The sequence below is a fragment of the Miniopterus natalensis genome, chromosome 9 (genome assembly GCF_054644295.1).
Source record: "Miniopterus natalensis isolate mMinNat1 chromosome 9, mMinNat1.hap1, whole genome shotgun sequence".
Classification (NCBI taxonomy): Eukaryota; Metazoa; Chordata; class Mammalia; order Chiroptera; family Miniopteridae; genus Miniopterus; species Miniopterus natalensis.
This window is the reverse complement of record NC_142089.1, coordinates 75,979,408-76,267,765: the sequence shown is the minus strand read 5'-3', so window position 1 is coordinate 76,267,765 and position 288,358 is coordinate 75,979,408. Positions and strand designations below refer to the sequence as shown.

General features: G+C 40.4%; 1 protein-coding gene and 1 pseudogene across 2 annotated transcripts; one reads left to right on the top strand and one right to left on the bottom strand.

The window, feature by feature from the left end:
* Positions 1 to 118,717: 118,717 nt before the first annotated feature.
* On the bottom strand, positions 118,718 to 119,957 carry LOC107537065 (small ribosomal subunit protein RACK1 pseudogene; annotated as a pseudogene).
* Positions 119,958 to 127,380: 7,423 nt separating this feature from the next.
* Positions 127,381 to 281,179, top strand: CDYL (chromodomain Y like). 2 transcript variants are annotated; one of them, XM_016213003.2, is made up of 7 exons: positions 127,381 to 127,572; positions 206,121 to 206,787; positions 261,856 to 262,112; positions 263,478 to 263,650; positions 269,205 to 269,415; positions 278,108 to 278,251; positions 279,557 to 281,179. In XM_016213003.2, exons 1-7 carry the CDS (start codon positions 127,549 to 127,551, stop codon positions 279,713 to 279,715), a joined length of 1,635 nt encoding a protein of 544 aa, XP_016068489.1. In that variant the 5' UTR covers positions 127,381 to 127,548; the 3' UTR covers positions 279,716 to 281,179. The 2 variants fall into 2 exon arrangements, with proteins under 2 accessions (XP_016068489.1, XP_016068490.2); XM_016213004.2 differs by having other exon boundaries at positions 127,394 to 127,572; positions 206,121 to 206,799.
* The last annotated feature ends 7,179 nt before the right edge of the window (positions 281,180 to 288,358 follow it).

The following is a 288,358-nucleotide window of genomic DNA, read 5'->3' as shown; positions in this document are numbered from 1 at the left end:
ACACACACACACTTTATTGAGTTTTAATTGACATACAATAAAATATACCCATTAAGTGCACCATTTAATGAGTTTTAACAAAAACATACACTCATTCACCACCACCTCAATCAAGGTGTTCAAAATCTCTCATCTAAAAATGTTCCTTTGTGCCCCTTGGCAGTGACTCCCTCTACCAGGCCCAGGCAACCAATGAACTTTCTATCCCTATAGATTAACTTGGCCTTTTTTAGGATCTAATATAAATGGAATCATACAGTGTGTACCCTTTGTGTGTAGCTTCTCTTGCTCAGCATAATGTTTTGAGAGTCATCCATATTGTTGCCTGTATCAGTAATTCCTTCCTTTCTATTTCTGAGCATGAGTCTATTGTAGGAACATACAATCACTTGTTGATAAATGTTTGGGTTGTTTCCAGTTGCTGCCTATTATATAAAACTGTTATAAACATTTGTACACAAGTGTTTGTACAAACTCTTTTCATTTTTCTTGCATAACTATTTACAAGATCATTTTTTAGTCTGTTTAAATTTATAAGCAATGCCAAATAATTCTCCCATCAGCAATATATGAGGTTTCCAGTTGCTCCACATGTTTTTCAACACTTGGTATTGTCAATCTGTTTCATTTTAAGCATTTAATTAGATGTATAATGTATCTTCTGGTTTTAATTTGCATTTCAGTAAAAACTACTGATAAGCATCTATTCATGTGATTAATGGCCATTTGTATACTTTTTGTGAACAGTCTTTTCAAGTCTTGCCTATTTTTTAAATTACGTTGTTTTCTTATTATTGAATTGTAAGAGTTATTTTTATGTCTGGAACAAATTTTTAGAGATATATAGTAAAATATTTTCTTCAAGTCAGTGGTTCAAGTTTTCATTTTCTTAATGGTTTTTTTGAAGAACAGAATTTTTTAATTGATAATAAAACACAACTTTTCAATTGTTTCTTTTACAACTAGTGCTTTTTGTGTCCTATTCAAGCAATCTTTGCTACCCAAGGCTTCAAAGATCTTCTCTTGTGCTTTCTTTTAGAAATTTTAAGTTTTACACTCAGGTCTATGATCTGTTTCATTTTAATTTTTACATATGGTGCATGATAAGATAGAGGTTCATTTTTCCTACATCCAATCCAGTTGTTCCAGCCCCATTGCTTGAATGACTATCTTTTATACGTTGGATTACATGTACTGTATGACCTATTTTTTTTAAAAAACTATGCATATATATGAGCATAGAGGAAAATATGGAAAGATATATATCAAATTGTTGACACTGATTGCCTTTAAGAAAGTGGGATTGAAGGGGAATAAGGAAAATAAATATTTCTCTCTATACATTTATTTTGTGACTCTCAACTTTTATATTTCAAAAGAAAAGGTAATGTATTATTACTCTGTTAAAGAGAGTCAGATCATTCCAGCACTGCAGAAATGAGGTGATGGGCCTGGACTAGAGAAAGGCATCAGATTGAAGAGAAGGTGAAAGAGACAAGAGGTGCTTTGGAGGCAAAGGCGGTAGACTTGGCGACTTACCAAACGTGGAGGAACAAGACTGGAAGGAGGGCAGCAAAAATTACTCCAAGTTTTGAGCTTAGAAAAATAATGGTGCCTTGCCCGGCCCACATGGCTTAGCAGTTGACCATCGACCTAGGATCCAGGAGATTGAGATTCGATTCCCAGTCAGGACACATGCCTGGGTTGTGGCTTGATCCCCAGTAGGGGGCGTGCAGGAGGCAGCCGATCAATGACTCTCTCATCATTGATGTCTTTCTCTCTCTCTCTCTCCCTCTGCCTTCCTCTCTCTGAAATCAATAAAGATATATTTAAAAAAAAAAGAAAAGAAAGAAAAGAAAAGAAAAGAAAAGGAAAAGGAAAAGAAAAGAAAAGAAAAGAAAAGAAAAGAAAAGAAAAGAAAAGAAAAGAAAAGAAAAGAAAAGAAAAGAAAAGAAAAGAAAAGAAAAGAAAAGAAAAGAAAAGAAAAGAAAAAAAGAAAAGAAAGAAAAATGGTGGTGCCAATGGAGGGAAGAAATTAGGAGACTGTGGTGAGGAGTTGATTTCACAGAATGAAATGATGCATTTAGCTGAATTTGAAGGGACCATGGGATATCTGAGTAGGACTGTCCAGCCAGCAGTTATCTTTAACTTATTAAGGGTAAGTTCACCACTTAATCTAGAATAACCAAATATTTCCAAGCAAAAGCCCTTCAGACATATTTGTTACTTCTACAAACATTTCTTGAGCACCCACCATTGGCAAGCACCATGTTTCTGGGCCAGCCACAGGGCATATGGAGCTGAACTGAGCATGACCTGCACATAACAAAATACTGAGTTGGGGAGAGAGACTGGTACATGTCTTAGCCTACTTGAGCTGCAGCTGCAGTAACAAAATACCATAGACTTTTAAAATAGGCACATTTCTCACAGTTCTATAGACTGGAAAGTCCAAGACAAAGGTGCCACTCAACTTAGTTGTTGGTGAGAGCCCACTTACTGGTTTGCAGGTGGCCCTTCCTACTGTGTCTTCTTGTGGTGGAGACAGAGAGCGAGCTCTGGTGTTCCTTCCTCTTCTTATGAGAGCACTAAGAGCAAGCATGAGGGCTCCACCTCATGACTTTATCTAACACCAAGCACCTCCCAAAGCCCTCACCTCCTAGTACCACTGCATTTGGGGGTTAGGGCTTCAACATATTGATATGGTGGGGGACACAAACATTCAGTTTTATATTATTATTATTATTATTATTATTGTCACATTATTAATAATAATAGTGCACAATTAGTTGTAATTACTAGTTAATAAAGAGATATAATTGTTTTAGAGATTTCAGATATGTTGTCTTTATTTAAATGGCACTTCTCAAGAATTTAAGTGTGTTTGGAAATAACTCCCTTAATTATTTCAGCACTCTTCCTAAGTCTTATTTAGCCTATTACTTTATTTCACAAACCCTTTCTTAGCAAATAATGCAAATAGGTCTGGTGGGACTTAGCAAGAATAAGTGGAGTCTAAATTGAAGTAGCCTTTCTACACTGATTTTTATTCCTGCTTTTTCAGGTAAGGTAACTGAGAGTCAGCAGGTATGCAGAAGTGTATTCGTGAATACAGAATAACTGGAAAACTGATTATCCTTGATTTTCTTGAAAAAAATTAATGGAAATATTCCCATTTGTGGGGAAATAGGTTTAGAGTCCTCAGAAGAAAATAACCAATGAGAAAATCATTAACTTTGATTGAGGATTTATTTAATATGTGCAGACACTATGCTAAGATAGGCTTCATATGTTGTTGTTTTTTTTAATGGCCACAAAACCCCTGAGGGTTGTATTACAATGCCCACTTTACATATGAGAGTACCAAGGCTCAGAGAGGTTAAGTAACTTGCCCAAGGTCACCCAGCTAATAAACAGAAGAGCAGAGACTAAAACTAAGGTCTGTCTTATTTCAAAGTTCATGCCCTTAAATAAATTACTAAGAATAAGAATAAAAATAATAGCTATCACTTATTGAGTGCATGCTGTATGCCAAGAGCTATACTAAGCACCTCTTTGTATACAAGTCATTATCTGTTTCAAAGTTCTCTCACATTAACTCACCTGAGCTTCTTGATTAGGGCTGAGGAAGACAGCAGAAGAGAGTGAATATGTAAGAACAAGGAAAATATGTGGAAATAAATCGTTGGTTTGAATAGGTTATGGAACTTGGAGTAACCTTTGTTTTAATAATGCGTTTTCCATAAAGCAAAATTTTGTTACAGGAAAGAAAAGGAGTTTGTTTAGTTCCCAACCCACCAACTTTTAGATGAATGATTATGGGCAAAAGAAAAACAAACCCATGTCTCTGATCCTCAGCTTCCTCATCTGTGAAATAGAACAACAAAAACACTGCTACCAGCTCCCTCTCAAAAGTATTGTAAAAATCAAAGGAGATAATTTCTGCAAAAGCACTTTATACAATTTTTCCTAAAAACTATATGTTTGGGCCCAAGGCAAAAAAATGACTTAATCACATAGTAATATTTATGTGCTTTTTGATCATTCAGATGTTATAAACACCATGTAAAAGACTAGGCATTAATAATTAAAACAGCTTGGTGTTGGCATATGGATACACAGATGGAGCAATAGAGAGACTAGAAACAGACCACACACATATGGGAATTCGGTGTTGGACAAAGTGAGTTTCACATCACTGGAGAAATGAGATGTTTCAATAAGCATGTCAGAACTGGGCAGCCAAATGGAAAAATAAGTTTGATGCTTACTTTGTCACTTATTCTAACATAATTTCCAGATGTTTCGAATAATTAAACCTAAAAATATTCGAACTGTAAATTCCTAGAAGATAACACAAGAGAATTTATTTATTTTGTGAAATAAATATCTTTCCAAATAAACACAAAGGTACAGAAACCATAAAAGAAAAGATTTCTAAATTCAACTACATAAAAATTTAAAGTCCTGCAAGGGAAAAAAATACCACAAACAAAGTCAAAAGGCAAAGACAAACTGGGAGAGAATATGACAACATATATGACAGACAAGAGCTAAATCCCTTGGCAATAAATTAACAAATATTTACTGAGTAACTATTTTGTGTCAGACACTATTCTAAGCTTTTGGAGATTCGAAAAACAATTAAAACTCCCTGCCTTGTAGAGATCAAATTCTGTTGGGAGAGACAAATTGAACAAAAAACATAGTTTATAATACAAATAGCACTTAGACATATGAAAAAGTGTCCACTCTCCCTCATAATAAATGAAATGCAAATTACATTTTAATAGAAGACTATTTTAATTCATAAGGTTTTCCAAAATCAAAAAGTGTGATGGCAAAAGTTAGAGAAACAGGCATTTTCTTGCATTTTAGGTAGCAGTATAAATTGGTTCAACTTCCTTGAAAAGTTATTTGTTGATAATCTATTATAGTTTCAAATGCATGCACTCATTAGCCCAACAATTCTACTTTTAAAAATTGATGCTACAGATATATTTGTATATGTGTGCAATGACATGATGTTCACTGTAGCATTGCTTCTAATAGTAAAAGGCTTGCAACTAGCATAGATATCCATCAATAGGAGAGTGGTTAAGCAAATATGGACAGTATCTAAAATGACAGAAGTTGTTAAAAAGAATAAAGTTGCAGAGAGAATGAGGCAGACCTATATGTATGAAAATTTCTTCAAACTATATTGTTAATAAAAGTAAGGTTCTGAACAGTTATATGCGATGCTAAGCTAGTAAATATCTAATAATGTAAAAAATTATAAGTATGTGTATACTACATAAAATAATTGTTTTACTAATATAAAGGACTTTAGTGCACAATTTACAAATAATAAAATATGCTATACTCTTCATTGTAAATTTCATACTATAACATCAACATGAGTTGTTATTTCTTACAAAATCCATTGTCAGTTTTTAATTCTATCACTAACAATCATGTCACAAAATCAAACCACGAATAAAGCTTAATTAAATCAGCAAAAAAGTCACTCATATCACTGACAAATGAGTGTGATTCAGGCATGAAGATTGGTTGATGTTTCACTTTTATTCGTGAGTAAAATGAAAGCGAAACAAGAAGATACGCGTGTGACATCTTCACTGTTTATCAAGGACATGAGCGACTTGGCTGAATCAGATAATAGTCTGAATGCTGGAAAGATATTTCCTCAGCTCCACATAAGGAAGTTAGACACGACAGTTTTATGTTTGATCTGCGTGACTGTGATTTCCTCACCACTTTCCTAAGCCTAGAACAGGAGTCAGCCAACAACAGCCCTTGCTTCGGTCACTACAGTTTGGAACACGGCCACGTTGCTTCATCTCCACGTCGTCTACGGCTGCTTTTATGCTACAGCCGCAGAGTTGAGTGGGGGCAACAGAGGCCATGTGCCCACAAAGCCTAAGATTTTGACTACGTGGCCCTTTACAGAAAAAGTTTACAGACCCCTGGTCTAGACAGCAAAAAAATAAATCAAGCTCTGATTTGTACTGTTTGCTTATTTCCAAGCTGCAGATATGGCCACCATGGGCAATGCCAAGCCACAATGCCCTCACTGACCGCAGAATTGAGGAGATGCAAATAGCACATGGTTATATTATGTGTCATGTTTCCTCACTACAGATAAAATAACATAAATAACCTCAAGAATGTAGATAAGAGTAAAATGTATAAAGTAACTAGGAAGCCCTGAATTTAGAATATTTATTTTTAATATAATTTATTTAATTATAAGGTCATATAATTTAATTTTTAATAATGGTCTTTAACAACCAGCTCACAAAATTACTGAAAATTTAACAGTTGGCTCTTCTGAGCCACTAGGGTCTGCTTTGGCCCACCGCTGGATATGGTATACCGTCAAATGTGTGATAAACTTGCAACTGAGAGCATGGCTGTGCATCCATGTAAGATTCTAAATGCACAGAGTATCTCTGGAGGATGCATGAGAATCTGAGTCACTGCTTCTAGGGTGGGCAACCGGGGGTTTGGGGGTTAGGGTGGAATTAACGAGTTACTTTTCTTTTTTACTGTATATTTTTTAATAGACTTTGAAGTTTTTTATCATATGCTCTTAAACCCAATTTGTCATTTTTTAAGTAGGCAATTAAATCGTTTTTCCCTGAGTTTCCCTCACCCTGGAGAGCCTTGCAGTGCTCTGGGACAGTCCCACCTCTGGCTTGGGGCTGGGGGGCATGGTTCCTGAGATAAAAGTTCATCAGGGAGAGGGGCCTGGAGGCTGGGTGACAGCCCGTGTGAATCAGCTCTCTTTCCAATGGAAACAATGGCCTGAAAACAAGCACAAGAGCTCTGGGCCCATTGCATTGCCTTGACTTATCTTTCTTCCTCCATTTCTGTTTGTTAGTCTTTCCTGGAAAAATTAAGTAAGCTTTTCTCCTTAACCAATTTTTCTGGCATTTTCAATAACAGGCCACAACGCCCAAGCTGCCAGCTGCTTCCCACATGCCAAGTCTTCCTGACTAAATTTACCTCAGTGCTCCAGTGCTCCAGGGTTATTCTGTCTGGGGTCAGTGAAGCGGCTGCCAGCTGAAGTTCACACACATTCCTGACCCCAACCATCTACTCTGTGGTTCAGAGACTTTGAATCTCTTTCTGATTCCCTTGGCCCTGATATAGGACCTGCCTCATGTTTGCCACTGTGGTCCTGACCTGGACACCAGCCTCGTGGCAGCACCTTTCCCACATGTCCAGGCTGGACTGACCATTACTGTCCAGATGCCCAGCTCGGCTTTTGCCAGTCCCTTGCCTTGTTCTCCAACTTTCTCCATCCTAGCTCCTCTCTTCCCCTGAATCTACAACCAGATATGCTTATACCCCCACCACAGACTCCAAACTATTAAATCATGTCCAGGTTCTGCCGGCCAAGGACACATCCAAGTGTTTGTTTTCTAGGTAAGATTTCCTCAGTGATAACAGGCAGCAACCGGTGTGTCCATGTCCTTCTTACAAGTTCCTAAGGGCTCCTTTTCCTAGCCCCAACTTCCAGGCTAGATGAGGTTAGGAGGTATCGCAGGTAAGGCTCCCCTGAAGCTTACGCTGAGACACAAATTAGTACAAAAGTGATTTACTGGTGTGTGTTCCCAAGACATATTGGTAGGAGAATGGGAAAGAGGTGCAGGGAGAGGAAGGAAGGTAAACAAGAATGCAATATTTTTGTTTGTTTTTATTTACCATAAATAATTTTTTATTTTTTATTTTAATTTTAATATGTCTTTATTGATTTCAGAGAGAGGAAGGGAGAGGGAGAGAGAGAGATACAAACATCAATGATAAGAGAGTCATTGATCGGCTTCCTCCTGCATGCCCCCTACCGGGGATCGAGCCAGCAACCCGGGCATGTGCCCTGACTGGGAATCGAACCATGACCTCCTGGTTCATAGGTCGATGCTCAACCACTGAGCCATGCCAGCCAGGCTATTTTTCAATTACAGTTGACATATAATATTATATTAGTTTCAGATGTACAACCCAGTGATTAGACATTATATAACTTACTAAGTGATCATCCCAACAAATCTTGCACCGTCTGACCTCATACGTAGTTATTACAATATTATTGACTATATTCCCTATGCTGTACTTTACATCCCAGTAACTATTCTGTAGGAACCAATTTGTACTTCTAAATTCCTTCATCTTTCTCACCCAGCCCCCCAAACACCCACCCATCTGGCAACCGTCAAGATGTTCTCTGTATCTGTGAGTCTGTTTCTGTTCTGCTTGTTTATTTATTTTGTTTTTTAAATTCAAATGTTGATAGACAAGTATTTATTGCCATTTTATTGTTCATATTTTTTATCTTTTTTTTCTTATTCTTAAAGAAGACCCTTTAACATTTCAGGTAATACTGGTTTGGTGGTGATGAACTCCTTTAGTTTTTTCTTATCTAGGAAACTCTTTATATATCCTTAGACTAAATGATAGCTTTGCAGGGTAATCTAGGTTGTAGGTCCCTGGCTGTCATCAGTTTGAATATTATATGCCACTCCCTTCTGCCTGCAAAGTTTCTGTTGAGAAATCAGCTGACAGTCATGTGGGAGCTCCCTTGTAGGTAACTAACTGCTTTTTTTCTTGCTGCTTTTAAGATTCGCTCTTTGTGTTTAATCTTTGGCATTTTTAATTATCATGTGTCTTGGTGTGAGATTCTTTGGGATCATCTTGTTTTGGACTCTCTGTGCTTCCTGGGCTTGTATGTCTATGTCTTCACCATGTTAGGCAAGTTTTCCATCATTAATTTTTTACATAGATTTTCAATTCATTGCGTTCTCTCTTCTCCTTCTGCCCCACCCCCCATGAGAATGTTGGTGTGCTTGAAGTTGTCCCAGAGGCTCCTTATACTACCTCATTTATTTTTTATTTTTGTTGTTGTTGTTCTGATTGGGTGTTTTCTGCTTCCTTATCTTCCAGATCTCTGCTGTGATTCTCTGATTCATCTACTCTCCCGGTTAATTCCCTGTAATGTATTCTTCATATCAGTTAATGTATTCTTCATTTCTGACTGGTTCTTTTTTCTTTTCTAGTTATTTTTTTTTGGTTGTTTCTTTTCTCATTGTTGAAGTTCTTACTAAGTTAATCTACTCTTCCTTCATTGAGCATCTTTTTTTTAAAAAATATATCTTTATTGATTTCAGAGAGAGGAAAGGAGAGGGAGAGAGAGAGAGATAGAAACATCAATGATGAGAGTCATTGATCGGCTGCCTCCTGCACGCCCCTGACTGGGGATCGAGCCCGCAACCCGGGCACGTGCCCTGACCAGGAATCAAACCCCGATCGCCTGGATCCTAGGTTGACGCTCAACCGCTGAGCCAAGCCCAGTTGGGCCATTGAGCATCTTTATACCCAGTGTTTTGAACTCTGCATTTAGTAGATTGATTTTCTCCATTTTGTTTAGATCTTTTTCCAAGTTTGCTTCTGTTTTTCCATTTGGGACATGTTCCCTTGTCTCCTTATTTTGGCTGCCTCCCTGTGTTTGTTTCTATGTATTAGGAAGAGCTGCTACATCTCCTGGGCTTAGTAAAGTGGCCTAATGTAGTAGATATCCTACAGAGTCCAGTGACAGAATCTCCCTATTCGCCCTCCCTGGGCACTCCAGATGCACCCCACCCCTGTGGACTGTATACACCCTCTTGTAATTTAGCCTTCATTGCTGTTGGCACATCAATCAGAAGGGTTTACCCCTAAGACCCATTGGCTGCAAGGACTGGCTATGACCTCTGACCACTGTGGAGGATCAGCTATGCAGGGGCACACCCCAAGGAGCAGGACTTATTTCAGCAGGGCTCTGGTTCCCACTGAGTCTGCCCCTTGAGTGACAGACACTTGTGGAAGTGGTTGGGTGGTGCTTTGACATGGTCTGAAGCTGTCCACCAGGTGTGCTGGCTCTGGGGTCTCCCAGGAAGTGCAGGCCAAGGTCAGTTACCACCTGTGTTCTGCCTGGGGCCACCCAGCATGAGCTACAAAAAGGTCTGCAGATGGCTGCTACTTGTGCTGGGCTTAGAGGTGCCCAGGAGAAGCCAAGTTATGAGCCAAGGCTGGCTGCTGCTAGTGCCAGGCCTGGGGCCACTTAATGAGAGGTATGGGGGATGCCAAAGACAGATGCTGCTTGTTTGAGAGATTTTAGAAAATCTTGAAGCATGAGCCATTTGTATGGAAAAGCCACTGGGAACAGCTTGGGTGGGCCTATAAGTTGGGTGGGGTTGGGTCTCAAGGAATCACCAGAGCTGGCAAACAGTGTTAGCCAGATTGATGGAGTCTCAGATATAGCACCAGCCTGCTGGCTCTGTATGGGGTGAGGGTGGGGGTTAGAAAAGGAACAGTGGCTTCTGCCAGCACTTCTGTCCAGAGGAAAGCTGCCCCTCCAGCTCTCTCCCTGATATCAGACAATTCATTTCCTCCCCATATGTCCCTGGTGCCTTTTGAGCTGCTGCTTCAGCACTGGAGCTCAGAGCTAGTGAGTCCAGGTAAATCCATGTGTGGGCCTTTAAGCAGAATGCCTGGGACTCTAGCAGCCCTTCTTCTGACTCAGCCACAGTCCCCACAGAAGTTATGGGGACCTCTCCCTGCACTGGAACCCTGGGGTGGGAGGCCTGGGGTGGGACTGGGGCCCTTCACTCCTGGGAGGTAATCTCCGAAGCCAAGATATCCCATGGGTGTGGGATCAGCCTGTTCCTCATCTCCACCCCTCCTGCCCTTCTGGATGTGGCTTCTTATTTATATCCTTGTTGTAGGGCTTCTGTTCAGCTAGATTTAAGGAGATTCTGACTGATGGTTGTTCTGTAGTTTAATTGTGATTTTGATGTGGTTGTGTGCGGATGCCAGTACCATGTTTACCTATGCTGCCAACTTTACCAACTATAATGATGCAGTATTTAGTGATCCAGTTCTTTATTGCTGCGTGACAAGCCACCCCAACTTAGTGGTGTCAATCAACTACTCTTTTTTGTAATGCCCACAGATTCCATGGGTGAGGAATTTGGACAGGGCCAAAGGGACGACTTGTTTTTGCTTCATCACATCTGAGGCTTCAGCTGGGAACACTCGATGGCTCAACAAGGAGGAACTGGAACCATCTGGAAGCTTCTTTACTTGCATGTATGGCTCTCGAGCTGAGGTGATTCAAAGCTGAGACTGTGAACCAGTGGGTGTACATGTGTCCTCCAAGTGTCTTTGGGCTTCTCATTGCACAGCTCTTGAGTTTCAAGAGCAAGCATTCCAACAGGCAATGTCTTGGAGAGGAAGGGTTCTAAGAGATCAAGGCAGAAGCTGCAAGACTTCCTCTGACCTAGTTCAGAAGTTAGTGGTGAAGTTCTATTGATTCATCTGCATTCTATTGGTTACAGACAATCACTCACACCAGACCAGATGCAAGGGAAGGGGCTTCAAACCTTGATGAGCTTACGGCAGGACTCCATTTCAGAAAAGCATGTGGGATGGTAGGTATGCTGTGGCCACCTTTGAAAATACCATCTACCTCATAAACAAAGGCCCATGAAGGGTACGTTTAGCTCAATCCTATATGAAGAGCTTCAGAGAGTGTAGGCCATACCTCAGAGCTGTCCCAGTCAGGGGTAAAGGAGCTGGACTGTTCATACCTAAGTACTCATTTGTCACTGGCCACAGGCTACCCTTGGGAGAACGTAAATTTCCAGACACTTCTGTCTCTCTGTGAATGCAGACCAAGCAGGCTCTGGCAGGCCTGTGACAATGTGTGTAACAGACACATGTGGTGGACCTTGAGATTAAAAGCAAAGTGGGAACAGATGTGTATAAAACTGAAAATAGATCCCAGGTAACATGGGCTATCTTAGCCTTTTTGAGCTATTATATAAAAGTACCATAGACTGGGTGGCTTAAAAATAATAGAAATTTATTTCTCAAAGGTCTGGAGCTGGAGTCTAATATCAGGGTGTCAGCAGGGTCAAGTTCTGATGAGAGCCCTATTCCAGGTTTCAGACTGTCATCTTCTGATTGTATTCTCACATGGCAGAGAGGAAAGAGGGGAAACAACCTCTCTGGTGACCCCTATAGAGGCACTAATTCTGAAGACTCTGCCCTCATGACCTCATCTAATCCTAATCACTTCCCAAAGGCCCCACCTTCAAATACCATCATACTGGAGGGTAGAGTATCAGCAGAGGAATTTAGAGGTGACACAAACATCAAGTCCATAACATGAGCATGGAGCACTAACATGGTCTGCTACAGAGAACTCTAACCAACAGAATATCTTACATCACATCCAATACTCATTTTTTTGTTCATTTGGTTGACAAAGTACAGGACACAAAATTGAGTTAAGATAGGTCTGAATCATCTAGTAGCTCACAGTCTGGCAGAGTCATAAGAATGTAAATTTATCATTGCCATCAACAGCAACATAGTCTGGAATCTCTGTATGTGCCCACCATTTAGGAAGCCGTGTGAAGTGATAGTCGTGCCCTGGTGTTTTGAGTTGAACAGCTCCTGGCCTCACTATGACTACTGTGTAACCTCTTTTGTAAAATAGAGATGATAGGAGTACTTACTCCACAGAGTGGTATAAAGGTAAAAGGTAGTTAGACATGAGAACTATTATCATAGTGCTCCTGGTACGTGGTGTTATAAGAGTTAACAATTGTTGTTGTTGTTATTTATTTATTTACTTTTAATCTTCACCCTAGGACATGTTTTTTCATTGATTCTAGAGAGGAAGGAAGAGGGGGAGAGAGAGAGAGAAACATCGAAGTGAGAGAGAAACCTTGATCAGTTGCCTCTCGTACATGCCCCAACTGGGGATCGAACCCGCAACCTGCATATATGCCCTGAATGGAAGTCAAACCTGTGACCCTTAGGTGCACAGGTTGATGCTCTAACCATCTGAGCCAAACCGACCAGGGTTGTTGTTATTTTGGTAAAGGCATAAGAAAAGAAATTATCCACCTAGCTGGGGTGGAGGGAGGGACAGACCATGGGAACTTCAAGCAAGATCTGACACCTGAGCTGGGGTGTGATGGCAAGGGCAAGGCTGCTCATGGGTGTTTATGATGCACATTCTTCAGGCTTAATCTGACCATCGGGCATGGCTGGAGGGAAGCCACTCAGCCTGATAAGGGTGGCTGCTACTCCACCTCCACTGTGTGCAGACTCAACTGGATGCTCAGTGAGTCTGGCAATCCCCCTGCGTTCTCTAGTCAGCCCTCCTTCTTAGGCACCACTACCTACTACTATGTTCTCATTCATTTCTGAGGTGCCATGAAACTTAACTCTTGGATTTCTTTCTGTTTCTCTGTCCACAGTTATTTTTAATATAATGCCTCTCATATACAAAAGATAATGCATATGTGTGTATATAACACAAATATACAGGGTTTTTTTTAAAATAATACAATGAATACACATGTGCTTGCTACCCAAATAAAAATAAATACAACTTTACCAGAAGCTTTAAAGTCTCTATGTTCCCCTCTCTAATTGTGTCTACTGCTTTCCACTGAAGAGATCACCATTACCCTGAAATTTATGTTTATCATTCCCTTGTTTTTTCTCTATAATAGTTATATTTTCTCTGCATTAGTTATCTATTGCTTGTAACAAATTATTCCAAAACTTAACGGCTTAAAACAATGAGCATTTGTCATTTCTCATGTTTTGTGGTAGAAATTTGAGAGCAGCTTCACTGAGTTATTCTGTATCCAGATCTCTCGTGAGGTTTGGTCAAGACTCCAGCCACGGCTGTAGTCATCTGAAGGCTTGACTGGGGCTGGAGATATACTTCCAAGATGGCACACATGTGAGTGTGAGCAAGGAGCATCAAGTCCTTGCCACATGGAACTCTTCCTTGAGCTACTTGAGTGTCCTTAGACATGGTGCTTGGCTTCTCCCAGAGCAAGTGATCCAAGAAGAGGCAAGGAGAAAGTCACATTGTCTTTTTGTCTTTTATGATCTAATACCAAAAGTCACACACTAGCCCGGCTGATGTGGCTCAGCTGGTTGGAGAATTGTTCCGTACACCGAAAGGCTGTGGGTTTGATTCCCAGTCAGGGCACATACCTAGGTTGAGAGTTAGATCCCTGGTCAGTCAGAGCACGTTCAGGAGGCAGCAGATCAATGTTCCTCTCTCACTTTGATGTTTCTCTCTATATTAATCTCTTCTCCCCCTTCCCCTCTCTCTAAAAATCAATTAACATGTCCTTGGGTGAGCATTGTAAAAAGAAGTCACACTATATTGCTTATGCTTTATTCTATTCATTAGAAATGAGTCATTAAGTCATTAAGTCATTAAGTCTTAATTCAAGAGAACAGGAATTAAGATCCATCTTTTAAAAGGAGTGTCAGAATGTAAGAATTTGATGTATGCGTCTTTTTGTTTATCTACCCAAATGGAATGACACTGTATGTGTTCTGTGGCTTGCAACTTTATCCAACCTTATATTTTTTAAGATCCATTCATATTCATACATTGTATTAGCTTGCTAGGGCTGCCATAACAAAGTACCACAGATGGGGGCTTAAATAACACAAATTTCTTTTCTCATGATTCTGGAGGCTAGAAGTCCAAGATCAAAGTGTCAGCAGAGCTTAAGGATAGCTATCTTCTCCTTATGTTTTCACATAGCCTTCCTCTTTATGTGTCTGTGTCTTAATTTTCTGTTTTTATAAAGACACAGGTATTGGATTAGGACACACCCTAATAATCTCACTTCAATTTAATTACCTCTTTAATATTATATTCAAATATAGTCACATTCTGAGATACTGGGGGTTAGGACTTCAACACAAATTTTACATGGACAAAATCCATTCATAACACACACAGAGTAGTACTTTGTTAATTTTCACTGCTCTATAGTAAGTATCTCATTGTCTAAATAGACAAAAGTATATTTTTCTATTCTATTATCAACAGATATTTTGGCTATTTACAGTATTTTATTACTATAAATGGCACCCTTGAACATGTAAGATATATGCATCTTCATGTTTACTAAGTTAATGCCAATTTTTTTGCAAAGTGTTTGCACTAATTTACAACCCCACCAGCAACATATCAGAGTTCTCATTAGTTCACATTCTGGCCAGTATTTGGTATTGTCAGACTTTCTAAATTTGCTAACCTTGGGAATGAGAAATAATATCTTTTGTGACCCTAACTGGCATTTCCCAGATCACCAACAAAGTTGAGGATCTTATCATTTGTTTGTGAAATGTTTTTTCATTTATTTTGCCCATTTATTTATTGGGTTGCTCTTTTTTTCCTTATTGATTTGTCAAAGTTCTTTACATATTGGTTTTGCAATAATTATTACAGATGTCCCCTTCTGACTGCTTTTTATGATCATTTCTTTTGTTACTGGTTTTCAGTAATCTGATTACTGGTTTACCTTGGTGTACATGAATGTGTATATGTGTGTGTGTTTCTATCATGCTTAGGGTTTGTTGAACTACTTAGATCAGTCAGAGAATATTTTCATCAAATTGGATACATTTTTAGTTTTTATTTTAAAATATTTTTCTCCCCCTACCCTTTTTCTGGTATTCCAACTACATATACGTTAGACAGCTATAGTAATATATATTATCCTGCCTGGCCGAGCGTGGCTCAGCGGTTGAGCGTCGACCTAGGATCCAGGCGATCGGGGTTCGATTCCCAGTCAGGGCACATGCCCGGGTTGCAGGCTCGATCAATGACTCTCTCATCATTTATGTTTCTGTCTCTCTCTCTCTCCCTCTCCTTTCCTCTCTCTGAAATCAATAAAGATATATTTTAAATATATATATATATACACATACATATATGTATATTATCCTATAGGTTACTAAGACTGTTCATTTTTATTTTTAGAATCATTTCTGTGCTTAGATTCCATTGAGGTACATATTCATTTTTTATTGTTGTGTAACAAATTACCATAAACCTAGCAGCTTGAAACAACACAAATTAATCACTCACAGTTTCTATGGGCCAGGAATTTAGACATGGGTCCTCTGTTTAGAGTCTCACCAGGCTAAAATCAAGGAGTTGGCCTGGGTTGAGACTTAAGATTCCTGCTCCCATATCACTGTATAATTGTCTTAACATTGCACTTAGCACTTTACTGCAATTAGCTTTTTACTTGGCTGTCACCCAAATCAGACTATGAATTCCCATGACATTGTACCTAGTCTCATGTCTGTACATAGTTGACATGCAATAAATACTGGTGGAATTAATTTTCATGGGTTAAAAATAGTGCTCACCAGTACAACTAACACAGTACAAGTCATTTGTATTATTATAACTCGCACATAAATTTTACACATTAATCATCAAAATAAAGTTAAAATAAACTCTGACCCTTGGTCCCCTAAAATAAGTGTATTATAAACACGCAAAACCATAGTTAAGGTTCATCAACAGCCTGTGTTCAGCCAAGACCACAACGCTATGAAGGGAAAATCTTGACAAGTTTACAGATGCCCTCAGGATTTCATTATACACCCTTGTCCCTCCCCAACTTTGACCACACACACTGCATTTCCTGTAGAGAGAAATGGATTCTAGGGAGAGCTGTTTAACCTAGTCACACCTGGGAAGGTGGGAACTCTTGACACACCCAAGGAAAAACTAAACAAATTAAAGAGATGACGATACTGCTTGGCAACGATTCAGTGGTATGTTTTCCCTGAAGTCATTTGCCTGGCATTGCTATGTGCAGAGTCAACACTTAAAATGTCAGCTTCGCACTGAATGAACAGCTGTAGAGGCAGGAAAGGGTTGGCAATGAATGAGCTGAACTCTTCCTTTGACTCATTTTCTGGTCAAAATGTTGTAAGAGGATCAGATTTACTGCTTTGTTTGCTTTTCCTCTGTGATAAATCTTTCCGAGCAATCTTCTCTTAACTGGGTGTCAATCAGTGACTTCTACGTTTATCTAGTGAGGATTCTCAGCTTTGGCACTATTTACATTTCAGTCCAGACAGCTCTTTGCTGTGGAGAGTCTGTGCAATGCAGGTCATTAGACAGAGTCTTCTACACCCCAGATGCTAGTACCACCCCCCAGCTGTGACCACCAAAAATATATCCACACATTGTCTCCGGGATCCCGCCTAGAGAGGTCTCTTGGTTTCCTGTGACTGGCTAAGGTTGCCAGTCCCTTCCTCCCATATGCGGCTAATAAATGAATAAATTGTTTTTAACCCCTTCTCCTACGTCCTAGGAAAAATAACAACTAAAAGGCATAAATCTGTTAAATGTTTGGGAATGACTCTTTCCTCATAAATTCACTCTGGATTCACACTTACCATTTTACAACTTTACTCAAAAGTAGGGAGTGATTACCATTAACAGAAAGTTCCCACACTTAAGCCTCATATTCAAGGATGTCCGCAATCTGAGTGGAGGCTTGGGAGAATTTTTGTAAGTGAAAAAAGAGATTGACATTCTAGGTGGGAGGAATGGCATTGGCAAAGACGTGGTGGTGAAAAGAGGAAAGGAAGCTTTCACAGAGGCATAGGCCATGTGGTTGGAGAAGTAAGTTTTCCTACTGGACCATCCAAAGATGTGGCTTTCCCATAGATCAGGCCACACTCTTCAGGGAAGCCTTCCTGGATTTCACCAACCCATGTAATTATGCCTGACTCTGAATTCCTGACAACTGTGTTTTCACCTCCTGTGACAGTTACTTACACTGTTTTGTATCGCTAAGCGTTTCTTCATATTGTATTATATTCATAATGTAGTGTCCCAATTCAATAAATTCCTGAAGGACAGTCACAATATCTAGTGCACACGTGTACACAGCAGGTGTTAGAAAAGTATGCATTGAACAATTGACTCTTTGGAAAACAGGGGGAGTGTGCCCAAATTAAATAACTGGGTTATGGTTACCTCTGGAATGGAAAGAGTCCTTAACTTAGTTGTAAGTCACTCATGCTGATTAACAGGGGAGAAAAGGATATAGCTATTTATCAGAATTACTCAAAATTTAATTTAAAAACCACTCCATCAATCTGATGATTTTAACACAGTCTGATGATATTGGAGTATTTTTCATGCTAAATGAAAAGAAAAATTATTTTTTCCTACAGAGAAGATAAGACCATGCCTGCAGTTGGTCACATATGTGTTACTGTCTTAGTCTAGACCCAGCTCCGGAGTGAAGCCAATGTCACCTTGTCCAGGCCCCAATCGGTCATCTCCCCCCATATAACCTCACATCTGTCACTTTGCAATATTCAATGACCTTTGAAATTGCCACTTTTTATTCAATGAAGGTTGCTGTAGAGCAAGGAGATATGATTGCACATGCTGTGTTCATGGACCTAAGCTGAGTTCATCTTCACAGAAGTCTATTATATTGTGTTAACAAACATGAAATAATTGTTGCATGTTGACACTGTAGTCACAAATGCATCTAAACTGACATCAGTGGAGTGGGGTGGGAGGTCCAGGAGATGAGAGACAAACTCTGCCCTACATTAGCATCCTCTGTGTCTGCGTTTAATTCCAGCACCTTCCTTTGAACTCATTCCAGCCCTCTCCGATGTCATTATCTCTGGGTCAAACTTTTTCACCTAGAACAGTCTCTCTTCACAATTATGGCACCTCAAGACATTTGAGAGTGAGCCAGTCTCCCTTTAGAATACATCAGTGCTTTTTAAAGTAAATAAATAGAACTTTTACTTTGTCAATCAATTAACTAAAAATGGCAAAGGTAGGTGAAAGAGTGATAGAAAGAGAATAAAGAATGTTTTAAGGAAAACCAACTGGAAACTCTAAGTAGACAATTACACTCGTTCTACCATTAAGTTGCTTTTATGTTGAAGACAGACTTAAGGCATTTTACAATAACTGACATGTGAACTATAAAAATATTAAAAGAAGGTGAATGAAAGAACAAGAAACAAGGCATGAAAAGGGAGAAAAAATTTATCAGAAAAACTAGGTAAAAAGAACTGTCTTAGACATTTGGGTTGCTCTGACAGAATGCCCTTGACTGGGTGGCTCATAAACAGCAGAAATGTATTCCTTGCAGTTCTGGGACTAGAAAGTCCAAGATGAAGTCACTGGCAGATTCAGTATCTGCTGCGAGCCTGCTTCCTGGTTCAGAGATGGCCATGTTCTCACTGTTCTTACTTGGTGGAAAGATCGAGAGACCTGGGATCTCTTTTGTTAGGGCACCTGTGCCATTCATGGAGACTCCACCCTGATCACCTCCCAAAGGCCCCACTTCCTAACACCATCGCATTGGGCTTAGAATTCAACATATGAATTTTGGGGGGACACAAAGATTCCGTCTATAAGAAGAAGCTCTAACTGAGCCCAAATCTTAGCTCCATGATGCCAAGCAACCAGGGCTCACAGGGAAAGCTCATGACCCACGCTGGAGGCTTCTAACTCTAGCTGCACCTTAAGATTCACAGAGGGAGGGAAGAAGCATTTTAAAATACAGTTATCCCATGCTTCCCAAACTTACTGAATCAGAATCTCTGGGCCTTAAGCCCAGATATCTGTCTGATAAAAAGAAACATCAAGAGAGACAACCTTTTTCTTAGCCTTGAGAGGAATTCATGACATATGGTTTCTATGAAGGCCACTGGACAATGACATGTACCATATTCAATAACAATGCTTATCACATGGCAGTTCCTCACATTGACCCTCAATAAAGGCTGAGGACAGAAGGCTACATCATAGCCTGTGAAAAACGTCCTACTCTGGAGGCAGCCTTGTGCTCATCTCATGAGCAGGCACTGGGACTGCTACACAGGAATGAGTTAATAGTCTGTGCTTTGGGCTTCCCCTCCACGCTTGTGGTGAAGAGTAAATGAGGAAGGCCTTGCACATAGTAGATGCCAATAAATGTTAGAAATTGTAATTATCTTTATTCTCAAATATCAGTTTTTTACTAGACTTTGGCAGGAGCTGAACACTTAAGATAACTAACCAGCCCAGCTGGGCGTGGCTCAGCGGTTGAGCATCGACCTAGGATCCAGGCGATCGGTGGTCGATTCCCGGTCAGGGCACATGCAGCCGATCAATGACACTCTCTCATCATTGATGTTTCTATCTCCCTCTCTCCCTTTCCTTTCCCCTCTCTGAAATCAATAAAGATATTTAAAAAAAAAAAAAAAAAGATAACTAAGCAGAAACAATCACCAAAACAACACCTGCCTCATCTACACCTCCCTTAGTACCACCCACCTGCACAGAGCAAGGTGTCCAGTGCTTGACATACCTTTTTTCATTAATCCTCACAACCACCCTATGGGTAAGTACTAATACCCATTTTACGGATGGAAAGATCAAGGAACAGGCATGTTAAACATTGCCAATGGTATGTAGCAGAACTGAATTTCCAGCTCCAGGCTGTCTGACTCCAAATTATATGCTCAGAACCACCAGGTTTTATACCTCTGCCAGACGGTGAGGATTCAGTTTGCTGGCTTAGGCGAGACCCATGTGCTCCAGGTATTCAGAGGCAGGTGACTAAGTTATAGTTTTGTTGTAAAAATTAAAGCCTGAACTACATCCTATCTCATCACAGAGGCCTGCCCACAAGATTTCCTGTGCATAGGGTGAAACCTCTTCTCAGAAAGCAACTTTGAATAGTCAAATGCCAAACATATTTGGGCTTTGCTCTGAACTTGGCCTGAAAGACTTTGGGAGCAGGATTTGTCACCCATCCAAATCTATGATGGGTGGATGACCCATCAGAAAAGCTCAGCTAGTTCCCCAGAACCTGAGTCATCAGATACTCTCATCAGCCTCCCCCTGTGCTCAGAACAAGGCCTGTGACATCTGTTTTGAACTTCTCTTAACTGTTTCAAAAGGGAAGTCATCCCATGTCTCATTTCTTTTAAATGAGTGTAAAGGTTGAGAATGAAATATGGTGTCAATGCGGTGAACTTGAGTCCAGACAATAAGTGCTCATAAACTCACCCTGGAAGCAACACGGATCTTCTATGTGGTGGCAAGCTCTGCCACCAGAGCTTGCCAGTCAGCTCCTGGCCATCCCTGAAATAAAAGCCAAGCAGCAGCCCAGGGGCAGGTTTTGTTTACATTAACAGCACACTTCCTGGGATTAGTTGGTGCCTGGACTGCTTTTATTTACACTCACAAGCAGCAGTCAGGAACGGAGGGAGCTCTAGATGAGCTAACGTTCTCTAGACATCTTCCTTGAGAGAGAGGTTGTCACTTTGGAGAATGGTGACACTTTTAAGATTTTAATAAGGTGATATCTGAAAGCATTTGAAATTCTGGCAGCAGCTGGACACCAAACCCCAAGAGCCCTTGGAAAAGAGGAGGCTGCTTGAGGACGTAGGAAGCCAAGCTGCTGGAGCAGCTATTGGAGCCAAGCCAGCCTCTCTCCACCACCCCCCAGATCTGGGAAGAAACAGGGGCTGCAGAAAGAAGGGCAAAGAAAACATGGAGAGATGGAATAAAGGAAGGGAGCTTTGGGTAGACCCCTATGGCCAGAAAGGTTAAGTGTAGCACTGGTTGTAGAAATAACTTTAGGAATAATTGAAAAGCAAAGCTTGAATGTCAAAATCCCTTTTTAATTCCTATTTATAAATATGTTTAATCAAATTATTTTGACAGCAGGAAAGTCCTCAGCAGGTCATATTCATGGCTGGAAAGACTAGCCGTAAAATCTCTCCTTCAAAATGAGCCAATTTTCTCTAAGACTAAATTGTTTTGACTACTGTAAACTGTAAGGTCTAGAAAGAACCAAAGAACACACCTCCTGTATGGAAACCAGATGGAAATTCTATGGCACAAGTATTCACTGGTGCCTACAGAAACTCTAGAACTAGAGACCCATCAGCTGATGTCAGCCATGAGGAAGACTTTAGAGCATTTAGTAAGAAATCATCACTAGGAATCGCCATGGGACAAGTCAAGTCAAACTTTTTTGATAAAGAACAGTTTATTTTTCATATAATTATTTTAAAATCATGTTCTTTTTTCAACTTATAAAATTAGTATCTGCTCATTATTTTTTTAAAGGTACTAAAAATATAAATAGAACTCAATGCCCCCCACCATGATCCCAACCCTTAGAGATGACCACCATTAACTGTTTGATATACTACATTTACCCACATTTTTCTCTGCATTTACACTATTTTACAAAAGCAGGATTTATGCAGAGGTTGGCCGAGTCTTAGTGATTCATGCTACTAGAGAGATGATCTCTAGAAGTATATTAATTTTAAAAGTAATTTCAGTTTAAATTTTATGTTCACACATGCATGCCTAATTTTTTTAAACTGAATGTTGCACTAAAACTTAATATCATCATTTTGATAGTGAGTCAGTATTATTGTTCTCACAGGCAACAAATAGAAAGCATGAATCATTAAATAATCTCACAGTTGTTTATATAGTTAACAAAAATGATCATACTATTAAGAAATTTTTGTGTCCATACTAACTTCCAGGTATTGTAATAAGCACTTTATGTACGTTAACTCTTAAAGAACAAACCTATGAGGAAGGTAGTAATATCTTGTTTCAGATGTTGAAACTGAGGCTCAGATAAATTAAGTACAGTAATGTTCCCAAGGTCACCCAGCAAGCAATTGCAGTACAGTCTGTATTCAAACCTATTCAAACCGAAGTGGGTGTATGTTCATCCTGCCGCCTGCAGGTTACAGTTAAATCATTTTGTGATGTGACAATGTAGATTATGGAATTATTAGTGGAAGTAATGAGTTTGGAATCCACCCCTTTGCAAACCTTTTAACCTAAACTCAGCTACAAAGTGAAGATACTATCTATTTGAATACTGGACTTGCAGGACTAAAATGAGGGTTAAACCAAGCAATGCATATGAAAAATTCTCTTTGTAAACTGTAAAGACCTGTTACTATGTTATGGATATATTTAAATGTCAATCATAAGCTTGATCACAATAGGTTTTATAAATTCACCTTTATAATAATTCCTTCAGAATAAAAACAAATGCAGAAATTTTCAGCTAATGAAAATAAAAGGCATCTTTTAGCAAGATTCAAAGTCAGGGGCATATCCCCGACACCAGGTCCACACTCCGCCCCGGGACTCTCAGTGCTTCCCCAGACCTGCTGAGTCTTTTTTCCCTTTATCCAGGACATCAGCATCAAGACCAGTGGCCTTTCCAACCTTATTGTTTCCCAGCCATGCTTTTTCTTAATCTGATATTAAAATATTAAATTAATCTTTATTTTAACAATATAATACATGCATATATTTTAAAATTCAAACAATTCAAAAAATCCTCGTCGTGAAAAAATGACAGTCTCTTACCTAACTCTCCAGTTTCACTTCCTAAATACTACGATTTTCAATTCCTTTAGCTCTTTCTTCCAGTATTTACCCTCACATTTCAAACAATGCTTATTCTGTAACTTGTTGATTAATTCATTTTAGTCATTATTGACATCTTATTATGAAAATTAGCATATAGTTTTATAAACTCTCACCCCTCTACCACTTTCCTCATCCTCCAAGCAGGGTTACATAATAGTTTTTATTGCGTGTTTTTCAGTTAATATTAAAAATTTTTTTAAAGTAAACATACTTTTATTTTCTTATTTGATTTCAGAAAATAAATAAACTGGTGGTTTTAGTACGTGTTTATTAAACTTGTTACAATGCCTCAGACTTAATGTTAAGTATATTGCTTGTTTGTCTGAAAAATATTTTTTAAATGGGGAGGAAATAGACCATCTTTTGAAAGACAGAAGAAATATGCATTTTCATTGAAAATTTAAGCAGCATTTTTGTTTGTTTGTTTGTTTGTTTGTTTATCTTTATTGTTGAGAATATTACAGATGTCTCCTTTTTATCCCCATTGATCCCCTCCATGCCACATCAATCCCATCCCCAGGTTTTCCCCACACCAATGTCTGTGTCCATGGGTTATGCTTATAAACAAATAAGTTCTTTGATTAATCTCTCCCCACACACTCCCCCCTCCCCACCTTCCCTCTGAGATCCCTCAGTCTGTTCCACGCTTCTATGGCTCTGGATCCACTTTGTTCATCAGTTTATTTTATTTATTATATTCCACATACCAGTGAGATCATGTGGTACTTGTCTTTCTCTGACTGGCTGATTCTTCTGAGCATAATATTTTCTAGTTCCCTCCATGCTGTGCCAAAGGCTAAAAGGCCCTTCCTCTTTACAGCAGCATAGTATTCCATGGTGTAAATGTGCCACAGCTTTTTTATCCACTCATCTACTGATGACACTTGGGCTGTTGCCAGATCTTAGCTATTGTAAATTGCGCTGCTACAAACATAGGGGTGCATAAGTTCTTTGTGATTGGTGTTTTGGGTTCCTTAGGATATATTCCTAGAAGTGGGATCACTGGGTCAAATGGCAGGTCAATTTTTAATCTTTTGAGGAACCTCCATACTGTTTTCCATAGTGGCTGCCCCAGTCTGCATTCCCACCAGCAGTGTACCAGGGTTCCCTTTTCTCCACACCCTCGCCAGCACTTGTAGCTCGTTGACTTGTTGATGGAGCCATTCTGACAGGTGTGAAGTGGTTTTAATTCCTATCTCTCTGATGATTAGCAAGGTTGGACATTTTTTCATATGTCTCTTAGCCATCTGGTTGTCCTCTTTAAAGAAGTCTTTCTTTAGGTCCTTTGCCTATTTTTTAATTGGATTGTTTGTCTTCCTTTTGTTAAATTGTATGAGTTCCTTATATATTTTGGATATTAGCCCTTTATCAGATGTGTCACTGGCAAATATGTTCTCCCATACAGTGGGCTCCCTTTGTGTTTTGTTGATGTTTCTTTTGCTGTGCAGAAGCTTTTTATTTTGATGCAGTTCCATTTGTTTATTTTCTCCATTGTTTCTCTTGCCCTAGGAGATGTATTGGCAAATATATTGCTACAAGAGATGTCTGAGATTTTCTGCCTATGTTTTCCTCTAGGATTTTTATGGTTTTTATGCCTTACATTTAAGTCTTTTATCCATTTTGAGTTTATTTTTGTGTATGGTGTAAGTTGGTGGTCTAGTTTCATTTTTTTTTTTTGCATGTACTTGTCCAATTTTCCCAACACCACTTATTGAAGAGACTGTCTTTACTCCATTGTATGTTCTTGCCTCCTTTGTCAAATATTAATTGACCAAAATGGCTTGGGTCAATTTCTGGGTTCCCTGTTCTGTTCCACTGATCTGTATGCCTGTTCTTGTGCCATTACCAGGCTGTTTTGATTACAGTGGCCTTGTAGTATAACTTGATATCTGGTATTGTGATCCCTCCAACTTTGTTCTTCTCAAGATTGCCATGGATATTCGGAGTGTTTTTTGGTTCTATATAAATTTTTGAAGTGTTTGTTCTAGATCTGTGAAATATGCTGTTGGTATTTTAATAGGGATTGCACTGAATTTATAGATTGATTTGGGCAGTATTGACATTTTAATTATTTTTTGAATGTTTGGTAAAACTCGCCTATAAATCCATCTGGTCCAGGACTTTTGTTTGCTGGGCGTTTTTTGATTACTGCTTCAATTTCACTAGTTGTTATTGGCCTATTCAGGTTTTCTGCCTCTTATTGATTCAGCTTTGGAAGGTTGCATGCTTCTAGGAATTTGTCCATTTCACCCATGTTTTCCAGTTTGTTGGCATATAGTTGCTCATAGTATTTTATTACCATCCTTTGTATTTCTGTTGGGTAAGTTGTTATATCACCTCTTTCATTTCTGATTTTATTTATTTGGGTCCTCTCTCTTTGTTTCTTGGTGAGTTTGGCTAAAGGTGCATCAATCTTATCTATCTCTTCAAAAAACCAGTTCTTGGTTTCATTGATTTTTTTTTGTATTTTTTTTTAGTCTCTATGTCATTAATTTCTGCTCTGATCTTTATTATTTCCCTTCTTCTACTTCCTCGGGGCTTTTCTTGCTGTTCTCGTTCTAGTTCTTTTAGTTGTTGTGTTAGATGGTTTAGTAGAGCTTTTTCTTATTTCCTGAGGTAGGCCTGTAATGCTATGCACTTTCCTCTCAGGACTGCTTTCATCGTATCCCACTGATTTTGGATTGTTTCCTGTTCATTTTAGTTTTTTCCCAAGAAGTGTTTGATTTCTTCCTTGATCTCATTGGTAACCCATTCATTGTTTACTAGCATTCTATTTAGCTTCCATGTGTTTGAATGCTTTTGAGTATTGTTATAGTGTTTGATTTCTAGTTTCATGGCATTGTGATCTGAGAAGATGCTTGATATGATTTCAATCTTCTTATATTTGTAGAGTCTTGCCTTGTGCCTTAACATGTGGTTTATTTTTGAGAATGTTCCATGTGCACTTGAGAAGAATGTGTATTTTGCTACTTTGGGATGAAATGTTCTGTAAATGTCAATTAAATCCATTAGATCTAATGTGTCATTTAAGTCTGTTACCCTGTTGATTTTTTGTCTTGATGATCTGTCCAATGCTGACAGTGGGGTGTTAAAGCCCCCCACTGTGATTGTGTTGCTGTCACTCTCCCCCTTAAAGTTTACCAAGAAATTTTTTATATGTTTAGGTGCTCCCATATTGGGTGCATAAATGTTTATAAGGTTTACTTCCTCTTGTTGGATTGATTCCTTTAGTATTACATAGTGACCATTTTTGTCTCCAGTTACAGTCTTTATTTTAAAGTCTATTTTGTCAGAAATAAGTATTGCTACTCCAGCTTTTTTTTTTCATTTCTATTTGCATGGAATATTTTATTCCATCTCATCACTTTTAGCCTGTGTGAATCTTTTGCCCTCAGGTGGGTCTCTTGTAGACAGCATATATTTGAGTCCTGTTTTCTGATCCATTCAGCTAACCTATGTCATTTGATTGGAACATTTATTCTGTTTACATTTAAGGTTACTATTGATATCAACTTATTTAATGTCATTTTCCCCCTTTATGCTGATGTACCTTTCTCTCACTATTCCTTCTTTTTGTTTAGATCAGTCCTTTTAGCATTTCTTGCAATGCTGGTTTGGTGGTACTGAACTCCATTGGCCTTCTTTTGTTTGGGAAGCTCTTTATTTCACCTTCAATTTTTTATTTTATTTTTTTAAATATATCTTTATTGATTTCAGAGAGATGAAAGGAGGGAGGGAGAGAGAGATAGAAACATCAATGATGAGAGTCATTGATTGAGCCCACAACCTGGGCATGTGCCCTGACCGGGAGTCGAACCCCGATCGCCTGGATCCTAGGTCGACGCTCAACCGCTGAGCCACGCTTGGCTGGGCCACTTTCAATTTTAAATGATAGCCCTGCTGGATAAAGCAGTCTTAGTTGCATGTTCTTGCTTTTCATTACTTTGAGAACTTCATGCCACTCCCTTCTGACCTGAAAAATTTCTGTTGAGAAATCAGCTGTCAGCCTTATGGGGGTTCCCTTTTAGGTCACTGCTTGTCTCTCTCTTGCAGACCTTAATATTGTCTCTTTGTCCTTGACATTTACCATTTTAATTATAATGTGTCTTGGAGTGGATCTCTTTGGGTCCCTCTTGTTTGGAACCTTCTGTGCTTCCTGAACTTATGTGGCTTTCTCCCTCACCAGCATAGGGAAGTTTTCTGTCATTATTTTCTCCACCAGGCTCTCTATCCCTTGCTCTCTTTCCTCCCCCTCTGGCACTCTTATAATGCTAATGTTGTTTTATTTCATGTTGTCCCAAAGCTCTCTTAGACTGTCCTCATGCTTTTTAAGTGCTTTTCCTTTTTGCTGCTCTGGTTGAGTGGTTTTTCTACCTTGTCTTCTAAGTCACACATTCTATCCTATGCTCCATTGAACCTGCTTTTAATTCCTTCCAGCATATTCTTGGTATCAGATACAGTATTCTTCATTTCTGCCTGATTCTCGTTTATGATATGTATCTCTTTTTTCATGTTTTCACTAAGTTCCTCGACCTTACTATCAAGTGCTTTGTTGTTCTCATTAATTTCCCTGAGCATCTTTATAACTATTATTCTGAACTCTATTTCTGATAACTTGCTTAACTCCATCTCATCAAAGTCTTTTTCTGGCAATTTTTCCTTTCTTTAGTTTGGGGATTGTTTCTTTGTCTCCCCATTTTGGTGTCTCTTAGTGTTTGAATCTATGTGTTAGATATATTTGCTGTCTCTCAGTCTTATGGGGAGGGATTTTGTAGTGTGAGTCCAGTGGAGCCCAGAGGTGTGTTTTCCTTATACTTCTGAGCTCTTTGCTCTAGGCCTGTCCCTTTGTGGGTGTCCCTTTTGTGGGTTCTTTGTGATCTCCTGTTGTGATTGGGTTTAGATTGTTATTGATCAGTCCTTGGGAGGACTCTCCTCTCAGGTTGGCTAACTGTGTGTCTCAGGCCCAACCACGTCATGTAAGCTATTGTACAGGTACTGGCAAGGCAGGACAATACACAACTAAACTTCCAAGAAGCAAGGGGTATCTTACAAAATATCTTGACAATCACAATGAAAACAACCCAAATGAAAATAGAACTGGGAGAGTGAGGGGAGAATACAAATTATAAAGCAAAAAAAAAAAAAGAGTGAAAAGAAGAAAGAGAGAAAGAAAAGTAAAGCTAGAGAGAGAAAAGTATATTGTTGTTAATAGTGATGAAAATTTTAAAAATAATAATAATAAACTAAACTAAAATGTAAAAAATAGAGAAGCTACTGGGAGATAAAAGGGGCAGAAAAAAGATTCTGAAAGAAGGGCCAGCAAAAAATTAAGGGAGAGAATGGGAATAGGATAATAGTTGAAAATGAAAAATTAAAAATAGAGTAAAGAGAATAACAGAAACTAACAATCAAACAAAAAGACAGGAAGGCAGAGGGAGAAAAATAAAAGAAAGAAAGAAAAGAAGAAAAAAGAAAAAAAAAGTTATCCCAATGGATCAAGAGAAGAGAGAGAGATAAAACCAGGGCAGGGAGGGAGTTCAGTAAGAGATATGGGGGAAACTATAGAGAAAAGTGGTAACTTGTTGGTTATAATGATAAAGTCCCAGCAATTAAGGAGGGAATATCAAGAAAATCTTAAGAGTAGAAGCAAAGATAAAACAAAACAAAACAAAAAATAAGCTAATCAAAACAAAATTCTTTTAAAAAAATTAATTAAAAATTTTTTAATTTTTTAAAAAAATTATAAATTTAAAAAGAAAGAAACTTTTTTTTCCTTTCTCTTTTTCCTAAGGGAAAAAAGGGGGAAAAAAGAAAAGAAAAAGAAAGTCAATCAGGTGAGTTTCTTCTGGGCAGCTTATGTTGCCTGTGGCTCTCTGTTTTTTATGCTAATTTCCATTCTCCTGGGAGGTGCTTGTGTATCACCCAATGTGAGGAGCCGTCTAGGTTTGGCCCTGGTGTCCTTAGGTAGATGGTTGATCTGAGGCTCTCTGTGGACCACCTCCTCTTGTCAGCTATTTTGCAACCTTGTAGTTGCTTAGTCTTACTCCAGAGTCTTCTGTAGAGTCTTTAGGGTGCAGGGTGGTTAGTGTAGCCCAGGGTATCACTCCCCTTACTTAGAGGTTTTGCTCTCAGGCACTCACTGTGAGGGAGTTAGATTCTGCTCCACAGCCAAGTCCTCAGTCTCCACCCTGTTCTCCAATTCTATTTCCCCATACACTGGCCTGCTGCAGCTTCAGAATAACTTCAGTCTGTTGCTTTTTCTGTATGGGCCATTTCAGCAGCCTGGGTTCAGTGGGTTCGATTAAAAAACATTCCAGTGAGCACTTTGCCTGCCCGACCCCCAGCAGGAGTTTTCAGCTTTTCCTCCTATTCCCAAACAATAGTCCCTTAGAGTCTTATTCTTGTAATGGGCTCCTGTGAGTTGTTCTCCCTTCCCCTGAGGACTGTGCCCTGTGGGGGACATCTGAGGCTTCAGTGAGCTGAACCAGCCCCTTCCCTGTTGGGGGTGGTGCTCTTAGGCTGCAGGAGAGGTAGGCATGCTCTGCCCCACCTTTCCCAGATCTGGTTGGCTGGTCGAACCAGGCACGTATTTCAAACACTCTACTATGCAGACACAAATCTCAGCTTCCGCTTGTCTGTCCACCCAATGCAAGCCAGGAAGGTGGAAGCCAGTTCAGTGATCAAAATCTCAAAACTACACAAAAACAGCACACAAGCAGAGAATCCGTCCTGCAAGGTCCAGCCGTCTGCACCAAAGTGCCCCGCAGGAGGGGACCCAACGTCAGCTCCACGCAGCTCCCCTGCACTGCTGATCTCAGTAAAACTGGGGCAGCTCCATGGGCGCCACCACAGCACCCCTCAGGGCTGGTCACAGATCCCAGACTCTCCCCACTGGGAGCTCAGGGCAGGAGGGCTCTCTTCCCCTTCCCTGCTCCACACAGATTAAATGATTTCTGGGGCTCAACACCATGCCTTACATGGAGGCAGAGGGTCCCTGTATGTGGCTGCTCAGTGCAGGCCTCTGGTCCCTTTCTACTCGGTGCTACACACTTTGAAGCCTTTCCGGTGTTCAGCACCCTGAGCATAAGACGCAGGTCAGGGCCGCCATTAGAAGCTTTGTTTCACTAGGAAAGAGCCGTCCCCTCCCCGTGGGCACACTGTTCCTGGGGATCTCTCTGCCCTCCGCGGGAGCACACCTTCCCTTCTCCTTCACTCCAGGTTTGAGATTCCTGCTTTTGCATGCTGGTCCCTACTCCCATGGGGAGGGAGCTTTGTAGCCTCTAAGCCTCGGGGGGCTCAGAGCCCAGCACAAGCTTCAGGGGGGACTCCCCCTTTCTATGCTCGCCCTCTCTTACCAGACTCTATGATGTTTCTTCAGGGCTCTCTACTCGAAATATGTCCACTCAGGTATATTTCTCTGGTATTTCCAAGCTGGTTATATAGTATTTTAGGAGTAAATCAAATCCGGGGATGGAAGCAGGGGTGCTCTGCTTCTTCTCACAGTGCTGCCATCTTCCCTCCAGTATTAAAATTATTATGACTATTTAATATTGTTCACTGCTGAAACAAAAGGTAAACTATCACCATTATTTTCTTTTATAAAAAGAGAAAATGGCAAACAATAGAGAAAACCAATAAAACCCAAAGCTGACTTTTGAGAAAAATCAATGAAATTGATAAGGCTTAAACTAGACTGACCAAGAAGGCATAAATTACCAGCATCAGGAGTGAAAGAGAAAACATCACCACAGATCCTACAACTATTACAAGAATAATAAGGGAAGAGTATGAACAACTATATGCCAATGAATTTCACAGGTTAGATTAATGGTCATATTCCTTAAAAGATTCAGATTAGAAGAGGCAAAAAAAGAAGAAATAAAAAGCATGAGTAGGCCTACATCTATTAAAGAAATGGAATTTTAACTTAAAGCTGTCAGGTTCAGACAGCTTCTCCAACAAATTCTATCAAATATTTAAGAAAGAAATAATATCATTCCTAAACAAACACTTTCAGAAAACAAAGGAAAAAAAATATTTTCATCTCATTTTATGATCCCTGGTACTAAAAAACAAAGATATTATAAGAAAATAAAACTGGTAATATTCTTTATGACCATAAGGCAAAACTCCTTAACAAACTATTGGCAAAACAAACCAAATAATATTCTTAAAAGATAATATATGTTCAAGTGGAATTCATCTAAGACTTCAAGGTTAGTTTAACACTTGAAAAGCAATCGATGTAATTTACCATATTAACAGAATAAAGAGATAAACCTTATGATCACCTCAATAAACACAGAAAAAGCACTGACAAAATTTAACAGTCATTTGTGTAAAACTCTCAGCAAAAATGTAAATTCTTTCTTCTTATAAAGAGCATTTATAAACATTTAGATGTAACATTATGCTTACTGGTGAAAGAATGCTTTTCCCCTAAGATCCATAAAAGAGAAAGGATATTCACTCTCTCCACTTGTATTTACCATTGAACTTAAAGTCATAACCAGTGCAATAAGGCAAGAAAAGGCAATATAAGTCGTACATATTGGAAAAGAAAAAGAAAAGCTATTAATTTGCAGACATCAGTGTCTACATAGAAAATACTAAGGAAAATATTAAAAAGCTAGTAGAATTACTAAAACTAATAAGTACAGTTAGCAAAGTTGCAAGATACAGAGTCAATATTTTAAAATCAATAGTATTATTAACAATAAACTACCTGAAAAAGAAATAAGAAAACAATAAAATTTACAATAGCATCAAAAACAATAAAGTACTTAGGAACAAATTTAACCAAGGAAAAAAATTTATCATCAAAAACCCCCAAAACTATAAGACTTTGAGGGAAGAATTTAAAGAAGACACAAATGAATGAAAAGATATCTCACGTTCATGGATTAGAAGAGTTGATATTGTTAAAATGTCCATAAGCAAAGCCATCTGTAGATTTAATCCAATCTCTATCAAAATTTTTTGGGCAGTTTTCACAGAAAGAAAAAAAAATCCTAAAATTCATACAGAACCACAAAAGACCTCAGACTTTCAGTTAGAACACAAATAGATTCCAGGGATCTAATGTGCAGCATGGTGACTGTAGTTAATCATACTGTACTAAATACTTGAAAGTTACTATGAGAGTAGAGCTTTAATGTTCTTACCATAACAACAAAATAGTAATTACGTGAGATTGAAGATGTGTTAACTAAACTTATTGTATTAAATATTTCAAAATAAATACATGTATCAAATTATCATATTGTATACCTTAAACTCACACAATGTTGAATGTCAATTATATCTCGATAACTCTAGGAGAAAATCAATAGTGTTTATACAGACAGCAATAAACAATTGGAGAATAAAATTTTTCAAAAAAAGTCTACCATTTATAATACAAAAAACATGAAATACCTAGGGATAAAGATGCTGAAAACTACAAAATATAACAGAGAAATAAAAAGAAGACAAATACAGTTACGTGTCACTTAATGCCTGGGATACAATCTGAGAAATGCATCATTAGGTGATTTTTGTCATACAGACATGACAGAGTGCACATACACAGACCTGGATGAAGGCTTGACTTGGGGTGGTGAACACACTATATAGTGTACAGATGATATGTTGTAGAATTATGCACCTGAAACCTGTATAATTTTGTTAACCAGTGTCACCCCAATGCATTCAATAAAAAAAGAAAATGCAAAAACAAGCCAATTATTTCCACAGAAATTTAAATTTTTAAAAAATTTTTACTTTTAAACTTTTTTGTTAAAAACTAAGACACAAGCACACACATTACTGTAGGTCTACATAGAGTCAGGGTCATCAATATCACTTTCTTCCACCTCCACATCTTGTCTCTCTGGAAGGTCTTCAGGGGCAATAACACACATGGCAGTTTCATCTCTTATGATAACATGCCTTCTTCTGGAACACTTCCTGAAGGAACTGCCTGACACTTTTCTTAAGGAGGTGTCACTCTTTTCAGAAATCTGTTCATAGTGGTTTGCTTGGTTTATTTCTTTTTTCATCAAAAATTTCCTTATAAGCAGATAAGATGCCATGAACATTTTTCTCTATTAATGAAAACCTTTTGGTGTTGGGGCCCATGTTTCCAAACATTTTAAGGAACTTGTTGAGGTCTCAAAAAGCTTCTGCTAAACCCTTAACTCTGAATTTTCTTGAGGCTTCTTTCTCTTCTCCTTCAGTTTCCTTTTCTCCTGCCTCTTCTTTAGCTGTGTGTTCCTGTTCCAATTCCAACAACTCCTCATTAACCAGCTCCTCAGGAACCACCTCTAGGGGCTCCTCAATGCCATCATCATCCCCCCAAGTTAAAGTTGTTTCCCATCTCAACCACAGCCTTGTTAATTTTTGCAACCTACTTATCCTTGGCAAATCCTGTATTGAAGTCTGGATGAACCCCTTGAGCATCTTCTTCCAGATACACATTCCTATGTGACATCACCTCAAGCCCAAGCAAAGTTCTTGATGCAGTCATAAATGTTGTTCAGTCATGTGCCACTTAATGACAAGGATACGTTCCGACAAGTGTGTCCTTAGGCAATTTCATCATTGTACGAACATCGTAGAATGCACTTCCACAAACCCAGATGGTGCAGCCTACTATGCACCTAAGCTTATGATAGAGCCTATTGCTCTTGGGCTACAAGCTTGTACAGCATGTTACTGCACAAAACAACACAAACCTAAAACCATTGTTTTTCCGAAGACATTGTTATGAAAATAAGGCAAGCCACAGACTTAGAGAAAATTTACATAACGTAAATCTGAGGAAAAAAGTTGTATCTAGAATATATAAAGAATTTTTACAATTCAATGACAAATAGAAACAACCTAATTTTTTAATGGAGGTAATATTTGAATAAACTCTGAGAAAAATAAAATATGCAAAAGTCTATAAAAACATGTTCAACAAATTATTCATCCAGAAATCGAAATTAAAGCTGCAATGAAACATCAAAACACACCCATTAAATTGGTTAAAATAGAAAAGACTGACAACACCAAGTGTTGCCAAACGTATGGAGCAACTGGAACACTCGCATTTTTATGGCACATAGAAAGGTACAACCATTTTGGAGACCAGTTTGGAAGTTTATTATAAAGTTAGGCTTATCATATGATTCATCATTTCCACTCCTATAAGTTTACCCAAAGGAAATTAAAACATACATCCACATATAGTCATATTCACCAACGTTCACAGTAGCTTTATCCATAATTTCCCAAACTGGAAACACCCCAAATTTTTCTTTAATAGGTAAATGTAAGGACAAGCTATGGTACATTCATACAGTAGAACTCTGCAAAGTATAAAAAAGAATGATTACAGATATATATACCAACATAGATGACTCTCACAAACATTATGCTAAACAAAAGACTCAAAAGACTATATACTATATGATTTCATTTATATGAAATTCTAGAAAAAATAAAACTATAATAATAGGAAAAAGATCAGTGAGTGTCAGAGTCCAGGATACAGAGGAAGAGAATTGACCATAAAAGAAACTTTCTCAGGTGATGACAATGTTTTGTATATTTTGTGATGGTGTTTATATGACTGTTTTCAAAACCAAGCCTTCTCAACCTCAACACCACTGACATCCTGGGAAGGCTAGCTTTCTGTTACGAGGGCATTCTGTGCATTGTTGCATGTTTAGCAGCATCCCTGGCCTCTGTCCCCCTAGATGTCAATAGCACTACCTCCACCCCCAAAGTTGCAACAACCAGAAATGTCATCAGGCATTACCAAACGTCTCCTGGGGAGTAAAATTGCCTCTGTTTGAGAACCACTAGTCAAAACTCATTAAACAGTAGATTTAAAATTAGGAAGTCCTATTGTACATAAATTATACCTCAATAAAGCTGATTTAGAAATGTAGCAGGGAGTTTGGAACTACAGTCCTTACACCCCAAGAGATATGATTTCACTCTTATCTATTTTACATATCCTTCAGTATAATCGTTTGAGAAGTTTTATACTTGCTAAAATAATTTTTCGTAGATTTTTAGAAATATTATTCTATTATTATCTAATATTCAACATCACTAATGAAAAACCAGATGCAAGTTTAATTCCTGGTGTTTTGTGACCTCTTTTAATCTCTGAAAGTTTTTACCTAGTTTTTTCAATCCTGTTCTAGGTTCTCCTAGGTCTATTTAAATGTCCTTCAGTTCTAAGATTTTCTTATAGGGTTTATTTTTTTTAATTCTTCCAGTCTAGTTCCTCTACTTCTTTTATCTAGAACTCCAGAAAGATGTTAGACTTCTCAAACACACCCTTGATTTTCTCATCTTTTCCCTCAGTTGTCCATCTTCTTGTCTTTTTATGACTTTGTAAGAGATTCTCTTTATCTTCTAAGTCTCAGTGAAAATTTTGTTTCAGCTTCCATGTTTTTAATTTCAAAGAGCTGTCTTTTGTTCTCAGACCTGTTCCTTTTTACTAAAAACATCATTCAACTTTTTTTCCCTCTGATTCCTGCAGGTGTGTCTCCTCTAGAGACAATGCTAGTTTCACTCTCATGCTGAAAGCTGTCCTTGAATGGGTGATGGCCCTTAGCTGTTGGTTCATAGTCAACAAAAGGAGGAGTCTTAAAATTGGGTGTCTGCTCTGTATGCGCGGGTGGAACTTGTTGACTGGAAGGCCTTAGGAAACAATGGAGCAATAGAAAGCTGACTTTTATTCTGGGGAAATGTCAGAGTATAAAGGTGTTTTCTCTGGGGCCTTAAAGGTCCTCCAAAGATGAATTTTCCATCCTTGGATAAGAAGAACATCTCTGCCTTCAGTACTCTAGGCAAGTGGCAAGGGAAACAGGATGGTGGGGGTGGAGGTCTCTTTATCAACTTTTCAAATTTACTTAATGCTTCTATTTTAAGCCCAGATCACATCCTTGGCTTTCGCTGTGTCCTGTATTCCTGAGTCTGAAAACCACCAAATCCAGATTTTGAAGAAAACAGTCCTTCCTCTTAAAAAAAAAAAAAAAAAAAAATAGAAGGTATCTCTGAGAAGCAGAAAAAGGAGTCAGGGGGCTATAAACTCCATTTACAGATAAATCATTCTATTTCTCTTTATCTGTCCTTTGTGGAGCAGAAATTTGAATCAAGGTGAGATAAAATGGATCAAAAATTGCTATGATTCAGGAAAAACCCTTTAAGATAAGTCACGAGTTGTGTGAAATTTGCATTTGCAAGACAAAGGAAAAGCTAAGGAGGAGAAAAGAGAAACAAGTGGAGCCAAGTAAGAGAAGCCTGAAGCTACTAAGCCCAAATGTGTGGAGCAAAGGTCCTTAGGAAGACCGACTTGGCTGGAATAAAGTGTGTGGGGCAAAAAAAGAGGATTTGATATAGAGAAAGCGACTTATGGGTTTTGTATCAAGAGTTTGTTAATCTCAACTATGGACTCTGTGGACAAAAGTAATCCTGTGAACTGGGGAAGATCAGCACCATGACACTAAGAAACCCTGGGAAGAGAGCCAGTGCTTCTATGGAGCAGTGTGTCTGTAGGAGCAGGTGGATTTATTTGGAGCAAGAACAACTGGAAACAATGACATGGAAAAGGAACTGCTGAGAGATCTGCTCCTGCCCCCAAACTCATACCCATTGTCCTCAGGAGTAAATCAGACTTTGCAGAGGTTCAATGCAGGTAAGGAGCTGGAAAGCTTGGAGACTAAAAACACTCAGGCAGTTGTTTCTGCACCCCTCCTCCTCCAATCCCCCCCGAGGCTGAGGAATTAAATTTTAAAGAGCATCTTCTCCTAATTCTGATTTCCTCTGGAGGGCAAAAATAAAGTCCTGACTTTGGGGGTTGTTTTTCAGAGTGAGGAGCTCTGCACCTTAGGGCTCATCACTCCTTCCTCCCTGAGCTTATTGGAACTGACACTGGTGCCCTGCTAGAAGAAAAGCTGATACCCTGTGGGAAAACAAGCTCAGAGGCCAAATCAACAAGATAATTGGGGAACATCATCTCTTCAAAAGGAAAACACACACACCAGATTGAAGATTCCACCAGAATATTAGGACACCGAGGCAAGAATTTAAAATTACTCTAATAGGGATACTTTTAAAAATAGAAATATTCACACCATGAAACAGAAAAGAAAACGTACAATAGCATCAGACTATAAGTAATAGGTGTAAAACATAAATATTCTTTATTGCAATAAAGAACCCGAAAGCTGGCATAAAGAATAAAACAAAAACAACCAGGAAACAAATTAACAATTTGAAAGACCAGATTGACAAGTTTTCCCAGAAAGAAGTCAAAGAAACAGAAAATATGAGAGAAAAGCTGGGCAATATGGAAATTAGAAGTAAAAGTAAGAGCTGACATATAAGTAATAAAAGTCTTAGGAAGAGAAAATAATTAAAATGGAGAGAAGAAATAATTTTTAAAAAACAGTAGGCTAAAATTTCCCTGAATTTAAAAAGACTAGAAACTTCCAATTTAAAGGGCCCTGGGCTGACAAAAATATATATTTATAAGGTAAAACTCATAACTACATTCATCATTATAATAATTAAGAATTCCAAAAAGATTATTGTAAATGTTTCCTGGTTTGGGGAAAGCAGATACAGATTGAAATTGTTGTAGGTGGTGAGAGCAGCACCAGGTATCTGACCGGGAGTTAGATCGGACCTGGGTTCAACAACCTCAGTACTTGAGTACTGGCTAAGAAAGAATTCAGAGCCAAGACTCCAACTCACTAGAGAAGACTTATTGGGCAAGCTAAGAAAAAGTACAGAAGAGAAATTTCAAGCGGGAGGCTCAAAGAGCTGCACTAGGGAGTGGGCTAGGGCTCCTTTTAACCCCTCGGAGGGGGCTCAATTGCTTTCTTCTTAAAACTGACCTACCAGGCCTGCCTGGTCACCTTCCGTATTTGTATGGAGGTTAGATGGGGCCTTCCTCCAGCTCCCTCGTCCTGGAGGGGTGGGGGCCTACCATGTGACTAACCACATGCCTGGGGAGAAAAGATCAGGAGAATCTGACCAGCAGGACCGGAGGCATTCTAGGGTGGAGAGGGAAGAGGTCCTGAATAACAATACTTATCTCCAATATCCGCCATTCTAAGGTGGAGAAGGGGGTCTCAGGGGCAAGGTCTCGAATATTTCCAGCATCTGCTCCACTAGTTCTTTTTTCATTGTTAGGTGTCCAGGTCTTCTGCCCTGGTGACCTTCTGTAACTGGCCCATCATCCTTGCTCTGCTCATATCTATCTAACTGCTTATTGCAAAACCATGTTTTCCCACAGCTACAATGGATGCAGTAACTCAATAGAATTATATTTTTTGAGTATTGAAAAGAATGCCCTGGCTGGTTTTGCTCAGTGGTTAGAGCATCAACCCATGGACTGAAGGGTCTCAGGATCAATTCCCAGTCAAGGGCATATACCTTGGCTGTAGGTTCAGTCCCTGGCCCTGGTCGGGGTGTATGCGGGAGGCAACCAATCGATGTATCTCTCTCACATTGATGTTTCTCTCTCTCTCTCCCTCTCCCCTTCCACTCTCTCTAAAAGATCAATGGAAAAAATATTCTTAGGTGAGGATTAACAACAACAAAGAGAGCTTAAACCTGAAAAATTTTAACTGCCATCCAAATATATAAGCATGATTTTTAAAAATTTCTCAAGTATACAAGCCCTCAAATATTTGCCAGAAAGACTCATCAAATATAGTGTTATATAAAGCACTTGAAAACGAAGACAGACAAATGTAGGAGATGATGCAAGAGACACATAAAGCAGTGGTGACCAAATAACTTGGAAGAGTTTGTGTTGTATTTTAAACAATAGCTAAGACTAAAGAAAAAGAGAAACTATCAATAATAGCCCCGATTAAAAGTGTAGATAATGACTACATGACAGGGGTTGGCAGAAGTTGGAAAGATCAAGGACAAAAGTTCTTGTCTTATTGGGAGACGTATTGATAGAACTTTTTTTCAAAAGCAAGAAAAGATGAAAAAGAGACAGAAAACTGGAAACAAAAAAAAAGTAAAAGTAAATCCAAACATATCAACAATTAAAATAAGTATATTTAGTTGAATCTCACCACTCAAATTATTAACAGACTGAATATTTTAAGTCCCTTTCTCTCTCTGAAATCAATAAAGATATATTTCTTAAAAATGTATGCATATTTAGCATATTGATAAATTACTCATGGGCTAAAGGGGAAATAGCAAAATAAAAAACTTTTAAATATCTAAAACTGAATTATAGTAAAAACACCATCTATCAAAATTTCTGGGGTGCAGCCAAGTATACTTTGGGGGAAATTTATAACTAAGAACTTATAGTAGAATAGAATATAAGTGTTATTCTTAAGTAATTCAAGGGAAAAAGCACAACAAACTCAAACTCAAATTAGAAAATAAAAACAGAATCAGGGAGCAACAAAATGGAAAACAAAAATGCAATAGAAAAGAACCAAAAGGCTGAGTTGGTTCTTTGCTAAAACTAACAATATAGATAAATTTTTCAAGACTTATCAAGACAAGATAAAAGTCATAATAAGCGATATTATGAATAACAGGGAGAATAGCTACACATAACATATACAAAAAAATACATGATATGCCAATAATATTGAAAATTTAACAAATTTCTACAAAAATATAACTTACTAAAACTGACTCAAAAACATTTTTTTTGAATAGTGCTATAGTTGCTAAAGATTCTGGCACACTGGTTAAAATTATGCCACCCGTCACTGCCACCACCACCACACATATCGATGTACCTGGCCCAGGCGGGTTTACAGGTGAGGTCAAACTTTCAAGGAACAGATCATCTCAAGTTGAAACAAATTCTTCCGGATGGTAGGAAAAGGGAGATGACTCCCCAACTCTTTTTATAAGGGGAGGTGCTGGAGGAGAATGGACAGTGAACAAAGTCCCTGCCCTCATGGGACTTACATTCTAGGGTGGGTGTGGGGTGTGCACATAGTAAATAAATAAAATATATAGCATGTTAGACGGTGGTAACCACTATGGAGAAAAATAAAACAAGAATGACAAATGGGAAATGGGTTGCACCATTTCAAAATGGTTGTCAGGATAGGCGTCCCGCGTGAGGAAGACCTGATGAGATGACAGAGCCACCCGTGGCTGGGGGCAGGAACAGGGCCATCGACAGGAGCAGGAAATGCAGGGGCCCGGTGGAGGGAGTATGACTTTGCTCTCTGCGTCTCTTTCAAACCTCTGCTCAAGGAATGAATGGAGGACTAGGGCTGAGTGGCTAGGCCTGGGTGGTCAGGGGAAGACCATAGAAACGAGGGGCCAGACCTAGACTCTGACTCGGGGCTGTGGGAGAGAGAAAGGCAGAGACAGAGAACGAAATTCTGGTGCATGCCTCTCTTAGGAAAGCAGGCCTCCCCTCCGCCCCAAATCCAGCCATGAGGCAAGCCCCAGGTGGCAGTTTGAAGAGACAAAAGAACAGTATTTTTCAGAGACAAGATGAAGGAGATGCAAAAAGTCGATTTGTAGAAAGTGCAGTGAGATTGTACGTGTAGCCAGAAAGAAAGGGAGTATATTTTGAGAGTCTCTATGTTCTAATATTGCTGACAAAGATAGACTCACAGCATCTCCGTGAGGCTGGCGGTGCAGGGGTAATTAGGCTGATTTACAGATGGAAGAAACTGAAGTTCAGAGAGATTAAGTGACTGGCCCAAGGTGACACAGCTGCTAAGCAATAAAGGTGGGGAGAAGCCCAGACCCTCTCGGCCACAGTCCAGGGCTGCACCCCCCCTGCTGTGCTTCCTGACTCAGAGCCTGTGGGACGCACTCCTCGGGCCTGACCTTACTTCTTCCTGTAAATTATTTTCTCTCTCATTTTTACCTTTGCCATTTGTCTTCATTGGCCACTTGTTTTACTGCTGCTGTAGGGACAGCCGGAGTTGACCTCGATAGCTATGATTTCATTGACAATAAAACAGCTTTACTCCAAACATCTCTTTCAATTCTCTGAACGTATTTTTCTTCAAAATAATGTCTTCAGCAAATGGAGAAAAGCTAACTCCACTTTCCCCTTCCCCCAATACAAAATAAACAGCAGCCACCAATAACCCTGATATGTGAGAGTCAGCTTGTGAGACTGGGTGTCTCTCATTGCAGTGACAAGGGCCTGGGGAGCCCAAGCGTCCCTCCCTAGAGCTCTGGGGACACCCTGTGCTGGGAGAAAGGGAGCCCCTACCAAGCTGAACATGTTGAGCCAACTTTATAAATAGCCCTTCAGAGGAACGGACTCTAAGATTAAGCTCCTGCCAACCCCCCTCTGAAGGCTTATTTTATTTTGTAACATGTAACTGCCACCTCGTACAGACCCCACCCCACCAAAGCAGAAACCCCGTGCGGGCTTCGCAGGCCGCAGGCCTCCGGCTCCCATCCCTCGGCCTGCCCAAGGCTCCAGGACAGCTGGCTGGAAGGCGGGGACCCTCCCTGGGGAAGCCCAGCGGGGGCCGAGGGCAGCAGCAGGATTTGACCTCCTCCCACCCACACCCAGCACCTCCTCTTAAAATGGGGAGGGGACATAATTTCTGCAAGTAAAAACAGTCCCCATGTTATAATATTCCCATTTGCATACAACTGTACCACTCACATGTGGAGCCTTCCAGCAGCCCTGAGGGACAAGCCAGGCGGCCACACGAGGCTCAGGAGGGCTTTTGAAGGGCAGTCTTCCTCCCAAGCTCTGGTCAGGCTTCTACCAAGCATATCTTGTGATGGGCAACCCACCACCCCCTCAAGCAGCCCAATTCATTTGCAGACAGCACCTCCAGCCAGAAAGTTCTTCTTTATACAAAGCTGAATCCCACCCACCTCCTCAGATGTCGGCTCCACCAGGAGCATCTGCCTGGGCTTGTCACTGAGACTCAGAAGCTCCCCACCCCTGCCTGGCTACCTTCAGATCCCAAAAGAGGACCACATGCACCCCTGAGTGCCCCCTGGGCCAAGCCACCAGATTTCTGTCAACCAATCCTCATGTGTCCAGGTTCTGAGCTTTGCATCATTTGCTCTCACCCCTCTCATTGCTCATTTGTACAGAGTGAGCTCCCCTCTGCCTAGTTAAAATACAAGCTTCCACCCAATGGGTGTCTGCATGTGCCTGACTCTGAGCGTGGCACATGGTTGTCCTACATAATCCCCCCAACAGCCCCAAGATAAAGGGGCTATTCATCTTCTCGTCTGACAGCCAAGGTCCCAGAAGCTCTGAATTCAAGCAGGCAGCCTGAGTGCAGAGCCAGAGCACACTCGGAGAGCCGAGAGCAGTGCCCTAGGAAGTGCTGAGGCTACGCAAGCTGCTGGCGGGGCTGGTGAGAGTGCCAGGAGTAGCCGCAGCGGCAGATACAAAAGATGAGCCCAAGCTCTGAGTTCATAATTGTTGAGGTCATCAGAAAGAAGAATAAAGCTCTGGCCGGTGTGACTCAGTTGGCTGGGCGTCGTCCCCTGCACTGAAAGGTCACCAGCTGATTCCCGGTCAGGGCACATGCCCAGGCTTCAGGTTTGATCCCTGGTCAGAGGCGTACAGGACACAACAGCTTGATGTTTCTCTCTCACATCAATGTTTTTCTCTCTCTCTCTTCCCCTCCTCCTTCCTCTCTCTAAAATCAATTTTTAAAAAAACATTTAAAAGAAAAAGAATGAAGGGACTGGCATTTGAGGTGAATTAGAGGATGTTCTGGACTGCAGCTGGGTCAGTCAGGTTGAGAGAGGAGGGCGTTCTACAGAGAGAAAAGCAATGAGCAAAGACACTTGGAGTGTGTCTTGGGAACATCTGCAGTTTGGACAAAAATGTAGGAAAAGAAAAAACGGAGAGATTGGGCTGGACGGAGTGTCCTTTAACAAATCACCATGAAAGTCTTGCTGGGCTGGGCTCCATATCAAGACAGGGTCACAGATCGTAGGGCTCTTGGGAGATCTGGAAAGAAGACCAGCAATCAGGCAGCGGAGTGGTTTCCACATTGACTCACCCACCCTTCCTCCCCATTCCCCTGTAACGTGGCTCTGGGGCTGGCGGTGGTGCTAGCAGCCTGGAGGCGTGTCTCCTGTCCCACACACAGACAGGGGAGTAGTGAAGGCAGCCCTCCCAGGACACACTACCCCTGCCCACTCCTCTGGAAAACCTGCCACAGGCCGAGAAGCTTGACTCTGGCACAGGCTCCCCTTTCGTTTGCTCCTTCCTGCTTTGACTCAAAAGAATAACAATAAACTCTCAGCCATGAACGGAACAGATACACACAAACATTTTTGCTGTTAAAATCATGTCTTCCTTGTGCTAACTCATAACTGAGGGTGAGACACAAGCAATAAGCTGACTTGAAGCCAACCATCCCTGGTTGACTTGTTGACAAAATAATTCACAGACAGCATCAGGCCCTCAGCCACAAACCTGTAAATAAGCTTTCAGTTGCTGAACAGCCATTACAAACACCAGGTGAAACCACCCATCTCAGAAGCATCTCAGAGCCCAGGGGTGCCTTCAAAAGCACTCGCTCACACAAATGGTCACTCACTAGCACAAAATGCTGATCACAAAACACCACATTTCTGCTTTGCTCAATTTTTGTACTTCTTCAATGAAGTGTCTAGGCATTTCTGTTTGGCTGAGAGAGTATGCAATCTTAGTCATTGTTCTGGGCAAGCCAGCGCCCTGGGACACGTCTCAAGCCAGCTCTGCTACGATTTGCAAAGCCCCTCTAGGTTACTCTTTCATACTTTGTACGTTACTAAGAAATAACAGTGATTCAATTCCATTCCAGCCAACAATAGTCACTGAGTTTTTATTATGTCTTCAGAATTCTGCTCCAGGACATTCCTGAAGGCTGTCACAACCTAATATTTTACCCAAATGATCCTGATATGTATATTAAGACTTCTCAGACCACACAACCTGACTGGGGATTGTAGAATCTATAGTTACTATAAATATAGGGTGAGAGAAGATAACTGTGAGTTCACCCTGCCCTGAACAAGTCTACAGTCTACAACTATGGAAGGACAGGGGAATTTGTGTAGCTGTTATAACTATAATGCAAGCAGGAGATGAAGAGTGATGAGGTCTGGGGCAAACAAATTGTAAAAGGAAGACGTCATTGCAACTCAGAGAAAGGCTCTGTGGAAGAGGTGGCATATCCCTGTAGCTTACGGCATGATTGGAATTTCAAGAAGTAGGTAGGGGTAGAAGGAGTATTCTTGTCTAATGGGGGAAACGGAAATGTGCATGATATGTGTGAGGAGCAGTAAGTAATGCTCTCCAGTGCCTTAGAGTAAGTCAAAGTCGAGAAAGACAGGACTGGAAAAGTGGGCCGGCTCCAATTTTGCAAGGTCTTGAATGCCATGACCACCAGAGATTCTCCTCTCCTCCTGTGACTCAGCTCCACTGCGTTCCCCAGCCTCTCTCTAAGCTAAGTTCCACCATGTGACTCAATTCTTGCCAACGGAATGCTGTAGAAGTGACGTAATGTACACCACTTCCAGGCCTGGCCCGCAGCCCACCTCTCAGGCCACAGCCGGGCCTCCATCCAGGGGCTTCTACTCTCTCCGCTGCTTTGGGCGTCGGCACCATGGCAAGCTTGGAGCCACACAGTGGAGGTGACAGAACCTCTGTCAGCCTCGTCCTTGTCTGATGTGTGTGGCAGAGCCCGACCCCACCTGCTTCTGATGGGGGCCTTGCCTGAGTGAGAGTAAACTCATATGGTGCTGGGTCTCTGAGACTTCAGGGCCCATTGCTAAGCTTTGAAGTCGGCATTTCTCCACGTAATTAATACGCCGGGTCTGAGGGCTGCATGTTTCTCCCAGGCCACTGGGAGCTGTGCTTTGGGAAGGCAGGCCTGGCGGCAGCGTGGAAGCCGGCGAGGGCGTGGGAGAAAGCAGCGCCAGCAGGCCTGGCTCTGAGACCAGGGAAGGCTCGGCGGTGAGGTGCGCGCTGAGGCAGCGACGGCGGGAGGAAGGAAATGAGGGGATGCTGCACGTCACCCACTCGCTTCTTCCCATTCAACTTTTATGCCCTTGTCTATTGAAACGGATTTCTCAAAGGCCACCACTCAGCCCTCATCTGTGACCCGGTGCCGCCCTTCTTCATGAGCGTCACCACCCTGTAGCGCTCCACACCGTCAATCACTGCCCCCCTTCTCGGGCCCTTTGCTCTCTGCCCCCCCCCCCCAGCCTGCCATCTCTGGAGCCTTTCTCCCCATTGGCCCTTGTTTCTCCACGGAGCCCTCAGAATAAGTCACCCTGAAGCTTCTGGCTTAGAGCCCGCTCTTCTCTCTTTTAGAGCGATCCCTGGGGGGTCTCACTCACCATCTGGCTACCGCCTTCCTGCTCATGACCCCCTGCCTCCAGCGACCTCACCAGCCCTGACTTGTCTTCCGAGCTCCAGATCAAAATGTTCAATCTGCCATCAGAACAGCCCTGCCCAGATGTCCTGCAGGCACCTCAAGAGCAACTTGTCCAAAACAGAATCCATCCCCTTGTCACTGCCTGTCACTACTCACCACCTCCAAGCAAAGTGCGCCTTCTCCGTTTCTGGTTGTCTGAGACCAGAGGTTCTGTCATGAAGGACTTGAAATCTTGCTAAAATCAAGGTGAGACATTCCCCCCAGAGAGTCTAGGAACTCCACCCTGAATCCCAGCAGCTTTTGGAAGCTGATCTGACGCGCATCCCAGTTTTACAGCATGCCAGGCCATGCCGTGATTCCTACAAAAGCGCATCTCCCCAGCTCTCATGGCGAAGTGTCCACCCCACTAACAGGGCCCAGCAGGGCTGGAGGTGAGCTCATGTCAGGGCCGTGCCGGTGGCCTTGTCTTACTGTCTCCTCACCTAGCTTGGGTTTCAGTTCCCTTTTAATCAAGTTTCTTGTCACCTTGGCAATCTGAAGATTGCTTTCCAGAAAGTGAAAGTGGAGAGTTTGAGCCTTTTGCTTGTTCTCAGCCACCGCACGGCATCGGGCCGCTCCCTGCATGGCGCAGGCCTACCCCTTCCTCATTCCCGCTGTATTTTCACAAGTTTTCATTTAATTCACACTCTATCCAAATTCCTCAGGACTCTTCTAGTCACACGTGTCAGAGATCCAAGGCAGGATTTATTGGCTCATGGAACCAAACCACATGAAGGGCAGGCAGGTACAGAGGTGGCCTTGCCAAGTGAGGGCCTCCAGTCAGGGACCTGGAGCCCATCGGCTCGCCACCTCTGCTCTGATCTCAGTTTCTCTCTATGTGCATAATTCTTCCAGCCAAATCAGCTTTTCCGAGGGGTGGATACCAGACAACAGTGGCTCTGACTCACATCCTTAAACCAGAGAATAAAAGCCTTTCCCCAGCCAAGCTCCTGTATGAAAAAGCCTAGGAAAAACTCTGGTTAGCTCAGTTTGGCTCAACCGATTGTACCTTCTGGAACAGTCACTGTGATCAGAATGGTGAAGTGATTTACCCATCCTGCAGCACATACCCATTTCTGGTGTCAAGGAAGTAGAAGGAAGGAAGATGGGATGCTGAGTAGATAAAATTAATAGGTGTCTGCTGCTCTAGCCTCCCTGAAAGTACACTTCCCTCAGTACATAGGTCTTTCCCGGCCTGCCCTCTCTATATCCCCACAGTAAACTGTTGTCAGTGACCAGGTAGTCTGTTGTGAATGGAAACCAAAGAAATGAGTCTTCTCCATGCACTGTGAAGAGGACACCATTACAGACTTCCAGTCCAGGAACTCTGCAGGGGAGATTGATCTCCAGTGATCACCTCTGGCTGCAATCATCTGCGCTTCCATGATTCTGATTCTGGATGATGCTGACCTTTGGGGCCATTTCACCCCCCCTTTCTACACTACTTGCCCACTTACTTTTGCTCTACCTACAACGTCTCAGCAATTACCATGAAGCCCAGAGTGCTCTTCCCCTGGCCTCCCAAATTCCCAGGAACCTTACCTAGAAACATCCTTCCTCCAAAAAGACTAGAACCTTATGCCGTGAAACTCAGCTAGATATTTGGGAGGACGGCAAGTGATGAGTAATTCACACCCAAACATAAATTACAGGTGCTCTCCAAGGCTATCATTAACCCCCCTGAATTTCTAATAATAGAAGGTTGTTATGGGCTGAACTGCATCCTACCAAAATTTTATATGTTGATGTCCTAATCCCAGACACTTAAAACATGACCATATTTGGAGATAAGTTCTTTACAGAGGTAATGAAGTTAAAATAGGGTCATCAGGGCTGGTCCTAACCCAACAGGACCAGTGTCTTTATAAGAAGAGGTTAGGATGCAGACACACACAGAAGGAAGACCATGTGAGGACACAGCAAGAAGGCGGTCATCTACAAGCCGAAGAGAGAGGCCTCAGAGGAAACCAGCTCTGCCAACAGGGTGAACTTGGACTTCCAGCCTCCAGAACTGAAGGAAATAAACATCTGTTCTTTAAACCACCATCTGTGGTACTTTGTCATGGCAGCCCCAGCAAACTAATACAGAAGGGGAAGGAAGCAAACTTGAAGCTGAGGGTCCATCTCAGCACTTTCAAGTACTTGGCTCTAGCCTTTCTCTCTCTTCCTGCAGGCTTAGTGAAACAAAAATCTGTCCCTCTCATCAGAAAAGCTTCAATTTCCCCTTCGAGCAAATAATTCCAAAAATAGACAAAGAGACTCCACTTATACTTTCCAGCATACACTAAAAGCCAGGATATACATACAGGAAATATTTGACCTCCTTCTCTGTCCAAGCACGATCTTTGTCATTTAGAACTGAGACTAACTTATCCCAAAAAGGGGAATGAAGTTTATCTTTAAAAAATACACAGATGCAACCAGGGACTTGTTTTATACAATAAAATGTGGGTATTTTGTGAATACCTGGAACAGAACTGCTGTCCCAGGACTGGAGGTGCAGGTCCTGGTGGGCGTCTGAATGAAGCACATGGAGAAGCACAGCAGGGATGGGATGTGACCGGAATATCAAGCAGGCTGCATTCAGCTGCCAGACCAGGGCCACTCATCTCTGTCCACAGGGAAATGTATGTTTCCAATGAAAAGTTTGTAAAACTTGTAATCGTTTTGGTGAGATTTTCCCAGACAGCCCCTGGGAGCCCTCAGTGCAGATGTTTCCTGGATGTTGAAGGCATGGACATGGGATCTTTAGATCTGCCTGTTGATGGACAAGGCAGCCTGAGTCTGCCAGAGGAGAGCAGAGGCCGGCCCCAGCCCAGTGAGGACAGCCCCAGGCAGGCTCCTCCTCGACAGAGCCAGCTGCCTCTTCAACAGAGACACAACACGATGGCTGCTTCTTTTCTGTTTTTAAAGTAAATACTAATAAACAGTGGAGTGGTCACAAGGGTCGTGTTTAAAACAAAATCCCTCCAGACACAGGATCTTTACCTGGGCAGGCCCGGAGGCCAAGCTTGAGAAGTCAGATCTTGAGATTAAAAGCTGAGTGAGGAGGTGCTCACAGCCTATCCACGTCACAAGGGGGAAACTGAGGTCCTGAGGTTTGGTTTAACTCATGCAACCACTAAGAGAAAGACTTATTCAAACTCAGACTTCAGCATTTTTTTTGCTCCCTTATGCTTTCAATTCTCTGCTACTCTTGCCTTCCAGATTCCCCTTCTCATCCTTTGGCTAAGACATCCGTGGCTGCCCTCTTTTTTTTATATATATAAATATATCTTTATTGATTTCAGAGAGAGAAAAGGAGAGGAAGAGAGAGAGACAGAAACATCAATGATGAGAGAGTCATTGATCGGCTGCCTCGCCTGCAACCTGGGCATGTGCCCTGAATGGGAATCGAACCCCGATTCGCCTGGATCTTAGGTCGACGCTCAGCCGCTGAGCCACGCCCAGCCCGGCCGTGGCTGCCCTCTGACTGCCCATGCCTGCACTCTAGCCACCTCAGGACCCTGCCTTCCTGTGGCTCCCCTCCTTCCCAGAATCTTCCTTCCTTGCCAAATCTCACCTGCGCCGAGTCACTTTCCCTCAGGGTGTTCCCTCAGCCAAGCTCTGTCCCTAGACACTGTCACAGCCTTCTAGCTTCTTGCATTCTAGTGCACACTGGCTCGCCCTTACTCACAGATACCTCCCAGATCCTCTCTCTGCTGCATCTCCAAGTGCCTGAGGTTCAGACCCAAGTTCTACCTGCCTGGTGGGCACCTCTGTGATGAGCTACCTCGACAGCAACTACAGTTGGCATAGTGCTCTTTCCATGCAAGACGATGGAGCACGATATGAGGAGGCAGGACTTCAGTATCAGGTCCTAGCCAAGGTCCTGGCTCCACCACTCTCTGGCTGTGTGGTCTTGGGCAAACACACTTACATTGTGAAACCACCAATATTTCCTAAGGGACATGGTAATCCTTACTATTAATGTACAAGGCAGTGTAACTGAGTACTCAAAAGCATGGACGTGGAGCCAGACTCCTGGATTCCAATTCCTCCTCTGTCTCTTCTTAGCTTAGTCTGTCTCCTGAAGCACCTTGGCCCTCAGTTTTCTTCCTGTAAAGTGGGGAGGGTAACAGTAGAACCCACGTGGCGGCAGTTCTGGGGAATATGCTTAGAACAGTGTCTGGTAGATAAGAAACACCTTAGAGATGTTTGGTGCTGCTCTTTACAAACTATAAAGTACTATGTAAACATCACTGATTTCATTTTAAGTTGTCGGTTGCTCTCGGCCTTGCCATGATATACTGGACAGGTCTTTGTTGGTTGCACATGACAGAAACTTAACTGCAAGTGTCCACAATAAAAGAAGGACCTTTTGAGACTCATTGCAAAGTTCAGAGGCAGCTATGGGCTTGGGCTTTATAAAAACCTTGCCCAGCATGGGAGAAGGTAGAGTGGGCTGCAGAGGAAGGCAGGGAACCTGTTCGCCAGAGGGCCAGCTCTGTGTCCATCATTGTAGTAAACTCATCAAGTTTGGTTCTGACCTAAATTCACATTCAAAAGGCTCATTTCAGAGCAAGAATATGAAATGGGCAAGTAAGTGGGCATGGCCTGTGTTGTTTAGATCAAATGCAAAGGACATGTGCCATCTGGCATTTGCAGGCTTTTAACCTGCATGCTTTCTGTGTCCAGCCCTCTCAGGAGGGCTATTAGAGGCCCTCCTGCCACACACACGGTCCCTTGTGGGTACACACTCACACCCAGAAGTCCTCTCCCCATGTGTAAGGAATCAAGAGGTTCTGAAGATGGGAAAAGTGACCCAGGGAAAGAGGAGGGAGAAGATCAGGAGAGAGCACCTGCCCTCCACTTAACCACCCCAGACTAATGCGTGGTGTGGTTATGGGCTATTAAGCAAGGACTGCCTTGGGTTCCAAGAGAGCACATTTCATTTGTTGGTGAATTAATTCAAGCCAGTACTGCGGCTAACAAATGTAAAGCTCTTTCCAAGCAAAGACATTGCTCAGCCTTAAACTATTTTTGCCTGCAAAGTTGTACACACCCAGAGCTAGGCACTCTAAGACCTCTGAGTGGCGGAGGATGGTAGGGCTGACTTAGGAATTGCAGGAGGAGATCGTGTGATGCAGGGGGAAGAACAGGACCTTGAAGTCTAGTCCCTGCTCCTCCAGGGACTGGAAGGTGACCTTGGGCAGGGTTCTAGACTGCCTGAGCCTCAGTTTCTTTATCTATGAAATGGGGATAATTCTGTCTGCCATGCAAGATTGTAATCAGAATTAAAGAGCATGTTTATGAAGGGTCTTCCTCCATGCCTAACACAGAGATGGCACTCCAAAAGTGAGTCATTAAGATGAAATGTGTAAGTTATGCTCTGTTGAAGAGCTTGTGCAGGGAATCCTGCCTCTCTGGTTTGGCCCACTTCTCTGCCCACCTCCACCCTGGCTCCCCAACTGACGGGCCAGCCCTCTTCCTTTGGAACTAATAATGATAATAATATGCCTCACACTAGAACATGTGAGACAATTTTACATGTATTCACTCACTAAATCCCTGCTACAATTCTGTGGTACCTATTATTATTCCTGTTTTACAGATGTGGAAACCGAGGCCCAGAAAAGCTAGGTGTCACAGGTAGGATGTGGTGAGCCTACCTGAGAACCCACACTCTCGGGCAGGTGCCACACGGCATCCCTGAGGAGCTGCTGGGCTTTGGCTTGAAGCGGTCAGTGAAGGCGTGGCAAGCTCATTTCTTCCACCAGACCACAGGGAGCATGTTGGCATGCAAGTCAGACTGCCCTCCTGAGGGCCCTGCAGACACCCGCACCAAGGTCACGGCGGGCCCTGCTCCTGCAGCCTTCTGCCTCTAAGGCTGTTTCCCTTGCAATGAACACAGACTTTGAAATGACGTGTCCCCGTGGTAAATCAGCTGGGGGACGCTGACCCGGGCTCGGGGGAGACAGCAGCCCAGAGAAGTGGTCAGCCGAGCAATCTGCCACCTTCTCCCAAAATGTGTTGCTAAGTAAATGACTAATGACAAAGGTTAAGAACGGGGGCCTGTTTAAAGGGCAGTAGATTTACTAAAATGCCACTCTGGGAAGAGGCAAAAGTTTCTGAGGGTGCAAAACTGAGGGGAGTGGGAGAAGGGAAGAAATCTTTTGATTATTGCAAAAAGTATCTGACAGATGAAAAGGTGAAGGGAAATCAAGAGCGTTCAATGAGTAGAATTCTACCTTCGATTCCATGTTCTCCTACCTTTTCTTACTCCAAAAGCTGGTTTTCTTTTTTATGGAATATTTCCTCACACCCCAATCTCTTCCTGCAAAGTAACTATGTAACTTCAACTTGTACCACAGGCATAGCACCCTCTCCCCGCCTACCTTCCTGCTCTGCCCCCCCCCCTCGTGCTCCAGCTGGGGGCTGCCACCCTAAACGCACAATGTGGAGGGCACGCGACAAACCCCGGGAGTGCTGAAGCTTAAGCCATAGTGCTTCTCAACTACTGAAATAAAGTCAGGTGATGAGAAAGAAGTGTCCAGGCTGTAGGACCTTTATTTCTCTGGCAGTGAATTCAAAATCCAGGGCCTCGAGTGCATTGTAATAGCCTCAAATTAGCAAACAGGACTTTTCCCCTTGTCTGTAATAAATAATTGACCGAGTCCTCCCAGGCACATTTTTTAAAACTCAGAAACAATTTGTATTAACCCAAGTCACCCAAATCGTTGTATCTTACAGATGCCGGCACAATGCACCCCGCACAGCGAGAATCCCCAGAGCCCAGTGCCGGGGGAAGCCAGCTCTCAGCCCTGCAGCACAGGGGTGTCCCGCAGGAGCCCGGGAAAGGTGCTCGGGCTCAGCGGGCCCAGGCCAGATGCCGCCACTCAGCCTTTGAGCACCGGCCCACTCGTGTGATTTCGATAAGGAAAGCATAGGGTGGGTTTTCTGTCTTGTCTTACTCTGAGATTTGTAAAATGGAAAACTCACAAGAAAAAAAAAAGGGGAGAAAACAGAGCTAAAGGAGAGAAATCAGAAAGAAAGAAGAGAGAAACAGGAAGGCAGGAAAGAAGAGAAGGGCGGACGAGCGCTGCATGGCTCAGCCGCGCCTGGCTTCTCTACAGCATTTCTCCACTTCCCAGGGGCTTTTCTGTGCCTCGTCGCCGTGGCCTTATGAGGCGAGAAGGGCTAGTAGATAGTCCCCTATGTCGCTAATGACCGAGGAAGGTGAAGTGACCTTCCACGCAGCCGGGTTGAACCCTGGTTCAGTGCCCGTCCCCCACGATGCACTGCAGGGACAGGGGTGGCGAAAGGAATACCGAAAGTCTGGCCCTTGGCACCTGCCCTGGGATGGGACAGATGACCCTCAGCTTCCTCACAGCCTTAGAGCCCTGCTCAACTCTTCCCCAGCATCATAAAAGCCAGAAGTGCCCCACATCCCGCATAAGGGCCACCTTACCTAGGGCAGCAGGAGACCTGTGGCCACCCCGCGTGCCCTTCAGTCACCTTCGGAGAGTTGCTGGAGGCCTTCTGTCATTAACGCTCCATGGTGGGACCCTTTAAGGGTCTTTCCAGTTTTGCCAGATGGAAGAGCAAGGCGCGTTAGTCCAGGTCCTCCAAAGAGCAGCGGCTGAGGTGGAAGTAAGTACAGAAAGAGTTTATGAAGGGGAATGCCTGTCGAGGGGAGCCGGAAGGGGTGCAGAGAAGGCGGGGGGTCTGCCTTCACGCCCCCACCGCACTCAGTCACTGACAGGAGCAGCCCGGGGGAGATGTGGCCTCAGTGAATCCCAGCACAGGGCCTGGTGCTGCAGCTGGGACCCTGGTCACTACCGGTCCCCACTGCCTTCAGCACGAGGGCTTTCTGGGCTCACCCTCACAGCCACCGTGTGGCAGGTGACAAAGTTTCCAGTGTGGAGGGTTTTCTCCTGTACCTGCTCCAGGGTTCTGACAGGCAGCCAATGGCCAGGTTTGGGGGAGGGCAGCTCAGAGGGCTCGGTCACCATGCAGGTAATGCCTGCGACAGCACCAGGCACTGCAGGAACGCAGGCTAGATCCACAAACGCTCGCTGGTCCTCTGAAGCCGGGGTCACCCCCACACACCCCTGGGATGGAGCTCCTCCTCCAGGACGTTCTCAAGAGGCCTCATCTACCCTCTCCACACCCGGCCTGCGCGCGGTGTCCAAAGCAGAGGATAGAAGTTTCCCGAAGGACAGTAACATCAAGCAAGGTCCCCCATCTCCAAAGGGCAAAAATCAAAGGCTGGCTTTCTTTGAGTCACCTGCTATTGCAGCCTGGGGCTCTCTGCCCCTTGACGGGAGGCTCTGAGAGGTGGTCTCTAACCAGTGCCACAGCCGAGCCCCGGGCCAGCCTCCCCCTGTGGGGTGCATGGGGGGGTGAGGCCGGCTTGGGCCCTCACCACCCACAGCCGCGTGTGTGCTCTGCTCTCCCCGGGAGAAGCAAAGGCCTGCGGCCCCAGCTCCTTCCTCCACAGGAACCTGTGGCTTTGGCAGGGCCCAGACCAGGCTGGACCAAAGGGGGCAGCAAAGGTGAAAAACTTAGAGAGGCGTCGCTTAGGGTGGTGTGAGTGCAGGACAGCCCCTGAGTGAGGCCACCTCAAATATTGAGCCCCAAGGGCTTCTCTGGTCTACTGGACACCCTTTGCAGGCCATGGAGCAGCTCCCTTTGGTTCATCCCACTGGACTGGAGCCCACCCAGCAACCCTCAAGGGTTGCCCAAGACTTACGTCCTCCATGGGGCCTTCCTTAAGGACCCACTCACTCCCTCTTCCAAGGTCCCATTGGCCACCTGTGTACAGAAAATGAGTGACTTTTTCCCATAGTACTTTTGCATTGTCCATTTTTGTGTGGCCACCCCTTACCTGTCCCCTGCCAGACTGCAAACACCTTACAGACAGGGCCTGTCTTTCCAACTTGGGCTCATTTCACACCCTCTGAAGCTCTGGCAGTCAAGAGAGTGAGGAGGCTCTGTGTGCTGGTTTCTCAAGGTGCCAACATGATTCCCAAGGCCACTGAGGCCCAACCCCACTGCATTTCGGTCTTGAATTACACAGAGGATGCTCTGGACTCACCGTGATAAAGTATGTCGCAGAGTAGAGGTGAAGCACACCAGGTCCTCACATGCCATCTGTAAAAGGATCGCACCTGGCAATCTTATCCCACAAGCACCTTCCGGGAAATCAGGCCTCATCTTAAGGAAACTCTGTGGCTATCAAAGGTCTGTCACTTAAAAATTGTGTGTTTCTGCCCAGCAGGGTGTGGCTCAGCAGTTGAGCATTGACCTAGGGTCCAGGAGATCGCAGTTCAATTCTCGGTCAGGGCACATGCCCAGGTTGTGGGCTCGATCCCCAGGGGGGGGCGTGCAGGAGGCAGCAAATTTATGACTCTCTCATCACTGATGTTTCTATCTCTCTCTCCCTCTCCCTTCCTCTCTCTGAAATCAAAAAAGATATATTTTTTAAAAATTTTTTTTAAAATTGTGTGTTTCTGAAGAGCTACCATCTTGATTCACACCTGCAGTAATTGTTCTGCGTAAATTCCATGGGGCGACGCAGCACTAAGGTGAACACTCCCTAGTCTTGAAGGCTGTGTAAGGTCAGGTATGAGTTGACAAAGATGTCGGAATCAAGGGGGAAAATGCCCAGAACTTTAGAAGCACTTTTCCCATGAAATTCCACAGGGATGACTTTGCCTATCCGCCAGCACATTAGGAAATGGAACTCGCGCAAATTGTGCTGATTCTGTCAGTCACAAGAAGGGAAGCGGAATACGTCATTCACTAGTGTGTAGTGAATTGCCTGCGAGCCATTGGGCCTCTGTGGTCATTTCTCAAAGAGTGACCACAGGGGATGGAGACTGAGGCATGCAGGCTCCCCTCTGGATTTGCTTGGTGTGTGTTTTTCTAATTGTGATGATACACATAACACAAAATTTACCATTTTAAAGTGTACAGTTCGGTGGCATTGAGAACATTCACAATATTGTGCAGCCATCCCCACCATCCATCTCCAGAGCTTTTCCATCTTCCCAAGCTGAAACTCTGTCCCCCTTAAACATCAGCTCTCCATTCCCTCCTCCCCTGGCAACCACCGTTCTACTTTCTGTCTCTATGAATTTGACTGCTCCAAGTACCTCCGATGAGTAGAATCATCCAGTATTTGTCCTTTCGTGACTGGCTTATTTCACTCAGCTACTGCCCTGAAGGTCTATCTCTGTTGCAGCCTGTGTCAGAATTCCCTTCCTTTTTCAGGCTGACTTATATTCCATTGTATGTATGTTTTCTTGGATTTTGCATGTGTGTCTAAAGCCATGGGTCTCATGATGCCTTTAGCATGAGAACCACATGGTGAGTTTGTAAAAGATGCGGGTTTTTGAGTCTCAGCTCCAGAGGTGCTCCTGCTGTGAGACTGCCCGGGTGGCTTGATGCAGGTGGGGCAGGGCCGTGCTTTAGGAAACACTCTGTGGCTGGATGAGGGGCCCACGGTGCCAAGAGATCACTCTGTATCCCGTAGAACACAGGCTCTGGGCCTGAATCCTGACTCTACTTCTCAACAGCTGCATGACCCTGGGTGAGTTGCTCAACCTGCCTGGCAGAAGTGGCAGAGATGACACTGCATAACCTCTGAAAGCTAGGTCTGCCTGGCTCTCTTTCTGTCTGTCCCTCTGTCTCTGTCTCTCCCTGAGGATGGCTTATTTTTGCACCACAGAGCTGCTGGTCCCACTGGGCAGAGAGTGTTTGAGGAAAGAACAGAGCTTGTGACGTTACCTGTCACAAGATAACAGGTTATTAACCCATTTTAGAAATGAAGGAAGTTTCTTTCATTTCTAAAATGGGTTAATAACATCCTTGCCTTAACTTAACAGAGTTGCTGTGAAGGTAAAATGAGATGGTCCATATAAAATGGTTGGCATGGGGTCTGGGCACATAGTAAGTGTGCATAAATGGTAGCTTTCAATCTCGCCAATGTTATTAATTTGTCTTCCAGTTATCTATTGCTGCATAACAAATTACCCAAGCTGAGTGGCTGGAAACAACAAGGGCATTTATGTTGCTCCCAAATCTGGCATTTGGACAGGACTCAGCAGAGACAGCTCATCTCAACATCACTAGACATCAGCTGGAACAGCGGAAGGCTGGGGCCTGAAACACCTGAAACTGGCTCACTAACCTCTCAGGTGTGGGTGCTGGCTGTCAGCTGGGCCTTGACCAGAGCCAGGACTGAAACACCCACATGGTTCTCTCCATGGTGGCTGCAAGCAGGAGCAAGCATCCCCCAAAAGAGACAGAGACACAGGGACAGAAAACATGAGCCAGGCAGAAGGTGAATCTCTTTTTATGTCCTAGCTTTCAGAAGTCAGTCATCCAGTGTCACTTCTGCCACATGGTATTTATTTGAAGTGAGTCACTGGAGCTGGCCCATATTCAAAGGGAGCGAAATTACAGTCCACCATTTGATGGACAAGTGCCAAAAAATTTGTGGGAATGCTCTAAAACCACCATATTGCCTGACTGCCCCAAGGTGGGCCAGTTACTCTGTTCTTGTTTCCTGGCTTTCTGGGGTAATGAGATCCAAACCCTTACCTTTACTATACCTTATCTGTAATGCTCAGTTAAGCCTTTATAGCCTGGTCAGACCCTGAAGCCAGGTAAGCCTTGGGCCCACTCTTCATCATACTAAAATGCACAGGGAGGCAATGTTTGCTTGGAAGATGACATCAGGAGAGCAAGAGTGTGGAGAAGGAGAATACGGGAATGGGAGATAAGTAATGTCACAAGCTCAGTTTTTCCTTCCAATACTCTCTGTGCTACTCAACCAGCAGCTCTCTGATGCAAATATAGGCCATGAGGTGAGCCATGAGGGTCCAGTCTGGCTCAGTTATCCCAGGACACTGAGCCTGCAACTCACCTTGGCAGGTGGAGTCTAAAGCTGAGAATCTGGCGACCACCATGGGGTGATGGACACTGAGTGAGATATCCACAGCATTGGGAAACCATAAGGCTTCCTGGTGTGCCCCTGAGCAGAGTGCCTCCTGGGCACTCCATGCAGTAAGGACTGAGCCCATACTTTTGGCCAGTGGTGCTGCAGTGATTGGAGCTTCTGGCCAAGAGCACAGGGAATCTCAGGATACCTATCATCTCTGGCAGCAGTTTAAACTGACTGGGGGTGACACATGCCCCATCCAGGCAGCAGTTGTTTCTACAAATCTAGCCAGAATACTAATGTGAAGTCTGAGGTGGTTGCTTCTTTACCTTGGAGCCTGAGACTGAGCCCTTAGGAAGGGTTCTTGGGATCGTTGGGGACAAGGAATTCTTGCTTCACGCTGGGTTTCAGGCCCTAATAGCCCTGAGCTCAGAAGGCAGCAGGTCTTATAAGTGGGCCTCTCCAATGAACACTGGTCCTCAGCCGGGACTAATTTTGCTCCCCAAAGGACATTTGACAATATCTGAAGACATTTTGATTGTCACAACTAGGAAGGAACATCTAGTGGGTAGAGGCCAAGAATGCTGCTAAACATCCTACATGCACAGGACACCCAAAATGTCAATAGTGCTGAGGTTGAGAAACCCTATGTTTATTTAAACTTCCCTCCCAGTATCTTACAGTTCCTGAGGCTGAGGAGCCAGGTCCAGCTCACAGACCTGGGAATCTCTTTTCCTTCTCTTGCCTTTAGACCTCACTCAAGAGGTGAAGCAGCTTTCTAAGCCACTCAAAGGCCCTAACATAATGTGGCCTACCTCCCCTATCCTTTCCGAGGAGATCCCATAAGCAATTCTTCCCAAAACACATGCAATGCTTTTCCATCCTGCTTATACCTAGGAGCAGTTGCCAACTTCTTCACTGATGGAGGAAAAGTCATCTCAGCGTGTAATTCCTGGAGAGGCAGCCTTCAAGTGCGGCTGCTGTGACCTGTCAAGGGCCAGCTAAATGCTAAGCACTTAGCTTCCGCAGCTCCTAAGCTCATGCCTCCTCAGCCCCCTACAGCTTCCATCCATCCACTGTTGGCCCCAAAGCTCAGCTGTACCATGAATTATCCAAGAATGCTCAGTTAGGGTCAGTGGGATCTATTTATTATGACCCAAAATGGGGCTATACTTTAGAAAATTTGCATCAAAGAATCGAAATTTTACTTGACTAGACAACTCAACCAGCACATCCCATAAAAGTTCCAGTCAGGGTTCTCTAGAGAAACAGAACCAATTGGATGTGTATATATAGAGAGATTTATTTTAAGGAATTGGCTCACACGATTGTGGGCACTTGGAAGTCCAGAATCTGCAGGGCAGGCCAACAGGCGGGGGACCCAGGGGAGAACTGATGTTGCAGCTCCAGTCTAAAAGCGTCTGAAGCCAGGATTCCTTCTCCCTCCGGAGACCTCAATCTTTTCTTTCAAGACCTTCAACTGACAAATGAAACCCACCCGCAATATAGAGGATATGCTGCTTTACTCAAAGTCTACTGATTTAAATGCTAATCTCATCTAAAAAATACCTTCAAGGCAACATCTAGACTGGTGTATGACCAAACAACCAGATACCATAATCTAGCTAAGTTGACACATAAAATTAACCATCACAGCTTACTTACATGGAAAACTCCTTATCATTAAAATAGGTTATTTTAAAGCCCTTAATGACGAGCACTGAGAGAAGAATAGTCATTCTTTAAAATCTGGGTTGACGTTCCCTCTATATATGTCCCCTCGTGACCCTCTGCAGCATCAGATTCTTTAGGACATCTGAAAGAGGGAGCTCATAAACCTGACAAAATTCATGGAATAAGGATGGTTTTTAAAAAACACCTTATTGAGGAAATGTCAAGCTTACACAGAACTAGAGAGGCTGGTATGAAGAATCCCCCTGTATCCAATTTCAACAACCGTCTGACTAATTGTTTTACCTGTCCCCTCTCCACAGGCATCCACACACACTTTCTTCTGGAGCTAAATGCAAATTTCAGCCATTCCACCTGTAAATACTTCAGGATGTATCACTAACATAGTAAATGTAACCATAACACTATTGTCTCACCCAACAAAACTAACTATCTAATATACAGTTCGTATTAGATCTTTCCTAATTATCTCAAAACATCTTTTCCCAGTTGCTGGTTGATACTTGGAGGAGTATTGACCTTCTGGAGACTCAAAGTACAGAAACAAAAGAGCTTTTGCCTTTGGATGTCCCTTCCTCTCCACCACCCCCTCACCCATCATTCTCTAAGGAGAGCCAGTGGTCAAGGGGGCACTTTTAGAGTGCTGGTAAGGCAGGTTTCCTAGAGCTGTGCAGGTAGGATTTGGGGAGGCATAGTCCTGACACCAATTTCTCCTCCAAGAGATCCTTTCATCATCAGAAAAGCAGCCCTGCCCAGCCGGCGTGGCTCAGTGATTGAGCATCGACCCATGAACTAGGAGGTGACGGTTCGATTCCCAGTCAGAGCACATGCCCAGGTTGTGGGCTTGACCCCCAGTAGGGGGCGTGCAGGAGGCAGCCGATCAATGGCTCTCTTTCATCATTGATGTTTCTATCTCTCTCTCCCTATCCTTTCCTCTCTCTGAGATCAATAAAAATATTTTTTAAAAGAAAGAGAAGAAAGAAAGAAGAAAGAGAGCGAGAGAGAGCAAGAGAGAAAGAGGGGAGGGAGGGAGGGAGGGAGGGAGGGAGGGAGGGAGGGAGGGAGGGAGGGAGGGAGGGAGGGAGGGAGGGAGAAAAGTGGCCCTTTCTGTGTCTGCATTCTATGCAGGTCCAAGAGGTCAGAGAGCACACCTTTACTGAAGAGCCAGCAGCACCCACTGCAGACCTTCAGTGACTCTACATGGACCACCAAGTTCAAGTATCTTGGGACATACGTAGGATGGGTTCCCTGGAGAACTGAGGTTCTGAAGGGCGAGGGGAAGAGGCATGCTCAGTTATTTCAATGTGCAAATACATAACTACCTTACTCTGAAATACTTAAAGGGCTGTGTGTGTAAAATCACTCATGTACATACCTTCCAGCAGAAGACATGGGGAAACCACGCAGAAGCCGTGGGACTTTGCTTCAGCAAGCCAAGGCGAGATGTAACAGAGCCCCTCAGATGTCCTTCCTAGAGTACTGAGCACTCAGCACTAGAATCCGTGTTCAAGCTTCAGGTTCTAATAGAAATAAAACTATGTGCTAATTATAGGTTTAAATTAAAAAACAATTTTGTTTAAATCCAATCAGTTCTGCTGATCAAAATAACATATAACACTTTCAGCACATGTTTGCTTCCCCAGGTATGAAAAGTTATGTTAACTCATCTGCTTACAGATATTTTAGGAATCCTTCCTTATTTTTACAAAATAAGCTCTCAGTTCCAGAGGAATAGACTACGAAGGCAGTATCATTGGGGATTAAAATCAAAGGCTCTGGAATCACACCCCACACTTAAATCCTTAATAGCTCTTTGACCTCAGACAAATTAATTAGCCTCTTTGATGTCATTTTCCCATCTACAAACTGAGGACAAGAATATATCCATTATGGGGCTATTATGAATGTGTAACAAGATAACATATCCCCATTCAAAAAACACTTATTAAGTGCTAGGCACTCTTTGAGGAGGGGTAATTAAGTGGAGACCTGAATGACAAGAATTCAGGCATGCAAAGATTTGAGGGGAAAGCATTTTAGGCAGAGAGAACAGCAAATGCCACAGTTCAAGAGCAGGTCCAAGTTTGGGGTCCGAGAGGCAGAAAATGAAGGAGAGAGCACATGAAACATGGACAGTGAGGCAGGCAAGGCCTGAGTCTGAGTCTTGTAGGATTCGAGAGGAGTTTGAATTCATTCTAATTGTAGATGGTTCTAAGCACAACGTATGCCACACTGATTTAGATTAACACTTCATAGATTTCCACTTATCAGAGAAATTATTGGAAAGAGTAAGAAGAGGAGCAGCGGGGCCAGTTAGAAGACTTAGAATGGCCCGTCAGAGATAGGACAGTGGCGTAGACCAGGATTTGAGCAGGGCCAATGAGGAGATGTGGTCAGATTTGGAATACATTTTAAAAATAAATCTGCCAAGACTAGGTGTATTGTTTGTAAGAAACAAAGGAAAAGAAATGCATGAAGAATGATTACTGTGTTTGGGGTCCCAGAGAGTGGGTAAGATGGTGGTGCTATTTATAGAGACAGCAAAAATTTGGGAAAAGCAACTGTGAGGAGGTAGAAAAGCAAGAGCTCTCTTTTGGCCACCTAAGCCTGAGATGCTTAATAAACATCTAAATGGAGGTGTCAACTGGGCAGGTGAGTTTAGGAATCTAGAGACCTGGGAGAAATCAAGCTACTGGGAGCCTTCAGTATAAAGACAGTATTTGAAAGCTAAGGGTGCCGATGGGATCACTAGGGAGAACATAAGGGAAAGGGGAGGGATCCAGGCCTAAACCTTAAAATACTCCAGCATCTAGAGGTCAGACATCAGTAGAAGATACTGAGAAGGAGCAGCTGGCGAGGTGACAGGAAAACCAGAAGAATGAAAAGGAAGGAAAGTTCAGAAAAATGTTTCCAAAAGGAAGGAGTGGTCAACTTGGCCAATGTCGCTAAAAGATACAGTAAAAAGAGGAAAGCAATAAGCCATGGCACCTGGCAAGACAGCCGTCTGTTGACCTTAGTAACAACAGTTTCAGTGGCACAGTGGGGCTGAAAGTCTGCCTGGGATCCAGGAGAGAGGCACAGGTGGAAAAGTGGAGCAGTCACGATGGTGTAGTTTCTCTGGGAAGAAGAGAGATGGATTGGTAACTAGACAGGCACGAAGGTCAAAGAAGAGTTCAGGACATTTCTATGTGCCCTTGGGGAGAATGCAGTAGAGAGGGAGAAACTGATGATGCTGGACAGAAAGGCAATCTTGGTAAAAGTTCTCTTTTTGTTAATAATCTGGATATATATGCATTCATTTCTACTGTTTATTTTACCATGGGATTCTGTAGCTTAGAGTCTTTATTTCTCTGGTAATAATATAGAACCAGAGATATATTAAAAGTTACACATTTTAATAGGAAGAAAACCTAATCCTCCATTTGTGAGAAAATGCCCCAAAGGACTGGTTTATTTGGATGTATGAGATCAATAGACATGGAAATTCTCACAGTCTTAAAATTATTCATTCCCAGTGTTCTCCATGTACACCAGATACATGGTCACTCAAGTTTATGGCCCCAGCTCCTGACAAGCGGAATTACAATTCTCCCAAAGCCACACTGTCCCAGGCCACTGTAGCGTGTGCCTTCCCACCACCCCACCCTGCCTGCCCCAGGAACAGCCTCCTGCCGCGCTCTCTAGGAAGCCCCCTCCTTTGGGTCTGCACTAACCTCTGTAGATTTCTTCCCCGTGTTTTCTTTCTATAAAGGTAATGTGGCACCCAAGAGAGTGTTATGAACAAAGATTACAGTGAAGACAACTCTGTGAAACTGAAGTCCATTTAACAAAAACAATATTTAAAAAAACAATGTGTACGCTTGGAGAAAACAAAAGCAATACAGTAAAGACGCAGAAAAATCAAAATTCAACTAAGATCACATCCCCAGAATCAATCACCATTACCGTTGTACTCAATGTCCCCCAGACTCACTATAATCCTGAATTTTCCTACATGGTGGAGACCTGCCCTGGGACAGCAGAATTTCTCCCAGAGAGCTCCGGGTTGAGTGTACTTCAGTGGCCATCACACAGGGCTTCTGTATTTCCATTGTTAGCACAAACACTGGCTCTGTAGAGGACCCATTTATGTTTGGGAAGTTAATGAATAAGACATATCTGGCTAAAAAAACAGCAGCAGCAAGAACAATGCAGTTCCCTGACATCACTGACAGATGAAGACATTGAAGTGCAGAAAGACCAACTCACCTGTTCTGAAGGGGAAGCGTGGAGTACTGGAAGGTTCACGGTCTTTGCTTTAAAACAGATCCAAACAGAAGTGACGTTTCAAGTGAATGTGGAAATATATTTTAAATGAATATGGCAGAGATCATTGGTAAATAATAAGGAAAACTAAAGTTAGAGCCTCTTTCATGGTTATGAAACCATGTAAGAGCTAGGAGACTATGTAGGTAAGCGTAGCTTTAGGATAGGTGCAGGATGGCAAAGACATGGATATAAAAGGAAGGCCTGATGGCCTGACAACACAAAATGAAAAAGACCTTTAAAAATTAAAAGGCAAATGGAAAACTATTTTGAAGTATTAAATTAATAGTCTCCATAGAGAAAGTTCTTATGAATCAATAAGATAAAAGCACTAATTGGCCAACAAAATGAAAAATGTAATTCATAAAAGAAGAACTACAAATGGACAATTCATATTGGATTTTATAGGACTATGTGTATCACAGGACTTAAAAGTCACTAGGATTTAAGGAAACTAAATTAAAAGAAGACAACTTTTTGCCCCAGTTGGTGTGGCTCAGTTGATTGAGTGTTGTCCCAGGCACCAAAAGTTCACCGGTTCAATTCCCAGTCAGGGCACATACCCCGGTTGCAGGTTCAATCCCCTGTTGGGGCGGTGCAGGAAGCAACCCATCAATGTTTCTCTCTCACATGGATGTTTCTCTCTATATCCCTCCTTCTCCCTTCTTCTCTCTCTAAAAATCAATAAAAATATATGTTTTAAAAATTAAAATAAAAGAAGACAATTTTTTTTTTTTTTTTTGCCTACAAGTTTGGCAAAAGATTAAAAATGATACTAACCATTGTTGATGACAATATAAAACATAAGGGGCTGGCCGGCATGGCTCGGCTGTTGAGCATCAACCTAGGATCCCAGAAATTGAGGTTCGATTCCGGGTCAGGGCACATGCCCGGGTTGCGGACTCCATCCCCAGTCGGGGGCACGCGGGAGGAAGCCGATCAATGACTCTCTCTCATCATTGATGTTTCTGTCTGTCCCTCTCTCTCTTTTCCTTCCTCTCTCTGAAATCAATAAAGACATATTTTTAAAAATAATAAGGGTTCTACACTGCTGGTTGAATTGTATATGGGAATAACTATTCTATGAGTCAACTTAGCACTATAGATCAAAGGCCTTTTAAAATGTGCATGCTAGTTTACTTATCATTTCCAAAATTAAGAATTTATCACAAAGAAGTTTTTAGACTTATGTGCAAAGATGGTAACTGTGGTGATCTCTGGCAATGAGCTTCTGGGTTATGTTTCTTCCTTTGTACTTTTCATTTTTTTCCAAGTGTTCTGAATTGAACTTAGATATTTTAATTAAAGATAAATAATAAATAAGCACTTCAGTTAAAGATGGCAGACTGAACCTTAATATTTACCTCCATATCTTCCCCAAAGCAAACTAAAGTAAGGTGATTTTTATGGCATAAACCCAAAAAGACAGTGGGACTGGGAAAAGAAAATTTTGGAAGCTGAAAGGGGAAGGGAAGGGAAGGGAAGGGAAGGGAAGGGAAGGGAAGGGAAGGGAAGGGAAGGGAAGGGAAGGGAAGGGAAGGGAAGGGAAGGGAAGGGAAGGGAAGGGAAGGGAAGGGAAGGGAAGGGAAGGGAAGGGAAGGGAAGGGAAGGGAAGGGAAGGGAAGGGAAGGGAAGGGAAGGGAAGGGAAGGGAAGGGAAGGGAAGGGAAGGGAAGGGAAGGGAAGTAATCTTAACCCAGGAAGGAATGAAAAGGAATCCCAGAATGATAGTTGTGCAGTTGGCCTAGAAAGTAAATAAGTCTCCATTAGAACCTGGAAAATTCAACAAGCTCTAAAACAAAAAAAGAAAAAGAAAGCAGGGGGGAATGTAGTCATAAAGAAAATGGATCCACTGAAAGAAACAGTACAATTTTGCCTGGCCAGCATGGCTCAGCGGTTGAGCATTGACCTAGGATCCCAGAGATCACGGTTTGATTCCCGGTCAGGGCACATGCCCAGGTTTCGGGCTCGATCCCCTGTAGGGGGCGTGCAGGAAGCAGCCGATCAATAACTCTCTCATCATTGATGTTTCTGTCTCTCTCTCCCTTTCCCTTACTCTCTCTGAAATCAAAAAGACATTAAAAAAAAGAAATAGTACAATTTTAAGTGGACAATTTTATGCATGAATACATAAAACGATGAATGTATAAAGTAATAACGAAGCAGGCAGTTATGACATGCCGCCCCTGTTCCCGTCTCTTGATATCTCTCTTTCTGCTGGATTTTTCAGTTTTTTCTTCTTCAAGAATCTGGGTTAGTTAATTTAAGATCTCATTTCCTTTTCTAGTTTTGCAATCACATTGCATGGTTTTCGCTGAACATATATTTATATAATCTTAGTGTTACAAGCTCTGGATATTGGCTTTCAGTTTTTAGAATCGACCTATAGGTAAAGCATGAAGGACATATGTGGCTATAGAATAGGAGATATGTGACAATATAGATGGCAGGGGTTAGAGACAGATCAAGGTGGAACAGTGAAGGGAAAGACAGAGAATTCAAGAGAAACTCTAAAATTGATAGGTCGAGATATAAAAGTTCAAAAATATTGTTTAAAATTATAGTGGTAACCAAAAAAAGAACTAAAAATAAAATGTGACTAGCAGAAAGCAAAGAGGAGCGAAGGAAAGAAAGATAAATTCATCATTGTTATGGCGGGGAAACTGTAGATACTGCCTAAAAACTTACAAATCAAGAAACAGAGGTAAATTCATATCACTTAGAATTTTGGCAGTAACTAGCAGAAAGATTAAAAAGAGAAAGTTTAAAGAGTTATCTCTAAGGAAGAGAACAGGCTGAGATGGCTAGAGAAGAGAGAAACAAACTTTGACTTTGCACTTATAAAATTTCATTCATTGTTTCATATCACTTAAAATTTTTCTCGTACCATTACCACGGGAAGGTATTATTTTTATAAATTAAAAAACACATGCAAAAATTAACGTGCTATTTAAAATTAAGATCATAAATCCCTGAATATGAGCTAATACTTTCGTGGCTGAAGTCCCCTGTTGATTGGAGGATCTGTGAGAACTCTCCAGTCTAACATTCACTGATTCAGTAACCTGGGCCCCCTCCAAGGCTTTGAAGGAAAGGCTGCAAATTTGACTCCAGAAAATGTCAGCACCATCTCTTCTTGAAGTGCACAGTCAGTGCCTTTGACTCCCAATCTTATAAGTAGAGGCGGCCTCTCAAAGCATTTCTGCTCCCTTCATTGATTTACAACATCAGAGATAGAATGTGGTTTTGGAAACAATCCAGAGGACCGTGTTTTCCCTAAGGCCTGCTTTGACAGAGATTATCTTTCTTTTACGTTAAGTATCTCATTTAATGTTCACAGTATTGCAGCAACCCTTTGAGTCGAGGAGAGCATGTATCACTACTCCCATTTCAACAATGAGAAAACTGAGTCCCAGAGATGTAAGTCACCAGTCCACAAGCTCTTAGCTACTGAATCATAAAGAAAAGAGCTCAGACATGTCTCTGACGCCAAGTACTGGTCTCTCCACTACACTGGCTGCCTCTAGCATCTGTAAAAATTCAGTGATCCAGTCTTCTACAAACTTTTTAGAGAACAGAAAAAGAAGAAACACTTCCCACACTCATTTTATTAGCTATTGTAAGCTAGGTATAAAAACACAGATAAGGACAGTGTTGGAAAGGAAAACTGAAGCTCATTTTCATTCATGAACATGAGTGCAGAAATCCTGAACAACATATTAGTAAACTGAATCCAGAAATTTAAAAAAATGGAAAAAAATCATGACCAAATTGGGTTTGTTCCAGGAATGAAGGTTAGGTCAACATTAGAACACATAGTAATGTAATTACTATTAGTAGCAGAAAAATTATGCCATGATCTGTTGATGTAGATAAGCATTGGATAGAATTCAAAAGAGCCTTTATAAGACAAAAAGAAAAAGAAAAAATTTATAAACTAGAAACAGAAAGAAATGTCCTGAATATGATAAAGGATATCTTCAAACTAACAAGAAAAAACCTTGTTCTCAATTGTAAAATATTAACACAGGCTCTTTAAAATCAAGGTTAATAAAAGGTTACATAATATCCTCACTGATGCTCAGCACTGTATTCAAATCCTACCTTGTCCACTCAGGCAAGAAATAAGGAAAGGGATAGGTGGGTTTTCAGTTGCAAAACCAAACTGTCATCATTTGCAGATGTTATGTTCTCCATAGAAAACTTCCAATTATATATAAATTATTAGAATTAATAAAATAGTAAGTTTTCCAAGCATAAAATCAATATATGAGTCAATTGCATTTCTATATACCAGCAAAAATAAAATTAGAAAACGCAGTTTTAAAACTATCACTTACAATAGAAGCAACAAATTAAGGTACCAAGGAATAAATCTAACAAAATATGTGCAAGACCTTTTTGGAGAAAGTTATAAAACTTTGGTGAAAGATATTAAATAAGACCTAAATAAACAGAATGGCATAATGTTTCCATGGGTAGGTAGATTGAATGTCTTAAAGATCTCATTTCTCTCCAAACTGTTTTATAGATTCAATAACATTCTCAATAAAATGTTTTGTGGAACTTTACAATCTAATTCTAAAAAGTATAAAAAAGAACGTAGGGCAAAGAATAGCTCAGACAGGTGCATGGGTTCCACCAGAATCAAGACGTAGTATACAGCTTCAGTAATTAGGATTGTGTATTATTAGCGCAAGGATAAAAAACATACAAATTGCTCCAGGTGGCTCAGCTGATTGGAATATCGTCCAGTACACCTAAGAATTTGGGGGTTCAATTCCCAGTCAAGGCAAGTACCTAGATTGCATTGCAGGTTGGATCCCTGGTCAGGACTCGTACGAGAGGCAACCTATTGATGTTTCTCTCTCACATCGATGTTTCTCTCTCCCTCTCTCTCTCCCTCTCTCTCTCTATAAAATCAATAAACATACCCTCAAGTGAGGATTTAAAACACACACACACACAAATATGGAACAAAAAGAGAACCCAGAAACTGATCCACTTTTAAATCAAACCTGATATGTGATGGATCTGGTGCTGCAGATCAGAGGAGTCAGCCATATAGAATAAAATGAAAATGGATTCCTGCCTCACACCATACATAAGAACCAATTGCAGGTGGATCAGGAACTAAACAAGAAAAGTGAGACTTTAAAACTTTTTGAAAAAACAACCAAAAAATATTCTAATGATCTGTGGATAGGGAGCGATTTTTAAACAGGCAAGAAAAGCACAACCACAAAGGAAAAAAAATAATAAGTTGACTAATAATAAAAACTTCTGTTCAGTAAAATCCCCACTTGGAAAGTAAAAATACAAGTTTCAATTGAGAAGATATGTGTAAAATATAACCAACTAAGAATCATTATGCAGCTATGTGGAGGATCGCAATGAATAAGAATGAAAAAGTACAGAAAATACAGAGAAGACATAAGCAGGCATACCTGTGAAAAGGAAACATCAATGGCTAATATATAGGGATATATATACAGGGTGTCCCCAAAAATGTATACACACTTTGAATAATTATAAAAACAGTGTTTATTAAAATACATTTCATTTTCAAAATGTAATAGAATCTACAGACATTGTGTGTATACATTTTTTTAATACCCTAAATATAGACACACTCAATCTCATTATTAATCACAGAACTGCAAATTAGGATGACAATAAAATAGCTTCTCAAAACAAAAATTCAACAAAGCCCAGCGTTGGCAAGGATGTAGAACCACAAATATTCTCACTCACTGCTGGCAGGAGTGTAGATTGGCTCAACCACATTAGAAAGCAATTTGACTTTACTGTGAGCTGATCGGCTCAACTTTTATTTCCAAGCCATCCCTATAGCTAGGCTTCTGGATATGATTAAGGTTTGACCTGTCCAATGCGCTCAGTGAGACTTGAACTGATTTAAGTAGGGAGAGAGGCAAGGCTCGGGGCATTCACTTTGCTGGCAGGGATTATAATGGTGGCTTCCCAGTTTTAAAAGGTGGTTTCAGAGCAAAGGCAGCTTGTTCTGGAGCCAGCAGGTCTAACAGTGGCTTCCTGATTTAGCTGAAGTGGCTTCCTAATTGTACCTAAGGCAGTGTGGCTTTGGAGCCAGAACTGTATTGGCAGCTTTCCAATTCAAAACACAGCTTCCTGACTAAGGGAAAAGTGGTAGCTTTCTTGGTGGCCCAGTCCTTTGGTGTGGCTTGGGAGCCTTTCTTAGAAGTTCAGCCTAAAGTCTGTTCCTTCAAGCCTCCCGACAATTCTGTAAATGATCAATAGCCTATAATAAATCCCTTTCTGTTTCAATGAGCTAAGGTGTACTGTGTTCTTTGTAACTATACCTTGATTGCTACATCAAGCAAAGTTGTACTTGCATATCCCATACATTCCTACAATTACATTCCTAGATATATACCCTAGAGAAACTTTTGGAAATGTAGACTACAAATACGTACAAGGATATTTATTGCAACATACTTTGTAATAACAAAAAACTAAAAACTGTCCAATGTCTATTAAGAGTACAATAAATAAGTTGTGGTGTATATAAGAGAATACTACACAGACAGGAAAATGAATGACCTATAGCTTTACATATTAACACGGACAAATTGCAAAAATAATGTTGAGTTAAAATAACTCACAAAATAATATATACAATATGATTTTATTTACACAAGTTTAAAACTAAACAATATATTTTTTGGAGATACATAAGTAAGTGATAAAATCATGAAAAAAATACAGGAAGGGTTCAACACAGAAATTAGGGTAATCCCTCTGTCTGGTAGGAAGAGACCAGAATGTTATCAGAGAGGATGCCCCGGAGGCTTCCAACAGTGTACTGGAAATGTGTTGTTCTAAAGCTAGGAACAATATGAAGTGCACAGCATCACCGGTGAAGTGTTCTTACCAAACAATTTCATTTTAATCTAATGAGGGCCCAGAAAATACAGAGAACAGAGAAACAAGCTAAGCAATAGTATAAGGAAACCATCAAGCAAATGCAGGATGTGAGGAGTCCAGAGTGGCTCAATAACTTCAACAACTCAATAACCTTGGGACATGGGAAGTGAAGGAACAATTGCTCTAGAAAAATGGATATTCTTTGTTGCATCCTGTTATGAACAAACCAGATACATAAGACTTTTGGGGAATAATTGAGGAAATTTATATATAGACTGAGGAATTTTTAGTTTAAATAAGTGTGATATTGGTACTGTGGTTATGTAGAAGAATGTCATTTTTAGAGAAATATGCTGAAGTATTTGGAGGTGAAGCTTCTGGGCTATGTAATATAACTCTTAAATAGTTTAGAAAATATTATACACTATGTGCATGTGTATAATTACATATGAAGCAAATATGGCATAATATTAAAAATTGGTAAATCTAGGTATAGATTTTATATGTTTGTTGTACTCTTCTTTCTACTTTTCCGTATTATTCAAAATGTTTTGTCATAAAAGACAAAACAAGCAAAGGCTAAGAATGCAAAAAAAATAATAAAGTGCTAAATAATAAAATCAACAATTGTTTGATTTGACAATATTTGAGATATATATATATATATATGCCCAATATTTTCAATGAGAAAATAGAATATGTCCTAGAAAGAAGGTTTTCAGTATCATCTATTGCATGCATCAAATATATGTACTAAGTAAAAAAAGAAAAAAATACCAAGTTATCCATAGATGTTAGAAATGACATCAACTCCTAAACAGACCTATTTTCATTCCAATCACAGAATTGCCTCCCTCTGAATCCATCAAGTCTTTCTAGGTTGTTTGGGACAGAAAATCAGGTTGTGAGCTTCCTGAAAACCCTCCTTTTCCTGCCAGAAAGCATCATCGAATGAGATGGTACTAGGAAGATAGCTGTTCAAAGGTTCAGTAGCTAATTCCTCATGAGAATTCAGCAATAAAGGGTTCTGAACCTCAATTACATGAAGGATTTAAACGGTTGGAAAAAATCTCCTTTTTAAGGTAAAATTTCCCCCAAAAAAGGGGGGCATTAAAGCTCAGCTTTGAAAGACCTCAGCTCTCAGAATCACGATTCCATAATAATCAGTGTTTATGGGTTTAATCAGCCTTTGTTGGATAATTGAATTCCTTCAAAAATAATATCTTCTTTATACGGCAAGAGTAAGAATGTGGTCAGGGCATTGGTATGGGGAAAGCCTGGGGGTGGGGTGGATGTGAGGTGGAGGAGATCAATGGGGGAAAAGGGGGGACATCCGTAATACTTTCAACAATAACAATAAGGTGTTTTTTTAAAAGAATGTGGTTGGGGGCTTTTATTTTATTTTATTTTATTTATCTTTATTGTTGAAAGTATTACAGGTGTCCCATTTTTTCCCACATTGAGGCCCTCCACCTCACTTCCACCCCCTCCCCAGGCCTTCACGCCGTTATTGTGTCCATGGGTTATGCTTATATGCATATAACTTCTTTGGTTAACCTCTTCCCACCCTCCACCCCCCTTCTTTCTTCCCTCTGAGATACTATCATCTATTGCATGCATCAGTGTCTCTGGACCTATTTAGTTTCTCAGATTATTTTCTTCATTAGTTTCTTCTTCTTAAAGACCCTTCAACATTTCATGTAGTACTGGTTTGGTGGTGATGAACTCCTTTAGCTTTTTCTTATCTGTGAAGCTCTTCATCTGACCTTCAGTTCTAAATGATAGCTTTGCTGGGTGGAGCAATCTTGGTTGTAGGTTCTTGCTTTTCATCACTTTGAATATTTCTTGCCACTCCCTTCTGGCCTGTAAAGTTTCTGTTGAGAAATCAGCTGACAGTCTTATGGGTGCTCCCTTGTAGGTAACTAACTGCTTTTCTTTTGCTGCTTTTAAGATTCTCTCATTGTCTTTAACCTTAGGCATTTTAATTATGATGTGTCTTGGTGTGGGCCCCTTTGGGTTCCTCTTGTTTGGGACCCCCTGTGCTTCCTGGACTTGTAAGTCGATTTCTTTCTCCAGGTAGGGGAAGTTTTCTGTCATTATTTTTTCAAATAGATTTTCAATTTCTTGCTCTCTAGTAGTTTGCTATCTTCCATTTCATTTAGTTCCTTTTCTGGAGATTTCTTCTGTTCTTTCCTTTGTGTCATGTTTCTTTGCCTTTGCATTTTGGCTGCTTCCAGGTGTTTGCTTCTATGTATTAGGTGGAGCTGCTATGTCTCCTGGAATTTGTAGAATGACTTTGTATAGTGGGTGTCCTGTAGGGCCCAGTGGCTCAGCCTCCTCAGTCACCTGAGCTGGGCCTTCTAGGTTCTCCCCTGTGTGGGCTGTGTGCACTGTCCTATTGTAGTTGAGCCTTGGTTGCTGTTGGCGTCACTGGGGAGGAACTGACCTCCAGGCCAATCAGCTGTGAGGACCCGCTGCAACTACAGCCAAAGAGCTGTTGTGCTGGAGACACCCTGGTCTCGATATGCTTCTTCTTTAATTTCCTAGTTGTAGGGCTTCTGTTCAGCTAGATTTCAGGAGGTTCTGAATGATGGTTGTTCTGTATTTCAGTTGTAATTTTGATGTGGTTGTGGGTGGTGGCAGGTATCACATTTACCATCTTTCTGTCTCTCTGGTCAGGAGGCTTTTAGACAGCAGTGATCTCTAAGGAGCCCCTGAAGGGGAAGGGGACCTATCACTTCCCACTCATTTCTCAGGCCATAAAAAACTAATCTGCACCCTGCCCCAGCATAAATACCCCAACAGAAATTGCAAAGCAATCCTGAATTCTAGAGTCACTGGCTGCTTCTGACTCCTCAGTAAGATGAGCCCTGTGGACTGCCCACCCCTCCTTCATACAGCACCTCCCTCCCTGGACAGGGACACAACTCCTGAGCCTCTTCTGCTACCTTCTGGCCACATACGACATTTCCTTACCTCGCTCTGCTTCTTCTCCAGAGGCCACATGTAGACAATTCACAAAGACACGCTCTTCACTTATCCTTAAAAAGCTCGCCCCTTTCACAGCTTCAGCTATCTCCTCAATACAGATGACTCTCAAACTTACATCAGTTGAGCCTTAATTTCATTCTTGAGTCCCAAGCCCAAATTTCCAACTACCTGCTGGAAATCTGCACCAGTTGGCCCACAGATATTTGCAAACCTACTTCTTCTGCACTTTCAACTTTTCTGTTTCCTCATGAGGAAGATATATTGTCAATTCTAATGTGATATCCGCATAGAGCACTATCATGTTATTATCACTGAGTATCACTATCCTCTCAGGTTCCCTGGAGCTCAACTTAATGCTTCCATTCTCCGCCAACAGTTCCCTTGTGCTCATTTTCCTGGTTGTGTACTCAGGGGGGCTATTTCATATACACAAGTCCCAGACCCCCATTGCAAGTTTGAAAAACACTGCTCTGGGCACAACATTTTCTAGGCCAAATAATACTGAAGGGGGGTGGACACTGGACTGCCCTGACAAGCTGCTTTTCCTGGGCTATGATTTGTTGCAATGCTCTTAGCCTCTTGAAAGGTGCTACAATAAGTTGTACCATTAAAACTGCTGTTGCACGCACCACAGAGGTATGGTAAGAATGTTCATGTTACACCACAGAGGGAGCCTCTTATTGAGGCAGAGTCCCTTCCTGCTGAGGAAACAGGCAGAGGAGAGGCAGACCAGAGGGTCCCTGCAGGGAAGCATAGATTAGGTTTAGTGACCCACTTGTTCCTTGAGGAAAACACCTATTTCTACCTAAGAGCATTACTGGAAGGTGATGGATTTCAAACAACATTCTGAAGAGACTCATCTCAGGGGACAGAGCAGGTAGGGATGGAAAGGAGGCACTGGGAGGGGAGAGGAAATCAGTCCCCTCCCTGCCTCAACCAAAGCTCCTCTCCTATATGCTTTCCTAGTGGATCTGCCATGCTTTTTAACAAAAGATTCCATTTGAACAAAGTGTTCTGTGATATTTTTTTTAAATGATATGTGTTACTTTTTGGTAACAAGTTTTATTTTTTTTAATTTTTTTATTATTTTATTTTATTTTTGTTTAAAATATTACAGATGTCCCTTTTTCTCTGTAATTTTTTAAAGAGTTTTTAAGCTACTTTTATTGGGCCCTGGCCAGCGTGGTTCAGTGGTTAGAGCTGCAGGCACGCACAGAAGGGTCGCGGGTTCTATTCCTATGGTCAAGGGCACATACCTGGTTGCAGGTTCGATCCCTAGCTCCCGTAAGGCTGGTGCAGGAGGCAACCAATCAATGTTTCTCTCTCTCTCCCCTCTCCCCTTCCCTCCCTTCCACTCTCTAAAAAACAATGGAAAAATATCCTAGGGTGAGGGTTAACAACAACAACAAAAAGAACAACAGAAAAAGACCCACCCTGTTATTAAGAAGCAGATCGTGGCAAAATAATTTGGAGACAGACTGCGGGAGGCCTTGGATTCTAAATGAAGGCATTCGGATTTTTACTTCAGGCCAGTGGGGAATCACTAACACAAGCCTTAATAGAAGGAAGAGAGATGAAAGCAATGTTTGAGAGAGACTAACTTAGGTGCATTGTTCAGGATGGAGACCAAAGTTAGGAGATAATGTTTAGGCACCAACTGCCAGGTATTTTATATAATAGGGGCCTGAATTGGAATAAACAGAAAGAGAAGATGCAAGAGACATTTCAAAAGGAGAAAATTCTGGACTTTGTGATTAATTAAAATTGAGGATAGAAGAAAGAAGTCCAAAACCCTGTCCACAATTCAGATTAAATGACTGGAAAATGATTGTGTCATTAACAGATATACGCCACGTCTGAGGCCATTTGGGCTGCTACAACAGAATTCCATAGACTGGTGGCTTAAACAACAAACATTTATCTTCACAGTTCCAGAGACCAAGATCAAGGCACCGGCAGATTCGGTATCTGGCTCATAGACACTGCCTTCTCACTATGTCCCCGCATGGTGGAAGGGGCAAGGGAACTCTTTGGAGTCTCTTTTATAAGGGCTGTAATCCCATTCATGAGGGCTCCACCTTATGACTTAATCTCCCAAAAGTTCCCTTGTCCTAATACAATTGCCCTGGGCATTAGGTTTCAAATTACAAATTTAAGAGGAACACAACAATCAGTTAATGTCAAGCCAGAGATATGTGGAAAAAAAGATGAGGCACTCCATTTGGGGCCTAGGGAGTCGAATGGACAGCAGGACACAATGGTCACTACCTATAGGGCGTCAATCTTAATAACTTCCACTGATTCACATAATCATTCCTAGTGATCCTGAAGGACAACCAAACCTGCTTCCGAAATCTTTGCTTGGTGTCTGTCTTTAGCACACTACATAGACTAAGCTACCTTCATCTCTCACCTGGACTACTCCCAAAAGTTCTCTGACCTTCTCTAATCTTGTCTTTATGCAGCAGCCACATGATCTTACAGAATGAAAATCTGATTTATTTTGCCTTCCTTCTCAGTGCCACCCTTTCAAGCGTCCTTTTAAAGATGAAGTTATGCTGGCGACATGCCTTAGTCCATCCCTTACCAATCTCTCCAACTCATCATAAACAATGCTAGTTATGTTTTAAATTGTTTCATGCTCTGCCCTTTGTTTACATGGCTCAACACTCTCCACTCACCCTGTTGTCTCCAACCTCTAACCCTGCCACCCTTTTCCCCTAGTTAGCTCCCAGTCCTCCTTCCAATCTGACATCAATAATCTCTTCCTTGGGGACCCTCTCCAACCCCCTTGCCTAGTTTGATTTCCCCTATCATGGCTCTCATGGGACCATGTACTGAGAACAAAACATGATAGTCAAGCCTCCTGCTTGTCTGCCAGCTAGGGATATTCTGTTCCTTCTCTCAAGGTCTGACAACAGTTACCTTCTTGCAATAGCATGACAGGTAGCCAGCGTAAGTCCTCTGAGGTGGCATGTATTTGTCCCAAGAAGTCAACTCTCCAGGAAAGATAAATAAGAACTCTGTGCAGCCCTTTCTGGTAGCTGTTGTTACAGGGACTCAGTCGTGCTAGATCAATGAGTTCATGGTTTCCTGTTCACTCCCACTCAACCTGGCAGTTCCTAGCATTACGAAAAAGAAAAATCAGAACTGGAACTTAAGGATCTGCGTTAAGAATATGATCTAGACTGGAAAATGGTTGTGGGTCCCAGCCTAAAAGCTGCAGCAAAAAGCTGAGAGCCAGCTAACCTTCCCACCAGCTACCAGCCCTATAGAGCACCCGCGGCTGAGAGCCCCACACCCCAGAGTCAGCTGGAAACCCTTAGTATTCCCCAGCCTGCTGCTGGGCGCCCCACTGAGTCAGCCAGGAGGCCAGGAAGGGAGAGGTTACGTGTTGTCCTTGAGACACAGTCAGGGAAATGAGGGTGCTTCTATCTCTGTATAAAGTACAGGGCCTCGTTCCAAGTAGGCCCGTCACTGTTTGCTTGTTGACAAATAAGCAAACATTAACCAAAACCAAGCTCGCAAGTGTCCCTGCTGACTAAAAGTCTCCACTTATTGGCACTCTGGCCCTGCTTATTTGCCCAGGCCTCCAGGCCCTGTGGATGCCACCGCAGAGGAACAGTCCCAATGTGTGGCCCCAGTCAGGCCATTCTCTGCCACGGCCCCCTGCCTACACTAGCAATTTGAAGCTTTAGCTGGCCGTCAGAATCACCTAGGGGGCTTTCAAACACGCAGAGGCGCCCCTGAAGACTCTGATGAGCACAATGTGCCAAGCGTTTCTGAACAATCCTTCATTTTATTCTTTCCACGTTCCCAGGGCGAGGGAGTTTTAGTCCTATCACCACTGAAGATGGGAAAATGAGTCCCTTAGACTCAAGTATTTCATCCAAGATCACATATTTAGCAAATGATGGGACTGTGTAATTCAATGCCAAGCCTGTTGAATTTTTTATTACATCGTATGACCTCTGGCCATCCAAATCCTTTACCTAGGTATTAAAAAATATGACTTCTCTCTGGCCAGGCGTGGTTCAGTGGTTGAGCATCGACCTAGGATCCAGGGGATCAAGGTTTGATTCCCGGTCAGGGCACATGCTCAGGTTGTGGGCTCGATCCCCAGTCAGGGGCGTGCAGGAGGCAGCCGATCAATGACTCTCTCATCATTGATGTTTCTAGCTCTCTCTCTCTCCCTTTCCCTTCTTCTCTCTGAAATCAATAAAGATATATAAAATATATATATGACTTCTGAAATGGGTGCATTTTATTGTATGCAAATAATACCTTAATTAAAAAGTTAACTTTATCTTCACAACGCTTATTATTTTGTGTTTTTTTATAGTAGCCATCCCAATGAGAGAAATAGCATCAGATTTTGGTAGCTCATTTGTCTTTAGCATTTGTTTTCTGGTTCATTCGTGTATTTAAAGTTATAAGTTTGCCTTTAAGTACTGCTTTAGCTGTATTACACAAATTCTATCATGTAGTGTTCTTTTTAGTTCTAAATATTTATATTTTTATACCAAATGTTATTTAATAATGTTATCTAGTGTCTAAGCATGTGGGATTTTACTTTAGTTATCTTTTTTAAAATGTCAGCTCCATGATTGCATTGCAGTTAGAGGACATTGAATGGGATTGATTCTTTAGAATTTACTGAAGCTTCCTTTATGGCCTAATAAATGGTCTATTGTTGTAATGTGCTATGTATGTTCAAAAGAATGCCTTTTTGTTTATTTTGGATCTATGCCTTTTCTTTAAATTGTATTTTCAGCTCATTCATTTCCATGCTGTTTTTATTTCTATTGGATCTACAGTTCTTAGAGATGCATGTTAAAACACTTCCAACTACACTTGCTGATTTATGTATTTTTTTCTACTTATTCGATATAGTTCAAGATTGTATTGTCAGGTACATGGACGTTTATAATAATTATATCAATTTTCTACTGTTCTTTAAACATTTTAAAACTGTGAAATAACATGCATGCAGGAAGTTGATAAGTTTATATGTATAATTAAGAAAATATTTATAAAGTGAACATTCATAGAATCACTACTAAGGTAAAGAAATAAAACATTGCCAACAATTAAAAACAAAATATAACAAAACAAAAAATCAACTCTCACTTCAATTCACCTTTCTAGACTTTTCCAAGAGTATTGTGCCTTCCTCACCAAGCCTTCCATATACCACACGCTTCTTAGGGATCAGGCTGCTCACTGCCATGCCTTAACTCTGCATTTTACACCTGGCCATTGCCACACCTCTTCTTTCACTGTGATTCTCACCGGAAGGCCCCTTCCCCCATCCCCACCTGCTGAAAACCTGCCAAGACTTCAAAGTGCCAAAAAAATGGTACCTCTGTGAAGCTTTCCTTCATTCTATCTGTGAGAGGGAATCTTTGCCCCTCTCCTCTTTGTACCTCTGCAACTTAAAAAAGGAATTTCCCTTCAGCCAGTGTCCATACTCTCCTTGTACTAGAGTTATTTTCTTTGTCATTTATCTCACAGAGGCTCCTTGAAGGCAGGCCCAACTTCTTGCCATCTGAATTTCCCATCGCTTCTGATTCAGCCTGAGGCATATGGTAAGTGCTCAGCAAATAGGTTTGCATGTTTTACTCATAAATCTTCTCAGCCAAAGACTCTAGATAACTTACATTATAAATAATCAGAACAAGACGAATAAATGAATGACTGAATCGAACGGCCTTCAAGGTTTGCATAATGGGCCCCATCTGGATAATATATTCAACTACTTCTTCCAACAGGCATTTGTTTCACTTCAAAGGGTCCCCTCCTGGTTCCCCTCTCTCTCTCTCTCTCTCTCTCTCTCTCTCACACACACACACACACACACACACACTGTGCTCTGATCATTATTTTTTTGTTCCTCCCACCTGGAAGGTTCCTTTCTTCTCTCCCCTACCTACATTCTAACCATCCTTTGAGGCCCTCCTCACGTTTACCTCCTCCACAAAGCTCCCCAGACCTCTGCTCTCAAGTCTCCTGAGCCCCTGAGATCTTATTGTCTGATTGCTGAACCTTGGTTCAGTTTTTGCTGCTCTCTCCTCACGAGTTCTCTCATACCCTGTGTCCTAGCACACTGGGATACCCTCCGATTTCTCCTCAATGGAAGCAGAAGAACCTCTTCTCACCTCTCTGACTTTGTCTTATGAGCTGTATCTTTCTCAGTGATAGGTCACTAGCCTGGTGTATTTGGTGACAGAGTCCAGAGAACAGGATCAAACCACAGTGTTCAGGATAAATCAGATACTGAGGCTGTTTTCTGAAAATCTTCCCTGAATAATCATTCTCAGTGTGTATGGGAGTTTGTCTCTTAGGTCTTCTTAAATCTTCTCAGCCAAAGACTGGGGGGAAGCAGGTATCCAAATTGGCCAGTGAGAGGCTTCAATTGAGGCTGCAGGAGGGCAGGCCCTCACTGCCGTATAAAAGAAAACAAAATTACAGTTAAGTGGAGGCAGGCCCTGCTGCCACCAACTTGAGGGTTTTCAGGCTGGGAGCATGTGGCTGTGAGAGAATCGGGATTCTGCTTGAGCAGTAATGATTCTGTTATCCCAAGTCATTGGCAGACACTGAAGTAATTTCCATCCCTCTGGGGTGGAGAGATGCCAGAAATTCCCCTGAATTTCTTCCTGGGCAAGGCTATTGGCAGGGTCTCAAGTAGAAATGGTGACATTGGCAAGGGGAGTAAAGAAGACAGAAAGGGTTGGGTCCACACAGGTGGCTGCTAACTCCATTCCTAGCAGTTGTGTCTTTGATTAGAAGCCCAGGACAGCCATGAGTGGGCAGGGCCCCCTCACAGGCATAGCTGCAGGTCACTCGTGACCAGAACAGCTGCTGACACTGAGTTCTCTCAAGCCCTGTGTCTTAACACACTGGGACCCTCCAACCAGGGCGGAAAGGGGCTTCACTGCCTTTATTTATACACTCATTGACACCTGGAACAACTCGGCTTGTCCAGTCCCCAAGGGGGAAGATTTAGCGCGTAAGAGACAGAGAATTTAGAGCTTAAAATGGCTCTGTTTATGAGGAATTGGATGAGAGCAAAGAAAAGCATTCACAACTCATTTGCTATAGATATCTAAGCAGAGAACTAACAGAGAGGGCTTCCCTCTAGTCTTAGCTCTACTAAGTTTGTGACCTGGTCAACTCAGCATGGATGTGGTTCAGCATTCCCACATCTATCAAATGAGATGATCAAGTGAAACGGCCCCTGAAAGTGGGCCTGACTCTTCTCTGGCCCATTTTCTACAAACCCTTAGTCTACAGTCAGGAAGTAAAGGCTAAGATCACACCACCAGCTGGAGCAGAGCAGGGCTGGAACCTACCTCCCCAAATCTGGTCCTTCTCTGCCTACCAGGCATCTCCATTCCTTTCATTCACAATGCCCAGCCCTGCTTTTCATAGGAGTAGTGAGAAGAGGATTCCTAAGCTATAAGTTAGAAGAAAGCTGTCCCCCAAGATGGTGGCCTGAATGGTGTCACCACCAGATGCCAAGAAAGGACCTCTCTGCCCCTTTAACAAGGCTCTCTTGCAGAACTGACAATGAGGGAAAGTCCACCAAGGGGGTGGTTTAAGGCAACTTGACTTCATCTGTACTATTTGAGATTCTTACAATGAAGGAGGTATTCATGTATTACTTAATTAAAATTTGAGTACAGATTCTTAAAATCCTATCATTTCTTTTGACTTAACTACTTGCTTGGTATAACACAAATGGTGAAGAGTGTACACCTAACTCCTTATGATTAATAAGAGCAGCTAACATGTATTGAGAGCACACCACGTGCCAAGGTTGTTCTATCTGTTGTAGGCAGTGGGAACAGCACTGGGTGTCAGTCCAGTAGGGTGAGACCAGACTTGGGTTCAGCAACCTCAGCACTTGTGTTCTGGCTAGGAAAGAATTCAGAGCCAAGACCCAAACTGTAAGAGAACATTTATTTGGTAAATCACAGAGGTAGAAAAAGTAATTCCTAGAAGAATTGAGCTTAGGAAACAAGTTATAGAGGTAAAGGGCCCTTGGTGCTTGGGAGTGAGGAAGCTAATGGTAACATGCCTTGGGGAGTGGAAAGGGAGGGAAGGAGAACAGAAAGGGAGAGAGAAAGGCCGAGCAAGGACCTGTTCCCAGGAGGGAGAGCACTAAGACCTCAGTCTTAATGGTTTAAAGGGAGGAGATTTTAGGGAAGGTCCCAGGGGAAGATCTCATTGTAATATTCAGCAGCTTTCCAAGTATGTCCTTTCAGGGTTGTGGTCTCCACTGGTCAGTGCCAGGGCGGGGGTCATCATTCAATGCAGCTGGTCCAGAGGTCAGCCATAGCTGGTTTTGTTGCTTTTCTGGGCCTAGAGCCGAAATACAACTGAGGCCTAGATGTTATCTCTAGGAAGGAAAAGTCAGGAGTTCTAAACCGTATGACCAGTGATATGCGAGGGGAGGAAAGGCTACCCGGGGAGCAAGGTCCCACCCTACAATTGTCCTTTGCTTGGCATCCAGGGCTTTCCACCCTGGTGACCTCCTATACCTAACCCATCGTCCTTGCTCTGCTCATGTCTGTCTAACTGCCTACAACGTAACTATCATTTCATTTCACACTTAGGACAGTCTATGAGATATGTGCGGCTGTTACCAGCATCTTACAGATAGATGCAGACCCTGAAGGTTGCAGATTTAGGTCATTCATCTAGTCATACAGGGAAGGTATGAACCCAGTACCCAGACTTATGTCAGATTTACTAAGTGGTTCACATCTGTAACCCCTACACCGTACTGCCTCTCTGTAGATATTTATACCAACCTTCAATATGTCTCTAATGCCTTTTCTGAAGTCAGGTTTTGCAAGAAGAAAGGAGATAAGAGAGTAAGAACACCAGAGTGCCTGGGTTCAAGTCCCGGCTTCCCCACTTACTGCCCCGCTTCAGGGAAATGAACTCTATGGAACTGCAATTCCTCATCTGTCAAATAGGATTACGGAATCTTGCTCACAGGATTGCTGTGAAGATTAGAGAATACATGTCCAGTGCTCAGTGCAATGCCTGGTGATTAATAACTCTCAATAAATATGTTATTGTCATTATGGTTCAGGAGGAGAAAGGCCAACCGGGCCTCTTCAGAGCATTGCTGGTGGCCAACTTTGGACGGAGGGGCCACACCCCACCAGCTTCTCCCGCTTTCAGCAACCCTGAACATTCCCTGACCTAAAACAGGAAGGCAGCTTCCAAGAAAAGCACATTTGATCCCAAATTAAACTATGACATAAAAGATCAGCTGCCACTCGTAGGGAGCCCAGTGAGGACACATGACAAGTTGGGTGGTGTTATCAGCCCTTTAGGGTCATATCACACATTCCCCAGCAAACCTCACAGCAGCCAGGAGCACAGGGCCATGCTGCCTACCACAGAATTCCCTAAGTGTCCTGAGGGCTTCAGAGAGACCTCAGTTCCCCCAGTGCCCCCCGCCCACCGCAGTGATCTTGATGTACCACCAGAATTGGGGTTTTGCTTAGCTATATACAACATGAGTTAAGTTTTCAAGGTAAGTATCTTAAAACCAAGGGAAAGAACCTTCGTTTTGTTTTGGTTTGGTTTTTATTTCTCCAAAACAGATACCAAAAAGTATAGACTTTCGGCACCGTCTCTGACTCCGTGTTCCTATAAGCCCTGGCCGCAGGCTTGCCCACCCCACCCCACCCCCCTCTGACAACACACCGGGCCCCTCCGGGCCTCTCCGGCCCCCGGGCCTTGGCTCCCGCCCTCCTCAGCTCCGAAAGAATCATTTCTTAGTGTCCCCTGAACACCTTGTTACATGTTCCTCATCTTCAGACCTTTTGTATAGGATGCTGGCCATGCATTTGTTCCCCTACGAGACTGTAGGTCACTTGATGACAAGGACCATATCCTCACCATCTGTATGCGTCAGCCTATCAGAAAAGGCAAAGAGAGAAACTGAGTTGGTCCCTAAGGTGTGATGCGGACACATTTTCCTGACCCCAAATGGCAGGCAGCCTTTCACCTCTCAAGACGGACACTGTGGCTCTCTTACTCTTTACTATATTGTAATACTTCATCAGACATTGCACAGAAGCAAGATATTGGCATCTGTTGTTGGGAAGGAAAGCAGGCTTGACAACTTTAAAACCTGCTTTTTATTCTTTGTCATTTTAAACGTGTTGCTGCCCTAGATCCAGGGCTTAATACCACCGGCTCACTCTCAGGTCCAGTCTGGATAAATGCTGTGGGTCTTCATTTTTCCATTTACTTCGTTAAATTCCTCTTGCTGGGATTGTAATTGTATGTGGTAATCAGAGAACACAGAGACCCAGAAGAATTCTATGTCATTCCAGGGGGAAACGCAGGATTAAGACTGGCATCAGAGGGAGTACAGCCTGGAAGTTATATTTGAGGAGCAGCAATGGTCAGACCTGCCAGCACCTGAACCGGATCTGATGGAGCGGGCTAGAATTCTTAGAAGGATGCCACTTACTTAAAAATAATGATTTTCGTGGTATGCATTTAGAAATTATTCAACATAAGCATTCTGGTATTCCACAGTCTCCATAGCACAGCTGTTCTGACACCTTCTGTCTTGCAAGCTCGCCATTCCTTCCATTCTCTTTACATCTCCTCCCATCTGGCTTCTCTAAATTAATATTTTTGTAACTTTTGTTCTATTGCAATGATTGCTTTCATGTCTCTTACTGCTTTCTTTAATAACTTTTAAACACCTAAGAAATAGTTGGCTGAGTTCAATTTTCCACTCCCTCCAAGTCAAATGATAGCACATCCTGCGCCCTATGTTTACAAATATCAGAGAAGGCAGAGCCAGTTCTCCCCACCTTATCGTCAGTAAGATGTGCCTGGATTCCTGACAGGGCAAACGAGAATGGGAACGTGGTTCTCTACATTGCTGAGGAATAACAAGCACATCGTGAGAGCGACCCCTGCAGAAGTCATCTGTCCGTCTTTCCATTTATTTGCAGTATGTTTTTTGATGCCTCCTATCAGAAAAGCGCAGGGCTAGGTGCTTCAGTGTGGACAGCCTGGAGTAAGGCAAAGAACTGCCTCAGGGAGCTTTCATCCAGCCAGGAAAACCAGACAGATGCTCAAATCAATGCAATACAGGGAAACAGGCAGCAAGAGGAAGGTGCCCCAGGAGAGGCACAAGTTGCTCCAGAAGTCAATGGAGGAGAGATTACATCCCATCAAGGGAAGACTTGGTGGAAGCCTGCGCCAGTTTGGCAATGATGATGAGTCTGCAGTCAGTGAGGCATTCAAGGGCAAGCGCTAGCAGGAAGTGGGAACTGGGGACAAAAATCAGTTAGAGAGGGTGGGTGGGAAGTATAGAGTCCAAAGTCATGTTTCAAAGTTTGTTCTCAGTTCCCTGACTCCTGTTTTGACTACTGAGATGCTTTCATTGCTACAGCGTCCAGAGCCCAGGTGCAGATGGGGCTTTTACTTCCCCTGCAAAGACACTTCCTGCTGCAGCTGAGACACCCAGGAGCAACGGCCAAGGATTTCTGTTTAGGCGAAGTGACATTTTAGTTTTTAAAATGAAAGATTTGTTTGTTTTAGTTGTTCTTCTGATTTTTAAGGTAATACCTGTGCCTACAGTTTTTTATCTAAAAGTATAAAAAAAGTTTTTGAAAAGTCATTCAGCCCTGGCTGGTGTGGCTCAGTGGTTATAGCATTGGCCGGCGCACTGCAGGGTCAAGGGTTCGATTCCCAGTTAAGGGCAAGTACCTGAGTTGCAGGTTCGATCCCTGGCCCCTGTAAGGGCACATGTGGGTGGCAACCAAACAAAGTGTCTCTCTCCAATCAGTGTTTCTCTTTCTCTCTCTCTCTCCCTCCCTTCCACTTCCCCTCTTTCTAAAAACCAATGAAAAAAATATCCTCAAGTGAGACTTAAAAAAAAAGTCACCCATAATCCTACTATGCAGAGATGACATAGTTTATAGTATCAAACTTTACTATTTAACGCAATTAGTGCAAATTAATATCAGCATATTGATTTTTTTACTTGCATTTTTTAAAAACAAACATTGATGATGTTAGACATACTTTTGGTGTTATTTTCCCTTTAACTAGAAATAATATATCATGACCTCTTTGACAGACACACCTACATCATCATTTTCAGTCCCTGCAGAAGTATTCCAAGCCCTTACTGATAGAGGAGAGGTTATTTCCACTTTTATATTGCTTTTAGATAATACTATGATCAATGGCCTTGCATGTTCTTCCTTGTGCATGTATCTGAGGGTTTTTTCCTTAATACAAATTTTTAGAAGTGGGATTAGAGAGTCAAAGGCATGTTTAACTGTATTAATACATTAGACAAAATTGTCTTCAGACAAAATTTAACATCAAGCTGTTTAAACTTTGGCCTCATCTTGGCTGCCTTTAGAGTACTTCTCACCTGTCATGTGATAGTCCCTCCCCACCCATGCACCTGTCTTGACCCTCACTCTTGCAAGGCCTGAGCTGACTATTGGCTGATCACTTTAGTTAATACAATATTCATTTTCATGGCTCATAATGACCCATTTTCATGAACATTAAAGTGACTTCTAGAGCCACATGAACGAAGCTATAATGAAGACAGCAAATTCAGGAGAACTATTATGGAGTGACCCTTGAGTGACATACCTCAAAGCAAACCATTGTTACTGATGCTGAGGCATTTTGAGTTAAAATCAGATAATCTGTCCTTCTGCAATGTGAAATGTCCTTGATCTTTCTATTAGCACAATTTGTTCATTGAAATGGTCACCAGAATTTTCATTTTGAAGATCTCTTGCCACTTTCCCCAACAGACCTATTGCCATTCCAGAGAGAGAAAATTTTCTCTGCTAATTTTCTCTAAAGAAAACTTAGATTTGGACCAAATCCTCCCCTCTGTGTTGACAGTCACCAGTCCTTCGGCCCCCATATTCCTTTCTGCAGTCCATTTCAGTGGTAATAATGTCAGGATTATGACCCAATAATTACTAAGCCCATTAAACTTAAACTCTCCTACATTATCAGTCCAAACATCACATCCTAACTTTGCAGAATACATCTGTGGGCAAGCCGCACAGTCAGGGGGAGTTTTGCTGCAGGATTCGGATCTTATTTCATGTCCTCACACTTCTCTGAAGAGAAAAAATTGTTGCTTATAAGCATTGAGTCAAATGCCAACAAATTTCTCAAAGTTATAAGACAAAAGAATCTAATCTTGAAAATTTAGTCTAAAAAAACCTTCAAAAATATGTGTAATGTAATTTCATAAAACCTAATCAAAATGAGTGACTACTGGCTTTTTCTTACAATGGTTTTATGTTTGAATGAGTTCTTTTCTGCTGTGAAACCTGATTTTCTATTATCCTTTTACACATATTAGGCATACAATAAATGTTTGTTATCATGAACTAAATTTAACACACTGAAGTCAATATCTTTCATACATTCATTATAGCCGTTTATAGTTGGAAAACATATTAACAATAGCCATTTCAGTGTAGAGATAATACCAAAGGGAGCTTTCCTGAGCTACCTGAGGTGAGTTATTAAATTCTAATTTAACCACAGCCAATATTACCAATTTGTTTTAAATAATTTGTCCAACGCTTAGAAGGAAGCAATGATTTTGGGAGCAGAAGTAGATCAAGAAAATTGATACTAAATGGCAGGGGTAAAGGGATGCATATTTGAAATTCTGGCTTTCTGCAGTGAATAGTCAAAAGCTTTCTTACCAGAAAATATTATCTCGAATTGAAAAGCATTCAGACCATGGTACATTTTTAGCCCAATTAAATTATCTCTCCCAAGTAGCCTATTTACTAAAGCAGTATGATAGCTGTTACTATTGCCATTTAATAAACATATCTCTAATGGAAAAAAATAAAATAATCAAACTGTACTCCAACAGATAAATGAAGAATTCTTCTTAAAATATTAGCTTTGTTTGAGGTTACTGCTTTTCTTTTCTAACTGATCTATCTCTTAGGAATTAAAATATACCAATAAATGGAAATAGTAACACAAAACAATAAAATATGCTCTTCATAATATGTAAATATCCTCCTATGTCCTCAGGATAATAGCATGCTGGAAGGACAGGAAAATGCCTAAAAGTGTTTGTTTTTTGTCAGGAACCATATTCAAACAGCCCATTTTTCACTGCAAAGCACGTGGCCACTCTGTTCATTCAAAACTTCCTAATGAGCACTTACACCACTTTTCGATGTCTTACTAGTTCCAAAATACAATAATGCAGGCTCTGTTCACATTACAGCAATTTGCCTTAAGAAAAGCATTTCAGACACAGATTTTCTCATGTGGGAAATACTCCATTGTTTAATAAAACAATTTTAGCTTAAATATAATCATAGAAATCTTTTGAAAGAGAAGATAATGTTCTTCAGAAACCAATTTAAAATTTTTACAAAGTACGTGCTACAGTGACCAACTCATCTGGTTTGCCCAAAATTGTCCTGATGTTTAAACTAGAGCCCCGAGTACTCCCCTCAGACCCAAACAAACGGGAACAACTGGTTACCCCAATATAAGCAATCTTTGAATGGAGATATTAGAATGGTCAGACCACTCTGTTTAATTGATTTAAAAGGCCTTTATTGAATGCCCTGCTATGTATAAAGCACTGTGCTGAGCAGGAACCCGGTCAGGGCCCAAGCAGGAAACAGATGGCACAGCCGAACCGAGTAACCTGAGGAGGTTTCATAGCCTATCCAGAGAGGCGTGGGCAGAGCTAGGGAAATCAGCAAGATGTCATGCAGAATCCTGAGCTAGCGGTGGACAGACACTGGCCCTTGAATATGTAAGGAAGGAAAAGATAATTAGAACCTAGAGAGGCAGCTTGTTCAGCAAGAGTGGCCCCACTGGAATTCGCCACAAGGCAGCAAGGAAGGAACCCAGAGCTCCCACTCGGCCACCCTCCAGGCTCATATGGGTGCCTCGCATTGGCTGCATCCAACCAGAAGGCAGAGGAAGGGAACCTGCCGATGAAATCTTCTTCTATCAGCATCCAGGGCCATAGAGCAGAGCAGAGAGGGTCTGGGGAGACTCAAGCCTGGCCTCTGCTCTTAGCAATTTAAATACAGAATAAATTGTAAAGCACTATTTTAAGCACGTACATACCATTTCCCTGGGACAGCTTGCTAGTAACAAACCATGAGTGTTGAGGTGTAACTGGTCCTTGCAGAAGTAACTATAAATCAAGGTTTTAGCTCTTTATGCCTCCTGATCTGGTCTACACCTAGTTAATTTAAAAGAAATAAACCATGAGGGTTAAAGGGATACGTGTGTAAATATGAAATTATTTATCTATACTACTTTCAAAATTGAGCCTTAGTTTGACTCCTTCCCGCATCGATTCCCTCCCTTCATAATTCCAACAAAATTACGTGAGGGTATCTTTAGATTTACCCTGCCAAAATTGTCACTCTGGAGCTACCTGCTCTCATTGAAGGTGAGCACCTGCATGCTTTTCCAAAGGTTCCCCTTTCTTGTCAAAGCCAGAAACAAATGAGCAAATTGCCAAGTAGAGTAACTGACTATATTTATATACTGTCTACAACTTCTGATTTGCTAAGTGGCAACTTTAGTTTACAAAAGAAAAATTATAGGAATTCATCATTGATGTGATCCTCAGAATGGTTCCCTAGTATCATCCCCTCCCCATTATTAGTCCAATTTTCAGAGGTTAAAATCCCAATAAATGTATCATAAAATTAGATTTCATTCTGCTAGCATTCAAACTGCTAAAATTCCTCACACAATCACAGTATCACAGTAGCTAATGTCTCATGAAAGGACCATGAGTTTTCATGTGAAAGATCATTATTATCTCTGGTGATTTTTGAATGAGTTACTCTGAGATTCCATTCCTTCCTTTGTAAAATGAGAGAAATGGTAAATAGCTCATTGATTTTTATAGATTAAGTAATATAATTTCCAAATAATACCTGACACTAGGTAGGCCCTAAATTAATGTTATTCCCCACCCTCATATTCCTAGTTTATACATGCAGACCTCGGAGAAATTGCCAGTTCCATGCCAGACCATCTCAGTAAAGTGAGTCACGTGAATCTTTTGGTTTCTCAGAGCATATAAAAATTATGTTTACACTATACTGTAGTCTACAAGTGTGCAATAGCATTATGTCTAAAAAAAAACAATGGACATACCTTAATTTAAAATATTTTATTGCTAAGGAAATGCTAATCACCATCTGGGCCTTCTGCAAATCATAATATTTTTACAATAAAGGGGAACCTTTATATCTTTAAATATTAATTTTAATAACTTAAGAAATGTATGTCGTGGAATCTCCAAATGTATCTGCTCATCTTTGATCCTTGAGTCCCCAGGTATGTGGGATGAGGTGAGAAAAGTATAACATTTTATTGAACAAAGGGTTTCCAGAATATTGTTTCAACCCACTTGATATGATCCAAATCAATAAATAATGAAGTTTATACCAGTGACATACATTCAAGTGAGGGAGAAAGATAGAAATCCTACATATTTATGGAGGGCAAACGTAGGGGTTTCTCTCAAACACATCAAAAAGAACTTCTTGTCTGGCAGGCTTGACTCAACGGTTGATCTAGAGTTGACTGAGGTTCGATTCCTGGTCAGGGCACATGCCCAGGTTTCGGACTCGATCCCCAGCAGGGGGCCTGCAGGAGGCAGCTGATCAACCACTCATTATTGATGTTTCTATCTCTCCCTCTCCCTTCCTCTCTCTGAAATCAATAAAGACATATTAAAAAAAAAAAAAAAAGAACTTCTTGTCCAGAGGTGGGGTGGACTGGCAGTACACACCTCTTTGTAGGCTCCAGCTCACCTGTTGTGAGAAGCGTGGATTAGTACAAACAAGGAAAATGCCCAAGCCATCCCTCTTTGCACAATTGTCACCAAGTTTTATCTGCCTCTTTAGAGCCTAGTGTTTCTTTTCTCCTTCCCTCTCTTCAATCCATCCTTACCTCCCACCCCCACCAAGAGAAATAAAAATTTTCAGGTACCTCCATTGATAGTGTGTTTAACATAAGCCTTGAGTAGACATGGTTTCTCTTTCTTGAATTTTCACTGACAAACTGCTTCCAGCTGCCCTCTGGGTGGGACCTCACCACAATAAAATGCAGTGTTTGCTGAGGATTTCAGCAGCCACCTGGGGCCTCAGTGTATTCGATGAATGCTATTTAGCAGGCTCGTGGTGAAATGGTGACAAATGATATGCTAACTTTTTTCTGGTGTTTGTGGTTTAGGACTAGTTGGTTTCAGTCTTGCTGCCTTTCTTCTGCATTACCAACCTTTTCCACATTTAAAATGTGCCACTGCCTCCCCTCCAGGGAAACGGGCAGCAAACTTTGCTCTGTTGACAGAAGCCATTTGTTGGTTAGAAGGTTCATAATTTAGGCTACGGGCAAGTACTGATTTTCTAGCTAGTCCACGCTTCAGAATTTTATATTTTAAATTTTTTTTCAACTAGCTAAACAATTTTTCTTCATTATCACTCCACTCACATGAAATGAACGAGGCTGTTAGTTCTTTTATCTCCAGTCACACCCGGGAAAATTAGGCTGGTTTGCAAATGATTAGCCACCAGCTGGTCTACAGCTGAGCCACTTTGCTCTCCAAACATCCCTGGAAGTTTCACTGGTTAGTGCGACCTTGCCTCAGGCTCAGCCCAGAGCTGTCACCTCTCACTCCCGGAGCCCTTTCCTGGACTTGGCTGTGGCTCTTAGGGGCATTCATCTTTGCACGAGTCTCACTGGTCTCAGTTTCCTCCTGTTCATGTTCCTCTCCTTGCACAACCTCCCTCCTTCACCCTCCTTGGTTCTAGAACACTTCCAATTATTTCTGCTTCAAGGTCCCGAGCTGACTATTGGCTGAAGTAAAGAAATGGAAAAGGTGACGAAAGCTGGGCAGAGAGGCTAATTACTTATATTGTTTAAGGTCCTGAAAAAAGACAGTTTTGACTCCACTTGGCCTCTTGCTTATTGAAGGGAAGGGAAGTAAATTTCACTGAGGGCTCGTCAAGGAATTCTACAAGCCCTTAGACAGAAAGCTTCAGGTGCTGGGGTAGCTTTCTGCTTCCAGTTGTAAAGAAATCTGAGAGCATTTCTCCTTCAAAGAGACGCCAAGAGCTGAGGAGCCTTTCTGTGCACTTCATAGCTTGCCCACTTCAATACGACAAGGTCAGGTGGCCATCTGAAGTGTAAAAACAATTTTTCTACAATCCAAAGCAAGCTTGGGGTACAATCTATAGGCAACTTTAATTATTTGGACAGTCCCATGCTATTCCATTAATTTAGTACAAACCCACACGTACCCAGGCTTTGATCTGGTCTCAGGTCTATTTTCCAAGCCCAGTTCCAGCAGTACCTTCCTAGAGTTCTTTCCTCCTAAGTCCCAATTTCCATCTTAGTATCAAATTAACTTTATTTCTTGTCTTCTGTGTGCCTACTCAGTCCAGCGTGGTAGTCGGCCACACAAACTCATAAATTGCAACACAGAGTGGTGAGGACAACAATGGAAGTGGGAAAAATCCCCTCTTCCCCAAGCACATGAACCCACCTCTGCGGCATCCCAGTTTCTGCCCCTGGAATTTTCCACGCAGCCTCTGCTTGCTCAGCTGTCCTTCAAGTGTTGTCTGAATCTACTTTCTCTGAAACATGACTTTGCACACGTGCGCGTGAGTGCACACACACATACATAGATACACGATAAAAATTGAAAATATATAAAAATTTTAAAAATAATATGTAGGGTTGGCTTAAAGTGAGAAGAAAACTCTCAGCATACCTTGAGTTTTCACTTTTAAAAATAAAAAAGGTAATGGAGAAAAATGAGGAGAGAGTAGGCATTAAATAAGCAAAATAGCCCGGCCGGAGTAGCTCAGCGGCTGAGCATCGACCTAGGGTCCAGGAGATCCTGGTTCGATGCCCGGTCAGGGCATATGCCCGGGTTGCGGGCTCGATCCCCAGTGGGGGGCGTGCGGGAGACAGCCGATCAGTGACTCTCTCTCATTGATGTTTCTATCTCTCTTTTCCTCTCCCTCTCTCTGAAATCAATAAAAAACATATTCAACAAAATAAGCAAAATAAAAGGAATGAGAAAAGATTTAAGATGGAGAAGGAAAATGAAAGTAAGAAAAAAGATATAGGCCAGGAAAACAGGCAGACATAGTGGGTTGGAAGGAGGATTTGGTCGGCTGGGGGCGCGGAGGGAGGCAGGAGGCCAGAAGGAAGGCCCTGAGTACCCCGGAGCTGTGGTGGGCCCGCGAGTGTGGAAAGCTGCCGCAGACCCCCCAAAAGCTCTCAGCAGAAAGCTGCCACAGACCCTCCTTGGCCACCTGTCTCGGCCACACGCCGTGGCCCACAGAGAGAAAGCAGTGACACCAAGGTCCCTTGAATGTGTTCCGGCAGGCACCCTCTCACAGCTTCAGTCCAGGCTTTCCATAAACATTAAGCGTCTCCCTTGTGACTCAGCGAGCTGTCCTTCTATCCCTCCCCCAGGACCTGAGCAGCAGTCCTCCTAACTCCTAACTCCGATCATCAAGAGCCCTACAGGCTTCAGGTGGCATGGCGACAGTTTTCCAGTCAAACCTGCCAGGTAGGTGCACAGTCACTATCCAGGACCACGCTGGGACTCCTAACTTCAAGGTAAAAGCCATGATGCCTCCCCACCCACCCACCCACACACTCACAGCCTGGCAGGATTCCACTTAGGTTAAAGAGTTACATGTTTTTGAAAATATAATTTTTGAAATATATGTGACTCAGAGAAGTAAAGTAAAAAAGTAAGCTGTGCTTGAGGGGAAAAAGAGAGAGAATGAAAGGATAAACAAGCCCAGTCTAATGGACAGTCAACACCGCATGGCACACTCCAGAAAATGGATTTATTTTTTCTTCAACTTCTGCCTTCAAATCTTTCTTTCTAGCTTTTTCTTAACTCCTTGAGCTGAACACACAGCTCTTCAGTCACTCAGCTTTAAAAGCAACCTCATTCTGGTCATTAAGATTCTATCTGAGGCCCTGACCGGGTGGCTCAGTTGATTGGAGCATGGTCTCATACAACAGAAAGGTTGCGGGTTCGATCCCAGGTCAAGCACGTACGGGAGGCAACGGATTAATGTTTCTCTCTCATATTGATGTTTCTCTCTCTCTCTCTAAAAATCAATAAACGGGCCCTGGCCAGTGTGACTCGGCTGGGCATCGTCCGTCAGTGAGAGATCAATGGTTCGATTCCTGGTCAGGGCACATGCCCGGTTTCGGGCTCAATCCCCAGTAGGGGGGTGCAGGAGGCAGCCGGTTGGTGTTTCCCTCTCATCAATGTTTTTTTTCTCTCTCCCCCTCTCCCTTTCTCCCTTTCTCTCTCTCTAAAATCAATAAAAACGTATATTTTTTAAAAAGCAATAAGCATAACCTCGGGTGAGGATTTAAAATAAAATTATATTTGAGGTGTTAAGAAGTCAGGCCAGGCTAAGTGAAAGGTTAACTTCCCATCCATCCAGAGACTTGCCCCCTCCCTCCGTCTCAGGCTGGCCTTGTGGCACTAGGGCCCCTCTGGGAGGAGAGGAAAGTACTCCGCAAGCACGGTCCTCTCCCTCTCTGCTGACTCTAACCCTTCCCGGCCAGTGGGGAGAGAGAGGCGGGAATGAGGGCAGAAAGAACAGGACGAAAGTACCTTCGCATAATCCTGCACCTAGCTCTGTCGTGGCAGTTGGGCCTTGTGCCTAGAGGGTTCACATGTGTGGGTTCTTCAGGACACCTTCCGAGGACTCAGTGCTGCCCTACTGTCTGATCCAGGAGATGCGCTGAGCTAATCTCTTCCCACAGGTCACCCCCAGGCTCCCTCCCACCTCTGCCCATCGCAGCCTGAGCGGAGCCCCTCCCCAGGCAGCCTCCCTGGGTGGGGCACCAACAAGATGGTGACTCTGTGACAGCCTTGGAGCCTGTCATTTGGCTATGAGGGGTCAGTAGGAGAAACACCCCAACCACACTCCCTCTCTAGATCTTCCTTATGAATGGATGCCTTCATCAGCAGTGTGGCATAACTTAAGGACCACCACCTCCATCCCTGCACTCAGAATAATATTTTTAAATGTATAAAATAAAATTTGCATTATTACAAAGGAAAATAATTACATTAAAATGCAGCTATCAAAAACATTCTTTAAATTTGCACTCAACTGTGTGCTGCTTTATTAACACATTATATAACAAGTTTTTGCAGTAATTTCTGAGTAGTGATGAGTGTAAATGATATTGTGAGATTTCTGCAACAGCTGTTGGTGATATAAAAACACCTGGAGTTTCTATTGGTGACAAAGGTACAGTTGTTGCTAACTCTACTGTGCTGTGTTCCTTACATTCATAATGGAAGGAAATGCTAAATTTCAGCTGGAAGATGGTGAAAACAAGGATGGATTATTTTTCTCATGCATGTTCATGGATTCCCTGAATTCTACCCACAAATCCCTGAGGACTCAGATCAAGAACCCCTCTCCATGGAGCCCTCCTCCCACAGCTTTCCTCCTGTGCTTATATAGGTCAGCAAGGTAGAGGGAGGTGGCTGCAGGGCCGGTTTGGTGGCCTCTTGATGAGGCTTGCAGCTCCTTAACACTGGAGAGAAATTAGAGCCAATATAGTAGTCCTCAGCTTTAGGACACACAAGTCTGAGACAGTTAAAAAAGTCCACCAAATGATCTGTTGGTGTGAATTCAGTTTATGTTCTACATTCATGAAAATAGACTGGAATTAATAACCAAGAAATTGTTAACAGTGATTACGTCTGGTGATATGGTGGTTGAGATGAAAGGAAGGGAATTACTTTTTTTTTTTAATCTTCACCCGAGTTTATTTTTTCCATTGAATTTTAGAGAGAGTAGAAGGGAGAGAGAGAGCAAAACATAGATGTGTGAGAGAGACACATTGATTGATTGCTTCCCGCATGAACCCTGACCGGGGCCAGGGATCAAACCTGCCACCAAGGTACGTGCCCTTGACCAAGAATCAAACCCACGACCCTTTGGTCTGCAGGCCGACACTCTATCCACTGAACCAAACCAGCCAGGGTGGGAGGGGATTACTTTTCAAGTTAAACTCTTTTCTATTGTCTGAAAAAAAATAAAAAGTGTATTTGTTCACAAGATGAAAAATTAGTTTTTTAAAAACACTTTTAAAGTTTTTCTAAAGGAAACTGTATATGACTTTAACTGATCTAAGGCTGGTAAGGGCTAAGCATAATAGCAATAGAAGAAATAATGGGGAAATTTACAGATTTGATTACACAAAAAGATATGTCAAAACATAATGATATCACAGGAATAACTAAAAGGGAAAAATAAAAAACTTGAAATATTTGCAACAAAAATGACAGAAAAGGAGCCAATAGTCTTCTATTATGGAGCAATCTTATAAATCAATGAGAAAAACAGTAACTGCTATAAATAGCTGTTTTAGATTCTTCAGTACCCTTCCTTTTTCTTTCTACCCTGATTCCACCATATTCTTCTCCAGAGAACTGAGCAGCAAAGAAAGAAAATCCTAAATATGTAGATTAAATTCCAGGAATCAGTGATGGCTGAGATCTCTTCCATGCTCTTTTATTCCCAGTTCAGTCTAAGGTTTGGTTACTGACCACTGGTGCTTGAGCCAGAAAAGACTTGGATCCTGGCCCAAGTGAACCTGAACTTCTACACTGCAGGGACAGTGAGTTAACCTCAGAATCTCCATTCTATTATATATCCAAAGTTAACTGATACACTCACAGTAGGATGCAAGAAAATATCTTGAGAAATAAATTGGCATCTGGCCCTGCGGGGCAGCATTTTGCCACATAGGGAAGAACATGGCTTTGGAGACCAAACAAACTAGACTCAAGTCTTGGCTCAGCTGCCTTTTACTATCCATGAAACTTGGGCAAGTCACTTATTTAAATCTTGATTTTCTCATCTGTGAAATGGGAATAATGCCTACCATACTGTTCTTGTGAAGTCAAGAAATAGTATGTGAGATCCTTACCTCACACCATACCACAAAAGTACTCCAAAAGGGTAAAAGAAATGAATGTTTAAATAAAATATTAAGACTATTAATTCTTGCCCTGCCGGGCGTGGCTCAGCGGTTGAGCGTCAACCTAGGATCCAGGCAATTGGGATTCGATTCCCGGTCAGGGCACATGCCTGGGTTGTGAGCTCGATCAATGACTCTCTCATCATTGATGTTCCTATCTCTCTCTCTCCCTCTCCTTTCCTCTCTCTGAAATCAATAAAGATATATTAAAAAAAAAAAAAAAAAAAAAAGACTATTAATTCTGTATGACCTTGGAATAAGAAAGGATTTCTTAAATAAGGCCCAAAAAGACAAATAATAAAAGAAAACATTAAATTAGAAAAAGTGAAGACAAACAAAAACCTGGAAGAAGATATATTTGTAATATAGAAAATGAACAAAACATTAGTATATGGAATATACTAAATTCTTTTAAACAACTTTTTAAACAAAACCCAACAGAAAAATGAGCAAAGGATATAAACAATAATTCACAGAAAACTGCTACAGCCAACAAATATAGGAGAAGTGCAACTTCACTAAGAACGCAGAAATGCAAATAAATCCAGAGTTAGACATTCTACTGTCATAAGATTAGAAAAACTTTAAAATTCTGATAAGGCCCAGTGTTAAAGAGGATTGTGGGGAATCAGAGGTTCTCATGCACTCTAGTGGAATGTAGCTTGATTCCATCACCTAGTAGGACAACTTGGCATTATCCAGTTAAGTTTAAAAATGGCACAGCCTCTGATCCAACAATTCTACTTCTGAAGAAACACGTGTATGTTTGCGCAGAGGCAGATAAAGGTGTTGACTGTAGCTTGGCTTTATCATAGTGATTAACTGGAACCAACTCGTGCCCGTCTGTAGGAGGGTGAATAAATGAGCTGCTGCACATTCAGGCAATAGAATACTCTAGTCTCTTCCTCGGCACTGCCTATGGGGGAGGCAGCCATCTCCTACTCAGCACCAGGGCTGCCGTCAGCCCTCCTGAAACCCAAGATTGTCAAAAAGTAGACCAAGAAGTTCATGCAGCGCCAGTCAAGCAGATATGCCAAAATTAAGCGCGACTGGGTAGAAACCTAGAGGCATTGACATAGGGCGCGCAGAGGATTCAAGGGCCAGAGCTTGATGCCCACCACCGGTTATGGGAGCAACAAGAAAACAGAGCACACGCTGCCCATGGCTTTCGGGAATTTCTGGTCCACAGCATCAAGGAGCTTGAAGTGCCGCCGATGTGCAACAGAACTTACTGTGCTGAGATTGCTCACAGCGTCTCCTCAAAGAAAGCAAAGCCAATGTGGAAAGAGCAGCCCAGTTGGCCATCAGAGTCACCAATCCCAATGCCAGGCTGCGCGGCGAAGGAAATGGACAGGTTGTGTACACATTGTGTTTGTGTTAATAAAACTATAAAACTCTGCGGGGAAAAGAATACTATATACAAGTTTAGAGTAAGTTAACCAGATTTATGTGTAGCAACGTGGAGGAATCACACAAAACATAACTTTAAGTTAAAAATGATGTCGACGTACGGCATATCATTTATGTAAATAATCTTAAATATCCAAAACAACACTGCATATTGTTTACAAATGCATATCTGTGCAGGGAAAGTATAAAAACATGGCCTGGATACATGACAAATTTCTGATGAAAAAGAAATTGGGAAGGAAATACAGGAGAATTGTTATCGTCCTTTCCTATACTTTTAAAAAACCTTTCTTCAAACCAGTAGTAAATGTGAAGTACTAAGAAGAGCACATGACCTTTATCAGGTACTTAATAAATTATAGCTGTTTTTATAACTTCTCTATCAAGTATAAGTAACTAACATGTACTTCAGTCCTGTGTCCCAGCTACAGCAAGTTGGCAGCTCCTCCCCGCCCAGCACACCAGCTAATGGAGGTGCTGTGTACTGTGGAACAACATGAAATTAGTGTTGAGCCTCGTGTTAAGCCACTGGTCCTCAACCGGTGCAATTTTGACCCCCAGGGGACACCTAGTTATGTCTGTAGACATTCTGGTTGTTACAGTTGGGGAGAGGGTGGAGCTACTAGATCGTAGAGGGTGGAGGCTAGGGATACTACTGAACATCCTAAAATGCCCAGGACATCTCCCAAGAAAAGAATTATCTGGTACAAAATGTCAATAGGGCTGAGGTTGAGAAACCCTACATAAAGCCCTCAGAAAGTAAATTACTACCTGTGGAACTTGATTTAGGACACTAAATTTGACTACCTTTCTGTCGAGTTCTTTTTCTAAATTGTCCGACACAAAAACCACCCTTTCTCTCAAACACTGGACACCGGGGCTAGATCAGAGAGCGTGGGTGACAGAGCGGCCCCGCCCCAACCAAAACCCTTCATTCTTTCTCTGTATCACAGCAGGCCGGATGCCATCTTCCAGAGAAGGTGCGCGCTCTATAATCATTTTAACTGGGCGAAACATCATGGAATTTTTCCAACCCTGAAAATACATCAGGCTTGCATCCTAATTCTGTCCAGCACTAGCTATTTTCAAAGCTAAAGGAGGCAACATAGGTATTTTTTTTCACCCTCCCAGGAGATGGTTCAGGTGATGAGTGGGCCAGATCCCACATCCACGCCACTAAACCAGCTGCTTCATATTCTTAAATTGCGATTGGCCAAATCACACACGGAGAGTGTATCCATCATGGCTAGATTCAGTTTCGTATCATAAAACCCCAAAATACAAGTGGCCTAAGTAAGGTAGACTTTATTTCTTTCTCAGTAATCTCGAGGTAAGCAATCCAAGCTGGTTTGGTAGCTCCATGACACCATCATCCTTCTTTGGCTCCCCATGTCCCTCATTCTCATAGACCAAGATGGCAGCTGAAGCTCCAACCAGAACATGTTCAGATCAGCAGGATGCAGGAGGGGGAAGGCAGGGGTCTTCCCTTTTAAGGAGACTCCCAGGAAGTTTCTTGCAACACAGCTTAATTGCCTGGCTATACCTAAATGGTAAGGGAGGCAAGAAAATACAGATTTCTAGCTGGGCAGCAATGTGCCTGCTTAAAAACCAGTATTCTTTTATTAAAGAAGAAGAGTGGATTTTGGAAGACACCTAGCAGTTTCTGTGCTAGCCTGACCCTTTAGCTTCCCAAATACCTCTGCACACTCTTTTATCCCCACGTAGGCCCACGCATTTCACTCTGCAAAGGAGACAACCTCAAGTCTCACCCACTTACTGCATCTCACTCAAAGTCCAGCATCTCCAGGCGGTGTGCAGCCGTTTCCATCACATCCAGATGCAGCTCCTCATGGTCTGGTCATTCATAAACCAAAAAAATGATTTCTCTGCATTTACGTGGAATAGGAACAAAACTAACCCTGATAACTGCCATCAGAAAAAGGAGGAAAAGGAAACACTGTAGGTACAGGTGTATAACAGTGATGAACTCCTGCCAGTTAGGAATGGCTAAGATCCCCTTTTCTGGCAGTGGAGCCCATTCCTTGATTGCCCCTCAGGCTCCTGCTGCCTTGGAGGAACTCTTTTGTCCATTGTCCCCTGTGAACTCTGGCTTTGCCCTCTTGGGGGTTCATTCTTGTCCATTTCCTCCATGGCGATATCTGAGCCATGGGCATTGGAAGACTGGAGGACAGGATCTTCTTGGGAGCTGCATCATTTCCACAGCCAACTTCTTGCTCGTGCAGGAGCGGAGACCCACAGATTCTTTTGAGCGTCAAATAATCAGAAGTTTTTGGAGATTTCTCTCCAAATGTAGTAAGCTTCCAAGCTCTTTCCTTTCAGTCAGGTCCAAGTATGAGTTACCACAGCCTAAAACTGTGTCCACAAACACTCTTTAAGCCTGAACACTCTGATCTTTTCTTTATAACTCTTAATGCTCTGCCCATCTTTTCCTTCTCAAATTGATGTTGACTATCCTTGAGACCATTTGAAATGAAGAAAAAAAATTGGGGTGGGTGGCAACACTCATCATCTGATCCTTATGGCTGGGCTTGTTTCCACTGAACAGCAATGGATACCTGGGGAAGATGCTTAAAAAGAGCTGCGAGCTTATTCTTATCTCCTGCCAAGGCTGGATGGGCTTGCAGTCCCTTCTTACTACTGCTTCTGTCTGGGTAACAAAAACAGTTGACTTTTTCACTCATGCAAGATTCCCAATTATTTAGATCCCAGGCAGAAATAATCCCTTAGTAAAGCTGTGTACCTTTCCATCTCTGCTGGTTGGCTGGATGGCTCCAGCCCAAGTTCATATCTTTATAGTAGTACTTGGCTAAAAGCCACAAGAAACAACCAATATACACCAAATTGTTACATTTCTTACCTTTTCCCCTAACTACACCTTCAGTTTGCACATGAGTCTAGTCAAGATTCAGCAAGTAACTGTTGGATTAAATATTTTGCTATAGCATAACAAGGGTCACTAACTTTCCAACCAACAAAATCTATTTCATCACTGTTCAATACCTGACTTCTCCACTAAGCCAATGACAGTATTGGATTTTATTACTTATTGCCTAACTGCCAGGTGTCAAAATTCATATCGATAAGAATAAGTTTTAATATATATATACAAAATATGAAAATGCAAAATAGGTCCAGCCGGGCGTGGCTCAGCGGTTGAGCATCGACCTAGGATCCAGGCGATCAGGGTTCAATTCCCTGTCAGGGCACATGCTTGGGTTGTGGGCTTGATCAATGACTCTCTCACCATTGATGTTTCTATCTCTCTCTCCCTCTCCTTTCCTCTCTCTGAAATCAATAAAGATATATATATTAAAAAAAGAAAATGCAAAATAGTGGTGGCTTAAACATAGAACAAAGTGCTACAGCCAAAGATGTGACTAGTCAGATGCAGACTATGATGAGAAATGCATATTTGTTTCACTATAAGAGTTCCTAATAATAACCTAAACCCGAGAGTTTAGGACTATCACCCATGAGTGACTGTGATAAACAGCTTCTTTGCCTATATAGTTTGTGCACCTTTTCTCAAATTGAAACAAGATTTGAGATGATGTTTCTCATAAGGAGAGCTTGAAAGATTTTATGATTATGTTGACTAATTCCTGACTCAGAAAACAGTAGAGGTTGGCAATGGAGGGGGAGGGAGGGGAGGCTTATTCGTCATTGAGCAGGACACAGGTCAGTGGGAGCTGGGGAGGACATAGAGGGGAAAGGAGAGAGGTGGCTGGGCCCCATGAGTCCAGAATCTAACTACAAATTGCAAAATTGTTAGAGAGAAAGAGGAAGAGATATGCCTTTTAAAACCCAAGAGTTGTCCAGCATCCTGTTGCCACTTATTATTAACCAACATTTTTGACACTGCGCACTAAATGGCAATGTACTAAATTCTTTGTACTCTTAATCTTCAAAAATCTATGAGGTAGATACTACTATGATTACCATTTTACAGATAAGGGAGCTAAAGCTTAAAGAGGTTAATTACTTACCCAAGGTCATAGCAAATGTCAGAACCAACACCTGAACTCAGGTCTCTGGGAGACCAAAGCTAATCTCTTAATCACTGTGGTATACTGTTCAGGACAGATTTTGGGCTTTGTTTTTTCCTCAAAGGAATGACTGACTCTTAGTCAGGTTAACTAGTCAGTATTAGCCAATCATTTGGCGCCTTCGTAATCAGTCTGGTTGATTCAAGAGGAAGTCACTCCAGCTACAGATTATTAAATGATATTTTTAAACCAGGTATTTTGGTCTTAACAAGTGCAGTAGGGTGGGGGTAGGAGAGGTTAGCATTTAGAAAAATGAGTAAATAGGTCAAGTGTGATTTGAAACCTTTCATCCTACTCTTAGAAAACCCTCTCTTCCCTCACTCCTTTCTTCTTTCATCAAATACAGTGTCCATTCTGTGACAGTTACTGTGCTTATGACTGGAAACGTCACAGAGCTCAAAGCCCAGCTCTGTAGTCACAGAACAGGATGTTAAGTGCTAGTAGTAGGTAAGGTAAAGTGCTGTGTAAGCGTACAAGAGGCGTGTCACACCCAGTATTGTGGGGAAATGGGGAAGAAAGGGCTTCCTTTAGGACCTGATGCCCAATCGAAGACCTAGAAGGATAAATAGAAGTTAGCCAAATGTAGGCAGGCAGGAAGGCCACCCTGGCAGGTAGACGACAGGTGCAATCACCCAGAAGCAAGAGAAAGCTTACATTCAGGGAACTGATGCGTAGGAATATAATTTGAGGGTCATGGGTAAGGTTGTGGCAAGAATCAGCCTGAAGGCTAGGTTCAAATTCTGAAGGTTCTGGTTTGCCATACCCTCCAGTTTGGATTTTATCTTGAGGATAATGGGTGTTAAACAGAAGAGGACACATCATACTTGTGCTTTAGAGAGTTCACTCTAGCTTCGGGGTGGGGAATGGTTTGAAAGCTGATTTTTAGTGGAGAAACCAGTGAATAGTTTATCTTTAATGCAGTATTGTTGCTAAGCGCAACAACAGGAATGGAGAGAAGTGGGCGGACTGGAATGCTACTGACCAGGTGGTGACAAAAGAGGTGGTGCCTGCCTGAAGATGGCAGATGAGAGAGAAGGAGCAGTCAGGCTCAACACCCTGGGTTCTGGCTTGGAAAATTAGGTGAGGGAGACCAGAATAAGGAGGAGAGGAGCAGGTCTGGGGACAGGTTGATATCCAATAGAGGTCACAAGAGTCTAGAGCTCACCAGAATGATCTGGCCCAGAAAAGAAGGTGTGTAGTTATTGGTATACAGAGTAATTGGAGCCAGGCAAAGGAAGGGATTTTCTGGAGACAGTAAGTTGACCTTCCCTACACAAATGTGCCAGGCCTTCCTCACCCTGGTGCTGCACTCACCCTGACCAGGTCTTCCCGCTGTGGCAGCCCCCCGCCCAATCTACTCTTTGGGGTCTTACCTCATGCTAGGATAGCTGCCCTGGTTCCTACCCAAAATAGTTCTGTGTCCCTTTCCCCACCATCTCTCTCCTAGCTACTCTGACAAATAATTTGATGCTAAAAATTTATAACTATTAATAAATTATTACAAAACATTTCAGAATTTTAATTGAAGAGAGTGCATGTGAATCCATAGAAATCTCAGAAAGAATTTTCTTCCTTTCTTCCTTTCTTTTTCTTCCTTCCTTCCTTCCTTCCTTCCTTCCTTCCTTCCTTCCTTCCTTCCTTCCTTCCTTCCTTTCTTTCTTTCTTTCTTTCTTTCTTTCTTTCTTTCTTTCTTTCTTTCTTTCTTTCTTTCTTTCTTTCCTTCTTTCTTTCCTTTCTTTTGGATAGGTGGTTTATTCCTGAGGTGAATTTCCCATCAAGACCACACTCCTGCCACTATAACTCCCATTTCCTCAACCATGGACTTCCCAAAACTTAAGTATCTAGTTTTCAGCTTTGAAAGCATAGGGCTAAATTGCCTTGCCAGATCTTGACCCTTTGTGTCATAGAGAACCTGTACAAGTTACTTAGTGCTTGATACAGACAAAACAGAATTGGAACATGTGTGTATTTCCTACCAATGCAAGGTCCCTAAATTAGGGACACCTGGAAGTGGGTGACAGCAAAGACGTCAACGTGGTTTGAAAGTCAAATGCAATACTCCAGGAAAGTTCTTTCACAGGAGTCATTAGGGGTTTCTACCCCATGTGCTCATACTACACAGTAATTATTCTGTTTACAAGTCTGTCTATATGTATGTGTGTGTGTATATATATATATATACACACATACATACATTTTTAATCCTCACCTGAGGATATTTTTTTCTATTGATTTTATTAGAGAGAGTGGAGAGGAGGGAGGAAGAGAGAGGGAAACATAGATGTGAGAGAGACACCTGGTTTCCTCCCACACAGGCCCCAACCAGGGCCAGGGATCAAGCTTGCAACCGAGGTACGCACCCTTAACTAGGAATCAAATTTGCAGCCCTTCGGTCTGGGGATCGATGTTCTAATCACTAATCCAAACCCTCCCATATTTTAAGTTACAAGAAGAGAAATATCATATCTTATCTATCCTTTTATTCCCTGTTTCTGTGTCTTGACACAATGTTGTGTATATCAGGTGTTTAATAAACGTCTGTTGAGCAAATGAATGAATCAATCTCCAGAGACACATGCCATTCATGGATCATGTCAGGTAACTTCTTGACACACCAAGTCATATGGGCAGATTTTTCCAAGGGGTAGCAGATTTCCACTGCTCCATCTTCCACCAAGGGAAAAGCATAAAGAATATGTATTAATAACACAGGCTATGTGGCAAATGTCTAATTGGCTTCTGGTGGAAAGTGAGAGAGAATTCTAAGTGAACAGAAATGGAAATTCATAGCAAGAATCGAGATAGGAGCTAAACGGAGGTACGATGGCATTGGGAGATGCCAAGGAAATTAAGAAAATCAAAAGGATGGGTGGACACAGGATGAGGGAACCAAGAAAGGAAGGCATATCTGGTTGGATGGAGAGATTGATGACAAGGACATAGAAAGCAAATTTTAATTTAAAAAAAAATAAAGAATGGGAAAGCTTGGTAAATTGTGATAGAGGAAGAAATATAAAAAAAAAAGAATATGTGCAAAAAGCCTGGAGGTCTTTTCGTTTATGATTAACCATCCCTAAAGGCTTCTACTATCTTATCTTCTCTGCTACTCAAATCTTTTCTAAAATTCTTCTCTTCCTGGAAGTCTTTAACAGAAGAGAAGAAGCATCTTAACTCCTCTAATAGAACTGTAAGAGTAGAAGGAATCCTAGCAACCATCGAGCTCCTTCATCTTACAGACGAGGAGAGTGAGGCCAAGAGCATGGAAGTTATGTCTCTGTAGGCACACTGGTAGATCATTCTGGAGCCTGGGCCAAAATCACAGTCTCTATATTTCCAGAATCATGCTCATTCTAATAGATATGCACTTCCTGCTCTCATTTCTCCATACAGATGATGTCTCTGTCATTGGAATAAACTGAAAAATGAAAGTTTTTAAAATGTTTTTATTGATTTCAGAGAGAAGGAGAGAGAGGTAGAAACATCAATGATGAGAGAGTCCTTGATCGGCTGCCTCCTGCACGCCCCCCACTGGGGATGGAGCCGACAACCCGGGCATGTGCCCTGACTGGAAACTGAACCATGACCTACTGGTTCATAGGTCGATGCTCAACCTCTGAGCCACGCTGGCGGGGAGAAAATTTATTTTTTTTAAATGAGTCAATAAATATTTCAATGCAAAGCAAGAGGCCTCAGAGACAGAGGCTGTGCTTTGATTGTTGTCATAGTCCTAGGATATGCCCGGTGCCTGGCACAGAGCGGTGTTTAATAAGGTTTTGTTTGGATGGATGGATGGATGGATGGATGGATGGATGGATGGATGGATGGATGTGCTCTACCAGTGCTGCCACTTCTACTCAGATATTTATTGAATAAACATGTTTTCTGATTTATGTTTGGATGTTCTCTGATAAGAGCTACCTGAATCCAACTTGCAATTGCATATGGACAATGACCCCAGGTTGTTTAAATAACACTCAGTAAATATTAAGTGAATGAATGAGATTTTTGACACTGAAATAAGCTATAATCTCATTGGAAACCTAAGACATGGACACATATAGAAATAATTAGCAATACAGGATAAAAATGTGTTAAATGACTATACTAGTTAAATGACTCTACAAGCAGTATGGGCTGTAAGTAGAGTGATTCTATGACTTATTTTCTAAACTGGGACCCCTTTGAGAGTGAAAGGGAACCATATTAATAAGTATTATAATGGCTAGAGAAATAATTCAAAGGAGATTCTGTACATGCTGTAAGTTTGTAGAGATGATTTTGCTACCTCGTGAAAAGAAATCAGACATGCCTTTCTAGAGCTTTTAATTAGAGATATTTGGCTTTGAGCACAATGTCCTTTTTTCAAAAAAAGTTTTTATATGTTTTTATTGATTTCAGAGAGAGGAAAGGAGAGGAAGAGATAGAAACATCAGTGATGAGAGAGAGTCATTGACTGGCCACCTCCTGCAGGAGAAGGAGGGGATAGAGCCCTAAACACGGGCATGTGTCCGGACGGGGAATCAAACCATGACCTCCTGGTTCATGGGTTGAAACTCAACCACTGAGCCATGCCAGCTGTGCACACTGTCCTTTTAATGGTCTGATGAGCATAGACCAGAAACGTTTTTTAATGATAGAAGTGTTGCTAACAAGGTGAGGTTTATACCCTTCCTATGTACAGTGTGGTCCAGGGACCAGCAACATCAGCATCACCTGGGAATGTGCTAGAAATGCAGGCTTGCGGGCCCCACCGTAGACCTAGAGTCAGAACGTGCATTAATGCAGTCTCTGGGTTGCAGGCATATTAATGTTTAAGAAGCATTGGTCTATATTACATTAATTCTTCCAAAAAAGTAACATTTATTTAAACATTTAAATATGCTTTTCCTACTTTGCTCTTGCTACCTTGTATGCTTCTTTTTGCTATTGAGCCATTTCAGGATCTAGAAATTTAATGATGACAATGAGGACTGTTTACAAAGAGATTAGTAAAAATGGGGGTGAAACCCCCTATATTCCCACAAATGCACCCTCCATTCAGGGTAAAGGATAGAAAGCAAAGTCCTAGTCACAGGAAAGCTGCTCCATTCTGGTGCAGACCAGCTTTAACCCTTCCCAAGAAATTCTGGTTTTAAAATTTCTCTCGGTGGGAGGGAGGGGAAATGATAGGAGAAGCCATACTTGGACATGCAAACTAATCTGGGAAATCTTCCCTTTCACTCATTGCAAACACTTAACAAAAGGCTTTGTCTTTCACAGGTTGAAGAAATATTAATTAACATGCTCTGGAGGACCTTCCTTCTCTTTCCTGCGACTGTTTGCTGGCTCCAGGCCAGCACGAATTTGGTCATACCAGGCAAGGCCACAGCTGTGGGCAGGCCTGTGTGGCATCTCTATTTTTGCAGCCATTAAATAGCTTCTCCAGTCTCCAGCATGTGTTGCTGCACATGTGAGTCAATAAATCCCCTGTAGAATGAAGCAACAATAATGTGTTGGGCAATTAGCAGGAGAACACCAGGTCTTCGCAGCAGCCTCTCGCCCCTGTTAATATTCGCAACACATCCTGGGCAGGTGCTCCTGGGAATTCCACTGGAACCCCTTACCATCCCTGAGGCCAAGAAGGCCGGGACAGAGATCCTTCCCTTCCTTCCCCAGATGAATGCTGTGAAGGGCAATGGAGGGATTGCTAGTGCCTCCAAATAAAGGTCTTTTATGACCCTTTAAAGCTGTAAGTCATTTGGTCGCAGTCTCTTTTGCCTGCTGGCATGACAACTTTAAAAATTTACATTTCTGAACTTGTGGTTTAACAGGCTTTCACTCTAACTCTCTAGAAGAAGAATTACAACAGGGAAGATTTAAGTGCCCAGTGTGGGCTGGAATCAGGGTGATATTAGTGCTCTCCCAGCATAAACCATTATCTGCCTCCTAGGATTTTAAATTCCAAAAAGCATAGGTGAATGCTAGAACAATTAAGGCTGTGATCCTGAAAGACCACACAGACAAGATATTTCATTAGGAAAACCGTGGAATCTTAGCCCTCAAAGAGATCTTTACACTTCCCCTCTTCCTTTTGGGGACATTGTCTATAAAATGATGATTATACCTACCCTGTCTCATCATATTGCAGTAAGAACTAAATCAGACAAACTGGGAGAGACTGTATTTGAAACCTTGCGAACCAAAATAATATATATATATTTAATGATCTTTATTATCATTTTAAACTGAGACAGCAGGCTCAAACGGTGTCTTGTCCATACCTGACTATGAGTTCCCTTGGATGTGATTGCCCACATGTGAGCTCACCAGGATTAGGTTGTTTTCACAAATGTACCTTGTCCCTCCCCTTGGTCTGCCCGTGATCAAGGCATGTGTGCCTGCCCTTAATCACATATCTGCACTCTGGCCTCTCACCAGATAATGCAACCTTGAACACCCTGCTATCCAATCCTTTAGCAAATACTGATTTTTGAGAAACAATATTTGTGGGAATTCCCTGAAGGGTATGCATATTATCCATTCTGCTGGATACCCTAAAGCTTATCTTTGGATCAAACCTGATCATTAGAGCACTGTGTTTGTTTATTTATTTATTTATTTATTTATTTATTTATTTATCTATCTATCTATCTATTTATTTATTTATTTATTTATTTATTTATTTATTTATTTTTTAAATATATCTTTATTGATTTCAGAGAGAGGAAAGGTGAGGGAGAGAGAGAGGTAGAAACATCAATGATGAGAGAGTCACTGATCGAGCCCGCAACCCGGGCATGTGCCCTGACTGGGAATCGAACCCCGATCGCCTGGATCCTAGGTTGACGCTCAACCGCTGAGCCAGGCCCTGCCGGGTGAGCACTGTGTTTAGATCACAAGTACTTGCCTCCTTGCAGAACAAACTTGACTGAATTGTACATACATAGAGGGATGCTATCAGGCCTAACCCTAAAGAAATGCATCATTATTTTTAACACAGGGATTGTATTGAAACCCAATCTGCCATACTGCAGAGTCCCCTTTGTGAGGACCCATTGGAGAAACTGCCCTCGGGCTGCAGCTTTAGGAAAACGATGGCTTTTAATAAACAACTTTTTATTTTATGAACAACACTAATCTAATCTCATAACTTGGAGTCTTTTCTTCTTTGCTCTGGCCACTAGGAAAGTTAGAGCGAACTTTGTTTAGCAAAAGGAATATATTGCTCTGTAATAATTTTATCCTTGCTATAATTTCCTTACCTCTTTTTCTCTTTGACAAATTCTTTTATCTCTTTTATATATTGCCTATATTTTGTAAACCAACTTGTTTTTATAAATCAGCTGTAGTTGAATTGAATTCATTCCCTAGCATCACTGGCCAGTACTTGTAGCAGCTGGGCCTTGGGGATAATGCTTGGCTGTGATTTTCAGAGGTGTATGTAAGTCATGAATGCAAACCAGAAGAAGCAGACATCAGGCACTTGATCTTGGTCATTTAGCTCTTGGACTCATCAACATGCAAAACAGTAAAATCTCAAAAATCAGTTGAACTGTATCATTTGGCTTTTGTGACAATTTGGTCAGAGTGTTTAAAGTTTAGTCTTTATTCTCTGAGCATATTAAACAAATGAAGAGTATAATCTGTAAGAAGGAATATTTGAATATTAAAGATTTATTTCCCAACAACTTTTATTCTTATGTGCATATTAAAATGCCATTAGATTATCTTCATAATCCAGCACTGCTCTGTTGAGTACTTTAGTATGCTGATTATAAACCCTTCCCATTTATTAAAGTAATATGTGATTACTCTAATTAGAAAGTCTGTCCTTGAAGGTGAGAAATATGTACTCCTGAAAAGCATCCTATTAGTTAAGTCCTATTTAATACGTATGTTCCTGACAATCATTCTTGAAATTGCTCTAAAATTTAAGTGACTCGTGGTGCGTGCCTCTTCTACATGCATTTTCATGTGCGTTTGGAAACTTTTGCTACTTCTTTACTGAAATCACCCCCTGACTTCTGTAATATTACAGCCTCTTTTTTCTCTTGCTCTCTCTCTTTGTTTAAGTCTTGTCTTAACATTTTCTCTTCCTCCTCACGCCCTCCAACTATGAGCATTTCCCAGGTTCAGCACTCAGCCCGGCTGCTTCTCCCTTCACGCTTGCTCTGGGATAACTAATCCTTAAAGCATCAAAAATCACTCATAACAGATGACTCTCCATTCTGAATATTCACTTCAGTTCCAGCCTCTAGGCTCAGATTACCTACTGGATAATTACACTGGCACCTCAAATTCATGGTGTCAACCATTAATAATTACTGTCGACTTTATCTGTTAGCGCTATCATATGACTTAGCACTAACAAAAAAAATTTCTTATTGATTGTATATGCTACGTGCTACAAACAGGTGCTTTTATTTTTTTATTTTTGTTAATCCTCACCAGAGGATATTTTTCCCATTGATTTCTAGAGAGAGTGGGAGGGAAGGAGGGAAGGAGGGGGGAAAGGAGGGAGAGAGAGAGAAAGAGAGAGCCTCCTGCACTTGCCCAACCAGGGCAGGGATTGAACCTGCAACACAGGGAGATGCCCTTGATAGGGAATCGAACCCAATACCCTCAGTGCATGGGCCGGTGCTCTAACCACTGAATAACATAGGCCAGGGCCAAACAGGTGCTTTTAAAATCCTCTGAACCATCATATAGGTGGGTTTTACCACATTTACTTTACCATTAGAAAACCTAGGAATAAGAGAGGTACAGAAAATTGCCCTGTTCTCAGCAATTACATTGCAAAAATAAAATTTAAACTCATTTGTCACGTTAAGCTGCCTCCCAGGACTTTTGTCGAAAATTAAATTCTCTTTGTTTTCTCCAAAACAAACTTTGTCTATGTCCCCCTTTTAGCCTATGTTACCATAATTCTCCTACTAAATAAAGCAGCTCAGATCTTCAGATACTAGTTTTGCCCCCCATCTTCCTACTTACCCTCCATACCAAACCTATCACAAAGTCCCGCAATGTTGCTTCTTCCCAGATTTCCTTTCTTCCTTCCTCTAGTTCACACGCCTCTTTGTTAACGGCTCCAATAAACTGCCGTCCTCTCTTTCTGCCCCAGCTCCTGCGCCCACCCGCTCCCCTGCCTCACTCCTGGTGAACCTTCCCGAGGGCAGCGGTTGCCCAGTGGCTCAGCCCATCAGAAGCCTTCAGCTGACCACAGCGTCTTAAGGTCCTTGGCCTGGCAGCCTGGGCTTTCCACAGCTTGGCCCAACCAATTTTCCCAGCTTTATGAGCCACTGTGGCCCAACATACATATTTCACTTCAATCTTCTCTGTTCATTCTCCCTGCAATAGTTTCCTTCTAAACTTGAGCTCACACAGCCTTTCCTCTTTTGAAATAAACATTCTTCTTCCACCTCTTTCCCTTGAAACGCTCTGAGTTAGTTCTGTGGTTTTACCTTCCCCTCAAGTTTCCCTACTGTATTTTCTCCCCCCTCCAACCAGGCTTATTGAACATAACAGAACTCCGTATACAGTCACCTGGACCTGCTGCTGCAAAACAAGGGCCTTTCTTCCTAGACTTTTGGTAAGTCAGCCCATAGTGTCCAAAAGCAGCTTACCCTAAAATTAATACAAAAGTGCCCAAAGCACATTCAGTGAAGAGCCTAACTAACCACCAAACTTCAGCAGCGTGCCAGGTAATGGGCACAGTTGGGCTCCTGGACGGCGGTGTTCCCACTATCTGATGCTAGGTCCCCCCCCCCAGGAGCACAGTGGGCTCAGCTCAGCTCGGCTACTTGCTGGGCCAGAGCAGACACCGCCCTGCGTGCTCATCGGACAGGCCCCAGGGCAGCCCGGGTTAAATCCTGGCGAATCTGTGCCCAGGACCCCAACAGCGGGTGGATTCTTCCCTGGGTCCTCTGGGTGCTGCTCTAGAGTCCCCAGGCCGCCCTGTGCCCCGCTTCCTCCTCTGGCACCACCTACTGTAGTTTTTATTTGCATTATCCATTCAGCCCAATTTATGTTGCCTTGTGTTGTAGAGAATATCTGTGTGTGTGTGTGTGTGTGTGTGTGTGTGTGTGTGTGTGTTGCCTCTTTGGCCTGATTTAAATTCTTAGAGGGCAAGGATGGATTTCAAACATCTTCTATGTCCCTCAGAGGTTGGGAATGTAAATCATCTACGCACAATGTAATATTCAAAGAAAGCAAATTACTTTGATAGAGGAAATGAAAAGAACATGGGTTTTGGAATTAAGAACACTGAATTCCTATCCAATCAACTGTGCAGATTCAGTCACTTTCAAATTTGTTAATAAAATGGAGTTCCTTTTGCCTACCTCATAGCTTATTGTGACATTCAGTGAAGTATAGAACATGTAGGCAAGTACCTGGCCTCAATGTGCACTGAAAAATAAAACTATTATGGTTACTCATTAACTGAAGAATCACTTTCTTTTTAAGCTCTGTGGGAGCATAAATGATTGGTTTGGGCCACCACTGCATCCATAATTGATTAATATGAATAAATGTATAGAATATAAGCTCAGGCTATTTAACGTAACTTTGTCCCATATTTCTACATCTGGAACCATACTATTTTAGAGTTAAAATGGTCCTCATCTAAGCAAATGATTCCCAAACACAGGCTTGCAAGAAAATGAGAAAAACATTTTTATAATGAACTTTTGGTGAAACTAAATAATACAATTTAAAGGATTACCCTATATTTTGCTATTATGACTCTCCTTTGTCTGTGTGTTAAAATTCCTTTGTTTTATGAAATAATGGTGATAATATATGGTAGAGGGTATGTCACAGGTTTTGTTGTTGCTGTAATAATTTTTCTCAATAAAACAGAAAGTTGGCAAACTAAAGTTGATTTCCACAATATTTTGTGTGTGTTTCTTTTTAAAAAATTGTTGACAGTATTGCAGATGTCCCGCATTTTCCCCGGTTTGCATAATATTATTGAAAATGTTATCCCATGTTACCCCAAATGCTTAGACATTCAAAGAACCCAGGGTCTTTGTTTCAGAATTGAAATTATCTGACAGAAGTTAAATTACTTGTCCAAGGTCGCATGGCAGACCCACCGTGAGAATTCAACTCTCTTAATTCTCAGAATATGTCTCATTCTTTAAGTGAAAAATGATCTTTTCTTTTTTTATTACTTTTATTTATTTATTTATTTTTTAATTTGTCTTTATTGTTGAAAGTATTACAAATGTCCCCCTTTTTCCCCCATTGATCTCCGCCAACCCACATCTGCCCCCGAACCCCCCCAGGCCTTCTCTACACTATTGTCTGTGTCCATGGGTTATGCATATATGAATATAAATCCTCTCTTTTCTTATGGAAAGAGGAATCTATTCTGCATACAACTTTTGAAGTAAAGGTATTCTATAAATTTTATTCATTTATATAAACATTAAAATCCTCCCAAAGGATGGCTTTATCACTAAGTGGAAAAAAAACTTGATTATAATATGTAAACTTTTCAAAGGTTTCTAAAATAGGTTTCCTAAAATTTTATATTTTTCATTTATCTTCAAATAAAATTTGTTTTATTAAAAATAACTTTGCTTACATAAAACTCTGGAAAATACAGAAATACAGGAAGAAATAAAAACCCTGTAATTCTAGAGAGAATCATGTTGGCATTTTATCATAGTTCTGTTAGATATTTTTCTATGTACATTTTTGAAAAGTTGAAATTATACTGCACATGCCTTTATATTTCCTGGTTCTTCATTTTATTTATTTATTTTCATTTAAAAATAAGTAATACATTCACATAATTTAAAGTTCAGAAGATACAGATACAGAATGAAGAGTCTCCTCTGGCCAGCCAGCCAGTGTGGCTCAGTGGTTGAGCGTTGGCCCACAAACTAAGAGGTCCCTGGTTCCATTTCTGGTCGGGGCGCATGCCCCGGTTGCAGGTTCCAGGCTAGGTCTTCAGTAGGGGGCGTGCATGTGGCAGCTGATCTATGATTCTATCTCTCTGATCCTTTCCCTTCCTCTCTAAAAAAAAAATCAATAAAAACATATCTTTAATTAAAACAACAACAAAAAAGAGTCTCCTTGGTTTCTGCCCCTCAGTCACCCAGTTTGCCTCCTTAATAAAAATGATTATTTCCAGTTTTTATAATTTTTTATGTGTGTTTATCCTTCCAGGGATATTTTATGCATTGTGTTTAGGTCCTTTCACTTAATATTAAGATATATGCATTTACCCATCTTTAATATGTACATATTTTAGCCCGGCCGGGAGTGGCTCAGCGCTTGAGCATTGACCTAGAATCCAGCAGATCGCAGTTCAATTCCTGGTCAGGGCACATGCCCAGGGTTGCGGGCTCGATCCCCTGTTGGGAGCGTGCAGGAGGCAGCCGATCAATGACTCTCTCATCATTGATGTTTCTATCTCTCTCTCTCCCTCTCCTTTCCTCTCTCTGAAATCAATAAAGATATACTTAAATATATATATTTTATTACACAGATATACCATAATTTACTTTGACATTAAAATGATTTTGAATTTTTTATTTTTAGTAATTTTGCAGATCCTAGTGCTTAATCTGAAATCATTCATTGATCTTTTTATTTCAGAAGGTATAAGACTTTGACAATAATGTTCCTCAAACAGATTACGGTTTCATTTACCTCTATTCCCAAAACAAGCCTATTGTTTCTTCTGCTGAAGCAAACCGGTCATCCTGGGATCGGGACAACTGTTTATCCACATGCACTGACCTCAGCTGGATAGTCATATCCTCTCATATTCAAGAAAGAAGACCCTCCCCCCCTGCTCAGGGCTCCATAACAACTTATTGTAAGAATGCAGCAATAGAACAAACTTTGCACGATAAGATGAAAAAGGTCTGAGGAGCTAATGTAAAAATGGTGACTATAGTTGGTAGCGCTGTATTGTATAATTGAAAAATACTAAGAGAGCAGAATTTAAATGTTATCACAAAAAAGAGAGAGAAATATGTGAAGTGATGGATGTGTTAACTAAAGGAGGGAAATCCTGTCACAATGTATATATATATATATATTAAATCACTATAATGTACACTTTAAATCTCTTATAATTTTATATGTCAATTATACCTCATTAAAGCTGAAATTTTTTTAAAAAGAGAGAGAAAATGTACCAGTTGAATTAATGGCATTTTGACCTTATCATCATCACTGAACTGTCTGTTCTGGGAGCTCATGGGTTCAGAGTACTGTTAGCTAAAACTCTTTCTGGAGCTCTCTCTCTAAAGCAGAGAGTGGAGATGCAGTCAAACATACATAAGCACAAAGACAGAGAACAGAATGGTAATTTAAAAATATATATAATGATCCAAGTAGTAAACATACCCAAAGATAAATAAAAGTTTACATTGCTTTCTGAGGATGTGCAGTGTTGATGGGGGCTTAGTGCTAAAAGCTGATGGCATTAGTCCTTTGTGGATTGGTCAGAATAAAAGCTTGCTTCATGCAGGGGTGGGGAACCTTTTTTCTGTCAAGGGCCATTTGGATATTTATAACATCATCCACGGGGCATACAAAATTACCAACTTAAAAATTAGCTATGAAAAAAGTGGCTAGACATTGAATTTCAAGTCCCATCTGCAGTTGCCTTGGTAGGCCCAGACCAAATGATTTCACAGGCCAGAGCAGGACTTGACCATGGTCTGCTAATATAGGGGAATATTCCACCCCTGAGAGGAATGTTCATGGAGTTAGCAGGGAATAGAGAAACGAGAAGAGGCTTCAGCAAAGTAGGGGACAGGCCATCTATTTTCAGCATAGAGGAAGAAGGTACATGTGAAACTGAGCTATTCAGAGTGAGAAATCTGAACCTACACTATGAGGAAATTAGCATAAAGGGACCAAGAAGAAATCTGGCAGGAAAGGAAAATACTTGGTTGAAAGATTTGTAGTAAAGAGGGAAAAACATGGGCTCAATATAGATTGAATTGTCAAATATAAGCCTACCTTTCAGGGGGAAAAAACCACACAGATAATTCAGTGAGGCTTCACTTCATGTATTTTTCTGTAATTACATTCCAACCAACCCAACTCCCAGCCCCACCTTACCCCTAATAAATAAAGTCCATTGGCCTCTCTCCATTCCTTGATATGGAAATTTAACATGTTCTCAATTTACTGTAAAGTGTTATGAAACTGTTGGATCTTACCCACCCTTCTGACTATGTCCAAATATATGTTATAATATTAAGGTAAAAGTCTCCTTTAGAATGTTCAAAGTGATCTTAGGAAAAAGGGTAATTTGGAAGTAAGCACTCTGAGAGACTGTTGCTCAGGTTTGAATTATCTCAATCCATAAAACTGGGTTTAGGTGACCTTTGAGTATTTGAGCACCTAGGTAGCTAGCAGAAGCAAACTTAAATCCTCTTTGGAGAAAAAGATAGCATTATCCCAGACTTTAAATGTTTCTGCAAGTTTGCAAAAACAACATCTGCACATACAAAAATAATCAGACACACAAAAGTAAAATAACATGTACTAAAATCAATAGAAACAGCAGATAATAGAGACAGACCCACAGAGGCTACAAATATTAGAGTTTGAGACATCAACTTCAAAATAAATATATTATTAAGGTCAAGGAGATTAAGAAAACCAAACTAGTTTTGAGGATTTCAACCAAGAACAAAGAAACTAATAAATCAAATGGATAGTCTGGATTAAAGAATACAACAACAAAAAAGTGTAAGATCAGATCAGACACAACTGAAGAGAGAATTAGTAAACTAAAAGATAAGTCAGAATCAAGTACCTAGAATGAAGCGGAAAAACAAAACAGAAAAATCAGAAAAGATCACAGACATGTAGGACTATGTGAAGCATTCTAACATATATTCATTAGACCTCGAGAAGGAAAGAAGAGCCTGGCCAGGTGTGGCTCAGTGGTTGAGCACTGGCCTATAATCCAGGAGATGGCAGTTTGCATGCAGGAGGCAGCTGATCAATAACAACTCTCTCATCATTGATGTTTCTCTCTCTCTCTCTCTCCCTTCCTCTCTCTGAAATCAATAAAGATATATCAAAAAAAAAAAAAAGGGGGCCCGGCAGTGCGTGGCTCAGTGGTTAAGCGTCGGCCTAGGATCCAGGCGATCAGGGTTCGATTCCCGGTCAGGGCACATGCCTGGTTGCGGGCTTGATCAATGACTCTCTCCTCATTGATGTTTCTGTCTCTCTCTCTCCCTCTCCTTTCCTCTCTCTGAAATCAATAAAGATATATTTTTTTAAAAAAGGGAAGAAGGGAAGAAGAGACTGAGGTAGCAGTAACATTAAGAGATAATGGGTGAAAATTTTTTATTTAGATTTAAGATGTAAAACTAAGTAAATAATTTTCATAGCTTGTTCCTATGAACGTTTTAGTTCAGCACAATAATAATAAAATTTTCTGCTCTTCCAAAGAAAGAACTAGAGATAGATGATAGAGATGATGAGATAGAGATGATCAGAGATATAGAGATAGATGATAGAGATAGATAGAGATGATAGATAGATGATGATGAGACAGAGATAGAGATAGAGAGACATAGAGATAGAGATAGAGATAGAGATAGATAGAGATGAGAGATAGATGATGATAGATAGAGATAGAGATAGAGATAGAGATAGAGATAGAGATAGAGATAGAGATAGAGATGATAGAGACAGAGACAGAGATAGATAGAGATATAGAAATGAGAAAGAGATAATAGGTGATCCAAACTGGGCAAAGATATCAGTACATAGATTCAATGAGTCCTGTGACCCAATGCAGGATAAATACACAAAACACTTAGACACATCATAGTAAAACTGCCAAAAACCAAAAACAAAGAGAAAATCTTAAAAATAGCAAGAGGACAGGTTACCTTCAAAGGAACAAAAATATAGCAGATTTCTCAATGGAAACAATGAAAATCAGAAGACTAAATATATTAAAAATACTGAGAGAAAATTTTAAAAAAACTCTCAAACAACCAATCCAGAAGCCAACCATGTTTTCTTTAGCAACTGTTCTAGAATAGTCAGAATGTGGACTCCCAGATCTCCATGTTTTGCTTCCCACTTCCAATACAGAAACAACCAGAAAAAGCCAAATATGCTTCCAAATCAATAACATGAGATGCCCTGCTTCTAGTTAGCTGATTGCTGGCTTCCCCACGACAACAACCTCTAATCAGAGCATACCTGACAACTTCCCTTCTCACTATAAGCTTTCATACTCTTATGACTACCTTTAAGTCTCTCCCCAACACAAGTGATTGTTGATGATTCCCTTGCTATAGCAAGCTCTAAATTGCTCTCATTTAGGTGGCCTTTTAATTCCTTCCCATACTTCCAAAAATAAAACCCCCAAAACAATCTGAGAGGTTTTTTGTGTATTTTTTGTTGTTGTTAATTTGGCTTCAATTCAACAAGTTCCTTAACACATCCTTTAGTAATTTAAAAGGAGCCATCGATACCCTAGTTACCAGTCATTCTAATGTACCCAGTAAATCAGGTCTCCTAGCTATATAATGATGGTTTCTTTCTTTCTTCTTTCTACAAGTCAGTTTTTTATTTCTAAAGCTTTGCTATATATTTCTAGCGGGTGCATCGGTAACCTGCCACAGTTGCACCAAGTTGTCTGTGTAGCCGAAAGAGAGTCTGGCCATCAGCAGACCATGCCAGAGAGGTGCACTGGTGTGGCCTGGCCTTGCTGCTGGTACTGATAACTTCTTGCTTCAATTTATCTAAAATAATCTTGCCCTCCATGTCCCAGATCTTGATGCTGGCGCCAGTGGCAGCACAGAGCCTGTAGCGATTAAGGCTGAAGCACAGCATTGACGATGTCCCCTCCAGCAAGTGCATAAAGGTGCTTGCCTTTGTTGAGGTCCCACAGCATGGCCTGGCCATCCTTGCCTCCCGAAGCACAGAGAGATCCATCTGGAGAGACAGTCACAGTGTTCAGGTACTCTGTGTGGCTGATGTGATTGGTCTTCAGCTTGTAGTTTGCCAGGTTCCACACCTTGACCAGCTTGTCCCAGCCACAGGATACGGTGATGGGATTGCTGCTGTTGGGTGAGAAATGGTCACAAGACACCCACTCTGAGAGGCTCTCATCCTGGACAGTGTATTTGCATACACCCAGAGTATTCCATAACTTGATGGTTTTATCTTGGGAGCCAGAGAATCTGCCAGTTGTTAGAGAAGAAGGCCACACTCAGCATGTCCTTGGTATGGCCTACAAATTGGCATATGGTGGTGCCCAGTGTGAGATCCCAGAGGTGAAGGGTTCCATCCCAGGGGCCAGAGAGGGCAAACTGGCCATCTGAGGAGATGACCACATCACTAACAAAATGGGAATGACTCTGAAGAGCACGTTGTGGGAGGCCGTAGTTGGTCTCATCCCTGGTCAGCTTCCACATGATGAGGGTCTTGTCTTGAGAGGCAGACAGTATCATGTCTGGGAACTGGGGAGTGGTAGCGATCTGGGTCACCCAGCCATTGTGGCCCTTGAGGGTGTCACAAAGGGTCATCTTCTCAGTCATGACGGCAGTGGGTGCAGGTGTCCCTGCAGCAACGAGGATGGACCTGGATACCTTAGAGAGAGGAGCCGAGAATGGTTTCCATTTTGTATGTCCTTAACACTGAACACACATCAGTTACAGTCACTAGACTTATAAATGCCCACTACATATGACTTAGGAACCTCATATATTAACAACCAAGTTGATACATAATAATGTATCAATATTGGCCCATTAATTGTGACAAATGTACTATACTGATGTAAGATGTCAATAATAGGAGAAGCTGTGTGGGGTATAGGAAATCTCTATATTATCTTTGTAATATTTTTGTAACTCTAAATTCAGTATAAAATACTTTGCTAAAGAACAACTAAATAAGCCTAAATACTGAACAGAATATGGTATACTCCCTACTTTCCATAACGTATTCAAAAGTCTGCCAAGTATTGGCTTGAATATGGAAATATTATCCTTAGCTGGGGAGTAGAAACATACTTTTTTGTTTTATTCTTTATGTCATTTTTAATGTCTCATATTTCTTTTTTTTTTAATGCTATACTGCAATCGCATGGAAGTCAAGGTGCTGTTTTCTCCCATATGGGTATTTAGATGCTTTTTAAAAGATATGTTTTTATTGATTTGAGAGAGAGAGGTAGGGAGAGAGATAGAAACATTGATGAGAGAGAAACATCAATCACATCGATGGGCTGCCTCCTGAAGGGCCCCCACTGGGGACCGAGCCCACAACCTGGGCATGTGCCTTGATGAGAATCCAGCTGGTGACCTCTTGGTGCATGGGATCACGCTCCACCAACTGAGCACACCAGCAGGGCTAGATGCTTTTTTTAAAGGTATCAAATTATTTGAAAGTAACTTTTCAATGATCCTGCTTTGCTATGCCCAAGCATATCTAGAGTGTCCAAGGGGTGATGCACACTGTTTTGGGGGAGGCAGCAAACCAGACTCACCTCCAGGTCATGTGAGCTCACAGCTTCTTGCAATTATTATTGATTTATAATGAAGACTTTTTTCCCTGAAAATGTAATGTCTATCTAGCCCAATAGATTATTAGCTGCCTGGGAGAAGGAGTGATGTTATGTACATATATTGATTAGCAAGGGACCTGGCACAAAAAAAGTGGTCAAGAAATATTCCTTGAATGAATGACTTACTATAACTTAATGGTTCAAAATTCAGGCCCCAGAGTTACCTGGACCTGAATATGAATTTTAGTTTCCTCACTTACTAGGAATGCAAACAGTAGTGCCTATTCCAAAAGGTGCTTTATGGATGGATGTGCTTACTTAGGGTTTTTGTAAATGTTAGCTATAAATTTTATTAGGTGCTTGTTGAATTTGAGAGATTGATTTGTAAAGTGCTTATAACAGTTCCCAGCACAGGGTAAGTGCTTGTTTGTGTTTGTTTGTTTGTTAATCCTTACCTGAAGATATTTTTTCCATTGATTTTTTAGAGAGAGTGGAAGGGAGGGGAAGAGACAGAGAGAGAGAAATATCAATATGAGAGACATACATCGATTGGTTGCCTCCTGCATGTGCCCCAACCTGGACCAGGGAATGAGCCTGCAACCCTGGTATGTGCCCGACTAGAATTGAACCTGAGACCCTTCAGTCCCTGGGCCCACACTCTAACCACTGCGCCAAACGGGTTAGGTCTATTTGTTTTTGTTTGTTTGTTTTTAATGTTGCTGTTGACCAAAGTAAACTGCATTCACTTTACATTTTATTAGGGATACTCTGGAAATACTGCTACATTCTTTAGAAAGAAAGGCCTAAAATATATACTGTAAATCCTCATTAGTTCAAAATATATTATTCTAGAATATGTGATAATTCAGAAATGTACCTGCTCTGAACACCTTTGTCGTACTCATAGAGAAATAATACACATTTGTAGTACAAAAAAAAAGAGATCATTAAACCATTTAAGAAAGTGGTTTTAGAGCACTTCGGCAATATCATTCATTTATAATTAGCAATCCAACTTTGCAGGGGTCCATCTCACAAACACTGACGTTCAAAATGTTTTATCTCAATCAAAATGTAAGAAATATATTTTACATTATTACCTAGTACATAATATACTTGTGTATATATGTGTGTGTGTATATATAAATATAAATACATGTATATACCCATACGTGTGTGTGTAATGAAAACAATGCTCACCCTAGTAAAATGATGTCTGCACGCTGATTCTTTCCCAAGTCCATCTCATTCTATCCATTCCATCCTGTCTCATTTAAAAAATGCAAGTCAAGATCTATTAAAATAATCTAAAGATTCACTAATGGTTTGAAATCTGTAGCTGGCTTTAAAAACAACAACAAAGAAACAAGCAAAACGTCTAAATCAGTGCTTCTCAAACTTTAGCATGTATCAGAATCACCTGGAGTTGTTACACAAATGGCTGGGTGCCAGTATGTGGGTAGTGGGTAGAGAATTTGTACTTTTAATAAGCTGCAAAGTGAACCTGCTGTTACCTGTCTGAGGACACAAGTCCAGGACATCTGCACTAGACAATACTAGTGATTAAAAAATGAAGCCCCTATACATGTTTCCATTTGCTTGTGTGGCCATAGTTTTGTTTTCAGGTTCATTTACTCTTATATTCAACCCCCATCTGCTCTGGTCCTGTGCTAATTCTGGATTCCACTGTGCTTGGTGGACCTGGTGTTCCCACTTTCCTTTCCAGCTAGATGGTCCACACTCTTCTGCCTGGGTGCTCTCTCTCATTGATAATCTCTCTCTCTTGTAAAGGCCAGAAGGTAATGAGTTTACTGGGATGGTCTCACTAGAGTGACAAACATTAAGTGCCCATCACAATAACTCAAGGGACATTTACATTAAATGTTTTTTTCAGGAATCCAAAATGAATTACTGCCCTGGTCTAAAGTCAACCAGGATGTCATGACAGTACCTTGAGGCTGTTTATTCTTAATAACTTTTAGTTATTTTCTTTTTTCAGAAGGTAGGGTAATATATAAAGTTATAAATGAAAAACTTCCTCCATCTTAATCAATTACATCAATCAAAAGAAAATACAATAAAAACATATTACAAAAATTTTTTGGTAGAATTATCATTAACTAAATAGAAAAAAGAACTGCTGTTAAACTCTAAATCTAGTTAGAAAGAAAATTACCCTTAATTGTAAATAGATGAGGTTTGGGCAATGGTGGAACCTCAGCCTAAGAGGAAATTGGTCAAATCAAATGTGAAGAAGTTTCAGCATTGATAGGACCAGGGCAAAGAGACTAAATAAATGGTGGCATGTGGCCAGGAAACAGCAGTGTGGCAGCTGGATTAGGTACTAGCTTCTAAACAAAAGAGAGAATAAGAGCTGGGTCCAAGGTGGATGCAGGCAGGGAAAGGCTGCCAGCTGAAATGGGGAAATTGACTATATGGCCAGGGAAGGAAGTGGCAGTCGAAACCAGGAGTCAGAGGTTGTTGGTTGTCTAGAAATAAAAAGAGCACTGGTTTCCAACTTAAGCTTTCTGGGAAGGAAACGTTGGTTGGCTCAAGTTCAGAAAAGACCCTAGCATCTGAATTCATTTTATGACTGGTTCTCTATGTTTTTATTTTGCTTCTTAAGCTTGACATTTTCTTACTTTCTTTTGAGTAGGTAATAGAGGTAGGAATTTCCTCAAATTTTGTAGAGCGGATACTCTATAACTAGAAGGGTATTTAATTTCTCTTTGGCCACAGTGTGCACAAAAAAAGCTCAGGTCACTTTTGTTCCATTAAAAACTACAGTTAAATTTTGGGTTTTGGAGACGGTAGCCAAAATAGATTATGCTTTTGGGGTGCAAAATTGATGAAGGAATCACTATCAGCAGCTTTTTCACAGCCATTCAACCTCAAAATGCCTTTGGATCTGAGAGTAGTAGTTGCTAGATTTTGGCTCCCTCTGTCTTTCCGGTCCCATCCCCCATCTCCTCTCCCGGGCCTTAGAATTCAAATGTAGATGAAATGCAGATTCTTGGGAGAATGGAAGAATTGATGGGTTGGGCTGTTGAATGGGAAAAGGAGAGAACTTCGAATTTAAGGTATTAGTCTTTGTTCTGCCAAGCTGGAAACAGCTTTGACTCCAGATTTGAAGAGTCTTATCTTGAGTGAAACTGATTGTCAACTACCAATGGTTCAGATAAGTTTGGAAAAGGAGTGAATTGGTGAACTTTGGTCTCCACCACTGGCTTACTGCAGGTAACAGCTGAAGCTTATTGCTCGTAGATGTGTAGTATTTTCATTGCATGTGTGTGTCATCTTGCTTGTTGACTAGTTCGATAATCTTTAAGATTAGTGTTTTATTAGTACATACTATCGTGTTTCATGTATTTTTGGCACAATGCAGATATCTATCTTGATGTGTTTAGGGAATGTGATTTCACTTTTATTCTCAATTTACTGAAAAAGTACTCTCACAGCACCCACACGTGTGGTCATGGTAACTACTGCAAAGCTCTACTATTTCATAAAAGGTGGTATAAATTCAAAGCCATTAGATAATCTTAGACATAATTCTATTAGGAGCACTGATAAAATGTTGTTTATATAAAAAAGTGAGGGAAGAAAGCAGAATTTGACCTGATGAGGTAAAATATAAACGTAAGCAAAGTAACATTCAATAAACCAGTGTGTGGTTCCGGTGGAGGACAGATGAGAGGAACAGAGTGGACCGTTGAAGACTCGGTCAATATCTCAGTCACTAGTTGAGTACCTTAGACTGGTAAGTCTCCTCGGCCAGTTTTCTTAATTAAGATGGAAACCAACTAATTGTTGGAGAGAGAGTTGGAGCTGAGTTAAGAAGAATAGTTTACTCCTGCTTTGTTATGGAGGTGCCCTCTACCCTGTAGACACTCTTTTAATGTTGACGAATAATCATAGAATCATAAATAAGCCAGGTCATCGGGATTAAAGGTCCATGTAAATTGACTTTTGGAGTTAACTTTTTAAAGCTGTAATTCCCTCCCCCACCCCGTTTTTTCCCCCCACAAAGGGGAAAGTCAGCTTACCCTAGGATTGTATATAGCTCAAACATATACTAGCTTAGTAAGTGTGGCTGCTGTGGATGTCTTTCTACCCTTGTTTCTTTCTCCCTTCCCTTGGTAACAATGGCAGTATTGGAGACTTTAGAGACAATATATTTAACATTACAGCCCATTAAGCACACAGTGGAGCAACTTGTGAATGCTTAAATTCTGTACTTGTGGTGGCCATGAGAAAAAGATAGTTTATTTTTATATCAGTCTATCATTGTATATAGATTTATATGTGAGATGTGTCTGTCCATTTTAGATTGAGGATTCCTTTTTTTTAGTTATATTTTGTGTGATTTTTAAAACTATCTTCTCCAAGTATTTGAGCACTTTTTTTTTTTTAGTACTGTGCGCTAATTGTTTTGAGACTTGGCAGATAAAGTACTAGTCCTTGCCTTCAAGGAGCTTACAACTTATGTTGATCAATTTGTGTGCTTAGAGAGGCAACAATCAAATGCTGCGAATAATGAAATTAAGTGAGAGGACAGAGGCGCTCGAGTTTGGAGGAGGGAGAGAGAATTGGCTGGGCCTTCAGGGAAAGAGGCGGAACTTGAAAGAGCCTTGACGAAGGAGGTGGGGACTTGCATTTGGTAATGGGAATTGGATGTGTGCGTATTGGGCTTTATTTTGAGCGCTGGAATTCCAATGTATTGAACAAAAACTTATTTTGTATGTAGAGAATGATGCCAGGGCTGGAGAGTCAACTGTGACGAGGTCTGGGAGGCCATAGTCTTGAAGTGGACGTGGGAGAGAAGCGTGGACGAAACAGTTAAAACACTGAGATAGTAGGTGCTGCAGCGAAGCAGCCTGAGCGCTCCAGGAGCCGCTGGCGAGGGACTAACTAATTTTGCCCTGGAAGTCAGAGGCGACTTTTTTTGGGGGGGGTGTGTGTGTGACGTCAGACCTGGAGTTTAAGGTTGAAAGGGGGCATTCCGAGGCCGAGGGAATTGCAGGCAGAGGCACCGGCCCGAGGAAAGCGGTGGTTCGACTTGAAGGGACTGGAGAGCGGGCGCCGCGTTCGTTCCCGGGCGTGCGGAGGGCGGGGAGCTCAGCGGTCTGCGAAAAGCCTCGTGGTTGTTCCACTGGACTTTGGGGCACAATCGAACGTGCCTTTCGGAAGAAAGCCGGTGGGAGGGGCCCGGTGGCTCGGCGGTCGGCGGGCACTGGAGCTAGGCAGCGCGCCGGGGCCGGGCGGCCGGGGGACGCGCGGGAGGAGCGTGGGACCCGGCGGCGTCCAGGTGCGGGGGGTGGAGCGCGAGCCGTCTCGGCGGCGCCCCGCGCAGAAGTTCCGCCGCGTGACGCCGGAAGCCTTGGCGTCGCCGGCTGTTCGCGAGGGTCGGCCCCGAAGCCCCTTCCTCACTCCGCGCGGGCTGGGAAAGGTCCAGGGCGCCTCCGGCAGGTGTGCGCCGGCGGCCAGCCAGCGCCGTCCCGCTGCCCCGTCCCCTGTGAAGCGCAGGAAGGGCCGGCTCGTCGCTGTTCCGATGAGAGAGCCTGTCTTGTAGTTGTCCACACCGTCCCCCCAAACACAGCCCCACTGACAGTTTTCCTTCCCTTAGAACCCTGGAGTCCAGATGCCGACCCCTTCTCCCAGCTCCCCTTTGGAGGAGGTGGAAGCGCCGAGAGGAACTGGGAGGCCTGGAGTGGGGGAAGCCGCGGGCAGAGCGGAGGCAGCCGCGCCCTCGCACCGCCCAGCCTGCGCCGGGCTCCCGCCCCCGGCTCCCACCTCCGGCCTGCCGCCGAGCCAGCGCGCCGGGCAACACCGCGGGGCACGTGGTCCGGGCTCCGGGTCTTGGCGGCTGCCGCGGGGGAGGCGGGCACGTGGTGGGCCGGGGGGTGCTCACCTGGCCGAGCCGCCGGTCCCCTCCTGGCTGGCCGGGTCCCCGACGGGCGATCGCGGCGGGCGCACTGAGGCGGTCGGTCGGCGTCTTCCAGGCGGGAAGCTGTGCGATTGTGGTTCGGCCGCTGCCGTCGGGGCAGTGGGCTCCGGACGCGGGCCGGCTCGACCCCACAGACACGCCTGCTCAACTTCGGGCCCGCAGATCCCTGCCCCAGTGGGCACCGGGCCCTGGCACCCAGCGCCCACGTCGGGGCGGGCTTGTGGGCGGTGCCTTGGCTCCATCGGACCTCCGCGAGGGGACTCGGGGAAGTCAGAGCCCCGCCCACCGCCCTCGCGGCACCGCCCACGTCCCGCCAAGGCCCCGCCCACCGGCCCCTGGCCACACCCCTTCCTGTCGGCTCGCTCCTCCAGGCCACCCGCCCACCTCAGCCGGGAGCCGGGCCCACTGCTCCCCTCAGGCGCTCCGCCCCGCCGGCTTCCCCCGCCTCTCCGGCGCGGGCGGTCTGAAAACCCGGAGTGCGGCTCCTCCGGCCCAGCGGCCGCACTGAGCATGCTCAGTAGCTGAGGCAGGTTTTTTTTTTTTTTTTTTTTTTTTTTGGTCGCAACTAGGAAGATTTTAGCTCTACACCGGAGAGGGGGAGCCACGGAGCCAGCCAGCCTGCCGCGCCGCCGCGAACAGCCTCTGCGCCCGCCCCAGCCCGGCCCGGCCCCGCTCCGCTGCGGGGCGCGATGAGCCCGAGCCCCAGCCGGCCTGCCGGGGAGTGAGCGCGGGGCGCGGAGGGCGCGTTGCGCAGCTGCTCCTGCGCACAACCCCGCGGCGGCCGCCGGCCCGCACTGGCAGTGAGTGTGAGAGGCTCCTCAGGGGCACCCGGCGCCGGGAGCGGGAGCAGGAAGCGCAGGCCACGCAGGGACCCAACTGAAACAAAGTGTTGGCCGCCTGGCGGCGGCGCCTCGCCCCAACCCTGCCCCTCCCGCCTGCCCGCAACTCCACTGCCCACCATGGCTTCCGAGGAGCTGTACGAGGTACCTCCCCTCCCCCTCCCAGACCCTCGGGCCGTCCTCGCTCGCGACCCCGCTCTGCCCCTGCCCGGCCCGGGCAGTGTCCACTCCGACGGCCGGTTCTGCCACCGGTGCCCGCCTTGCTGCCTGCCCCCTCCCCCTCCGCAGCAGTTTGCTGGACGGGAAATGTGTGTGAGGGGAGTCCGAGCCACGCGTCGGGCGTGGGGGGGGCTCCCCGGAGTTGTCAGGCTCCTGGGGGTGGGGGGTCCCGGCCGTGGGGAAGTAGCGCTTGCACGAGCGACTTGCTCAGACTGAGCCCAGAGTGTTCTTGGCGAGGGGGCTGGCCCTGAAGCCCCCGTTAGCGCTTGGCGGGGTCTGTGGGCGGTGCGGGGGTGTTTTTCCTGTCCATTTAATAAAGCGTTTTGGAGAGGGTTTTGCCTCTGGCTTTGGGGGGAGGGAAGCATGAGGAAGAGTGCAACTGTCTCTCGACTCTGCTGCTAGCCAAAGCGATGCAAAATATCGCACCGAAAATGCCAAACGTTGACCACATGCTTTAATTAGGTTAGCATTGTGGCCAGAGTCAGGAAAATTTAAATTTAACGCTGATAACACCATCATTCATTTGCACCTCAGCGTTGAAAGTAAGAAGGGGCACAATCAAAACTCCTAGTTATGGGCGGTGGTTTTGCCGTCTTCAACTTCAAGTTTTGGAGTTATCAGTTTGGATCTTTAGACATATTTTGTATGCTTCGATGTAACTTCTTGACGTATTTCAAAGCGGACTTCCTGGGAGTACAGAAGCTTGGAAGGCTTTCTGTTCTTTTGGATAAATGAGGCTTCTGTTTCATATGTAGTTGTAAATATATCTTCATAAGGGACTTAAAACTTCTGGATACTCTCTGGATTCACCTTTATGATGTGTTTTAGGGACCTGAGTATGTAGGGACTTAAGTAAGCGTCTATAACAAGTAGAGCCCCTTGGCCCTTCGTAAGTACCAGGTCAGCCCCCCCGAGGTGTCTTGTCTTGTGGGCATATTATTGCTAATGGCACAGAATGGAGCTCTATTGCCAACCATGATAGCCTTCTAATAACTTTTTGGGTTTTTTTAAAAGCAAGTATTTGCAATAGTTTTTAGGAGGAGGCTGCCTTCTGTAGAATTAATGGTAGATAAGGCTGTTACCTCCTCTTAAATTGTATATGGCCAGTGTACCTTAGCTGGCACTGAAAATGTTCCATTCTGTTCAACCACTTTGTAGAGTAGCAGTGCCCTACTGTATTGAAGATACTATCTTGGATCATTTGGGTATGTAAGGGAGAAAAACACTCCTTGTTCTCAAGAAACTTCCCTTCTAGGAAGAAAAGTGTTGTGTACAGGGAAGTTCTAGAAGCAGAGGCTAAGATGCAGAAGGTCTTCCAGGCTAAGACGTACAGTTGGGAAAGTACACAATATGAGGATGTGAGGGGTTTTGTTTTCTTCATTAGATTATTCTTTAATAGTTTAGGCTTGAGTATACACTCTTCACTTTTGTGATTATAAATGCACACTTAGCTCATTCCATCAGTGTTTGGGTGAAGGTGGCACCTTATACATTAGTTGTGTCTTATGCGTATAAAAACGATCCTGAAAACAATATTTACTAGTGTATAAAGAATTACATGTAGTTCTTTCTTTGGTGCTGCTGTATATCTTCTACTCACTACTTTGCTGGAAGAATTCCTTAATAAATCAAATGTGCAGTTTCTGTTCATTCAGCATGTTTATTGAATGCCTGTCATCGAGGTTTCATGGGGAGAGAGAAGGGTGTGAGAATGGTTTATACCCTCAAAGAACATCTGTTGGGGAAGAAATAAGTACATTGCAAAGGAATGATACACCTGCACAATTGAATTTTTGATCCTGGGTTTGTTTTAATTTTGAAAAAGAGTTGTAGAAGTATAGTTGAGGTGATATTAAATAATATGGTGGGCAGTATCTTTCAGGGTAAGTTTTGTTAAGTTTTCCTTTACTTGTAGGCAACACTTTGACCCTATTATGATTGAAAGTTGATATTTGAAAGTTCCGCATAGTGGTTGAGAGGCTGAATTAGGAGTCAGAGAACATAGTTATTGAATCCCAACCCTGTTGCCGTGGTTAAATTGACCTGGAAGGCTTAGTTTCCTCATCTGTAAAATTGGGATCAATGTTTATCTCCCAGAGCTGTGAAGTTTAACTAAAAACAATATGTAAAGCACTCCCCACATAGTTCCTGTAGTGAAAACTCAGTAAGTGATGGTTATTATTTTAACTGATCTAACATGCCTCCCTAAGGCCTGGTTTTGTTTTCTAAAGACAGAATTGTATATTTTTTAATCAACGCAGTATTATTTGTGAGGCAGAACTGATATGCAGTCATAAACGAACACTCCAGGCTGACAAGCTGTTTGACAAGGCTGGGGAGAGCATTAAGGTACTTTAGTAGCCAGTCATGGGACATTAGTTGCCTAGTTTTGTCCAATTTTGCCTAAATCGAAATAGAAATTTCATGTTTGGCCTCAGACTCCCCAATTCTAGAGGAATATATTGAGACAAAAGAGGAAGTTCAAAGTCTTGCTTTTTGAAGTAATGTGGTGTATGGTAAGAGCAGAGATCTGCAGTAGCTGTGTGAACTTGGGCAAGTTAGTTACCTGATTGCTAAGCCTTTGATTTCTCACCTAAAAAGAAATGAGATCTCCAACACTTAGGATGGTGCCTGATATATGGTAATAGTTCCTTAGTAAATGTTTAAATGGTTATTGAAATTATGACTTGTGAATAAAAAGTAAGGGGTCAGAGCCTAGACAAGGTGGGGTGGAACATTAGCCCATCAGCCTTCCAAAATTGGAAGAGCTACTGTTAGTTGAAGGCTTCAGTAGATTTACTACCTGCATCACCAGCAGCTAGGATTAGGGTAGACAGATTTTTGACTGACATGTTAAGAACTTACTAGCTTTCATAAAAAGACAAGCATCCTTTAGATTAGGAGTCCACAAACTTTATATAAAGGGCCTATAGATAGTTAATTTTGTAAACCTTACAGGCCATGCAGTCTTTGTTGTAACTCCTCAGCTCAGCAACTATAAACAATACCTAAATGAATGAGTATTGTGTTCCAATAAAACTGTTTATGGACAGTAAAATTCAAATTTTCATATAATTTTTACATGTCATGAAATAATCTTTTAAAAAAATCATTTAAAATGTAAAAACCATTTTTAATTCATGGGTTCTACAAAAACAGGCAGTGGGCTGGATTTAGTTTGCTGACCTCTGCTTTAGATGATCTGCCCTGGAGCTGTGGTTTACTCTGGGGTTAGGACATATGGAGGGTAGAGTGTGGAGTGATTGAAGACTTTCTGCTCCAATCCCAGCTCTAGATTTAGAGCCTGAAGTTCTGGGTTCCACTCTTTCCTTTTAATAACATGGAAGAAGCATTCTCCTTATTTGTATATCTTAATTTCTTTTTTCTCAGTGGATGTGGGGTTTTCCCTTGAGAATACTATAATAGCTAATTTGAATTTCAGCAGGATCTCAGTGATCTAGTCTTAGCCTTTAGAGAAAACATCCAACACATGTATGTTTCAGTCAATCAAAAATGGAAGTAAGCTTTTAAGAATGAAATTGTTCCTGGCTTATTTTTTAAAAATGTCTTAAAGTTGATTAGTTTGGAAGAAGAATCAGGAATTGAGGAAAAGGGAAGTCTTTTGAATCTCATAACTCTGGGATACGATTGCTCCTTTCTTTTGTGTACCACAAGGATTTTATGTACGTTGACCAAAAGCACAGTTATAAGTAAAGTCTGCATGTGTAGTTCAAATGGAAGTCACAAAGATCAGGAGACCTTCTATGGATCTTGGTTAAGATAAACCAGTGTCTATTGTGTGTGGTGTAGCTGGCTCTTAAAAGATTGAGATCACAAGGAGAGAGTTATTTGACTTCTAAAGTTGATTGAGGGGCAGTAAAGCCTAATGTGTGTGTATTTTGAAAATGAACACACTATCTTAAATGTGAACTGTTGAGAATTTATTCATTTGCCTAAACAATGGTGTAGAGACATCTCCTGTGTTTTTCCTTTGAATTTGTTTTCAGTTGTTGTGTACTAGAATAAGTCTTTTTCTGTTCTTGCTGTGATATCTAGGAATCATTGAATTTTTTCTTATGCTCTGTAATGATTTTAACTGTTGAATATATTTTCATGGTAGATAGGAAATACTTTATTTGCAGTGTTCTGATTCACAGATTTGAATATCTGAGATGCACAAAGCCAAATGAGTTAAATTTTAGTGAATAAGGAGTAATAGCTTTATATTGTGTGTGTTTGTAGGTATAACAGTGTCATCTAGGGTACTTTTAAAAAATATATATCTTTATTGATTTCAGAGAAAGGAAGGGAGAGGGAGAGAGAAACATTAATGATGAGAAAGAATCATTGATCAGCTGCCTCCTGCATGCCCCCTACCGGGGATTGAGCCTGGAACCCCAGACAGGTGCCCTGACCAGGAATCAAACTTCGATCTCCTGGATCGTAGGTTGATACTCAACCACTGAGCCACGCTGGCTGGGCTGTCTAGGGTACTTTTAAAAAACAGATTCTTTGGTTCAGACCATGAGATTGCAGCTTCTTTCTGGAATGCAGGTAGATTTAGGAGCCTCTGGATTGCAGCAGTCTGTATTTCTTACACTGAGGCTACAAGTTGAGGTTGGGAGGGACTGGGACCTGCCTTTGCAGAAGAGGTGCTTTAGGTGCACCAAACTAGTCCCTTTTGCAGGTCAGGTCCTTTGATCATTCCTGGTTATTGAGTCATTCCAGGAAGGGAGTATTAAAGACACTAGGTAGCCCTGGTCACTGTGGCTCAGTTGGTTGGAGCGTAGTCCTGTATACCAAAAAGTGGTGGGTTCCTTTCCGGTCAGGGCACATACTCAGATTTCAGGTATGATTTCCAGTCTGGGTGTGTGCGGGAGGCAGCTGATCAATGTTTCTCTTCCTGCCTTCCTCTCTCTCTAAAAAAAATAAAATAAAAATAAAAATCAATCAATCAATCAATCAATCAATGAAATAAAGCACTAGGTAGTTAATTAAGTGTGTTGCAATTTCTGTTTTCTATCTTCATTGTATGGCATACTTGTCCATCAGATTGTAAGAGTGATGCTTACAGTCTTTAAAACTAGGAATTTGTTTCTGGCCATTATTTCCCACAGTGCAGATATTGCAATAGTTGCATAATTGTTGAATTACATTTTAATGAAAGTGAATTATAGGAATGACTCCATTTTTGCCTCCTTACCTCCAGGTTCCTTCTTCCAGAAACATTACACCCTGTGCTATTCCTTTTACATTTCATGTGTGCTTTTAATTCTAGGATGGGGAGAACCTATAACTTGACTGTTTCCCACACAGACTTTTCCCACACAGACTTAACTCTCTTCAGCTTTTTAAGCTGGTCAAAGCCTTGGGGATTCTTTTTCTTTGGGAAGTCTAGGAAAGGTCTTTTGTGTTTGTATGAAAATTTGTACAAGTATATATGAGCATTTTTCAAAGAAGTCTGTGACCCAAAATAAGTATTAGAATTATTCTTGACATCTTTGAGCTAGACTTAAGTATGTTGACTTTTTTTGCCAAACTCAGCTCTGCTCCAGCCAGAGCCTATAGTAAAACCGTATTAAAACCTCACCACCCAGCTGGCGTGGCTCAGTGGTTGAGCATCAACACTTATGATCCAAGAGATTGTGTTTCGATTCCTGGTCAGGGCACATTCCCAGGTTGTGGATGGATCCCCAGTGGGGGGAGTGCAGGAGGCAGCCCATCAATGACTCTCTCATCATTGATGTTTCTATCTCTCTCCCTCTTCCTTCCTCTCTCTGAAACCAATAAAGGTATATTTTAAAAAACACACACACAAATCTCACTGATTGGGTTTGGAAGTTGTATGCTATTATTTCCAGTCTTTAAGTGGCTATTTTTGAAATTGTATATATATATATATAAAGTTTGAATTTAATTATTATTTGAGCTCTACTTCTGAAAATAAAAGGCCTTAAAATCCTTTAACTCTGATCCACCATAAACTTACAAGTTATTATTTTCCAATACTTATTATTGTCTAAGAAAAAAACCCTCACAAAATAGAACATTATTATTCCATGCAGACAATAATTGTTTAGATTTACCTATATCTTTACCAGTTTGTTTAATCATAAGTCATTACAGAGCTTTCTTCTGGAATGATTTTTTTCCCCCCTTTTTCGAGTATATCCTTTTAGAGATTTCTTTAGTGAAGGGTTATGGTTGGAAAAGTCGCTAGTTTTTTTATTATCTGGAAATATATTTTGCCCTTCTTTTTGAAAAATAGAATTAATTCCAAATAAAGCCAGTTAACTGATTATTATTATTATTATTATTATTATTTAGCATTTTTGAAGATGATATTTCATTATCTGTGGCTTCCCCGTTATTCTTGAAGAGGTTGTTGTCAGTCTAGATTAGTTACTTTGCCAGAGGTCTTGTCTTCTCTGGTTGCTTTTGAGATTCTCACTTTGACTTTGGTGTTCTCTAGTTTTACATTTGTGGACATTGTTATTTTATTAATAAGCTTGGTATGTGTTGTGTTTCTTTTGTGGATTTCTGCCTCATTAGTTCTGTTGCTCTTGTAGAGTCTTCTGGAATTCAAGTGTCATTTATTAGATCTTCTTATTCTATTCTCTATTTCTTACCCTCTCATTTCCATCTCCTTGTTTTTGTCTTGTTTGCATTCTTGGTATTTCCTTGGACCTAACTTCTGGTTTACTAATGAGCTCTGTCTAATTGTCTATTTAGCTCATCCATTGAATTTTTAATTTCAACAGATACATTTTTACTTTAAATATTCTCCCCACCCGACCCCACCCCATCCTGATCTATGGATTTCTTTCTTCATCTTTGGTGTTTGTCTGCTTTTCTGATTGAATCATTCTTTATGGTTGGATTGGGGGAGTTACTGGGGCACTTGGATATTTTCATTGCTTCCTGAAAGCCCACTAAAGTATTAAGAATTACATTCTGTTGAAGATCTAGTTATTTTGTAGTGAGGGTCCCCTTTGGAACATGTTTGCTTTTTTCCCCCCCAGAGTCCAAAGAAACCTTATTGATTTGTAATTTGTGGTGTCATGAATAGGGCTTGAGAGTTTGAGCCAACACTTGAGATTTACCTAAAGATATTGAAAATGCAAATAAAGTATAAACTAGATTTCAAGGGAACTGTTTATGTAAATGGATATAATAGTTGCAAAACTAATGTCCCTGAAGCAAAATGTTCAATGTCTTTGTTCTGCTTATTTTGGTATACAGGTGGGGCAAAAGTAGATTGTGAATATGTGAAACACAGTTTATCTTGTATTATTATTTATTAATGTATTTTTTCAATATGAACAACTGTAAACCTACTTTTGCCACACCCTATGTAAGTATATCTTCTCTAACTTTGTTAGCCTCTTCAGTTGGTCTGAGCTAGTGAAGCCATAGTCATTGGCTTACTTTGTCCAGACCTATATAGCCCATTATCCCCCTCCCCCCATACTTTGCTATTTTTCCAATAAGTGGTGGATCCCCTAACTACTTGCCAGCCTCAATGTCAATCCTCATTCAGGACCTCATTAGAGTTCCACTAGCAGGAATCCTCTCCTTCAAATTCTGTATGACTAATTTACTTTTTGTTTTGTACAGTTATTAATTTGCACTGCTTATGCATTATTTTCTGTAGATATTAAATAATATATAGTTTTTCTCCTGGAATGATTGACTGCGTGTCTATTTTTTGGTTTATCACAGTGCTGAGGACATGAATGTGGTGAGCAGTCAATAATTGCTGACTTTTAGCTGAAATACAAATATTATAGTGACTGGAGTTACAGTGTTTGGAATTATACCATATATGTGAGAACTGTGCACTTAGCTCTCTTGTTTGACAGAACCCTACATGGTGTCTTGGGGGAAATTATTTCTAAATTTGGTACAGGTAATTTGGAGGAAAACTGTGTTCCTAGAAAGAGTATTTGAAATGTTGGCCACAGTATTTATGTTTAGCTATTGGTGAAAAGTGTGGATAGATGTCTAACAATAGTATTCTCTAGCTGGAGAAGTTAGCCACAATATATTTAGAAAATGTCTTTTTGCCTTATTTCCATTTATAATGGGCTCTGCCATGTGAAGTTTTCAAGAGGTTAGTAGTTCCTTAGCATGTGTTGATGAAGCCCAACAAAGTTGATTGTACATAATGAATATCTTTGGTTAAAATGTACCAATTTTTCATCAGTAATTTACTGTTTAGGATTTCAGGGCATTTGGATACACTAGCATTATTTTAGCATGTAACCAATCTGGAAGCTTCAGGTATTTAGAATATGTGAGAACAAAGAAAAAGTATTTTTGGCCTGTACACTTTGAACAGTTCTGGGTCTCTCATGAAGACTGTTTACCTTTATTATATAGGCATGATATGCTTGGATTTAACTGGCTTCCTTAGTGTGTTAGAAATAGATATTTGGTAAAGGAAGGGGAGCTGCCAAAGGCAGGTGAATAGACATTAATAAGTTTGCTTTTGAGATGAGCTATAGAAGGTAGGTGGTGATTGTACCTCTGGGTCATGGATTGCAGGGGTTCCTGCACTTCATAGAGCATCTGAAGAGCATGTTTATGAAAAGAAAAGGTGCATGTTGGAAAGAGCTATCAAGAATAGTTTTCAAAAAGATTTGGCATGTGCAAATTTAAATTTATTTTTGTGGTATGCTTTCCAAAGTTTCCACCCAAATATTTCTAACAGCAGAAGAAAGAGAACAAGTTTCCTAATGGGGAAATAGAGGTGGGAGAGGGAGTTGCAAGCCTGGTCTGTTTTTGAATTCTCATATTATCCTAAAGCCTTTGTGCAGGAAACCATGCACTGCATAGAATATTTTTTTGTTTGCTATTAAATGTTTTAAAAGTACTTATCAGTTAACTCTTCTCCATAAATCTTTGGGGGTCAGGTTGATGCTTCAGGAAGATGAGCCATGAGTTAGTGTCTTCATACAGCGCTTCATCTCCTGCTATATATGTGTACCCTGGTTTAGGAACAGGGACTTACTGTGTTATCTTCCATGATGATGCTAGGTAAAAGAAATATTAACTGACTTGGTGATGTGTAAATGAGAATATTTGAATTGAGTAATCAAAATTTTCTTTTAAATTTTGTTTCAGTAATTGTCTTTAACCATTGAACTTAAAAGTCATCTTATTGCTGTGTTCAAGAGGTGTACTAGATGTTTTTATCTCAAGTCTGATTCTCTACTTAAAAGAGCAATTATGCTGTTCCTTGGAGTGAGTCATGGGAGCATTTATAGGTTCCCTGTTGGCATGGGGCCTGCCAGCTTCAAAGCACCTCCTTGGCCATGTGCTAGGCCAGGGCCCCCTTAGAAAATGTCCTGTCTTTCAGGGCATATTCATTCTTTAGCTCCTTTCTCCCTGTTGATTTTTCTTGTCCTGATGTCCAGCTCTGGTACCTCCAACTTGACTTTGATCCTTCTGCCAGGTCCCCTTTGAGTCGAAGCTTCATTTATCCTGTTTTTTAACTCTTGACCTAGATTCTGTACTTGCTTGTTGCCTTGTTCCAAGCCTCTGGCCTGGGAAGTAGGGGTCTCACTGCCCACTTTTGCTTACCTTGCTTTTTATCTGTGCAATCCAGAGGAAATCCTCTACTCTCCTATACTTCAGATACCTGAGGTGGAGTTTAGGCAACTCTCTGTCAGCACAACAGGTCTTTCAGTCTTAGTCCTCTAACTTCCCTCTTGTATACAAATGAGCTTTTGAGTTTAAAACCAGGTAAATGGTTATTTTGTTATTTTTAAGGATAGAGGTGTGTGTGTGTGAGAGAGAGAGGGAGAGAGAGAGAGAGAGAGAGACACGGAGGGGGGAAGAGAGGAAGATATCTAGAATACAATTTGTAGTGCTCTTCCTTCGGAGTATACATATGAGTAAAATTTCCTCCAGAACTATTTTCTGCACCATCATCAGCCAGCACCACTGGCTTCAGCTCGTAAATGAGTTTTTTGAGAATGTCTTGATTAAGTTGATAGATGCCTATCTGAAAGCGTATTCCTAGGGGAAACAATCCTTTCTAAAGTAGCTCGTGCTTAAAAATGAGGTTGCAATGATTATGTAGAATTAGTTTAAAAGACTGTGGAAACGAGATGTGTGTACACCTTGGCAGAAGGAAGTTAAGTGTCAAGACCAGACCCAAGAACCTGATCAAAACCAGCAGAAAAAAGATTGTAGTTATGAGGGGGCAGCCTTACAGCAATGCCCCACTCCCACTTTGTCAAGGAGCAGCCTGGGACAGAAAAAGACCAAAGCCTTGTGGGTGGGGGTTGGGGTGGGGGAAGGATTGTCTCTCTTATAAGCATAATCCACTAAAAGGAAACTGAAAAACTTAGGGTCTTTGTCTTGGCTGAATTCTATTGCAGTAAAGGGACTTGCCTTGGAGTTTGAGGAACTATTTTAAAAGCTTTTTCTGTAGTGGAATTAATGGTGCAGAACTCTTGTTTCCCCTCTGGGTAGGCAGATTGGAGTGCCACTCTATATTCCTGAGTCCCCGACTTTGCTGGGTGATTGGGGTGGGAACTAAAAGTAAGGTGGAAATTCCCGTCCTCCCCGTGCTTTACCAGCATCTTCACCACTCAAAAGTGTGACCTGAGTTTCTTTGGAATCATTTGCTGACTAACAGGGAGCACCAACCTGTTGCAACCGCCGCTGACTTTATCTGCTCTGCTGCCCCCGGTGAGCCATAGAATCCTTAGGTCTAAATTCAACTTTCAAACTGAACTAAGCTAGTCTTGTGTTTGTCCCTTCCCCTCCCTTTTTCCTTTTGTCCTTAGAAAATGGATTTCTCCCTTCTGTACGCCATTATCCGTTTAGGACATGTCACCCGGCCAGGTTTTTGCTTGTGTATTATTTGTAAGACATCAATAACGATACAAAGGAGCAACAAACATATAGAAAGATTTACTTTTCTCCCTCATTTATTTTGCAAGAAGCTATTTAGTAAACATCCTTATGATTTATGTGTTTGTTAAAAGTGGTATTTGAAAGATTTCTTTAAAAGAGTTTATAAATAATACTGATGAAACCTTTTAAAAATGAAGATTGCTTAAATTAAAATCTTATAAATTTTATTTGTTTTTTACTTTTTTATTTTTTAATCCTCACTTGAGTATATTTTTTCCATTGCTTTTCAGAGAGAGTGGAAGTAGGAGGGAGAGAGACAGAGACCGAGACAGACAGAAACACGGATGTCGATCGGCTGCCGCTCGGCGCCGGGACTGGGTGGAGCCCGCAGCTGAGGCTCGCGCCCCTGGCGGGAATCAAACCGGGGCCTTTTAGCTCGCGGCCGACGCTCTAACCAGCGAGCAAACCGGCTAGGGTTTATAAATAAATTTTAATGTGATTTAATACTATGTTTAATATGTAGGCGACCATTTTTCTTTTGCTTTTTTGTATTGATTTGTTGGAGTTCTTTGTAACGGATGCTGACTTTTTTATAGCTTGTATGTTCTATGGCTTGCAAATATCTTCTCATCTGTGGTATATCTACTTTCTTTTCTTTTTTTTTTTTTTTGAATTAGCCATATCCATAGAGCGTGCTAGTGAGCAACAATTCGTGTGGTCTTTAGCTGGGTCCACAGCCAGTGTATCTAGCTTCACCAGCGTACGTGTACGCGGGTCACGCGGGCCACGCAGGTCACGCAGGTCACGCAGCCCGCGCAACTCACGTAGCCGCGCACCGACGTAGATCTCGTCCCCAGTCTCGCGGTCATACACTGCCTTGGTAGCGATCTCGACACCAAGTACTTCCGCGATCTCGGTGACTTTGCACTTTCTGCTTCGGCTCCATTTTGGCTTCTCAGCTACAGATCCTGTACTGGTGACTTCTGTCTTCATTCTTATTTAAAAATTTTAAAATCTCTAATTTAAAATTTTTTAAGTTCACCCTTGAACAATAAGGGGTTTTTAACTTTGCAGGTTCACTTTATTTCCCCCCCCCCCGATAAATATAATAGGGCCTTCGGATTCCTGGGTTTTGCATCTGTGGGTTCATCCAGCCGGGTATGGAAGAGTAGTTTTGCATTTCCCAACTGGGGATCGAAACTACTGCTTTCAGTCCAGTACTGTTTTCGACTCCTTGTTGGTTGAATCCATGGGTACGAATGTCTGACTGTGTAGTTAAGTTTTGTGGATTTTCGGGGGGGGGGGGGGGCTCCCCTAACTTAAGAATTGTTCAAGGGTCAACTGTGGTTACATATTTCATCTGCCATATTGACCAGATTTTACGTTTTAATGCAGTCAAATTTATCTTCCTCATTTTGTTTCTTGTTTAGGGAATCTTTTCCACTCCAAGATCATTGTCTTTAAAAATCTAAAAGTTTTGCTTCTTACATTGTGAACTTTAATCTACTACAGTTTGTTTTTTAAAAACTTGCCCTATCAAATATCTTTATCTGGAAGTTTTCTTAGTTTTTTTGGTGGTGTATTCTCCCAATAGCACATTGGAATAAGCTTGTTTTACACTAGAAACCATGGCACTGGAGATACAGCAGTGCACCTAAGAGATAAAAGGTGCTCATTTTCTAGTGGTGGCAGCAGGCACATTAGGATATAGCTAGTAGTAGGATGAGGTTTGTGTTATTTTTTAATGTAAATTGTCGGAGAAAGCCTGATAAGGTGACATTTGGAACTTGAAAGCAAAGGAATGCCTCCTGAGGTTGGCTCTTGGCGAGTTTGAGCAGAAGCAAGGAGGCCAGTGTGTCAGGACGTGGAGGAAGAGAATGGCAGAGAATAATATCAGTAGGGTCCGTGGCCATGTAGGCCCTTTGTATATGTTCTAAATACTTTGAATTTTATTTTTAGTAAGATAGGAAGCCATTGGGTAAATAATGTAATTAGATTAATTTTTTTAATTTTAAAGTTATACTGAATGTTACTTGGAAAATAAATGGTAGAGGGACCAGGAAGGAAATGGGGAAACTGGGAGGCTGGCAAAAGATGATGGTAGTTTGAAACCTGGATGGCAGTGTTGATAGAGGTAGTGAGTAGTGATTGCATTTACAGTATATATTAAAGGTAGAGCTGAGCAGAATTTACTCATGGATTGGATATTGGATGTGAGGGAATAAAGAACCCAGGGTTTTTAGGGTTGCGTAACTGGAAAAATTGATTTGCCGTTTATTTAGCCAGGTGTTACTGCTTAGAAGGCAGCTTTGGTTTTATTATGGGGACGTCTGGTGGGTGGATAAATAGGGGTTGGATTATAGGCACGTTAAGCTTGAGATGACTTTTAGACATCTTGGTGGAGGTGTTGAGCAGCAACAGGCTATATGTTTAGAATTTAGGTATATGCTTAGGCCAGAGATAATTTGGGGAGATATCAGTGTAATAACGCGGTTTTTAAAGCCATGAGAAAATTGTATCCTCTGGGAGTAAGTTTTAGGGAGAGAAATAATGTAAAGATTGAATCTTAGGAGCACTTTTAGAGCTTGGGGGAGATAAAGACACAGTCAAGGAGACTGAGAAGAGTTGTGAACAGGAAAGTATGACAAACAAGATGGTGCCCTGGAAGCCAGGTGAAGAAATTTTCAAGGAGGAGGAATGATCCACTCTGTTCTGGGCTGTTGCTGAGGACTGAGGACTAAGAATTGATTTCAATTTGGCAGTACAAAGGCCACTTGGCAACAGCTGTTTTGGTGGAGTTCTGGGGACTAGTGCCTGGTACAGGCTCATGAGAGAGTGGGAAAAGAACTGGAGGTGATAATTATAGGCAACTGTCAAGACCGGTGCTGTGAAATGGGAACCAAGAGGGTGAGGTAGGCTCCAGAGTTTGCTTTAAGGTAGGAGAAATTACTGTATGTTATGTGATGATGGGAAAGAACTATTAGAAGGGGAAATTAATGAATCAGGAGAGGGAGGAAGGGCAGTAGCTGGAATGATTTACTCAAGTTAAGTTGACAAGAGGGAATTGGATCTAAGGTCTCTCCCTCTCCCACCTTTAGGTTCTTCAGTAATGTCTTGTTATGAACTTTGGAAGTTTTTTGCAACCTGTCTTAGATTTATTTCTAGACACTATAGTTTTTGGTTGCTCTTGTTAATGGAATCTCTAAAGTTATATTTTCTAATCGGTTAACACAACTTTGTTGAACTACTTATTTGAAAATTTGTAGATTCTCTCTTTTAAAAAAATATATATATGTCTATTGATTTGGGAGAGAGATGGAAACATCAGTGATGAGAGAGAGTCATTGATTGGCTGCCTCCTGCAAGTTGAGCCCGTAACCTGGGCATGTGCCCTGACCGGGAATCGAACCTCGATCTCCTGGATCCTAGGCTGATGCTTAGCCGCTGAGCCGTGCCCAGCCCGGCTGTAGATTCTTTTAGTTTATATGTAGACAATCATATCTTGTGCAAATAGGGATAATTATATATTTTTTCTCCAACTCATACCTGTTATTTCTTTTCCTTTTATTACATTGGCTGGGAACATCCAGTAAAATGTTGAATATTAGTTATAATAACTATTTCTAATTCTAAAAGTTCCATAAAATCTTACTATTAAGTAAAAGTTAGAGATATTTGCTATATACCTTAAAAAATGTGTGTAAAGTTCTCTTTTACTTCTGGCTTGTGAGGAGTTTAAATCGTGAGACATTCAGTTGTACTGAATGTGTTACCTGCTTTTCTTTTAATTTTTAAATTTATATTTTCTGATGTTGAGCCCTCCTTGCATTTCTGGGATAAATTGAGCTTAGTCACAGTGTAATTTATGTATATTCTTCAGTTCTTCTCGTGATCAGTGTTATAATAGTCATTTGAAGGAGAACTAACTAACAGTATTTATTCCTAGTCTTAATTTGCCAAATTTTTGGATTTTCTTTTTTTTTTGAAGATTTTGTTTTACTTGCCTATTTAATCATCTGAACCTCTGTTGCCTCTTAAGCTAAGAGAGGAGCTATTTGCTTATCCATTAAAAAGTTAGTTCTTGCTGATTTACTAGTGCTTTCTATTTTTTAAGTCAGCAGTGGCCTAAAGTTTTTTATATTAGAATATTCTTAGGATATTTAAAAATCTATACTGGATCTATGATTATGTACCTTTAATATATCTCATGCTTTATGTACCTATTTTCCTGCAGATATTTTATGCTTTATGTACCTATTTTCCTGCAGATATTTTCTCTTATTTGATACTTTTAAAGAATCCATTTTTTAATATTTGATTCTATTGTATCTTTGTCTTCTACTTTCGTATTGCTGGCTCTTTAGTTCCTCTGCCTTCTTTAGGTTATCTAGTTCTTTTCCTAGCTTACTGAGTTGAACACTTAGCTTATTTTGTTCTTTAATGACGGCTGTAAAATTGCCCTGTAAGTACAGCTTTACCCACATCTTACATGTTAATTTTTTCAATCTTAAGAAGCTTTAGATTTTTCTTTTTGTGTATTTAAAACACATTTACTTGTTTTTTATTAGGATATATATATTCATATGTTTTAAAAGCAAAAAGCATTAAAAATTACGGCCACAAGGATTTTGTTTGTTTTTGAATACTTAAATTTAAATATTTTTAAGATGAAAATCTTTTCTTCACTATTTATTTTGTAATTAAATTGCATCATGGTCAGAGAATGGTTTTTGTGAATTCTTGACATTCATGGAGATTTCCTTTTGCAATCTTGTAAAATATTTTATTTTGGGATTAGAGTTCAATTTGTTCAGTTCAGGATTCTGATGTATGTGTATATATCAAACCTTAGGTATTTATCACATATGCTATGCCCTTCAGTATGTAGTACCCCTCTATTACTGATTTTTATTTCCTTAAAATTTGTTCTTATGTACATACGGCAATACTAACTTGTTTTGGGTAGTATTTGCTAGTCATATCTTTTTTCTCTAAATTTAAAAAAGTCTTTGGTTTTGTTTAGAAGTGTCTCTTGCAAGCAGCTATAGCAAAATTTAAAAATGTTAATGTGATGTTTTTTATAAACTTAATATATTTGTTATGATTTTAGACTTGCTAATGTTTGTTGTTTATCGTCCTTCTTTGCTTATTTTTTCCTTTTCAGCTGTCTATTGGTTTGAGAGGTTTTCCTTTGTGGATTGGCTGTTTATTCTTTGCTAGTCTGAAGATACAGATTCTTTGACTTTGTGGTTGCCATTAATTTCTTTAAATTCTGCTGAACTGTTACTGTGAATAATCAAATTATTCAGTAATTCTCTTTTGAAATATGACATGGGTGTCAGCATTCTTTACCTTCTGGATATACCTTCTCCCCCATTTTATCTTCAGTGAGAATTTTAAAATTCTTTTCAATGCCCCAAAAAGGGGGATATATATTTAATAGTTAACTGAGTTATATTAATTTTCCTTGAGGACATTAGCAAGGACATAGCTCCTGGTTAATTGTTCATTGAAATCTCCAACCTTACTGCCACTAGATTAAGATTGTTGTCTATTATTCGTTTATTTTTTTAAATAAGCCAACAATTAAAAAAAACACACAACACAGGTTGTTGCCCTGGCTGGTGTGGCTCAGTTAGTTGGAGCGTTGTCCCATACACCAGAAGGTTGCGGGTTCAATTTCCGGTCAGGGCACATAACCAGGTTGGGTTGTGGGTTTGGTCTCAAGTTGGGGCACGTAGGGAAGGCCAACACATCAGTGTTTCTCTCTCTCCCTCTCTAAAATCAATTAGCATATCCTCAGGTGAGGATTTAAAAAAAAGCATACAGTTCAGTGGTTTTTGATATATTTACAAAGTTGTACAAGTATTACCACTATCTAATTTTAGAACATTTTGTCACCTCAGAAAGAAACTCCTTACCCATTAGCTATCAATCCCCATCCCTCCTCCTGCACCCCTGACAACCACAAATCTGTCTGTCTCTATGAATTAGCCTATACTAGGTATTTCATATATATGAGATCATATAGTATGTGGTCTTCTGTGTCTGATTTCTTTTATAATATGGTAATAACTTAGCATAATGTTTTCAGTGATCATCCCTGTTTTTAGAGATATCAGTATGTCATTTATCATTTCTTTTTATGGCTGAATACTACATTTTGTGGCTTTACCACATTTTGATTATTCATTCATAAGTTGATGGATATTTGAGTTATTTCTGCAGAAGTTTTTTTTTTTGTGGACATATACTTTCAATTCTCTTGAGTATATATCTAGGAATAGACTGTATTACATCTTTTAGTTTATTAGTAAGGATTTGGGATAGTAAATTCTTGGCATTTGTATGTCTAAAGACAATCTTACTAGATATGTAATGGCTTTAGCTGAGTATAACTTTTATTGGTTGACAAATTTTATTAGCTTTGTAGCTGATGAAAAATCTCCCCTTCTTTATAGGTAATCTGAGTTTCTGGTAGTTTTATTTCTTACTCCTGATAGTTCTGTGATTTTTATTACAGTAGGTCTGAGAGGAGATATGATATACTTTTGGTCTGAGTATGAATGATATGAGGATATTTGGTCCTTAGCATATGTTAATGCCTTGAGGAATTGTTGCTTCTATGTTTATAAGATATATGGGTCTGTAATTTTCTCTCCTTGTTTCATGGTCTCATCAAAGGAGTTAGGAAGCATTCTTTCTACCTATTTTCTGAAATTGGTTGTGTTAATTTCTGAAATTGGTTTTGATTCTTCCATGAATATTTACTAAAGTTTTATCATTGAAACCATCTGGTACTGATTGTGTGTATGGGGGGGGGAGTTAAGAGTGATTATGAACTCATTATTTTTGCTATAAAGATATTCAGGCTTTATATTTCTTCTAGAACTCTGGTGGTGTGTCTTTAAAGGAATTTACTTTACCTAAAGTATTGAATTTAACGGCAGATTATTATTATTCATCTTCCACTTTTGGTTTAATTTCTTTTAGTTTAATAAGGGGAAGTTTAGGTCACTGGTTTAAGACTTTTCTTGTTTTCTAATGTAAATATTTAATGCTATAAATTTTCTTTCAAGCCCTGCTTTAGTGTATCCTGAGAAGTTTGATACACTAAACTTCTAATTTTAATATAGTTCAAAATATTTTCTATTTACCTTGTGGCTTTTTTTTTTAATCTGTAGGTTGTTTAATTTTCAGGTATATGAAGTTTTACTAGATGTTTTAGTTTCGATTTTTTAAAAAATTCCATTGTAGTCAGAGAACACTTTCTGTAAGATTTTAGGTTTTTTGACTCTGTTTAGACTTTGATGGTCCAATATATGCTCTATGTTGGTGAATGTTTATGTGCACTTAAAAAGGTTATACAATTTTTTAGATGGGCAGTGTTTCACAAGGAATGGCTTAATTAAGGTTGATATTGTTAATTAAATCTTATATCTTTACTCTTTTTTCACCCAGTTTTATCAGTTACTGAGAGAGATGCTAGAATCTCCAACTATGAAAGTGCATTTGTCTATTTCTGCCTTCTGTTCTTCCTTCATATATTTTGATGATGTCATTAGATGCAACTATACAGGGTATCCCAAAGAAATGTATATACACACTTTAACAGCTTGATTGCTGTTTCTTTCTTTTCAGCCAGACTAAGCTCTGAACAAAGGAAATTCATCCTAAAATGATACTAGAAGTTTGAAAACACAGTTGTAGTACAAACTGCCTTTATAATTATTCAAAGTGTGTATACATTTTGGGGGGCACACTTTAACAGCTGATAACTCACTTAATTTTCATTCCTTGTCAGGTTTAACTGATTTGAAATAATGGGTGAAGCCAGACTAAGCTTTGAACAAATAAAATTTATCCACTAGACTTTTTTATGGAAATACATAAAAGATAAGGTTTATGGTACAAAACTGGCAACAGTTGACAAATTGAGGGCGCACAAATACTGAAGAAAATGATTCCTGATGCTTGTGATTCCATTGCTTTGCGTTATCAGCAGTGCCTAGACCAGAACGGTCATCAGTTTGAAAACAGTTGTTGACGGAAAAATTACTCATTTCTGTATATTCTTTTAAATTTTGGAAATAAACTGTATGTTAATAAACACTGACTTTATGATCATTCAAAGTGTGTATACATTTTTTGGGACACCTTATATATGCATATATAACTTATTCTGTTGAATTTTAAAAATTATCATGAAATGTCCCATTTTGTCTGTAGTAATGCTCCTTGAAGTCTACTTTGTTTTATATTAATATATCCTTCCCAGCCTTGGTATATATCTATTTAGCCTTTTAGTTTGTTTCTGGCTTTCTTTTTAAAGTGCTTCCTTTGAAACTAGGATATAGTTGGTTCTTGCTTTGGGGGGAAAAAAATCCAGTTTGACCAATTCATGAAGCACATTGAGCTTTTGGGGATTTAAAAAAAATTAAATTTACTGGGGTTACATTGCTTAAAAACGTAAATATCAGGTATACAACTTTAGAATATGGTATTTATATATATATTATGCTGTGTGCTCATTATCAGAAGACTAGTTTCCTCTTGTTACCTTGTATTTGACCCCCTTGACCCTTTTCATTTTACTCCCACCTCCTTCCCCTCTGGTAACCACCTTTATGTTGTATTTATGAGTTCGATGTTTTGTTTGTTGCTTTTTATTTTATATCCCACATATGAGTGAAATTATATGGCTCTTGTCTTTTTCTATCTGACTTATTTCACTTAATACTGTCTAGATCCTTCCATGTTGTCACAGATGACAATATTACACCTTTTTTGTGGCTGAGTAGTGTTCCATTGTATATATGTATCACATCTTTATCCAGTCATCCATCAAAGGACACTTAAATTTTTCCACATGTTGGTATTGTGAATAATGCTGCAGTGACCATAGAGTTACAGATATCTTTATGAATAAGTGTTTTTAAAGTTTTCAGATACTGTGAATACCAAGAAGAGGGATTGCTCGGCCATAAGGTTTTCTATTCTTAAGTTTTTGAGGAACTTCCATACTGTTTTCCATAGTAGCTGCACCAGTTTACTTTCCTACCAGTAGTGCTTGAAGGTTTCCTTTCTCCACATCCTCTCGATTTATTTCATGTCTTATTGATAATAGCCATTCTAACAGGTGGGAGGTGGTATCTCATTATTTTGATTTGTATTTCCATTAAAGCTAGTGTTGAACATTTTTTCATGTATTTGTTGGCCATCTGTATGTGTTCCTTCGAAAGTGTCTATTGAGGTTCTCTGCCCATTTATTAAGTGGATTGTTATTTTTTTGTTGTGTTAGTTCTGAGGTGTTTGCAAATATCTTCTAATCAGTTGGTTGCCTTTTTGTTTTGTTGATGGTTTCTTTTGCTGTGCACAAGCTTTTTATTTTGATATAGTTCCATTTATTGATTTTTGCTTTTCCCTTGTCTTTGGGGTCAAGTTAACAAAAAAACTCTCTTGAGACCAAGGTTCATGTTTTTAGTGCCTGTGTTTTGTTTTGTGTATTTTATTGCGTCAGGTCTTATATTAAAATCTTTAATTTTTTTGAGCTAATTTTTGTGTGTAGTGTCAAATAAAAGTCTAGTTTCATTCTTTTGCCTGTGGCTTTCCAGCTTTCCCAACACTATTGAAGAAGCTTTTTTCCCTCTGTTGTATGTTTTTGGCTCCTCCTCGAAAATTAGTTGCTCATATTTATGTGGGTTTATTTGGGCTCTCAATTCTGTTCCATTGGTCTGTGTGTCTGTTTTTCTGCCAGTACCATACTGTTTTGATTATTGTAGCTTTGTAGTATAGTTTGAAGTCAGGGAGTGTGATGCCTCTGACTTTGTTCTTTTTTCTCTCAGGATAACTTTGGTTGGCTATTTGGGGGTCCTATGTGCTTCCATACAAATGAGGATTTTTTTGTTCTTTTTCTGTGAAAAATGTTAGGGTTTTGATGGGAGATTTCATTGTATCTGTATATTGCTTTAGGTTATATGGTCGTTTTAATAGTGTTAATTCTTCCAATCCATGAACATGAACTACCTTTTTTGTGTGTGTGTCATCTTCAATTTCTTTTAACAATGTTTTGAAGTTTTTAATGTACAGGTCCTTCAGTTTCTTAAAGTTTATTCCTAGATATTTTTCTCTTTTTGTTGCAGTTGTAAATGGGATTTTCTTAATTTCTTTTTCTTATATTTCATTGTATATAGATAGGAATACAAGGGAGTTTTGCATATTGATTTTATATACTGCGACTTTATTGTGCTTGTTTATTGTTTCTAATAGTCTTTTGGTGGCGCCATTAGGGTTTTCTAGATACAGACTTGTCATCTGCAAATAGTGACAGTTTTACTTCCTTTTTTTTTCAGTTTGGATGTCTTTATTGCTTTTTCTTGCCTAATTGCTCTGGCTACGACTTCCAGTACTATGTTTAATAACAATGGCGAGAGTGGTAATCTTTGTCTTGTTCCTGATCTTAGAGGCAAAGCTTTCAGTTTTTCATTGTTGATTATATTAGCCAAGGGTTTGTCATATTTGGCCTTTATTATGTTGAGGCAATTTCCTTCTATATCTATTATTATTGAGTGTTTTCATCATAAATAGATGCTTTATCTTGTCAAATGTTTTTTTCTGCATCTATTGACACTATCAGGTGACTTTTATTAATGTGGCATATCACATTGATTGATTTTCATATGTTGAACCATCCTGTGTCCCTGGAATGAACCTCACTTGATCATGATATATTTAATATATTGTATGTGATTTGCTACTATTTTGTTCAGGACTTTTGCATCTGTGTTCATCAGAGATACTGGCTTGTAATTTTCTTTTTTTTGAGTTGCCTTTGCCTGGTTTTGGTATCTGGGTAATGTTAACCTGGTAAAATGTGTTAAATCTTCTTGAGTGTTTGCTATTTTTCATCAATGAAGCCATCTGGTCCTGGACATTTGTTTTTTGGGGGAAGTTTTTTATTATTGTTGCAATTTCCTTACTAGTGATAAGTCTGTTTAGGTTATTCAGTTGTTCAAGGTTCAGTCTGTGAAGGTTGTATATTTCTAAGAATTTGTCCATTTCTTTTAGGTTATTGAATTGGTGGTCTGTAACTTTTTATAGTTTTCTCATGTAATCCTTTGTATGTCTATGGTATCTGTTGTAAATTTTCCTCTTTCATTTTAAATTTTGCTTGAGTCCTTTTTTTTTCCTTCCCTATAGTGAGTTTATAAATACCAGTTGTGTCCTTTTTTTCTAATGTGTCATTTAAGGTCGATATTTCCTTGTTGACTTTGTATTTGGATGATCTATCCATTGCTGTCAGTGGGGCATTCAGGTTTCCCTACTATAATTATTTGGGGTTTTTTTTGTTTTTTTTAAAATATATCTTTATTGGTTTCAGAGAGAGGAAAGAAGAGGGAGAGAGAGAGAAACATCAATGATGAGAGAGTCATTGATCGAGCCCGCAACCCGGGCATGTGCCCTGACCAGGAATCAAACCCTGATCGCCTGGATCCTAGGTCGACACTCAACCGCTGAGCCACGCCTGGCCGGGCCCCTACTATAATTGTATTTTAGTCATTTTCTCCCTTTAGATTGGTTGGTGATTGCTTTATATATTTTGGTGTTACCAGGCAGGGTGCACGTTTATTGATAAGTGTTATGCTTGTTGATGAACTGTCCCCTTAATCATTATAAAATGGCTATGTTTGTCTCTGGTTACCTTTTTTTATCTTGAAACCTATTTTGTCTGATACAAGTCTTGCTATACCAGCTTTTCTCTGGATGCCATTTGCTTGAAGTATAATCTTATACCCCTTTACTTTGAGCCTATGTTTGTCTTTGTAGCTGAGATGGGTCTCCTGAAGACAATATTTAGTTGGGTTTTATTTATTTATTTATTTGTTTATTCTTTATTTATTTAATATGTCTTTATTGCTTTCAGAGAGAGGGAGAGGGAAAGAGAAATATCAATGATATGAGAGCCATTGATTGGCTGCCTCCTGCACGCCCCCTATTGGGGATCAAGCCCGTAGCCTGGGCATGTGCCCTGACCAGGAATCAAACCGCAGTCTGCTGGATCATGGGTCAACACTCAACCCAGAGCCACTCCAGCCAGGCAGTTGGGTTTTATTTTTTAATCTTTTGATTGGTGAGTTCAATCCATTTACATTTTGGGTGATTACTGATATATGAGGACTTACTACAGCCATTTTATTTTTTGTTTTATCTCCATTGTTTCTTTTCCATTGTGATATTGTCTGCTATTTTTGGTGGTTTTCTACAATGTTTTTCTCAGGTAGTTTTTGTTGTTGTGTTACCTCTGGATTTTCTTTTGTTTTGTGATTACCATTAGGTTTATGTAAAAAAAAAAAAAAAAAAAAAGCTTTATACATACAATAGTCCTTTTTCTTGATTGCCTGTTGTCTTCATTCACCTGTGCAAATTCAGTCCATTTTCTCCTCTTTTATGTTTTGTTGTCACAAATTATCCCTTTTTATGCTGTTGTCATTTCCAAATTGCAAGTTTTAGTCTTTATAAAATACTTTTTCCCCTTTAACCTTTGTAATTAGTGTTATAACTAATTGTTTAATACCACATTCTGAAATACAGTTGCAGTTTCCTGCTTCTGTCATCTTAAAGTTTTGTGTACTTTTTTCATTTTATTTCAAGTAGAAGAGCTCCTTTCAATATTTCTTGTAATTCAGGTCTTGTGGTAAATTCCCACAGCTTTTGTCTGTCTGTGAATGCTTTTATTTCTCCTTTGTATCTAAATGATAACTTTGCTGGATATATTATTCTTGGACAGTGGTTTTTTTCTTTCAGTATTTTGAATATTTCATTCCAGTGTCTCCTGGCTTGTAAGATTTCTCCTGAATTATCGGATGATAATCTAATGGCATTTCCTTTGTAGATTACTGTCTTTTTCCCCCTGGCTGCCTTGAGAATTCTTACTTTTGGCATTAACTTTTGACAGTTTTAATATAGTGTGTCTTGGAAAATGTTTTTTTGCATTGAGATAATTGGGTGGTCCGTTCAATTCTTGAATACAAGAGTCCAACTCTTTCCATAGGTTTAAGAAGTTCTCATTGATTATTTGTTTGAATATGCTCTCCCCATCTCCCTCTCTTCTTCCGGTATATCTAGTATTCTTCGGTTGCTCTTTCTAATGGAGTCAGATAGTTCTTTCTTTTTTTTTTAAACTCTTAGTTCTCTCTCTTCCACTTAAGTCATTTCTAAATTTCCACCTGCCAGTTTGCTGATTCTCTTTTCCATCTGGTCAGCTGTTTCAGATGCTTTCTAATGCACTCTTCATCTCATTTATTGAGTTCTTCAACTCCAGAATTTGTTTGGTTCTTTTGTGTGGTTTCAATCTCTTTGGTAAAGTACTCCTTTTGTTCGTTGATTTTTATTCCTGAGCTTATTGAACTGCCTTTCTTAGTTTTCTTGTATCTTACTGAGTTTTTTTTGAATCTCATAGAGTTTTTAAAAATAACTGCAATCTTGAAATCTCTGTCATTTAAACCGCAGTCTTTGAGTTTCATTTCTGGAGACTTTTAATTTTCTTTCTCAGTTACCTTGGTTATTCGTGGTACTTGATGGATTGTTTCTCTTTCTGGACATTTGAGGTAGTGAACTCTTCTTTTTAAAGAACTGTTCTGCTCTTATTTCATCAGGTTGATAGGTAGTCTTTCTTTTGTTCTCCAGGAGGTGGTGCAATAGCACAAGTTTTTGTTTCTCTTACCTGCACTACTGGCACCTCTGGGATCTTGGTGTGGTGGTGTTGCCTTGGTCATGGAAAGTGTCTTTTATTCCCTGAGGTGTAGTGGGTATCCCCTTTGTGTCCAGGTTTTCTTGGTCTCGGTCACCACCTTCATGGTAGGATGTGGTGAGTGATGGAGCTCTACACCTGCAAGTTCTTGGTGCTACCTCCTCGTAGCCAGAGCCTGCCAGCTGTGCTGTGCTATCCAGGGCATCTCTACTACCCCTACAGGGTTCTCCATCTACTGGTTCTGCTGTGATGGGTGGATGAGGGGTAGGTGAGGGTAGGGTAGTACATGAATCTGCGGCATTGACCCTTGCTAGTATTGGCAGCCAGTAGGCCATGGCTGCCACACCATTGTGTTGAGTTTCTGTCTATTCACTAGGATTATCTACAGTGGGTGCCAGCTACTTAGACTGAAATGTTGCTTCTGTCCCTCCTACGGTCTAGTCTGCTGTGTGAGGGCTGCATCCTGAATCCGTTACTGCTATCATGTCAGTTGGGGCCAGGACAGGTGCTGGACTTGGTCTCCATCTCTCTCGTGTCTTGTCCCATATTCCCTGCTCATTCCAATATGCCTACCTTCAGATGTTTCTATGTGTGGATCTCTCAGATGTGTTTGTGTGTTTAGCAGGCGATCCTTTGTTGAATTAGTTTCCTGACTTGTAATTTTAAGAGGAGAAACAAAGGAGTCTTCTCACTTTGATGTTTACATCTTGGGGGATTTTTTATATGTTAGGTTTTCAGAGTTTGTTTTTCCACTTGATGTTTAGTCCATTTACATTTAAAGTAATTATTGATATGGTTGCATTTAGATCTGTCATTTTATGTTTTCTTTTAGAAAGAGATTTTTGTTTGCCTTCATTTATCTTCTTGGTTTTTATGTTAGTCAAAAAACTTTAATTTCATTTTTCTGATTTTTTTTCACTATATTTCTTTGTTTTTGGGGTGGTGGTGGTGGTGGTGGTAGTGGTCACTCTTTAGGAATTCCAAGGTTCATTTTAGCTTTATCACAGTCTACTTAGCATTCAGTTACCTTGGGTAAAACACAATTTTTTCAATAGTATATTTCCATTTCCCCTTCTTATCCTTAGTATTATTGTCATATGTATTATGTCTGTATACTTTGTTCAGTAGTATATTTCCATTTCCCCCCTTAATCTCAGTATTGCCATGTGTTACATCTCAATACTTTGTAAACCTTTCAATGGTGTTGTTTTAAGTGGTCATTATTTATAGAAACTAAGACAAGAGTTTATATATTACAAATAACCACATAATTACCATTTTAAATTCCTTTCTGCACATCCAGTTTGCCAGTTAGTATAATTTCCATTTGGACTAGAAAACTTTCTTTAGCATTTCTTGTATTACATATCTGCTAGTGATAAATTATTTTTTATTGAAAATGTTCTTACTTCACCTTTATTTTTAAGGACAGTTTTGCTGGATACTAGAATTTTTGGTTGACAAGATTTCTCCCCATCTTCAGTAGTATGTGGTCCCAGTGTCTTTCCATAGTTTCTATGAGAAATCAGTGTATTTTCTTATAATTGTTTTTGTGTATATAACGTGTCATTTTTCTTTGGCTGCTTTTAAGATTTTTTAAACTTTGGCTTACAGTAGTATGACTAAGATGCGTCTTAGTAGTTTTATTTGTGTTTATTCTGCGTGAAGTACATTGAGCTTTGGGGGTATTTTTTCAGATGTTGGGTTTTAGAAATTTTTTCTCTTTTGGTTTTCCAATTAGTATGTTGCTTTCTTTCAAACATGTGTTTGTATTCTACTCATTTTCTTGTCCCTTTTTCTTTTTTTTCTTTAGTTTTTCTTTATTCAAGTTCATTATAGATGGAAAAGAAGGCATCAATTGATGGGTTAGCCAGTCTAGAGAGTTTATTTTAGTAAATGTTTTATTCCTTTGTTTCTCTGTCGACATTGTCTTATCTGTTTACTTCATTGATACCATATTTTCCTTCAATTCCTTAGGCATATTTTTCAAATTTTTTGAAATATTTATGGTAGCTCTTTTAAAGTCTTTTACATTGACCATTCTTATGATATGACTCAACTCTGAGCTGACTCAGAGTCAGTTTCTATTGACTGTCTTTTTACCTGCATATAGGTAACACTTTACTGTTGTTTTGCTTGTGTAGTTGAAAATTGAACTTGTTGTAGTGACTGAACTCTTGTGTTCTTCTGAGGATTATTGGGTTTTTATTGTAACAAGCAGTTAAATTGCTTTGAGTCAAACTATAAACTTTGCTTTCCCTGTGATAGGTAACTGCTTATATCTCTATTCTGTTTTATATATCATTCCACTGATTTTTCTTTATTCTGGCACTCTGTGGGTCTTCCCTGTGTCTCTAAGATTTGAAAGTTGGCTAAACATCTTGGTAGAAATGGACATACTCTGTGGTTTTCGTTCTTAGGATTTTCCTGGGTTATAGCTACTCTACCACTTTTGGACTCTACTGACATTCCAAGCTTTCTGCGACCCTAGCTGGACACAGTTGGAAAAGAACATCAAATTCACAGATTTGGCTTCATGTTACTCTTTCAAAAGATTTCTTCCATGTCCCTGACTGCCTTTTGCCATGCTGCTTGTGGTTTCTGCTAAGCCAGGGATTTCAGCATTTTATGCCCTGAATTTGTCACTCTTAACAGTTCTTGTACTGTCAGAAAGCTCTTACTTTCTAGGTGCTTCCCCAACTCTGAACTCCGATACCTGGCACTTTTAGCTGGCTTTTCCTGCCACCAATTTTTGAGCCATAGCTTTGAGAGCTAGACACTACACTCAAGCCAAGAAGCCACATATTCACAATTTACCCCCCTTAGAGTTGTGGTTTTTGAGATTTAATCCTTTCCCTGGCTTTTGTAAACAGTCCTTAGGTTTTGTTTTGTTTTTAAATTCAGTTTTCATGTTGACTGTGGGTGTTCATGTGACTTCTTCACTCTTCTTGCCATTATAGATAATTGACTTTGTTTTGAAATACAGGGTACAGTTCCTCTGTTTCATGAGCATGTCTTTCTGTTGTGCTTTCATTGCTTGTAGAGTTACTCCATTTATCATTCTCTTTTCTGTTGTAATATATTTGTATGAAATCCAACTTCCATCCTTTTTCTATTTATTTTTATTTGAAATTAGTGTTTCTGCACTTTCGGGAGGGGATGGGTCAGGAGAGGTTTTCTAAAGTCACAACTTCAGATCTTCCTCTTCTGTCATATTTGAAAATATGTCCTGGTACTTTCCGAGATCTGATTCTAACCTGCCATACTTACCCTTCCACTTTCATTTGGACCTCCTGTTTCCATTCCTCCTACTGTCCCTATCTGCTCAATTTTGTATTCTGTTCCCAGTAGTTTTCCTTAGTAGAAAGCAGCTTTAGATGGTTGGTTTTTATTCCTGCAACTGAGGTACGTGCCCTTGACTGGAATCGAACCTGGGACCATTCAGTCCCCAGGCTGATGTTCTAACCACTGAGACAAACCGGCTAGGGCTATCTGTAAATTCTTCATTTTAGTTAGTGTATCCTTCATTTCTGACTGATCCATTTTTACATTGTCGATGTTCTCACTAAGTTCCTTGAAGTTCTCAGTAACTTCCTTGAACATCCTTATAACCATTGTTTTGAACTCTGTATCTGGTGGTTTGCTTGCTTCCATTTAATTTAGTTCTTTTGTGTGGAGATTTCTTCTGTTCTTTCATTTGCGACATGTTTCTTTGTCTCCGCATTTTGGCTGTTTCCTTGTGTTTGTTTCTATGCATTAAGTAGATCAGCTATGACTCCCAGAGTTGGTAGAATCACCTTTGTTTTAGGTCTCCTGTAGAGCCCAGTCGCTCACCCTCCCCAGTCATCTGAGCTGGGCATTCCAGGTGCGCCCCCGTAAGAGCTTGTGCACTGTCCTATTGTAGTTGAGCCTTTATTGATGCTGGTGTCACTGGGAGGGATTGGCTACGGCTATAGTGGAGGAGCTGCTGTGCAGATGACGACTCTGTGGAGCAGGACTTGCTTTTGGGGGTCTTTGGTCCTCATGGGGTCTGCTCCTTGAGTGTGTCACTCATGTGTAGGCGGTAGGGTTGTAATCCTGCATGGTCTGAAGCTGACCATTGGGTGCACTGGCTCTGGGGCCTCCCAGGAGGTACAAAGTCAACCACTGCTTGTGCCCTGCCTGGAGCTGCCCAGCATGAACAACAGAGCTGTCTGCAGATGGCTGCTACTTATGTTGGGCTTGGAGGCGCCCAAGAGAGGCCAGTCTTTTAAACAAGGAGGGCTGCCGCTAGTGTTGGGCCACTGCTAGTGCTGGGCCTTGGCCACTTATTGAAAGGTATGGGACACACTGACGCCAGCTGCTGCTTACTTGAGAGACTTCAGGAAATTCTGCATAATGTAAGAGAGGCCAATTGTGTGGAAAAGCACTGGAAGTGGCTTGGATGAGCTAGTCTCAGTGGCTTCTTTAATTTTCTAGTTGTAGGACTTCCATTCAGCCAGATTTTAGGCAGTTCCTGAATGGTGGTTCTGTAGTTTAGTTGGAATTTTGATGTGGTTGTGGGAGGAGGCAAGTACCGCGTTTAGCTACACTGCTATCTTGACCAGAATCCCCTCATCTTTACAGTCTTCAAGATATCCTTTCTTGCTTGCTTGTGACTCATTTTAAAAAGTATTTAAAAGTATCTTGACCTAGCTTTCTGTGTGTATATTTACTGTACTTGAAGTACTTGTTAAGGTATTTTGCCTAGCATATTGGTAAAAATTAAAATTTCATTATTTCTGTTGAAATTTCTTTCTTTTATGGCTTGTCTTATTACATATGCTCCCTGCTCTTAACCTTTTTGATTTTTGAAATACCTTTGTTTTCTGTGCATGTCCTACAAGTTTGCCATCTTTTCCTTAAGAAACCAATGCATGATCCATATTTTTTTTGAGGCTTGTGTTTTTAGGCACTTGGAGACTAAACCAGTATAGATAAAAGGGAGAGAAAAATTGTAACACTCATGTTATTAGGCTCAGGAAAACACAGGTCACTCCCCATATTTCATAGGTTTATGGAATATTACAGTGAGGAAGGTCCTTGGAAATAATCTTACCTAATTCACCTAATTCCAGTTTTTTACATACAAGAATACTGGAACTGAGGCTCAGAGAAGCTAATTTTTGAATTACGACAGAGTGCTAGACCAAGAGCTTAACTCATGTTCTTTACTTCACTGCAAAGCAGGGGTTTGTCACCTTTTAGGGCTTAAGAAAAGTGTTAGTAAAGTAGTGAAGTAGGATTACAATTCAGATCTCAAAACGAGATCTTTGCCACCCCTATTGTGCTACACTCCAGTCAGTGGTCGGAGAGTCAGAGAAAACCCAGTTCTGATCCCTAATACCTTGTCCTTTTCTACCAGTAGGAAATGATGGCTCATACTGTTTGACTTACTCAGATTACTAGTAAAATTAAAATGTTTACTCCCATGATTAATCTTAGCAAGACCTACTCATCACTCTATAAACAACAAAACAGCCCTCCCTCTGATCTTTTTTCTGGCCCTGTTTCTCAGACTTGGCTAACATGAAAGTGGCTGTGAAAAGGCAAAAAAATTATTATGCTCCTTAGATACACATTCTCTCTATCCCATACCAGTTGTAGAAATTCCTAGTTTTTAGAGAAAATGGTTTTCAGTGGCAAATTAATCTTTAAGAAGAATTAAACTTCATAATTTTTTTTAGTTCATCACTTAAATGAAAACACAAAATTGAAAAATACTATTGGCCTAATTAGCATAAGTATTTGTTGCATTTCTATACCTTTATCTGTGTCCCAGGTTACTCTCTGTATTCTCACTTTTTCCCTTTTTTTTGTTTCCTTTTAGAAAAGAAACATGACAGATTTTTCTTGACTCTTTTTTTGGAGGTAATTTCTGCACATCTGACATTGTATTGCATATTAAGTTTAGTTCTTTTTGTTTTGAATATTACCAGAGGGAGAAATTTCTAATAGTAATTTCATAGTTAGCAATGTTTTTTATCTTAGAATAAAAACTTGAATCAGAATTTCAAACTAGCCCAGCCAAGCATGGCTCAGCGGTTGAGCATCGACCTAGGATCCAGGCGATTGGGGTTCAATTCCCAGTCAGGGCACATGCCCCGGTTGTGGGCTCAATCCCAAGTTGGGGGCGTGCAGAAGGCAGCCGGCTGATCAGTGACTCTCTCATCATTGATGTTTCTATCTTTCTCTCCCTCTCTTTTTCTCTCTCTGAAATCAATAAAGATATATTTAAAAAAAAATAATTCAAACTACACAAGAAAAATTGGACTATAAGATGTTTTTGAATGGGAGTAATGCATACAAAGCAATTTCAATCTCTCAGGACACTAAAGACTGTTAATTTGCTGTCAGTAAGTGAAGTAGCTTTTTTTTTTTTTAAACAAATGAGTAAGTTTTGCTTTACATTATAAACTTCTAAAATTGAGTGTGATAGCTGTCTTGGCAATGTAAAGATATATTCCGTTCCTGTAGAATAAAGGTATTTGGTTGGTTAAAGAAGAAATGACTATAATTGTGTAAACAGCCAGGAAGGTGACACTAGGACTTGTATTAAGCACAGTTGAATTAGGATTCAGAAGCCACTCTGGTAACTTGGGGTGTGGGAGGATTTAAATAATGTTGATTAGTTGTAAGAGCTGGTTTAGCAGCCACTGCAGAAAGCAGGTACCACTCAGATTGAACTGGAGGGATAAGGAAGGAGCTTAGAGGTGGGATAGCCAACCCAGTGCTAATCCTGACCTCTGAGGAGTGGGTGCTTATGACGTGCCAGGGATGCTGACCCCCTGGTGCCATCAGGAAAACAACAAACCAGGAAGAAAGAAGGGGTAGGATACCTCTTGCAGTGTCCCTCCAGCACCCTCTGTTGGAAAAGCCTAACATCAAGTTAGCAGGCAGGGGAGGAATGTGTGCTGTATCCAGCTTCAATATCACAAAACAGGAAAAGGAAAGTTTGGAACTGACAATTAATACCTCCTTCATATTGCTCCCAGAGTGATCCTTCTAAAATTTAAAACGGTATTTAGTATTTCCTACCAAAATATCTTAAGGGCTCTCTAAATTTAAAAAAAACCAACATTTTTAACTTTTAATTTTGGAATAATTTTGGACTTAAAGAAAAGTTACAAAATGATGAAGAGTTCTTGTTACCCTTAACCCAGCTTCTTGCATTTTAACATCTTCCTTAATCATAGTACAGTTATCAAAATCAGGAAACTAACATTGGGACAACTACAGACTTTATTCAGATTTTTGCCAGTTTTCCCATTAATGCCATTTTTTTGTTTGGTTGTCATGTCTGTTCAGTCTTTTCTAATCTGTGACAGATAGTTCCTTGGTCTTTCCTTTTATGATCTTGACACTTATTTTTTAAAAGATTTTATTTTATTGATTTTTGGAGAGAGAGGAAGGGAGAGGGAGCGAAACATCTACCAACTGCCTCCTCCACGCCCCCTACTGGGATCGAGTCCAAAACCCAGGCATGTGCCCTGACTGGGAATCTAATGGGCAACCTTTTGGTGCATGGGATAACTCCCAACCAACTGAGCCACACTGGATAGGGCAGCCTTGACACTTTTTTTAAAAAAAATGTTTTTATTGATTTTGGATAGATCGATGAGAGGGAAACATGAGCAGTGATTGACTCCCTCCTGCATGCCCCCTGCTGGCAATTGAGCCTGAAACCTGGGCATGTGCCCTGACCAGGAATCAAACCCGTGACTTCTTGGTGCATGGGTCGATGCTCAACCACTGAGCCACACCAGGTGGACAGTTCACACTATTGAAGAGTATTTGTAAGTTATTTTGTAGATTCCCTATATTTGAGGTTTCTATATTTTTTTATGGTTAAATTCAGGTTAGTACCGTGTTTTGGGGGGCAGAGGGGATACAAATTCCATAGAAGTGATGGTTGTGTCCTTGTATTAGTTTGCTAGGGCTGCCATAACAAAGTACCACTGATGGTGACTTAAACAGTAGACATATATTTTCTCACAATTCTGGAGGCTGTAATCCTGAGACAAAGGTTTTTTTAGCAGGTTTTCTTTCTTCTGATGCCCCTGTCCTTAGCTCACAGATGGCCTCCTTCTCCCTGTGTCCTCACATGGTCTTTCCTCTGTGCATATGTGTCCCCATGTCTCTATGTGTCTTGATTTCCCTTTTTATAAGGACACCAGTCATATTTCATTAGGACCTATCCTAACAAACTCATTGTAACTTAATTACCATTTTGACTGTTCTCTCTACAAATACAGTCACTTTCTGAGATTATGGGGATTAAGACTTCAACATATGAATTTTGGGGGGCAGGCACAATTCATCTCATAATACTTTCTCAGTGCATCACACCAGGAGGAGGGAGTATATCTGATTGCTGGTGATATTAACCTTGATGACTTGGTTAAGGTGGTATATGCAACCTTTCTCCACTGTAAATTACTATTTTCCTCTTTGTAAGTAATACATTTCTTGGAGGGGGGGGTATATCTTTGAGATTATGCAAATAAACTTTCTCCTTGAACTTTTGCCCAGTAACTTCAACATTCTGTTGGTGAATCTTTCCTTCAGTAGTTATTTTTGTGATATTTACCTAATGGTGATTTTTCTATTTCCATTGCTTCTACCTTCTTTCCAATTTAGTCATTGGAGTTTTTCTGTCAGAAAAAGTTGTCACTTCTCTCCTTAAATTTTCACTCAGTTATTTATGTATTTACAGAATCACAGATTTCTAAAATTCTATGGGTTATAATCTTATACTCTAATTTTGTTAATCAGACAGTTCTACTTTTGGCCACTGGAAGCTCATATGTTTGGCTCCTAAGTCATGCTCCCTCCCCCTTTCCTTTTTTGAGCACTTCCTTATTTTCAGCCACCACAGGTGCTCAGGGTTCATCTTGCATTTTCTTTGAAGTGGAATCAACCACTTTTGCAGAAAGCTCTGTTTAGTTTTATTGGAGAGTGGCATTTAGAAACTCAGGCCTAAGAATAAGGTGCACGTGCTTGTTGCTACTGGGTATCATTGCTTCTGGACCTTCCTAGTGGACAGAGCTATGGAAATATATGTATGATTGTACACTTGCCCCCACAAACCTGCACATCTCTATATGGGTCTGTTTGTGTATGTATTCAAAACACAAAAGTTTATGTATTTATAACCTCCATTTTCAATCCAATAGCATGGTATTCATTCTATCCTCCTTTATTTTTAGCTTCTTTCTCCAACAGTGAGATACCTGGTTTTCACTATCTACAATGCATTTATTCAACCCTAGTATACACATAAAAGTAGTTTCAGAATTGCTCATTGGAACCCTGTGAGAGTGTGTGGACTATGGCCCATGGGCCAAATCCAGCCTATTTCCTGTTTTTATGTGTGTTTTGTTGTTGTTTTAAATATGTCTTTATTGATTTCAGAGAAAGGAAGGGAGAGAGGGAGAGAGAGAAAAATCTATGATGAGAGTCATTGATTGGCTGCCCCCTGCTGGAGATTGAGCTGCAACCTGGGCATGTGCCCTGACCGGGAATGGAACCTCGATCTGGATCATAGGTCGATGTTCAACTGCTTAGCTACACCGACCAGGCCAATTCCTGTTTTTTAAAAATAAAGTTTTATTGGAACACAGCCTGCCCGTTTGTTTATATATTATCTGAGGTTCTTCCTCACTACAGAAGTAGATCAAGAAATTGTGACAGACCATGTGGCCTGCAAAACTGAAAATATTTAGTGTCTGACACTTTATAGAAATAGTTTATGAATTCCTAAACTCTAGAGCAGCGATTGTCAATCATTGTGCCATAAGAATTTTTAAAACATGCAGTACCTGACTAGCCAGGGGCACTGACCTCTTTTCCCATATTTTTTTTCTCTTTTTTTATTAAATTTATTGGGGTGACATTGGTTAATATGATCATACAGGTTTCAAGTGTGGGTTTCTATGTTACAGAATCTGTATATTGCACTGTGTGCCCACCACCCAAAGTTAAATCTCCCATCAACATATATTTAGGACCCCCTTCACTGTCTACCCCCTTCCCTCTGGCAACCACCACACTGCTGTTTGTGTCCACGAGTTTCAGTTTTATATCCCACATATGAGTGAAATCATATGGTTCTTAGCTCTTTATGACTGACTTATTTCACTTAGCATAATATTCTCAACGTACATCCATGTTGTTACAAAAGGCAGTATTTCATCCTTTCTTATGGCTGAGTAGTATTCCATTGTGTGCATGTACCACATCATCTTTATCCAGTCCTCCATTGAAGGACACTTTGGTTGTCTTCATGTCTTGGCCACCGTGAATAATGCTGCAATGAACATAGGGGTGCATATATCTTAGCAAATGCGTGTTTTCTAGTTTTTTGGGTATGTATACCCAAGAGAGGGATTGCTGGGTCACATGGTAGCTCTATTCATAATTTTTTGAGGAATTGCCAGAATGCTTTCCATAGTGGTTGTACCAGTCTACATTCCCACCAGCAGTGAATGAGGGTTCCCTTTTCTCCACAACTTCTGCAGCACTTGTTATTGCTTGTCTTGTTGATCATGGCAACTCTAACAGGTCTGAGCTGGTGTCTCATTGTAGTTTTGATTTGCATTTCCATAATTGCTAGTGAGGTTGAACATCTTTTCATATATCTGTTGGCTGTTCGTATGTCTTCTTGGGAGAGGTGTCTGTTCACGTCCTCTGCCCTCTTTTTGATTGGGTTGTTTGGTATTGAGTTTTATGAGTTCTTTGTATATTTTGGAAATTAAACCTTTGTAGGAGCTAGTGTTTGTAAACCATCTCCCATCTGGTTGGCTGACTCTTTTGTTGTCAATTTCTTTTGCTGTGCAGAAGCTTTTTAGTTTGATATAGTCCTATTTGTTTATTTTTAAATTATCACCCGAGAATGTTTTTTCCATTACTTTTCAGGGGGGTGGGAGGGAGAGAAACATTGATGTGAGAGAGACACATCAATTGGTTGCCTCCCACACGCACCATGACTGGGGCCAGGGATCGAGCCTGCAGCCAAGTATGTGCCCTTGGCCGGAATCGAACCTGGAACCCTTCAATCTGCGGGCCGACCCTTGAACCACTGAGCCAAACCAGCTAGGGACCATTCATTTATTTTTGCCTTTACTTCCCTTGCCTTTGGGGTCAACTTCATAAAATGTTCTCTATGACCAGGGTCCATAAGTTTGGTACCTATGTTTTCTTCTATGTAACTTACTGTTTCGGGTCTCATATTTATACCTTTGATCTATTTTGAGTTAATTTTTGTATATGGGGACAAACTGTAATGCAGTTTCATTCTTTTGCATGTGGCTTTCCAGTCTTCCCAGCATCATTTATTGAAGATTAGCTTTACTTCATTGTGTGTTTCTGTCTCCTCTTCGAAAATTATTGATCCATATACATGTGGTTTTATATCTGGGCTCTCTGTTCTTTTCCACTGATCTGTGTGTGTATGTGTGTGTTTCTGTGGCAGTACCATGCTGTTTTGATTATTGTAGCTCTGTAGTATAACTTGAAGTCAGGTAGCGTGATACCTTCAGCTTCATTCTTTTTTCTCAGGATTGCTTTGACTATTCTGGGTCTTTTGTGGTTCCATACAAATCTGATGACTTCTTGTTCTATTTCTTTAAGAAATGACATTGGGATTTTGATGGAGATTGCATTAAATCTGTATATTGCTTTGGGTAATATGGCCATTTTAACTATGTTGATTCTTCCACTCCATGTCCACAGGATGTTTTTCTATTTTGTTGTGTCTTTTTCAATCTCTTTTAATAATGCTTTGTAATTTTTAGTGTATAGGTCTTTCACATTCTTTGTTAAGCTTATTTCTAGGTATTTTATTCTTTTGGTTTCAATTGCAAAAGGAATTGCTGTTTTCATTTCTTTTTCTGAACTTTTGTTGTTAGTATACAGGAAGGCAATGGATTTTTGTACATTGATTTTGTGCCCTGCAACTTTACTGTATTTATTGTTTGTAATAGTTTTTTGGTGGAGTCTTTAGGGTTTTCTATATACAGAATCATGTCATCTGCAAAAAGTGACAGTTTTACTTCTTCCCTATTTGGATATGTTTTATTTCTTCTTCTTGCCTTATTGCTCTGGGTAGGACTTCCAGAACTATGTTGAATAAGAGTGGTGAGAGTGGACATCCTTGTTTTGTTCCTGACCTTAGAGGAAAAGCTTTCAGTTTTTCACCATTGCATATGAGATTAGCTGAGGATTTATCATATATGGCCTTTATTATGTTAAGGCACTTTTCTTCTATTCGTATCTTGAGTGTTTTAATCGTAAATGGATTTTGTATCTTATCAAATGCTTTTTCTACACCTATTGATATGATTTTTATCCTTCCTTTTGTTAATGTGGTGTATTATATTGATTGATTTGCATATGTTGAGCTATCCTTTTGTCCCTGGAATGAACTCCACTTGATCATGATGTATTATTTTTTTTGATGTACTGCTGTATTCAGTTTGTTAGTATTTTGTTTAGGATTTTTACATCTGGGAGAGGTATTGGTCTGTAGTTCTCTTATTGTTGTGCTATCCTTGCCAGGTTTTGGTATCAGGGTTATATTGGCCTCAAAATGTGTTAGGAAGTGTTACCTCTTCAATTTTTTGGAAGAGTTTGATAAGGATAGGTTTTCAGTGTTTGGTAGAATCACTGGTAAAGCCATCTGGTCCTGGACTTTTATTTTTTGGGAGGTTTTTGATGGTGGTTTCAATTTCCTTGCTGCTAATCAGTCTCTTTAGATTTTCCAGTTTTTCATGATTTAGTCTAGGAAGTTTATATGTTTCTAGGAACTTACCCATTTCTTGTAGGTTACTGAATTTGGTGGCATATAGTCTTTCATAATATTCTAGTATGATCCTTTGTATATCTATGATGTCTGTTGTGTTTTTTCTCTCATTTCCGGTTTTGTTATATGGGTCTTTTCTCTTTTTTCCTGAGTGAGTCTAGCCAGGGAAATTTTATTAATCTTTTCAAAGAACTAGCTCTTTGTGGGGTTTTTTTGGCAGTCTTTTTGTTCTCTTTTTCATTCAGTTCTCTAATTTTAATGATTTCCTTTCTTCTGACTTTGAGTTGCTTTTGTTCTCCTTTTTCTAGTTCTTCAAGATGTGATGTTAGGCCCTCGCTGGTTTGGCTCAGTGATTAGAGCGTCAGCCTGTGGACTGAAGGGCCCTGGGTTTGATTCCAGCCAAGGGCACATATCTTGGTTGCAGGCTCAATCCCTGGCCCCAGTTGGGTCATGTGCAGGAGGCAACCAATCGATGTGAGGTGTCTCTCTCAAATTGATGTTTTTCTCTCTCGCTCTCTTTCTCCCCCCCTTACTCTCTGAAAAGCAATGGAAAAAAAAATATCCTCAGGTGAGGATTAAAAATAAAAATTAAAAGGTGATGTTAGGTTGTTTACTTGGGATTTCTCTTTTTTAAAAAAATAGGCCTGTTATGATACAGATTTTCCTCTTATTACTGCTTTTTTTGCCTCCCAAAAGTTTTGATATGTTGTGTTGTCATTCTCATTTGTCTTTGTATCTTTTTTACAATTTTTTTATTTTTATTGATTTGAGAGAGAGGGAGAGATAGAAACATCAGCGATGAGAAAGAGTCATTGATTGGCTGCCTCCTGCACGACCCCTGTCAGGGATCGAGCCCACAACCCAGGCCTGTGCCCTGAGCGGGAATCTAACCACGATCTTCTGGATCATAAGTCATTGCTCAAGTGCTGAGCCACGCCAGATGGGCTAGGCTAATTGGTTCTCTTTGAAAGTTTTAATCTCTTTGGTGAAGTACCTGAATTTGTTCATTGATTTGTTTTTTGGGTGTATTGAATTGTGTGTATTTTCTTGCATCTCATATTTTTCAGAACTGCAATCTTGAAATCTCTGTCATTTATGTCACATATTTTCATGTGTTCCAGCTTGCTTTCTGGGGATTTTTCATTTTCTTCCTGATCATCCTCGTTTTCATGGTTATTTATGGTATTTGCTCCTCTTCTTTGTCTAGGCATTAATAGTCCTATAGCAGCGTTCTCTGAAGAGTTCTTTCTACTATTTTCCAGTAGATGGCGCTGAATTGCAAGATTTTTTTACCTCTGTGATCTCCCAGACTTGACCTCCAGGGGCTTCTGTTGGACAGTACAGCAGCGCTGCTGCTTGGCGGTGGGGTTTTGTTTTTTTTTCCCTCACCGTAATGGTGACCCTGGACCCCAGACCTCTGTTGGGTCCAGCACCAAGCACCGAACCTGGGGATCAGCCAAAGAGGGACTCAGTGGTTTCACTGCAATATCTCTTGGTTTACAGATAAAATGTTCCTCAATCCGACACCAAGGGCTATGGAGGTGAGTTTGGGGAGTCCAAGAGGTGACAGGGCTCTGTGGTTCCATTTCTTTGTCAGAAACACCCCCACCCGACAATGGGTAGCTGCGCTGCAAAACCCCTCGCTCTGTCAGGCATCTGTTGGCTCAGTCACTGTTCACTCTGCTCGCCCTCCTGGACTACCCCCTGCAGCTCTCTATTCTTCCTGCCCTAAGGATGCGCCTGCTATCACGGCTTCCTCCCCTCTCCCGGCCACACCGCGAGCTCCAGGCTGCAGGGTGCATCGGCAGGCCATCCTAGCTTTTCTCTCTTATTGTCTTCCTGCTTATTCACCGTTGTCCACATTTAGGTGTTTCAGTGCATGGGTCTCTCAGGCATGCTTCTGTATTGAGTAGTGAATTCTTTGTTGAATTATAGTAGGTTAACTTGTTGAAATTTCAGGGGATGAGGCCAAGGGGATCTCTCACACTGTTACTTCCTCTGACATCACTCTGTAACTCAGTCTTATTGTGAGGAAACATCACACGGCCCTGGGCTGCTGGCTCCTGCTGGCTGGTTTTCCCAAGTATCTCCATGATCGTCTGCCATCTCCATGCAGAACTTGATGTGGGTGGACCACTAGGCAAAAGCTTATGGTGGCAGAGACTCCAGCTGTCTCTTAGCCCAGAGTCCAGCATAGCAGCACAGAGATCCTCTCCTCAGACAGCATCCTTGTCTTGGATTTTAGCTTTGATATTCTCAGTAGTGTCACTGGGTTCAAGCTCAGTGGTGATGGTCTTGCCAGCCAGGATCTTCACAAAGAGCTGCATCTTTGGGGAGGCTGCTCCGCTGCCTCCTTGAGCACAAAGAACAAAAATGTTCTCTTTTGACAAATACATAAATGAGCCCGCATGTGAGAACAGTGCACAGCTTCTTGTTTAGAACAACAGTGAAGGTCTTCAGGGCAGGAAAGAATCCCATCGTGAGCAGCTGACCTGAATTTTTTCATTCAGTTCTATGAAAAGGCAGATACTTGGATCAGGAGGGAAATTATTTCTGGAGACTGATAAATAGCACAGGACAGTTATAGTTGTGTAGCTGTTTATAGCTTCCTAATGGTTAGTGTTTTAGTCTTTCTTTGATTTTTTAGAATGCTCTAAGTGCTGTCAACAACACTCTTAAGCCTCAGTTGTATGGATGATAGTTTTGGGTGGTTGCTGCCTGAGGCTTCTCTCTGAAGCCTCTTAGGACACCCATGTAGTTTGGCCAGTTCTTTTGTGAAGGTGATATAGGAAAGGGGCAGAAGATTGCATATGTAGGATATTTGAAGCTTATTGTTTCCTTTGTTTAATAATATTTTACTAATTTTTCCAAACATTTCTTGTGTAACTGCAAAGATGAAAAAGATAGTACTTTAATATATTAGGCCCCAGTTGTCATTAACTTGTGTTAATTCTTTTTATTGATCACATTTTAGATTTAATTATGTTTACCGTAGAAAAGTCTGTATAAGTGTCCTGACTTATTTCGGTACATCTAGATAAAACTCTCTTTGCCTTAGTCCTTAATCTTTTAAACTCCCCTAGTCAAGTATTACTGTTTTTTGAAATCAACAGTTAGGTAAAGCACCACTTTATGGGTGAGGGGCTTTGTAATGGTGTTGAATTTTGTTAAAACTATGAGTGATAGGCCAGTTAGTAAACCGGTAATACTGATTTTTGGTAAAACGAGTCTTGTGGAGGCATACATTAGTGATTTTCTGCCAAGTGCAAATGCTTTTTGAGGGTAACAGAATTATAAACAGGAAGCTATAGAAAGTAAGGTCAATACTGAGCAGCATGATATTTATGCAGTATTTTTTTCAAAGATTCGTAAAAATCTTAAGTGTTCTCTGCATGGTATGGTACTTAAAAATTTATTTGGGGTAGCCATTTAAAAAAAGTGTTATTTCTTAAATGTTCTCATTTTTTTCTCAACTTCATTGCTTTTGAACATGAACGTCACTGTTCAAAGAACTTTGTCTAATTCATTTATTTTTTTAGTATAAAATTTCCCCCAAATGGTAAAATTGGTCATGCCAGAACAAAATCCTTTTCCCAGATAAATAGATAAAGCCTATTTACAGGGTGGGCAAAAGTAGGTTTACAGTTGTTCCCATGGAAAATAATGCAACAGTTAATAATAGAAGAATAAATTGTTTTGTGTACTCACAACTGTAAACCTTTTATCCACCTCTGTATTTTGCATCTGCTATGTGTCAGACACTTAAAAGTTCAAGGGATTGCAGCAGGAAACAAAACAGATGAACTCCCTGCCCTCATGAAGCTCACATGGAGACTCAACAGGATCAAGAAGTAAAAACTAGAAACAGGAGGAGGGGCACTGAGAATGGTGCTTAGAGCTCAGTAGGAAACAAAAGAGGGAAAAAGGGGATGGGACTGGGGAGATGAGGACAGAAGAGGCCACAGTCTCTGCTCTGCCACTACGTAGAGTATATTGGCTGGACGACTTCAGGTCAGTCATTTAACCCTGGAACCTGTGTTTTCATGAATAAATTGGTAAAAACAATACATGTTCCACCTATTGGATAGGATTGTGTGCGTAAAAGGAATATTAACAGTAGAAAGGCCTTATAAATAGTGCGTATGATGATAGCTGTTAACCTTTTTTTTCTTTAGTATTAGCTTATTGAATCTTCACAGTAAAACTACAAGTTAAATGCCATTGTCATAATTCATTCCTTGATTAATTCAGCAGATATTTATTCATTGTCTGTGTGCTAGGAGCTAGAGATTTTAAATAGGACCCCCCCCGCCCCCAAATCTGTTCATTCTGGTTGCGATATAGTTAGAGATGTAGGGTTTGGTATACCTCTCACAATTGCTATATGTTATTTTATTAGAAAGTTCAGCTTGATGACCCTTTGTCAATTAATCAGAAAAGCTTATATTTTAATAGTTTATATTTTAGTAAATGTTGTGATAAAGAAATGCAATGTGACTTATTTTCCATTAATGGTTTTGGGACCACTTAAAATAGTAATTTGTTTTGTAAATATCAATTTTAAAAATAGTGGAGTTTTTTTCTTTATAAAAATTCTGTAGCTATAAGTTTATAACGGTGTTCAATGAAAATACTGTATATAATAAATTTTGTAATGACAGTCTAAATCAGGAAATAGAAGTGAAGTATGTCATTTGATAATTGAAAGCAGTTAGTCAGATTATGAAAACCACACACTAGAATTTAGCTAAGTTGATGAAATGCTGACTGCTAAATGAGGTAAATAGTTCTCCCTTTGGGAGCTTGGAGAGGGAGTGATACAAATAATTTGAATACTTAATAAAAATATTCAGGAGTTAAAACATTATTTGAAAAAATGAATAATCTGTGTTGCTAGGCAATGCAATGTTCTTTATTGAACTAACAAGTAGAAAATCCTGCTGATTTTTAAAGAAAAAAGCTTTTGCTTACCAGAGGAAAAATAATAGCTATCAAATATTGTCATAATGACTAATTAAGACTGAGTACTTTGGTTTATGGCTTGTTAAGACTGGCTGACTAGGATTTGTGATTTAATTTTATCACACTTAAAGGTTTGGGGCAGCAAGTACTGTGAACCCATTGACTCAAACAGAATCCTGATACTACGTTTTGGGGAGATAACTCTGGATGACAATGACGGCACTTAGATGGGTGGACATAGTTCTTACAGGGTGACTCATTGTTTACTTTCAAAGCAAGAGGACTTCATATTTGCTAGAAAGTAATTTTCGACCACCACTGAGAGCTCTGTTTCTAATTTCTTAACCTTAGACAAGTCACTTACCTTCTCTGTACCTTTAGTTTTCTTAGCTAAATGGATATGAGGATTGTGGGACTTTTAAGTGAGGTGATCCGTATTAAAGACTTAACCCAATGCTTGGCACTTAGATATATGAAGTGCTTGATTCTTATTAGCTATCATTTTTTAAAAGTTTCATTTATTTGTTTATTTACTTATTGTTAATCTTCACCCAAGGATATTTTTTTTCCATTGTTTTTTTTTTGTTTTTGTTTTTTTAGAAAGTGGAAGGGAGGGGGAGAGAGGCTGGGGGCAGGAGGAGAGAGGGGGATTGAGAGAGAGAGAGAAACTTTGATGTGAGCGACACATCAATTGGTTGCCTCCTGAATGTGCCCTGACTGGGTTGGGGATCAAACCTGCAACCTAGGTACTTGCCTTTTACCAGGAATCAAACCCGAGACCCTTCTGTTGGCAGTCCAACATTCTAACCACTGAACAAAACCCGCCAGGGCAGCTATCATTGTTATAGCTGAAGGTTTTTCCTGGAAGAAGCATGAGCATTTTACCATAGTGGACAGTCTCTGCCCTTGGAAAGGTGTAGTTCTCCTTGTGCGGTAGGAGTGTATATTATGAAGGCATACATTTCTCTCTGATCTTAGATAATTGGCACCAGGCGAAAATCTCATTTCCATTAACGTTTGAACATGCGAACTTAGCACCCACTGACAGTCCTTGCTGAATCTTCAGTGAGTGTTACAATGTGATGATTTTCTAATTCTGTCATTTCTTATATATTTAGTTGGTGGAATTATTTTGTATAGAAAAGCTTTCTTTCAGCGGGGGTTAACAGTTCTTCCTAGAAAGGCAGGGCTTAATTCTTTTTATCAAGTTTCAAAGTTTAAATCTGATGTAAAAGTTACCTTCATTAATGATGAGTGTTTTAAAAAATTTGGGGGCTTTTGATTTTTATTCAGTGACTTCAATACAGTCATTTTGTTGTTGTTTGGGTTGTCCAGTTTTTAGCCAGTGGAAGCCCTGTAATGTATGTCAGGTACTACCAAATTCAAACTTCAAACCAGCCCTGCCTGAGGACAGGTATTTTTATTTTCTTCTGTAAAATTAGCACAGCAAAGCTCAGAGAGGAGAAGAGAGGGCTATGTGACTTCCCCGGAACCAGCTGTTAAATGGCAAAGCCTGCATCTGAATTTAGGCTTCCAGCTCCTAGGCCTCCAAGCCCATGTTACTGATCAAGTTCCAGTCATATTACCCCATCCCCCTTGTAGTACCAAGGATAGCGCTAAAGGAGCCCTTGAACTCATTCACTAATCAGCTTGACTTTCTTGCTTCAAACCCTTCTTGATTATGCCATTGACTTGGTCGCCTGCCTTCTTCCTTCCAATACCCGTATTTTTATCAGAGGAGTCTTTCCTCTCCTCCCCTCTCCTCTTCCCTCTCCCTTCCTTCCTTCCTTCTTTTTTCTTTTTTTAAAAAAATATATCTTTATTGATTTCAGAGAGAAGAAGGGGTGGGAGAGGGAGAGAGAGAAACATCAGTGACGAGAGAGTCATTGATTCCCTGCAGCCCGCAACCCGGGCATGTGCCCTTATCAGGAATCGAATCCCGATCTCCTGGATCCTAGGTCGATGCTCAACCGCTGAGCCATGCCTGGCTGGGCTCTTCTTTCTTTCTTAGGCAAATATCACTTGCTTATAGGATAAACTGCAGCCTCTTTTGCGTGGCACACTGGCACTTAAGAGTTTGTCCCCTGAGCCAGCGCTGGGCCTCTCTACTCAACATCTGTAGGTACAGAACAGCTTGCAGTTCCCAGAGCCCCTGTTTGATGCTCACTCTTGGTCATCACCTTGGAATCCTCCCATTTTTATTTTTATTCTTTTAAAAAGTCAGCACAGATAAGCATCTCCTGGAAATGTGTCTTCCTGATTTTGTGTCCCTGCTCTCTATGTGCTTCACTGAAGTGTTTCCTAAGTTACAGCCCACTGTGTGCCACATGGCCCCCCTCCAGGAGGAGGCCACTGGATGGCAGAGCTGTTCTTTACCCATCTCTGTATCCCTGTTCTTCCAGCCAACAAATAAGCTGTTAATTGTTCATTGTCAACACATTGGACCTATTACACATTTGAGCAGACTATTTTCTCTTCCTCACTGGAATTGTCTCTTGGACTCTTATTTAATCCAAGTGATAGCGTCTTGCATGGCACAGCTGAGGGCTTATCTTTTTCAAGACATGTTTCCTCCTTATTCCAATTTTTCTGAAAACTCAGCATCCCCAGTTCATGTCACCCTTTTTATGTGATTTTATGCAACTTGATACTTAGTTATATATTTATTCCATGAGACCTCACTGTTTTAACATGAAGGTTCTTTCCGATACAAAGAACTGTGCACCATGTAGGCCTCTAATGAGTCATTTCATTTGATGAAATGACATAGGCCCTTATGTGTGCTCTCATTTTAAAAAATTATGTATTATAATTAATTATTTTTTACTTGTGAACAAAAAACATTTATTTCTCACAGTTTTGGAGGCCGGGAAGCCCAAAATCAAAGCATCAGCAGATTTGGCATTTGATTCATAGAAATCTTCTCATTGTGTCCTCACTTGGCTTAAGGGTATTGTGCTCTCATTTTAGAAGTGTTTTCAGAGCAAAAATAAACATGCCAAGTCTTATAATATGGTAAGTGTTCTCAAATGGTGAGATGTTAAGCCACCTGGAATAAAATGCCAGGCAGTCTTATGGCCTCTCGTTAGTAGAAAAGTGGTTCCAAGACCAGCAGGTGAAATCCTGTCCCATTTAGCATATATATACTTAAAAGGTAAGTTCTGACTTATTACTGGCAGCCCAGACAGAGTTTTTGTGCTCATTGTCCTTTTGTTGCTAAGAAGGGCAGTTTGGGCCTGGCCAAATGCTTACCTTGGACAGTTAGAAAAAATGAGTTTAATTTAATTCTGGCAGATTAAGAGTACTGAGGTCTGAACCACCGTATTCATATAGATTATAGGGATCTCACATGCTCATGAGCATGCATCCAGGGTATAGGGTATAGCAGTGAACAAAATAAAAGCTCCTCCCTTTTAGTAGAGGAGATAGTCAACAAACAAGATTATAAAATAAAATGAGTACTCTGTCAGATTTTGGTAAATGCCAAGGATAAAAAAATAAAGGGAAGAAGGGATAGAGTTTGAAATTTTAGGTAGCATAGCTTGAGTATCAACCTTGTTGAGAAAGTGACTTGAGTAAAAACCTGAAGGAAGTGAGGGAGTTAACTATCACATATTCAAGGAAAGGACTTAAGAGGGGGAGACAACAGGAACTGCAAAGGCCCTAAGTGAGAAAGTGGGAAGAGCCATGCCCCCCCCCCCCCCCCGGTTTTGGGAGAGGCATGAGGGGGCATAATTGGAGGACTTAAGCTGGATAACCTCTGAGGGTGTCAAGGGCAGAAGCAGGGAGACAGATGGTGAAATGGACCAGAATGATGGCTGTGGTGCTTTGGATTTGGAAAGGCTGGATGCAGTTGTAAGAGAGAAAAAAGAGCTGGAATTTACACCAACCAGGAGAGAAGTTGTTGGCCTAGCTGGGAACCGGGATGGGGGAAGGCTGCAGGTGAGGTTGGTTGGGAGTGGGCATCAGGAGCTTAATTTATAATTTTCAAACATTTCCTCATTGTAGTTTGAAAGAGAAAACCCTAAACCTTTTTTGACAAGTATAGATGTGATTTGTCTATGGCAGTACTATATGGTTTCATGTGGGGCTAAATTCTTGACAGTTCCTTTCTCAGCCACCCAGGAGAAGAACATTGAGTTGAGAGAAAAATGAACTTAACAGCAAATCACCTTTTCTCCCTCTCAGCAGTCATATGTGGTTCATTGTAATAATATATGGTCTTTTCCAGTTAAAGACAATTTAAAAAATTATGGCAAAAATATACATCATATTTGCCATCTTAACCATTTTTATGTGTACAGTTGAGTGACATTAAGAACATTTACATTGTTATGCAGCTGTCACCACCATCCATCTCCAGAACATGAGAAATAAAATATTGTACTGAAAAAAATTTTTTTCTCCTAATAGTATCTCAGAAGTATCCAAATTTATCATGAAAATCTTCATATGTATAATATAGTTTCACATATATGAGACTAAATATTTAATTTAAAAGCTCCTGTAAATATTACTCTCTACTTGGGGCTAAACTAGCTAAAGATTCCTGAAAAATAGGTCCAGTGGACTTTTAACAGACTATTTTTTCTGTTAACTCTCCCTTCTTTGCAGCTTTGTTAGCCCTTCTAGTCCCTTTAAATTAGGGGGTAGTGTGTTTAGATTTTTTTTTTTTTTTTTGCTTGTTTGATATGATATGCGTGAATGCTTTCTAAAAGTCGTCTGATTGATAAATCTTGGAGGATGATTTATCACAGTTGTTTTTTACTGATTCCTTTTATCTTTTTAAATAAAATCTGTCATTGGATTCAAGAACTTTTTTTCTTTTTCTTTTGCTTCTCAAAAAGTCCTGTTAAGGCTTATCCCAAGCCCTTCATCTAACTTTACAGGGATTCTCTGATGTTTGTTGCTTCTCCTTGAACTCTTTTTGAAGAAATTCAGTCCTCTTTTGTTGATACTTCTGTCATTGTGCCTGTTTAAAAAAAAAAGACCACCTCTCTTGTGAAATAGCATGATTTCAAGATACAGATTTTACATCCATTCAGTGTAAAGATTTGTCAACTGCATGAATTGGCTCGTCCCATTTACTTAATCTTACACATTACTCTAGCTCAAGGCTCCTTGCATCCTTTACTGTTTTTCATGTCCTTCAAAATTGTACTTTATTTATTTATTTATTTAAAGCCTCACCCGAGGATATATTTTTTACTGATTTTTAGAGAGAGAGGAACATCGATTGCTTGCCTCCATATGGACCCCAGTGGGACCAAACCAGCAACCTGGGCATGTACCCTAACAGGGAATCAAACCCATGACCCTTCGGTGCACGTCACTACGCTCCAACCCACTGAGTCATACCGACCAGGGCTGTGCTTTATTCCTCAATGTGAAAATTTTAACTAGGAGCTTCATTCATTCACTTTCTTTTCTGATCCTTTTATCTCAAAATATGCTTCTTGCCCAAAGTAAGACTTTTTTCTCCCTCCTTCTTTCAAATAAAAATAGCTTTGATTTTTGGATTTAAAAAAACGTACATAGAAAATTCAAGCAGTAAAAGTAAGTTACACCAAGGGTGAGGAAACTCATGTAAAATCTTAAGTCAGACTGGAACCTCCCCACTGTTTGTTTTATTGATCATTCTTCCCAGTTATCTTCTTAATATGTAATAATGGCTAACATAAATTAAGTCACCAAAGTGCTTTATACACCTACACACATCAGTTACTTCTCACAGGAACTCTCTGAGGGTAAGTACTGCTATTATCTAGCTACCCAGCTGTGGAACGTAAGTAGCCTGCCAAGGTCACATAGAGCCTGGTGGGGTGAACACCAAGCCTGGCCAGCCTCTGCCTATGGAATTTCCCTGTTTGTTGCATTGTATATACATGTTGTATGTGTTTTTCTGTGACCTGCGTTGTTTTTAAATTCAAGGATATGTTGGAATTCTTTGAATATTTGTATATAGACTTAAAATTTAAGGCCATCAGTGTGAAGGTGGAGCGTATACTCTTAGGAATTAGACTGTCTAGGTTAGAACTAGGACTGCCTCATTTTCTCCTCTGTAAAAAGGACATGATCGATATAATTTATCTCATAGAGTTTTGTGAGAATTAAATGAGTTAACACATGTGATGAATTTAAAACAGTGGTTGCCAAATAAGTGCTTGGTAAATGCTGATACTTGTCATGTTAATAGTACATTAAATGCCAGTTACCAGCTATGTCCTTAGATTATTCTGGGCTTATGCACTAGTGATTCATTTGTTAGAGTATTTTCAGAGTAGTATTAGAGTTAGAGTTTATTTCTACATATTTTACTGATAAATTATTTCTTTTAAGTTTTTTATGGTAAGGGTTTGGTTTGGTTTGGTGGCTGGTGAGTGTCTTCTTATGCTTTCCTTAATGAATTCTATATTATGATGTTTTCAGTGAGTCACACAATAGAAGTCACACAATTGAGGTGTGTTCTGTAGACTGTAGCAACAGATGGTAATTTTATTGGATATGTGAGCTCAATTCTGTGAGCTGTGTTCTACACAGTCGTTCTGTGCAGTCATTTTTTTGATGATAGTCACCTTGGATTACTTCCTGTTGTTTGTGGCATGTCTGAGTGCATTGCTTAATATAGGATAGACTTCATTTAACCTTCTCAACCCCTCCAGTTGGTTTCCCTTGCTTTACAGATGAGGACATGAGTAGGGCTATGCCACGGTCCCCTTGCAGAGCCAGTGTCGGTCTCCATCCTTTTTCTTCCAGTTCCTTTACTACATTCATTCTCTCTGTAAGGCAAGAGTGGGGAATGTCTGGCCTGCGGGCGTATGAGGCACGCAGAATCATTTGGCCTGGCCCTGCCAAGGCAACTGCAGGCTGGACTCAAAATTCAATAAATCTAAGAGCTTTTTTCATAGCAAATAAATTTATATTAAGTGAATCATAATAACGTAAATTTTGAGGGACTAGCAAGGAACATCCATTATGGGATAGACAGGACACATAGGACTGCATTACTGATAGACACGTATGCTTCTCATCGGCTGCCCGAGGTCCGTCTGCCTGTATTGCGATGACTCAGAGGACAGTCAGTGCCAAGCAGGCTGGGAGTGTACTCATTGCGAAAGTGTTAACACACTGTAGTGAAACTATGGCAATCCGGTGATGAGATGAGATGCGATGATTCCTTGACACGTTGATTACCTTGCCTCTGATGATTGATGATGATGCTGACTTCTTTGTCGACACAGACAATAACTCCAATCCAACCTTTAACCACATGTCCACGATCAACAACCCTTGCAAAAACTGAATCTCAGATGAAAAGTAAGGAAATTACAGTACACAGAAAAGACCTCAAGAGTTGATGATACGAACGTTGTGTATATTCCAAATCCAAGATGCAGGATTAGAACAGCGATCAAAGCAAAATAATCATGTCGCTGGCAATATACACACTGGATAGTTATTAAAACTTAAGTGGTGTGACATCCTACAAATGGCAGCTACAAAGAAAAGTTAATTCAGAGTGTTGATCTTTCAAAGAGAAATGGACAAGTGATTATTTTTTTGTTGAAGTCAAAGGCAAACCTGTGTGCCTAGTTTGTGGCGATGCATTAGCAGTAATGAAAAAAGCCAATGTGGAGCGTCATTACAGCTCAAAACATGCTAAACTCAATGAATTGGGAGGCCAGATGCATCTGGATAAAATCAGTGCTCTTCAGCAGAGTCTGGAATTACAACAAGCTGCTTTCACTATGTTTCCTTGTGACAGAGAGAACATTATTCAGATGGGTTATGTAGTGAGTGAGCTAATCAAAAAGAAGCTGAGGCCTCATGTTGAGGGAGAGTTTGTGAAAGAGTGCATGGTGGCTGCTGTGGAGTTGCTGACACCAGAAGCCATGCATGGCACAACAAGAGGTGAGGATTTATTTTATCAGTGAAAAAACTTGAGCTAATATTTGAAAAGTTAAGTGACCTTACTACAGATGGAGCTCCAGCCATGGTTGGCTCACAAAAAGGGTTAATTGCATTTTTTAAGAAAGGACTGAATCATCTCAGTCTTGATCCAAGTGATTTAATTATGTGCCACTGCATCATATACCAAGAGTCTCTGGGTACAGCCATTGCGGCTCAACAATGTGGTGTCAACAGTAGGTCATGCATAAATTTTGTCAAAACCGGAGGGTTATAACAGCCACCAGTTTAAGTAGTTACTGAATGATCTTGACTCTGAGGACAGCGATCTTGTTTATCACTGTGAAGTGTAGTGGTGAGTCTCAGAAACATGCTCATGAGGTTTTACCAACTGTGGGATGAAGTCAAGCAGCTCATGGAGATGAGGGAAACCTGTCGGGAAACTCAATGATGGCAAGTGGCTGTTGTGATCTAGCGTCGTGGTGGACATTACCAAATACCTCTCAGAATTGAACACCAAACTGCAAGGCCCCAACCAGCTTCTCAGCTCCCTGCTTTCAAACATGTAACATTTGAAGCTAAATTAAGTCATGGAAAGTGCAGCTCCAAAGGAATAACAGTACAATTCCCCACTCGAAGGACAAAAGCATTCCATGACACTTGAATACACTTGTGAATGTGTGAAACTAATTGAGGCATGAAAGATTCAAGGACGTGAAAAGTAAACAAATGGAATTGAACATCTTTGCTACACCTTTCAATGTGGAATCAGCTGATGTGCCTGATAACCTACAACACGGAACCATTCGGCTGCAAAGCGACAAGGAGCTGAAAGCTGGGCACAACTACCTCCCACTGCTTAAGTACTATAGACATTACATAAGCAGTGATGAATTTCCCACTTTGAGGAGACATGCATTGAAATATGCATCTGTGTTTGGAACAGCTTACTGCTGCAAGCAGTTCTTTTCAAAACTTAACATTTCAAAGAGTGGACTGGGCTCCCAACTGACCGACACAGACCTGGAAAAGCAGTTGCAAGTAGCAACATCATCAGTACCAGCTAACATCACACACCTCACCAGAGAAGCAGTTCCAGCCACCACATTAGGGGTGAGTTAATTAAATGTTTGACCAAATATAGCAGGCTAATTTTTAAGTTGATAATTTTGTATAGCCCGCAGATGATGTTACAAATATCCAAATGGCCTTTGGCAGAAAAAAGGTTCCCCACCCCTGCTGTAAGGGAAGGTTGATTTAATAGTGACTGCCTTATCTGTGACTAGTCCATAAAAGGACAGTGTTACTCTGGATTTTGTTGTTAGATAATTGATTAGTGCTAGTTTTGGCAACTTTCATTTTTAGGGACTCTGCCTTATTTAGGAGATAGTTTTGTTTTTCTAGATGCCCCCATTTATAGAGCACTTTTCTAAAATTTAAGTTGGACACTTGCTTAGTGAAAGGGTATCTGTTTGCCAGTGCACCGTCTCTTCTGTTTCTTTGCTCCTTATTCCTTTCAACACTTTGCACTGTGAGTGCAGGTAGCAAACTACAGTTCTGAATGACTGTCAGGTCCAGAGTCATAATATGACTCTTACATACACAAATACAATTTATAGGTATCTAAATAACAAGTTTTTAAACTACATATGATGATTATTGCCACTTTTCTCAACCATACTCCTCCCTCTCTCCCTGTGCTCCAACAACTGTGTTGGAGCTTATGTTAATGGCTCATGATATTGTAACATGCAGGTGTTAGCATATGGGTGATGAGATTCAGTTAGAGCTTGCTGCTGATAATCAGAATAGTAGAGAGAGGGATTAATTCATTAACATAACACAGTTATTTCTCTGAACTAGAGGACCTAAAAATATAAAACGTATAAGTGTCAGTGGAGCCCAGCCGGGCATGGCTCAGCGGTTGAGCATCGACCAAGGATCCAGGAGATCGCGGTTGCACATGCCCAGGTTGTAGGCTCAGTCCGCAGTTGGGGGCATGCAGGAGGCAGCCAGTCAATGACGACTCTCTCATCATTGATGTTTCTATCTCTGTCTCCCTCTCCCTTCCTCTCTCTGAAATCAATAAAGACATATTTAAAAAAAATAAAAAATGTCGATGGAAAATGTAATGCTTTGAGCAAAATATATTGAAGCACATACATATTCTTTCTAGTTATATCTATTTATGGCTTATACAATGATGCTTTGTTTAATATCCTTTAGGATGTTCACCCAGTCCTGAAAGGCAGTAAGGTACAAATGGATGGGACTTGTATAGTTGTCTCAGGGCCAACCTAGTGGCTAGCCCCAGAACTCCTATTGAAGGTTGGTGTGTCACCCATCCATCCCTAAGTGGTTTTTGTTATCACCTGTATGACTGAGCTGGGACTGTTGCCCAGACTGTGGCCATGGTTTTTTTTGTTTTTTAAATCCTCACCCAAGGATATTTTTCCCATTGCTTTTCAGATAGAGTGGAAGGGAGAGAGAAAGAGGAGAAACATCAATGTGAGAGAGACAGATCAATTGGTTGCCTCCCACACACCCGTCAACAGGGCCAGAGATTGAGCCTACAACTGAAGTACATGCCCTTGGCCAGAATTGAACCTGGGTGGGACCCTTCAGTTCATGGGCTGATGCTCTAACCACCGAGCTAAAACTGCCTGGGACTCATGTCCATATTTGAGCTGCACTTCCCTGCATCAGATTCCAAGAGGGCCAGAGCATCATGGCCCACCTTTTCTCAAGTAGTAGGAAGAGACTTGTAGGATAGGAAATGTAAACCTGCACCTTAAGACATAGCCCATGCTTGTGTAATGATGTTCAGGAATATGTTTTCATTAGTAAAACAATTTCTATATTATGTTGAAAGTATTTTAATTTTATGGAATTGCTCTTTAAAGAAAGTAGCTAGAAAAGGTGTGCTTTCTGATGCCCTTGAAAACTATTACGTTGAGTTGGGTTTGTTGCCATTGGACTTTTCTAGATCTCTCTCTTTAAATGTGCTCAGTACAGAGTGGATCCCTGGTGCTTATTTGTCCCCAAGCAATTTTACTCTACTCAACAAATATTTAGGCACCTGGGTTATAAGGTGCATGAGTCTTAAGTTATCTTGGCTATCTCCTTGAAATCCAGCAGCCAACAGAAAGTGTATATTCTCTGTTAAATCGCAGAATGTAAGGGAACCAGAAACAAAAATAACTGTCAGTGCTGGATAGCCCTCCTTGAGTTACCAGGCAGGTCTGTGTGTGTGCCTGGTCTATTCTGTTGTTGTTTTAACAACTCGTGTTAAACAAACAAAACACTATAGGGTGAAAAGTAAAAAGTCCCCCTTCCTGTAACTACCTCTGATCCCCTAGAATAGTCTGTACCTATATTAGCTTTGAAAGAAAATGTTAAGTGTCTTGTGGTAAGGGGGGGGGGGGGGGCAGTTTACAGTGATTTTGGCTTAGGCCTATGCCCATGACCAAGACACCAGCTCTGCCTGGTTGCAGCTTACCCTAGTTATTTTTACTCCATATAAATATAAAACACACAGTAAGTAATAAGTAGTATGCCCATAAAAACAGTATTATCTCAACTACGTCAGCTTAGAGCTGTAAACATGATCTAATGAATAAAGATCTCAAAGTTCTCTACCTCTGGGAGCAGGCCAGCTAATACATTTGAATGACTTCTGTGAGACAGTGTGCTTAACTATAAAGTTTTCATTTCAGGACAGTTACTTAGTTGGCTTTTCCTTAGATTATAATTCTTAGACCATTTCAGCATTTATAGTTTCAAAGAAGTTCTGTGGCAACTCTCTGGTTTAATTTGGTGCAATAGACCTGGCAGTTCTTAGCTGGACAGTGTCTGTTGGTATGAGCATGACATTTTTTAAGATGGACTCTTTATTGAGAGTCAAGTGATTCCTTGTTCTTTTTGGATTACAAAAGTCAGTTTTACTCTCATAAAGAATGATTCTCCCAAAGGAATTAGCAGGAGTTAACTAGATATTGCTTGCTATTTACGTTTAGTGGCACTCTTCTACAGATGACCCTGGCTTTCCTGCAATCCCGTCCTCTTGCAAAATGCTAACTCCCCTAAGTGTGAGGTTGTGAAGGGTTGTTCCCCAGAAAGCCATTTTGTGTCATGGGCATCTAAATTAGTCAGGAAAAACAGGAACATTTTTGTAAATTTTCATGGCTATTTTAAAACAAATATTTAATGCAGAATTTGACTTGGTTTCTAATGTCTGTGTTGCGATAAAGTCAGATCCCACTTCTTTACCTCATGTGGGCCTCAACGCCTTGTCTCAAGTCAGAGAAGGTCCAACTTAAGTCAAATATGTGTTTCAGAAGAGAGAAGAGGGATTAGTGAATAATATTGGAAAATATAATGGCTAAGAATATATCATTATTGGTGTGGTTTTTTTTTTTGGTTTTTTAAAAAATATATCTTTATTGATTTCAGAGAGAGGAAACGAGAGGGGGAGAGAGAGATAGGAACATCAATGATGAGAGAGTCCTTGATCAAGCCTGCAACCCGGGCATGTGTCCTGACCGGGAATCAAACCCTGATCGCCTAGATCCTAGGTCGACGCTCTACCGCTGAGCCACGCCCGGCCGGGATTGGTGTTTTTTTTTAAAGTCTTCAAGTTGAAGCACCTAAAACCGAAGCAAAATTAAATCCAGACCTAGATAGAATAAACTGCAGAACACCAGAGGCAAAGGAGAAGGTCTTGAAAGCACAGAGGGAGAACGACATTACATATAAAGGACTAACAGTACCACCAACTATAGACTAGGACACAATTAATGAAGCCAGATGATGGAGCTGAGAAAATAGCTGCCAACCTAGACACTTTACTAATGCAAAATGTCATTCAAGAAATGAAATGAGCCCTGCTGGCGTGGCTCAGCAGTTGAGCATCGACCTGTGATCCAGGATATTGCAGTTCAATTCCTGGTCAGGGCACATGCAGGCTCAGTCCCCAGTAGGGGGTGTGCAGAAGGCAGCCAATCAGTCACTCTCATCATTGATGTTTCTATCTCTCCCTTCCTCTCTCTAAAATCAATAAAGATACATTTAAAAGAGAAATAAATGAAATGAACATTCATGCAGACAGGTACTGAAAATTTTATCACTGGTAGACTTGCTAAAAGTATCATCAAAAAGTGTTCTTTAAAAAGAAATTGAACCCAGAAAGGCATAAAATGTAAAAAATAATTGGTAAAGAACAAAGAAATTGGAAATAGCGGGTAAACACACATTAGTTGTATAATAGTAATAGTGTTGCTAATTTTGGTCATAATAAATTAGGTACAACTGAAATTTTTAACAGTAAGGATATATAAGTGATGAGTAATGTTTTCCTTTGGCCTTTTATTATTTGGGAGAGAAGAAATAACTTTGGATTTTAATAAAACATAAGCATGTTAAACTTTTAAAAAGCTAAAAATAATACAGATTATAGGAAAGAAGAGGTAAAGAAAAAAGAAAGGTGGATATGGTCAAAATAAATATCAATACAAATATATTTAAGGCAAAAAAGGACCAAACATTGTCATTATATAGTGATAAAGAGAACAGTACTCTTTTTAAAGTAATTTTAAACTTGTTTGCTTTTGGTAACATAGCTTTAAAATATGAAGACAAAGCTGATGTAATTTCAGATCTATGGTCAGTGAGAATTATTAAATGAGTCCTCCATATGTAACTAGTAGATTAAGCAGAGAGAAATTAGAAAGGTTATAAGATTTGCATAGTTAGAGTTTCCTTTGAGCTAGTGAACATAAAGAACCCTGCCTTTTAAAATACAAGAGACATATTCAAAAGTTGTCTACACACTAAGCCACAAGCAGTAAATATTTTTCTCATTCCTTTTTTTAAGCAGCAGATATTAATATGAAATTATATACTATGTTCTCTGGTCATAATTTGTTAAGTTAGAAACTGAATTTCTAATTTTGTGCTTTTTGAAAATTTGAAAGACAAAAAAAAAAGTACAATAAAGAATAGGAAAGAACCCCAAAACCAAGGATGCAAGCCCAGAAGTTCTTTGAAAAGACACAAAATGAGACAGAATTTATAAAGGATGAGAAAGATGATTGAAATAAATTGCAGTAGGCGTAAGAAAGAAAGGAGATCATATATATAGGTACAGTATTTTAAAAACAAGAAAACTACAGAAAGTTGTGTGCCAAAAGTGTTAGATGCTGTAATACTTTTTTCAATGAACTCAAAAAGAGTCTAGAAGCTTTAGCTAGCAGTAAATGACAAAGATTTATCTAAGGGTGTTTGAGTTTGCAAAATGAGAACACAGCTAGGCAAAAACACAGAAGTGTTCCAAAGAAGGAGGAAAGTTAAAAGTTTTTATAGTAAAAAGTACATTCTTGAGAATCATCTGTCCTATATTCTTGGCTCTAGGATTGGTCCAGAACAGCTATTAGTCAGATGTCAGGCAGTCTGGATAATGGATGTCACGTGGATGTATATGTGAGCCCTTCAAGGGTAATCAGAGGGTTATCTGGAGCTTCAGATGTATATCTAAGCATTGGTGCAGGATTGGAAAGTTCAAAAAAAGTTTACGTTCCCAGGCTAGTTAAAACAATAATGGAGTCTTTCCTCATACCTCAACATTAATAATATTAATAGTTTTAGCAGCTTGGTTAAAGTTGACTTAATTTCATAGATTCCCTATCTTCACTCTTTCCCCACTTCATAATACAATTTCCCAGAAAATATGTAACTTACCTAGATTGACTCAAGAACAGTAGGAAACCATTAAAGAAAGCAAATCAGTTAACAGTCTATATCATCTACAAATAAAGACAGTTTTACTTTCTTTTTAGCCTATATCCATTTACCTTTTTGTAATACATAAAACCGACAGTATGATGGGCAGTAGGAGTGCTAAGAAAGGACACCTTGCTTCTAGGTACTTAAGGAAATGACTTCAGCTTCAGATTTTTGTAGATTTCCTTATCAGGTTGAGAAAGTTTCCTTGTAATTTTAGATTTTTGAGAGTTTTGGTCATAAAAGTATATTTTGTCAAATACTTTATCTGTGGCCACTGAGATGATCATGAGGCTCGTCAATGTAAGGATGTTCAAACCTAAGAGTTTATTTGAGCCAAACTGCGGACATGCCTAGAAGCAAACTCTCAGATTGAGAAAAATGTACTGGAGAATGGCAGTCCTGTAGTTCTTTTTATGCGTTTGGAATCCATGGTGGGAACGTAAGGAAGATTACATGACATCTATTGGTGGTTGATTAGGTAGGCAAGAGAAAGCAATGAGGGAAAATCTCTTTGAATAAAAAGAAAAATGGATCAATACATAATTCTTTTACATTGGTGTGTAAAGGATAGTTAATTTTTAACATTTGCAGTAAATAGAGATGGTATAGAGGTAGTAAGATCAACTGCTCCTTTGAGGGTGGTTACATCTTCCAGGGATCTGGAAAAGGATTACTCTGACATTTCAAAGGTGTGTTAACCTAGATGCACAAGAACAATTGACAGGGTTTACTTAATTAAGGCAAAGGTAAACCTTTTACTAAGAAATTTATATAGGCCCTGGGGCTCAACCACCCATTATACCTGCCCAGTTAGGAATTTATGATCAGGTCACTCTGTGAGGTTACTTTCAGTCACTGAGCTTGTCAGATTTATTACATAGCCTCTTTTTCATTCACAGGCTTTTGTCTGTATTCCATTAACATGGTATATTATATTAGTTGATTTTCAGATGTGAAACCAACCTTGCATTTTTGCCTGAGCATGGTGTGTAATCTCCTGTTTATATGTTGGTGAATTTGGTTTGGGATTTTTGTATCTCTGTTTACGAGAAATAGTGTTCTGGAGAAGTTTTTTCTTAGTTTTGGTTTTATTATGTCTTTGGCTTTGCTCTGGGGTGGTTTTTGCTTTACTATCAGGGTAATACTGGCCTTTGTATTCAGTATGAGTTGGGAAGTGGTCTTTCCTTTTTTCAGACAGTCTTTGTATAGGATTGTTTTTGGATTTTTAAAAATATTTTATACAATTCATAAGTGAAGCTATATGAGCCTATGCTTTTCTTTGTGGAAAGACTTTAAGTTACTATATTTATTTACTTGTAAATCTATAAAGATACTCTTTTTTCTTTTCTTGAGTCAGTTGTGGTAATTTATATTTTCCTAGGAATTTCTCCATTTCATTGAAGTTGCCTAATTCATTGGCGTAGAGTTAGTTGTTCATAATACATAGCATTTTCTGTAGTCTTTTTAATTTTGGCCAGGTGTATAGTGATGTTGCCTCTTTCATTTCTAATACTGGTAGTTTGTGTTCTGCCTTCCTTTTTTGGTCAGTATAGCTAAAGGTTTAATAGTTTTGTTGATCTTTTCAATACTGTTTTTTCCTGGGTTCTTGTGTTTTTGCTGTTGCATTGTTTTTTTGCTTTGCTACCTTCTGCTTGCTTTGGGCTTTATTTGGTCTTTATTTGATCTATTTTTGTTTCCCAAGGTGGAAAGCGTAGATTATTGCTTTTTCCTTCTTTTCTGAATTGGTGCTTAAAGATAAAAAATTTCCTCTAAACATTACATTGGTTGTATTCCATAAGTTTTTATATATTTCCACTTTGTTTCAATTCCAAATATTTTCTAATTTCCCCCTTTTTTCTTTGACCAATAAGAGATTTTTTTAGAAGGGTGTTGTTCGATGTCAGATTTGGAAAATTTCCAAAATAGTTTGACTATTATGTGTCTAGATGAGAATCTTTGCATGTCTTGAATCCTCTCAAATTTATTGAAACTTGTTTTATGGCCTAGAATATGGTCTATTGTGGTAAATATTTTGTATGCACTTGAAAAGAATGTGTATTCTGTTGTTAAGAAGATGGAGTGTTCTGTAAATATCAGATAGGCTTGAGTTGGTTGATAGGGTTCAGGTTTTCATCTTTGAAACTACAATGAGTCTTTCGTAGATAGAATATAGTTGCTTTTTAAAATCTGGTCTAACAACTTCTGCTTTTTGTTGCAAGTGTTCTTTCATATTTCATGTAATTATTGATAGAATTGGATTTAGCTGTTTCAATTTACTAATTTTCTCTTTATTTCATTGTTTTGTCTTTCTCTTAAGGTAAACATTTTTTGCCTATACCATATTAATTTCTATGATATTTAAAACTGTATCTTTGAGTTATTTTCTTAGTGATTGCTCTGAGGATTATAATATGTATTTTAACTTATCACAATCTACTTTAGGTTAATACTACTTTAATTCTAATCGTTATATCACCTTTACTCCAATGTATCTCCATTTTATACCCCTTCTTTTGTGCTTATAGTCATATACTGGGTGTCACACAAAAATGCATACACTCTGTAACAGCTTATAGATCAATTCTGAAAATGAAGTATGTTTTAACCACTGCCTTTATAATTATTCAAAGTGCATGTATACATTTTTTGGGGGAATACCCTATATATTATATCTAGTGTTAGGTGTATTACCTTGTTCTAATTTTTTTATATACAATCTTGTTTTATTTAAAGAAATTGAGTAGAGAAAAGAAACAATATTCAGCCAGTCTTTTGTATTTACTATTCCCACTGTTCTTCCATCCTTCCTTTTGCATTACTGTCTAGAGTATTTTCCTTTTAACCTGTAGGACTTTATTTAGTATTTTTTATTAGGCAGTTCTGCTGTTAATGGATTTTCTCAGTATTGTTTATTTGGAAATGTCTTTATTTTGCCTTCATTTTTGAAGGATAGTTTAGCTGGATATAGAATTATTCATTGGTTTCCTTTTGGTACTTTGAATATGTGATTTCCCGTGCTTTCCAGTGTTTCTGATGAAAAGCCAGCCATTTGTTGTTGTTTCCCTATACATGCTAACTTGTTATTTAAGCTACTGGTTTCAAAATTTTCTCTGTCTTTAGCCTAGGGCTTAACTCCTTGTATTTATAGTAATTGAGCTTTGTTGAGCTTCTTGAATCTAAATAATTGCTTTTCATCACATTTGGAATGTTTTCAGCCATTATTTATTAAAGTATTTTTTTCTATTCCTCTTTTTTCTTAATGTTTTTTTCTCTTTGTTCTTCAGTTTAGATAAAGTCTAAATCTCTCAAAAATTCACTGATTCTTCTCTCATCTCAAATGTACTGTTGACCCCATCTACTGAATTTTCCATTTCAGTTATTGTGTTTTTCAACTCTAGAATTTTTTTGTTTTCTTTTGACAGTTTATTTTGTATTTCCTGAGTCATTATTGTCGTGTTTCCCTTGAGTTCTTTAAACATGGTTTTCTCCCATTTTAAAAAATGTTTATAGTAGTTGACTTGAAATCTTTTTCTGTCAACCCAAGTTATGGGTAAACTTAGAGACAGTTTTCATTGACTATTTATTTCTGAATATGGTTCATACTTTATTGGTGTTATATGTGTGCTTCACAATTTTGATACTATTTTCCCCTGAGGTTTTTTTCTTGTTATTTTTGTTGAATGTATGCATGTGTGTGTGTGTGTGTGTGTGTGTGTGTGTGTGTGTGCGCATTTTGATTTGCTTGTCTGGATGTAATCCTAGGAAACTTGTTGCCCCTGCATTGTGTAGTCACTGATTTCTCTGCTTAGATTCCTCTACCCTAGTTCTTTATTTTTTTGACCTGACTTTCTAGTGGTCACTCCTATGTCTGCATATTTTATTGTGAGCCATGTTTTGGTCAAAGGTTGTAGTCAAACACCTTGAGCCCATAAGGCACCCTCTACATTGGATTTGTGTTTGGTCTGGGAGTACATTTAGAGTTCAGACAGGGCTGCCCTAGGTTTTACTGTGTGCTAGCCCCTCAAGCGTCCACTCTGTGGGACATGTGGAATGTTCAGCGAACTCCTCAATGTTTATCTCATTTCCAGGATCTTCTTTAAATTTATGCCTATACCTCCATTCTGGCATGGGCTTTCTGTCATTTGGTTTAAATCAAGTCAGTCTTCTTGACACTAAGTTTCAGGCTTTCAAGGCCAGTCCCACAGAACTACCATGCTGTCAGCTGTGGTGGGAAACTGCTCCAGGTAGCAAGGCCACCCACTTCCACTGTTAATACCTAAAGTTCAGCAGTCTTTTTTAATGAATATGTTTCTCAAGCTATTGTTTGCCCTGAAATAGTTGTTTTTGACAGCTTTGTCAAGTTTTGTAGTTGTGTTTTCAGTGAAAAGGATTTGTCAATCTCTTCTTCCTCCCTAGCTGAAGTACCATTCTTCCAGGTCTAATTTGATCTGTTAAGATCATTAGACATGATTAAGTGACCTCCCCTCTAAAACACTTGGCTTTGGGAGATTCTAAGATGAAAGCAGATTAAGTGGAGGCTACACTGACACGCTCCCAGGACCAAACTAAAATTACACCTAAAATATAGGAAAACCATCCTGATTAATCAAATGGAGACTAGCTGGAGAGCACCCTCATAACCAAGGACGTAAAGGGGAGACCTCATAGAGACTGGTAGGAAGTGCAGAGGTGTGGGAGGGCTGGCAGGGATCCCACAGGCAGCATTTAAAGTTCTGGAGGGATATGTCAGCCTTGGGGGGTTTCCACTGAGAACTCTTGGGTCTAAACCCCAAGCTGGGCTCCCCATCCCAGAGCACCAGAACTGAGAAAGGTTGCCCATATAACATTTGACTGTAAAAAGTAGCAGGGGTTTCTGTCTGCCAAGGAGAGGTGGCTGGAATTGCAGGCACCCTATTCAAGGGCCAATGCACAAAGTTTCATGTGCAGCCACTCACCTTGTGCTCCAGTGGAGGGAGGACAGAGTGGACTAGAGCTGAGTGAGGAAAATCTAGGGATGCTTGTTTTGGGGGTAGAGCTTGGATTTCTGTGCTGAGTTATTCCCCCATACTGCAGAGGACATCTTTCTCAGGTACACCTTTATTATCCAGGCAGCTTTTGCCCGGCAGGAGGGGGGGGTAATTGCCCCATCCGGTTGGAAAACCTCTTGCCCTACACTGTGGATTTAATTTTGCTGTAGTCTACAGCCTGAGGCTCATTAAGAGACTATTTGTTGAAGGCAAAGGTGGGTCTCTGGATGCTTTGAGTCTGCCTGATCTGCTTCTGGACCCTGGGCTAGGAAAAGCAGACCATGATGCTCATCTTGGTCCTTTCCAAGTGCACCCAGCCCAAGCAGAGGGAGCCGCAAGCTGTGAATTGCTGATAGCTCCAAACAGGGTACTCAGGGCCAGTCACAAGCAGCATCTGACATTGGCCTGCACCAGAGACCATCCAAAAAGACTGGGAGTCCTAGCAGATCTACCTAGTACATAGAAACAGACCCAAACAGGCAGCCATAATGTGGAGACCAAAATCAAGCCCCAAATAAAAGGAAAAGAGCATTCTCCAGAAGAAGAGATAAGTGAAATGGAGATTAGCAATTGATCAGATATAGAGTTCAGAATACTGATTGTAAGGATGCTCAACAGCATGAAAAAAGATATGGAAACTATGAAGGAAATGAAGAATGACATAGCAGAAATAAAGAATACATTGGAAGGAATAGATAGCAGATTATTGAAGCTGAGGACAAGTAAATTAGAGGACAAGGTGGAAAAAAAGTCACTAATTCAGAGAACCAAAAAGAATAAACAATTAAAAAACAGGAGGACATTTTAAGAGAGCTATGGTACAAAATGAGACATAACAATATTTGCATCACAGGAGTTCCAGAAAGTGAAGAAAGTGAGCAAGGGATAGAGAACCCAGAAGCAGATCAGGCAAAGACTCAAAGCATCCAGAGACCCACCATTTCCTGCAGGCTACATTATTTGAAGGAATAATAGCAGAAAACTTCCCTAAGGAAAAAGTTACACAAGTTCAGGATGCATAGAAAGTCCCAAGCAAGAGGAACCCAAAGAAGCCCACATCCAGACACATTATAATATTAAAGACAAAGAAAGAATCTTAAAGGCAATAAGAGAAAAGCAATTTGTTACCTATAAAGGAGCTCCCATAAGGCTTCCAGCTTATTTCACATCAGAAACTCTACAGGCCAGAAGGGAATGGCATGAAGTATTCAAGGTAATGCAAAACAAGGATCTGAAACCTTGGCTTCTCTATCCAGCAAGGCTATAATTCAAAATAGATGGTAAATTATAGAGCTTCCCACACAAAAAAAAAAAGGCTAAAGGAGTTTACCACCACCAAACAAGCATTGCAAGAAATGTTAAGGGGATAGCTGTAATAAGAAGGAGGGTGCTTGGTTGGGCTTCCCTGTGTGGCCATCCATACCAGGGCTTTTGTTTGCTGGGAGTTTTTTGATTGCTGTTTCAATTTCATCAGTGGTTGTTGGCCTATTCAGGTTTTCTGATTCTTCCTAATTCAGTTTTACATGATCTCACTTCTGTGTGGAATCTAATGAACAAAATAAACTGATGAACAAAATAGATCCAGAGACATAGAAGCTTGGAACAGACTGATGAATCTCAGCGGGAAGGCGGGGGCAGGTGGGTGGTTGGGAAGAGATTAACCAAAGAATTTACATGCATATTATGCATAACCCATGGACACAGACAATAGTGTGATGAAGGCCTGGACAGGAGCATGTGTGAGGTAGAAAGGATCAAGGGGGAGAAAAAGGGGATTCTGTAATACTTTCAACAATAAAGACAAATTTAAAATTAAAAAAACACTTGGCTTCTGGGATATCACTTTCTTGGTTCTCCTCTAACATCACTCCTTATTCTTTATAATATGTTGACTTCTGCTATTCATTCTATTTTCTAAATGTTTGAGTGTCTCAAGGTCGTCCTCAAACTCCTTTCTTTATCCTTAACTCCCATCATGATCCCATTGATTTCATAACTTTTAATGCCTACAGATTTCAAATTTCTATCTTTAGCATACATTCCAGGTATGTGAGCCAAATGATCTATACCCTCTCTTAATGTGTTTAAAATGAACCCTTACATCCCAGTAAATGTCAACTCCATCTTTCCAATTATCAGGTCAAATATCTTGGTTATCCTTCATTCTTTGTTTTCTCTCATTATCTTGCATTCAGTCCATCAGGAAAACTTATTAGTACTCCTTTAAAATAGATTCCAAATCCAGCTGCTTCTCACCATCTCTACCCATCACCACTCCAAGCAATATCATCTCTCATAGGATTATTACAGTAGCCTGTCAGTTGTTCTTTCGAATTCCTCAGTGTAGCTCAAGTCAAAATTCTGAAGTATATAAAACATACCATTATTCTGCCCAAAACCTTTCCATGGCTTCTTATTGAGAACATATCCCAAATACGGTATGGCTGCAAGCACTAAATAATCCCCCACCCGCCACCACCTCCTGACCTAGTCGTTTTCATTTTTTCCCCTAGGGTGTTTTTTTTTCCTGTTAACTCTACTTGAACTTCCCTGGCCTTCTTGCTGTCCCTCTTGCACATTCCAGGCACACTCCTGCCTCCTATTGTTTATGTCAGTTCTCCCTGGCTGAATGTTTATAGGTATCTACATGGCTCACCTCCCGGGCAACCTTTCTGCCATTACCCTGTCCTCTTCCTGTGGTTGTTTTTTTCCTCTTAATAATTATATATATTAAGTATATTCCACATTTATTTTGTCTGACTCCTTTTACTTGAATGTAACTTCCAAAATAATAGGGATAAACACTGTTTTTGTTTCCTCCTATAGTCTCAGCAAAAACAGAAGCCTCATGTGTTGTAGGTAGAATTGGTTGGATTGACTGTAGTTAGCAGGACTGGAGTTTAGAATCTATCTGGTTAAGGGACCTCCAGCCTGACTTTCATGGCCTTGAGATCAGAACTTTTGCAGCTCTCAAAGCTAGTTTGTCAGACTCAGAGTCTGCAAATATTGACTACCACTTCCTTGGTGTATCCCTAGCTTGTTGGAGTTTTTTGTTAAAATTATGTTTGGTAGTGTTCCCTCTACCCTTAATAGTCTCCTCTAAAAGGGCTTTGGAGGAAATATAAAGGGTTGCTTTCTCACAAAAACTACTTGGCATCCTGGTGTAGCTCACACTTTGTCTAAATATTCATACTAAGATGGAAAAAACTGAAGTTCCCGTTACCTTTCTGCACTGACACCTAGTGTTCCTCATTGGCATTATGACAGATGCTGCTGGGAGCCTACATTGTGACTGTGCAGGAGTTGAGATTTTGCTTTCTGGCCAAAGCAGTTATATTCTGGTTCCTAAAGTTTCCATTTGTTTGTAATTGATCAGAGTCTGTGTGTGCAAGTGTGTTTGTGTTTTAATAGTCATTTTTAGACTGTAGAACAGCTTCGCTGCATTTCACCCCATAGTGGGTTTTATTCTTCTGGTGGATTTTTTTCATTCCTGTGAGTAGAGGATTTAGCAGAGGTTTTCAACAAAGATACCCTCTCCATGAGTCAGCTTATAATTTGAGATTTTCATCAAACTGTATCAGTGAAATCTGTCACAAATGTTACTTTCACTGAGTGGTTACTATGTGCCTACTATATATTTTACTTATTTAACCTAATTTTGGTGTTCCTTGGCATTTAGGTTTTGTTTGTTTTATCGAACATTTAGGTTTGAAAGTGAATATTTTGGGGTGGTTTTTATAAATTAAAACATGAGGAGGCTTGCCAATAGCACTATAGTTTCTAACTTAACTGTTTTGTTATTAAAATAGAACTAGATAAAGTATTTCCAGCCTCAAAAATTCTACTTTATCTATTTTCAGTTCCTGAGCAGTTTCATCTTTGTCTCTATCCATTTCATAAAGCCAGACTGTAAAGCATAGTAGCAAGCATTCTAATTCAGAACAGGAATTTCTTTATTATTTCCTCAAGCTCTCTATTTAGCATTTTTGGTTTGTGTTGTCAATAACAAATACAAATGCTTTATTCTGTGTTGAGGTATCTGAAGAATAATACAGTTGTTATGAACTATGTTTTTATAGTCTTTCAGTTGAGCAGCTGTGCAGGAAAAGTTCTGATTCACCCTTGTTTATACAATACAAGTATAGATTTGATTCCGTTTGTGATTTGTTTGTCAAGTATGCAAGAAGCATTAGTACCAGATACCATCCTACTCTTATTCAGAACAAAAACACCAAAGATGTGACTTATTGGTAAAATTTCTAAATGGCTTAACCTTTAAAAAGTTTTAATACATTTTTACTTGAGTAAGTCAGAAGCAAAATTGGAGAGAGATGAGTTTATGACTTGGTAAAAGGCATCCATTTAATTGATATGCCTATAGAATTCTCAGTCTCACATTGGGGAGGAAGAGGATAACCATAAATTTACAGTTGCTGATAATCTAAATCATAATATTTCTCCTTCATTTTTTGGTTAGAAAGTTACCATTACACTTTGGAAAACATGGCCATTGAAAATTCCTATAATTTAATTCTACCAACCTGTTTCAAGAATATATTGATGAATATGTAATAATACAGAATTCCATCAACCATTATTTTTTATACTGTATTGGTGTAGCCCATTTACTTACATTTATTAATATGATTAGTTCAAGTTGTCATTATTTTATATGTAGTTTTTAATCAACTAATTTTTATTTAAATTCCCATCCCTCACCCTGCTTTCTTTTGACAACCATCATCAGTTTGTTCTCTGTGTCTGTGTATCTGTTTCTATTTTATTTTGTCTTTTCATTATATATTTGGTCTTTTCATTATTGAATGCTAAGTGTGACTTAGTCTTAGGGACTAGTCTTTAGAGAGATTTTTTATGGATATTATATCTAATCTATGGCTTGTTTACACATCTTTTCAACCTTGTGTTTTGATGAAGTCTGGTTGATCAATTTTCTTCATGGTTATTGTTTTTTGTGATCTAAAGAACCTTTGCCTACCCGAGTCACAAAGATGATGTTCTATATTTTGCTCTAACAGCTTCATAGTTTTTTGTTGTTGTTTTTTTAATCCTCACCTGAGGATATTTTTTCCATTACTTTTTCAGAGATACTTTATTTTTTCCCCATTGCTATTTCAGAGAGAGTGGGAGTGGGGGGGAGACACACTGATTGGTTGCCTCCCACACACATCCCAACTGGGGTCGGGATGGAGCCTGCAGCAGAGGTACACACACTTGGCCAGAATCAAACCTGAGACCCTTCAGTCTGTAGGCTGACGCTCTAACCATGGAGCAAGACTGGCTAGGGCCAAAAGCTTTATAGTTTTAACCTTTATAATTGGGTCTTTAATACATCTTGAATTGGTTTCTCTGTATAAAGGTTGTGATAAGGGCTCTGGTTCATTTCCTCTCAGCTGCTTCCTGGGTTATGATTAAGACAAAAGTTGTAAGAGATTTTCTATACGCCTATTTTGAAAATTCTGGATTTCATCCTGATCATTCCTGGGTATCTTTTTTCCTCTAACAGCAGCCCCAGGCTGCTATTGTTGCCTCTGAGTGACAGCCCCCACCATTGAGGGCTTAGAATTAAATTTCATTCTGCTCTAGCTACCTGAATTCTTTTGCTGGACTGATAGGGGCCTAGATTATTAGGATAATGAGCACTTAGTCTAGTACTGCTGCTCATTGCGTTCCCTATAGGGCCCATGTTGGCCAGAGTGGAAGACGTGGATGTATGTAAGCTACATACATAGAAATGCCTTTATTGCTCTTGCACCTGACCCATCCTTGCAATAGGTCTGGATGTGGGTAGGATATGATTGGTGAACAGGTGAAAATGGCTACTGTAATGGGAACACCAATTTTGTGTTTGTCAGGGGGAGGGCACCTGGGCCTGGAATATATTATACTTAAGGAGGTACTGGGAAGGGAGAGACATTAAGAACCACTCCTGGAGTCTTCCTCGGTAATGAAAAAGCCTTGATGTGGGTCTCCCATATTTTTGCAAGGCTCTTAAGTGTAACTTTTGAATCTGTCATTCCTGCCAGAATGCTCTCGACAACTGTTTGGTGTATTCCTTGTAACCATACTGAGAAGTCTTATCAAAAGCAGCATAGGATGGCTTCAGCTCCTGCACCTGCCACTCAAAACACCTTTTAACACCTCTAGAAGTCTGCTCACCACCATTTTCATAGCCCGCAGTGTTACACTGTGTGGATGAATGCCACCTGGATGATTGGGTATATAAACTGGAAAGGTTGGACTGACGGCTCTGAGGCAGTCTCTCCAGAGACAGGTCGAACGCAATTATTTGAACTGAGTTGTAGATTTTAAGCTTGGTAGCCAGCTGGAAAACTATGTTGTCCCCATGATAGAGGGACCACTTAAGGGAACCCTACTAGTTGTGAACACTTCCCTGGACCAGCATGGGCAGCATTGGGACTGTATTTGCATGAAAGCTTACAGAACAGTTAGGTCATATAGCCCTCATAAGATTGTGGAGATCTCTTCAAAATGAGGCAAATCTCAATTTCTTTGGGCAAGTTCCTAGAGTGACAATTGCCTTACTGTGTATATACATCCTGCAGGCCCAACAATGAGAGCCATAGAAAAGGTGATCAGAAATTTGTCTCTGATTTTCTCTGAAGTGAGCAATAAAAACACCCTGGCACTGGAAGATACTGAAATCAGCCCCAGTTCACTGGCCAGAGTTTTACGGATGATACCATTGCTCTGGATTTCCTTCTCGTGGGGTCAAGACAAAGTTCACACAATTACTAATGCATCCTTTTGTACCTGCCCCAGAGCAAGAGGAAGAGTCAATTCAGACACTTAATGTTGAAAGCCATTTGGCTTTTCTGATTCTGAGATAGACCCTGATGGTTTATGGAATATGTTCAGCCAGCTGGGTCCAGGACATTGGGAGGCAGCATAGTTTAGGGCAAGATTGCAGTGTAGTGTGGCTTAGCTTGATGCTTGAACTCCTGTTGATAGTAACTTTAATTAAATGTTGTATGAGGCAAATTGAATGTATTTGGTCCCAGCCTCTGGTCAGATTGATCAGAGTAGCTGATGGAGTAGTGTACTTAGAGGAAAATTTTCCAGAAGCCAACACAGTGTAGAAACAAGGAGTGGATGTTTTTGAGAGAATTATGAAGAGATTTCTTACAGTTTTGTATGTCTTGGGAGCAGAGACTCTGACTGCATTTGTTCTGCGTTATCTTTTCAATAATGTTGGTGCAGCAAACAGTCCTGGAGACAAAGATAGTGTCTCCCTTCAGACCTTAGGGTAGATTTGCTCATAGCTTTGGATGATAGAAATGGGACAGGCATGCTAACAGATCATTACAGAGATTCAGTTTCCCAGGCCGAGGGTTCCTTTCCTGTAATGCAACCGACTGCTTGAGCCATGTCACCTGGACCTCTTGATGTTGCCCTGTAGGAATCGGGGCTCAAGTAATCAGCACAATAAAATGCTGATACTCAGACAATTGCTACTGCTATGAGTAATAAAGTATTTTTTCTCTGATGAAGAGTCTTGTATTTTACCAGCATTGATGAAAATGTTGAAAGCTAACTTGGTAGACAGCAGATTGGTAAAATTTCAGATCTTTTGTGGTTCTTGAAGGCTTGATGCAAAAAAAAATATTTTAGCTCTTATTCCTCTCAAAACACCTTTTTAAAAATATATCTTTATTTATATATCAGAGAGAGGAAGGAAAAGGGAGGGGGAGAGAGAGAAACATCAATGATGAGAGAGTCATCATTGATCGGTTGCCTCCTGCACACCCCCAACTGGGGATCGAGCCCACAGCCCAGGCATGTGCCCTGACTGGGAATCAAACCACAATCGCCTGGATCCTAGGTTGATGCTTACCCGCTGAGCCATTCCTAGCCAGGCTGAAAACAGCTTTTTTTGAGATTAATTCACATACCAAACAGTTCACCCATTTAAATTGTACAATTTATTGACTGTTTGTTTATAGTGTTGCATCCATTACCAGTCAATTTTTGAACATTTTCATCACCTAAAAAAGAAACCTGTATTAGCTGTCACCTGCTTATGGCCCCACCTCCATTGCTTTTCCTTCTCACTTTTTACCTCTCTGCCCCCCAACCCTAAGTAACCACTAATTTGCTTTGTGTCTCTAAAATTATCTATTCTGGACATTTCTTAAAAATTAAATCATATAATATATGTGGATTTTTTGTGACTGGCTTCTTTTACTTAGTATAATGTTTTCAAGATTCATTTATGTTGTTTTAGTATGTGCCAGTACTTCATTTCTTTTCATGGCTGAATAAAATTCCCTCACATGGACATGTAATATTTTGTTAATCTATTCATCAGTTAATGGACATTTGGATTATTTCTACCTTTTGACTATTATGTATAGTGCTGCTATAAACCTTTATATACAAGTTTTGATGGGATCAGAGGTTTTCTTTCTCTTGAGTAGGTATCTAAAAGTGGAATTGCTGGGTCATGTGGCAGCTATATTTAACTGTTGGAGGATCTGCCAGACTGTTTTCCAAAGTGGCTGCACCATTTTACATCCTCACAAGCAGCATATGAGGGTTCGAGTTCCTACACATACTTGCCAACACTTGTTAACTATTTTATTATAGCCATCCTGGTGGTTATGAAGTGGTGTCTCATTGTGGTTGTGATATGTGTTTCTCTTGAGGCTAATGCTGTTGTGCAACTTTCATGTTTTTATTGGCCATTTGTGTATCTTCTTTGGGGAAATGTCTGTTCAGATAACTTGCCATTGTTAAACTGGCTTGCCTTTTTATTATGGTTGTAAGCCCTTTTGTATTCTCAGTACAAGTCTCATCCAATATAATTTGCAAATTTTCCCCCCATTCTGTGGCTTGTCTAGGTGGTGTTCATTGTAGCACAAATTTTTAAAATTTCAATGTCCACTCATTTTTCTTTTGTTACTTTTGCTTTTGGTATAATATCTGTGAAACCATTGCCTAATCCACTTTTGAGAGTTTTATAGTTTTAACTCTTACATGTAAATCTTTGATCCATTTGAGTTGAATTTTGTATATGGTGTGAGGTAAGAGGCCAACTTGATTCTTTTGCATGTGGAATCCAATATTCCCAGTATCATTTGTTGAAAACATGATTCTTCCACTGAATGGTCTTTGTACCCTTATAGGGAATAATTTGAACCCTACATGAAAGGGCCTATTTCTGGGCTTTCTGTTCTATTCTGTTGGTCTGTATATCTGTATTTATGCCAGTTCCACACTCTTTTGATTATTGTAGCTTTGTAGTAGATTTTGAAATCCAGAAATGTGAGTCCTGCAACTTTATTCTTCTTTCTTAAAGTTGTTCTTAACACTGTTATATCTCCTGATCCATGATTATGCAATGTCTTTCCATTTTAATTAGGTCTTTACTTTCTTAAAACAATGTTTTTACTTAAATATTTCTGTATAAAAGTCCTGGATCTCTTTTGTTAAATTGATTTCTAAATATTTTTTCTTTTTGATGCTATAATAAATGGAATTATTTTCTTAATTTCATATTTTTATCTCTGCTACTGTGTACAGTTGATGCAGTATACTACTGTATAGATTTATTTTTGTATATTGATTTTTGTGGCCTGTGATGTTACTGTACTTGTTTGTTAGTTCTAATAGTGTTTATTGGTTTCCTTAACATTATTCTATATTGATCATGTCATCTGCAAGTAGATAATTTTGCTTCTTCCTTTTTAATCTGGATGCCTGTTTATTTCTTTTCTTGCCTAATTACCCAGATAGAAATTTAATACAATATTGCATAGAAGTAGAGAGAGGTCTTGTTTCTGATTTGGTGGGGGAGGAGGGGATGACTCAGTCCTTCACCATTGAGCTTGATGTTATGATGTTAGCTGTGTGTTTTTTTCTAATGCCCTTTTCAGGTTGAGGATATTCCCTCTATTCCCAGTCTGTTGAATGTTTAATTGCTCTTTATGCGTCTGCTGAGATAATATGTAATTTTCCCCCTTTATTCTATTGATGTAGTATCTTACATTAATTGATTTTCAGATGTTAAACCAACCTTGCATTTCTGAGCTAAATCCTTCTTGATCATGATTATTATTATATACTGCTAGATTCAATTTGGATCTCTAGCTTTCTTTTCTTTTGTCTTGGTTTTAGTATTAAGGTAATACTGGCCTGATAGCATGAGTTATGAAGTGTTCTCTCTTCTAATTATTTGGAGAATTTATGAAGAATTGGTGTTAATTAATTTTTAAAATTTATCTTTATTGTTGAAAGTATTACAGATACCCTCCTTTTTCCCCCCACTGATCCCTTCTGCTCCACAACCCCCCCTCCTCCCGCCTTCACCATACAGTTGTCTGTTGTTCATGGGTTATGTATATATGCATATAAGTTGTTTGACTAATCTTTCCCCATCCACTCCCCCACCCTCACCTTTCCACTGAGATTCATCAATCTGTTCCATGTTTCTATGTCTCTGGATCTATTTTGTTTCTCACTCTATTTTATTAGAGTCCACATATGAGATCATGTAAACCTGAATCAGGAAGAACCGGAAAGCCTGAATAGACTAATAACAACTGATAAAATTGAGGCAGTAATAAAAATAAAATTTAAAAATCCAGCAAACAAAAGCCCTGGTCCGGATGACTTCACAGGGAAGTTTTCTAATTCTTCAAGTTGTAGAGTTAGATAGTTTACTAAACATTTTTCTTGCTTTTTGAGGTAAGCCAGTAGTGCTATGAACTTACCTTTTAGGACTGCTTTCGCTGCGTCCCATAGATTTTGGGCTGTTGTGTGTGCATTTTCAGTTTCCAGGAAGTTTTTGATTCCTTTCTTGATCTTATTGGTAACCCTTTCATAGTTTAATAACATGCTATTTAGCCTCCATGTGTTTGAATGTCTTTGAGTGTTTTTTGCTGTAGTTGATTTCTGATTTCATGCCATTGTGATCTGAGATATTATTTCACTCTTCTTGAACTTGTAGAGATTTGTTTTATTTCCTAATATGTGGTCTGTCTTTGAGCATAACCCATGTGCACTTGAGAAGAATGTGTATTCTGCAGCTTTGGCGTGAAATGCTCTGTAAATATCAATTAAATCCATCTTGTGCCATTTAGAGTCCCTGTTTCTGTGTTGACTTTTTGTCTGGAAGCTCAATCCAGTGAAGTCAGTGGGGTGTTAAAGTCCCCTACTATGACTATATAGCTGTCGATCTCTCCCTTAACTTAAGGTTATTATTGATAGATCCTTATTTGTTGCCATTTTAAATCTTTATGCCTATATTTCTTTCTCTATTTCTTCTTTTTATTATAGCAGTCCCTTTAACAATTCCTACAATGCTGGTTTGGTGGTGATAAACTCCTTTAGCCTTTTTTTTTTTTGTCTAGGAAGCTCTTTAATTCACCATCTATTTTGAATGATAGCCTTGCTGGATAGAGAAGCCTAGGTTTCAGATCCTTGTTTTGCATTACCTTGAATACTTCATGCCATTCCCTTCTGGCCTGTAGAGTTTCTGATGAGAAATCAGCTGACAGCCTTATGGGAGCTCCTTTGTAGGTAACAGACTGCTTTTCTCTTGCTGCCTTTAATATTCTTTCTCTGTCTTGAATTTTTGCCATTTTAATTATCATGTGTCTGGACATGGGCCTCTTTGTATTCTTCTTGCTTGGGACTCTCTGTGCCTCCTGAACTTATGTGACTTTTTCTTTCACCAGGTTAGGGACGTTTTCTGCCATTATTTCTTCAAACAGGTTCTTTAACCCTTGCTTACTTTCAAACTCTTCTGGCATTCCTATGATGCGAATATGGTTGCATTTCGTGTTGTCCCACAGCTCCCTTAGACTGTCCTGTTTTTAATTGTTTTTTCTTTTTGGCTCTCTGATTGAGTGATTTTTTTCTACTCAGTCTCCTAATTTTCTGATCTGATCCTCTGCTTCCTCTAATCTGCTGTTAATTCCTTCCAATGTATTTTTTATTTCTGCTGTGTCCTTCTTCATGACTGACTGGTCATTTTTCATAGTTTCCATATTTTTTTTCATGCTGTTGAGCATCCTTACAATCAGTATTCTGAACTCTGTATCTGATAGATTATCGCCATTTCATTTAGCTCTTTTTCTGGAGACTTCTCTTGTTCTTTAATTTGGGCTTGTTTTTTTGTCTCCCTGTTTGCCTGCCTGTTTGGGTTTGTTTCTATGTATTAGGCAGGCCTGCTAGGACTCTCAGTCTTTTGGATGGTCTCTGGTGCCTGTGTGACCAACCCCAAGTAAAAATCCTGTATATTGAATCTCTAATGAGCTTCTCTGGTAGATAACACTTTTCATGTGTTGTCACTACTCGTATCCAGAGTAATGAAGCACATTCAGTGTGTCTCCACTGGGAGACAACCCATGTAAGCTTGCATTTCATTTCCCCCAGACTTGATCCCATGTAAGGTCCCCCCTGCTTATTTTGCTTAATATCCTTCCATTGTAATATATCACAGCTGTGAATGGGACTGTATGCTGATTCCTATGAATACTTCTAGTGAATCATCAAACTTGGGGGTGGTTTTGGATGCTCCCAGCATACCAGTTATTGCTTTACACTGTCCTGGTGTAGTTCAGGAACCTGCTGAAGACTTGAAGGGGTTGATACGTTGTTTGGGGGGCTCCCCCTTCCATGGGACCCTTCTCTCTGTGATCTGCTCCTTAGATTTGTAGCCACTCTGTTAACTCCTGACTCAGCCCTCTGACACAAGCCTGTAAGGCTCCACTTTCTGCCTGAGTGCTACCAGCAGCAGATTGTGCACAGAAGTCTTTGAGTTCCCTTGTCTTAAGAGTACGATCTCCTTGGTTTTGGGATCTTGGTTTCTTTCTAGTGCTGTCAGATAGTTATGTTTATATTATTCCTCTATTTCTTGCAGTAGAATTGTCTGCCTGTTTGCCTGTTTTCTTACTAGTTAACAGTTCTTGGTTAAGGCAAGTTTCAAATGGTGTTGAAAGACAGATCTTCCTTAATCTAAAGAGCTATTGATTTTCCAAGGTCCACAAGAATTCTTTGATATAAGCAGGGTTTTTATTTATTTTTCCATAGTGATGCTCTGTTGTTCCAAATTACCCAGCCATTGGTGTAAGACTGAAACTAAGAAAAACTTTCACCATTGCTTGTGGTTTAAAAATTATCCTGGCAGCCTGTTTCCACTGTTCTGGGATTCATCTGAACAAATATCAGCAACCAGTATGGATGCTGACACAGTTATTGATGATACAATGTGACAAACTTTTTCTGCTGTGTATATTTTGGAACTTTGGTCTTTTTCTTGTAAGCCAGTATATTTACATGCCTTGCCCTGATACTGTTTCTCAGACTATTTGGAATTTCACTGCAACAATGACAGTTATTCTTACTCTTTTTTCCTTCTCTTACTGAACTCTTTAAGCAGTTTCGGTTTCTCCATAGATTTTTTTTATTCATGGGTTAGCAAACTTTTTATCCATCCTTTTATTTCTATCTTCTGCAACCCTGTAGCACATTTTAGCACATTCGTGGGCCTAGAGAGACATCGGACTGTGCTCTGAGGTAGGTAAAATGGGTTCGGTGTTTGGAATGATCCTTTTTGATTAATTTTACTGCTTTGTAAACCATCAGAGGAAGTTGTAATGCTAAGGAAAGACTGGTTTTACTTATTTTACATTTTGGTTTTTTAGACTGAGTTTTATTTAGAAGGAAATTCTAAAAAAATAAATAAAAATAAACACACAAAACTTTGGTCAGTTTACTGTGCTATTGGTACTCAAAGAAGGCTGTTATGATTTGGATTTGCCAGAATTTTACTCCACATTACAGTTGCGGGTAACAGTGCAAAACAGTATCTAGATAATGTGGATGAGATTTTCATACCTTTCTTCATTTTGCGTTGGTTTTTAAAAATCTTAGTATAAATTAGCAATTCTGTACTTCTATGAAGAGTTTGTTTTGTATAAAATTCTTTTTTTTTTTCTAATATGAAACAAACTCATAAAATTCTCTGCATTGAAATTCTATAACTAGAATTGGATATCTGCATATATACTTTGAGGAAGACAGTTTGTTGATACTGTTTTCCGGAAAGTTATATTGGCCGGAAGAGGGAGAACTTTGGAAAACCTGAAGAAAGATTTACTTATGTGTGTCTCTCTTGGTTTTCCTCTGTCACAACTATGATTGTTGGAAATAATTTTAGACTTAATATACCAGTAAAACATTTTGTTGAATTCAGGTGATACCTTTTTGTGAGAAATTAATTGATCTTAGCCACTCAGACTAGAAATCAACAGGACTTTACGTTTAAGCTTTCAGAGGAGGAGGACATATGTCCTTATATTGGGGAGGGGATGTGTCCACGTCCCCAGTTTAGTCCAAAGTTGATATTAGTGGCCTGTGGTGGTTGTTAATAGTTGAAGAAGAATCAAAAGTATAATATTTTATGACAGTTAAAAATTACAAGATCTTAATTTTAGTGTCCATAAATAGTTTGTGCGTGTGTGTTTAAATGCCACCTCATTTACATGTTGTCTGTGGCTGCTTTCATGCTATAGTGGCAGAGTTGAGTGGCTGGCACACCACATGGCCCTTGTCCTTTACATAATGTTTGCCAACCCCTGGTTTAATATTTCCCATTACTACCTTCTTTCAGTGTCTAAACAAAATCTGGCCACTGAGTATACAGAAAACATAGCATATACACCCACCGCAGCTGCTAAGCAGGTCTCTGTTGTACCTCCTTTAGGTTTCCTGAAAGAGAGGCAGGACTGGTGGTGCAGGGTGGTTGGGGGGGACTGGCAAGTGAAGGTTGCAGGAGTATATCAGCAAAGACACTCATTCTGCTTCATCAGCCCCCTGCTTCAACTTGAAGGGGATGGAAGAAAGGAAAAAGGGGATGTTCATGTTTCTGGAATGGAAATTGATCTAGAAAGAAAAATAGTATTAAACATAGTTTTATCTTGAGACAATCTTTACCCCATGTAGTTAAAACTTTTAAATTATTTCATGAAGTTGGTTTGCATGGAATTTTCCAGAAGTATGCTTTTTATTTAAATTGAAATACTTTTGCCCTTATACATACCTCTTCACAAGCAGAGGAGTGGGTGGGGTTGGGAATCACTTTCAAAGTTCTCCATGTTACACTATGAACTGTGTGGACTTGGATATGCAGATCTGAGATTACATACCGACTCTGTGGAGATCTATTAGGCATGCATTCTGCCATCAGCTAAAAAAAAAAAAAAAAAAAGGCCTTTCTTTACCCCTTAATCCTTTTTGAATGGGAGCAATAACATGATTTAATTTTAGGCTTTTCTATAGTGAAGGGCTCTAATTCTCTATATCACAGGTAAATATATTTGAGAGTTTGACAATGTGTTGGGTCTTTTTGAGAGTAGGGGAGATGTAGGGTAGGTTATTCTCCCATTCTCCAAAAGTGTCTATAGTTGTACTCAATTAGCCTTTATTGTTTCAGAACTAAACATACCATTATGTCATCTTACCTAACCTATAACTTTGCCAGAAACTTACTGATGTTCATGATAATTGATAGGCTTAGACCTTTGTGTCCTTAAAGAGCTGTATGACTTTAGCCCTCTACTTACAAGGTATGGAGGTACGTGCTGCCATTGGGGAAGTAGGCCCATGGTTTTTATGTTAACTGGAGAGATAACGAGATTCTAATAATGTTTTATGGATAGGTATGAACTCATAAATTTCATATGGTATATATTGATCATCAGTTCAAAGTTTAACAGCATCTTCTTTTAAAGATGTTAGTGTAAAATTAGTTAAAATCAAGATTTGAAGGTAAATAACCATTCTAGACTATTTTATTACTAATAAACCATAACATTTTCTGTTAACCCTTTTAATTTTAACTGAGTGCTTCTAAAGGATACTTGATGTCCCAACGATGTTTCCTCGGTGAGCCATTTCCACACCTCAGAGGCCCTTAGCCCTTCATAGGTTTATGCATATACCACAGCCAATTTATTGCTGTTGGCAACCTAAGGATGACCAGGCAAAAGGCTGTGGATGATTAGTATTGTTCCAGTTGTGACTGTGAAATTCAACTCAGGTGGTCAGGGTTTAATGTAAAAATAAAAAAAGAGCCCCCTTTGAATCACAAAATAATATGCTCTGAGCTTAAAATTTTAGCATTTTGTTTGACTTAATTTCAAGGAAATTGCAAAAATCGTATATGTTTTGTTATTTTCCTATTTTCAGATGATTTCACGCGGAAAAGGAGGTCATTTTCACTATTGTGGTTTTTTATTATTTTTGATTTGTTATTGAGCTTATATTTTTTAGATATTATGTTTATACTTTTTTTCTATTCTTTTATAAACAGGTGGAAAGCATTGTTGACAAAAGGAAAAACAAAAAAGGGAAGACAGAATATTTGGTTCGATGGAAAGGCTACGACAGTGAGGATGACACTTGGGAACCAGAACAGCATCTTGTGAACTGTGAGGAGTATATTCATGATTTTAACAGACGCCACACTGAAAAGCAGAAAGAAAGCACACTAACCAGAACAAATAGGACCTCTCCAAACAATGCCAGGAAACAGATTTCCAGATCCACCAACAGCAACTTTTCTAAGACCACTCCTAAATCCCTAGTGATTGGCAAAGACCATGAGTCCAAAAACAGTCAGTTATTTGCTGCCAGCCAGAAGTTCAGGAAAAACACAGCTCCATCTCTCTCAAACCGGAAGAATATGGACTTGGCAAAATCAGGGATAAAGATACTTGTGCCTAAGAGTCCCATTAAGAGCAGGACCACAGTGGACGGCTTTCAGAGTGAGAGCCCTGAGAAACTGGACTCCATTGAGCAGGGTCAGGAGGACACGGTGGCGCCAGAAGTGGCAGCCGAAAAGCCCATCGGAGCTTTATTGGGCCCTGGTGCAGAGCGAGCTAGAATGGGGAGCAGGCCCCGAATACACCCACTAGTGCCTCAGGTGTCTGGCCCCGTGACTGCAGCCATGGCCACAGGATTAGCTGTTAATGGAAAAGGTGAGTGTCCAGGTGAGCAGTTCAGTGGACGCCATGCCTATCAATGGCCACTTTCTATTAACTCAGCATAGCTGGTAATTTCTCAGAAGGGTGTAGGTGTTCCTTTCTTCTGCGTCAGTACTACTCTAGATGGCAGGAAAACTGCCGAGTCTAACAGATGTCTAATGTAACCTCTGAAAGATTTTATCAGTTTCTCCTTTCTTGAAGTCTTTGACATTTCTGTCATAATCAGCACTGGCGAGCTCTATTTAATTTGCCACCCACAAACTACCACCATGTTGACTTCCTCCCCCCCTCCCTCCCTCCCTCCCTCCCTCCCTCCTTCCTTCCCTCCCTCCCCGAGGATATTTTTTCCATTGCTTTTTCAGAGAGAATGGAAGGGAGAGATAGAGAAACATTGATCTGAGAGTGAGACACATCAATTGGTTGCCTCCTGTACATGCCCCGACTGGGGCTGGGACTTGAGCCTGCAACCTAGGTACATGCCCTTGGCCAGAATCGAACCCAGGACCCTTCAGTCCTCGGGCCAATGCTCTAACCACTGGGCAAAGCCATCTAGGGCTTGACTTGCTTTAAACAGTGTCTCACTCTAAATAGGTTAATGTTAGTGGGTTTTTTTTACAGAAAGTTTCATTCCTAAGCCACCTGCCTTTATACATCTTAGACAGCTGAGTCTCATGCAAAGAATCTAAGTGTAACCAGTGTTGATTAGAAGTCATGTTCCTCTTTTTGCTAACCCATTTAAATGATCAGAAATGCCTTTCAATAAGGGTTTACCTAGTACCGCTACTCCTGGATTATACAGCCTAGTTGGTTGTACCTTGACCTCTCCATTTCTTAAGACAGCACACGCGGGAATTAGCATAGACAGCTTCCTTCCCTCCACTTTCCAATGCCTAACTAACTACCTATTTGTATAGATTCTATTGTTTCTCTGATAGTAAGCCCCAGTTGCCCTCCCTCACTTTAGGCCCCAGTGATTTCTTACCTGCCATAGCTTTTCTAATTGCTCTCCTGCATCCTGCTTTTTGAGAGCTCCCATCAATTCTTGAATAGGAGGGAGACCCCAGTTGCCAATCGGATTGTACCACCATTGCCTTAGTTAGCAGGTGTGCTCCTAGGTGACTCTGCTGAGCCCTCACCTACCTTTCTCACTCGATTTCTCCAAGTCAGTACTCCTGCCATCCCCTCCCAGGAACATCACGCCTTTGCTCCTTGTTTACCTCATCAGCTTTGAACCTTCCTTCCGGTTCAAGGGCCAGTGGTTCCTGCACCCTTTTTCCTTGCCCTCCATGTTGCAGATTGTAGTTTTCTCCTCACCTGTGTGTGTCTCCCTCAACTAATGCTTAGTAGATAATGTAAAAGAAAAGGAAATGATCCTGATTTGTTTGGAGGAGCTGTTTTTCTCTAAAGAAAATTCATCTAATACACTAGTCAGACCATCTTACTGTGGTGCATCTGACAAGTTTTGGCTTAGGCCCTTGTCTAGCAGTGAAGAGGTAAGCTGAAATAGGGGGTTTCCCTTTGGACAGTAAATTGCCATCTTGCTGGCGATTTTCAGATACACACTTTACCCAAATCCTGAGCCTCTTCCTATTCCAAAAGTTTCACCTTCATCTAAAGGAATTTGCACGCTCATTTACAGGGTTGACTTCGTATTGCTGACTTCAGATATAGTTTTCTCTTTGTTATAAATGAAGGACCATAGAGATTGAGAGGTAGAAGAGACTTTAAAATCATCTAATAGCATGCTCTATTCTTCAGATGGGGAGGTTGAGTCCAGAGGGAGTGTGATGTTCAGACAGAACTGAAAGCAGAGATGGAATCAGAACGTTTCTCAATTTCTGCTCCTGTGTTTTTGTCAACATTGCAAGCAAGCCTCCACTAGGCAAAGGAACATCTACTTCTTTATTGATTATTTAGGGCCAGGTCCTATGCTGGGCTCTGGGGCTACAAACAAGGACTAGGCCCCTGCTGTGACACTCTGGGACAGGCATTGGCAAACTACACTCTGTGGCTAAACCCAGTGCACCACTTGTTTTTGTAGGACCTACAAGCTAAGAATGGTTTTTAAGTTTTATAATGTTTGAAAATAATAAGTGGAATTATGTTTCATGACGTGTGAAAATATAAGAAATTCAAATTTGTGTTCATAAATGAAGTTTTATTGCAACACAGTCACAGCCATTTGTTCATTTATGGTCTATGGCTGCTTTCCAGCCATAAGGATAGAGTTGAATCATTGTGACAGAGACCTTACAGCCTGCAGAACTGAAAAATTTGATTCTTTACAGAAAATGTTTGCTAACCTCTGCTCTAGAAAGTCACAGTCCTGGGGCAGTATTTTGTGTGGGAGGGTAAGGGGACAAAAAAGACTTTAGAAGAAATGTGGTTCTCCCTTGATTGTCCACAAAGTTGTATGTATCTACCTTTTTGGGTGGGCATGATCTTCCAAACTTTTTGACCCCTGAGTTTTCCACATTCTTTTACCATATTTTTGCAAGGCTTGCTGCCCTCAGCAAAAGCCTTCAGTTTTGTATATAATGAGGGCACTAACTCCTATATAAATAAGGAGCTGGTGACTTTCTTGTTTTATTATCCTTTCCATTTCAAACAATTAAATGTCCTTAAGGATGGCTTTGGTTAAAACCACAAAGGATGTGAAAGGATAAAATCTTAAATTATTTTATCTTGTTCTATGGAATAACAGTTTCCAAGGCCTTTGTCACTGCCCTTATCTCCTGGCCCTGAGTACACGACAGGAAGTATAGAAGCCACTCGGGAATGCCATCCCCGATGGCCATGATCTAAATCAGGTTTGCAAATTAAGAAAGAAAATAACTAACACCTCTACCCCCAGGAGCCTGCAGTTACAGTGTCCTTTCTGAAAGAAATGTGATGGTAAAAACAAGTGGTGTCTTAGACAGCTTGGCACCTACCAAAGGCCTTTGCTTCACCCTTTCCCTTTTTAGAAAGTTGCTTTTGTTCCCTCAGTAGGAGCATAAGCTCCATGAAGGGATTTTGTTTTGCCAGGACTAAATCTTACTGTGACCAGAGTGGTGCCTGTGCATAGTAGGAGCTCTTCAAGTGTTTGTGGAGGGAATGATTCCATTGCTCACTAAAGACAAAGATGGTAATGAGTCTTTTTGTAACCCTGTCACTGGGTCGCACTAAGTGGAAGGGGGAAACGCTATTGAAATGACAAAGTGTGTGGGCCAGAAGCACGGAAACATTCCTAAAAACCTCTTACACACACTCGGGGTGTATCTTTCCTGAATGAAGACAGGCAGTACTGAAGCTGTGTTAGGCTGGTCCACGCACACACATTTTTAAAGCAGTTATTTGGTTTTACTTCCCATATTAATTGTAGAGCTATGTAAGAAAACTAATTAGTTTTTTAAAAATGAATTGAAACAGATACTCATGGCATCACTTGGAAATGAACCATCTGTTTACAGTATTAATCGTGTGTGAGGGATATTTTTGCTACCAAACACAACAGGTATTTAAAGATTTGTTAACCAAAAGAGTAAATGTTTCTGGAGAATGTAACACACATGATTACTTTTAAAAAATAACCATATGTGTATGTATTTAGTTTTTAACTGTTTTAAATATTAAAGATTTAAAGGATGAATATAATGCTTCACTCAGAAATATGAGAAATTTTAAAACTTACTTGATACAGCTATCTTCTTTCCATCTGTTGTTCTTTGACTTGCCTAAGGAATTAATCCTATAAAATAATTCTTTTATATTTTTATTTTTTATTTTAAGTCTTTAAACAAATTCTCTTTAATATATTTGAGGTAGATTGAGATAAACAATTAAGATACTTCATTGGTGACAACTATATTAATGTAGTCCCTTAGTTTTCCTTATTCTTTTTTCTTTTAAATATATCTTTATTGATTTCAGAGAGAGGAAGGGAGAAGGAGAGAGAGAGAGAAGCATCACTGATGACAGTTGTCATTGATCGGCTGCCTCCCGCATTCCCCCGACTGGGGATTGAGCCTGCAACCTGGGCATGTGCCCTGACCAGGAATCGAACTGTGATCACCTGGATTCTAGGTCGATGCTCAACCCCTGAGCCACGCCTGGCCGGACGTTATTCTTAAGTTATAATAGAGATAAGAGAGCTCTCTCCAAAAGAGAGCACAAGGATATATACAGCTTTTGTTTCTATGTACTATGTACTGTACATAATCATCTCACACTATACTTGTGCCCTGGATGTTACTCACTGTGAGACTGAACTCATATTTGTCTTTTCACTTCCTATTTTTGAATCTTGGTTGAGTACTCTTCCAAGTCAGTCACATTTTAAATCACAAATGAAGAAAGGCTATTTAAAAACTCAGATTATCAGAGACCTCTTAAAGGAAGACACTAAGTTACAGTCAAATTCTCCGAGGTGCTTTTGTTTTGCATATAAAAGTCTTAACAAGGGTGGCTTGATCCCCTAGAGGGATCTCTGAGAGAGTAAATCCTGGTGGAAAAGATGCAGAGAAAGATCCAGAGTGGATGGACAAACACAATACTTTACATGGTAAAATGGGAAAACACCATTTTAATCTTCTCCTTTAGAACCTTCTACATTGTCTAGTCCAATTGTTTAAACGTAATGGGGCTTAATTAACACTCGTGTGGGAATGAAGGAGTTGCTGGAGGAATTTCTGTTACTCTACTTTCATTATTGCTATTTTCTATTATTGCTATTGAAATTGGGGGAAAATGGGGGTAATTGGGAGAAATTGCCAAGGAAACAAGATCTAGAGAAGTTTTGAGCTTGCATGCAAATATGGAATGATGATATGTGAGTCTTGAAGCTGGAAAAACTGAAAACATCTGTAGGTTAATGGTGCAGAAAATCTTTTAAAAATATCAGTGAATAATTTTGCTGTGTGACAGTTCTAGCAGGCAACTTTATAGATAATAACTAGGGCCCCTCACCCAGATTTATTTACTGTAGAGCTCAGTATCACCAGAATGAGTTTCAGATCAGTAGAGCCTTTCCACTATCTTAGGCTCTTGAGCATTTTGAGACAGAAATGACTTCAGTGTGTGAGTATGTGCACTTCCTTATTGTTACCCCCAAGGTACAGCCTCTGAAGTCTTTTTCTGTAATTTTTCCCCGTTGGGCTGGCTTCCTCCCCCTTTTCATCTGCCCCCCAACTTAGTAGTGCACCTGTAGCATTTATAGTTGTGTCTTCATCAAATTCTCTGATATTCTCAACCTCCTGAAAGAGGATTTCCCATTCACCTTCCTACCCTCACTGAAATCCAAAACCTGCTCCACAGACCTCCTTCCCTCGCAGCTTCTGGAGTAGAGTACTCACCTAGCGGTGCTTCCAGACTGGCCGTAGGGGAAGTGAAAGGCAGCCGCTTCCAGGCTCATATGAAGGCCCTTCCTTGTTGAGACTTGTTTTCTGACTCTCTCCTTGTTACTGTCAGATTGACCAGCCTCATGGCCCTATTTCAGCATTCCTCAAAGACTTGGGCTTCTGAGTCACCCCATGACAACCTCATCTCTAATCCTAGTGTTGTGTCCCTCCATTGTGCTACTCACTATATCCATCTGTTGCTTGTCACCACACCTGGTACTGTTAAGGAATGCCCATTTTACTGATAATGCTAGGCTGAAAGAAGTGAAGGCACTAGAATTCATTAGCCCCATCTCCTCAGGGTTCTACTTTTTTAAAAATTGTTTTCACTTTAGTTCACTTTCCTTATAGGCCAATTTTCTGGAGAATATGGTCCACAGTTGCTTGTTCTTTTCCTTTCCTACTCCCTCTTCAGTCTGGCTTCTGTCCTATATTGCTTTACAGTATTTAGTACCTTGGCCACTGATCACCTGCCCATTACTAAATCTGGTGCTACAGTCTTCATTAGAACAGGTCACTCCCAGCCACATTTATGATTCACTGTCTTTGTTTTTTTTGTTTTCAGTTTTAATTGTAGTAACAAACACATACATTAAGTTTACCATCTTAAACATTTTAGGTGTATAGTTCAGAATGTTACATACATTTACTTTGTATTTATCAGACCTCTAGAACTTCTTCATTTAAAAAGCTGCAACTCTGTTATCTATTAAACACTGACACACACACACACACACACACACACACACACACACACACACACACACACACACACACACACACACACCCCCCCCCCCCCACCCCGTTTCCCAAGCCCTTGGCAACCACCATTCTACTTTGTTTCTGCGATTTCAGTACTTCAGACTCCTTTATGAGTAGAATTATGCAGTATTTTCCTTTTGTGGCTGGCTTATTTCTCTTTGCATAATGTTTTGAGGTTCATTTATGTTATAGCCTATGTTGTTGACACTATTACAAATGTCCTCCCCTTTGCCCACTTCCACCCAATCCCCCCCCTTGGCCCTCACCACACTATTGCCTGTATCCAGGGGCTATGCATGCATATATGTTCTTTAGCTAATCCCTTCACCTTCCTCTGTCCAGCCTCCTCATTCCCCTACTCTCTGACATTTGTCAGTCTTTCCTATGTATCCATGCCTCTGGTTCTATTTTGTTTCTCAGTTTATCTTGTTCATTAGATTCCACATATTAGTGAGATTATATAGTATTTGTCTTTCTCTGACTGGCTTATTTTGCTTAGCATAATAATCTCCAGGTCCATCCATGCTGTCACAAAGGGTAAGAGTTACTTCTTTTTTTACACTGTAATAGTCCATTGTGTAAATGTACCACTGCTTTTTTTCCTACTCATCTACTAGTGGGCACGTGGGCTGTTTGCAGATCTTGGCTGTTACAAATAAAGCTGCTATGAACATAAGGGTGCATATGTTCTTTCTGATTGGTATTTCAGAAGTGGGATCCCAGAAGTGTGATTGCTGAGTCAAAAGGCATTTCCATTTTTAATTTTTTGAGGAAACTTCATTCTCTTTTCTGCAGTGGCTGCACCAGTCTGCATTCCCATCAAGAGTGCACTAGTGTTCCCTTTTCTCCACATCCTGGCCAGCACTTGTTTGTTGATTTATTGACTGTAGCCATTCTGACACGTGTGAGGTGACACCTCATTGTAGTTTTAATTTGCATCTCTCTGATGATTAGTGACCTTGAGCATTTTTTAAATATATCTATTGGCCATCTCTGTGTCCTCTTTGGAGAAGTGTCTATTCAGATCCTTTGACCATTTTTTAATTGGATTTTTTCTCTTCCTGGTGTTGAGATGTGTAAGTCCTTTATATATTTTGGAGATTAACCCTTTATCAGATGAATTTTTGGTGAATATGTTCTCCCATACTATGGGCTCCCTTTCCAGTTTTTTGATGGTTTCTTTTGCTGTGCAGGAGCTTTTTAGTTTTAATGTAGTCCCATTTGTATATTTTTTCTTTTGTTTCCCTTGCCCTCAGAGACATCAGCAAAAATACTGCTCCGAGACATACCTGAGATTTTACTGCCTATGTTTTGCCTAGGATTTTTGTGGTTTGGTAACTTACATTTAAGTCTTTTATCCTTTTTGAGTTTATTCTTGTGTATGGTGTAAGTTGGTCGTCTAGTTGCACTTTTCTTTCAGGTACCTGTCCAATATTCCCAACTCCGTTTATTGAAGAGACAGTTTTTACTCTGTTGTATGCTATTACCTACTTTGTCAAACATTAATGACCATGAAGGCATGGGTTGATTTCTGGGTGCTCTGTTTTGTTCCGTTGATCTATATGCCTGTTCTTGTGCTAGTAACCATGCTGTTTGAATTACAGTGGCTTTGTAGTATAGCTTGATATCCAGTATTGTGATCCCTCAACTTTGTTCTTCTTTCTCAAGATTACTGAAGCTATTCAGTGTCTTTTTTGGTTCCATATAAATTTTTGAAGTGTTTGTTCTGGATTGGGTGATCTAGGCCATTTGTATTTTAATAGGAATTGCATTGAATCTATAGATTGCTTTGGGTAGTATTGCTTTGGGTAACATTTGAATAATGTTAATTTTTCTAGTCCATGAACACGGTATTGCTTCTACTTGTTTGCATCTTCCTCTATTTCTTTTTTTCTTTTTAATATGTCTTTATTGATTTCAGAGAGAGGAAGGGGGAGGGAGGGAGGGAGGGAGGGAGGGAGGGAGGGAGGGAGGGAGGGAGGGAGGGAGGGAGGGATAGAAACATCAGTGATGAGAAAGTTATTGACCAGCTGCCTCCTGCATGCCCCCTACTGGGGATCGAGCCCGCAACCCAGGCATGTGCCCTGACCAAGAATCAAACCTCAGTCTCCTGAATCCTAGGTCAATGCACAACCACTGAGCCACACTGGCCGGACTTCCTCTACTTCTTGCTTCAGTGTTCTGTAGTTTTCTGAGTACAGGTCTTTTACCTCCTTGGTTAAATTCATCCCTAGGTACCTTTTTGTTGTTGCAATAGTAAATAGGATTGTTTTCTTAGTTTCTCTCTTTGAGAGTTTGTTACCAGTGTATAAAAATGCCACCAAGTTCTGGATATTAATTTTGTATCCTGCTACTTTGCAGAATTCATTTATTACATCTAGTAATTTTTTTGTATAGCTTTAGGGTTTTCTATTTACAATATTATGTCATCTGTGAGTAATGACAGTTTTACTTCTTTCTTTCCAATTTGGATGCCTTTTATTTCTTATTTTCTGGTGGCTATGACTAGGACTTCTAGCACTATGTTGAATAACAGTGATGAAAGTGGACATCCCTGCCTTGTTCCTGATCTGAAGGGAAACGCTTCTAGTTTTTGCCCATTGAGTACGATGTGTGGGCAGTATGTTTGTCATATATGGCCTTTATTATGTTGAGGTATGATCTGTCCCCACCTTGCTGAGAGTTTTTCTCATAAATGGGTGCTGGACTTTATCAAATGCCTTTTCAGCATCTCTTGACATGATCGTGTGATTTTTATCTTTCTTTTTGTTTATGTGATATATCACATTGATTTGCAGATATTGTACTAGCCTTGCATTCCTGGAATAAATCTCACCTGGTTATGCTGTATGATCTTTTAAATGTATTACTAGATCCAATTTGTTAATTTTTTGTTGAGGATTTTAGCGTCTGTGTTCACCAGGGATATTGGCCTATAATTTTCTTTTTTTGTAGTAGTGTCTTTATCTGGTTTTGCTATTAGGATAATGCCAGCCTTGTAAAAAGGGTTTGGAAGTCTTCCTGTCTCTTGAATATTTTGGAATAGTTAGAGGAGGGTAGGTGTCCTTTTAATGTTTGGTAAAATTCGCCTGTGAAACCTGGATTTTGGCCTAGGATTTTTGTTTGCTAGGAATTTTTTTTATTACTGTTTCCATTTCATTAGTTGTCATCGGTCTATTCAGGTTTTCTGCTTCTTCCTGATTCGGTTTGGGAAGATTGTATTTTTCAAGGGATTTGTCCATTTCGCCCAGATTGTCCAGTTTGTTGGACATAGTATTTTCTTAAAATCCTTTGTATTTCTATGATGTCAGTTGTTACTTGACCTCTTTCATTTCTGACTTTTAGAGTCTATGTTAATTACTTCCTTCTGCTTCCCTGGGCTTTTCTTGTTCTCTTTCTAGTTTTTAGGTGTAGGGTTAGGATTACGTGGGATTTTTTTCTTGCTTCTTGAAGTAGGCCTGTAATGCTGTGAACTTCCCTCTCGGGACTACTTTTGCTCTGTCCCATAGATTTTTGGTGGTTGTGCGTTAATTTTCATTTATTGCCAGGTAACTTTTTTTCCCCTCGATCTCTGTGTGAACCCATTTATTGTTTAATAACATGCTATTTAGCTTCCGTGTGTTTGAGTGTTTTTATTGTAGTTGATGCCTAGTTTCATGCCCTTGTGACCTAAGAAGATACTTGGTATGATTTCAGTCTTGTTACGACTTAATTTGTGTCCTAACATGTGGTCTGTCTTTGAGAATGTTCCATGTGCACTTGAGAAGAATGTATATTCTGCCACTTTGGGATGAAATATTCTGTAAATGTCAATTAAATCCCCCTGATCTAGTATGTCATTTAAGGTCACTTTTTCCTTGTTGATTTTCTGCCTGGGAGATCTATCCAATGATGGTAGTGGAGTGTTCATGTCCCCTACTATGACTGTATTGCTACCCATCTCTACCTTAAAGTCCACCAAGAGTTGTTTATTTAGGTGCTTCTATATTGGCTGCATATATGTTTACAAGAATTATGTCATCCTGTTGGATCCATCCTTTTAGCATTATGTGGTGACCTTCTTTGTCTCTTATTATGGTCTTTGTTTTGAAGTCTATTTTGTCAGTTACGAGTATTGCTACTCCAGCTTTTTTGTTCATTTCTATTTGCATAAAAATGTTTTTTTCCCATTCTTTCACTTTCAGTCTGTGTGAATCTTTAGTTCTGAGGTGAGTCTTGTAGATAGCATATGTATGGGTCATGTTTTCTTACTCATTCAGCTGATCTTGTCTTTTGATTTGGAGCATTTAAACCATTTACATTTAAGGTTATTATTGATAGGTACCTACTTAGTGCCATTTTTTTATACCTATGTTCCTCTACATATTTCTTAAACCAGTCCCTGTAGCATTTCTTGTAATGCTGATTTGGTGGAAATGAACTCCTTTAGCCTTTTTTGTTGTTGTTCTTTTTTTTTACCCTGGGGAGCTCTTTATTTTACTTTCAATTTTAAATGACAGCCTTGCTGGATAGAATAGCCTTGGTTTCACGTCCTTGCTTTTCATTACTTTGAATACCTCATTTCAGCCCCTTTTGGCCTGAAGTGTTTATGTTGAAAAATCAGCTGACAGTCTTATGGGAACTCCCTTGTAGCTAACTAACTGTTTCTCTCTTGCTGCCTTTAAGATTCTCTCTTTGACTTTAACCTTTGCCATTTTAATTATGATCGTCTTGGTGTGGGTCTCTTTGGGTTCATCTAGATTGGGAACTCGCTGTGCTTCCTGAACTTGTGTAACCTTTTCCTTCACCAGGTTAGAAAAGTTTATTATTTATTCAAACAGGTTTTCTATCCCTTGCTCACTTTCTTCTCCCTGTGTAACCCTATGATGCAGATACTGTAACATTCATGTTGTCCCAAAGTTCTCTTAAATTATACTTGTTTTAAATTCTTCTGTTTTTGTTGTTCCTCTAATTGAGTGTGTTTTTGTACTGCATATTCCAGATCGCAGATTTGATCCTCTGCTTCATCCAGCCTACTTTTAATTCCAGTATATATTTTTTTAAATCCTTACCTGAAGACATTTTTTTATTGATTCTAGGGAGAGAGAGGGAGAGAGAAATACATGCCCTGACTGGGGACCGAAACCGGGACCCTTCAGTGCACAGGACAATGCTCCAACCACTGAGACACACTGGCCAGGGCCTTCCAGTGTGTTCCTGATGTCAGATGTAGAACTCTTCATTTCCACCTGATTCTTGTTCATGGCTTATATGTCCTTTTTCATTCTGATGTAGTTCCTACTAAATTTCTTATAGTTTACATTAAGATCCTCGTAGTTCTCACTAAGTTTCTTGAGCATCCTTATAATCATTACTTTGAACTCTGTGTCTGATAAGTTGCTTGCTTCCATTTAATCTACCTCTTTTTCTGGAGATTCCTCCTTTCATTTGGGTGGTGTTTCGTTGTCTCTGCATTTTTAAAATTTATTTATTTTATTTTATTTTTATTTTTTTAAATGTACCTTTATTGTTGAAAATATTACAGGTGTCCCATTTTCCCAACCAAATTGACCCCCTCCACCTCACTCCCACCCCCTCCCTAAGCCTTCACCCCATTATTGACTATGTCCATGGGTTATGCATATATGCATATAACTTCTTTGGTTAATCTCTTCCCACCCTCCACCCCCATTCCCTCTTACGTCTGAAATTTGATTGTCTGTTGCATGTGTCAATATCTCTGGATCTATTTAGCTCGTCAGATTCTTTTTTCTTTAGCTTCTTCTTAAAGAAGACCCTTTAACATTTCCTGTAGTGATGGCCTGGTGGTGATGAACTCCTTTAGCTTTTTCTTATCTGTGAAGCTCTTTACCTGACCTTCCGTTCTAAATGGTAGCTTTGCTGGGTAGAACAGTCTTGGTTGTAGTTCCATGTTTTTCATCACTTTGAATATTTCTTGCTACTCTCTTCTGGCCTGCAAAATTTGTTGAGAAATCAGGTGAGAGTCGTATGGGTGCTCCCTTGTAGGTAACTAACTGCTTTTCTCTTGCTGCTTTTAAGATTGTCTCTTTGTCTTTAACCTTAGGCATTTTAATTATGATGTGTCTTGGTGTGGGCCCCTTTGGGTTCCTCTTGTTTGGGACCCCCTGTGCTTCCTGGACTTGTAAGTCTATTTCTTTCCCCAGGTAGGGAAAGTTTTGTGTAATTATTTTTTCAAATAGGCTTTCAATTTCTTGCTCTCTTCCCCTTCTGGCACCCCAATAATACGAATGTTGGGCTTCCTGAAGTTGTCCCAGAGGCTCCTTATACTATCTTCATATTTCTGGGTTCTTTTTTCTTTTTACTCTTCTGGTTGGGTGTTTTTTGTTTCCTCATATTCCAAATTGCTGATTTGATTCTCAGTGTCCTCTACTCTACTGTTGATTCCCTATAAATTATTATTCAGTTCGTGTAGCCTTCATTTCAAATTGGTACTTTATTATGTCATCAATTTTCTCAGTTTTCGTAATACTCTTATATGATTGAGCATCCTTATAAACAAAATTCTGAACTCTGTATCTGTTAGCTTGCTTGGATCTATTCCATTTAGTTCCTTTTCTGGAGATTTCTTCTGTTCTTTCCTTTGTGACATGTTTCTTTGCCTCTCCATTTTGGCTGCTTCTAGGTGTTTATTTCTGTGTATTAGGTAGCGCTGCTATGTCTCCTGGAATTGGTAGAGTGGCTTTGTGTAGTTGGTGTCTTGTAGGGTCCAGTGGTTCAGCTTCCCCAGTCACCTGAGCTGGGCCTTCTACGTGCTCCCCTATGTGGGCTGTTTGCACTATCCTGTTGTAGTTGAGCCTTGGTTGCTGTTGGTGTCACTGGGAGGAATTGACCCCCCCGGCCAATCAGCTGTGAGGACCAGCTGCAGCTACAGCCAAAGAGCTGCTGTGCTGGAGACACCCCTGTGGAGGAGGATTTACTTCAGTGGAGCTTTGGTGCTCACCAAGTGTGCCCATTGAGTGTGTCATTCGTGGATGTGGTAGGGTTGTAATCCAGTGTGGTCGAGCCTAACCACCAGGTGCACTGTCTCTGGGGCTTCTAGGGAGGTGCACAGTCAGCCTGTGCTAGTGCCTTGCCCATGGTCACACAGCCTGAGTTACACAGCAAACCGTAGTTGGCTACTACTTGTGCTGGTCTTGGAGGTGTCCATGAGAGGCCAAAACTATGAACCAATGCAGGCTGCTGCTAGTGTCAGGCCTCGTGCCACTTATCAGGCCATATGAGGCTCGCTGCTGCTTGTTTGAGAGATATTAGGAAAGTCCTAAGCATGAGGCTCGACAGGCCACTTGCACAGAAAAGCCACTGGAAATGGCTTGGCTGAGCTTGCAGATAGTGAGGGGTGCGAGGTGTCTGGGAATCCCCCAGGCGCTGGGCCAAAGGTGTGAGTCAGGTGCTGGAGATTCAAATATGGCACCTGCCTGCCGGCTGTGTGGGGGGAGGACTCACCAAAGGAGCAATGGCCTCTGCCAGCTCTTCTGCCTGGATGAAGCCGCCCTCTACCTCTCCAATTCCAGGCAGGTTAGTTTCTCCCCAAGTATCCCAGGTTTCTTTCAGGCTGCTGCCCGGCGCTGGGGCTCAGAGGGAGCGAGTTTGAGTGCGTCCGTGTGCAGGCCCTTTAAGAGGAGCTGCCTGGGACTCCCGCATTCTCCACGACCCTCAGCCACAGTCTCTGATGGTTTTCACAGCCCAAAGTTGTGGGTACTTTTCTTCCCGGCCCTGGAGCCCTGGGCTGGGGGCCTGCTGTGGGCTGGGACCCCTCAGTCCTCCCGGAAACCACCACCACCGAGATTCCCTTCTGGGTGTAAACCAAGGCACCAGGTGTGGGCCCGAGACCGTGTCTCCCTGATTCAGCCATGATCCGCACGTGTCTCCACCCCTCCTACTGGTCTCGTTGCTCCTTCAGTTCCCTCCTTGTAGGGCTTCTGTTCAGCTAGATTTCAGGAGGTTCTGAGTGATGATTGTTCTGTATTTTAGTTGTAATTTTGATGTGGTTGTGGGAGGCGGCAGGTACAGCTGTTACCTACGCCGCCACCTTGTTTCCTCTCCGTCTCTGCATTTTAGCTGTTTCATTGTGTTTGTATTAGATAGAACTGCTATGACTCCTGGTCTTTATAGGATGGACTTACGTGGTAAGTGTCCTGTTGGACCCAGTGATGCAGTCCCCTTCATCTCCTGAGCTGGATGCTCTGGAAATGTTGCTTTTGTGGGTTATTTGGGCTCTCCTAATGTAATTGGCTCCTGATTGTTGTCCTCTTTGTGTGAAGGATCAGCCCTTAGGCTGGCTGACTGTAAGACTCAACCCCAGCCTTGTCATAAAAGCTGTTGTATAGGTGCTGACAGAACAAAACAATACAAGAAGCAAAACAAAACCATATAAAAGAACCTAACAACAGTAAAAACACCCACAAAAGAAACGTGAATTAGGAAATAAAAAAGTCAACAAGAATAATAAGAGAAAAAAGGTATTGGGAAGAAAAAATAATTTGAAAGGAAAGAAGGGAGAGAGAAAAATAAGAATAAAGAACAGGAAAAGGAAAATAGGAAAAAAGAGAGGAAAAAATTATGAAAAGGAAAAGAGAAGAGAATGAAGAGAAAAAGGAGAAAAAAAATAGTAATAAAAGGGAAAAAAGATACGAAAGAAAGAAAAAGAAGAAAAAGAAAATAATGAAAAAAAAATAAAAATGAAGTGGAGTTTGTCTCATCAAAGTTTAGTGCCTTCTGGGATCTCCCTTTGGATGCTGCTTTTATGTTGACTGAGGCTGTTTTGTATACTGCTTTCAGGCCTTCCAGGATGTGTCCGAAGCTGTCCACATTTGGCTCTCAGCAACATGTTCAAAGCTTCAAGCGATCCACAGTTTGTGGCTGCCTCCTCTGGCCTTGGCTGTGCACAGGAGGGACCAGGGCTGGCTTTTTAGCAGCATGGGGCCTACGGGCAGGTCAGCAAACTTCCCAGTGCACCTCAGGATTGGCCTCTGGCTGCTTTCCAGCTGTCAAATTTAGTCACTTAAGAGGCTGTTTTTGAAAGAGCTTTTGGCAGAATCTGGAGGATTAGACCTTTGGATCTCCCGTGAGGGTGAGATGCCATTCTGACTTCAGGGAAGATGGGTGTGTTCCCCCACAGTAGAACCACACATTTAAGGCTGTCCTGGACTATTTCCCGAACCTTGGCAGGGTAGATTTCCTCTAGGTAGGCCAGTGGTTTCGGCCTAAAGCTGTCCCATGAGGGGTAAGCACCAGTCAGGTTCCCGGGGAAGGTGGGGGAATGGCTCCGACCCAGGCCCATAACTGACGCCCCCGGAGACTGTGCAGACCCACAGGTTTGGCCTCTGCTGCTGTCTCCTCGACAGTGGTTGAGATGCAAGGTGGGGCAAGTTGGATTCCAGAGGGTGGGGCAAGCTGTATCCCAGAGGGTGGGGTAATTGCCTTTCCCCGGCTGTCTGCTGCTGGGAGGCCGGGGCTTGTACCTCTCAGGAAAAATGGCTGCTATGGTATTTGGGTTAGGGGGGATGACAGAGCACAGGTATCCTGTCAGCTGCTCTTCCACACCTCTCCCCAGTGCCTCCCACCCCAGACTCTCCTCTGGTGACTCAAGTCTGCACCAGCTTCCCTCTAAAGCCCAGGGTGGGTGAGTGTGAACGAAAATCCTGTGCTCTGGCCCTTTAAAAAAAAATTGCCTTTGTCTCTGGCATGCTTGTCTATACCTGACTAATAGCAGCTCTGCTACCGTTCAGGGCTGGATGCTACATGGGCAGCTTGTTCTGGCTCTGGCACTCTCACCTAGACCTTAGGGAGCCCAGCCTGGGGTCCAGGCCTCACTCCTCTCAGGCTGAACACCCTGCCCCCCACCCCACTCACCCCTCACCCTACTGCCCCTGCTGCAGATATCCCTCCTCACCCTTGGCCTGCCCCCGATGGAAGCTGGGCCTTCCTCTCTCAAGATCCTGCCCTTCCTTGATAAGTCTCCTCTCCAGCTAGTCTTTATTTGGTAATTCAGGGTGAATGACCCCCAATTTAGTTTTATTTCCAGTTTGCTTCTGGGAGGAGGTGCGAGAAGGTTCCACCTACTCTGTCACCATCTTGAAAACCCCTACCATGTTTTCTTTCTCCACTCATCTTTCGATGGGCATTTGGGCTGCTCCCACCTCTTGACTGTTGCGAATAGTGCCGCAGTGAGTAAGAGTGTACAGATATCTCTGAGATTCGGCTTTGAATGCTTTTGGATAAGTACACAGATGTGGAATTGCTGGGTCATATGGTAGTTCTGCGTTTAATGTTTGAGGAACCTCCATACTGTTTTTCAGCTGCATCATTTTATATTCCCACCATCAGTGCACAAGGTCTCTAATTTCTCCACATCCTCACCAACACTTCTTGTTTCGTCTTTGTTTCTAAATACTTGTTTCTGGAACCCTACTATTCTTTGTTCACCTTTTACTTCTGGCTGTTTCCTTTATTTTTCTTAGGCTAAGACATCAGAAAAGATGATTTACTGTATATGTGTTACATTCAGCCATAACTGAGAACAGAACCAGTCTAGAATGTCACAGGTCCAGGGCAAAGAACTCTTTTTATATGAGCAGGTGTGATGTGGCGATCAGATAGCAATAGATGTTCTAGATCCCATTGAGAAGTTCTAGACAGCAGGCACTCAGTCCCCCAAGTGATACCTGTGTCCCTGGCCCCTGGCTTTTCTTATTTTTTTATGTTCACTCCTGTGGCTTTCATGGGTGCAAAAGCTAGTGTTTACTTGGACATCTGCCTCATCTTTTTGTGCTTTAGCCTGTTCATTGGCTTCTTTCTCTCCTTGGTTGTTATGGTATAGAGGTTTCTAAGAAGATGGCACTAAGGTAGAGATGTCTGTTTCTTTTTAATTGCCTTTGTGGCTGTTTTTCTGCCACCCCTTAAGTGGCACAGTTACTAAGACTGCCATGGCACCCACACACAGATTATTTGTAGCTGCTCAGGTCAAGGGGGCCACCCACTTGGGGTTCCAACTGCCTCCTCTCCCTCCAATCCACCTGAGCACTTAGGGGCCTTCTTGTCAATCAGTCAAGTCAGCAGGCTATACTCCTGTTCCCAGGCCCTTGCTCTACTTGCACATATCCTTTTAAGTGGAGTTGACATAGCCCTCTTTACTCCTGTATCCCCAGCATATAGGGAACTTTCAGAGTAAGACCTGAGACTTTTATGCTAGTTTTTCTACTACCTGCCCCGTGGTAGGTAGCCCCTAAATGTGTGGTTCATAACATGACTTTTCCTAATTACTATTTCATTGAAAATTAATACAGTATTGTTTTATATGGGCAAAATCTAGTAAAGAGTTCATTCAACCTTAGCAAACAAAATCAGTGGCCAAAGCACTTGTCTGACTAAAATGTGTGCAGCTGATTGCCATTATCTGGGTGCTAAGGGGAGAGGAAGACTTCTATTTACTTTATCCCAAGGAGCCTGGTTCCAGTGGGGCCCTTGGCTCACCTCACCTCTCCCACTTTTCATGGCTTTGGCCTCTGCAGCTGCAGTCTGCTGTGCTTGATTCATTTTACTTGGTTTCAGGCAGTTGTTGGCTCTGATTAACCACCTTTGATAACTTCTCAGTTCCTGAAACAATTACTCCTCTGCTTTTAGGCATTTTTTTTTTTTTTTTTGGTGTTTGTGTGTGTGGTTGTTTTTTTATCATCACCCTAGGATGTGTTTATTGATTTTTAGAGAGAGAGGAAGGGAAAGAAAGAAACATCTATGTGAGAGAAAAACACCGATCTGTTGCCTCCCATACTCACCCAGACCGAGGATTAAACCTGCAACCTAGGTACGTGCCCTGACTAGGAATCAAACTCACAACCTTTTGGTGTTAGGACGACATTTCAACCAACTGAGCTACCCAACCTAAGTCATGCTTAACACCTTGCTAACCAGCTATTTCGAGCCAGAACTCGCCCATCTGGCCGACTACTTTTCCGCACTTGAATATTAAAATGAAAGCACCTGAATAAACTTAAATGTACTTTGTTTTGTCGTATCTTATATTTATGGTACCATACATCAAAATTAAACATATTACATATATTTTATCATTTTTAAATATTTTGAGTGTTATATATTGTATATAACGTATCTACATGCAGTGGTACTAAAGTTTTACATACGTACTGTGTTTCACTACGATTTCCCTTAGAAGAACATACTTTACACACTCTAGTGGGATTTTTTTTTTACTGCTGGTTACAATTTTTGTAAAACATGATCTTTTAATTTTCCTGATAATCTGCATGGTGAATCTTTATTTGGCACACATAACAAAGAGGAAAACTAAGGACAGCTGAAATAAGTGCCAAGCAGTGAAGTGCAGACACAAACTAACTCGTGACTGGTCAGCTAGGTGTTTCATATGTCCCATGCCACACACTGATAAAGCAAACTGGCCATGTTTGCATAGGGAAATTTCTGGAAGTTCCACTCTTCTTTATCATACGCTTAGAGAACATTTACTGAGTGCCAGGCTCTGTACTGGTTGCTGATAATTCAGAACTCAAAATACAGCCCCTGACTTCTAGGAGCTCATAATCTGGTAGGACAGGTATTCGTGAAAGTGCCCTTATTTCTGCCATTTGAATGGCATTGTAGTTGACAGAGTCAAAGGTGAGATGATCCAGAATGGATGGAGCCATACTATGCTCTCCATGGTGTTGAAAGTTCAGCCCTGGGATTTTAGCCATACAAAATTATCAACTTAAAAATTAGCCTGCTATATTTGGTCAAGCATTTCATTAACTCACCCTTAATGTGATGGCTGGAACTGCTGCTCTTTGGTGAGGCCTTGCCAGGGCTAGTATGGCGCGCGGGCTGGACGTTCCCCACCCTTGTCTTAAGGCAGGAGCCGTATACCAGACTATTGACAAGGGGATTATAATAAACTAATCCTTGTGCAGACCTGCTCTTGTTGAAACAATGACATCAAATGACATAAAATTTTTTCTATTTAAAAAAAACCTTCATAAAGTAAATAACCATCTCCCCTAGTGATAAGGATCTAATGTAATTGCCTCTCAATCTAGGACCTTAAATAGGATCTGCTGAGGCATTCAAAATTTGAAATATTAACAAAACATTTTAAATCTTAATCTCCAAAGCATTTTTTACTCCAGATTATTTTCTGAACTATGTATTTGCTCTTCACGGCAAGTGGGTTTTGTTACTCATTCTTCAATTCACAATGCTATCGCCCCTTCCCCTCTTGGGAAGGTGACAGTTTATAATTAGGTTTATTTATGACAACATCTGGTCTACCCTACTTCATTATTAAAGAGTTGTTTTGCTTAAATTTTTTTTAATGGAAGAATACTAGGTTCTCAAAATACCTAAAACAGCCTCCTTTCTACCCAATTATCTCAGTCATAATTATCTCTAATTTCTGCCTTCAGTTTAAGTTTTTATTTATGTACAGGTGGCAGGCAGAGGGAGTATGCTATCCAGAAAGAAAATGTAAATTACTTTGTATGTCATCCTATAATCGCAGATTGTATTTATGACTATAATAGCCACTTGGAATGCAGTTGTGAATTATATGTAGCTTCTCCCCTCACCTCTGTGCTGAGAAATAATTGTCACAAATAGCATGCACTAAAATAGAGATGTTCACTCACTAGCAGATCTCCTCAGCCCCTGTGTCATCCACTGTACCTCGATGTGAGTTCCCCCAGTCTCAGTTAAAGCTTTAAGAAGTTAACCCTACCCTAACAGGCCCAAGATGCATCCCCACCCCCAGCATTACCTGAATTCAAAAAGTAAAAGTTGGATAAGCAAATAGTAAACCCATTAGCCTGGTTATAAAAATGGTTGAGTGTAACGGTCTTACTGAGACTGGGTTTAGATCATTAGGATACCAACACGAGTTTGTGTATTGGGTTCTATACAACCTTCTCAAGACTTGATTAAAAGTGTTAAAACCCCTAAGGAGTCCTTGTTGACCTAACAGACTATCTTACTTGGTCTTTGGCAGCTTAGTGTCCCACATGTCAGGGTCAGTCACAGGTCTGAGTACTTATAGGGTGTGCATGTCAGTGTTGGTCTTTCCAGTGTGTGAAAAATTTGGATTGTCCCCTAAACTGCACAGCTGATTTTGAAAAATGTGTCATGTCACCAAGGAGAGCAGTGCTTCAGTGCCTTTTCTGCAGCACCATGCCTAGTACTGGGAGGAGGTATTTAGAAGCAATCTGTGGAAAAGGATGAACTCCTGAATTATTTTGAAGTAATAAAGGGGGAAGTCCTTTGTTTTAGGGAATTAAACCTATGAAGCCGTGGGCTCCATCTGGGTTAGAGTTGAAGGATGTGGAGACCTGAGCCACATTTCATGTCTAGAAGCCCTCACTTCCCTAGTGCTGGCTGCTTAAGTGTTGGGCACCTTACATTGAAGACCTGTCTTCAGTTTTACAGGACCATTTTTAATGTTAACTGTAATTATTGTGGGAATCCCTGTGTCTCTATAGTAGTTGGAGCTTTAAAACAAACCAACCAGAAAAAACTTGGTTCTAATTAAATCTTAAAGTCAAATAGTAACATGATATGGTAAATAAAGAGACGTTCCCACAATTTTAATTAAGTTTTATATTGGTAATGGAGAGAGGGTTTTGCATTTTGTCCAGTAAGTGAAACTGCTTGTTACATGAATGTGTGATGTGACTTTTATGACTGGACAGAGATTAGATTTCATCTTGCTAATACAGTTTTAAATTATGTGTTGCATGTAGAAATATAATTGTAGCATTTTCTTTGGATGACACTTTAGCAAAGCTTGGTAGCTGTTTCCTAAGTTCTCTCCTTCCTGGGTGATTTGCACATGTACTTCTATTTTTTTTATCTGGTTAATTCTTTATCCTCTTGGCCTCAGCTCAGATAGCACTTCCTCTAAGAAGCCTTTTTTCATAATCCTTCCCTCACTATCTAAAGAAGACCATTCTGTTCTATTTCTAGCAGTTATCGACAGTTTTAATTGCACACTTAGTGTGTTTGTTAATATAAGTTGCAGGTCAGGCACCACTTAAATATATTCACTCCTATATCTTTAGCACCCAGAAGGTAGCAGTGGCTACCTGCTTAGGTTTGTTAAATGGTGGTTCCAGGATAAGTGCCTTTGGGGCCGACTCCATGGTTTTCTCTCTATGTTCCTAGCCAGAGGTGGTGCTTAATAATGAATGGATGCTCTGCATTTAATGACCATTTACCTTTATACTTTGTTCTTTCCCTTCAGCTTGATTAATTAAGCACACTGAAGACTGTGCGCCAAATGTTATGAGGTCCAGCCAGGGACACACCTGTGACTGGTCTCCGTCCTTCTCCCTGCCTTGGTTTTTGCTGGGTGGGGAGAAGCCAGTTGTAGAAGAAGGTGCAACTAACATAAGACAATGTGTAGATGTCTCTGAGCCAGTTAAGAGAAAGGATTCTAAAGTTCAAGGAGAGAGCACATCTGGTTGAGATCTACAGAAACTTGGCAGAGAGGAAAGGTGCCTCCAGTGGCCTGAAAGGGTTCAGAGGGTTTTTTTAGGCAGCAGCAGGTCGAGATAGTCTGGGTAGAAAAGCGTGTACAAAGGTTCAAGAGGCGATACTAGAGTGTTTCAGATGATTTATACACCCATTAGGCCTTACTTGAAAGAGGATTTAAGGCAATTTACAGTTTGGAACTACTATAATTAAGGCAGTATACAGTTTGTTTTTCCCCCAAGTGAAGACCTCATGACAAATGGGTCACTAAAACATGGTGAAGCCAAGGGTATGAAAATACAGAGAACATGTGCCCTGACATTGAATATTGCTGGTGGGCCTCAGTTAGTTTTGGCTTCAGGCTGTCTAGCAGCATACCTGAAGAGTGAACCTGTGAATCAGGTTTACAGTAATCTCGCACACATACAGTGTACACACACACTCATTGCTCAATAAAAGTACAGCTAGGCATAGTGGTAAGACCTGAAAGAAAATTTTGCCCTGGATCCTCATCAAGGAGGTTTTTCCTGGTTCAGTGAACAAAATGTATATCCACACCAGCTTCACAATAAATGTGGGGTTCGTGGGGCTGCTTCTTAAAGGGTTTTTTGTGGCCGGAGGCATAAACCCAAGCAGTTTTGGTATCTGTTTAAGTGATACCTCAAGGTCACAAAGTTCCATGTCATAGAGGATGTTATTTCTAAAACCTACCTTAGACATAAATAAAAATCTCATGAAGGAATCCATAATTTTAAAAATCCACTTAATTTAAAGTAATTTCTTACTATGTAGGGTTTTTAGTTTGAAACCTGCAGGTATTACAGGACATCAACTGACAAATTACAACTTTCAAAAAGTAAAAATAGGACTCATAAATACAGAATGAATGTGTCCGATATTTAACTCAATAAGGGAATCAAAAGGATGGTGAAATTCGGTCAAAGAAAATTCAAGAGACTGAATATACATGGGCACAGTGGAATAGTTGCCAGGTTAAATAACAAAACCTGTTAATGCCCTGCAGGACCATAAAGCTAACTTTTGGTGTTGTCTTTCCCCTGGAATAGGCATCATTGTATCTCTAATCAATGCTATTCATTGGTATCACTATCAGTTTTCAAAAATTAACATCTGCCCTTCCAGGGTTATAAATTATTCTAGTCCATGCTAAATAGTAAGTCAAACAAAGGTGCATAGCCTTAAAGAATAACCTAATTCTGTGTAGACATATCTCGGAGTGCTCCAGCATGACATTGAAATGAAACGTAGGCATTCTTTAGCCTGTTTCCAAGTTGGAGATTTTTTTTTCCTGACCATTAGAAAAAAAAATTGGCTTTGTTTTGGGAGAATTTCCTCTGACCCCTTCTTTCTGGGAGCAAGCAGGACCACTTGTCTTTTATTCAGACAACATCAGGCCATCATCACCTGTATGTGACCTAGAGAGTCATCTGTTTTTGCTGGGGTGTTTTGAGAGTAGCATCCTATTTGTTAGAAGTGTTTTTAAATGATGTATTTTAAAGTTTTCTGGTTAGTGAAGTAGCATATGCTAAAGTGCAACGTTCATTATAAAAATAATATAAAAAGACACATTCCATATCATCAAAAGACCTGAAAGGGTCATTTGTGATATTGGGTGGAGATATGGCAGAAGAATGAGTCCTTTTCCTTCAGCTCTGACATGGTGAGGTGGTGTGCCATTCATTTATCTGGCTTTACACATAGGAAACCAGCTCCCTGAGGCATTTCTGTGCTTAAAACCTAGGAACCTGATTTAAGCTAGTATCTGTCGCTCTGAGAAGCTCATGGTCAGATGTAAAGGTCAGCCACTATAAGAACACTTGCCTAGCAGAAGCAGCTCAGAAAGTACACCATGGGGCACGTGGACTTTCCACCATCAGCATCATGCATTGCGGGAGGTTCCAAGAACAGTTACCAAGTTGGCCTGAATCTGGAGGAAGGGCTCACAGAGGTGAGACTTATCCAACCTTTTTTGTGATTACACATTTTGAAAAACCTAACAGCTGCATCTAGGTTCCATTTCATTATGTCAGAAAATAAAATCACTCTGGTGGAAAGAAGCAGATTCTAAATCCCAACCAGAGCAGCTTCACAAGGTAGCAAAAACCGCATCTGAGCTTGTGTTGAGAATTCAGCAGTCATCACCATGACAGACTCAACTGAAGCCTAACAAGATGTCAGGTTTTGTTTTATTGTTGGTGGTTTTTGTTGTGTTTTGGTTTTTTTAATTTATCTTTATTGTTGAAAGTATTACAGATGTCTCTATTTCCCCCCCATTTAACCCCCTCTACGCCACTCCCACCCCCTCCCCAGGCCTTCACCACACTATTGCCTGTGTCCATGGGTTATGCATATAAGTTTTTTGGTTAGTCTCTTCCTGTGTATCCCCCTCCCCCCCGAATATTGTTGGTTGTTTTTTAAAAGGAGCGTGTATATCTTTCAGCCAATATTTGCATGTGCATAAGTACGTGGTTTTAAGGTTTCTTCTGAAGCTCTGCAGTTTCTTTGCTTCAACTGAGAAAGGTACATGGACAAGAAATACCCATGAATATCAGAAAAGGACTTAAGCCTTGGCCAGTGTGGCTCACTTGGTTAGGTGTCGTCCCGTGCACTGTAAGATTTCTGGCTCAATCCCAGTCGGGGCACATGCGTGGGTTGCAGTCCTAATCCCCAGTACTGGGTGTGCAGGAGGCAGCTGATCCATGTTTTGCTTTCACATCAATGTTTCTCTTCCCCCTCTCTTCCTCTCTAAAAATCAATAAAAAAATCTTTTTAAAAAATTACTTAAAAAAAAGAAATGGACTTAATATAGAGTGGTTTGGGGGCCCAGTTATGCTAAAGTGGACTTGTGACAGGTAAAAGAATCATTCTCAAAGAGGTCTCTGGTCAAAGGCATCAAATTTCTGTCCTTTGCCTTGTTGTGTCGAGGAGCGTATTAATAATGCTAGTAATAGTGTATGACATTTGCATGGTTTGAGTCACTTTTGAGTATTTTGTTAATTCCTAGTTACTCTGTGAAGCAAATGTTATAAATATTAATGGCCCTTGTTTACTGATAACGTATACCAAATTGCTTTAGGTCACAGAGCTAGTAAATGACAGAACTAGGTATTAAATGGAGGTCCCCTGGCACCACAGCTGAAGTGCTCTGAGCAAGAAGGTAAAGGGATGCCTACATGGTGGCTCAGGATTTACAGAAAGTTTCCCTTGCGGAGGCCTCTCCCTACCCGAAGGTTAACAAGAATAAAATAAAGTCCTGTATTTCAGAGCAGTCCCTATTCCCAGTAGTAAAGAATAGGAATACTGACTTGGCCTCTCTCATCTGTACCTGGGAACCCAGAAGTATGACAGCCTGTCTGTAGAGAAAGGCTACTTTTCTTATTAGAAAGCAGGGATGGTTGCTAATCAAAGCAAGACAGCATTTGAAGCAGTTGCTTTAAATGTATTTCAGCGCAAGTGGGGAGGAGCTGCATGGAGCTCTTTTTCTGATTATAAGGCTGTTCTCAGCTACATCCTTGGGAGAGAAAGCAGTGTTGAAAGAGAAAGACTGCCTGCTCCTCCAGGCCTCCAGACCAAGTAGAGGTGACTCCACCACCTGCCTGCCCTTTCTTAGATGAAGACAGAGAGAAGGTTCTCTAAATTTAGTGAGAAGCCAATTCCAAGTATGCAACAGAAGGGGCAAGAGGGCAGGGTGATGGACAGAGGGCAGAGACAGAGCCTTGAGTTCTTAAAGAGGAAGCATTTTCATAGCCTGCACACTGCTGGTTCCTATAGAATTTATCAGGGCCTTACTCTGTGGAGAGGCGAGAAGCTCAGATTAGCAATTTATCTCAGGGTAAGTGGGATTGGGAAACCCAAAACTGGGATTTCCCAGGGTCATCATCCTCATGGGATGATTGTGGCATATAAGAAACACAAGAAATAGAAATATATCAGACTTGGATGGCCAGATTGAAACATTCAAAATAAGTTTGAAAAACACATTAGCACCACAAGAGATGGTGTATTTTAACACTGCCAAAATCCTTCTTGCATTGGCATTCATAAAACCAGTGAATGAGTAATGAGAAGGGAAATGGGGTAAGAGCAAGGCTTGTCTTTTCCTGTTTTCAAGCTCTTAGCATTCTGCCCAACTCCTGTTACCACAGAGAATTAAAAGTGAACTGTACTGCTTTATTTTATGAATGAAAAGTCGGTTTAACTATAAATGTTCCCTTTTCCTACAGGACTTGGTAGGTTTTTGTAAACTATAAAATAGAAGTGATACCATCTTTTCCAAAAATGTGGCATGGCTTAAATTTGGGGAGAAAAAATGTGTATGGGGAGGCTATGAAACTGGGAGAGAGCCACCTATCTTCTTAGCTTAAAGTTGGTGTGGTTTTAAAAATACTGTTTAGGTCGTGTGCTTTTAATATAAAAATAACATATAAAAACTGAAATTTACCTGGCTGGTATGGCTCAGTGGTTGAGTGTCGATCCATGAACCAAGAGATCACGGGCTCGATTCCTGGTCAGGGCACATGCCTGAGTTGCAGGCTCGATCCATAGTAGAAGGTGTGCAGGAGGCAGCTGATTGATGATTCTCTCATTGATGTTTCTCTCTCTCTCTCTCCCTTTCTCTCCTCTCTCTTAAAAATCAATTAAAAAGAAAACATTAAAAGCTGAAATTTGCTTTTCTTTTTTTGAAACATCCGTTGCCTTCTGTACATTCCCCGATGGGGAATCGAACCGGCTCCAATCAAGTCACCCAGCCAGGGCTAAATTTGCTTTCCAAATCTAATAATGACATAGATACAAATGTGTAACTCAAAATTGTTGATTTTAGAATTTTACCATCAAAGGACCCAGTCAGAATGGGTGTTAGAGCCACCTCAGTGAATTGTGTTGATGTGTGCCATATTTCTTTAAAGTCCTTATTAAGGACCAGTTTCTAATAAGCTTGGGAGAACCTCTTTTAAGGCTCTTAGTTTCAGTTTTCAAGCAGTGCATTTGCATCTCCAGAGATGACATACCTGTTAATATGAAGAGATAAGCAATTACTAATTTGATGTCATGTGTGTATACAAAAAGAAGCCTACCTCTTTCAAAGTGTGTTTTGGAAAGGTACAATATATTATAAGATTGTTGGGATGGACATCTAGGTGGTAAGGGCTCCGAAGATAGATGTAATGTGGAAAAAACTTGAGATACAAGAAATAGCTGTTTAGAAGATTTATAGGACTCTCGAAGAATATGAGGTTAGTCTTCTTTGTTCTGAGAACATAGAAGTTATTCTACTCCCAGGGAACATTATAATCTTGGGGTGGGGTGGGATAGGAAGAAGCCCCCAGACACATTTGATTTTGAAATTACCTGTATAATGCTGTCTTGTGAGCCAGGTTTTTGTTTTTTGTAGGAACTTTTTTCCCCCTTATTTAAGTTTGTGGAAAACAGGCAGATCCTATATTCACACTGATATCATATGATCAAAGTCAAAATCATATGGTTTTTCAAGATAAATTTTTTTCTCCTGAAATTACCATTGCTTTCATTTGTTTTTGATCAAGATGTTTTTTATTATTTTTTGAGAGAGAGAGAGAGAACGCAAGTGCGAGCACCACTGGTTTGTTGTTCCATTTATTTATGCATTCATTGGTTGCTTCTTGTATGTACCTTGAATGGGGAGCAAACCCTAACCTTGGCATATCAAGAGGACTCTATTAACTAACCAATGGAGCCACCCAGCCAGGGCCATGTTTTTGATCATGGTAATTATTTTGAAGTTTCAAATACAATTAAGAAGAAGGGCACAGCTCAGAGGGGAGCCTCAGTCCTTTAACAAAAGAAAGGAATGAGGGGGGCTAACTTCATTGCTGTGGGACTGTGAAGGAGTCTGGGAATGGTTTGTAACAAGAACTTCATACCTGCCCCTCAAATAGGCGCAAGTACAAATACAGACAGCATCTTGTCAAAATATATTTTACTGAACTACCTGTTGAATTGGAGATGGTTCATCTCTCAGTAATGTTAATAGCACCTGATTTTATTTGCTTGCTTTAAGGCATCTATTTTGGAGCAAATAAAGTTTCTTTAAATCAGTCCCACAGTCACTTTTGAAGTTAAGAGTTTTAAAATATAAGCCATGATTCTATGTCTAAGTTGATAGCTTTGGTGATTCTGGGACATTGCCATACTGTTTGCTTTAAACAGAAAACAAAGTCTGTTTGCACAGCTGGCAAATTTAGACTTTAAAAAACAATCCTTGGCTTTAAAATATTCCTATTAGCTAAACAGTTATCTCCTTTAAGTCTTCTAGGGAACACTCTCTCTCCAATTCCTTACTAGGATGATTACACTGGACATAAGAGGACAGTCTAGCCTAGGGATCAGAACATTTTTTTCTATAAAGAGCCAGATAGTAAATATTTCAGGCTTTTGGGCCAGTCTCTGTTACAGCTACTCAACTCTACTGTTGTAGCAAGAAAGTTACCATTGATAGCATGTAAACAAATGAGCATAGCTGCATGCCAATAAAACTGTTCACAGAGACAGGCGGCAGCCCAGATTTGACTCTCCAATCCCTGGTCTAGCCCTTTGGGCTGTCACCCAATTTCTTTCCCACCCCTTCACCTTTGGAAGTATAATTTGATATCATAGAACTAGGGAACTTACCTCTTACAATCTTGAAAATACCCTAGACTCCCTTCCATATTTTCACTGCAGTCTCTCATCTATATGAACAGGATGCGTGTTGATATTTCATTGGTTTATATAAGCCCAGCATGCTCTGTACACGGTCTCTGATACAGACCCTTTCTCAGGAGTGTTGCAAAGGTCTTTTCCCAGTATGTGCTTGATTTTTTTTTTTTTTCTTTAATTCTCATATAGTCTTTTGATGAACAGAAAATCCTAATTTAATGTACTCCAGTTTATTCATTTTTTTTTTCTTTCTTTTTTCCCTGCTATTTAACAAATCTTTTCTTAATCCCCGACCCATTCTCTTATGTTGCCTTCTAGAAGCTTTCACAATTAGGATTTATACCACTTTCACCACTGCTGTACCACCACCATCTTTGGCACAAAGCCAGGGACTCTATATACAGGTCATTCTATTCTGCATTCTGTTCTGTTCCATCATCCACATTTTCTTATTATGGTATCTTTAAGTCTTGCTATCTCCTAGGGAAAGTTCTCCTTGTTTTTCTTCAGGAGTGCCTTGGTTGGTTCCTCTTGGCCCTTTTCATGTCCATATACAGTGTAGAGTCAGCTTTTCAATTTCCACTCCCCAGGGAGAAACCTACAGGAATTTTGATTGAGATTGCATTCCATCTGATCATTTAGGGGAATTGGCATCTTTACAATTAATGAACATGTTTTACAGTTTTCTGAGTAGAGACTTTGTATGTTTTTCATTAGATTAATTCCTTGGATTTTATAAAATACTTTGATGTTATTTTAAATCATATCATTTAAATCTTATATTGTTTATTGCTCTCTGGAAGAAATTTTAAGATTTCATCATTAAGAATAACGTTTGCTGTAGAGTTTTTAAATGCTGTGTATTGGGCATATCAGTTATCTATCACCATAATAATGCTGTGTAACAAAAAGTCTCAAAACTTCAGGGCATATAGCATATATTACTTAACACATCTGGGGTTGTTGGGTGGGCAGCTCTAACCTCGACTAGGCTTCCTTCCAGATCTGGCTTTGGCTGGCTATCTGAGATTGACAAGGCAGTGAAGTATGAACTAGAAATTTCCACTAGACCTATTCTCTTAGACCGTACATTTTAAAAAAATATAGGGACCTATTTTACTCACTTCAGAAGGTATAATCCAAGGATAAAAAAATACAGTGATACTTAACAATAATTTTTTAAGACCTAGGGTTATAAAAGACAAACATATGTCTTACTGAAAAAATAGTCCAGAAGATGAGAAAATCAATTTAAAAGGAGCAAACTGAAATATTGTGCATATAATTATAGCATGTCTCCATTGAGTATTTAATGACTGTCAGGGACTGTTTTAAGTGCATTACACATAGCAATCAATTTATTCACATAATAGCTCTGTGAGGTAGCCACTGCTACGATCCCTACTTGTTGAGAAAAGTTAAGCAACTTGCCCAAGGACACATAGCTAGTGGCAGAGCTAGGATAGAATTTGAGACAGCCTAACTCAAGAGCCTGAGCCATACTGTTTCAGATGAGGGTAAATATTTAAAATTTTCATCTGGTCTTGAATGGCCTTAGCTGAAACAGCTGGGGTGACTCATTGTTTTTCCCTCCTCCAGCAAGCTAATCTGATCAGATCCTCATAACAGTGGCAAAGATACAAGAGAGCAAGCTCCTGTTCAAAGTCCATTTCAAACCTCTGTTTCCAGATTCAAGGGCTGTGGCAGTCGTCCAGTCCACAATGGGAGAAAAATGTAAAAGTTTCCAAGGCAAAGGGTACGAATACAAAGAAGAGTTAAGAATTGGGACCATCACTAGTTAGGTAGTTCTACTCTGATTTGTAGAAAAAAAATTCTATCATGAATGAACATTGACTTATCTGCATCTATTGAGATTTTTTTCTTGTTTATTCCATTAAGCAGGTAAATTATCTTGGGTCCAGTCCCCAACATCCAACCCCCAAAATACCCAGTGAACCTTGCATTCCTGAAATAAACCCAATTTAGTGGTGCTGTTTTAGCCTTTTTACAGATGGCTGGATTTACTTTCTAAAATTGTGTTGTAGATACAAATTCTAGTTCATTGTTGACATTGACCTTGAATGTTTCCTCCTTGTAATAATGTCTATTTAAATATTTCATACTTACATATTTTAAGTCTTTTGATGCCTTATATAAGCTGAATGTAAATATTTGTGTTAATTATATATATTTTAACAACTATCTATTGAGGTTATGGTATCTGATAGGTGCTTATTTTCTTGCATTAAAAAATTAGCTATAAGTCACATATCATAAAGTTCACTTTGAAAGTGTACAATTCAAATGTTTATATTCACAAAGTTATGCAACCATCACTACTATTTAATTCCAGAACATTTTCATCACTCCAAGAAGAAACCCCATTACCATTAGTAGTCACTCCCTTTTCTACCTTCCTTCCATCCACTGGCAACTACTGATCTACTTTCTACCTCTATGGGTTTGCCTGTTCTGGACATTTCCTAAAAATGAAATCAAATGTGTAGTTTTTGTGTCTTTGTTCTTTTACAATAATGTTTTCAAAGTTCATCTGTGTTGTAGCATGAATGAGTACTTTATCTCTTTTTCTGAAAGAAGAATTTTTCCTTGTGTGGATATACCACATTTTATTTACCCATCAGTTGATGGACTTTTGGGTTACTTTCACATTTCAGCTGTTAGGACTGATGCTGCTGTGAACATCTTTGTATGTGCTTTTGCGTGGGCATATGTTTCATTTCTCTTGGGAATATACCTAGGGCCGTAGAGTAACAGTGTGTTTAATATTTGAGGAACTGCAAAACTTTTCCAAAGCATCTATACTATATTACATGCCCACTAGCAATATAGGAGAATTCCAGTTCTTTACATTGTCACCAGCCCTTGTCTGTCATTGTTGTTATAGCTGTGCTTTTTATTATAGCCATCTTAGTAGGTGTGAAGTGTTGTTTCACTGCCCTTTTGATATGTGTTTCCCTAATGACTAATGCTGTCGAGCATCTTTTCGTGTACTACTTTGTCAATTTGCATATCTTTGGAGATTATGTCTGTTCGGATCTTTGACCCATTTTTAACTTAGATTATTTGTCTTTTTATTGTTGAATTGTATGAACTCATTATATAATATTCTGGGTGTTACACCATTATAACGCATGTGTTTTGCAGACATTTTCTCATATTCTGTCAGTTGTCTTTTTGCTTTCTTAATAGTGTCCTTTGAAGCAAAAAAGTTTTTTGTTTTACTTGGCCCGTGTGGTTCAGTGGTTAGTGTCAGCCTGAGCACCATAGGGTTGTGGATTCAAATACTCGTCAAGGGCACAAACCTGGGTTTGCAGGTTCAATTCCCCAGCCCCAGAGACAGCCAATTGATGTGTTTCTCACATCAGTGTTTCTCTCTTCCCCCCCTCCTCCCTCCTTCCCTCCCTTCCTTCCGCTCTCTCAAAATCAGTAGAAAAAGTACCCTCAGATGAGGATTAACACACACACTTTTTTATTTTAATGGTGTCTAATATATTTATTCTTTGTTTGGTTTCTTGTAGTTTTAGTGTCATAGCTAAGAAACCCCTGGCCTAATCCAAAGTCATGAAGATGTATACCTGTCCTATTCTAAGAGTTTTAAATATATATTTTTTTAAACTTATATTTAGGTATTTGATCCATTTGGAGTTAATTTTTATGTATGGTGTACAGTTGGGATCCAACATGACTGTTTTGCATATGAATATTCTGTTATCCTGACACCATTTACTGAAAATTAGTATTCTTTTCTACGTTGAATAATCTTTGTACCCTTGTCAAAAATCAGTTGACACAGACATACGGGTTTATTTCTGGACTCTAAATTCTATTCGTTGATCTAGATGTCTATCCACTTGCCAGTATCATATTGCCTTGATTACTGTAGCTTTGTAGTAAGTTTTGAAATTGGGAAGTGAGAGTCCAACTTTGATTTTCTTTTTCAAGATTGTTTTTGCTATGCAGGGCTCTTGGTAATTCAAAGTGAATTTTAGAATCAGCTTGTCCATTTCTGTAGAAAGTCAGCTGGGATTCTGATAGGCACTACATTGATCAATTTGGGGAGAACTGTTACTTTACCAATAGTAAGTTTTCCAATGCAAAAATCTTGCTATTTATTTAAGTCTGTAATTTCTTCAATGAGGTTTTATTATTTTCAGTGTATAAGTCTTACATTTCTTTGGTTAAATTTATTCTACATGTTTAATCTTTTCAGTGCAGTTGTAAATGTAGATTGATTTCTTAATTTTAGTTTCTTATTGCTGCTCTATAGAAACACAATTGATTTATGTATATTGATCTTGTATCCTGCAACCTTGCTGACCTCATTTATTAGTTCTAATAGTTGTGTTTACATATGTGAATTCCTTAGGATTTTTTATATTTAGTTATATCATCTATAATTTCCAGTACAGTGTTGATTAGCAGTATATAGAGTGTACATCTTTGTCTTGTTCCTGATCTTAAGGAGAACATTTTCAGTCTTGCATTAAGTATTCAGTCTTTCACTAAGGATTATGTTAGCTGTGGATATTTCATAGATACACTTTATCAGGTAGAAGTTCTATGCCTAGTTTTTTTAGTGTATTTATCATGAAAGGTTATTAGTTTTTCAGATGATCATGTGGTTTTTCTCTATTCTTTTCATGAGGTTTATTCCATTAATTTGTTTTTATATGTTGAACCAACCTTGCCTTCCTGAGGTAAATCCGCTTGATCATGGTATATAAATTTATCATATGTGCTGCTGGGTTCAGTTTGCTAATATTTTGTTGATGATCTTGGACCTATGTTCATAATGAATATTGGCCTGTGGTTTTCTTGTGGTACCCTTATCTGGTTTTGGTATCAGGGTAATACTGGCTTCATAGAAAGAATGGATGTGTTTACTCCTCTTCTGATTTTTGGAAGAGTTTTAATCTTCTTGAAATGTTTGGTAGAATTCACCAGTGAAGCCATCTGGTCCAACTTTCTTTGTTGGAAGTTTTTTGATTATTTAATCTCTTTATAAATAAGTCTATTCAGGTTTTCTATTTCTTCCTGAGTCAGTTTCTGTAATTTCTAGAAATTTGTCCCATTTCATCTAGGTTTTCTAATTTGTTGACATAGTTATTCATAATATTCCCTTACAATCCTTTTTATTTCTAGAAGATCATTGGTACTATCCCTCTTTCAGTCCTGATCATAGTAATTTGAGTCTTCTCTCTTTTTTTTTCTTGGTAGTCTAAAAAGGTTTGTCAGTTTTCCTTATTCTTTCAAAGAATCAACTTTGGGTTTTATTATTTGTGCTATTGTTTCTTTACTCTCTATTACATTAATTTTTGCTCTCATTGTTTTGTTTTTTCTACATGCTTGGAATTTAATTTACTTTTTCATTTCTAGTTTCTTAAGGTGGATGCTTAGGCTAATAACTTAAGGTCTTTTATTTTCCCTCTTTATTGAATTTATTGGGGCAACACTGGTTAACAAAATTATACAGGTTTCAGGTGCACAATTCTACAACATATCTTCTGTGCACTGTATTGTTGTTCACCGTCTCATGTCCATCACCATTTATCCATCCTATACCCCCCTCCACTTCCCCCCACCCCCCTCACCAACTCCCCACAGTCACCACACTGTTTTCTGTGCCCATGAGTTTTTTTCTCTTTTTTTTCTCACTCCCTCAATCTCCCCCACCCAGCTTCCCCCAAGAGCTGTCAGCCTGTTCTCTATCTGTGAATCTGTCACTATTTTGCTTGTTAGTCCATTTTGTTCATTGGATTCCATATATGAGTGAAATCATATGGTACTTGTCTTTCTCTTACTGGCTTATTTCACTTAGCATAATGCTCTCCAGGGCCAACCATTGCTGTCGTGAAAGGTAAGATTTTCTTTTTGACAGCCGAGAAGTATTCCCTTGTGTAAATGTACCACAGCTTTTTTATCCACTCATCTACTGATGGACACATGGGCTGCTTCTAAATACTGGCTACTGTAAATAACGTTGCAGTGCACATAGGGTTGCATATGTTTTTCAAATTAGTGTTTTGGATTTCTTTGGATATAGTCCCAGAAATGGAATTGCTGGGTCATAAGTCAATTACATTTTTAATTTTTGAGGTAACTCCATACTACTTTCCACAGTGGCTACACCAGTCTGCATTCCCACCAACACTATACAAGGGTTCCCCTTTTCTCCACATCCTCGCCAACACTTGTTCGTTGATTTATTGATGATAGTTATTCTGACAGGTGTGACGTGATATCTCATTGTGGTTTTAACTTTGATTTCTCTGAAATTTGAGCATCTTTTCATATTTCTGTTGTCCATCTTTATGTCCCCTTTGGAGAAGTATCTATTAAGATCCTTTGCCCATTTTTTAATTGGATTGTTCAGGGTTTGGGGGTTTGGGGTTGTTGGGTTTTTTTATAAATTTTGGATATTAACCTCTTATCAGATGTATCATTGGGTTTCAAGTCTAGCATTTAAGCCTTTAATTCATTTTGTGTTTATTTTGTGTATGGTGTAAGAAGGTGGTCTAGTTTTTTTTTTTTTTTTGCACATATCTGTCCAATCAATATTACCAACACCATTTATTGAATAGACTATCTTTACTCCATTGTATGTTTTTGCCTCCTTTGTCAAAGATTAATTAACCATAAAGACATGGGTTTATTTCTGGGCTCTCCATTCTGTTCCATTGATCTATATGTCTGTTTTTATGCCAGTACCATGCTGTTCTGGTTACTATGACTTTGTAGTATAGCTTCATGTCAGGTAGCATGATTCCTCTAACTTTGTTCTTCATGCTCAAAATCACTGTTGCTATTTGGGGTCTTTTGTGGTTCCACATACATTTTTGTAATATTTGTTCTAGTTCTGTGAAATAGGCCATTGGTAACTTGATAGGAATTGCATTGAATCTATAGATTGCTTTGGGTAATATGGACATTTTAATTATGTTAATTTTCCTGTTTATGACATGGTATATGTTCCACTTATTTGAATCTTCAGCTTCTTTCTTCAGCGTCTTATAGTTTACCGAGTACAGGCCTTTTACATCCTTGCTTAAATTTATTCCTAGGTTGGTTTGTCTTTTAAGCAGTTGTAAATGTGATTGTTTTCTTAGTTTCCCTTTCTGATAGTTCATTATTAGTGTATAGAAATGCAACTGACTTCTGGATATTTATTTTGTATCCTGCTACTTTACAGAAATCATTTATTCTAGTAGTTTTTGGGGGGAATCTTTAGGGTTCTCTATATACATATCATGTCATCTCTAAATAATGAGTTTTACTTCTTCCTTTCCAATTTGGATGTCTTTTATTTCTTCTTGTTTGATTGCTGTGGCTGGGACTTCAGTACTATGTTGAATAAGAGTAGTGAAAGCTGACATACCTGTCTCATTTCCTGATCTTAAAGAAAACCCTTGTAGTTTTTGCCCGTTGAGTATGATGTTGGCTCTGAGTTTGTCATTTATGGCTTTTATTGTGTTGAAGTATGTTCCCTCTCTTTCCACTTTGCTGAGAATTTTTATTATAAATTGGTGGTGAGTTTTATCAGATGCTTTTTCTGCCTCTGTTGATATGATCATGTGGTTTTCATCTTTCATTTTGTTTATGTGGTGTATCACGTTTATTGATTTGTGGATATTGTACCAACTGTGCATCCCCAGAATAAATTCCACTTGATCATGGTGTATTGCTGGGTCTAGTTTGCTAATATTTTGTTAAGGATTTTAACATTATCAGGGATATTGGCCTATAATTTTCTTTCTTTGTAGTACTACCTTTATCTGGTTTGGAATTAGAATAATATGACCTCGTAAAATTCCCTCCTCTTGTAGTTTTTGGAATAGTTTGAGGAGGATAGGTGTTAGTTCCTCTTTGAATGTTTGATAAAATTCACCTGTGAAGCCATCCATTCCAGGACCTTTGTTTCTTGGGATTTTTTTCTCTTTTTTTTAACTGCTTCAATTTCACTGGTTGTAATCTGTCTATTCAGATTCTCCGATTCTTCCTCATTCAGTTTTGGAAGATTGTATGTATCTAAGAATTTATCCATTTCATCCAGCTTTTCCAATTTGTTGGCATATAGTTCATAATATTTTCTTACAATCTTTTGCATTTCTTTGGTGTCAGTTGTTACTTCTCTTTCATTTCTGATTTTATTTGTTTGGGTCCTCTCTCCTTTTTCTTGATGAGTCTGGTTAAAGGTTTGTCAATCTTGTTTTATCTTTCCAAAGAACCAGCTCTTGGTTTCATTGATCTTTTGTATTGTTTTTTTAGACTCTATTTCATTTATTTATGCTCTGATCTTTATTATTACATTCCTTCTGCTCACTTTAGGTTTTATTGTTCTTTTTCCAGTTCCTTTAAGTGTAAAGTTAGATTGATTGAGACTCCTTGTTTCTTGAGATAGGCCTGTAAATGCTATGCATATCCCTCTTATGACTGCTCTGTTCTCATTCCCATTTGTTTCAAGGTATCTTTTGATTTTTTTCTCCCTTGATATCACTCTTAACCCATTCATTGGGAAACAGGACTTGTAAAGTAATATGGCAGTTCTGGAAATCATATTCTTTCCCTCCCCAGGGTTTGTTATTTCTGGCTTTCACATTTGACTGTTCCTGGAAGTTTCTGTGTCTTTGCTGAAATTCCCCATCTGTTTATGCAAGTTATCTACCTTTCCTAGTAGATCCTTTTCTATGTATCTACTTATTTTAATATTTCTGCATGTCAGTGCCATTATCTGAGTCTGGTATTTTTTATTGCTTTCTTTTTGATAATGAATTTTATTTTTTCCTTGATCTTTGTACATTTCATAATTTTTGTTTGAATGCTGGATATCTTGTGTAAAACAAGGCGGACTGAGGTAAATAATATTTATGCCTAGAAATGGGTATGGTTCTTCCTAGGCAGCTAGTGTGGGGGATTGAGTCATTTTGGTCAGGAGTTGAGCTGAATTTGGGTTTTGCATTACTGTGGTTGCTGGAAGGTTTTTTCTCAACATCTGTGCTTTACCATCAGCTTTCAGCTATCTCTGTATGCCTGCATTATAGTCTTTCCATGGTCTTGTACCCCCCTCCCCACCGGAAGTAGACTGCTATTGATTTTTTCCCTCTCAATTCTTGATTGGCTAGGGTAGGAAAGTGGGAGAGTGGGATCAGGTCAGTTATCTGTTCTAGTCCCATCCCTGTTTGCCTCAACCTTGTAGATGGAGCTTTATCAGTGTTCTTTCTCCTGCCCAAGGGATAAAAGGGTTTTTTCCCCTCCTGCACACTTTTCTTCCCTCCGTCCTAATGGTTCAGTGGGGTTTGCTGCCCTTCCCCCAGAGGCCTGAGAGAAAGGTCAGATTAGGCCAAGTGGGTCTTCATACTTTTCCCAAGGAAGTGGCAGACCTGTCCTCTTCCATGCCTGAATTGCTGAGTAAGTTTGTGACTGATCTCATGCCTTGCCCCCCATCCCCGTCTTTCTTATGATTAAACTTTTTTTATATGTTGTGCTTAGCCTACACTCAACTGTTAGCAGTTCTGTAGAATTTTAGCTGATCCTTCTTACTCATTTTTAGAGGCCCTGCCTTCCGCTTGTACTTTGCCACAGATGAGACAGCCTGCATGCCCCAGTCTTTCCTTGAATTTCAGGTGGTTTTGTTGCCTTGCAACCTCAGCTCTTTGAGGAGTTTAAGAAAAGTTGTCATGTTAGGTTGTCTAGCTCTTTAACCAGTTTTTTAGCTGTGGACAGGTGTATTCTTAATTCTGAACAATTAGTCTATTTTTCCCTATTTAACTTTTATTTGCAATAAAACACAGGGTTTACAGAATTGATGTGTAACTAGAGCAGGTTTTCAGGTGGTTTCTTAGAGCCAGGTCCACAGATGGCATCATCATGGTGAGCCAGAGCTTCGTCTGATTTGGCCTTTGCACTACCAGCCTCATGGCCTACAAAACTTCTCTAGAAATTAGCTCATGCTCAAGCATAGAAGTATTTTACTACAGCAATAAAAGCCTGGCAGCTGTACCACAGTATCCATAGTGTGTGAGAAAAGGGTGAAGAGAGTATATGGGCCTTGTAACTGAGAGACTAGGAAATGAATCAGTAGTTGAGAGTGAGTGAGAGAGAGAGAGAGAGAGAGAGAGAGAGAGAGAGAGGAGAGAGAGGGTGTGACTTTGCCAGCTTTTTACTCACTGTGCTCTGTATGTAAGTTTGTGTGTAAGAACCCATGTCTCACTGTTCCATGTACCAGGCTTGACTTCCCATAGATCATCTATACCTTTCTGTGTCATTAAGCATAATTACACACAGTCTTAATTACAGCACAGTCTTAACTATGAAACACACTGCAAGGAACTTCCTTTTGATCAAATCCAAATGGATATCTCTGATTATTTCTCTAAGATAAATTCCTAAATTTGGATTCATCAAAGGTTTTTGATTTTGTTTAATGTTTTGATACAAGTTGTCAAATTGCCCTCCAGAAAAAAATGTTACTATGTTGCTCCCTTGAGAGTATACAGTTTGAATGGACTCATGTTGGGGATTTTATGTTTTAGAAGTAAGATAGTCATGTGTGTTTCTTTTAATATTAGAATGATTAACTTGATTGCTTCAAACTTCCAATATGTGGAAGTTAATTTTAAATATCTGTTGAGAAAATAATCGTGTTCATGGTGACTGTCTTCATGGTACAAACTACATACTTCTACCCTTCTGGTAGGAGATGATACTACATACCATTTTTTTTTTTTTTAACTTTTAAGATAATCTTTATATAAAATCTATGTTCCTGTGAATAAATTTTCATTAAATAGTCATGAGATGAAGAAAATCTTGACCGAAAAAAAACTAAAAGTAAAAACTGAGGGACTGTCATAAATATTTAGAATAGTCCCTAAAAGTTCATTGTGGGTTAAATTTTGACCTTGTTCACATGGTCTGAAAACTAATTGAAAGGCCAACCAAAGAATGACTAGAAGAGTGGGTAAGGAGATCTAGACAGCAGTTTCTGCTCCCCAGGCCTTCCTCTCCCCCCTTTTAGTGATTCTGACCTTTCACCTTTAGCTGGGTAGTTCATTACAAACAGCTAAGCTCTGTGAGGACAGAGGGATGTCTCAATTCCTCATAGCCTGTTTCCTTTTAGCATGAAATCATATATATATATATTTTTTTAATATATATATATTTTTTTATTTTAGAGAAAAGGAAGGGAGAGAGAGATAGAAACATCAGTGATGAGAGTCATTGATCGGCTGCCTCCTGCACAACCCCTGCTGGGGATGGAGCCCGCACCCTGGGCATGTGCCCTAATCAGGATCTCCTGGATCGTAGGTTGATGCTCAACCACTGAGCCATGCCGGCTGGCATATTTTCATTTTCTTATGATGCTTCATAAATCCAAGGAAGTTTGATATTGCTCCGTTTATTGGGCAAGCCCCCTAACTCAAGGTTCAGTCACCTGCAAGTCCAGCACCATGTCTCCAACAGACTGATCTCAGAGGATGAGAAGCCCAGGTGTGCCCCCAGCCACCAGAGTGCCTCTGCTTTGATCACCTTTGTTTTTAATTTCCGTTTTGTATGAGGGTGGGGAGGATACTTTTGCATATGGGGAATTACTGGAAAAACCATTGCTTTTATGTACTTGGGGATTCTCTTGAGTTTGTAATCTGCCATATTGTGTATTGTTCTTCCATTTCTCATTTTCCTTCCTTCTGGTTTTGGGGTGGCTGAGTGTCTGTGTGTATTGGTCTCTTATTTTTTCAAAGACCTTCAGGAAGAGACTTCTCTTGGTTCTTAAAAATACCAGGTTTTCTTCTTAAGTAATAGGTTTGTTTTTTATCTTGAAATCTTTTTAAATGGGGTTTCCAGCCTTGCTCTGGCCTCTAGAAACTCCAGAACTAAGTGTCTTATGCTTTTAGCAGCTAACTACAGAACTGACTTCTTTCCTGTTGTGCTCTCACTCACCTCCATCTCCATCTTGATGAGGTTTAGTTGTGCTTTCAGCAAGCTTTGCCTTTGTTGCTTTAATGGTCTCTCAGCCCTTCAGGGCCCATAACATACATATGCTGATATGGAACTACATTTCTAGGGAGTCATTATAATAGCATTTGAGAGCATAGTTAAAATTAATCTAAGTGTTATTCTAGTTTAAACTACTTCTATTTTAAAGATGAGATGAGGGGTAGAAAGGAGGACTGCTTTGAAATGATAGCTTATATGAAGAAGTTAGTAATATTGTCCTCTGGTGTTTGAGTACTCAAGACACTGGTTGAAGTGGTAGCACTTAGAAAATATTAAAAGTATAGATGACAGGTTTTCATTCTTAACCTGTTGCTGTTGACATTGCAGATAGAAAGTTGAAGTAGAGCTTACTGTGAATATTAGCAGACACCTTGAACCTATCCTTACTCTTGGTAATAATGTACTGCCAGAAGAGGTGTCTGAACTCTTGCCCTCTGTGAGCAATAAATACAGATTTTGAATTAATTTTATTTGGAGTAGAGGTTTGGTTATACTCCATGTATCTCACCAAGATAGTGTCTTCCTTTAATATCTAGGATTTGAAATTAATGGCTATGCACTGTTAAAATTAGCCTCTTCAAATAATATACTTTTAACGATTTCAGTTTCTTCCGTGTTCTTGATTCTAAATTGTCGACTGCTGAGAGCTTTGTAACTGCGTTACTGCCATATGTGTTGAAGAACTGAATAAAGACAGATGCTTACATTTCCTTTGGTCAACTAAGGACTTTGTCGCTTTTCTAGATTTAGGAATCCAAATCTATTTGTTTATTTATTTATTTATTTATTTATTTATTTTTTAAAAAACATTTCTTTATTGATTTCAGAGAAAGGAAAGGAAGGAGGGGGAGGGAGAGAGAGACAGAGAGAGAGAAAGAAAAAGAAACATCAATGATGAGAGTAGTTATTGATCGGCTGCCTAGCCCACAACCCGGGCATGTGCCCTGACCAGTAATTGAATCCTGATCTCCTGGGGTCCTAGGTCGATGCTCAACCGCTGAGCCACACCCGGCCGGGCCAAATCTCTTTAGGGATTAATGCTCTCTGAAGGGCTCAGCGCAACTCAATGAAGATTAAAACTGACAGCAGGTTCTTCTACATAAAACAATCCTGTAGAGTACGGACCTTTATACCACAAAACTTTAAAACATGGGCAGGCAAGGACACTTGGTTGTCTTTAGTTGTGCCTTGAATTGATTATAGATGTTTGCATAGTTTACAGTGACTTCGTTAATTGGAGTGTGTTTATTCCAAAGAACAAATATCTCTGAGTTATTTTTATTTTCCCACTGCCAAACTCTCTGTCTTTCAAAGCAAGGCTAGTGCTCAGAATCAGTGGCACAAGCTTAATTAGGCCTGAATCTACCTTCAGAGAAGTATGTGACCTGTATGCATACATTGAAACTGCAAGATGGACAAGGAGAAAGCTATTTCGGGCCATAAAAAGAAACAAATAATGTCTTTTACTAGGGTTTTTGTCTCTAGACTAAGAGCCTCAGAATTGGCTACATCTTTGTGCAATTTATCTTTGATTATTTTAACCTCTTTCCAACATTTGAAGGATTTTCCATCCTTGTCTCCTCTGCTTCACCATCCCAGAGAAACCAAAGAAATTTAGCAAGAAAATGAGAGTGATCACAGTCCAGCCCATGATCTTCTCTGAGAATTTGATTGTAACTAGTAATTAAACACATGCTAGCTAATTTAGGAAGATGTTAAATATAACTTCAAAAAATTAAACAGAATACTATATGTTTTACTTCTATATCAACAGATATGGATATTTTTATATAATCTATAAATTATCAATTATACTTCTAGGTACAAAGAATTAAAAGTAGGGATTCAGGTATTTGTACACTCACATTCATAGCATTATTTATGATTTGAGTTGTAACAACTGCAGTGTCCATTGATGAATGATGGATAAACAAAAGATCATGTATATCTACCATGGAATATTACTCAGCCTTAGAAAAGAATAGCATTCTAATACATGCTGCAACATGGATGAACCTTAAAGACATTATGCTAAGTGAAGAATCTAGTCACAAAAGGGCAAATATGATTCCACTTATATGAGGTATCTAGAATAGTCAAGTTCATAGACCCAAAAAGTAGAATTACAGTTGCCAGGAGAATGGAGAGGAGTTGTTTAATGCGGACGGTTTCAGTTTGGGAGGATGAACAGGTTCTGGAAGTGGGCGGCGGTGGTGGTGGTGGTGGTGGTGCAACACTGGGAATGTGCTTTTCTTACCACTGAACTGTGCACTTTAAAATGTACAATTTAGCCTAGCCGGGCGTGGCTCAGCAGTTGGGTGTAGACCTAGGATCCAGGAGATTGCGGTTTGATTCCTGGTCAGGGCACATGCCCAGGTTGTTTGCTTGATCCCCATTCGGGGGCGTGCAGGAGGCAGCAGCCAATCAATGACTCTGTCATCATTGATGTTTTTCTCTCTCCTTCTCCCTCTCCCTCTGTCTGAAATCAATAAAGATATATTTTAAAAAATAAAATGTACAGTTTATATTTTACAATTTAAAAATACTATGTTCCAAGTTCTGTTTGCTAATATTCTGTTTAGGACTTTTGCAAAATAAATATATAATTATAATTTAGCTGTTTCTGAGGCACTAGAATGCCCCTTCTCATGCCTAGCTTAGCTGTAGGAATTATGAGGTGGTAACATACAGTTCAGAGGCTTGTTTTAATAAGAGTTCCTCTCTTTATGTGACAGGCAGGTGGTGAACATGGAGGGGGACTTGCAAATGGCCCTCTGACCTACTGGATAGGGGCTCACATGCGTCTCTGGTGTTTGTGTCTGCACTAGCCCTAAAGAAAGTCAGTGTGGCTTGTAGGCAAACTAAATGAACTCTGAGTCCAGACAGATCTGGTGCCACTGGACTGTAATTTTCTGAAGGACCGAATCCACAAATGTCCTCTGAAGACAGGGCACTGCTTTCAGATTTCATGGGTGCGGTGCGCCTCTAGTAGCTCCAAACAGTACAGTACTAGGTATAAAAGTGAAATGTCATAGCCAATTTATTAATCAGATTATATGTCAGTTTTTAAATTGTATCTGTGGTTTGTTGGGTTTTTTTAATAATCTCTCTAACATGATACATCCCTGAATACCCTCTGAAAAGTAGTGGCCATCAATCCTTTTGTACACAAAGTTAGTAGGTAATGTAAGTTACAGCTTTAAGGTGGATAGATACAAATATAGAACTTGGAGATGGATGTGTTTTAAGCACAGTGAGGAACCATTTACATATGCACATAGGGTATTTCTTTCCAAACTTTCTCTCTGCAGGACTAGAAAGACTAGCTGTGACTACAAACTAGCTGTGCCCTTCCTCTTGGATAGATGACAAAAGTAACTCCTTGGAGCCCATAAAATTTAATAAGTGATTAGATATGTATTGGGAGTTATAACAGCCTTTGATTTTTTGATTTTTTTCTGTTTCAAACTGGCTTAGTACACATGTTTACCCCCTGGATCTTTCATATTCCTCTTTTCCTAGGCTGATTTTTTTTTTTTCAGTTGTTATAGATGGGTAGGTGAACTGTTAATTTTCTTTCTTCATTGCCCCAGCATTAAGTTCATATTTCTTTAACATTTTATTTTTAACTTAGTATAACCCGTTAAAGGCTGGTTTAAGACTATGTGTGTTTTTTTAAAATAATAAGCCTTCATTAAAGTCCCCTGAATATATATCTAGCCACCTCAATTTTTTGCTAATGGCATAGTACCTTAATATGCCATATTTTTTACCAATTATCTTCAACAAGTACTTATTGAGCACCTACAATAAGCAAAAGTACTTGAGAGCCCGTTGAAATCCAACTCTCTGAAGTCATAAGCAATATTACCTGGAAATGGTCCTAACTTTGAAGACATTTCTTATCACTAATCGCATTTTCACATTGTTTACCTTTTTCTCTTTAGCTTTTCACGTGTCTGTGTCTTTACTACTGTAGCAGGCAACTACATGTGATGGAGAGAGCATTTGTGCATCTGGCAGACCTGGGTGTGATCTGAGCATGTGCCTCCTCACCACTTAGTAACTTTAAGCAAGGCAGTTAAACTGTTTGGACCTTGGGTTTTCATGGAGTAAAATGGAAATTCCTTGAGATGCAGTATCATGCCCCGCAAATGCAGATGAGCCCATGGATGTTGGTTGCCCCCCCCTTTTGCCTTTGCGTCTCTGACCTCGGATTACCTCCACTGAGAAACTAGTATGATTGATCACTGGTTTTTTTCCCTCTTGCATTCAGTGAAGAATAAGAAAAAAAGGAAAAGTGTCAATGAATGGGAAGTTTGTTCCAATTAATCAGAATGTGGAAATTTTTACTCTCCTGAATGATACTAACTGTGAAATATTATAAATATACATAATACAGGAACCAACCATTAGACTGTTTCCACATTTTGAGGCTATTCAACTGAAATTGTGAACGTGTTTCCTTGAGTGCCCTTTTATAAAGAGGAAAGCAGTATAATCTTTTTGATGGCGACCAGTACCCATGCATGCTGGTTCCCAGTTCCTGAGTTTTCACCATCTCCTTTGATTTACTCGCTAAATTTGTTATTTGAGAAAAGCAACTTTCTTGAATATCTTTGAGTATTTTCAAGTTTCTCTATATTACTAATCTTCTTTATCTGACTTAGCATCTCCCTATATTGTTTCCAGTGTTCTTTGTGTAAATATCACTTTTTTCCCCATTTCCTTATTTATCTGTTTTAATTATTTGGACTTTAATGACCCTCTGATGTGGAAGAAATGTCACTGCTAATCTAGTCTCAGTTTTCTGACTTAAGCTTTTTTCCTTTGAGTTACCCTGTATATCCTGTTTCAGACAAGTATGCTGTACCAGTGAAAGATATAAGACCTGTTTACTCAAAACAGTAGTCTTCAACCTTCAATGTGTATCAGAATCATGGGAAAGGTGCTTGTGCTATACTACCAGAATCCCCAGTAGCTGAGAATGTGGCCCAAGAAGCATTTTTTACAAAGCTGCCCAATGATTCTATTGTGCAGTCAGGTTGAGAACCCCTGCTATAGGTGTAGCCCCCCAGAGGCCTGTGATCAAGTGTCAGATGCTGTGCTGGGCACAGAGGTGCCTTCCTCCTCAGGGGAGTCAGCTCTTTACAGCTCAGTGTGAAGTGTGCCTAGAGGGTTCAGCAGGGGAATACTGAGTCCAGATTGGAACCACCAGGGAAGCCCCTTCTGTGGGTCATGCCCAGAAGCAAAACTCAAGCTTTATGACAAGATAGGCTTGCAAGGATCTAAAGCTGTGTTTTCAAACTTCTCCAGTACAACCCACAGAAAGATGCATTTTGTCTGGTCCACCAGGGTACTGGTATGCAGTGGTCTCCAGTTTCTCCTATTCTCTTTTAAATAAATATTGATTGTTATCCCCAAAATTGATTTTTGTATCTCAACTTGAAAAGCACTATTGTATAGAATAGGGAGAAATAACACAGCATTCACCCACCCCTAGGCAAAGAGTTGATGATCACACTAGGTGTGGGGTAGCCATCCTGAAATGACTAGAAGAAAAAGACCTTCTAGTGGAGACTGAGTGTGGACAACAATTGCTATGGCTGCTGGAATAAGGAAGGAGAACCCACGTCAGTGCCTTGGAGCACAAACACATAATGCTTGGCTCTTTCCTGATAGAGAATCTTCATTCAGTTTTGAGAAGCCTTGGGAGCCTTTGCTTTGGAAGCCCACTCTGTTCCTGTTTCCTTCCCTGTACAGTTTGGGGTGGGGACAGCAGTGTCCAGGCATTTTTCAGTGGGGTTTGGGTGGAGCCCCTGCCTCACATTAGGAAGTTCCTCCTGGAAGGATTTGGCTGATGAAAAACAAAGCTCTCTCTGAATGTGGGGTTGATTGTAACATTTCCCTCGTTATTCCCCATTGGCAGTTGCTGGCTGGTTTAGGTATTTAGATGGTTTTATTTTTAGGGCCAGGTCTAAAATGTGGCTGTGAATAAATTCTTTCTTGAATCGGGCAAAAAGAATGACTTTTATACTGAGCAGTGGAAAGAAAACTTACAGGCAGTTCTCTTATAATGCAGCATATGTATTCCTAAAAATCATCACACTATGCAAAATCATGCACTAAAAACCACAGGGCTCATGAGGGAAATGGGGCAGGGGCCCAGCATTCAAAAATGTTGTTATTTACACATTTAAAAGTTAAGATAGGACCCTAATAAAAATGGTAACACAGTATGACATGTTAAATGGCTAAGAAAAACATAAATATAACTACAGCATATATATGTGGCACTTTATCTTGAAGAAGTCCTGCAGTTTGCTGGAGAAGTGGGTGCCCAAAGGGCTCAGCTCCTGGGTTATTGTGAATTGTGCTGGAATTGGGATCTGAATCACATGGAAAGCTGTGCACTTGATGAGGGTCAGGTAGCTGTTGGAGGTGTGGGTTTTGTGTATTCCTGCCCAGCTAGATTCACCTGAAGGTGGTTGTCGCCAACTTTCTCCAAACAAAATCAAGCATAAACACAGGTGAAATTTGCAATGTGCTCACATTGTTTCTAATACATCAATCCTGTTTAAGTAAAACATTATATTATTATCTTTTGAAAACAGCTCAGAATGAGCATATGTAACCTTAAACTCAGAGATCCCTATGGACAGGAAAGTATAATTGAAGGAGTTGGAGCAAAGAGACTTTTATAATTATTTATAAAGGATTCATTTAACAGGTTGTGGGAAAATGGGATACTGGTGTTCAAAGAATTTTAATGAATTCAGTTTGCAGGTTACATAATCTGAATAAAATGATGGACTTTGCATAGTTAAATGGAATTGGGTTCAGTGGGTGTGAATAATAGTTTTTTGAAATACCAAACTCTATAAAGGAGGGATAATAATTCTGTAGAAACTACAGTGCTTGCTCCCTAACTTTAAGCTAAAGAAAGTAATGGCCATGAATATCCAAGATGGTTAAAATCCAGTTTTGAACTTTTTTTGAGTTTGAGATCCATACTGCCTTGACAACTTATTAAACCAACCTCCTCCTTTTTTCTTTTTTCCTGTTTTTTGATTAATCCTCACCTGAGGATATTTTTTCCATTGATTTTTAGAGAGAGTGGAAGGGAGGTGGTGGGGAGAGAAACATTGATGTGAGAGAAACACATCAATTGGTTGCCTCCTGCAAGCGCCTTGACCAGGGCAGGGGATCGAACCTACAACCCAGGTACGTACCCTTGACTGGAAATCGAACCCACGACTCTCCTGTGTGGGGGCTGCCATTCTCACCACTGAGGACACGGGCCAGGGCTCATTACCACATACTGAATGAATGGTCCGTACTGACTTGTGTTGATTGTAGTGCATATATTGTCATTGTACAAGCTCTGTTTTTAGTCCTAAATCTAGTTGGTCATTTTCCCTGTACTGGAGCCATGCCCTTAATGTAGCTATGTAAGAGAACTACTAAGGTATATTTCACTCACTATTCTTTTCAAAACTTTCTTAGCTTCTCTTCCAACCAAATCTTAGCCACTGAGATTGTGAATGGAAGTGTATTAGAATTAAAATTGAGAAAGGTAGCTTCACGGTATTTGGTGTTAATAAAATAGGATTGTGATGCCACAAATAATTAAAAAATGGTGTGTAGATTTGTTTTGTCATCTATGTCACGTTCTGGCATCAGAGTACAAATGAATTTGGTCGATTTTCTTCTTTCCTTAGCGCTGACACTGACTTTATAGTCAGCTGTTCCTTACCTTGCCTAGTCCCAAAGTGGTTTTCAGAGGTAATTCTTTCATAACTACTTTTATCTTCCCTTGGTAATCTTTCTTTTGTTTCTGCTGTCAGAGAATAATCTTAAGAATTCATGTTTTTTCAAAAAGTTCTCAATTTCTTGAAGATACTGTAATGTGTTTGCATAGTGTATACAAAGTGGGTTTTATTTATTTTTGTTAGGTTGGTATGAAAGCAGGGGAGAAGTGTGTGTGTGTGTGTGTGTGTGTGTGTGTGTGTGTGTGTGTGATGAGACCAGTCAATTATTACACTTTTAATTAATTAAACTTTACATGCAGTCTGTGCAGTTTCTTTTTTTTACTAATTCTGGTGCTCTTTATTCCTTTGTATTTATCTAAGCTTCTGCCTGATACCATTTTGCCTGAAAAACTTGAACATTTCTTATAGCAGATATCTACTGCCTACAAATTCTCTCAGCTTTTGTCTGCAAAAGTTTTTACTTCTGCTTTGTTTTTGAAGGATATTAATGCTACATATATAGTATATGTCCAAGTTGACTTCTTTGCCTTCATGTACTTTAAAGATGCTCTTCTTCTGTTTTGTGTACTTTGTAAGATAAATATACAGTTCTTATGTTGTTGTATCTAGTATGTCATTTTCTCTCCCTGCTTCAAAGATTTTCTGTTTATCACTAGCTTTCAGCAGATTGATGATGTGCCATCGTTTGGTTTTCTTTGTGTTTATCCAATTGGTATTCATTCAGCTCCTTGGGTATGTAAGCTTCTGGTTTTCAACAAATTAAGGAAAACTTTCAGCTATTATTTTCTACAGATTTTTTTTACACACAAATACACACCTTTTCTCCACTCAAATTATACGTATGCTCAACTGCATGATGTTATCCCACAGCTCACAGTGCTTTACTCACTGTATTTTCTGTTTTCACTCTGCTTCATTTTGGATAGAGTCTGTAGATATGCCTTCAAGTTCTCTGATCTTTTCTCCTGTGGTATCCAACCTGTTAAACAAATCCAATGAAATTTCTGTTTCTAATCTTCCATTTCCTCATGTTCATGTTGTGTTAAATCCTTGAGCACATTGAGGTTATTTATAACAGTTGTGGAAATGTCCTTTTCTGCTAATTCCTTCATCTCTCATTTTTAGTTCTCTTTCTGTTAACTGACTTAATCTTGGTGACGGGGGTCCTATTTTCCTTCTTTGTATGGCTAGCAAGTTTTGATTGCTAAATGTTGTTACTTTTACATGTTGGGGTACTGGATTTTATTGTGTGCTTTTAAAAATGCTAGGTTTGTTTTGGCAGCCAGTTGTTTCTTGCATATTGGTTTGATCCTTTCAAGGCTTATTTTTAAGCTTTGTTAGTGCGGTTCTAGACTGGTAGCCTTTATAATCTAGCTGGTACGTGTTCTGGTGTTCCTACCCAGTGCCCCAGGTACTCAGTGAAGTCTTTCCACTCTGTTTGGTGAGGGCTTCCAGGCTTTGTGAACTCCGGCAGTTACTCAGTTTACAGGTAATTGTTCCTCTCCCAAGCCTTGTGGATTTCACCCTATGCACACTCAGATTGGTGTTCAACTCAAGTGGATCCCTAGGCAGTTCTAGAACTTTCTGTGTAGCTCCCTTCTTTTTTAAACCCTGCCCCACAAATTATAGCCTCCTGGGCCTCCTCACGTCCAGTCAGTTCAGCATTTTTGCAGGCTGTATCTGGGTTCCTCTCCCTGCACCTGCAGTGTGGAAGTGGCCTCCAGGCAGAAAGCCAGTGGATTGCTGGGCTCACCTTGTTTGTTCCCTTTCACTGTGGAAGCATGGTCCTGTACTACCTGTTGTCCGGTGTCTGAAATGGTTGTTCAGTGGCTGTTCAGTTTTCTACTTCTCACTGGCAAGTGAGGAGATCCAGATACTGTTTCCCTCTTGTGGTTGGAAGCAGAAGGCACATTGCATTTTTAGAGAGACATGCTTTTAAAGCAACGGATTTTAACAGGTTAACAGTAAGTATGTTGGAGGGTATTGTTTTTGCTCTCAAGCATGTTAGAAGAAAACCATTTATTAGGAGGGACACTAAAATGATGGGGGTTTTTTTAGTTGAATTTTATGCTAGTAAATCCTAAGAAAGGATTTACTAGTTCCTGAATTCATATCCTTAGGGAACTCTCAGTTCACTGAGACAACTATTGCTTCTTATGTTTTCATTGGAGCTGTTGGTCTGGTGAGTCACACTAAATCCTCACAGTATAAATTGTGGAGGATATTTTTCCCTGAATCTCGGTGTTTACCTTTCAGTTTAGTCATTAGCAGTTGATTCTGCTCTATAGTGCAGCACTTACTGTCCCCAGATTGGCACAAAGTAATCAGTGTGTCGTTCAGCAGGTCACTTCCTTTCTCACCTTTGAGTGGAGGGAGCTGGACTAAAGAGACTTTACTGTTCCTTCCATTCATTTATTCAGTAAATATTGCATGTTCTAAACACTAGAAATACATTAGTGAGTGAGACAGGGATCCTGCTGTCATGGAACTGTGTGGAATATGACAATATATACTATAAATAAAAACCAAATGAGAAAGAAATAACTTTGGTGAGGAGTGCTACAAAAAACAGAGGCAATGTGAAATGGTGATGGGGTGGGCCCACATTAGATGGGGTGGTTCAAAAGGGCTTCTCTGAGAAGATGGCATTTGACCTGCTGTCCAAATGAGCATAAGAAACCACTCATTTGACAATCCAGGCAGGACCTAGCTCAGTGTTGGCAGTCTGACTCTGAGACTCAATCCTGCTGAGTCTACCTAAGTAGGCCACAGTCAGATGTTACTTGAGGTGCATAACAGAGGATCTCAGGAGTCATTTCGGGGTGAGTATGGCAAGATTGCAGGGTCTGAAATCAGCAGGTACCTCAATGGCAACAGTGAGCCAATATAGTTTTAACAGGGAGATGAAGTCCAGGTTCAACAATCCTGGTCCGCATGAGCCAGCATGAATCCATTTATAAATTTGCAGAACCATGGATAGCTCCATAAGATCAATTGCCTCCAAAAAAGTGTTGGGCTTTTTCTGACTCACATATAAAGGCTACATGGACTTCGTATCCTAGAAATCCTGCTTCTGGGGAAGGAAGATACCAGGAAAACTTCTTACAGAGTTAAGTAATGTGTGGCTTTTTTAAATAGGAAAAGAAATGACACTGAGAAGAACAGTTTGGGGGTAGAAGTGGCTGATCCAAAGCCAGTGGGCTTTGTCCTGGTAAAAGGCTGCTACCTAGGTTCAACCCTCCTTCGCCTGTATTGCTGGGATCATTTTTATTGTGCTTTGATACAGCACCAATTAAAAATTCAGTTTGAGTTCAGCTGACGTGGCTCAGTGGTTGAACGTCTGCCCATGAACAAGAGGTCCCTGGTTAAATCCCTGGTCAGGGTACATGCCCAGGTTGTAGGCTTGATCTCCAGTAGGGAGCATGCAGGAGGCAGCCAGCCAATGTCTCTCTCTCATCTATGTTTCTATCTCTCTATCCCTCTCCTTTCCTCTCTCTTTAAAATCAATAAAAACATATTTTAAAAAATAAATCAGTTTGGGGTTAAAGACCCAAACATCTCTCTCTTGTTACTAGCACACTGACATGTGTAGTCTCCAAGAACCCCCCCTCTTCTCAAGAAGGCCAGGGCATCCAACCTGTCTCCACTCATTTCACCTCACCCTTCACCCCCAAGTCATGTGGCCTTCCAGCTTGCATCTGCATAGGATTATTCCTGATGTGATCTCTTTTTAGTCAGGGAAGTCGTTACTGTCAGCCATCACCTAAAGATCAGTGTTGACCTGCCTGTAATTGTATTTCTCTGTTCCTTAAAGCAGCATTTTAACAAGTTCTTAATTTGAACATTTATGTGTTTTATTTAACAACTTTTATCTATCTTTCTTGAATCCTATAGTTTGGCTTTTACCCTTAGCACTCTAGTGAAACAACTTGTCCAAGTTTATGAAATACTTCTAATCTCCCCACTCCCCAGTTACCTCTTCTCCATTCTCCTTACCTCTCAGGTATATGTCACTACTGACACATCCTGTTGCCATGGCATTTTCTCCTTCCTTTTGGAAAGCCTGCTGTTGCCTTCCTGCTTCTCTGTTGCCTCTGGGCCCTAAACATGGCTCTCCCCAGCAGACTCATTCCTCACTCTTCCCTTTGGTGTTCGTGCTCTCAGTTTATTCATCATTTCTGGGCACCAGTTCCCAAATACTTATCTCCAACCCTGACTTCTGCCTCCTCTTTTGGGCTCAGTAGCAACTTCAGCCGGAATAATAACCATGGATAAAATCAAATTGGTTTTCCTCTCATCCTTCCTCAGCTACATCAAACTCTTCTGTGGGCATCCCTGTCTCCTGGGCACCTAGGCTCAGTGGTCCATAATCATCTGTGATCCATTTCTCTGTACTCAAGAAGTTGCCGGGTCATGTCAACTCTAGCTTCAAATTGGAGTGGGTTGAGGAATGATGGACAGAGGCGAAAGTGGAGACAAGGAGTATAGACCAGGTCAGGCTGTGATGCACATGAGAATAGAAGATAGTGCTGAGAAGAGCAGGTTAGAGAGGGTATCTGAGAGTAAAAAAGAACAGAGAACATTTTGAACACAGATGAGGGAATGATCTGATAAGAGGAGAGGTTGTAAGGTTAACAGAAAGAGGATTCTCAGAAGTGTTCAGCTTGTCTTACTGGTAACAGCTTATCAAATGCCCTTTCAGTTAGCATACTCCAGATTACAAATCCTTTAGAAACTTACAGATTTGCCAGCATTGGAATGACAAGCCAAGCATTGTTTCAATATCATAGCATTGTTTGTAATATCAAAAAATACTGAATATTAGTGTTTATTGCAGTGTGGGTTGGTAAAATGAATTATAGAACATTTATTCAGTGGACTGCTGAGCAGCTTTAGAAAAGAATAAGAAAACTGGCCTGATAGAAATTTCTAAGGTACAGCAAATGAATAAAAGCAAGATATGACAAAACAGTGTATCTGTTATATTACCATTTGTGTTTTTTAAAGGGAGGGGTGAAGGAGAAATATTTATATTCTTATTTGCTTATGTATACTATAACCCAAATTCTCCAAGTGGTGCGGAAAAGGGGAGACTTTTTTCAGGTGAAACAGTTTGCAAACTGAGGAGATACATCATCCGGTGCAAATTAAGAGTGCACTCCACTGAGACAGGGGAAGGCTGCCTTTTAGGGAGAAAGTTTCACCCAGGTCCCCATTGGTTCAGTTTTATGTGAATGAGGTTCCCAAATTCATATAGTTCTGATTGGTCCAAGTTAGGAAGTTCTCACTGGTCATTATAAATGTAAATGAGGATACAGTTATCCAGTTCTGATTGGACAAGGTAGGTCTCAGTCCATTGATAGATGAAACTAGGGCTTCCCTGCAGTGGGTGACTCAGACAGCCTACACAAGCAAGGACATAGTGCGTGTGGGAAGCCAAGAGTTCAGTCTGAGGATCTTCCCTATATAGAGGGTTCAGGAGGACCCCATGTCAGCAGTTGGCAGCTAGACTGTTATTATAAATTTTGAGCCCTCAGTTGACCATTAGAACTTCATTTCAGCAGATAAATTCCTTCTTGGGGTTCACATCAAATGAATCTTTTTTTTCTCGGGATCCACTGTACTCAAAGGATACCTGGAGACGAGACATAGTGGCTAACTGGAGGGTTGAGGGTCCTGGGCAGGTGGTGCTTGGAGGAGGGGGAAGAGTGATAGGTGCCTTTCATCATATATGTTTTTTATATTTTTAGACTCCTGAACCATATACATGTATTATAATTTCTTCAAATTTTTCATAAAATTGCATTGATTCTTTAAAAAATTTCTGAAGTACTTCTGCCAGTTGAATGAAAGTCAGATTGTTTTTCATCGGAAATAATTTGACTTCTCTAAATATCCCTTTGTCAGTCTTCTCTGGTGGCCTTGGCTTATTTTCTTTCACTTTGGAGGAAATGTTTCCAACTCATATTTTATCATGTTCTTCCCCTCAGAGTACTTTTACATTGCTAATTTTATTAAGCAACTTTCTTAAGGAGTTTTCTTACACTTTCCCTTCTACCCAAAGGCTTCTGTGTACTCATTACCAGGTTAGATAATATGTAGATATATCATATAAATAGGATAATTATTTATCTAGTACTTGAATTCTTACATTTCTTGGTAATCCTAGGAAAGTACTAAATAAAACTCTACTTTATCATAATAAATATTAAATTCAGGAGACCATCTTTAAGATGGATTGAAAAACAGTAGCCATAGAGGAGCTGACATAGTGGGAACATTAGCGGAACAATTTTGGGGGCAGGAAAGAGAGCTGTCTTTAGCTATTTAAAAGGCATTTGAAAATGTAGTAGAGCTAGGACCCCTGGACAGACATAAGTAGTCACATCCCAGGGCATCAGAAGGCACTCCTCCTTAGTATCTCCAGTACCCCACTAGTGATGGTGGTATGCATTGGTTGCCATGGCACCACTTGGTAGGGCATCCCCTCAGAAATGGATGGTTGCATCGTGTGTCTGCACAAGTCGATCTTGCATTCAGAAAGGAAATGGCAGGTAACCTCAGTTCTAATAATAAGATATTTTCTTGAATCTGTTTCCTTTTTCCTTTCAACTTCTCAGGCCTAGAATAGGTACTATTTATGAAACCCATTCTCTTTTAATTCCATTTTTCAGAAGTCTCAAATTTTGTAGCTTCTTTTCAGCAAGTACCTTCCCATCTTTATTTTTTAAGCAAAATAAGCAAGAGGGTGATTTCCTTGTCAGACTTTGATGAAAAACAAATGCCTTTACAAATAGATTTTCCAAAGGTTCTGATTTTTAATGTTCTCGCATTAAACATTAAATCCTGAGTTTCCAAGGAACATTTTTATCTAATTCAAAGACGACACTGGGAGTGAAATTGGTAGCAGGATATCACAGACCACTGTGATTTCAAACTCTTGGCAGGTACATCTCCGTTTATGGATGCATTAACAGCCAATGGAACAACCAACATACAGACATCCGTTACAGGAGTGACAGCCGGGAAAAGGAAATTTCTTGACGACAGAAGAGACCAGCCTTTTGACAAGCGGTTGCGTTTCAGTGTGAGGCAAACAGAAAGTGCCTACAGATACAGAGATATTGTCGTCAGGAAGCAGGATGGCTTCACCCACATCTTGTTATCAACAAAATCATCAGAGAATAACTCACTCAATCCAGAGGTGAGAAATGTTCCTTGGGCTGATTTGTGCGTCCTGTTCCTCCAAGCCCTGTTTTCCAGGCCTTCTCAGCCAAATTGGCACTTTTTGTGCTTTTTCTAACTCCCCTTCTGGGCTGTTTCACAGTAACCACCAGGAGATAGGAAGCGCACAGGTGAAGTGTGACAGTCTTGGTCCTTATAACACTCGTGACTGCAGTGAAGTTGGGACGGTATGCGTGTGTTGGATGTCCATCTTTATTCTCAAGGGTGTGGGCTGGGACAGGAACCAGAGTTCTGAATGGAGGAAATGGTAGTTGTGCCTCCAGGTTATGAGCTCTTAACCTGGGGGCATGCGGGGCCTCCGGGAGATTCTGGCCTCCCTGAAGTTACATGTAGAATGTGTGTGTACACATTCTTTTCTTTAGCTTTTCATCAGATTCTCGAAGGTTCTTTGTTGGAACAAGACTAAAATACCCTGGGTTTCAGCCCCTTTAGAATATTTTTCCATCATTCCCAGTCAGTCTTCAGCATGAAAGTGGAATTTAACACCTACGGCAATTTCAACACACGTTCATTGCTAGTAGTGCCTGGTAAAGTTAGCTTTCAAGGATCAGGAAACTATTGCTTGCAAAGGTTTAATTCTTTGACGCATCTAAAATCAAAAGTATTTGAACCTGCACTGTACCTTACTTAAAATTTTAAGTTCTGATAATTGTTTGTTTTCCACTTGTGAGCAGCTAGATCAAGTTTTTTTCCCGAACAAGAAACCAAACTGCATCAAGTTTGTATGTCTGCAGGGTCACATGACAAACCAGTTTGGGGCTGGTTCCCAGTCCATTTTTAGACTGTAGATCCCCCTCATTGTTATTTGTAAATGCTGCAGAGATCATTCCAGATGGTTTTGTGCCTTTCGTGTTCATTTACTTGCGCCTGATGCACTGAAGCACCACACTGCTAGGATTTCTGTCTCGAGTGTGGCAGGCTGGTGTTCAACAACAGCAAAACCCAGGGAATTGGGTTGAATTCAACTGGTTGAAAGTGCCACCTGCTGCCTAAAATGTAGAAATTCCAAGTGGATATAATATGTAACTTGCCTTATCTTCTGAGAGCCAAAATGACTAGAATATTCAGGTAACTTAGATTCACACACCTTTCTAATTGTCCTTTGTTCATAATTAGTTATGTAATTATACTCTCTGCCTAGCATTCCCAATCTCTGGTTACAGAAATAAGAAATTTGGGAATTATTTTAAATTGTGATAGATACAGGGAACGATATTAGGCTATAAATGTGCTTTCTGTAGATCCAGTTTATTCCATAACGAAATGCTTTTAGGATTCTGTATAGAAAATAGTCTTTGCCACTTTAACTTTTGGTGACTTTCAGGTAATGAAAGAAGTTCAGAGCGCTCTGAGCACTGCAGCTGCCGACGACAGCAAGCTTGTGCTGCTTGGCGCAGTGGGCAGCGTCTTCTGCTGTGGTCTCGACTTTATTTATTTTATACGGCGTTTAACAGATGACAGAAAAAGAGAAAGCACTAAAATGGCGGAAGCTATCAGGTATGCATGAATGCTATTTTTAAAACAGTGATTTGACTGTTATGCTTTTAGTATACCAGTGGCTGATAGGACAGGCTTCAACAAGCTTGTGAATGAAACGTACGTTTCCTTCCCCTGGGAGACACAAGTAGTAAAATTAATTAAGTCATTCGTCTTTTCTGTGGGCCTGGCATAAATTACTACTTGCATGGAGCAAATAACTGATTTCAAGCCTGGCTCAAACCCTGTGAAGTGCTCAGGGAGTGTTTAATGATTAGCATATACAATAGCATACAGCCACATTATTTGTAGTATGAGTGTGTTCTGTCTTCACGCCTTAAATAAAGATGCATCCTCTTTCACATAGCCTACATTCACTGGACTCTGAAATAAATTGACTAGTCTTTGTGGTGAGCCAGTTTCATAACATCACATGAAAAGGTTTTTGTTTTCTTTAGTACAAGCAGTACACATTCTTTTTCAAATTTATCCTGAGTTTCAACTACATACAAAACTATATAATAACATAGAGTAAAAAGTAAAGGCACCCTCTCTCACTTCCCCCTCCACAGTTCATTTGTATGTCTTCCCCAACCTTTTTCTGAACATTCTCAAATATATATTCCATATACACACACAAATAATAACGGCTTTATTTTTATTTCTGTTAAATAAATGGAATTATACAAGTTGTTTTGCAACTTGCTTTTTTCATCTAACAATACGACACTTGATGTTTCCATTTCCTCTGTTTCTGATTTTGGATTTTTCTACTGCTATATCTTAGCAGTTGAAAAAACTTTTCTTAGATCCACACACTTCTGCTATAAGCATGTCCAGGTACATTTTTGTTTATATCTCTCATTTCTCCTGCTAATCACTCTACGTATTTAAAGTATCTAATATTTCAGAGATTAATTTTATTTAAAGTGAATGGAGCCCAGTCCTGGCCAGTGTGGCTCAGTTGGTTGGAGCAGCATCCCATGCACCAAAATGTCTCAGGTTTGATTCCCAGTCAGGGCACATACCCAGGTTGTGGGTTTGGTCCCTGGATGGGGTGCTTATGAGAGACAGCCAATCCATGTTTTTCTCTCTCTCCCTCTAAAATAAATAAACATATCCTGAAGTGAAGATTAAACCAAACCAAAAAACCATTGTACTTCCCTACACACCTCCCTAAAATGACATATCCCTAAGTGACCCAGAAAGATGAAAACTTGAGAGTCACAGATTTGCAAAATGGCAATAAAGTGGATTTGATCTTCTCCAGAATCCCTAGGTTTTTGGAGAGTTGAAGTTGAGCCTCTTGATAACTATTGGGTTCTAGGTGGCTGAGTCCCTAAGCAGTGACCTTGGGGGCACAGCTTTGTGGTCTCTTAAACCATTCAGAGGTACCCGTCAGGATTGGTGGAGGTGCTTTTTTCCATTTTGGTGGGTCTGGAGTTGGGTGGGACATTTCTCTCTGACAGTTCTCCACACCTTGAATGTTACTTTGGACTTTTATAACATTTTTAATGATTTTCAAAACTACTATTTTCTCATACTGTATATACATGTATACAGGGCTTTATCTATTTCTTAGTCTTTTTTGAACATTACCATTTTTAGGCTATCATATAGTAGTTTTTCAGAAATACTTTGAAGTTTTATAATTTCATTTTTGGTATTATTTCTAGTCTCCTAAATAATTTCAAACTTGTAGAATGCTAGATGGAACCATCTTGTTACTCAGTTTGAAATTAAACTGACTGACCATGCACGTGATTCCTTGACAGATTGTCAGTACCTCTAGGACAACTTGTAGATGTTCCTAATTGTTAAGTCTATTCCATCCTTTTAGGATGAACTCCATGAACTTAATTTTTATTTTTCTGGTACAAAACATTATGCCTCAGATGGTGACTGTATGTTTTCTGTAAGAGCATATAATACTGTGATTTGAGGAGGTCTGCTGTGATAAGAAAATAGAATTTGCCAGCCAGTGCTTCTCAGTCCTGGCTCACTTCACCCTGTAGGCATTTCCCAAAGCGCCACTTCTAAATCTTGCTGGTGCCTCAACCCTAATCCCAGCCCATTCCTCCAGTGTTGAATTGCCCTGGTCCGTGCTAAGGCCTGTATTGTTGGGATTAGAAAAAGTAGAGGAGAGAGAGATCAGAGGGATCTATCATTCTAGGTAACTTTAAATGTTTCTTGTCATCAGCTATACCCACTCCCCCATTTTTTCTCCTAACCTTCCCACTCCCTTAGCACTTGCCTCACTCCTCACAAAATCTGAATTAGTATTCTAGAAAAAGCCAAGTCCTGGTTTAGGGAAACTTACGCGGTTCTTCTTTAAATGAATATATTTCTCTCAATGTGAATTTTTCTTAATGTACACTGGCAGGATCCTAAAAATAGTTACATCAGATTCACTTAACTTTCAATTCTTGCTCATTTGCATTTCAATTAAGTTTTATATGTATAAGATTAGCCTATATACATAAAGCTATTGCTATGTCTATTTTTTTGTTTCTGTGGTATCTTGTCTTTGTTTCTTAAAACTTTGGGGTAGAGAATGTCATTATAGCAAGTTTTCAAAAGAAAAGTAGGAAATAAGATTAGATTTAACCAGTAGCTTTGTTAGGAATCTATTGCCACTAATTTTGTTACCAGAATTGTTGGTGATAACCAGTTTGCAAATAAATTTAATAAAAATATTCAGTACATTTGTGATAAAATTATCCCAAATCAGTTTATAAAGTTAGGCTTTTGAAGTCTTGGGGAACTGAAAGACCAAGAGCCTTCTCTCCCCAGAGGGAGGCTCTTCTACCACCACAGAGTGAGTCAAAGAGGGATCGAGGAGAGAACAAGGCAGCAAGTAAATATGCCCCGAGAACCCGACCTCTTCCCCGTTTAGTCCTGTTCTATATACTCACAGTGAGGAGAGCTCAGCTGAGACAGGGCAGCGAGCTATTAAAACTTCAGATCTGGTGGCCTCGTTTTCCCCAAACTATTCTTAGAGTAATTGCTTTTATGATCTTCTAACTTTTTGGTGATGTCTGTGAAGTAGTAAATGTTCTTCAAAAGAATGGGTAGAATTTTCATTTTGTTTAATTAGAAGTTTTTTAAAACTCCATTTGTGGCAAATATTTTTCCTTCCCTGCCATACCTGGCATAGCCTCTAGCTCAATTTGCAGATAATTAAAAGGACACTGAATTTTAAATTCAATATCTTGCATTGAGCTGAGCACATTTGAACGTTCATGCATTTTGGTTTTGGTTTATAATAACTTGCAAAAGCAAGGAGGACAGATTCTCCTTGAATGCTGGGCTCCTGAGAGCTTCATCCCCAGGCCTGAAGGCAGCTCCCCCTCCCCAACTCTGGTAGTGGGGTGGCTTGATGTGCAGCATGCCTGACTAAACTTTTATGACTCTGGGAAGTTTGTACTAAATAGAAAAGCGTTTTTATAAAGTTCTGTTTATTGTCCACCAGTTTTCTGTGGACCATGCTCATTTCTGACATCTCAGAGCTTATATTCCAGAATGTTCAGGTTGTGTTCTCTGAAAAGGGAAAATGGTCTTCACTCCAGAGGATGCTGGTTAATTCATACCCTTCTCAGAAATAGTGATGGCTTTCAGATTAAGTTATCATCCCAGGCAAAAATAAAATCATCTAAGAGGGTGGGGCGATCCAGTTCCAAAAAATATTTCTCCAGCTTGTTAAAAATACAAGCTTTGATTTTGCAATATCTATTTTAGAAGCAAACTTTTTTTATCCAAACATATAAGATGAGAGAAAACACTGCTACATGGAATAATTAGTTCCTTTTGCCATTTCTCTGTAGAATTGATTATTACCCTATTTTGATAATTTTTTCCATATTAATCTACCATCCCATTTGTAGTTTCTAGATGTTCATATGAGGCAGATGAAAATGGGGAGACATGCTTTGAAAATGTCTGTTTTATATCATGGAGATAAATTCAGCAGTTACCTTGTCAAGAGTCATCAGTAACTGAGCATAGAAAATGTATTTCTATGATGTATGCTGACCCAAACCTTCAAAAGGTGGTATCACTGAAGTATCTTCATGTAGATTGTCTACAGTTATTTCAAGGATCTATTTAAAAGGTTTCCTGTCTCTCTTTGTATCATTAAAACCCAGTGTGATCTTTCTACCAGTGCCTTAGGTTCTCTCATGTAGAAAGTCTTAGTGCAACTCATTCGTTTGAATGAATTTATTTTCACTCAAGGTAAAGATTCAGCAAACCTTGGGGGCCAGGCTGAGGTCTATGACTGTGGCACACCTTTGAGAATAGTTCCTGGAGCTAGGCTTGCAAGCTGCCAAATTCTGCAGTCCCTCCTCTCAAACCTTGTTCTACACACGCACACCTCCACATCTCCCAGCCTTCCCTCTAAAAAAATATATGACCCTTTGTGTCAGAGGTGGAGAGGTGGTTACTAAGATGCCAAATCATGATTTGCAGAGATAATCTGGACAGATTGCTCTAGTTTTTAAATTGCTGAATGGTAGAAAACACCCAGTTGTTATTTTCAGTATCAAAGATAGGGGTCAGATTTAGAATTTAGAATTCTGTAATTCTGATCTAGAGCTAAGACTGCCTTAAAGAAATTATCAGGTACTTATCTTGGCGTGTATTTTTCCTTTTCTTTACCATGTTAAAGCATAATAATAAAAAGCAACCTCTGAGCATAAAATGAGATTCTAGTGGTGGAGAGAAGATGCATATTCCCAGTATGGTGTGGCACCAACCTACCCTAAATTGAAAAGCAGCCTACTATTCCAGTCTGATCCTAAAACAAATCTAAAAATAGCCTTGGCTCGGTTTTATAAAAATCCACATTCTCCGTGAAGGCCACCCTACCCCTAATCTCACTCTCCCTTGAAATCCTGCTGTAATTGTAGTCTGTAGCACACAGTGGAATTCAAAATGTTGCCTGTGGTTTCTGCTCTTCTTGTTTGGATCTCATATTTTAAACCAGCCTGTAAGCTTCCCGTCTCTACATCCCCCAAGGCATTCAGTCTAGTTCTGTATAAACTCAGGAAATATCTGTTGTTTCCAAATAATCAGTGAGCTGTGTAAAATATATCAAGTCCAGATCTCAACCCCATGGCTCCTGACCCCAATCCTCTAGTCTTTGCTCAACAACGGGTAGTGTTAATAGTATACCCTGTTCCAGGTTTTCTCTGGGAGAGCTTCTAGATTGGTCATCTGAAGCTCATGGTGTTTATCGGGCTTCTTATGTCTTAACGGGAAGGAAGGCTGAGGAAAAAGATATATTAATCATAGAGCCCAAGAGCCACTGCAAATACAACAGCAGTCTCTGGCTGTATATTACTCGTAATCTTCACATAGGTCCTGTGCAACAGCCACTTCCAGCATGGCAGCGAGAGTATCATTTATAACACAGCAAATAAATCCATGGTCTACAACTTCTGAAGGAAGGCCTTCAACAGATCTCATCTCATAATTTTCATACAGTGTACGTCTTGGTAAATTCCATAATAGTGGGTTTTTTTGTTGCTCAAATACATAATATTTTGAGTAATTCCCCATTTATTTTTCATTTTAGAAACTTCGTGAATACTTTCATTCAGTTTAAGAAGCCTATTATTGTAGCAGTAAATGGCCCAGCCATTGGGCTAGGAGCATCCATATTGCCTCTTTGTGATGTGGTTTGGGCCAATGAAAAGGCTTGGTTTCAAACACCCTATACTACCTTCGGACAGAGTCCAGATGGCTGTTCCACCGTTATGTTTCCCAAGATTATGGGAGGAGCATCTGTGAGTACCTCTTTTTAAAAAATAATTCTAGAAAACATCCTGAAGAAGTCTAGTTTGGTTATTGATTTTCCAAATATATACAGGGTGTCATTCTGTGGGGACTTTTCATCAGATAACACTTGTAATTCATTTCTTGTTCATTAACTTGTATTATTAATTCATGAAATCATAGATTTCCATATTGGTTTCTAGAACACTTGCTGACACTGTTTAATGTCATTTCCTAGAGAAGGACCTTATTTAGGGAGGAATCTATATCTCTGCATAGTTAACACTGACTTCCACCATTAGGAAAAATCCAGTTTGTAAACCATACAACAGTGTTTGTTTGCATTCAAGGTCTTTTTTACCTAATAACCTAAAAGCTACACTCTTAAGTAAAAGGAAGAGCCACACATGTCTCACTTTAAATCAGAAGCTAGAAGTGATTAAGCTTAGCAAGGAAGGCATGTTGAAAGCCAAGACAGACCAAAAGCTAGGCTTCTTGCACCAGTTAGCCAAGCTGTGAATGCAAAGGAAAAGTTCTAGGAGGAACTTAAACATTCTACTGTGGTGAACATACAAATGATAAAATAGCAAAACAACCTTATTGTTGATATGTAGGAAGTTTTAGTGGTCTGGATAAAATACCAAAGCAGCCATAACATTCCCTTATGCCAAAACCTAATCTAGAGCCAGGCCCTAACTCTCTCTTCAAGTCTATAAAGGCTGAGAGAGGTGAGGAAGCTGCAGAAGAAAAGTCTGAAGCTAGCAAGGTTGGGTCATGAGGTTTAATGAAAGCCATCTCCAACATAAAAATGCTAGGTGTAGAAGCAGCAAGTGCTGGTGTAGAAGCTGTAGCAAGTTATCCAGAAGATCTAGCTAATTATTGAAGGTGGCCACACTAAACAGATTTTCATTGTAGATGAAACAGCCTTATATTAGAACAGTTTGTGACTTTTATAGCTGGAGAGAAGTTGATGTCTGGTTTCAAAGCTTCAAAGGACAGGCTGACTCTCCTGTTAGGGCTAATGCAGCTGGTGACTTTAAGTTGAAGCCAGTCCTCATTTACCATCCTCCACATCACAGGGCCCTTAAGAATTATGCTAACTCTACTCTGCCTGTGCTCTATAAATGAAACGACAAAGCCTGGATGACAGTTCATCTGTTTACAACATGGTTTACTGAATATTTTAAGCCCGTTTTTGAGACCTACTGCTTAGAAAAAAAGATTTTTTTCAAAATATCACTGCTCATTGACAAGACACCTGGTCACTGAAGAACTCCAGTGGAGATGTACATTGAAATTAATGTTGTTTTCATGCCTGCTAACATCCATTCTACACCCATAGACCAAGGAATGATTTTGATTTTCAAGTCTTACTATTTAAGGAATACATTTAGTAAGGCTATAGCTGCCATACAAAGTGAATTGAAATCCTTCTGAAAAGGGCTCACCATTCTAGAAGTCATTTAGATTATTTGTGATTCATGGGAAGAGGTCACAATATCAACATTAACAAGAGCTTGGAAGGAATTGATTCCAACCCTCATGGATGACTTTGTGGGGGTTGAAGACCTCAGTGGAGGAAGTAACTGCAAGAGATGTGGTGGAAATAGCAAGAGACCTAGAGTTAGAGGTGGAGCCTAAGTAACTGAATTGCTGCAATCTCATGATAAGCCTGTAACAATGGAGAGTTGCTTCTTACGGATGAGCAAAGAAAGTGGTTTCTTTAGATAGAATCTACTCATTAAGATACTGTGCAGATTATTGAAATGACAACAAAGGATTTAGAATATTACATAAACATAGCTTATAAAGCAGTGGCAGGGTTTGAGAGGACTGTCTACAGTTTTGGAAGTTCTGTGGGTAAAATACTATCAGGTAGCATGGCATGCTACAGAGAAATCTCTCTTCATGAAGGAAGAGTCAGTGTGGCAAACACCTTTCTTGTCTCATTTTAAGAAATTGCCACAGCCACTCCAATGTTCAGCAACCACCACCCTGATTGGTGCACAGCCATCAATACTGAGGCAAGACCCTCTATCAGTAAAAGCCGATGATTTGCTGAAGGCTCAGATGATGGTTAGCATTTCTTAGCAATAAAGTGTTTTAAATTAAGGTGTGTACATTGTTCGTTAGTTGGCCACCACTGTTGAAGGGACGAGGAGTTAGGCCAAGGGGGAGAAATGGAACTGTGAGGCAGGCCTGACAAACTTTCAGCTACCCCGTGTGAGCTCCAGGGCATATATGGCCTGTCAGTAATTGGACCACAGTGGACCACAGTGGCTGCTTCCTTTATGCCCATTATCACTGAGTGTGGGCTCTCAGAGAAAAGCATTGTACCCATGGATGGGTGGCTCTCTGCAGCAGAGGAGTCCCCACAGGAACTAATGGATGTGTGCTCATGGCACTACCAGCACCTGGTGCAGCAAGACCTCCCTTGTAGTGGCTCTCAGTGGCACATCCCTGTGCCCACCTCTTGTCCCTTGGATCTGTCTCTTCATACAGTTTGGGGGGCAGTTCCTCCAGGTTCCAGAGTCCTCTCTTCCTGGGGCAGACTTAGAGGAGGATTAGATAGTAATAACTGCCACAAACAAGAACCACATGGATGTTAAAATTAGTGGGTAAAAGTACCACAAGAAGGATATTTGCATCCTCTCATTACTTATGATGGAAAAAAATAGTAGCTTTCAAGTGGAAAACCCTGGCAGGCACCACCTTATTGAGGGATTAAAGTTCACTGGAAATAAGACCTGCTGGCTGTGGTTTGCCCTCAAGTGCTGCACTGAGAATGATGTAGCGTCACACTGCTGGAGTCCTGCCAGATATCCAGAGCCTCAGTTTCATCCTGGAGTGCCAGACAAGCCCAGGGATGGCACAGTCTACAGATACTTAGCAGAGCCCTTCTAAAGTGCCACGGTCAGAGAACTCACCAAAAGACTGAGGACCCGTTGCAGACTGGGGGGAATATGAGGACCTGACAGCTCAGTGCAGGGTGGCTCTCAGGATCCTGGGTCAGAGAAAGGACAACAGTGAGGAAACTGGCAACGTTTGTGCAGGGTTTGTAGTTTAGTTACTAGTATTGTATCAATGGGAATATTATGGTTTTGATCACTATAAAATGTCATATAAGATGTTAATGTTAAGGGAGAGCTGGGTGATGGGTTGACAGGAACTCTCTACTACTATTATAATCTTTCAGTAAGTCTAAAATTACTCCCCAAACAGAAAGTTTTAAATAGTTAATATAAAGCAACATAAAGGAGGAGAGGGCTTAATATGACACACTGCAACCGCCCTGCCATAGCTGGTCATATTCCTCCCTCACCCTCATCCTTCCTGTTTTAGACAACCCCCCTCACCACCTCTGCTAGCCTCAGTGGCTGCCCTGGTGGTAGGTCAATGGTCTTAAAGAGGCCTGAGGCCTGGTCATCATGCCCTGCTCAGCCAGAGTTGGCAGGGAAGGGGTGAGAGGCTCCTTGGTGGGTGCCAGGGTTCCACACTTCCCCTCCTTGCCTGCTGGCGCTGGGCTCAGGACATCTGGTGCTCAGATACCAGAATTGTTTTCTAAAAGGCGTATACTCCTCTGCTAAAAGGCACAGCCTTGCTCCAGAACCCCAGGGACCTGCATTGAGATCATCTCTCTGTTATTTGCCATAGGCTCCTTGTGGCATCTTGTCCCACCCTCTCCACTGTCGGCCATGGTGGTTCTGGTGCTTCAGCTTCACTTAGCCTGGACCATTAGTACTTTTTTCAAGCTTTTAGAAGCCATCCCAATAGCAAGACCACACCATCTCCTGGGCACTTGCCAGTGTGTTAAATCTCGTAGTTCAGGAGAGCTCCCGAATCAGTGAACACCACCCCTCTCCAACTTGGTGGTTTGCCCCCTGGTCAAGAAGAACCCTTAGAATTCAGTCCGTTGTCTTCTCCCAGCTCCACCAGCACTTTCTGGCTGTGTCATGCGGCTCTTCTGGGGGAGGAGGTGAATTACAGGCCTGATAGCCAAGAGCATAGATGAGCAGGATTTAAGGGAAGTGATATAGGCCTGTAGAGAGAGATTTCTGCATTGTCCAAGCAAGGCGACAACACTTATTCTTAATGGGGACGAGTGGGCCATTTATGTAGTCTCAGAGGGGTCAGAGGAGTCTAGGGGTATCCACCCAGAATTCCCCATGCCAAATTTATCCTTTCTCTTCGTCCTCACATAGCCAAACAGACCTTTTGTGTGTGGCTGATCAACCTTGTCTGGAGCTTGGCCACTCTAATAAGTCCTGGGTCTGGCTGTGGGTCACAACTCTGTCTGCCATCTTTCTTCCCAGGAGCCCCTCTGCTTGTGTCAGTGGCAACTAGCAGTTACTATCCCCTCACCTGTGAGAATTTCAGCACTTGGACCACCACCTAGTGGGGTGCTGATGGGTACTTCACCTGGTCCAACAAGGTCTTTGTTGCCAGCCAGCTAGGGAGCAATAAGTCCTTTTCATCACTGCCCCCACTCCCACCTGTCAAGGTAAGTTTCTATGGAAGCAGAGGTCAGGTGATGGCAAGCAGGACATAGGTTAGGTGTCGACCTCTGTGGCAAGGCAAAAAGGAAGCAGGATTGGGTAGAGGGCCAAGGTGAGCTGTGGTGCAGTTCAGATGATGCCCTTGCTGAGCCCATGGTGGACCCTGGGGCATATGTGGCCATCATAGTTTTTCCAGGTGCCCTCACCACACTCAGCCATTGGATACAGCAGCCCCAAGAAGGGCTGCCCATGGGAGAGGCTGCCTGGAGAGCTCTTGCCAGGAGTTGCTTGCTGACAGTGCTCCTGGCAGCTGGGCAGCAAGTGTTTCCTGGGTCAGCGGCTCTGGGTGACGTACCTGTGTTCACCCCAAGTAGTCTCCATCTTTTATAGGTAAAGTATGGACATGTCTGGGTGGTTTGTCTTGTCATTTTAACTGTGCTGTACCTCCTAACAGTAATTGAATCTGATGGTAAAGAGTCATTATTAAGAAAATTACTTCATGTTTATTTTGAGTTATGGCTGTAAAATAGATTGTTTCCTAAGTGACTACCTGTGAAGTAAAGAATCATGATCATTAATAAAACCGGTTCACACTCACTTTCATTTACTCTAGAGGGGATTGAAGTAATGGGGACTCGTATCTTCTCACAGTATGGAGCTCTAAGGAGATAGGCGATGTTGATGCAGATATATAGGAAGGGCAGATCTGGGGAAGTATTACACCAACTTAACATTTAAACACATTTTGGGCAAAGGCAGTTTGGAAGTGGAACCCTTAGGCCAAATGCTGCTAAGGGGTGGGGATCTTAGAGTCCACTCAGAAAGATCCATAAGTAGTTTAAAGGTAGCACAAAATGAACGTCTGCCTACTCTTGACTCACTCATCTTTGAGCCCACTGAACAAGTCTTGAAAAATCATTACTTTTTGCTTTTCCTTGTGATCTCCCGGTGCCACCTGAGCAACAATTTTCAACCAGGGCGATTTGCCCCATCCTCAACCCCTAGAGGGCATGTGGCAATATCTAGAGACTTGGTGTCACAATAGAGGAGATGCTAGTTTATCCTACAACCCACAGGACATCCTCCACACTAAGTGTCTTTATCCGGCTAGAGTGTCTCAGTGCCCAGGTTGCAAAATCCTGCTCTAAATAAAGCTGGAGCAAAAAGCTTAAACGTCACACAGTGTAAATTCTGCACTTTTTTTAGAGTATCTGAGTAAAACCTTTATACAGAACATGAGTAAACATTGTTGAGCTGAGTTGTATTGTGACAGTTCCTGTTGAAAGTGACTGCCCAAACAATGCAGTTCCATTCATGAGTTTTTAGCATATGTGAGTTTCAGGAGCCTAAGGAAAGCCTATAGCAAGTTTGGTTTTCCCTACTTGTATGTGCAAAACTCTGCAAGGCGACAAGCGAAAGGGATCATATTATCAGGATAAAAAGAACATGCAGGTAAACAAGCTGGGAAAGCTGTCTTTTTCCTGTAGTGCCTACTGCAGGGAGAGAGATCTTGGAGCCAAGCTGTAGTAACAAGCTATGTAAGTTAGCTTAAGAATGTAATCTACAGTTGAGTCCTCCTTGTGCCCAGTAAACGTTCATGGAGTGTGCCCAGTCACAGCCCTGTTTCAAGGACCACTCACGTGAGCCTTTGCATTCAGGAAAGTGTTAGGCTCTGTGACTGACAGCCGAAGGAGCCTCAGCTGAAGGGAGCACAAAGTTGACGAACACTCACATTTGTAAACGTGGCAACTCTTGGTCCTGAGATCCTTACCCTGAGTTTACAAAGGGGAGCTGCCCTCTGAGTAGTTTAGAGACTGGTCCGAGGGAGTGTGTGGCAGAGCCACTGCCAAGCTGTGCCTCCTTGAGATTTGAAGCTTCCTGACTCCTTCCCCCCAAGCCTGTTGGGTTTCTTCACCATACTTAATATGATCTTTTTGGCTGAACTTTACTCTGGCATTTATCATTTGTCTGCATAGTACACTATAACTTTTTTAGAACAGTTGGACAATTTTGACCGCATTGGGTATTTTTTAAACTACTGGACATTGAGTGTATGAGAACATATCCATTCAACTTGAGTGTATTTAATCCTATTAATCTTACCAAGGGAATTTTTCCTAATGGTTTTACTTGATACATATATTTTAAACCAACTCACTGCCTGTACTTAGGTGAGAAAGTATTAACAACCATGAGTTAGTCCCACATCCAGTCCTGTGGGTAAATTCGGAAATGTCCTACACATCCAGGGACAGCCAGTGCAGAGTTAGCTGGGTTCTGAAAGGAGGAAGATGGGCGGCAAGGGCGGCTCGCTGACTAGAGGAGAGGATGGTTCCCATGGGCTGTCAGCCCTGGCCGGCTGGCACCAGGCCCGAGAGAATCAAGAAAAGGGAATGAAAGACCAGGAGAGAAGAGAACAGTGGTAGGGTTGTAAATTGACCTCCAGGGGGCAAAAAAAAAACAACACATTCAAAGAAGAGACTGGGGATAACAGAGGGCGTGTGGAGGCGCCGGAGAGGAAACACGGGAAGAAGCTTGCCCTTCATCACTCCCCACTCCTGGTGTGCACTCAAGGCCAGCAGGGTGGTTTGTGTTCACCACGCTAGCTAAGACCCTGAGGCTCAGGCTTTTCTTGTAAACCTGCTGTAAATACAACCTCAGTGATTTAGTTGTGTTGTCTACTGTATATTGAGAGTAAAAGAAATGCAAACAGGAAGTGAAGCTTCTCTCACCACAAAGCACTTCCGCGGTCATTTCATTGGGGACTCCGCCTTCCTTGTAGCGTTTGGATCTGCCTTTAGAAGAACTGTCTTAACAGCTAACAGTAAGGTTAAGTCAGATTTTAAATTCATTGTTTATTTTAGACCCTTTCACTGAGAGGCTGTTCAGGGGTTTTGTAGAACGTCTCCAAACTCTTGAAACACTCATGACTTTGTCCAAGACGCAAATAACAGGCTCCACTTGGGGACTAAAGTGAGCCGTGAGAGTTAAGAACTTGCAGTTCTTTTGAAGACCCTGTTCTGCAGCCCAGTTTTCCACCTCTGCTTGTGTTGGAACAGGGTGGCGAATCATCCAGACACTTGTTTTTCCAGGTCTTGTGTACATACTCTAAGCTGCGCATTTCACACACAGTTGGCTGTCTAGGTGCGTTTACAGGAAGTGCGCAGGCACTGTCAACTGAAAGAGATACTTAATACTTTAAAGCCTTTTCATAACAATGATTCTCACTTCTTTGGAAAAGAAAGTCGCCTACCAAAAGTGCATTTTACCTGAGCCCAGAAACAACTTCATGACCACCAGAATCTTCAGGAAGGTTAAACATGCAAGATAGGAAATTGTCACATTAGAATAGTGCAAAGTTTCTTTGTCAGGTAATATATTCTCCCTTTTTCTCCTTATTTAGCATCTGTGAGCCTGTCATTAGGATGATATAAATTCCATGCACATTGTGTTGAGAGCTTAAAAGTGCTATAGAATCCAGGACAAAGATAAAATCAATTTCGTATATAGACTTATATATGTATTTGAAACAAAAACAAGTGTTAATTTCCTCCATTGAGTCATGTGAAGTAACTGTAGTCAGACCCTCTTCGGCAGACTACAGTGTAGTCATTTGGGATACCTTCCAGTCCTGGATAGTTGCCTCCAAGTCATACTCGAGCAGGACATCCACTGCCTTTTAAGCATTGTCTCTACTCCTGCATTGTGTCGCAATTCTGTGACTGGCTCAGATCCCTGGGATTGCAGATGTTCTAGCTTTGCTTATGCCTCCTTTTCACAGGAATTTATTTTGTACATTTAATGAGCTCACATATTAGGAGAAGACAGGCAGAGAGGGACATGCCAGTAACTTCAAATTAACAAGTAGGTCTTCTCTAATTTAGATTTCTTGGTTAAGTCTATTTGATTCTGTATTACATCATAAAATAAGCTCTTTACGTTCGCTTTTTTTAAAAACCCATTAACCAGTATGTTGCTTACCATGGTGTAGTTGACTGCACCTTGCCGGGTTTGTCCTCAGTGCACAGGCTCTGGAAAGGTGCCCTTCGGGTGTGACCCAGAAGGTACGCAAGGAGTCCCAGCAAGGCCAGCACATTCAAACACCCACCCTCAGTTTGAATTTTTAAGGGATGAATTTGGGGGTTGGGTCTTTCCCGCCTGCCTCCCTGTCACATTTCATATCGGTATCAATTCTTCTTCCTTTCAGGCGAATGAAATGTTACTCAGTGGCCGTAAGCTGACAGCTCAGGAGGCGTGTGGCAAAGGCCTGGTCTCACAGGTCTTCTGGCCGGGGACCTTCACCCAGGAAGTCATGGTTCGCATTAAGGAGCTTGCCTCGTGTAATCCAGTTGTACGTCAAATTTGTTCTCTTACATATGTGACTTTTTTTTTTTTTTTTTTTTTTTTTTTACCATGACCTTTTCCTCCAGAGAGCTCATACTTTTCAAAGTATTTTCCTGAATCCTCCATATTTGCTCCCTGCACAGCCACCTTCATAGGAAATACTGATGGGAGCCATAAGATGCCACTGCTTCATATCTGCTTACCCTGCCCTCCCTTTGCAAGTGCCTAAGAATTAAAGGAAAGCATTTCAGTCTCAAGTTTAGTAACTTAAAAATGCCCTATAGCCCTGGCCAAAAGGTTGTGGGTTTGATTACCTGTCAGGGCACATATCTAGGTTTTAGGTTCCATCACCAGTTGGGGCAAGTACGGGAATGCAACCAATTGATGTTTCTCTCCCTCCCGCTCTCCTCCTTCCCTCTCTAAGATCAGTAAGCATGTCCTTGGGTGAGGATTTTTTTAAAAAGGCCCTGTAAAAGTCTACAAAAAACATTTATATAGTTCTTCACTGTTTTCAAAGCCCTTTCATATAATCACTTTTTCCCCCATGGTGGACCTAAGTTTTGTTTAATAAATGTGCAGGATAATATTTAATCTTTTAACAAAGTTGCACTTACCAAAATATAAGGTGAAATATTATTTGATATTAACTGATCTAACTTTCCTCTAAGCCAGCGATTTTCAACCGGTATGCCACAAGAATTTTTAAAACATGCAATACCTGACAGGGTCACTGACCTCTTGTCCCTTAAAATAAAAAAAATGGTAACAGCCAACACAATAGCTGTCCACTGTGAATTAATCAAAATTATACCTTTTTTTGTTAGATTGGCAAAATATATAATGTCTTTTTGTGTGTGCCACAAAATTTTAGTAATTAGTTTATGTGCCATGAGATGAAAAAAGTTGAAAATTGCTGCTCTAAGCTATCCCATAGATGAACAACCCTCATTATTAAAATTAAATTTTGGTTAGCAAATCCCCTCATCATCACAAGAGTTAGTGTGGGGTTCAGGCTTACACCGGCCAGCAGCACAGCAGCTGTCTTGATCTTGGGAAAAGGCCAGGGTGTAGATAGTACAACTCTCTTTCAAAATAGCTTTACAACCATTTTGATGTTGAGAATTTGTCTGATATCTAGTGTGAAATATACTTTGTTACATATATTAGGCCTGATGTGTACTGTGAAATATGTCTCGTAGTTATTTTGATAGGTCATTACTTAAGTTTGATAATTACCTACATAGACTTGGGGGCACCATGGAGCCTGTGCTTACTGACCTGCACCCTGCTAACTGTGTGTTGTTTGGTCCAGGTGCTTGAGGAATCCAAAGCCCTTGTGCGCTGTAACATGAAGACGGAGTTGGAGCAGGCCAATGAGAGGGAGTGTGAAGTACTGAAGAAAATCTGGGGCTCCGCCCAAGGGATGGACTCCATGTTGAAATACTTGCAGAGGAAGATCGATGAGTTCTGATTAGCAGGCTGCCTGCTGATGACACTGGAATTGTAGAGCAGACATCTGTGGCTCCAAGGTGCCCTAATCCATCCTCACAGCCTGAGACAAGTTCACTCTTAGCTCACGCTTGGAAGCAGGACTTGAAACATCCAAGCTATTTGTTATCAAGGAGTTTTTAAGTACTGTAACTTTAAAATAAATAACTACAAAACTCCTTTGTCCAAACATCATTATTTTATACTTAATATTCACACAAGAATGAGAGTATAATGGTGAGCTATAGACTGCTCCTTGAAGCTCTAATTTTTGTTATCTTTGACTTGTACTGTATAAAAAAGAGTGTTTTGCTGGTTTGGGTGGCAGGAAAGTCTGCAATAATGTTTGTTTTCCTTATTTTTTCCTTCTAGGACAGACTCTAAAGAGGCACTAGACGGCCTCGCCTCCCCTACACCCAGTAGAGATATAGAAAGATCTGAGGTGTGCTTTTGCCTCCCAGGAAGGTAGCTTAGATGAAAAGTCCAAGTCAAAAGTAAGACTTATCTTTTAGGATATTTCTGATGAAAAATCCACTGATGGACATGCCCCCAAACTAAAGTATGCTTAGGATTTATGCTGAAAAAAATCAATTGCCTTTTCCTTCTTTTTAAACGTGTCTGGTTCTCACCCAGTTCCCATGAAGAAACCACTGTCTCTAAAAGAAAGCTGGTGGTGCAGAATTAGTGAGTCACTGAATAGCTTAAGTATGGAATCTAAGTTATAAGTTAGTCTTAGTGGGGTTTAAATAGTGTCTCTGACCCATTTGAAAAAATAACTGCAATGCTTCTTGCTGCTGGGTGAGAAATACTACATATACAATTTTGGTTTTCTGTTTGCAGATATGATTGATGTATTACACCAAAAAAAGTATTTTTATGTTTATAAAGTGTATTTTTTAGGTTCACTTAGAATATATTTTATTTAATAAGTTAAAATTCTTTCGGCACACTATTAATTGCAGAAACTCCTTTTTAAGAAAAAGAACTACCTTATATTTGACGTTTAATGTCCTTGGTCTCTGCTTTCATGCTACACAATACACCGAGTTCAGTGTGGTGCCCAAGAGTGCCCTGCGCTAGCAGACATTCGCATTCCTTTCAGGAGTGGGGACAGATTCCTGATCACAGAGGCCTGTTATTAGTTCGGCTTCTGAGCTTGCAATCATATTGAATGTATGAAGAGGGAAATAAAATCAAAACCTTATTTTTGTACAGTTTTAAAGTTTATACTAGAACCAACCGCCTCCTGGCTGCGTGGAAAGCTGTACAGTGTACTTCCGCCTTTACCTGGGACTGGTTGGTGCAGTATTTTTGCATCTGTGGGACCTACTTTTTTTGTTTAGTTTGAAATATATATAAACTGTACAATCTGTAAAGTTTTTATAGAATAAATATTCAGCTGTGAAAACTGGTTAAATAAAACTAATATTTCTTAACACATTGGAAATGTTTCTCTGGTAATTCTTCACTTCTGAAGTTTCTCATGGAATGTGTAATCATTTTTGTGAAATATTCATATGAGCATAAAACATTTGTACAGTGTAAAGAACGAGTAATGAACCACTGTGTAACTCCACCTAGGGAGGAACTAGAGTGTGACCAGTGTCCTGCCAGCTCACGTGCCCCTCCCCCCCTCCCTCTTCGGGCTACCTTTTCATCTTCTGAACTTTGTGTCACTCGCCTTGTTGCTGCTTTTTCAAAGAAGCGTATTTCTAACATATTATCTAGTTCTGCCTATTTTGAAGTGTATCATATCCCATACAAACTTATGTGATTTATATCTTTGATTGAGTATTAAGAGAATTTCAGAGATTTTTTTGTATCTGTGTACGGAGAGTTGTAACTTCCTGTGCCTTCTCTACCCAGACCTACAACATATTTTCATTCCCATTTATAGATAAAGAACCTGAGGTAAGAAACACTTGCCCCAGTATTCTGGCAACTCCCCTGTAATGTCTGTTTTTAAGAATTTACAAATAGGGAACTAATTCAGTAGGCTCATGCTCACTCTCGGTGAGGGTGACAGAAAATGTAGCCTCATATTGGTGAAAGTCTAAATTAGCTGAACTTTAGAAGAGAATTTGGTAGTAACTGTCAAAATAAGTATTAAAAACCTAGACCCAGGCCCAGCAGGTATTGCTCAGTGGTTGAGCATAAACCCATGAACCTGGAGGTCACAGTTCAGTTCCCAGCCAGGGCACATCCCGGAGTTTTGGGCTTGATCCCCAGTAGGGGGCGTGCCATAGGGAGCCAATCAATGATTCTCATCATTGATGTTTCTCTCCCTCTCCTTTTCTCTCTGAAATCAAAACATATTTTTTAAAACACACAAAACAACAACCCAGTAACTCCTATTTATAAAGACTCATCTTAATGAATTCTTGCAGGAAATGAGAAAAAGATACATATACAATTAAACTCATCTCAGAATTGTTTCTAATAGTGGAAAGTTGGAAACAACATACTTGCTCCTCATCAGTAGGGTTTGCGTTAATTATGCCATAACCACACTGCTGTGGAAAAGGAATGAAATATTTATACAATTTTTGGTAGAACAACATGTCAAGAACACCCATTGTATGTTTTTGAAAGGATATGCACAGAAAAACATTCTGTTTATCAAGTCCTCTCCCCCAGTGCTTTTCAGCCCCTTGGAAGTAGAGTAAGGTGGGCACTGCTGCCCACTTAGGGCTTCCACAGGGCCGTCTCCTTGGCCTTGCCTCAGCTGTGGTGATAGGAATAACAGCTAGCACTTACCTGCAGTGAGCGCCAGGCGCCACACTACACTGCTAGCTCGTAATTTTTTTTTTTTTTTTTTGGTGGGGATACTCCATTTTCAGAGAATATTTACCAGATTGATGTAATATATTTTTTAATAATACATAATCACTCTAAAATGAGAGCTGTCAAAGAAGTCTTTTGGTAGCTGACTTAGTTTCTGACATCTCTGGCAAGAAGTCTAAAGAAATCAAAAAAACCCGAACTTTGAGATCTTTGAGAGAACTCTGCCCACCATGTAAAGGGAGGGATGTGAGGGAGAGCACCTGGCTAGCACTGCACACAGCTCCTCTTGGCCCCTGTTACTTGGTCAAGAGTAAACAGTGGCTCACTTAGGGTTTATTTACCCCAATTCTCCGGGAGAAGCAGGAGCCCTGAGGGTCAATGGCCAGCCTTCTTGGCCAACTCCCCTTTGGCCACATGACAGGCATATGTGACCCATGCATACATGACCTCTTCACTTAACTAGTACGAACAAATACTACACCTCCAAGGGAAGGGAAATGTGCATATTGCAGTTGAATTGGCACCTTACCAAATAGTGACGTGAGAGGGCCAGCCCGGGACATGGCTTTAATGGCCTGTCACCACCCTCAGGAAGCTCTCTCATTTGCTTCCCCCAAATTCCGGGCCAACTAGCCCACCTGGTGGCCTCCACTGACCTTTCTGTCTTGTAACCAGCACTCCCCAGCCCATGCCCTTCCTGTCCTAAAGGACACTCTAATGGCCTCCAGAACATACTAGGGGAACCATATCCTCAAGAAGGCAGCGACTCTGGGCAGGTGGAAACAGTCCTCGGAGGAACCTTAGGTCCTGAAGCAAAGCCCAGAACGAGTGGGAGAGGCTCTGTGACATCGAACGCACCTGTGTACACAAGAGGAAACAGGCCCAGAGGAGCCAGGTGACCTTCCCATCATACAGCCTTGTGTGTGACCTGGCGTTCAGTAGTAGCTACTGGCTACTGCTCCACACTCCACTGCTCTGTGTGCCTGCCTCAGCTTTACAACTCACAACTTCACTTGCCACAATCAGATTGAGGCAAAACTGACCATGGGAAGCGCACAGCAATGGTTGTCAAACCTTGCACATGAGAACCGCCTGGATTGCCTGGAGAACCCTGAGTGCTGCACAGAAATAGTTAAATCACAACTTTGCACTGAGATCCAAGTATCTGGGGTATTTGGCCAGGGCAAGGAGCTTGACTTGGCTGTGCTCAGCTCTGGGGATGAGCAGGGGGGTGGCCCAGAAAATCCAGTCTCTTCTGGTCCCCCGTAGGACTGTGGTTCTGCGGGCGGAAACGGGGCAGTTGGGCAAAGTGGGTGGTTTGAGGCTACTTGGCAGCTCAGGATTTAGTACTTTTTTCAAGTGGAGGCTGGACCTACCAGAGAATTTTGACAATCTACAAACTATTTCTGCATCTGTCCACTAAGCTCCTAATACATACTAACATTTAGAAATAAATACCTTTGCTGCTTGATCACAAAGGAAGGGCTGACTATATTCCGGGAAATCCTCTCTGTCCTATGGATAACATTCCCACAGTGTCTCTGAAGACACAGATAAAAATGGTGAAAATGGCCTTGGATAATTTGAACATTGGTTTAAAAGTTACTTTTTCAGTGGGGTAAAAAAAATTCAGTATTTCAAAACCAACTTTATGATTTTAGAGCTATATTATATCCTTAGGTGACTAATATATTGTTTAATACAGGCATTTTTAAAAGATAAAAGCTAAAGTCTAAAGTGTTTTAACACTAATTCCTATTTTCCTAAGTTGTACATTGTATTCTAAAACTGGGACATATAAATGTCACCTGGAAAAAAACTAGACACCGGATCTACAAGGAAATAGACCACTTGAGCAACACTATAAACCATGTACACCTAACACACACCTGCAGAACCCTCAACCCAACAGCAGAATACGTATTCTCAAGTGCACATGAACATTTCCCGATATAGACCATATGTTAGGCAATAAAACAAGTCTCAGTGAATTTTAAAAAATTGAAATCTTAACAATATATGTCCTTCAACTGCAATGGAAAGAAATTGTCGATAACAGAAATTTAGGAAATTTAAAAAATGTAGAAATTAAGCGCATTTCTGAACAGTGAAAAAAGATACCTTTACAAGAGAAATTAGAGAATAAAGATGAATGAAAATAAAAAATTATATAACAAAACACCTATCTTAAAAAAGTAGGAAAATAAATAGATACCAAGTCAATTAAGCCTTCCAGCTCCAAAAACTAGGAGAGCAAGTTAAAACCACAGCAAACGGAAGGAAATAAAGATTAGAGCAGAAATAAGTGAAATGGAGAAGATAAACCCGGAAAATCAAGGGAATCAAAAGTTAGTTCTTTGAAAAGATGAACTAGACCCAGGGGAAAAGGGTACTCAAATTACTAAAATCAGGAGTGAAAGGAGAGGGTGCTGCCAGCCTTATAGAAATAAAAAGAATTCTAACAGCCCAGCCGGGCGTGGCTCGGTGGTTGAGCATCGACCTAGGATCCAGATCGCAGTTCAATTCTCGGTCAAGGCACATTCCCGGGTTGCGGGCTTGATCCCCAGCTGGGGGTGTCCAATGATGACGTTCTCATCATTGATGTTTCTCTCTCTCTCCCTCTTCCTTCCTCTCTCTGAAATCAAAGATATATTTTTTTAAAAAGAAAATAAGAATTATAACAATATTATGAGCAATTAATTGTATGCCAACAAATTAGATAAACTGCATGAGGTGAACCAATTACTTGAAAGACACAAACTACTGAAACGGACTCAAGAAGAAATAGAAAACCTGAATACTCCAACAAGAGACTGAATCGGTAACCGAAAAATTTGCCACAAAGTTCAGGACCAGATGCTTTCACTCATGAGTCCTATAAAATGCTTAAAAAGAAATCAATACCAATCCTTCACAGATGCTTCCAAGAGGAAGGAACACTTCTTAACCTATTCTAGCAAACCAGTATTACCCTCTTACCAAAACCACACAAAGGCAACACAAGAAAAGAAAACAGGTCCTGGCCAGTGTGGCTCAGTGGCTGGGCCATCAGCAGGTGCACCTAAGGGTCACTGGTTCGATTTCTAGTCAAGGTCATGTACCTGGGTTACACGTTTGATCCCTGGCCCTGGTAGAGGCATGTGCTAGAGGCAACCAATCGATGTGTCTCTCTCACATCAATGTTTCTCTCTCCCCCCTCTGCCTCCCTCTTTCTACTCTCTCTAAAAATCAGTGGGGAGGGTGAGTGGGTGGAGGGGGAGAGAGTAACCAGATAATTTATATGCATATATGCACAACCCAAGGACATGGACAATGGTGGGGAGAGGGACTGGGGAGGGGGAAGGAACGGGGGGGGGAACAGGTCATTGGGGAGAAAAAGGGACATCTGTAATATTTTAAACAAAAATAAAATTTAAAAAATAAATAAATAAAAATTATAAAAAAAATCAGTGGGGGAAAAAATATCCTCAGGTGAGGATTAACAGGGGGAAAAAAGGAGGGAGGGAGAGAGGGAGGGAGGGAGGGAGAGAGGGAGGGAGGGAGGGAGGGGGAGGGAGGGAAGGGCAAGGGGAAGGGGAAGGGGAAAGGGGAAGGGGAAAGGGGAAGGGGAAGGGGAAGGGAAAGGGAAAGGGAAAGGGAAAGGGAAAGGGAAAGGGAGGAAGGAAAGAAAGAAAGAAAGAAAAGAAAAAAGAAAAAAGAAAAAGAAAGAAAAAACTGTAAATCAATATCCCTTATTAATATAGATGCAGAAATCCTCAACAAAACAATCTGGTACCATATAAAAATTGTACACCATAACCAAGTTCAACATACAAAAATCAATGCAATACACTGTATTGATAAAGGATAAAACCACATGATTATCTCAATAAATGCAGAAAAAAAGCATTTGAAAAATCCAACATCCTCACACTTAACAAACTAGAAATAGGAAGGAATTTCCTCAACTTGATAAAGGACATCTATGAAAAACTCAGCCAACATCATACTTAATGATGCTATTGAAAGCTTTCACCTTAAAATCAGAAATAAGACAAAGATGTTTGCTCTTGCTGCTCTATTCAACATTGTACTGAAGGTTCCAGCCAGGACAATTAGACAAGAAAACAATATAAACAATGGACTACTGTTCAGCCATAAAAAATAAAAAAAAAAGAAAGAAATCTTGCCCCTTCCAACAACATGTATGAACCTTGAGGGCGTTATGCTAAGTTAAACAAGTCAGACAGAGAAAGACAAATGCTCTCATATGTGGAATTGAAAACGAAACAGAACACCAAGCTCATAGATACAGAGAACAAATTGGTAGTTGCCAGGGGCTGGGGCTGGGGCAGGGAGGCAGGGGTGGCAGCGAAGGGAACAAAATGGGTGAAGGGTGTCAAGAGGTGCAAACTTTCAGTTATGAAATAAATAAGTCATGGGAATGTAACATACTGAGAGTAGATGTAATATACTGAGAGTAGATCTTAAAAGTTCTCATCGCAAGAAAAAAAATTGTAGCTATGTATGGTGATCGATCCTAATTAGACTTATTGTGGTGATTATTTCACAATATATACAAATACAGACAGTCCCTGACTTATGGAACTATGACTTACAATGTTTTGATTTTACAATAGGTGAAAGCAAAATGCACTCCGTAGAACCTCCTGTGATGCTGGGCAGTGGCAGTGAGCTGCAGCTCAGTCAGCCACAGGATCACCGGGGCAAACAACTAATACTCTGTAGTGCACCATTGAACCTTTAACAGTATGGGGTTTAAGGGCACTGACTCCCATGAGTCAAAAATCTGCATGTAACTTTTTTTTTAATTTATTTTTATCGTTGAAAGGATTACAAATGTCCCCTTTTATCTCCCGCTGATCCCCCCTCCCCTGCACCTCTCCCCCCAGGCCTTCACCACACTATTGTCTGTGTCCATGAGTTACGCATATATGCAATGTAAGTTCTCAGGTTAATCTCTCCCCACCCACCCACCCCTGTCTTCCCTCTGAGATCCCTCAGTCTGTTCCATGCTCCTATGTCTCTGGATCTGCTTTGTTCATCTGTTTATTTTATTTATTAGATTCCACATATGAGTGAGATCATGTGACACTTGTCTTTCTCTGGCTGGCTTATTTCACTTAGCATAATACTCTCCAGGTCCTGCCATGCTGTCTCACAGGGTAAGGGATCCTTCTTCTTTACAGCTGCATAGTATTCCATGGTGTAAATGTCCGAGAAGATGCTTGATATGATTTCAATCTTCTTGAACTTGTAGAGACTTGTTTTGTGTCCTAACATGTGGCCTGTCTTTGAGAATGTCCCATGTGCACTTGAGGAGAATGCATATTCTGCAGCTTTAGGATGAAATGTTCTGCAAATGTCAATTAAATCCATCTGATCTAGTGTGTCATTTAAAATCACTGTTTCCTTGTTGATTTTTTTGTCTGGAAGATCTATCCAGTAAAGTCAGTGGGGTGTTAAATTCCCCTACTGTGACTGTATTGCTGTCGATCTCTCCCTTATGGTCCTGCAGAAGTTTGTTGGTTTGTTTCAGCCTGTGTTCTGAGGTGGGTCTCTTGTAGACAGCATATATTTGGGTCTTGTTTTCTTATCCATTCAGCTACCCTATGTCTTTTGATTGGAGCCTTTAATCCATTTATATTTAAGGTTATTATTGAGAGGTACTTATCTCTTGCCATTTTATTTCTTTATGCCTATGCTTCTCTTTCTCTCTATTTCTACTTCTAATTACAGCAGTCCCTTTAACATTTCCTGCAATGCTGGTTTGGTGGTGATAAACTCCTTTAGCCTTCTTTGTCTGGGAAATTCTTTATTTCACTATTTCGAATGATAGTCT

Bases quoted from the DNA above. Each gene is read 5' to 3' on its own strand.
- CDYL (XM_016213004.2), top strand. From the start codon at position 127,549: ATGGCTTCCGAGGAGCTGTACGAG. The intron at 206,800-261,855 runs GTGAGCAGTTCA...AACTCTTGGCAG, and splicing joins TGGAAAAGGTGAGTGTCCAG to GTACATCTCCGTTTATGGAT. The intron at 278,252-279,556 runs GTACGTCAAATT...TGTTTGGTCCAG, and splicing joins TTGCCTCGTGTAATCCAGTT to GTGCTTGAGGAATCCAAAGC.